The 288,358-nt window shown below is 39.2% G+C and overlaps 14 protein-coding genes, 1 long non-coding RNA gene and 1 other non-coding gene across 24 annotated transcripts; 6 read left to right on the top strand and 10 right to left on the bottom strand.

Moving 5' to 3' along the window:
- Window positions 1-3,500: 3,500 nt before the first annotated feature.
- On the top strand, window positions 3,501-23,685 carry LOC129777189 (titin homolog). 2 transcript variants are annotated; one of them, XM_055783317.1, is made up of 4 exons: window positions 3,501-3,853; window positions 16,383-16,893; window positions 16,963-18,198; window positions 22,631-23,685. In XM_055783317.1, the coding sequence occupies exons 2-4, from the start codon at window positions 16,385-16,387 to the stop codon at window positions 23,412-23,414; spliced, it is 2,529 nt and encodes an 842-aa protein (XP_055639292.1). In that variant the 5' UTR covers window positions 3,501-3,853; window positions 16,383-16,384; the 3' UTR covers window positions 23,415-23,685. The 2 variants fall into 2 exon arrangements, with proteins under 2 accessions (XP_055639292.1, XP_055639291.1); XM_055783316.1 differs by lacking the exon at window positions 3,501-3,853 and adding an exon at window positions 15,942-16,092.
- A 6,883-nt stretch (window positions 23,686-30,568) lies between these two features.
- LOC129774330 (uncharacterized protein K02A2.6-like) lies at window positions 30,569-31,351 on the bottom strand. Its single transcript, XM_055778047.1, has one exon. The coding sequence runs from the start codon at window positions 31,349-31,351 to the stop codon at window positions 30,569-30,571; it is 783 nt and encodes a 260-aa protein (XP_055634022.1).
- Window positions 31,352-51,373: 20,022 nt separating this feature from the next.
- On the top strand, window positions 51,374-53,042 carry LOC129776776 (AP-2 complex subunit sigma). The gene is made up of 3 exons (XM_055782615.1): window positions 51,374-51,559; window positions 51,641-52,232; window positions 52,303-53,042. Exons 1-2 carry the CDS (start codon window positions 51,557-51,559, stop codon window positions 52,064-52,066), a joined length of 429 nt encoding a protein of 142 aa, XP_055638590.1. The 5' UTR covers window positions 51,374-51,556; the 3' UTR covers window positions 52,067-52,232; window positions 52,303-53,042.
- Window positions 53,043-66,258: 13,216 nt separating this feature from the next.
- On the bottom strand, window positions 66,259-70,236 carry LOC129776316 (adrenodoxin-like protein 2, mitochondrial). Its single transcript, XM_055781893.1, has 2 exons — window positions 69,821-70,236; window positions 66,259-66,897 (listed from the first exon to the last, which is right to left on the bottom strand). Exons 1-2 carry the CDS (start codon window positions 69,997-69,999, stop codon window positions 66,558-66,560), a joined length of 519 nt encoding a protein of 172 aa, XP_055637868.1. The 5' UTR covers window positions 70,000-70,236; the 3' UTR covers window positions 66,259-66,557.
- Window positions 70,237-76,475: 6,239 nt separating this feature from the next.
- On the top strand, window positions 76,476-88,347 carry LOC129778088 (nibrin). Its single transcript, XM_055784759.1, has 3 exons — window positions 76,476-76,662; window positions 76,723-78,770; window positions 88,195-88,347. Exons 1-3 carry the CDS (start codon window positions 76,635-76,637, stop codon window positions 88,273-88,275), a joined length of 2,157 nt encoding a protein of 718 aa, XP_055640734.1. The 5' UTR covers window positions 76,476-76,634; the 3' UTR covers window positions 88,276-88,347.
- Window positions 88,276-89,753, bottom strand: LOC129778089 (uncharacterized). Its single transcript, XM_055784760.1, has 2 exons — window positions 89,572-89,753; window positions 88,276-89,462 (listed from the first exon to the last, which is right to left on the bottom strand). The coding sequence occupies exons 1-2, from the start codon at window positions 89,648-89,650 to the stop codon at window positions 88,345-88,347; spliced, it is 1,197 nt and encodes a 398-aa protein (XP_055640735.1). The 5' UTR covers window positions 89,651-89,753; the 3' UTR covers window positions 88,276-88,344.
- Window positions 89,754-93,300: 3,547 nt separating this feature from the next.
- On the bottom strand, window positions 93,301-94,848 carry LOC129774329 (uncharacterized protein K02A2.6-like). Its single transcript, XM_055778046.1, has 2 exons — window positions 94,828-94,848; window positions 93,301-94,776 (listed from the first exon to the last, which is right to left on the bottom strand). The coding sequence occupies exons 1-2, from the start codon at window positions 94,846-94,848 to the stop codon at window positions 93,301-93,303; spliced, it is 1,497 nt and encodes a 498-aa protein (XP_055634021.1).
- A 538-nt stretch (window positions 94,849-95,386) lies between these two features.
- Window positions 95,387-96,493, bottom strand: LOC129774328 (uncharacterized protein K02A2.6-like). The gene has a single exon (XM_055778045.1). It carries the CDS (start codon window positions 96,491-96,493, stop codon window positions 95,387-95,389), a length of 1,107 nt encoding a protein of 368 aa, XP_055634020.1.
- Window positions 96,494-101,680: 5,187 nt separating this feature from the next.
- LOC129776289 (asparagine--tRNA ligase, cytoplasmic) lies at window positions 101,681-103,867 on the top strand. The gene is made up of 3 exons (XM_055781837.1): window positions 101,681-101,844; window positions 102,041-102,908; window positions 102,973-103,867. The coding sequence occupies exons 1-3, from the start codon at window positions 101,826-101,828 to the stop codon at window positions 103,745-103,747; spliced, it is 1,662 nt and encodes a 553-aa protein (XP_055637812.1). The 5' UTR covers window positions 101,681-101,825; the 3' UTR covers window positions 103,748-103,867.
- A 7,237-nt stretch (window positions 103,868-111,104) lies between these two features.
- LOC129777157 (thiamin pyrophosphokinase 1) lies at window positions 111,105-112,808 on the bottom strand. Of its 3 annotated transcripts, XM_055783248.1 has the most exons (5): window positions 112,514-112,806; window positions 112,388-112,434; window positions 112,169-112,301; window positions 111,942-112,105; window positions 111,105-111,873 (listed from the first exon to the last, which is right to left on the bottom strand). In XM_055783248.1, the coding sequence occupies exons 2-5, from the start codon at window positions 112,409-112,411 to the stop codon at window positions 111,403-111,405; spliced, it is 792 nt and encodes a 263-aa protein (XP_055639223.1). In that variant the 5' UTR covers window positions 112,412-112,434; window positions 112,514-112,806; the 3' UTR covers window positions 111,105-111,402. The 3 variants fall into 3 exon arrangements, with proteins under 3 accessions (XP_055639223.1, XP_055639222.1, XP_055639224.1); XM_055783247.1 differs by having other exon boundaries at window positions 112,169-112,434; window positions 112,514-112,808; XM_055783249.1 differs by lacking the exon at window positions 112,388-112,434 and having other exon boundaries at window positions 112,514-112,805.
- A 7,850-nt stretch (window positions 112,809-120,658) lies between these two features.
- On the top strand, window positions 120,659-123,379 carry LOC129776744 (serine/threonine-protein kinase pelle-like). 2 transcript variants are annotated; one of them, XM_055782569.1, is made up of 6 exons: window positions 120,659-120,718; window positions 121,018-121,185; window positions 121,297-121,406; window positions 121,477-121,997; window positions 122,058-122,187; window positions 122,258-123,379. In XM_055782569.1, exons 2-6 carry the CDS (start codon window positions 121,024-121,026, stop codon window positions 122,766-122,768), a joined length of 1,434 nt encoding a protein of 477 aa, XP_055638544.1. In that variant the 5' UTR covers window positions 120,659-120,718; window positions 121,018-121,023; the 3' UTR covers window positions 122,769-123,379. The 2 variants fall into 2 exon arrangements, with proteins under 2 accessions (XP_055638544.1, XP_055638543.1); XM_055782568.1 differs by lacking the exon at window positions 120,659-120,718 and having other exon boundaries at window positions 120,957-121,185.
- A 2,212-nt stretch (window positions 123,380-125,591) lies between these two features.
- On the bottom strand, window positions 125,592-126,572 carry LOC129778914 (uncharacterized). The gene is made up of 3 exons (XR_008743526.1): window positions 126,452-126,572; window positions 125,961-126,392; window positions 125,592-125,904 (listed from the first exon to the last, which is right to left on the bottom strand). It is a non-coding gene; the product is annotated as an uncharacterized LOC129778914 (long non-coding RNA).
- Window positions 126,573-145,434: 18,862 nt separating this feature from the next.
- LOC129775188 (mucin-2) lies at window positions 145,435-280,258 on the bottom strand. Of its 5 annotated transcripts, XM_055779567.1 has the most exons (13): window positions 279,593-280,258; window positions 246,349-246,520; window positions 221,989-222,653; window positions 162,084-162,678; window positions 161,862-162,018; window positions 156,035-156,251; window positions 155,848-155,960; window positions 155,417-155,792; window positions 154,904-155,349; window positions 154,714-154,837; window positions 154,154-154,642; window positions 147,445-147,635; window positions 145,435-147,060 (listed from the first exon to the last, which is right to left on the bottom strand). In XM_055779567.1, the coding sequence occupies exons 3-13, from the start codon at window positions 222,638-222,640 to the stop codon at window positions 147,013-147,015; spliced, it is 3,408 nt and encodes a 1,135-aa protein (XP_055635542.1). In that variant the 5' UTR covers window positions 222,641-222,653; window positions 246,349-246,520; window positions 279,593-280,258; the 3' UTR covers window positions 145,435-147,012. The 5 variants fall into 5 exon arrangements, with proteins under 5 accessions (XP_055635542.1, XP_055635544.1, XP_055635540.1 ...); XM_055779569.1 differs by lacking the exons at window positions 246,349-246,520; window positions 279,593-280,258 and adding an exon at window positions 222,870-222,996; XM_055779565.1 differs by lacking the exons at window positions 221,989-222,653; window positions 246,349-246,520; window positions 279,593-280,258 and adding an exon at window positions 202,015-203,389.
- Window positions 158,101-158,244, bottom strand: LOC129780775 (U4 spliceosomal RNA). Its single transcript, XR_008744028.1, has one exon. It is a non-coding gene; the product is annotated as a U4 spliceosomal RNA (small nuclear RNA).
- Window positions 210,010-211,691, top strand: LOC129775192 (uncharacterized). Its single transcript, XM_055779572.1, has 3 exons — window positions 210,010-210,145; window positions 210,199-210,382; window positions 210,449-211,691. Coding segments are annotated over exons 1-3 (744 nt in total). The 5' UTR covers window positions 210,010-210,143; the 3' UTR covers window positions 211,007-211,691.
- LOC129775191 (putative nuclease HARBI1) lies at window positions 211,864-213,234 on the bottom strand. The gene is made up of 4 exons (XM_055779571.1): window positions 212,896-213,234; window positions 212,399-212,831; window positions 212,191-212,335; window positions 211,864-212,129 (listed from the first exon to the last, which is right to left on the bottom strand). The coding sequence occupies exons 1-4, from the start codon at window positions 213,006-213,008 to the stop codon at window positions 211,870-211,872; spliced, it is 951 nt and encodes a 316-aa protein (XP_055635546.1). The 5' UTR covers window positions 213,009-213,234; the 3' UTR covers window positions 211,864-211,869.
- Window positions 280,259-288,358: the final 8,100 nt, after the last annotated feature.

The raw sequence follows: 288,358 nt of genomic DNA, 5'->3' as shown, positions 1-288,358 counted from the left end.
TCCGAAACAAAAAAAAGTTCTATAACTCTGTCATTGTTGAAATTCGAACATATGCGTAGGAGGATTTTTTTCATCAAATATGATCGTCTATAACCTCCTGAGAGAATCTGGATAGATTTTTTTTCATGTGAGGACGGTGTTTTCTGACTTAAAGGGGATGAATCAAAAATCAAATTCTTCTTTTATTTTCAAAAAACGATAAATATATGCAAAATAAAACAAATAAAGAAAAAAAAATTGACTCGATTAAATACAGGAATCGATTATATACAGTGAAAAGAAACAAAAACTGTATATAATCGAGTCCGCGCTGTATCATATTTGAGGCTCAGAATGCAAGGGGTGTAAGTGACTTGATCGTTTTCTCTTCATCAACATTTTATTTAGTTAATAACTCAACTGCAAAAACTTTCCAATTTAAGTTTGCTATAGAATCCGATAGATGAGGTTCTGATCTATTTTCCACGCTGGTAAATACAGCTGGGAATGTATTTGCAACTAAGTTATGACCCAAAGAGAGAGTCGATGTAGAGAAATCGATCAAATCACTTACACCCTTTTCATTCTAAGCCCCTCATTTGATGTAAGAATAAGTTTTTTTCACCTATTTCATCCTCCGAGGATTCATACAAGATCGTGTTCGATGATGACTCCTTCAGAGCAAAAAAAGCGCCACAACATTTTGGATAAAATTCACAAAATGCTCACGAATTTCAACACCACAGTCAATATTTTCATCAACACGCAACATCAGAGCCGCAAGTTTGTTTGTACAGGCAAACCTTTTTACGTGCGGGGAATAGGGGCCGCACAAAAAAGTCGCATAAAAAAATCGTGCAAAACTTCACCAGCAGCTTTAAAAAATCGTGTTCGGTACATATTTTGAAAAAAAAACTTTTTATGTGCGGTAGATAGGGAACACATAAAAAAGTTACCCCCAAGAAAATAGCTCAAATCCGCGCCATTCACCGTTCAATTTCCTTTTGTTTCCCTGCTTTGCGATGGGACACTTTGCCTTTTCGGTTGCGCGTGGCTATTTTGTGCTTTTAGTTGCATGTCGAAACGTGTTGCTGTTAGAAATCATGTCATGCAAAAACTTAGAAAAACTTACAGCATTTGATGAGAGGTGGGGAATGATTTCAGAAGTGGATAATTGAGACCCAAATCTGCTTTTTTCGCACTGAAATGTATATAAACCATCGAAAAAAACTAAATGGACGATAACTTCGTCAAATATGCTTCTTTTCATACACCGCACAAAAAAACCGCACAAGAACAGAAAATCGCACAAAAAACAGGTTTTACTGTATAAGGGGAACTTTCGACAAGCGAAACTTTTCCATCAACTCTGATGAACAGCCAGGAGTACAACGAATTACTTCAAAATCATTTACAGCAATTTTTGCACCGAATCCACTGTGATGATTGGATTTTTCAACAGGATAACAAATCAGTTCATAAAAGTCGGACGGCCATAACATGGTTTAATGATCCCTGATTCAAATTCAGATTCTAGAATAGCTAGCTTCGGAAGTGATCTTACGAAAAGTAGATCTTCTTAGATGACACTAACGTTCCCAGCGTAGTTTTTGGCCACTCAGCTTAGGTATTACTTGCGTCAATTTTATTAGAAGTACTTAGTTGAGATTTCTATGCCGAACAAAACGCCTTGAATGTATTCTGGAGTGGCAAGAATAATTAGAATAAGCGTGACCTCAGTGCAAATCGGAAGAAAGCTCTTAAATAAAAAAAAAACCCGGCCAGAACGGGAATCGAACCCGTACCCCTGGCATGATAATGTGTGACGCTAACCACTTGGCCACGACAGCACTAAAAAAAGTAGATACAGCTAACAAAAAGTTTGGGAGATGTATAATTATAAACATGTTGTAATTCATAATAAATTGCTGATAATTTTGTAATAGAGTGATAGTTTTTTATCTGGTTCTACAGCCAAACTAGCGTTGGCAGAAAACAAATATGCCATTTCGTGTGCTAGAGCGTCAAATGCGCAAATAATGAGCTGTTTTAAAAGCTTAAAAAAAAAGGTTTGTATGTATGCGAGCAAGCATCTCTTTTTGTTTTCTTTTCTCATTTCATTTGGGATTGTGCAAAAAAAAGTCCATAGGACGTCAATGGGGATCGAACCAAGGCCGACTGAAATGCAAAGGTATTTCACACGACCACGGTAACCATATATCTGCCAGTGCAGCTATATAGTAGCGTGATAATATTACACCTCATCTTAAAATGAAGTTGGAAAGTGTTTTCTAAGCGGATAAAGAAGAACATGAACGAGAATATATCTTTCTCGGTCTGGGTCGCTGTGCCACAGCAAAGCGTGGCAGGGTACAGCTAGTTTTACATAATTTTCGTTAAAGATTTTCCCACCACTTGCAAAAGAATCGTGTTTCTATATAACATAGAATACACATTTGATTAATAATTTTCATTTGAAAAAATATGTTTATTCCATTAAAAAATCCATTATCATTTTCACTTAACAGCACGGAACACCAAGATCAATACCGTCAACGCGGATTTGACTTTATAAAAAATCAATCACAATAAACATTGGTCATATGGTAATGAAAATTATGATTTTATGTAGTTATGTACAATGGTTCAAAAACACAGAAGGTCGGATTAGCGGCCGGCTGATGACGGGATTGCTCCATAGTAAGATTGAGTAAATTTTCTTACAAGAATCATCAGTTGAAGAATATTGTATAGTTAAATTCGCTTATTATAGTGCAATATTTTTGTGACGTGACAACATACGTCAAAACGTCCAAATGAACTTAGTTCTATAATTTACAAACATTACAAACAAAACTAGAATCAAAAGCGTTGTCTCGTTGGAAAATAAATAAATTGTAGTAAATATGAATCAAGTCAATCTTTGAAATTAGATTAACAAGTATACGAACAGACATGACATCCCTACATCCATTTCAAACGAGTCATAGCTCTAATAAATTATGAAACTATTACCCGCTAGGCTACTCTGCTATACATGCACCATGACTAAACGTATTTTCAACTTCTTGTTTGAAGCGCTGTTTAGCATCAATTTTCTTCTACCCGAAATTTTCGGGTAGTGTTTATTTGTATTAATTTTGTACAGTTGTCACAGATCATATGCATGGTATGTTTTTCTCTGTTCTTTGTTATAACATATATTCAGCATCTTTGGCATAAAGGCTGTTTCACGCACACTTACTATTATTCGCTAAAAATTATGCACTACCACTAATGTATATGTAAACAAAGCATAAACGCTTTTCCGTACATTTTCATCTCATGTGAGACACACATCTGTTCGATGTGCGTCCACAAACGACGACATATCATACAAATTTAAAACCCTTTTTTCGACAGTTTTTCGTCGGTAAAAGTAAACACGTTCTTCTAGTTAACATGACAAAAAAGTTTTACGAATATAACGGCATCTAGGGTAGCCTCTTTTCTCCTTGTTTGTGGCCACAGTCGCGCGAAACACGCGCATCCAGTATAGCATGGTACACCCCGCGGGGCAGCGTATTTTACGTCGCTATATTCGCTAGATTGAGTCACGCCAGTTTGTCATTTGAGAACACAAATAGCGTATTTACAGCAAATTACCAATTCGCAAATGAGTTGCAATCGTTCTGGCACAATCGGAAGGAAAATGAAAGTTCGCATCGGATCCAAGCAAACGGGGTGCTCAATGTCAGCGTAAGACTTGGACAAAAATCTGGTGAAATTTGTTCTCGGCCGCGCAGTGATCGATCAAAATTCTAGTGTTTTTCTGTGGTGGGAATTCAAGTTCAAGTGCAAATTCATTCATTCATCGACAGATAAGGCAACATATGTAAGTTTTGTAAACGTAAGAAATAATGTTTCGATAGTAACGCGTAGGAGTCTTGCATCGGTGAAAAGCATCTGAATGTTGATAAGATGTTTGTCAATTACGACTTATCATGCTAAATGTATGCGTTTTGTCTGTTGAAAGCAAAAATGGCGGAGGTGCAGTACTTCTCAATGTGGATAGAGTATCTTATGGTTAGGAAATTAGGTTTGAAAATGCGAAAAGGTACTTGACCTATCCTAACATACACATCCTCAGTCAACTCGAATATTTTCGGCGGTAGGATTCGAAATATGATTTGGCCTCAATTGTGAAAAGATATTGTTTCTTCATTCGACATAGTGCCCAACATAAGCGATTGGCCCTGATGCCCATTTCCCGTTTCAGATCATAACAGCATCCCACACTGAATATATATTCAATGATTTCCTATCATGTATTGTATATAAAATGATAACGGGTACAGCCTACCGCTTCCCAAATCTGTAGATTTTTGATAGATTATCATATCAAAATATTTAGCATGTCAAGCGTTCAAGTAGTTATTCCTTATTCCTGTACTAAACAAACGGCGGTGCACGCGTCTGTTCAACCATGTTAATCAAACAGAACTTACTCCTAATTGCGCGCCTCTTCATAAACTATCGTTTGTAGCGATTCTTTATTGGGAAATTTGTTTTATCTGCTCTCGACGCTAGAAACCGAATTACATGAAATCTCACAGAACTGTACTAGTTGATACTCATCGACGAACTTTGGCGTAGATGTCAAACACATAGTTCGTTCTAAAGTGGTTTGAACAAATTTAAGATGTAATTTATTCATTATCAGAGCTGATAACGACAATGAATCACATTCCCAAGGGGACCTAAACATTGAGTATCTAATCTAGAATGCTTGCAGGAGAAATTGTTGAGACCCGAGACAAACAGCACAGATGATCAGTAGCATCACCATTTTTTGTGAGCCATATGCTTTTGATTCCTCTCTTCGTAACCCAAAAACACCGGGTCAAGGAAAACGCTCATAGAAATTAGTTCTACTGTAAAAAGGCAGGCAAATTTTCGGTCTCTGTTGCAATGTTTTTCTCAATGCGATAAACAGAATGGCACATTTCTGGGGGGCGTTTGGGAGTAGAATAGAATGGAAGAAAACCAAAAATGCAAATGCCGTAAAAATATACATATTGTTTTTTCTCAACCAGGATGAAGCACAATATAGGAACTCAGGGAAGTAAAGCATATCGTTAACCTTACATTTGTTCTAATCGATGCCGTTACGATTTGATTCATGATGAAACGTATAGCGGTTTGGCCGGATACGGGATTCCGGATATTCTGCTCTTTATTTGAAACTGGGAGAAACTACATGTGTTCATGAAGCAAATGAAGGATTACAGTTTTAGAAAGAGATAGGCACATTTTTACATAAAAATAATGACCGATCGTTAAATTTTCCGATTAGAATTAATATTCTTTAATACAGGATAAATGTTTTCTGCAAAGAACTTGAATAGATTTTGTTCTGATAAGGATTTTTTACTACAATGGTGAGATTTTTGTAGATATATTGAAATCATTTAATAACTGGACGAGTAAGAGTAAGGACTACGAATTCACCGTTTTGTCTCATATTCCGAACACTTAAGCTTTGATGGCCATTAATGTCAGGGTTTTGAATATTAAATTATTTAAAACATTAAAGTTAAGTAAATTCACATTTAAAAATGAAGTGTTCGCAATTTGAATCATGCGTAGAAACTTAATTCATATTCCAAACACTACTTCAATATTAATTTTAATGAAGATTTCTGCATAAAATATATTTTTTTTCACCCATTTATTGTAGGTTCATACATTCTCTAGCACTTAACATGAATAGTTGAAAAAAAAAAGTTTAAAAAACGTTACGTTATAGTTATGATGTTTGTTTTTTACAGAATTTGCTAACGCAAACAATTTGTCATTGGTTTTGACTGTCACTTTTTTGCGAATGCTTAATATTATAAATTATAACCGTATCGATACCTGTAAATGATGTTAAAATGAAAGCTATAACCCGAAGAATTTTAGGGTTGAGATTATCCAATTATTTTTAACATTGAAGTTCAGTAAATTTACATTTGAAAATGAAGTGTTCGGAATTTGAATCATGCGTAGAAACTTGATTCATATTCCGAACACTACTTCAATATTAATTTCAATGAAGATTTCTGCATAAAATATAATTTTTTTTCACCGATTTATTGTAGGTTCATACATTCTCTAGCACTTAACACGAAAACAACAAACAAAATAGTTGATACAACTACAAAAACTGAAAAATGAACGATGCTTGTTCTTGCGGAATTTGCTAAGGCAAACATTTTATCATTGGATTTGACTGTCACTTTTTCGCAAATGTCTAATATTATAAATTATAGGCTGTGTCGATACCTGTAAATGATGTCAAGATGAAGCCTATACCACAAATAATGTCTGTGTTGTCATTATTCAATTATTTATAATATAAAAGTTTAGTAAATTTACATTCAAAAATGAAGTGTTCGGAATTTAACACTTTAAGGATCGTGAAGAAATATGTAAGACATACGCCTGGGACCGCACGTTTTGACTTGTGTGAAGTTACTTGCTTTGCTTGCAAGTTTTTAAGAGGCTTTAAACTTTGCAGTTCATTCGCCTCTATGTGTGAAGTTGAATGTTCAGCGGATAAAAGTTTTTGTTGCGTGCAAGTTTCTGTTCAACGTCTTGCTAGATTTAATGAATAATTAATTATTTCAGTTGAAATAGATTGATTGCTTATCAAGTAACAACCTTCAAAATCATGCTCATTAGATAGAGAATTGAATCATTCATCTTTCCGGTTCCCGGAATAAATCGCCACAGAAAACGACTGCAACAGAAACCACCGCTTATAAAATGTGTAGTAGGCTATAAATATTGTGGCGCGGTATTGTATTTCAAAACAAGAATTAACCGGGCAAACGTATCGCCCCAGGCAAACGTAACGCCCCGGGCAGACGTATACCGTCCGACGCTCGCTAGAGCTCGGTCGGACATTGCTAAAGGATCGTATCCTATGTTTCAAACTAACCGGGCAATCAGTGGATCCCAGGTTTGCGTGCGAGACACCGCCGCTTCCGACGGCGGGTCGGCGGTGGACTCGGATTGCGTCATCTTGGCGGCATGGGCCGCCTCGATTCCTTATCCTCGCCAAATGGGGACTTCGTCCCCATTACATTGTCCTCAGAATAAATTTCGAAAAACGAGAACAAGAGAATAAATTTATAATAGAAATGTGAGGCACATGATGTTTTTCCCGCGCCAAATATTTCTAGCCTACTACACTTTTTCTAAGCGGTTGTTTCTGTTGCAGTTGTTTACTGTGGCGATTTATTCCGGTCACCCATCTTTCCACATAATTAATTTTTTTCTTGATCGTGACAGAGAAAAGTTATAGACTGAAACGTGAGCATGGGTCAATATAGGAAAATGTACAGAATTTTGAAAATCAGAAAAAGTTGTTCGAATAGTGCTATCGAAGTTATTCGATTGAGAAATATTTCACCTATCTTCCAGCCACAATTTGATTAATCAGAAAAGAGTCTGATATAAGTTATAGGCCAAGTTGTATGGGAGCGAGTCAACCGCGAGTAATCGGTTTTCTACCTTACTAACCATAGAATTAGGAAATTGTTCATATATAGTTCTAAAAATATAGTTAAGAATTCTTTGAAACTTATGAAACTGAGCCTGTAAAATAAACGAATTAATAAAAAATAAGCTGTATGGGAAAAATTAATTATTTTGAAGAAAATTGAAAAAAGTTATTTGAAAGGACCGAAAACACATTCTCGAGATAGTACACATTCGATAAAGAATATTTTTATTTATCTATAGCGAAATTTTCATTGGTCGGAAAAGGGTCTGAGAAAAGTTATAGGCCAAAACCTGTACAACTTGTATGGGTGAAATGAATTAATTTAAAGAAAATTAAATAAAGTTATTTGAAAGGACCCAAAACACATTTTCGAGATAGTACTCACTCGATAAAGAATATTTATATTTATCTCTAGCCACATTTTAATTGGTCCGAAAAGGGTATGAGAAAAGATATTAGCCAAAACGTTCACGAGTTGTACGGGGAAAGGGTCTGGCTGAGTAAGGAAGTAAAAAGTAAAAAGGAAGTAAAAATTTTTATTGTATAGAAATTTTGACTATTTTTCGAATCCCTATCCATAGGATTTATGGTGAAAAACGTACCTTTCAATTTTTGGCACGCCATTCTCAATAGCTTTGAGATAAAAAATTAAAAAAATTATGAAAGTGCATCATACTATGCTATATCGAAAAATATAATCAAAAAATAAATAAATTAAGTTCTATTTCCATTTTCGATAAATTTATTAATTTCCCCCCTACAACTTGCATACATTTTGGCGAATATCTTTTCTCAAACTTTTTTTCGTCCAACGAAAGTTTGGCTGTAGATGGATAAAAGTATTCTCTATCCAATGAGTATTATCTCAAAAATGTGTTTTGGGTCCTTTCAAATAACTTTTTTAAATTTTCTTTAAATTAATTAATTAAGTTTAATAGGTTTTGGGCTATAACTTTTCTTAGACCCTTTCCCGACCAATGGAAATTTTGCTAAAGATAGATAAAAATATTCTATATTGAATAAGTACTATCTCGAGAATGTGTTTCGGGTCCTTTCAAACAACTTTTTCCATTTTTTCAACATAATTAATTTCTTCCATACAACTTGGCTTATAACTTTACCCTTTTTCGATTAATAAAATTGTGGCTGGAGGATAGGTAAAATATTTCTCTATCGAATAACTTCGATAACTCTATTCGAACATCTTTTTTTGATTTTAAAAATTCTGTAAATTTTCCTATATTGACCCATGCTCACGTTTCAGTCTATAACTTTTCTCTGTCACCATCATGAAAAAAATGAATTACGTGGAAGGATGAATGATTCAATTCTCTATCTAATGAGCATGATTGTGAAGGTTTGTGAATAATTCATTATTCACTAAATCCAGCAAGACGTTGAACAGAAACTTACACACAACACAAAAACATTTATCCGCCAATTTCACACAAGTCCGTAAAGAAGGAACGCGAAAACGAGAAATCTCGTGAGCGGTCCGCAACGGATAGGACGCGAAACACGAGAAATCTCGTGAGCGGTCCGCAAAGTGTTAAGACTGTTCGGAATATGAGACAAAACGGTATGCAAAGAACATCCATCAATTGTTTGAATTCAAGATTGAAGAACTAAGAACTGTCTTCAGGAATGATAATCCGAGAGAGGATACACTTACTTCACTACGAATCAAAACGAAATAACAAAAAAAATCGTTTCGACCTCTCCTTATATTCGAGGAATTTTACATGTTGCTGCATATAAAAGTATTTGAATAAGGAAGGGACTGCACATAGATCGCCAAAATAACCTCACATCAGTGGCGTAGGTTCGTTCGGTTCGCAGGTTCGCCCGAGTTTCAGCCTAACTGTTGTCAAAATGTTTTTACTAGCTTATTATTTAACATAAACATATTTTCGGCGCCAGCGAGATTTGATTTGATTCCGCACCAAAAGCGATCATGACCTTCTAGTTCGCATGATTGTGTATCAAAAAGTGCTAACCGGAGCCTCTGCTTGTGTTGAAGAGAGAACTCCGTTACGTAACAAAATTCCATTTTTATTCCTAAATAAATTCACGCGTCCCTATATGCTTGAGCAGCTAACTTCGATTCTGGTGCCGAAAGAGGCGTGTTTCCTGAGCCGAGATGATAAAGCATTCCGTCTGTTATCACTGGAAGCAAAATGTAGCTAGAGCACCTTGGTCATGCTGAAGCCATTCAATACAGTGGTCCAATGTACGTTGCAGTTCGTTCAGGAAGGCACTGTTCTTCGAACGCATTTCCTCATGGGCTCGATTTTGAAAGGGTGCCCGAACTGCCTGAATTCGAGCTTATTCGGTATCAAGGAATAATCGAACCAGTAATGCTACTTGATGTGGATGGAGGACCAGACGAGAGCCCTCGTTTTAAGAGGGCCATAAATATTATCATTTGAATCAATTGAATATTGATGCAATATTCTTTACTACAAATGCTCCAGGACGCAAGGCTTTCAACCGAGTTGAACGTCGAATGGCTCCTCTTTCTCGGAAGGTAGCAGGTTCAAAACTTCCTCATGATCGTGAGGGATCTCGCTCGAATGAAAAACTCAAAACAAGGGACCCGCAACTGGAAACGAAACACTTTGAGTATGGGGAATCGTTATCTGATGTGTGGAATAACCTAGCGATCGACGGATATCCCATCAAAGCGGAATATGATGGTGAAATGTGTAAAGCCATTGGTCATTTCAGTGTAAAGCCATTGGTCAATTCAGCAACTTTGCATACTTGAAATCTTCGAAAAAGAATTAGACCACGTTTTGAAAAGGGCTAGCAAATTTTAAATTTATCTTTTTAAAAAATATAACTCAAAAACTAGAATATCTACAAAATTATGATCAAAGTATGAAATATAATAAATTGTTAAATTTTCATAAAAAAGTGCCAAAAATTTTTTTGAAGAAAAGTTGATTTGAAAAACAAATTAAAAAATTAAAATTCTTTTTTTTCAAAACCTTTTTTTTGTACATACTCAAAAAAAATGTGAATAGCCCTCAAAAATTTCCAACAAGTCTTCTATACATCGGAAGATGGGCACTTTTACAGGGAAAAAGTTTTTCTAACCATTTTTTTCCATTTTTCTTCGAAAAAATTACTACTAATTTTATTTTGTTCAAAGTCAAGCTAGCGATATAGCGTATTCAACAAAGTTTTAGATCTCATTAGAATATGAACTTTTGTCGAAGATATCAACTTTCTACTTTTTATGATTTCTAGAATATGGTATGGTATGAAACATGATAATTTTGTATGTAGATTCCTGAAAAAGCAAGATCATTCTCATAACAATTTTGTTTGTAAATACTCGCGTTTGACATGTGCTTGAAGGTTTCTAAATAGAAAAAAGTTTGAAAAAAAATTATACATGAAAATGTTACGAGTTGAACATCTATAGTAATTTTTAAAAAATATGAAAAAGTTGTTGTTGGAAAAACTTTTTCCCTTTTTCCGATGTATGGGTGACTTGTTGGAAATTTTAAGAGCTATTTACATCTATTTTTTCAGAATTTAAAAAAAACATATTTTTGAGAAAAATGAATTTTAATTTGAAAAATTGTTTTTTCAATGAAATTTTGTTTTAAATTTTTTTTTCGATATTTTTTCAAATACAAAATTAGTGAATGAATTGTAGAAAATTATTTATGTTTTCATTAAAAAACATAAAAAAAAGTTTTATATAAACTTTTTTTTTCAATTTTGAAAATTAAAATTAATTTTTCTCAAAAATGTATTTTATTTAATTCTGAAAAAATAAGATGTGAATAGCCCTTATCATTTTCAACAATTCACTCATACATCGGAAGATGGGCACTTCTACAGGGAAAGAGTTTTTCCAAGAACAACTTGTTCATGTTTTCTTCGATATTTTTTTTCTCTATTAAAGGGACTTTCAACACACTTCAGCTGGTTCGTCATTTTTACTTCCATTTTTGGAAGAATGTCGGAAGAGGTACGCTAGATCGCCTCTACAATTTTTCTTCGATAAATTACTATTAATGTTTAACTCGTAACATTTTTATGTATAAATCATTGCGATTTACATGTTCGGCAAACTATTATCTATTCAGAAACATGTCTCGTAACAAAAATATTACGAGTAAAAGATTACTTTTTCAGAAATCTCCATACAAAAATACCATGTACAGGAAAACTTCGATATAACGTACCCTCGATATAACGTACATTTTACCTCGATATAACATACACATTATCGAAGTCCAAAAAAATATTTTTTAAATGTTTTTCTGAAAGAACAATAAATCATCTGTATTTTGATACTAAAGCTTGTATTTTAACTTTAACCAATCCCGAAATACAACCGGATTCTAAATGAATCAAACTTCAATCAACAGAACGAAGGGAAACATCATGAGAAAAGTTGGTTTCGTCTTATTATTGATTTTATTCATAAACCTTACTCAAACAGCAACACAATAATGTAATATAAGCTACGTTTCAGAGTTCTTCATTATGCTTCGATATAACGTACAATTTTGAAAGTAAAATGTACGTTATATCGAAGTTACCCTGTATTCCAGAAACTATAAAAGAACTATAAACTATATGTTAATGTCTTTGACACAAGGTAATATTTTAACAAGATCTAAAACTTTATCGAATACGTTAATTTTGTTTAAAGTCAAGATAACAATGACTTTAAACAAAATTAGGATTAGTAGTAATTTTTTCAAAGAAAACATGAAAAACATGAAACACGAACCTCTAATAAAAAAAAATGCCCTTCCGATGTATGGATGACTTGTTGGAAATTGCAAGGGCTTTTCACTTTTTTTTAGAATTTTAAAGAAACACGTTTTTGAGAAAAATGATTTTAATTTTTTGAAATATTTTTTTCAGAGTAATTTTTCCTTTAAAAAAATTTGGGTGATTTTTTATGAAAATCTAAACAATTTCTTACATTTCATACTTTGATCATAATTTTGTAGATATTATTGTTTTTAAATTATAATTTTTTGTAAAAAATAAAAAGAAATTTCGGCTCTTTTCGAAAAGTAGTCAAATTCTTTTTCGAAGATTCAAGCAGTGTTGAAAAAAATTATCTTCGCTAAGCTCAAGTGCATAGTTTTTCGAGCTAGGTTGCATCGAAAACCTATATATTCCAAACGAGGATCAAAATGACAGAACTGATGAACTTTTTGTTCTTCAATATATTTTGAAGCTTATTTTTCCACTCAGTGTCATCTTCGTATTGATTATTGAAGACGCCAGAATTAAATTTTATTTTAGCCAAATGAATATCAGCTGTTGTCTACTTTCAACCTGAGGCTGATGTGTGCGATTGGTTTTTATTTAGTTCGGGCTTTTATTGTACTGCTGCTCCTTCTCAATCAACACAGGCAAAAGGAAGATTATGATACGTAATCCATTTGACCATCGAGTCTAGAAGCATTTGTTTATCAATTGCAAATCATTTGACGGTAGCTACAACCACTCGTTGTATCCGTTCTGCATATGCTATTGTTACCATCTCGCCAAATGAAATTCTACGCAATTTCTTGCATAGTTCGTTTCATCGAACTCTGGCGTTTTTGTTCTCTAAATGGTCCAGCCTGACAATTTTTTTTATTTTTGGATTTTGACTCAAATTCACTGCCAAAACGAATATAGTTTCGAATGTGATGAATATGAATTTGTTGCTTTTGATATTCAAAGTATAAATAACAGCAATGTTATGAATCCCACTCCATGCCGCATTCATTCATTACAGCAAATTTGTTCATGCATCAGCGATATGAACAAAATGAACTCGTTTGTTATTGTCATCAATATAATGAGGGCAGAGTGTTTCAAGCTGAAACAAAATCATATTCGTTACTCGTGAATATTTGTTGATATTCTAAGACACTGATTTCAAGTATGCAAAGTTGCATGAATGACCAATGCCTTTACATCCACAACGTTTCACTACAATCTGAGATGTTGCTGCCAGTCGAGTTGGCATGAAATTCGTCATATATTGAATCCGCAAACTCCCAAATCGATGAAGCGGAATTAGTACGATATTAACCCGAGTGGTTTACCCGCCACGTAAGGACTTCTCAGTACCTTTTGTAAGTAGTGAAATGTAACGACAGGAACTGCTGCATTTAACCAAGGAGAAGTTACTTTTGTGTAAATCAACATCTATTTATATCAGCCCATGTTCCGCTCAGCTAAACGCCAGATGGTTTGAAAGCACCAATCCCAACAGATGTGAGCATTAACTTTCCGTCTCTGTTCTAACTTCTATGAACTTGTCGAAAGTTTTTCCGAAGTTTCTACTTGCATATAAGGAACTTCCGTATAAATCCAAAAACCGCATTTTTATGATCCAAAAACCGCATTCTTAGCGTTAAGTAATTTGTGTACCACGCCTAAACAGATTCAACAAATTGTCCTTGATGTCCTTAGAAATTCAAAGAGTGGTCTACAAACCCTATGACTACGGCTACTTTGTTTAGCCTTCTCTACTAAATGTGAACTCTTCCGGTGGGCCTTGACATGGTTCGAGCGTTGTCGAAAGATCGTGAACGGCACTTCATGTAATTTAAACCGCCATCCATTTCAATTAGGGGAACCGTTACTCAAATCAGCAACCTTTTTCCCTTTTAAAACGAAAAACACCAGAAAGATTATTTTACATGAACTTTCCATCATGGAGTTTGTAACTGAATATCGTCATCAAATGCTGAAGAGTGACGTTCATTCAGAATATTAAAGATTCTTCGAAACAATATAATATACTTATCATTGCGTGAGTTTCACCCAGCCCTTAAATTTTTTTTATTCCATTTGTTTATTTAGGCTCATTAGCATTCTAGCTGTGACAGAGACAAATTTTAATCGTTTACATGTCACATGTTTATCATTTCTATAAAAAGCACATTACACAGCTGCAATTTTTCGGCGTTTCGGCGTTCCTTCTATACCATTGCATATGGTACATTACACAGTAGTAGCCATTTAGGCGTAAGGGTATTCTTTCTGTTCTTCCATTGTTCAGTTGACCGGACAGCGGAGACAGTTGATATGATCATTGTTGTGTTATTTCATTGTTGTGTTGTACAGGGAGCCCTAGCCCCCAACATCATGCCAACATCTCCAACGTCAAAAGTATTCTTCAAAACAGCGATCCGCGTTGACGGCATTGAGCTTTATTTACTAGTTTAGGGGAGCGTCAAAGAATAGCTGATTTTCAGTCGGAATGAACGTTTTCAGAATTAAAATTATGAATGAAAATAAGTTTTTCTATATCAAATTAGTATTCTATTTAAATTAAAAACACTTGAATTGCAGGTGGGGAAAAGGTCTCATACGAAAATTGTTTGTGAAGATAACTTTATATTATAATAAAAAAAATTCAGTTACAATGTTGGAATTGTATAGCCATATGGTTGAATGAAAGTCAGAAATACATGTTTCAAGTAATTAAATAACATGATGTGAAAATTTTCATTCAAATTTTAAAATTTAAAAACCGGCTTCGCGTCTTCTAATCTGAGTTTGGGACCCAAATTATGGCCCTAATTCGAAGTCGCCACCAGACGTCGACACAATGCGAGAAACGTACCATACACCTGATTGCCTCACATCAGAGCATCTTCAAACTCTGGATTGGGAAGTCATTTCAACTAGTTAGGAGAAGATCCAAAATACCCATTTACAACCTGAGGTTCAGCTCATGATTTTTATTATAGGCTCCAAAAGCTAAGCAATGTTGCGTTACCTAGAAAAAAGCACGTCGACTAAGTATTTTCCTCTAAACTTAAAATTAATTTACTTTTTATATAGATAGAATAATTTCCTTGATTTTTCAATTTAAAATGTCCACGTGGGGAACAAATGGAGGGGTATAACAAATGTCCACGCTCGTCCACAGAGAGGGAAGGAGGGTCTAAAATCGTGCTTTTACTGACCACGTGGTATGTGGATAGTCCTTAGGATATTCTAAAGTGAAACGAAGTAATCTACAATGTCGTCGATTCTCGATTGTAAAATTGTGTACAGTAAATGCAATGAAAGTCCTTCTGATGTGCACATCTCAATCTACCAAACAAACAACAAAACAGAGAATCTGCCTTCAGCATCCTCCAGACGGAACGTTTTTGAATATTTAAAAAATGCGATTTAAGGAAAAATGAAAACGGGATAGCGCGAATACCTGAGTGCGCTGAACCTAACTCAACAAGCACTAAGCCATGGATATACAGAAAAAAGGACAACATGCAGGTAGTAAACAAACACCACTTCGGAATACCAATTCACTATCTTTGTTTCCGAATCACCCTCACTACATTTGCGTTTCCCTCATCCACACCACACACAGCGCTTACAAATGTGTGAGTAATCCCTTCCCATATTTTCTACGCGAAGGGCAATTCAACTGAACCGGCTGCTTAACATCGCCAGGCAGCATTCTTTTTGTCCTTTCCTCCAAGCGCATTCCAGCGTCAATCTGCGATTGAAATTCGCAGTGTATCCTCGTGCTCCCTGGCGAGCACATCCCCCATACCAAAGAGACTGTTCCATAACATTCTATATGAGAGGTGAGGAAAATTTGACTGCTTGAGTTATTTATAAAAATGTATCACAAAGTGTAACGGGAAAGCGACGGCGAATATAGAAGAGCACAATTTGTGACATATCTTAGAAAGGTTGATGCTACTTTGTGGACTATACTGTCTACAAAGTTAACCAGAACATTACTACAAACACCACTATTCGCTCGTGAGTCTAGAAACTCTCAAATGCCGCGCTAGTGAAACAAGCACATACATAATGAATTATTACACGTTGTTTCACTAATATCTTTTTGGTTTGGTTTTGTTTTTCTCAGCGATGGACGAACAAGGGTCCGATCCGAAGCAGGTCCCAGTGCGAGATCATGCTCCCTCCGATGAAGACGATGGCGACACGTGGATTATGGTAAAGGATACAAACTCGGAGGAAGAAATTGAACTCCCGGAAACGACCCTGCCGGAACGTGTAGAGAAAGGGAATCAACCTGATGCGGTTCGTGCGGAAGGTCGAAGCGAAAACTTGAATAGTGAAATGGAACTCCAGGCGGCAGAGCAGGCCCAAGGTGGAAGCAAAAGCAACCAGCCTGATATGGTCACCTCGGTGGAAAACAAAATTGAACCCCAGGAAGCAACACCCCCAACTGGAGCTAAGAAAGAAGGCAAGCGCAGAAAAAAAGTGGAAAGTGATTGCACGGAAATCCCCTACGATAAGGGCGGTAATCGCTTCGACGAAGATGTTCCAGCAAGAACAGAAGATGTTAAAGAAAATGATAGCGAAGTTGAGGAAGATGGTGAAAAAGAATCAATATCTGGTGAATGTGACGTCGAGTAAGTTATTTTTATGACGATTTGGTCAATAATGTCCAAATAAACAAATGTTCTCTTGATCTTTTACAGCACCTGCGCTTTCGGAAAACAACCTTGTATGCAATGGTACAACTCACAGCATCTCGCACAAAATTTGGATGAGGCGGAGGAGGAATCCGAAGACGATGATAAGCATGCCCTAATCCAAGAGGAACACATCGAACAAGCATTAGTTCCAGATGAAGACGCATCGCAAGAAAGACAACCACTCTACGCAGGAGTGACCTTCAGTATTATTCTGACTGCTATTATTGCTATTTTGGTGGGTAATATGCGGGTACTGCATAACCGCATGACCGAAAACGACGTTCAACACACACAGCAAATCCTCGAGTTGAGCATTGAAAATGAGATGTTGCGAGCAGAACTAAATAATTATTTACGCGTATATTCGCGCGGTGATTTGGAAGATCAGGTCAATCAAGCAAACCTAAATTTTAAGGAAACATTGGCGAAAATAGAGGAAGACGCCCAAGCGGAACTGGAAGCACATCCCGATCTAGATCCCTCGAAATCGCCACCGGTGAGAATCGTACAGCCTGAGGAAGACTTTGTACCGCGAAAGGTGGTTTGGTCAGGAGACGAAGAGGAACCTATGCTTATCATCGACAAAGAATTCGTTCTTCCTCACTTCTGCAGGGACAAAACTGCTCTCAAAGATGGAATGTACAATGAGTACGCTAGTAAGTACTGTGATATTAGCCGGCGTAAGATCGACGCCAAATTACACCGCGCTAAATACTTGAGTAAGCATAAGAAGTACAAAGATCCAATCGACTACAAAAAATATATCTATCCGACCGAGGATGAGATCGCCGAGGAGCAGAAACGAGCATCGACTACTCCTCCAAAGGCTCCCCATCTGAAGTATCAGTTTGGGAAAGCGTTCCAAACGATCAAAGAGGAAGCCTCCGTAGTTCTTGAAAGTCTCGCCGCTATTTTGGATCTAGATCCGAAACCAGAGAAATCATTGTGCGAGCAGCAGGGCTACTCAGCGGATGATGAAGGAAGCAGCACATGCTCCGAAGCCGGAATAAACTGGGTCGATTATCCTCCGTGGGTGCGCGGAAAGTACGAAAATCAACCGGAGATACACAATAAGTTGAAACGCAAGGCTAGCATGCTATGGAATTGGGAAAAGGTTAAAAACAGACTTCTTGGAGAACTGGGAGTGGACAATCTAGAGGATGTACAATCGATCCCAGAGGAGGAACTCCAGCAGCGTAAACAAGCACACTACAAAATGAAGAAGCATCCAAGGGAGATGTGAGTATATTTGTGTTCACTACAAGTTTGCTTGATATTCTGAAATCTCTAATTAACACACTCATATTGGGTAATCGATTCAAATACAACAAATTTGCTTAACACCATGGTTATCCGGAAGGCATGAATTCAATTAATTCCGGAGCATTACTTGAACATGATTTTTTGCACAGTGCGCCTTCGTCTACTGTTTTTATCTGTATTAAATTTGGTGGTGTGATCTCAAACAAACGGTTTTACGATTTCCTCATTCTCAAATAATATTTCCAAAATAACCAAAATGACATTATACAGACCAAAGCATCAGTATACGGTATGGTTGAATTATCTCAAATGACATAAACTAGACTATAAATAAAAAGTTATGATATTGGTTAAGAGCGACAACATCTTAAATCGGGAGCGCATTTGGAAGGAACAATAAAGATGTAACATAATAGAACGAAACATTTCGAAGTGATTTGATACCTTTTGCTATCAGCTCAAGACAAAAATTGCTCATAAAGTCCCCAAGCTGTAATACCTCAATTCCGATTAGGTTGTTGTCCACTGGCTAGCCTCTAGGAAATATGAAGAATATTTAGAATTGATAAAGTCGGAAAGTTAAGTGATAGAGTGATGGTGTGAATGACAAGCGTGAGTAGCGAATTTACGAAATTAACAATGAGTTTCGTCGACAGGAAACATACAGAAAAAAAACAAGAGATTAGAAATAAAAACAGGTTCATTTTTGGAAGACGGAATATGTTTATGGCATTCCGTTGCCGGATCGTCACGTTTATAAGACCTGCAATAGTTCGTCCGAAATTGTCCAAGATTGTCAATCGATCTGAATTGATTTTTCTCGAAGAGATCAGTAAACGAGAATCTCACTAATTTTTGTGCTTTCAGAATAAGTACGCCATGAAAAACAAAATTTTAAGTCTTCGCAGATAAATAAACGAGAAAGAAGATTTGAAAAACTTTGAAAGAAATTGAGAAGAACAATATCAATACTGTTTGCCATTAATTAGATATTTGAAGCAGAAAAACAAAAATCATTGATGCTTTCCTGTTCTTCTGAAAAACTTCGTTGAAGTCCATTTGACGGGGAAGAATGAAACGCGATAGTCGAGTCGTAGAGAGAGATAGCAACTAAACGCCCGACTGACGGAGAAACTGTTGGAAGAATCCAAAACTCATTTCCAATTGAATACGAAGGCGACATTCTTCATAGTCCGTCATAGATCCTCAGTTGAATCGACGGCGATCTGGCGTAGTGGTAACATCCATGCCTCTCACGCTAAAGGTCACGAGTTAATTCTCGCTCTCGAAATTCTTCCAAAAATGGAAGTAAAAAGTGACGAACCAGCCAAAATGTGTTGAAAGTTACTATAATAGAGAAAAAATCAGTTGAATTATGACTTTGCCCGAGCCCTGATTGTTAGTGTGTGAATGGATATGGAATTATTTATACAGGGATACACATGAAATTCAACTCATTTGAACTTTGTTGGTGGTCCTAAAAAATACGGGGTGGTTTGATTTTGCGTCGAGCGAGTAAAAAACACTCGCAGCATGTATCTGCAGACGATTTCCCCAGAAGACTTGATCATGTGTCCTTGTTCGGGAACATATAGTCACATAAATGCAAGCATCTTCAATGAGTTAGACAGTAATAGTTTCAATAACCTACTCTCAAAACAGTTTTCAATCTATTGCAAAAAGTTTTCCGATGAATAAGTAACAAGCATATAACTCTTAGACATTTTATCTTTACCAAGTGATTATCATTCCACTTCGTTCAGCCGGAAAAGAATTATTAATGCTCAAAGGAAGGAAAGGAAGAATACCCAGCGCAAATAATACTCCCTGTTGAACCACTGGCCTGAACCTGAGCCCAAACTAGTATAGCTGCTTAGAAAAGAGGAATGGTGAGTTCAATCATTATATTCGTCAGTAACTAGGACACAAATGGTCAGCTCATAAACGATCGATCGCTAGAGTCGAAGACAAGAGATAAATAACAGGAGATGAGATATATTTCGAGTCAGTTACAAATAAATCTTCAACCGAGATAGCCGTTGATCGATATTGAATTCAAACCTTCAGTTTTCTTAGAATAAATTCTGAGTGATAAAATCACATGTCGCAGTTTCCAATAAAATTCTTATTTCGCATTTCAAACACTCCCCTTCCCGACAATTGAAATCATCGATCGATTGCAGAATTGCTGCTTTCACCAAATAATGCGGTTTCTTTGATAAGGTGAAATATTATCTACCCCATATCGAACATTTCGTATTATCCGCTATGGAATCAATAGCCACATTACTTTTTGTAGGCAATTTTCGCCAAAGCCTCCGTTTAGTCCGAAAGCAGAAAAGAAATGGGATTGGGAGAGAAGAGCATAGTGCGTAGGTGAGTGAGCGAGACCATTCTCCAATCACAAGATATTTTTGGATAAAGTAATTATCATACCGCTACGTTTAGTCGGAAAAGAGTTATTAATGCTCGAACGAGGCATCTATTCCTCCTCGAAAATACCCAGCGTAAATAATCTCAGCTCCACCATATTCTTTTCATTGAGTATAAACAAGCCGTTCGCTATTCCAAATTACAGTATTCTCAATTCATCAGTCATCTAGCTGCGACCAGACGGCAGCAAGGCTTTCGAAATTATCTTTTTGAGTGTTCAGTTTAGTTTTCCAAATTGGTCTCTGTCAAAGCTAGAACCGAATGAACCGATGATTTTCAAAGCCTCTATAATTCAAAACACCATTATCATCATCACCATTCAAGTTGTCTCGCTCCAGCTGTCAGACAGTAGTCTTTTTCAATGCTGATGTCACACCTAAGTGGTTTTGCTTTTCGCCACAGAATGCATCTTCAAAATATGCAAGAAGCAAGCATAGTGCAGAGCAGAATAAAAGCAGAAGAGAAATACTGAATAGGACGTACGTGGAGATTGTTATCAAATAGATAACGGTAATGGGGGATAAATATATAATCGCCTGGAGCCGCACTGTTTGGAGTACGGGAAGAATGTTTACATTACGTATATTGTTCTCGCGAGAACAAGAATGAATCATTAATCAACCATCTTCAGCTGCGTCTACAAAACAACGCAAAGCCAAGTCCTTTCAGGGCCACTAAAGCTTTCGAGTAAAGAGTAATCGGGTCGTCGTCCGACTTGGACTGCATCACCTCAGTGGCTTGGGGCCACCTCAATCTCTTGTCTACACTTGATAGGAACTTCCTCAGAATTAATTTCATTAAAAATAATAAACTTATAATAAAAATCACGCTGCGGTGGCGTTGATACGTAAGTACAGAAAAATATATATATATACGTAAATATCTTAATTTAATAATTACGAAAATGATTCCTTCTTTGACTTTGAGCTTCTCTGTCTCTGTTCTCTGTCACATTATCTGTCTTTTTTTCTTTTTTAACAGATCTCATTATCTCATTCTATGAATTTTATGTCGACTTCCTGAAACTGACAACTCTCTTCTACGTGTATGGGTTACGTGACTCAAGTGGCTGGATAATGTTTATAATCGTATTTGAAAGTCCATCCTTCATACAAAATAATAAAACTATATATATTTTTCATAACTTTGGAAAATATAGTATGCAACGCCGCATTTTCTCGTTTTTGCTCTACCCACGCAATATACGAGTTTTTGGATACCACTCAATGTATAAATATTATCATTTTCATAACGCTTATCAGGATTAATTCGAATTCGTTTTTATCAGCCGGGTGACGTCTTTAGAGAACCCCCATTGAACTGACAGGAGCCAACATATTGGGTATCCCACTGACATTTTCCCTTTGTTTTCATATGAATTGAGTATCCCACTGACAGTTCTGCTTGAGATTTTGCTAACGATCCTAGCATCAATCATAGCACCCGGCTGGTTTTTATGTTTTCGATGCTGTCAAAACGGGTCCACGCAGCGGTAATATGAGTTTCGAAAAAAGGAAAAAGTCACACCCCTGTGTCGTTGCCAGTAATTATGAGTTGGGTGAACATACAATTTGATCGTTCAGGCAGAGCTCTTTTGGCACTAGTCGTGCTGCGACTTTTTTGACGCCCAAAACAGAAAATCGGCCTTTTTCAAATGTCTTATAGTTGTATTCATGGTGTTTTCGTTTTCGTGTTTTTTGTTTGCAAAATTTTATACGATATCTTCGACTAATAGAATTATCCATATCAAAAATAACGAGCAAAAAAAAGTTAAACTGTTTCAATGACGTAACTAAATGACAGATCGCACTCAAAATTGATATTACCCACTGACAGTAGTACCAATTCAGAAAAGAATTTTAAAAATGGTAAAATTTAAAATTTAAAATTACAAATTCCCGTTATATATTTGACAGAATGTACTTCAAATAATTATCGATGTAAACTCAAATACCATTACCTCTATATTCTACAGAACCCCTGAAGAAATGGGCAGTGGATATAAGGAATCGCACGATCGTTATAGAAAACCAGAGCATCCGAACTACGACAGGAAAAATCATCCCAAGCATCACGGAGAGAACGGGAAAAATAAAAAGCATATCAAGAGCAATGGTTTGTTCTCATCAGATGGCGAGGCTTACTCGAAGCAGCGTCAGGACGGCGGCAAACGTTCCGATGAGGATGAGAGAAAACACCACCAGAAAGAATGGACAGAGAAAGATTCTTCAGATGAGCACGAATACAAACAGAAGAACTTCAAGAAGGATTACAGCAATCATGAACGTCCCTCTGGAGAGGACAGCGATAAATACTGGGAGGACGACAAAATGAAGAAAGATGATTATAAGGATTGGAAGGGAAAGGATCACGAGAGTGATCGTGGTGAGACAACGTTCAGAAATCACGAGGAGAGAGATAGAAAATCTTCCGATGAACGACATCAAACGAAGCCATACCCCAACGGAGACCATAAAAAACACTACAAGCAATCGAAAGAGAATTACAGTGATAACAATCGGAGGAATAGCGATAACGATGACGATGACGATGACGACAATGACGAACACTATAAGCATCGTCATCCCGATAAACGAGGGCATGATCGCAAAAGAAGTGATCAGCATAAGCACCACCAACGTTGGAGTGAAAACCGAGAAAATCACCATCACCATGAAGACGAACGCTGGAACAAACGTCACGAAGAGGACAAGTGGCGCAACCACGGCCGTCGCCACTCAGGAGAAAGACAAAGATAGGAGCAGATCGATACAGACGTTAGTATCACGTATATGCTGGACACTTTTATTCGTATGTTTCAAATTTGCATACAAGCAAACATAAATTTCCGTTGTTAGTTCTGTAGAAAAAAAATAGACAAGAAGGAGGCAAGCGGAAATCCATATTGAGTGTGTGAATTCTAGATCAATTTTTTCCTTAAATTTATTGTAACTTGCAGTGATATCAGAATTTTACCCCTTTGTGTATTTAATTTAAAACCATATGAAATAAAGATATTTTTATTTCAAACATCTTCAGATTTCAATCCTTTCTTTCCAGTTTAAAAATCATTTGTGGCCACAAAAAGCGACGAATACTATTTTAGTATTTTCTATGTTTGGTGATCATCATGTTAGTGCCATTCGTTATATTTTTAAATACTTTATTAAAAAATATTTTCAACGCGGAAAACGGACGAATAGATGGCCAATGTTGATACTATAAACTTGAAATCGCATTTTGAAAAGCCTTTTTTTTATTACAGTCAAGAAATTTTCGAAATTTTCGAAGGTGAAAAATGAAGACCGACTCTACTCTCACTAGCTTCGCTTCGACTAGAACTGCTTCGGCAGTCGCCCACAAAAAAAAAGTGACTTGACTAGAAAAAGAATTGACTAGCGTTGACTAGCGAGGATGACTGGTGAACTAGTCCAGTCAGTGGTTATTTTAACTGACTCGACTAATGAATACAAATCTGTCCCTTCATTCAACTGACTTCAATACACATTTATACTCCCCTAGGAACGAAATTTATACCCGCGTACGCAATCTTATTTTTACGTCCATATAAAGAGGAACGGAAACATGATTCCTGATGCAAGAAAGAAGTTACCTCATCAATGGACGGTTTATTGTCTACCCATCGTGAACTCAAACCAACGAACTTAGGAATTTATCACGTATGCTATAAGGTCCTCACGTTAGTATCAGTAAATAGCGTGCAAAATAGCGCACACAAACTGCACGCTATTTTATACGTGTGAGTAATTTTCGTGTGCGGTACAAAAGAATCTAGCTCACCTGTAGCGTATTTCAAACCACGTTGAACTCGAACATCGATGTATGCATAAAGATACATGGGAAAGAGAGAGAGGAGCGAATTTGTTTTGGGGGAAGTCACTTCGAAATGCAATGAGGACAATTTGACAATTTGGAAGAATGAATTGATATAGTCGAGTCGGTAGAGGGAGATAGCGACTAAACGCCCGACTGACTGTTGAGTCGTTTTGGCGGAGAAACTGCGTGAAGAAGCCAAGCGTCATTTCTAACTGAATACGGATATAGTCAGTCAGATAGTCAGCTGACTATCCTCAGTTGATTATGACTATGCAGAGTACTGGTCAAGACTATATTCACTGATATACTTAAAACCAATTCGAGACTTTTGTATTTGATTTAACACAGTACAGTACATTAAATTTATTATTTTTACTATCTGTCAAGCTTCATTCGCCTTTCTTTGGCTGTTGCTGCTCATTTTCAGCATTCGTAATTCGTGCTTGAGTTTGTTGTATTCTTTCATAGATTTCCAGAAAAATCGCAAAGGAAATAAGCGTAGGGAAAGGCGCAATCGAAAACTGGGCACATGGAATAAAACTCCATGAGTATAAATGCGCACACGGTAAATGTTTTTTTTGTTTTTTATGTTTTTTATGAACCTTATATATCCAAAAATTACTGAATGCCCAAACCAAAACACCTTTAGGTGTGGAAATTTCTTCAAATCATGGTACAATAGTTTTGAATTGCAATGAATGATATATTTCAATGCAAAAATTAACCGGGCTAACGTAATGCACCAGGCAAACGTGTGCCGTCCGACGCTCGCTATGGCTCGGTCGGATCTTACTAAAGGATCGCCTCCTAAATTTTCAAACTAACCGAGCAAACACAGTTTTACTTGCGAAAAGCCGCTGTTTCCGATGACGGTTCGGCGGCTGACACGGATTGCGTCACAGCGGCAACATTGGACCGTTTCGGTTCCTTATACCATGGACAGACATACAACTGTACTAGCGCTGTACGTGTACAGCGTTGTACAGGTACCACGATAGCATGACACACATACTTTGGTTGTACATTGTACCGCATGTCAGACTGACAATCAGAAGTTTGAATTTATTGCATTGTATTTTCACCAATATTTCAATGAAAAAGGTCTTTATTTAGCGTCTAAACTATCGAACACAACAAATATGTTTCCAATCTAAGTTATTAACTCAAGAGAAAGTCAATGAAAAGAATGTATACCAAATGTTTTGATTCGTTTTGTTCATGCTACCCACCACTAACCGTCTATGGCGCTGCGCACAGTACAACTGTAGCCATGTACAGCGGTAAAATAGGTCGGTACAGGTACAGCGATTGTACCGAGTTGCTTGCATGGTTCTAGCGCTGTACATGGTGACAGACATACAATTTTCGAAGTACAACGCAAGCACAGCTGTATGTCTGTCATAAGTATTATCCTCGTTAGAAGGGAACATCGCCCCCCATTACATTGACCCCAGAGTAAATTTCACTATACATTCATGTTATGCATGTTACTTTTGTTTTTAATATTAAGATTACGCGTTAAACATTTCTTTCCATAAAGAAAATCACTTTCATGCCCAAACCCACATTACATTTGTTAAAAGAAATTAATAATCACCCTCATTCCGGCTCACGATCGGCGATTGGATTGATTGGATTTCACAATCCGAACGAGTTCGAATATTTTGCATTCTGCCCGTTCGCCACTAATCCTAAAGGGCGGTGATTTTCGAACTTTCATCGCAGCTGTCATACAACTGTGAAATCAAAACAAAAACAAACGTTTTTTCCGCAAGCCACTTTCGGAACGATTATTCCATTTACTGATTCACATGTAATTCGAACTCGTTGGCAAGTTGAACCAGATTTTCCTTGGGTGTGGAAATGGAATTATCTGTGGATTGTGCGATGAGAAGCGAAGTATGAGAGGAGTCAAGCTCTGCTCGGATCGTGCCTATCGCCGGAAAAGATGCGGAAGTGATCGGAATCCAAATAACCAAATTTTCCCACTACCAGTGAACAAAGGGGGCGTGTCACCAGTTCCGGAGGCACCTTGACGTCGTATGTAATTAGGAATCTTGGTCTGAACAAGAGAGTAGAAGATGATCAAGATCCTCGTGAGACACTTCTCAAATATGCTAAGGATGTAGAAGAAAATTCTTATTGGATTGTTCCAGTCTACTCTAAAATGCAACCTAGGGCAATATCTGTCTATGAAGATGAGCCGAAGAGTAAAAAATCGAATAAACAATAAAAAAAATAAAAAATATTAACGCTTACATCTATCAAATAGTCAATTTAATTATAAAAATCTTTAAAGATAGCATGCTGTAAATGGAAACAGTTGCTAGCAATCTTCCATATGTTGACTCCGGCTTGCAAAGCTTGCATTAATGCTTTCGTTCCGGTCTTGGCGATCGTACCAAGGTTATGGACCAGATCGGTTTTGGTCATTCCGATACAAGTATCGATGTTAGTCAGAGTTGCAGCTTCCTTGTTAAAAATGAGCTTGATAAACAGCTCGTTGTTCGCTGTCCAATTTTAAGGGTTCGATGAGCGATTTATAACGAATTTTGTCGAGAGCATACGAAGAGTTAAGCCGGGTTCAGACGGTGCGAGTAAGCATACGAGTCGGTCTAGTCAGTTACTGCAGTGCAGCTACTCACACCGTGTGAACACATCATGCCAGTTATTGTCATGTGTGATCCGGCGTGCGAGCTACTTCAAAGTTTTTTGAATTTACTCGCACTTGCATGCTTCACAACGTCAAAAACAGAATTTAGCGTTCGAATCAGTGATGCCAAATGTAATGAAATGTCTCTATTTTTAAGATATTTGAAAATATGTGAAGATATTTATAGACTTCAAAATTATTGGAAAAACAAATAAAACCCTCATAGTTTCTAAACGAAATAATTGTTATTTCGTTTTGCACGCTGGCGGGGCACGCTTTCTTTTTGAGATAGTTTTCTTGAGAATCTCTAATATAGAATCATTATCAGATCACAACTTACAAAAAAAAGTATTGTTCTAAGAAACAGAATACATATTCGATTTAAAAAAGTACATTTTCATTCATTATTAAAATTTTTGAAGCGTATTTATTGCACCTGCAAATCGACTATCATTTTCATTTCACAAAATAAATAAAATTAAAAAAAAATCTTTTAGACTACCATTTATAACATCACATCCTTTCGGAATTATCTGAGCTATGGATGTTTTCGAGATTCTAAAAAATATCGACAACAATCCCAACGATATTCCAAAACAAAGGCACATCAATGTCATTTCTAATTTAACTCTTGCAGGTACAGCATCCCTCATGACTGTATCTTGGCGTTGTATTCGTGGAGCAATTAAATCCAACAGTTTTTTCACTTGTTCAGGTGTTATTATCAACACTGCTCTGTAATCTCGGGGATCCTCATCGTAGAGTTCCTTCAATATTGTATTTGTTGCTCCTTTTCTTTGCATCTAATTCCTGGCCCGAATCCTTTTCTCTTTCTGCTTTTTCGGATAGTACCTTCAGTTCAAAGAAATTCAGCACAAAGTATGTATTTTTAAACACGATCAGCGTTTGTTTTGCTATAAAATTGTGTGATGATACATTCAACTGAAAACCTAAGATGAAAACTGCCAATAAAGAAGTCGATTTTGGACCAATCATTTGACAAATTCGGACCTGATTGCTGTTTCTGACTATTTGATGGACATTTGAAAAGTCGCCTGGCATCCCTGGTAAACCCGTGCCGTAGTATCTAGTTTCTCGCCAGCAGCTCACACTGTGTGAACGGACAAGGCGAGTCAACCAATTGTCAAGCGAGTCCACCGGGTCAGTAGCTGCTCATTGTCAAGTCAGCTACTAGCAACGTATAAATGGGCCTCGCCTTGTCCGTTCACACAATGTGAGCTGCTGGCAAGAAACTAGATACTATGACACAGGTTTACCAGAGATGCCAGGCGATTCTTCAAATGTCCATCAAATAGTCAGAAACAGCAAACAGATCCGAATTTGTCAGATGATTGATGCGAAATCGACTTCTTTATTGGCAGTTTTCGTCTTTGGTTTTCAGTTGAATTTATCATTACACAATTTTATCGCGAAACACACGCTGGCCGTGTTTAAAAATACTTTGTGCTGATTTTTTTTTAACTGAAGGTACTATCCGGAAAAAGACGAAAGAAAAAAGGATTCGGGCCAGGAATTGGATGCAAAGAAAAGAAGCAACAAATACAATATTGAAGTAACTCTACGATGATGATCCCCGAGAGTACAGAGCCGTGTTGAGAATAACACCGGAAAAAGTGAAAAAACTGTTGGATTTAATTGCTCCACAAATACAACGCAATATACACTCATGAGGAATGCTATACCTACATGAGTGAAACTAGAAATGGTGTGCCTTTCTTCTGGAATATCGTTCAGATTATTGTCGATATTTTTTTAGAATCACGAAAACATCCATAGCTAAAATAGTTCCGAAAGTATGTGGTGCTACAAATGGCAGTCTAAAAGATTTTTCAAAATTTGATTTATTTCGCCTTGACAACAGCTTCGTGTACCAATTTGTGAAATGAAAATGATAGTAAATTTGCAGGAGGAATAAATACGCCTCAAAAACTAAAATCGAATATGTAAAAAAAATCGAATATGTATTCTGTTTCTTAGAACAATACTTTTTTTGCAAGTTGTGAGTGAATTTTGAATGAAAATTGTGCCCGATAATGATTTTATATTTAGAATCCCAAGAAAACTATCTCAAAAAGAAAACGTGTCCCACCAGCGCGCAAAACAAAATAAAATGAGTAAAAAAACTTTTTAAGTTAAACGGTTTATTTGTGATTAAACATAATAATGTACTAAAAGCTAGAAAATAATTAGGCAAGTAGCAGTTAGAAGTTATCACACCTCTCCTTCATTAGTTTAGGGCATTGATAAGACTAAAATAAAATCGTGGGACATATGATGAAGTCACTAATTGTGGATAATGGAAATCCAACGTGCCCCACGATTTCATTTTAGTCTTATCAATGCCCTAGACTAATGAAGGAGAGGTGTGATAACTTCTAACTGCTACTTTCCTAATTATTTTCTAGCTTTTAGTACATTATTATGTTTAATCACGAATAAACAGTTCAACTTAAAAAGTTTTTTTACTCATTTTATTTTCTAGTTTTTAGTACATTATCTGTTTCATTAGAATATTTCTCTACAATAAAGCCATTGTACTGTATTCTATCAGTCAAAAAATTTCATTTGATACCGATATTGAGTGGATTGCAGAAAATACATAGTGTGTTCTCCAAGTCAAGTTCGTTGGTTTGATACACATATCTCAATCAACCTCTTGTTTTGAGATGATATGGAATCAGCTATTTTGTAGCCAAATTGGATTTTTCAAGATAAGCAGTTTTAAAATGACAGCAGAGAAAAAGGTATTTTAGAAATTCGGTCAGTTTCTATTGGTCAAATTTCTATTAATGTGGGACAATCCTACAGACATACGAACAGTTCAAGCTAAATAAAACCGTTTAATAAAGTAATTTGCTATTTTGTGATTACGGCCATCTTGGATTTTAATTTTTCATGATCTACTGTGAACTACTATTCAAGCCCTTTCATTTGAGAGCCATATTAATGGTGTTTTGACATAATATGTAGTCCGCCATTTGGTAGAATTTTGATGGATTTGCATTTTTCATAAATAACCGTGTTCTACTACTTCATTTGATACCCATAATAATAGGGTTTTTAGAAAATATGTAGTCCGCCATTTTGTAGTGGCAGCCATCTTGGATTTACATTTATCATAAATAACTGTATTCTGCTAGTCAGTCCCTTCCATTTGATACCCATATTAATGAAGTTATGAGGAAATATGTAGTCCGCCATTTTGTAGTGGCAGCCATCTTGGATTTGCATTTTTCTTAAATAACCGTATTCTGCTAGTCAAGCCCTTTCATTTGATACCCATATTGATGGGGTTTTGGAAAACCCACATTGATGAGGTTTTGAAGAAGAAAGGGATCCGCCATTTTGTAGCAGCCGCCATCTTGGATTTTCAAGATCATGAAATACGCAGTTTTGTAATGACTACAGATGTGTGTTTAATGTGAGTATTGGTTGATCTTCCTGTCTAACAACCATTTGGAGATATGCTTGTGCTAAATCCAGTTTAGAAAATTTCTCGCCACCGGCCATGTTGGCGAATAATTCATCTATGGTCGGTAAAGGATGTTCGTCCACTAACAGATTCTTGTTAACGGTCAGCTTGAAATCCCCACACAGACGCACCTTGTTGGCGGACTTCATCACAGGCACTATCGGAGTCGCCCATTCACTGTGGTTAACTTTCAACAAGATCCCCTTTTCCACCATCCGATTGATTTCGTTTTCCACAACATCTTGAATAGAAAAAGGTATTGAACGAGATTTCAAAAATACAGGTTTGCTATTCGGTTTCAGGGTTAGCGAAGCTTGAACTTTGGTGATCTCTCCAATAGAATCATCGAAAACTGAAGGGAACTCTTCGAGTACATTTCTCACCGTTCCGGATAACGGTGTACGCAGCGTTATTTTGTTGACACTAGAAAGATAGTTTTTCATGACATCGTTCCAATTGAACTGCAACGCACGCATCCACTCCCGCCCCAGCAACGGTTGCCTTTTCGAATCGACCACGAACAATCGCAAGACTTGTATTTTCCCGTTACACGCCACATCTACATCAATGGTACCGAAAACCTTTATTTTACTGCCGCAGTAACTACGCAATTCAACTTTTGTCTCATTAAGCGTAATGTCGTTAAACCATTTTACTCTGTCAGCAAGCCCAATCAAGGAAACTGGTGAACCACTGTCTACCTCAAATTTCATCAATACGTCGTTCACTTTAAGTTTCAAAAATATTTTCGAAAGAGGTTCTGCTCTAGAATCATCAAGTTTACCAACATCAACTACACATATTTCATCAATCTCTTCTTCTGAGTCTGACTCATTACCCTCCTCAACCAAATTTGTCTTATATTTGTATTGCTTACTCGAATTAATATTGTTTTTAATGTTGTGGCCCGGAAAGCTGAGACACACCCTTTGCAAATGACCGATTTTCTTACAGTGATTACAAACTGAGTTCTTATGTGAACATGCATTAGCCAGATGCGCTTCACTACCACACCTGTAACACTTAGGGTTAGTAGTATTAGTTACTTTAAAAAAAATACAAAAAAAATAAAAGAAAATACACAGTGTGTTCTCCAAGTCAAGTTCGTTGGTTTGATACACATATCTCAATCAACCTCTTGTTTTGAGATGATATGGAATCAGCTATTTTGTAGCCAAATTGGATTTTTCAAGATAAGCAGTTTTAAAATGACAGCAGAGAAAAAGGTATTTTAGAAATTCGGTCAGTTTCTATTGGTCAAATTTCTATTAATGTGGGACAATCCTACAGACATACGAACAGCTCAAGCTAAATAAAACCGTTTAATAAAGTAATTTGCTATTTTGTGATTACGGCCATCTTGGATTTTAATTTTTCATGATCTACTGTGAACTACTATTCAAGCCCTTTCATTTGAGAGCCATATTAATGGTGTTTTGACATAATATGTAGTCCGCCATTTGGTAGAATTTAGATGGATTTGCATTTCTCATAAATAACCGTGTTCTACTACTTCATTTGATACCCATAATAATAGGGTTTTTAGAAAATATGTAGTCCGCCATTTTGTAGTGGCAGCCATCTTGGATTTACATTTATCATAAATAACTTTATTCTGCTAGTCAGTCCCTTCCATTTGATACCCATATTAATGAAGTTATGATGAAATATGTAGTCCGCCATTTTGTAGTGGCAGCCATCTTGGATTTGCATTTTTCTTAAATAACCGTATTCTGCTAGTCAAGCCCTTTCATTTGATACCCATATTGATGGGGTTTTGGAAAACCCACATTGATGAGGTTTTGAAGAAGAAAGGAGTCCGCCATTTTGTAGCAGCCGCCATCTTGGATTTTCAAGATCATGAAATACGCAGTTTTGTAATGACTACAGAGATAAAGGTGTGTTCCAAATTTCTGATCAATCGGTCAACAGGAAGGGGGTCAAATTTCTATTAATGTGGGTCAGCGCTACAGACAAACATGTCACAAACATACAAACAGATTACTGGGCAAGCTAAATAAAACCGTTTAATAACAACGATTCCGCTTAGAAACTATGAGGGTTTTATTTGTTTTACAATAATTTTCAAGTCTATAAATATCTTCGCTTATTTTCAAATATCTTAAAAATGTCTCTATGTAAAGAAAATGTAAAGATTTGGCATCTCTGATTCGAGCGCTAAATTCTGTTTTTGACGTTTTGAGGGATGCGAGTGTGAGTAAATTCAAAAAACTTTGAAGTAGCTCGCACGCCGGATCACACATGACACTAACTGGCATGATGTGTTCACACGGTGTGAGTAGCTGTACTGCAGTAACTGACTAGACCGACTCGTATGCTTACTCGCACCGTCTGAACCCGGCTTTAGTGATCAATTCACGCAAGAATATTTCTTTGTTCGGGTAGAACGTGTTGATGATAAGCGACATCAGCTGAGAGATCTCAGCCTTAAGGCAAAGGTTCCCACATCTCCGGTTGGTTGTGGCATCTGAAAAATGATAGTAAAACTATATTATAAAATCAACCGAAATTACGCAATACTTTACATTTTCAAATGTAAGAAAATTTCGTATTTCACATCGCAAATAATCGATATTGAGAATAGGAAATATACATACCTTCGAGTCCTTTTGATCTTTTTGTAAAATATTCAAAAGTTTTACTGTAAAAGTTAAGCTTTTCAAAAACACGCTCTGGAAAAGTCTGCACTGCAAAAATCTAGAACTATCAGCTAATTAGAGATGTGCCATCCGCTCATGAGCTGTTCCGAAGAATCGACTCTTTGAAGTGAGTTGACGCGGAACAGCTCGCAAAAAAAATCAAACAGCTCTTCAGCTCACTTTGATGATGATGAAGGAGAGAAAAGAGCTGTAGAATTGAAGAGAGTGTGTGAGCTGTAAGATTCAAATGAACTGACCGTCTCTCGCTCTTCGTGTTAAGACATCAGTTTAGTTTCATTTGTCCCTCGTCTTTTCAACTGTTATATTTGCGTAGACGGCATTGAGCTTTGTTTACCAGTTTAGGGGGCGCCAAAAATAATAATTGGCTCTCAGGCAGAATGAACACGTTTTTAAAATTCAAATTATTAATGAAAATTAACTTCTGTGTATCAAATGAGTATTCTATTTCAATGAAAAACACTTTGTTTGCAAGCGGTGCAAAAATCTCATAAGATTTTTTTTTTTTTGAAGAAAACTTTCTATTGTAATGTAAAGCCTCAGTAAAAATGTCGGAAATGTTGTACTCGCCGAGTCTGTTGTAAATAATAGTCTGGAATACGTGTTTCAAGTAATTAATAATATGGTGTGAAAAATTTCATTTGAATTTTAACATTTTCAAACTGGCTTCGTGGCTATCGAGTTTGGGACCCAAATTGAAAGTCGGCACTGACAACTGAGCTGAAGAGCTGTTCATAAAGAACAGCTCATTTAGATGAGCTGATATGATCAGAGCTGTTCATCATGATGAGCTGATTTGCACACCTCTACAGCTAATGAAAACCTTAGAGAGAGGAGCCAGTAGTGATCCCCGATAATCGTTCGATTAATCGATTAATCGAATACTTCCTACAGAAATCGATTATTAATCGAACGAATACTGCGCAACCAATAATCGAAGCGAACGAATAGTTTACGTCGATTAATCGATCCAAACCCAGAGAAAAAAAACGTATGGCCGCTGCAGTTTTTTACTGAAATTCAATCATTATCTTTGACGCTCCTCTGGGATCGTAAACAAAGCTCAATGGCGTCAATGCGAATTGAGCTTCGTTAACGAGTTTAGGGGAGCGTAAAAAATAATAATTGATATTCAGGCGGAATGAACACTTTTTTGATTCAAGATGGCTTTCTAGCAAATGAGGAACATTAGTCTAACTAATTATTTCGCTCAGTGTGACGATGAATCGATTAATCGATTATTTGGGGCGATTAATCGTATCGAATAACAAACTGCTGAAAAGTATTCGATTAGCTGATGAACGATTAATTTAAAAAATCGGGGATCACTAGGAGCCAGCTCGCGTTTGTTGTGATCGCCCTTATGTCAGCGCGAACCAGTCACGGTGAACCAAGGGGAAGTATTGGAATATGTAGAAAATTTTAACATGATATTTCTTCGCAAAACATTTTATAAGAAAACTAGCTAACCCGGCAAACTTCGTCCCGCCCATTTACTTGATTAATTCTCGAGTAATGCAGAAATTTGTGTTTTATTTGTATGGCAGCCACCCCTAAGAGAGGGGGGAGGGGTATCTAACCACCATAGAAACATTCATTGCACCCTCAAGTTTCCATATGCCTAATTTGGTTTAATTTGCTTGATTAATTCTCGGGTGTGTGTTACTTATTGATCCAAAAATTTGTTTCCAAAGCTCAAAAATTGCTTTGAAAGCAAGCTATTGAAATCACAAAAATCTGTATATAAGCAGGTAGCAGCTCCGAAATCCTGATGAATGGAGTCACCACCAAGAGCATGTTTGTGCAAATGAAGGGCACTGGAGCATCGTGTTCGTTCAAGCATGGCCAAAAAGGAGTCCACCGAAGAGAAGAATAGTATCGCTAAGAAGGCGACCAAGAAAGCGTCAGCATCGAGCTGGTGTGGCTGCCCGGAAGCAAAAGTCAAACAAATCCTCGAACATCGCTGCATACAAGCCGAAGCCATAGAAATCAGAAGCAGCTTCGTTAAAAACTACCGTCGCCACACATAACGCACAACACGAGAGTGTTTTCAGCAAATCAAATCCAGTTCTTTTCAGAAAGAGTATATCAAATACTGCGCTCAAATACATTCTTTTCGTAATTTCTTCGATCAAGTGCGATCAACGTAAAATTACATCTTTCGAGAACTTATAAGGGGTACAATGAATCTTGAGAAAAACAAACGGGAAGTGGGTATTGTGAGGAAGGGCAGAGTGCTTATTAAGAATGCAGACACAGCATCATTTTGAGTCAACCTATTCTTATTTCCATCGGACACAAACAAAATTCCCTCAAAATGCACCTGGGAGAAATCAATGTTGACTCTTTTCATTGGGAGATTAGCGCTTATTTTGTATATTCCACATACGCTGCATATTCAAATTGTATCGGAAAATATACAATTATGGCTCACATTGCAAAAATCGATTCACCGAGCTTGCAGCAATAAATCAAACTGGAACCAGTTAAAGAATGAAAGAATTCACGAAAATTGAATGAACGATCGGAAAAAGTCACAAATGAGCGCAAAACACCCATTAATTCACACAAGAACTCCACCGGTAAGCAAATCATAAAAATCAGTTTACTTCTTATTTCGGATATTTTTTAGAAATCATCGAAATAGTTCTTTTAGACAACTATATCGGAATTATCAAAAGTAAAATGACCTGGTACATATTTTATTATTTCCTGATCATGTAAGTGCTCAAATTTTTATCCCCATATATTCCTGTTAGGCGTAGTCCTAAGTCAAAAATAAAATCGCGGATAAAAACGCACAAATGATCTCACAAACAAAAGTTCACGTCAAGTTTCAACACATTTCTTATAAATGAATGACAACAACTTGCTTGATTGAAATTGTCCGATTTGAATTTTCTTGATGAGAATTCGTAAAAAGAATAAGAAGAAAACAAACTATCTGTCATTCAGCTGGCTCCTCTCTCTCAGATGAAAACCTGAGAGAGAGGAGCCAGCTCGCGTTTGTTGTGATCACACTTATGTCAGCGCGAACCAGTCACGGTGAACCAAGGGGAAGTATTGAAATATGTAGAAAATTTCAACATGACATTTTTTTGCAAGACGTTTTATGTGAAAATAATGTTGACGTCGGACTACATCTTTCATTTCTATACTGGGGTGTAAGTTCAAAGCTTCGAGAACGAGAGTGTTACATTGGAGAAACAGGATTTTGAGCAATAAACCCTCTTCGCCGGATGAAAAAAAATGGTATGATAACCGCTTCATTCAAAAGATAAAATGTCTACGCGTTATATGTGTGTTACTTATTGATCCAAAAACTTGTTTCAACAGCTCAAAAATTGTTTTGAAAGCTAGCTATTGAAATCACAAAAATCTGTATATAAGTAGGTGCCAGCTCCACTCAATTATAATCGTACAGCGGTTAGATCATTTTGGAACAGTTACTGCTGCAAAAAACAAAAACAAACTTGCTGCTGTGAAGAAGGCGACCAGCAAGAAGAAAGCTGCTGCTACTGCTGGTGTGGCTGCCCGAAAGCAAAATACTGCGGTCAAATATATTCTTTTTGTAATTTCTTCGATCAAGTGCGATCAACGTAAGATTACATCTTTCGAGCACTTATTAGGAGTACAATGAATCTTGAGAAAGACAATTCATTCCTGCTCGAAACTCGCACAAAAAATGTTCACTCATCAATGTCACAAACGGGAAGTGGGTGTTGTGAGGGAGGGCAGAGTGAGCGCAACATTTACGCAGACTGATTGGAAGCGACAGATATGTTGTATATGGGAAGTGGTATACAAATTATATCACACATAAAGGGGAGAAAGAATCTTGACCCTTTTAGTTTTTTGGACAAGACTATTGGTTCACCTTCACTATCGGTCAATTCGATTGGATCTTCAGTGATACTATTGCCTTGATTAAACCTGCATGTCAAATTTAAATATTGCATATGAATGGTCCATTAGTGATGGGCAGGAATATCATGGCAAAGATGATGAGAGACTGGTAGTATAATTCTCATCTTCATCCGAATGCCTGTTAAAAATGCAGACTCAGCATCCTTTTTAGTCAACCTAGTATTATTTCCATCGGACACAAACAAAATTTCCTCAAAATGCACCTGAGAGAAATCAATGTTGGCTATTTCCATTGGAAGATTAGCTCTTATTTTATGTATTCCACACACACACAGGTTTTTTTTACGCGGGGGATACGTATCTCGTAAAAAAACCGCGTTAATTGGAAAATCCGCGTAAAAAAAACCGCGTAAAAAAACCTGGAAGAACGCTGCATATTCAAATTGCATCGGAGATAGACAATCATCGCCCACATTGCAAAAATCGATTCGTCGAGCTTGCAGCAATAGATCAACCTGGAACCAGTGAAAGAATACAAGAATTCGCGAAAACTGAATGAACGATCGGAAAAAGTCACAAATGGGCCCAAAACACCCATAAATTCACACAAGATCTCCACCAACAAACAAATCATAAAAGTCGGTTTGCTTCTAATTTCGGATTTTGTTTTAGAAATCATCGAAATAATTCTTTAGGACAACTATATCGAAATTATCAAAAGTAAAAAATGTTTGAATGGGCCGATGCCGCTAGAAGCCATGATGTGGGCTGACCTGGTACATCTTTTATTATTTCCTACATGATCAGTGTTCAAATTTTTACCCCCCATATATTCCTGTTGGACGCAGTCCTATGTCAAAAATCTAATCGGGGATAAAACGCACAAATGTACTCACTAACAAAACTTCACGTCAAGTTTGAACACTTTTCTCATAAATGAATGACAACAACTTGCTTGATTGAAATTGTCAGTTTGGAATTTTCTTGATGAGAATGCGTAAATATAATAAGAAGAAAACAAACTATCTGTCATTCAGCTGGCTCCTCTCTCTCAGATGAAAACCATTGAGAAATATGTTTTCGTTTTGGGTTTTGCCAGAGAAACGTCATCGCCTCCAGAGATGCCAGATGATTTTTTTTAGGTCTGCTACGAAAATGTTGATGTGTATAAATATCTGCCAGCTACCTTTTTAACCGTTAGAATCGCAAAGTGATGTCTAAAAAAGAGGTTGTTAGCGCAGGAAACTGAACCAAACCATAAAGAAAAGAAATACCATATCCCTGCAGTCTGCAACTGAAAATATAAGTCTGCAACAGAATAGAGCTTGCGACAAAAATTAAATATCAGTAAAATTGCGAACAAGTCTGCGAATTTGGCATCCTTGCATTGATGAAAAACAAATTTCGAAATAATTCGAAGTCGAACGGATTGATAAAAGTGCTTATTCGAAGTCGAACGGGTTACAAAATGCATCATTTTGCTAATTTCAAACCCGTTCGTCTACCGGAATAGAGGTGAATGAAACCTGCGCGTTTTTCCGTTTGTGTTTTTTAAGAGGTTTTTTCTCGTTGCACCTTTTCTCTCTGCGGTTATTTCCGTTGCGCTTATTTTCTTTGCGATTCTACCGGCAACGCTTTTATGATGTGCAATACAATGCATGAGTATGCCTTGATATGCACAAATAATGGAAAACAAGAATACGAGGGCGGTCCAATAAGTACTTAGCGTAAGAACATACTGGACGGCTCTCCCGCGCGGATTTTGCAATGACAGGCCGCCACGGGGCCTCGATAATGGAATGTGAATGAGATAAAACACACAAGCTCCGCCTGTGTGTACGGTTCTAAAGTCACTGTTGTAAGGTTTCTCATTCTCTGCAGTGGCTCTATGGAGATGATACGCCGCAACGGTTTTGTATAGAATTAGAGCCCCCGCAGACTGCAGACTGACTTGTCGACCGATAGTTCGGTCGGCTTCTTAATCAGTACGGAGAGGTATGCATGTGTGCACATTACACCGATTCAGTTGGGTCAGTTTTTGCACCAGTAGGCCGATCTGACCAAACTGTCGGCTGAAAAAAAGTCTGTAGTGTGCGGGGGCTCTTAGCGTGGAGACACACTAGACGGCTCTACCGCGCGATTTTTACAATGACAAGTCGCAGCAGGAGCTTGATGTAAAACACATTCAGCGGCTTTCGACAGTTTCACTATCTGCCATTATCATTATCATATGTTTATAGACGGTTTGGACAGTAAACGGATTAGAGGGGCGGTATATAAAGACAGAATGATGTAAAATGGAGGAGGGGATGTTTACCTGAACGACACGGAGAGAGAACTTGATCACAAACGTCTAAAATATTGCATTTCTCGACAATTTGGATGGAATACGATTATCCGCAGCTACATGACCACAGAGTGGATTTCATGTATTGGCTCACCTGAGAGTACATTTATTATTGCCTTGCTTTATTATCACCTTTCAAAAGCACATAAATGTGTTCAAAAACTCAGGGCCCTCATTGACCATCTTTGTGTTGTTACAGAATAACTACGTCCACGCAACAATCATCAGTGATGGAGATCGATCCACGGTCGAATTAAGATCGATTCATCCATACAACTGCTCTGCTCTGCAAGACACATCGGGCTGCTGTTCTATAAATAACGCAACAATGATCAATCAACTGTCTCCGCTGTCCGGTCTAACTGGATAATGGAAGAACAGAACGAAAACTCTTACGCCTATATGGCAACTGTGTAAATGTGTACCATATGCAATGGTATAGAAGGGAATACTCTAACGCCGAAAACATGGCAACTGTGTAATGTGCTAATTATGATAAACATGTGACATGTACACGATTGAAATTCGGCTCTGTTACAGCTAAAGCTAATGAGCCTAAAATAAAAACAAAAGGGATAAAAAAAAAGCACTTAAACACTAACACTCTCACAAAACCGTTGCGGCGCATCATCTCCATCGAGCCACCGCAGCGAATGGGGAACCGTACAACAGTGATTTTGGAACCGTACACACCTGCCCCGTCCTGTGTGTTTTCATTGCATTGTCTGTCATTGCAAAATTCGCGCGGGAGAGCCGTCCAGTGTGTTCTTAAGACGCGTCCACATTACGCCGAGCGGCCTTGGCCGCCCGGTAAAGCCAACTAAATGTGGACGTACCGCCCGGGCTTGCCGTCGTGCCGAAAACCGACTCGAAACAAACCGAACCCAGCCCGAAACAAGTGGGTCCGGTTCGAGAAAGTCGAACCAAAACAAAACGAAGTAAATCAGCGTTGACGACATTGTGCTTCGTGTGTTCGTGACGGCTTCGTACATCCGATGGTGCTTCGGCTTCGTGCACCCGATGTGGCGTCCACATTTTATAACGAACCGAATATGTCGCCTGGTACAGACCGATCGGCATCATTCGCCATAATGTGGACGCGCCTTTAGGCTGATGTCACATTAGGCGGATTCGCCGCCGCGGATTCCGCGAGTAAAACCGCAGCGGAGGATCTACAGTGTATTGTGAATTAGCCACAATTAACACACAGAGCGGAGCGGTTTTGGAAGCGAATTCATATCGAGAAAAAAAACCGTCGCAATATCCGCAATATAATGTGACATCAGCCTTACGCTTAGTGTTTATGCGCTTTCGAAAGGTGCACATAAAGTAAAGGCCCATTTATACGTTGCTAGTAGCTGGCTTCACAATGAGCAGCTACTGACCCGGTGAACTCGCTTGACAAATGGTTGACTCGCCTTGTCCGTTCACACAATGTGAGCTGCTGGCAAGAAACTAGATACTACGGCACAGGTTTTCCAGAGATGCCAGGCGGTTTTTCAAATGTCCATCAAATCGTCAGAAACAGCAATCAGATCCGAATTTGTCAGATGATTGATCCGAAATCGACTTCTTTATTGGCAGTTTTCGTCTTAGATTTTCAGTTGAATTTATCATTACACAATTTTATCGCTAAACACACACTGGCCGTGTTTAAAAATACTTTGTGCTGAATTTCTTTGAACTGAAGGTACTATCCGGAAAAAGCAGAAAGAAAAAAGGATTCGGTCCAGGAATTGGATGCAAAAAAAAGGAGCAACAAATACAATATTGAAGTAACTCTACGATGATGATCCCCGAGAGTACAGAGCAGTGTTGAGAATAACACCTGAAAAAGTGAAAAAACTGTTGGATTTAATTGCTCCACAAATACAACGCAAGATACACTCATGAGGGATGCTATACCTACATAAGTGAAACTAGAAATGTTGTACCTTTCTTCTGGAATATCGTTCAGATTATTGTCGATATTTTTTTAGAATCTCGAAAGCATCCATAGCTAAAATAATTCCGAAAGTATGTAGTGCTACAAATGGCAGTCTAAAAGATTTTTCAAATTTTGAATTATTTCGCCTTGACAGCAGCTTCGTGTACCAATTTGTGAAATGAAAATGATAGTAGATTTGCAGGAGGAATAAATACGCCTCAAAAACTAAAATAATGAATAAAAATCTACTTTTTTAAATGGAATATGTATTCTGTTTTTTAGAACAATACTTTTTTTGGAAGTTGTGAGTGAATTTCGAATGAAAATTGTGCCCGATAATGATTTTATATTTAGAATCCCAAGAAAACTATCTCAAAAAGAAAACGTGCCCCACCAGCGTGCAAAACAAAATAAAATGAGTAAAAAAACTTTTTAAGTTAAACGGTTTATTTGTGATTAAACATAATAATGTACTAAAAGCTAGAGAAAATAATTAGGCAAGTTGCAGTTAGTAGTTATCACACCTCTCCTTCATTAGTCTAGGGCATTGATAAGACTAAAATAAAATAGTGGGACATATGATGAAATCACTAATTGTGGATAATGAAAATGAATGGATTTTATAATTTAAAAAGTTTTTGTTTACTCATTTTATTTTCTAGTTTTTAGTACATTATCTGTTTCATTAGAATATTTCTCTACAATAAAGGCATTGTACTGTATTCTATCAGTCAAAAAATTTCATTTGATACCGATATTGAGTAGATTGCAGAAAATACATAGTGTGTTCTCCAAGTCAAGTTCGTTGGTTTGATACACATATCTCAATCAACCTTTTTTTTGAGATGATATGGAATCAGCGATTTTGAGCGGAGGCCAAATTGGATTTTTCAAGATAAGCAGTTTTAAAATGACAGCAGTTCCTATCCGGTCAGTTCCTATTGGTCAAATTTCTATTACTGTGGGACAATCCTACAGACATACATACATACATACGAACAGTTCAAGCTAAATAAAACCGTTTAATAAAGTATATTGCTATTTTGTGATTGCGGCCATCTTGGATTTTAATTTTTCATGATCTACTGTGATCTACTATTCAAGCCCTTTCATTTGATACCCATATTAATGGTGTTTTGACATAATATGTAGTCCGCCATTTGGTAGAATTTTGATGGATTTGCATTTTTCACAAATAACCGTGTTCTGCTAGTCAATCCCTTTCATTTGATACCCATTGTTACGGGGGTTTCGGAGGTTCTATTCAGCACGCGTTTTTATCAATGTATAGCGAGCTCAAAGCTGTATTTATTAAGAGAAACAATAATTAAACAAGAACTTTACATTATTAGGTTTTACCTACATTTGATCTCCTCGTTTTAAATTCAAAGCACGACAGGATGATTCAATTATTTAACAATTTGGGAATTCAACTTTATTTTGGGTTCTATCTCTACTCCTTTTTTGTGATTAGCAAAGAATGTGTGGTACGAGAGAAGTTTTCAGAATGACAGTGATGACAGCTAGCTGTCAATGATTGTCTGGGTGCGTCATGGAGTGGCACCGTCCGGATGCGCAGGTTCAGATCAAGTCATCAGTGGCGTAGTTTGCTTCCCCCCAACACCCATATTAATGAAGTTTTGGGAAACTATGTAGTCCGCCATTTAGTAGTGGCAGCCATCTTGGATTTGCATTTTTCTTAAATAACTGTATTCTGCTAGTCAAGCCCTTTCATTTGATACCCATATTGATGGGGTTTTGGAAAACCCACATTGATGAGGTTTTGAGGAAGAAAGGGATCCGCCATTTTGTAGCGGCCTCTATCTTGGATTTACAAGATAATGAAATACGCAGTTTTGTAATGACTACAGAGATAAAGGTGTGTTCCAAATTTCAGATCAATCGGTCAACAAGAAGGGGGTCAAATTTCTACTAATGTGGGACATGTTACAAACATACAAACAGATTACAGGGCAAGCTAAATAAAACCGTTTAATAACAACGATTCCGCTTAGAAACTATGAGGGTTTTATTTGTTTTTTCAATAATTTTCAAGTCTATAATAATCTTCGCATATTTTCAAATATCTTAAAAATAGGGACATGTAAAGACAATGTAAAGATTTGGCCTCCCTGATTCGAGCGCTAAATTCTGTTTTTGACGTTTTGAGGGATGCGAGTGCGAGTAAATTCAAAAAAATTTGAAGTAGCTCGCACGCCGAATCACACATGACACTAACTGGCATGATGTGTTCACACGGTGTGAGTAGCTGTACTGCAGTAACTGACTAGACCGACTCGTATGCTTACTCGCACCGTCTGAACCCGGCTTAAGGCAATAATGAATGTACCATCAGGTGAGCCAATACATGAAAACCACTCTGCGGTCATGTAGCAGCGGATCCTTGAATTCCATTGATCAACTTCTCTCTCCCTCTCGCGCAGGTAAACATTCCCTCTTCCGTTTTCCACCATTTTGTCTTCATATACCGCCCCTCTAATACGTTTACTGTCCAAACAGGTATACCTTGTACCGTAGATTCGTCTTGCATCCGTCTATAAAAATATAATAATGGCAGCTAGTTTTATTTTTTTTAGTACCTAAAATTTTTAGTACCTAAATTTTAGATGAAAATTTCCTTTTGATAATATTTCTGGATACACCATCGTAAAATGCATTTTCAGTATTTTTTTTCAAATTTTTATCTCAAAACTATCGAGAATAGCGTGCAAAAAATTAAAAACTACGTTTTTTAGATCCTATGTTGAACCTCATAGAGGTTTAAAAAAACAGTCAAAATGATCCTCTATACAGAGAAAGACAAAAATGTTCGAATTAATAAAAATGAATGAACTATGTTTTTGAATCAATTAATGCTAACGTTCCAAGTCTTTAGTGCTCAACTAAAATTTTGGCAGAAATATAAATTGAGATGAGATGTTCTAAATTTAAATTCAGTTCAATTTTACTTCTCGACTAATGATTGAAAAATGTCATAATAATGATTCTGAAAACTAGAACTATATTAATTGAACTTTACATACTAAACTAAATTAAGCCCGAGTCAAGAACACATTTGTTCCTTTGATAGAAGAAACACTCGATAGTGCATGGAGGAAAAAGGTGCAAGAAAAATAATTCTTTCAAGCAAGATGCAATTTCCTGATTATTGGATCTCTTTTGACATTTCTATTGGTTTCGTTTTGAAATTCAATTTGATTGGAATCTAGGTCGTGTGCTGGGTCATGCGTATAAAGCATGACCCAGCACACGACCTAGATTCCAACTACAGTAGAACTCCGATTACCCGCGAGCGATTGATCCGCTGCTCGGATTAGCCACGAAAGCGAGTTCCATAATAAATCTAGGGCTTTTCGGGGTTTGTGAGTGGGTGCTAGGCTCATGCTCCTTGTTTTGGTCATGGATTTCACATTATCTGACAACTGGTGTACACGACCTTACAAATCGATAGTTTAATGATTTCTGTATTGATAAAACATAGTTTTAATGCTGAAAAATCTGTTTCGTGTTTGAATTTTTAGTCCATTATCGCGTTATCCGCGATTTTCGTTATTTGCGGTGACCTTGCCAGACTATTTCGCGGATAATCGAGGTTGTACTGTAGTTAGGAGTATACAAGCCAGCGCTGGTTCGAAATCAGAGCACATACCCTTGCAGTTGAAAAACATACAGTGACTCAAATCCGTAATCATACCCTACCATGCAGATCTTTTTTCCTTTCTTTTGAGAGTCGAAAACAATCTTTCGGAACATTTTATTTAGATAAAGACATAGTGTCATATGAGAGTTAAAATGTTTGCTATCTGTTTTCAGAATAATGGTTTTTATTTCTCTAAAAATGGCAAATGTTTGTGCTAATGTATGAAAATTGACTCAAACTCATAATCGTACGCTGGTTGAAATCTCTACTCGATTTCGAAGGCGTTGGCCAATTTCCTATTTCATTGCAACTATCTTTAGCAGCCTTTAGCCTTATCTACGAATTTTTGGGTGTATTCGGAAGGAATTTTTAGCAATTTTTTTATCAAGTGGTTTCTAAAATTATTATTTTTAGAAATTTGATGGTTTCTAAATTTCCTACACGGACAACTTCCTTACTTTTTTACTGGGATTGATGCTGGAAGATTGTGGAGGAATATCAATAACTTTTGAGCAATTATAATGTAACCATGTGCGAACTTTCCTTGTCTTGAGCTCTGGGCTATTGTCTTGAATCCTCGATTCCATTCCATTCTGTTAACACTTTGCTTCATATTTTCCTTCAGAATGTTCAAGTATACATTCTGATTCATTACACCATCGAGAAAAATCAAATTGAGCAAAAAAAAATGATGATGTGCCTAGGAAGGGCAACTTGAATGCCCGAGCAAAGAGGGAAAACCGTTTCTCAACAACAACAAAATCAGTAACTCCAACTTGATTTTTCCAAACAGCATGAAACACATCAATGTCTTACTGGTAAGATGTTATTTCCGTACATGGGTCCAAATTTAATATTTTTGGCTCCGATAGTTATCGTTCCGTATGGAGGAAGCCAACAATGAATTAAAAGTAAAAAATCTGGAAGCAACGTTTAAACGTGGTGGTGGTAGATGGGTGGTGCATGTATGGGCGATTTGGTTTTCATCGATGGTGTATTGGATCAGAATGTTTATTTGAACATACTGAAGGAAACTATGAAGCAAAGTGTCAACAAAATGGGATTCAAGTTTTGCCAAGACAATGACCCAGAGCTCAAGACATATAAAGTTCGCACATGGTTACATTACAATTGCTCAAAAGTTATTGATATTCCTCCACAATCTTCCAGCATCAATCCCAGTAAAAAAGTAAGGAAATTGTCTGTGTAGGAAATTTAGAAACCATCAAATTTCTAAAAATCATGATTTTAGAAACCCTGAAAAAATTGCTAAATATTCCTTCCTAATACACCCAAAAATTCGTAGATAAGGCTAAAGACAGCTAAAGATAGTTGCAATGAACAAGGGATACCATACTAATTATGGAATTCGGAATTTGGTCAACGCCTTCGAAATGGAGTTGAGATTTCAACCAGAGTACGATTGTGAGTTTGAGTCTATTTTCATACATTCGCCATTTTTAGAGAAATAAAAACAATTATTCTGAAAACAGATAGCAAACCTTTTAACTCTCATATGACACTATGTCTTTATCTAAATAAAATGTTCCGAAAGCTTGTTTTGGACTTCCAAAAGTAAGGAAAAGAGATCGGCATGGTGGAGTACGATTACGGATTTGAGTCACTGTACATCTAAGGGGCTGTCCACATACCACGTGGACAACTTTAGGGGGGTAGGGGTTACGAAAATGTCCACGCTTGTCCACGGTGAGGGGGGAGGGGGTTTTGATAATGTCCACGTAGACACGTTAAGTATTTTTTAAAGTAAAACATTCAAGTCAAGAACATTTAGACGTCAAAATTGAATGAGATCCATTTTGTATTTACACGATTTTTTGAACTTCACGCCCGCCCTGAGTACTCAGCATTCATCAATAAAAATACTGAACTGCTTGAGAGTGCTGCTCGGTCAAACATCCATATTTTTTTCATATGACTGAACCTCTTTCCTGAAATGTATATTCTGAGAGTAACGCACATGAACTAGGATCAAATTTATTCCAATCGGTAATAGAGGGCCATTAAATCCGCCAGGATAAAGACACCCAATTACACAAAGAATGTTGGATTTTTTGTAGTATTAAAAATCACGACTTAAGTGCGAGTTGAATTCAGTTTCTGCTCTTGATGACAAAACTGTTTGGTTTGTTTCCGAGAACTCCCAAGGATTTCTGAACATTGAAACGAAAAACATATTCTTCCATGAGTGTACAGGCCATATCTCTGCAGATCTATTTCTTACAATGATGTTGTTCTTCATTGATGTCTGGTAATTTTTGTAATACGCTTCTTTTGAGTTGTCTGGAAAGTTCATGCTGCTACTGCTGATTAATTAAAAGGAAAGATTAATCTTTCATGCACATGAATTAGTGATGTCGAAAATCACCAAAATCACAGAAACGAAACATCACGAAAAACATGCATGAAACATGCAACAATGCATGGACTACATATTAACCCATATTACGGAACCCGATCGGATTTGACATATCGCAATTCGAACGAAACAAACTTTTGCATTCTGCATTCCAAGGTTGCAATATTTGTACAATCCGATAGGATTTGACTCGATCAGATTAAGGGGGATAGAGACACGAATTTCGGACGTTTGTTCGAGCTCCGAAAATGTAAGACAAAGAATATTTTTACCATCCATTACATCATTATTTGTTTATTTATGTTTCAACAATAAAACAAAAATTGAACGGAAAAATATACATCCATAATTAGAAGCTGATCGAGTGAGGGGGTTCAAAAAAAAGTTGTGCCATGGCGGACAAGTCAAAAACGTGTTTTTTAATAAAATGGCGGAAATTTGAACAAATAAAATGCTGTAAAATAGTAAAATAGTAAAGTTACGAAATTATGATTTTTTATAGGTTCATGCGATAGAAAGATACATACAGACAGGTATGGGCAAAATCGCATCGGAATTCGTTCAACAACACTCATTCACTGATAAAACTCACCCTTCTATTCTCCGTTTATGCCTCACTTTATTTGAGACAGAAAACATTCACCTATCCTCTTCGCAAAGCTCGTTCTCGATTAGAACGGAAAAATGCTGTCTCGATTCCGCTCATCTATTCTCAGAATTTTTTGCATTCCCTCATTTGCCTCTCGGAATGATGGTGATAGAATCAAACTGAAAACTTTTGCTTGAGTCAGCGAGTGTCTCTGTAAAATCATTCGTTTTTCACTCAAATAGCAATCATTGAGCCTCGATCGTGACAGTAAAATATAGGTAGATAGTTGAAATCGAGTTGTTTCCTGTGCACTATTGCAATGACATTTTTTGTTTCTAGTATGAAACGATCTAAGCCAACGCAAAAGACCATATTAACGCAAATTATTGATGAGCGGGAAGGTGGATTTCGTGTGCACTTGAATGCTGACAAGGAAAAGAATACAAGGGAAAATAAAATCATACATACACGCAGATTCAATTTATTTTGACTCACTTGTTATTTCGTTTCGTGCGATCCTTCCAAAGGATTATTCATTCATTGAATGTTGTTTTCCACTCTTTGTTTTGTTATGTTTTCTATCAGTCACGAATGAAGATGGTCGGGGAGTGTAAAATAATTCATCGTGCAATCTCACGATTGTTTGCTGCATTCTTTTTGCCATGATTGTTCCAAGCAGATACAAGAGTGATTTATAATCAGGAGTGGAGAAATGAGCGAATGAACTTTTCCATACTTGCATACAGATTGTATTCATATAAACATAGATCGGATAAGTAGAACTTGAGATATCGTGTAAGCCAGTTTGAAAAAAATGGGTGGGTTACATCTAAGATATAACCGCAAGGTTGACGTGAGACTACCTCGGCTCAGCAATCATTTGTTTGTATTGATTAAAGTTTTGATTGAATGATACAATTTCCGAATTCAATTGAATTCAATATATTTGATTTGTGAGTAAAAATATTGTATAATGCCATGTAAGGTCAATTTATGTATTGTGATAGATTGTGTTCTTCGTTACAAGTAAATTTAATGACACTCCTTTTACGATTGGTATGATGACATCTTGGTTTTGAAGTCTGTGTTAGGAAAACACATTTCAGTCGGAACAAAAATGCCCCCGATTTACATGTATTTGGAATGTTGATTTCCCCATTTCCTCTTGGTTTAGAAGTCTGTATTAAGTAAACACACTTCAGTCGGAACAAAAATACTCCCGACCTGCATGAATTGGCAATGCCAATCTCCCCACGCTCCATGGATTTGAAGTCTGTGTTAGGGAAACACACTTCAGTCTGAACAAAAATACCTCCGACCTTTATGTATTTGCAATGCCGATTTCTTCAGCTCTGCTTGGTTTTGAAGTTTGTGTTGGGGAACACATTTTTGGAAGAACAAAAGTCCCCCGACTTACATGTATTCGCAATACCACTTTCCTCACGCTCCTTGAATTTAAAGTCTGTGTTAGGGAAACACATTTCAGTCGGAACAATAATACCCCCTACTTTCATGTATTTGCAATGCCGATTTCCCCAAGGCTGCTTGGTTTTGATGGCTGTGTTAGGGAAACCGTAAATCGGGCCAATCAAAACGAGGCAGTTGGGGCGTTTAGATAACGCTTAACATTTTACAGTTATTCAATTGTTTATCTTATGAAAAATAACATTTTATGAATTGCGATAGAAGCGTAGAAATATTCCCTATCAACTGATGCAAACATCTTTCCGATCCACTAAGAAATGATCGAGTTAAAAGCATTCGGAATCTTTCATTTTTTCCTTCATGTTCTGTGTTTAGGTTTTCATTTTACCCCACATATACTCCGGTTAGACGTAGTCCCACGTCAAAAACATGTTTCGAGAAAAACGCGTTTGTAGTTAATTGTTATGACCGTACTAGATAAGATATCGCATCACTAAAATGGCTATAACTTGGTAAATAATGAGATTTTCGAAAAATCTTTTCTATGGTATATTCTGAAATGTATGAATTAGAGAAATATGAAGAAAAAAAATGTTTTTTTTTCAAATTTCTAGACTATAATACCCTCTCAAAGAACACAACATTGTGTTAATTTCAAATCCGACCGGATTCCGGAATAAGGGTTTATTTTACCGAAAAACACTTGAAGGGACTTATCTCAATTTGCAATTCGTTTCATAGAAGCGATGAAAATACATATTTGTAGGGAATTGTAAAGGGTAAATCATTTATAAGAAAGTTGAGTTAAAAAAAATCTTAGCAAGTGAATGGAACCCCGAAGCAGGTTTTCGCGTGAAGAAAGTTATGGCTGGGTCTGGTAGGACTGGAAGAAAATCTGTATCATGAGCATCTACCAAGCAACTAGTTTCGATGAATTCCAACAAGTACTGCTAGCAGCTGAACGTATGAAAATCAACGATCCAGAACGCCTCTAGGGCACTTCTAAAACTCCACACGCCTTACTCACCAGATATTGCATCTTCAGATTATTAACTGTTAAGATTCTTGTAAGAACTTCAACCTACTGCATAGCATAAGTTCTGAGAGGATGGAATTCTCAAGTTGCATGAAGGATGCTGAAATATTCAGGAAAAAACGGTGCATCTATGATCGAAAAGATGTATGCCTACAAAAATATGCTTTTGGTTTTCTCCTTAGAATCGGCACGAATTTTTTAGGTCAATAATTAGCATTATTTAACAATTAAGGGTTGTAGGTCAACGGAATCATCGATCACGATGACACCTGTTTTCAAACAAAGTGCTTGATTTCATTGTCTGATTTTTTGAGAACTCAAACAGCCAGCCAGCTTTAATAAAAATACTCGAAAATAAGCTCACAAAGGATATTTTAGAATGGATATGGAGATAACGTAAATGGAATTGGGAAGAAAATAATCAGCTCCCGGACAATGTTGGAAAAAATCGAAGATTTCGAAACAAATCGTTAGCATTGGTAAGGCTATAATTTTTATCAATAAACATATGGAATAGAAAATAGAAACAAACTTGAAATAGAATTTAAGCGAAAAAATAGAATTTCTTGATTTTTTCCTCAAAACCGAAGGAATGTCCACGTGGACAACAGGGGGAGGGGTATAAGGAATGTCCACGCTTATCCACGGAGGGGGAGGGGGGTGTCTAAAATCATGCTTTTTCTGTCCACGTGGTATGTGGACAACCCCTAACGACCAAGTATTAAAAACGCCCCAGTTCAAAACGAATGGTCCATCAGCGTCCCATTCCCCCTTTTCTATTTTGTTTTGTTTTTCGTATGTCATGTTGGCAACTGAAAATGGGTGTCATTCAACTGTCACTGTTTATCACTCTTTTCCACTGGAAAAGGAAGAAGAAGAATACGTATCAAGGCTGATAATCAATTTCTGCTCAATCGTTTGACGAAAAACTTCACAAAATCTGCCGATTTGGGCTCGAATCATCATATTTTCGTGAAAGTACAACCGAAACAAGCCATCCAGACGTCAAATATGGTGAGTCCAGATCGTGAAGACTCAACTAGTGATTAGGCGAAGAAGGTGGAATAAAAATTTGATACAATCGTTTCGTTGTAGATTCGTTTCATCCTTATTCAGAACCGTGCGGGGAAAACCCGTCTGGCGAAGTGGTATATGAATTTCGACGACGACGAGAAGCAGAAACTGATCGAGGAGGTGCATGCCGTTGTAACGGTCCGCGATGCCAAACACACGAACTTCGTCGAATTCCGCAACTTCAAGATCGTTTATCGACGGTATGCGGGTTTATATTTTTGCATTTGTGTGGACGTGAACGACAACAATTTGTGCTATCTGGAGGCTATCCACAATTTTGTCGAGGTGCTGAATGAATACTTCCACAATGTGTGCGAGCTGGATTTAGTATTCAATTTCTACAAGGTGTACACCGTGGTGGATGAGATGTTCCTTGCAGGCGAGATCCGGGAGACGTCTCAAACCAAAGTACTGAAACAGCTGCTAACGTTGAACTCGCTCGAGTAAAAAAGCACTCAAGCTGGGGGACCCTTAAACGGCCACCACCGTATTCTAAGCTATATTGTTTAATGAAGTGCAAAACGCGGCACTTCATACTATTGACAATTTATTCCATATTACGCAATATTAGCCATGTATAAGATACAGGAATACCCGCAACAATTTCTAAGAGGTACATTCAGACAATACCATTGATAACTGTGATACAACGAACGAGATAAATTGACTATTTCTGTTTTTAGATAGCATCAGGTCGATGCAATTTGGAAGTATACATCGCAGGATGAATATTGAATCAAAACTTTCTGCTTTCTAGTGAATCTCGTCTCACCACTCTCGCGCAAGCAACATACCATACCCATCATGAAAGCTGCCATTTGAATGTTACACACAAAAACAACAACTGAAATGACTACAGTGGGACAGGTCGCATTCTTAGTTTTTGTACATACCGTACTAAGTTCCATGCTCCATGACGCCGTAAGCTCCCATACACGATGAATTACACGGGTCCAAAGATATTAAGTTATTTCGTTTCGTCCCTCGATTTACTAACTGTACCATCGACGCTTCAGTCAAGGACAAGCTACTGTGCATTCCTTGTTACGTAACAAAAAAAATGTTAATAAACAATTGTCGTACTGTTTACACATCGTTATATTAAGATCATTCGGCTTCGTTTTGTTGTGAAAAATTTAAATCGTAGAACGATGTGACCATGAACGAATGAAAGAAGGCGATATAACAGTGAGGAGTCAAATACGAAGAACAACGGAGAGTTTCTACCCGGTGTGTCACGTGTTCGCCATCGGAGCAGAAATTAAATGAAGCGTATTTCGACAAGCGGTTAGTCAGACACGGGATACGACAAAGACACTCATACAAAATCTTGATTGTAACGTTTTTTTCTCACGTCATTGTATATCTACAATTACTGTGTAAAGATTATTAGCGAGTAATAAATCGTATGCTATAAGACTAATTCTTATATGATTTTGTTGTTGTGAGTTTTTTTTATTATTTTTGTTGTTGAAAAATCTAGTTTGAAAATAGTGTATTTCATTGAAGATTGCTGCTTAGCATTTTGTTAAGGATCAAAATACAGTGGAACCCCGATTATCCACGAGCGGATGATCCGCGGTGCGGTTTATCAACGATAGCAAGATCCATAGTATTTCTATGGACATTCCCCGAATTTATAAGAGAGTGGTGGGCTTGGCTGCGCTTTTATTTTGATCATGGCTTTCACACTATTTGACCATTTCTGTATTGATAAAACATAGTTATCATGATGAAAAATCTTCTTTTTTTTGCGTTTGCATCTCTTTTTTTAGTCATTTATTGCATTATCCGCGATTTTCGTGATCTGCGGTGACTTAGCCAGACTATTTCTGGGATAATCGGGGTTCTACTGTAATAGGATTTTTATGCCATAAAAGGCTGTTTTGGTACAAATACAGTGGAACCCCGATTATCCGCGAGCGGATTATGCGCGACAGCGAGTTCCATAGTAAATCCATAAACCTTCCCGGAATTTGTCCGTGAGTGCTAGTCTCATGCCTTTTTGTTTTGGTCATGGTTTTCACATACATGATCTTGATGGTTTATGTTGTGATTAGACAAATTTACACGATTTTATCGAAATAAACTTGTATCTTTGTATTACCATAATTGGTACAATTTTACATCAATACGAATAACCTCGAAGCAATACGAAAACCTCACGTTTTCTCGTGTTTGAACGCACAACAGTGCAGTGAAATAGCATTATGCGCAAAAATCTTTTAATCTTTCGTTGCCACCCACGAAAAATATTTTTTTCGCTGCACTTGGAATACTTTTTCAAAATTTTACCTAACCAAAAACTTCTAAAGGTATCCATACTGCATTTTTTGGGCTGCTAAAAATGTACGACATTAATTTGGGAGTCATTTTTATACAAAAAACACGACTTTAGAGCGCCGGCAGAAAATTCTGTTTGTACTCTTTGAAAATGCAACAAGTTCATAATTTTTCACTGGAAACGTTTTATTTGGGATCTACTGTGTAAGGTCATGCAGTTTTTCAAAAAAATGAATGATAGATTTGATGAAAAATTCAAATTTTTTATTTTTTATTTGTAATTTCATATAAAAAACACTTTCTCGCTGCACTAAAAATATTGTGATTTAACAAGGCAGTGGCAACAGTGTTTTTGGGGTTAACAGGCAGTTGCAACTATATTCCCACAAATTTTTTCAACTATTTCAATAGTTAAATTTTTCCAAAGGTAAATATGTATGTGTTTTTCCTCATGGAAGGATTATGTTCTCTGAAATTGAAGTCGATTTCTTGCCTAATTTCAACGACCTTATAAAGAGTTGATGTCCTTTGTTCAGTGCCTGAAAAAAAGCGAAAACTGCATCACAGCCCTCACCTTTTTGTGATTTTTCTGTCAGCTAGCAGGGAGGCCTAGCAACGAGGAACAGGTTATTTTCCAACCGGGAAGCACTCAACAAGAGTCTAATCCAGAGGTGAAACGGATATTCGGGTAACTATCCGGTATCCTGCTCATCCAGCCAATATTTGCTATCCGGCCGGATACCGGATATTAGAGAGAAAAAAAAGACAAAATTTTCTCATTACCAGGAGATAAATCATATTCTTATTCTCTTGAAAACTCACAGTTTAGCTTGCGTCGGTTTATGATAGAAAATGTCCGAGATTAGATTTACATGTGATGTTTTGCTATAACGTAAATATTATGTTTTATAACGTGATCACATGATAAATGATATTTGGAAGTAAACAAACAGCAATACAAATAGCTTCACGAATTGTTGCCCCTCAAAGCTGTCAAAGAATTGAGAAGAAATTGCCTCTGTTAATTATGTTCACATGTTTATAATGTACATACATATAATAGAGAATAGAAACAAACATAAACTTAAATTTAGGCGCAATTCAGCTATTTTTACGATTATTTTTTCCAAGAAATAGAGAAATGTCCACGTGGACAACAGGGGGAGGGGTATAGACAATGTCCATGTTTGTCCACGGTGGGGGAGGGGGGGTGTCTGAAATCGTAGTTTTTCTATCCACGTGGTATGTGGACAGCCCCTAAGACCTTTTCAAGAGTTCAGCACAAATTGCCGAATAATGAATAATGATAATATGAATAAATAATGAACCTTGTACAAAATTTATTGGAGTTTTCAAATCACCCTCTGATTTGGGAATACTCGCATTATTGAAAAAATTTTCATTAGAAAAAGGAAAAATTTTAATTCTATAACCATTTTTGCCGCGATCCGATTTTGACGATTTACATACCAAACGAATCGGAAATTCCCTAAGATTTTTTTGTTATGCTATATATTATAATCCCTTGGTGTGTAAACGGTTCGAGGTGAAGGTGGAAGGAAGCCACACCCATGGCCCGATATGCAAAAAAACAATCAATATCAACAATGTGTTCATTCGCTATCCAACTCTTGAAGAGTAAAGTTCAGTGTCGGTATTGTGCGTTGCCACTTTTGCTATTGTGCTATTGGTACGAGTGAATCGTGTACGAGTGAAGGTCATTGCTGTCCGCTTTCAAACTGACCTTTTGTGAAGTGGAACGAAGGAACAAAGGAAGCAGCGCTCTTGCAGCGAGCCGGATTGCGGCTGTTGAACTGATTCGGCTTAACGGGATCGCCAGCGCGTGACTGTCGCAAACGGGATTCATCATCACGTGGCTCCGTAAGCTATTCTTGCGCTATTGTGTTGTCTCCGTAGCGCGTAGCCTCTGTCTCTCCCTGATTAGGGCAGTAGAGCGCATTATTGGAACAACTTTTATATTAAGGTACACATATTTATTATTAATATTATTATTCAATTCATTTCAATTCATTAATATTATTATTCAATTCATTTAATATTATTATTATATTTTTTTTTGCTATTTTTTTTTAGATTATTGTTAAAATCAATAATAAATTAGAAATAAGACAGAAATTTTTGTAAAATGGAGAATAGTGGAGGATCTCCAGAGATGGAGATCTCCGATAATGAATCTCATATAAGATCTGGGAAAAAACATAAACGAGTCCCTCATAAGGAAGATAATTCTTCTGGGGACGAATCCGCTCATCCTACCAAGCCCCCCTCTAAGAAAATTGCAAGCCTTCCTTCTCAACCCACTGTTACTTCCACTCCCCTCTCCCATCATCGATTTCGCTTCCCCCTTCTGATGCTTCCGATCCAACCCAATCCTCGTCCTCGTCCTCATCCTCATCCTCGTCCTCGTCCTCGTCTTCCCCCTCTGTTGTCACCGCTCCACGTGTCAGAGTTTATCCAGAAGATGCACCTGGAACTGGCCCGTGGGTTGTTTTCCTCCGGCCAAAACCGAAAGGGAAAAACCTTAACGTGATTCAGATCATGAAAGATCTGGCCAGATACACTTCTGTATCTGAAATTCGCAGGGTTAGACCGAACAAATTGCGAGTTGTCGTGAATGACCGGAAACACGCAAACGAGATTGTTGCTGATCAACATTTCACTCTCGAATATCGAACATTTATACCCTCCCATAACGTAGAAATTGAGGGGGTGATAACTGAAACGGGTCTGACGAGCGAACAAATAAAAGCAGAAGGAAAAGGCAAGTTCAAGAAGCTCCCCTCAATGGAAGTTAAAATCTTGGACTGTCGCCAACTCGGGAAACTTTCCCATGATGGGAACCAAACTAAATTTACGCCGTCCGACTCGTTTCGAGTCACCTTTGCTGGTGCCGCCCTCCCTGACTACGTTATGGTGGACAAATTGAGACTACCTGTGCGACTCTTCGTGCCAAAGCCCATGACTTGCAACAAATGCAAGTCAGTTGGTCACACTTCGGATTATTGAGCCAACAAGGAGCGCTGTGCCACTTGCGGAGAGCAACATGAGGGGAAATCCTGCAGTGCGACTGAGCATAAATGTCCATATTGCGGGGGATCCCCACACGAGCTCTCAGTTTGTGAAACTTACAAGAGTCGCTGGGAGAAACAGAAGCGTTCTTTAAAGGAATGCTCGAAGCGCACATTTGCGGAAATTTTAAAGGGCGCTTCGCCACTGACCCAACAACAAGAACAACCAATCTCAACACACAATACCTTTTCCACGTTGCCAGTTGTTGAAATGGAAGCGGACACAGCTAGCGGGGGCACACCGTTTATTTTCAAAGGGAATCCCCGGGGCAAAAATGTGACCACTCCCAAAGTTCAAGAACAAGTCCCCACGGTTATATCCTCTGTTAGCTTGCCTAAAAAATCAAGTGCAGCGGACAAGCAAAATCAGGTTCCTCCTGGTTTTCGTGGGAATATTTCATCTTCGAACGACCCAGCACTCGAGGGGACATCAAAAACCCCAACTGTCCCTATTTTTCCATCCAGTTCAACTTCCCAATCGGGATTTATAAAGTTGTCTGACCTTTTGGATCAAATCTTCAAGTGTTTTAATGTTTCCGACTCCATCAGAACCATTGTCATCTCAATGCTTCCAGTATTAAAGACAATTTTGCAACAATTGATGCAAACATGGCCCCTCCTTACGATGATTATCTCTCTTGATGTCTAATTCAAATAGAGAGGTCGGAGATATCACTGTTTTACAGTGGAATTGTCGTAGTCTTATTCCTAAATTGGATACATTCAAATTTTTAATTCATTACTTCAATTGTGATGTTTTTGCTCTGTCCGAAACTTGGCTTTCTTCGCGAGATGATATCTTTTTCCACGATTTTAATATTATACGCTTGGACCGTGATGATAGATACGGAGGGGTGCTTTTGGGGATCAATAAGTGCCACTCATTTTTTAGAATTGACCTTCCACCTATTGGAGGGATCGAAGCTGTTGCTTGTCATGCAAACATCAGAGGCAAAGACCTCTGTATTGTCAGCTTGTATTGGCCTCCGAGAGCTGCGGTTAGCCGCAAACAACTTGTTGACATGTGCTCACTCCTTCCTGAGCCACGATTGATCTTGGGAGACTTCAACTCTCACGGAACTGCCTGGGGGGAACAGTACGACGACAATCGTTCATCGTTGATATATGACCTTTGTAACAGCTTCAATATGACCGTTTTGAACACTGGGGAAACAACACGTGTACCTAAACCTCCTGCTAACCCAAGTGCTCTTGACCTCTCGCTTTGCTCGAATTCACTATCGTTAGATTGTGCAAGTGGTGCAAGTGGAATGTAATCCAGAACCCCAACGGTAGTGATCAATTGCCAATCAAAATTTCCATCACCATTGGGTCGAATTCTTCTGAATCTATAAACATGGTATATGACCTCACAAGACACATTGACTGGAAAAAATATGCGGACGCGATTGCTTTAGCCATCAATTCCAGAGATGGTTTACCTCCATTGGAGGAGTATAACTTCCTTTCTCGTTTGATCTATGACAGCGCGGTTCGCGCTCAAACGAAACCCATCCCAGGTTCCACTATTCGTCGAAGGCCTCCCAATCTATGGTGGAATAGCCAGTGTTCCAAGCTTTATGTAGAAAAATCGAATGCATTTAAAGCTTTTCGGAAACGTGGAACCCCTGAAAATTTTCAAACATATTTAGCCCTTGAAGATCAATTTAAAAACTTAATCAAAGGGAAAAAAAGTGCTTATTGGCGAAATTTCGTGGGAGGTTTGTCACGAGAAACGTCAATGAAAAAATGATGGAAAGTGGCTCGAAACATGAGAAATCGCTCTTCAACGAATGAAAGCGAAGAATATTCACATCGATGGATTTTTAATTTTGCACGGAAGGTTTGTCCTGATTCCGCTCCTGTGCAAAAAATTGTTCGAGATATACCACAAGGTAGGGGCGATCTTGATTCCGAGTTTTCGATGGTAGAATTCTCTCTTGCTCTGCTTTCATGTAACAATTCTGCTCCGGGATCGGATAGAATTAAGTTCAACTTGCTGAAAAACCTCCCTGATGTGGCGAAACATCGCTTGTTGAATTTATTCAATCGGTTTCTGGAGCATAATGTTGTTCCAGATGATTGGAGAAAGTACGAGTTATAGCTATTCAAAAACTCGGAAAACCCGCGTCCGACTTCAATTCGTACCGCCCAATAGCAATGCTGTCTTGTATACGGAAATTGTTGGAGAAAATGATCTTGTTTCGCCTTGATCGATGGGTTTAAACGAATGGCCTACTCTCAGATACACAATATGGGTTCCGCAGGGGCAAGGGGACGAATGATTGTCTTGCGTTGCTTTCTTCAGAAATTCAAATGGCTTACGCCGAAAAAAAACAAATGGCTTCAGTATTCTTGGACATAAAGGGGGACTTCGATTCTGTTTCAATAGAGGTTTTGTCGGACAAATTACACTCTCGGGGTCTGCCGCCTCTATTGAATAATATGTTATATAACTTGCTTTGTGAGAAACATTTGAACTTTTCTCACGGAGATTCGGCAGTAAGTCGGGTCTCTTACATGGGCCTCCCCCAGGGCTAATGTTTAAGCCCCCTTTTGTACAACTTCTATGTAAGCGACATCGACAATTGCCTTACACAAAATTGCAGCCTAAGACAACTTGCAGATGATGAAGTGGTGTCTGTCGTAGGATCAAACGAATCCGACCTGAAAGAACCATTGAACAATTTTTCAACTTGGGCCATTGGGCTAGGGATCGAATTCTCCACGGAGAAAACAGAGATGGTGTTTTTTTCTAGGAAGCATAGACCAGCAAAACCAAAGCTTTAACTTTTGGGTAAACCGATCACTCATGCTATGTCATTCAAGTATCTTGGAGTCTGGTTCGACTCCAAATGTACTTGGGGGGCCCATATTAGGTATCTGAGTAAAAAATGTCAACAAAGAATAAACTTTCTCCGTACAATTACCGGCACCTGGTGGGGAGCCCACCCAGAAGATCTTATAATGTTGTATCGAACAACTATTCTCTCAGTGATGGAGTATGGCAGTTTCTGTTTTCAATCAGCTGCCAAAACACACCTCATTAAACTCGAGCGAATTCAGTATCTTTGTCTCCGTATCGCGTTGGGATGTATGCCCTCAACGCATACCATGAGTCTCGAGGTTTTGGCAGGCCTACTCCCACTAAAAGATCGCTTCAATTTATTATCTCTTCGGTTCTTCATCCGGTGTAAGGTCATGAACCCATTGGTGATCGGAAATTTTGAGCAGCTGATCGAGCTAAATTTTCACTCCGGATTCATGAGTTCATATCATGAATTCATCTCCATGCAGGTTGATCCTTCTTCGTATATTCCCAACCGTGTTTGTTTCCCTGACTACATCAATTCCTCTGTGCATTTTGATCTGTCCATGAAGCAAGATATCCATGGATATTCAGATTACCAACGATCGAGGATCGCTCCAACGATCTTCGATGCAAAGTATGGGGGTATCAATTGTAATAATATGTACTTAACTGATGGGTCCACTATAAACGAGTCCACAGGATATGGAGTGTTCAACGAATTTTTTAGCACCTCACACAGTCTTCCGAATCCTTGCTCAGTGTATATTGCTGAATTGGCAGCAATACACTGAGCGCTGGACCGCGTCGCCTCACGACCTGTTGAACACTATTACATTGTAACGGGTAGTCTTAGCTCTGTCGAAGCTATCCGTTCAGTGAGGCCGGAAAAGCACTCGCCGTACTTCCTTGAGAGAATACGAGAAATTTTGAGTGCTTAATCCAGACGCTGTTATGTCATTACCTTTATCTGGGTCCCTTCACATTGCTCCATTCCGGGTAATGAGAGGGCTGACTCATTAGCAAAGGTAGGTGCAATGGAAGGCGATATTTATCAGCGTCAAATCGCCTTCAATGAATTTTATTCTTTAGTTCGCAAAAATACCATCGCTAACTGGCAACGCAAGTGGAATGAAGATGAATTGGGCCGGTGGATTCACTCGATTATCCCTAGGGTTAGCCTCAAACCGTGGTTCAAAAGTCTAGACTTGAGTCGGGACTTTACTCGCACCTTCTCCCGACTCATGTCCAATCACTGTTCGTTAGATGCACTACTCTTCCGTTTCAATCTTGCCAGCAGCAATCTCTGCGTTTGTGGCCAAGGTTATCACGACATCGAGCACGTTGTTTGGTCGTGCGAGGTGTATCTGGTCGCCAGATCGAATTTAGAAAACTCCCTTCGGGCCCGAGGAAGACAGCCCAATGTGCCGGTGAGAGATGTGTTGGCTCGGTTAGACCTTGATTACATGTCCCATATATATGTTTTCCTTAAAGCTATAGATCTTCGTGTGTGATTGTCCCTACATCCTTATACCCTCCTTTTTTTCCTTTGCGGGTAATTCGTCCCCTTGCTATAAATAGTAGAATAAGTTGAAATGTAAATACACTATAGATATACGAATAGATTTATGAAATGAGTGTTCATCAACATTGTTACAATTTCCTTATATCCCATCCTTCTCCTAAAAATATGTCACCCTCCTAAACTCGAGTACACCGCGAGTAATCGGTTTTCCACCTTACTAATCAAAGATGTAAGAAAATTATTTATATATATAGTTTTAAAACTATATTTAAGAATTCGGCTCCTTTAAACTTAAGTAACTGAGCCTGTAAAAATAAACGAATTAATAAAAAATAAAAACAATGTGTAGAAAATGATCGTATGTAATGTCAACCAAACTCCCATCGATTACTCACATAATGTCAAATTTTCATCTGCCGTCGCAATGTATAATGAAAAACGTCGGAAAACTCGAGCTAGTGATCTGAAAGATAAATTTTCAATTTTCGGCAATGGTTTTGTTTGTATTGGTGAAAGCATCGTTACTTTTTCGACACTGATGCCAGACAACATCAGCTATAAAAACCACTCAATAAAGTGTTATTCCTGAGTCGTAGCGTTTCATGTTATGAATATCAATAAAATAAAATTGTGTTGATATCGATACAATTATTATTTTTACGTTTTATAGGTCTATAATGTAAGTTTTAGCAACTTTAACATGAAAATTGTATTGCAGAGCTCGGAACACTGCCACGGCTCCCTATGCTTTCAAAAAGATTCTCACAAACACTATTACTCCGTGTATACACATGATTTTACCTATACTACTACAATGGCTTTCTTCCACCCTTACATTAAATCGATAGAAACTCGAAGCATTTCCATTTTCCCATACACTTGTTCTGCTCATTTGAGAGCTTCTCTACCCATAGCGAGCAACTTATCGGCTATCAACGAAGGGGAATATTTGCCTAGAGTAGTGGTATTCAACCTTTTTTTCAGAGGGGCCACAAACACATGTTAGGCATGGTGTCGCGGGCCGCAAAACAAAAATGAATTTATTACGAAATTATAACCAGCGAGAAACAAATATAAAAATTCAAGAATGAAACTCTTTAGTACGAACATTTGGTAGCATTGACAATGAATGAAAGCTTTAACTGAGTGAGGCGCGTGCCCTTTCACCAATATTTCTAGATTTTTGTGTATGAGTTCCAAACTTCATACACACCAACCAGAAAGCCTGCCGGGTCACATGGTGGGTATCGCTGGCCTAGAGCATAAATATTGCATCTCGTTGAGGCAAACTTTCAGTATCGTTCTAGATACGAAGCAATGAATATCGCTTGTTCCTCCTTCCGTCATCACATGTCTTCGATTCGGATTGAGCTGTGGACGCGACCAAATTACTTACTCGCTGATGTCTCTGGCATGCAATCATTAAATCAAACTGACGCCATTCCATTAAGGTTCAGAAATACACAATTGTGTTGGGAATCATCAAACTAGGCTATCATCGGCTCACCAAGAAAATAATAGCTAGAGTATGAACGATGCATCTCTGGTGAGGCAAATATTCTGTCTTATTCATTACTCCAAGCAGTTAACATCGCTTGTTTTCCGTCGTCATAATGGCTTCATTGGTGGCTTTGACAATGCATTAATGCGTTAAACTGACGCTATTGCGAAGCAGAAATTAAGTTTGTGCGCCAAATAAGTATTTGGAGAATACCATCGTGAATGTCGTGTTGGAATGTTATGAGTTATTTGGATTCGCGTGCCAGTCGCAAAACTGCCTTCAATTAGGATTGCATTTGCATTCATCTTGATCATATCGAAGCAATGCTACTCTTTTCGAGATTATAGAGATTAACAGATATTATTTCGTTCATTTAGTCACCAAGAAAGTAAATGTCGTTCTAGAATTTTGTATGTGATTTGGTAATATCCTAAGTTATGAACAATCGACTTGAATAAAATAACAGCGTAGTTCTACGTCAACAATGCGGTCATGTTTTGGACACAACCTCCTATAATTTTTGAAATATTTTTTTCACTTAAAAACAGCCCCATTCTTACTTGGTATGAGCATTATGAACATTAAAAGTACATAAAATTGAAGTAATTCACTTCAAAATCGCTATATATACCTCTGATTTCAAACTTCAAAGCGTTATATTTCGAGCTTGCTCGCGTCTCAATTATCTTCATTGGTTTCTAGGTTGGTGACGTTTTTTTCGCCCTAAATGTTCTTTGATATTGAAGGTTATCTGTAATTTTGTACACTGATGGTTTCAGATTGAACGACAGAGCCCGGTTCTGGCTCAATGTGCAAGTTATTGAATGTGCAACAATTTGTCTACGGCGCAATTGTAGACATGCAAACATATGCATTTATTCTGACAGTCAATTTCTTGAAGAGGAGGTTAAAAAAAGTAAAGTGAATCTATTAAGGAGATATTGAAAAAGTCAATGTATTAGCTCAACGTGGATCATCGAAACCATTCCTAGGACCAGAACCATTTTATGGGCCCCTGAATGTACCCTTAAAATGGAATAAAAGAACTGGGGAAAACCCAAGATTTATGACATCTGAAAACATAGTTCAGTAGTCCGACAGGCTAAATCATCTATATCACAGAATAAAAAAGTAACTGATGGACTTCTCAACACAACAAAAAAAAAGATCTATGCACTACCAGTGGCCTAGTGACAGACCATTGTCTAAGTAAGATGATACATGTCGCCTCTGTAACATAAAAAGTGAAGCTCGGAACATTTATTAGGCGTGATACACAAATTACGTAACGCTAAAAATTCGGTTTTTGGACCCTCTGCCCTAGATCCCCCCTCCATTCTCTCATTCTTTCTACATCGAGCCTTTGACTTTTCTGAGGAACTGCCCTCTTGCTGCGAACCACCTTTCGGGCCAAAAGGTGCGGAAAGAGATCCACAACTTCATGTCGTCAAGCGGCACATCCCGAGTGAAAAACGGTCCGGTGTGACCGATTCCGGCAAACCGGTTGGCCGCTTCATTCCCTGGGATGCCGTTGTGTCCGGAGACCCTCATGAGCACAGTGCAGAGCAATATGTACTACCTGATGGCTATGTCTATGATTATCGCCGATCGCCGAGTCTATGATTAGATCGAAAGGAGGTTCTCCAATTTCACTCCAAGGATTTTTAGCGTTTTTCGGCGAGGGATGTTGTTTTTGTATAGCTTGTATAGTTAAGACCCTGATGTCTGTCGCCGCATATCGCCGCTCTTCTGTTTCCTCGTGAAAAACTCGGGAGCTGATGTTACCAATTTTGACATCAAAGGTTCGGCATGTGCCGAAGTTGTTGTTGAAGTGCAGTAATTTACCGTCGACGCCCCCATCTGCCAGAGTTTCCAGCACTAATGGGATGGCTTTTTAAGGTCCAGTGACTGTTGATGACTTTTCCAGGTTCAGTGCTACCATCTCCATGTGCTGACGGTTCATGTTGCCTTCGGCTATCACGTCTCCGAGGGTCGCAAAGTACAGTAAACATTCCCTAACTGGGCGAAAAGGGAAGACCAGTTATCGACATTCGCGTTTTAACTGGTCCGGCATGTAAAACGTCAAATAAAATCGAGGAGAATTTCAATGAACTGTTTGATTCGCGTTGATCGTGAAATTGGATAAACAAAAGGTTTCCAATGGAAATTTCGTATTGGGTGCGACAACGGTTATGAAATATAATTTGAGGAAATATTTTTCTGTAATTTAATCAATGTTTTTGTCATGCGGAAATAATGTCAATTTTCATAACATTTCAAATTACATTCGAATGCCCCTCATAGCAAATCTTCCATTAGAATATGGCGCCGACGAAATTCTGCTTTTTAACTGGTCCAGTTAGACCAGGACCAGTAAGCGAACGATTACTGTAGTTGTTGGTGTCCATACCCGGCCGGAAGGCGAACTGTCGATAGTCTAATTTTCTATTAGAAAGGTGACCAGGCGTCTGTTCGCCATGCTTTCCAGGATCTTGAATGAACAGGAGGTTAAGGAAATTGGACGGTAGCCTTCCACGTTGTTGCTGCTTTGACCGACCTTAGGTATAGGTATTACTAAGGTGTGTCTCCAACCCTCGGGAAATTCATGTGTTCTCCACAGGTCGTTAAAGATGTCGAGAAGAGTAGACTGTACGAGCTGGGAGAGCTGTTTCAGCATCTTATAGCCGATACCGTCAGGACCAGTTGACTCACCTTTGGCGGAACGTAGGGCGACAGAAAATACCCAACTTTATTTTGCATCCTGCGATAACAAACGGAATAACCTTATGTTTAGCAGCAATGACAAAATCATGATCCGGTAGATCAACACGATATTCGAGGTGACTGCTTACTAGCTTCTCTTAAACCCATTACAATACGTGCTTTATCATCTTGGCTTAGGAAACACACCTCATTCGGTCCCAGAATCGAAGCTAGCTGCTCAAGCATATAGGGGCGGGTGAATTTAGTTAGGAATAAGAATGGAGTTTTGCTACGTAACGATCATGGCCCCTCTTCTCGCTTTACATAATTTATGTACAACAACTTATGCCCGTACCAGATTAGATACCGCGACACTAAAATGACTAAAACTCGGTAAATAATAGGATTTTCGAGAAGTTCTTTCTGGGGCATATTCTTGAATGCCTAAACTTCAGAAACATGTAGAAATAACATTTTCCCATGTTTATAAACTAGAATGACGCCTTAAAGTAATCAGCACACCCTGGTAGCCACATTGGTGGCTCCATAGAGGAATCTTTCTCAAGTATCAAACTAGCTAAACTAGAAGCCACATTTTGTGGCCCCAGAGAGGACTAGCAAAGCTAGGAGCCACAACAATATTCCGAACATTTTCCATATAAAAATTTATTTCAAACAGTTCCAATAGGCCATGTGATACACCACTGAACAAAAACTAACCTCACTAAGCTCGCATTTCGCTCAATTTTGCTTAAAAATGTATTTGTTCATTCGACATTTGAAAATACCGCGTTTCAAGTTGAACTCAGGCAGCACCATGACTCGTCAAGTCACTTTTTGCCAGGCCAACAAAAATAGCTTGAATTTTCATATGGTTTTCTCGTTCTCAATTATCTATAGACTACATACGGCCCAATCTCTCAACATCTGTACAACAACATAATAAAAATAATAGCAAGCAGGAACATACCATAGCAAATCTGTAACTATCTAACGAAATGTGCATCTGTGTCTGCAGCAGACCCCCATTAGCTGCTCCTGGCATCGTTTATCGTCGCGGGCACCCTCACTTCCATCCCCTGCATGTTTTTGTTCAGCATAATTTGACATCCCAGCCGAGAGGTATCGGTCAGCTCAAAGGCCAGATCCAGCATGTCCAGCTCTTCGTCACCAGGTTTTTCCGGCAGGGCATCGTAATCGGCCTGAGAGAATATCAAATGGCAGGTTGAGCAAGTCAACGTTCCTTCGCAGGCACCGAAGCCGTCCAGGTCTATCTGATTGTTGACAATCACATCCAGCAGGGAGTCGCCGATTTTACCCTTGGCCTTTATCCGCTCTCCGTCCGAGCGTACGAATGTGATTTCAACTCTGAAATTGAAATAGGATATGAAAAAGATGGAAATGATTCGAAATTCAAGTCCAGCATTTATAAAGTCAATCGTACTTTAGAGATGACGTCAATTCAGTTTATTTACATTTACTAGCGGTTCAATGAACTTTCCCGATATAAGAAAACATTATTCAAAACATGATGCTCCAGCACACTGAAAATATGCATAGATTTGGTGCTGCTAATATCATGTGCTCATACAAAACACAGGGGTGAGACAGCATAGATTAAAATACGAATCAATGATATGTTAATGTTGACTAAAAATTAACAAACCTAAAGTATGCGGTTTGACTCAATGGAAATGTGGTGATTCGTTTCCAGTTCTCGGCATAAATTTGGTAGATATCATATCGTTCTTCAAGTCTGTACTTCGTTGTACATTTATTTATTCATTACATCCCATGAAAATATTGGATCTCATTCACAACAACTCTCCAACCTCGGGCTATACCATTTCTTGTCAACTCCTGCTCTTCTTTTGTTTCTACCGTTTTTACATCACGAGAATTTCAACAAATTTATACTTTTGATTTCTTCTCACTGGTCGTTTGACGAGGATGTCCGTTTACCATGGCTCCAAGCCACTGATAGGAAATTCGCACCGTTCGAAGATGCTGACTGCTATTTTGTTCGGAATTTCAACTCCCGGATTGCCACCTTGGTGTCTATGACTGTAGACCACCATGCAACCACTCTTTTGTGCCGAAAGTCGATTTACCTACAGCATTAGTAACTGCCTGGATCTTGATGCGTGGTATCCTGCTCAGACCGTTCCTCGCTATCAAGAAAAGGGTTACGGCTAAGACGGAAACTTGAGGTACTTGGAGAGTCTAACCACCACAGAAATATTTATTGCAGCCTAAAATCTCAATATGCCTAATTTGGTTTCATTTGCTTGATTAATTCCCGAGTAAAACACCAAGTGCTTGTGAGTCCTCTTCGAGACGATACCATGCTTTGTACATGGCAGACTTCGTACGGGGTCGGAGTTTGTTGGACCTTAAAGATTTGCGGAGCCCATAGCAGGCGCGACATGAATAGAATGACCACTTATTTTTGAGTTGTTTGTTCGCAATGTAGTTCACCGTGAAATGATCGTACTATTCCACCACCTGTTCAAGTTCACGTTCACGGGAACTCTAAACCAGGCTTAAACGTGAAGTAGATAAACATCGAGCTTCAATAAAATAATTCGTATAAAATATACAGTTGTTCGCGGATCAACCCGAAGCAACGAAGTATTTCAACCCGTGCAGAGATCCGATTGAATTAAATTGCATCTATATCGAAATTTTCATTGAAAATTCGAGAATTTCTAAACACACCTTTTCGGACGTGAACATGAACGGGGAAATATTCTGACGTCTATATTCACCACCATTTTCACGTTCGCGTTCACCTAAGTCGGTGAGCTATGGTGAGTTCACCAACATCTCGATTCCACGGTAAATATTAAATTAATCCACTTTTATCAAAATGGATTGTTTTTAAATATGTTTTTCAACTAGAATAACGTTTCCTCCTATCGTTTCAAGATGTTTTCCTTGCGTTTTATATATGGACTGATGAATTATTAACAAAATGTTTGTTCATGTTCACATTCACCGGAACTCTAAACCTACCTTGACATGGAGAACAGGTTCGCTGGGTTTGTGGTTCGAAAAATTGTTGCAAACTGGATGTTATTCAACTTGAGATTTATTTAGTTTTAGGTTTGCTGTTCTACAATATGGATCGTTTAACAATAGAAAAATTGATGATGTATTAAAAGATGTATTAAAAATATTCACAGAGATGGTCACGTTTTTTTTTGTTTTTTTTATGTGAAAAGCATTTTTGCGCAATTTTGAAACTGGGTGTCATTTGGACGTTTTGGGCGTTTCAGGAGAACACTTGAATAATGTGGCAATTCTAGCCCAATCAAAACAATAAAATTCGGGGGACAAATTAATGGAAATCTGGATCATTGTTGAATTCCTTTCGAATCTTGAAATAGATAACCATGTGAACTAATTAAATATAAGGGTAAATCTTAGCTCAGAACGCCGCGTTGAGCGTTGTCCATATATACGTGCGTCGTTGAACTAGACGTTGTATTTTATTTTTAAGAGAAAAATGATTGCAACGCATGATATAAATTGGTATAAAAATCGGATTTTTACCGAGTTTCGCTTCCGTCTACGCAAAAAAGCGGTAAATATTTACAATGAAACAGCTGGCAGTTCCATAAAACAAACTCATATTACGCACGACCCATAAATTGAATGGTGTGCGGTGACTAGCATGATAAAGGATGGGATTTTCAAGGTTGGCGCTATCGCTTAATCCTAAATATTAAGCTTGTTGTCTTGGGTCTCGGTTCATTTCTAGCTATTATACAATACCTGATAATCAATACAATCGTTCTGTTAGTAGCACAGTGACAAGGCAAATTTAAAAAGAGTAGACCATCTTTGATATTTTTTTTTCATTCTTTCAAATCAATAGATAAATTAGACAAAAAAAACATTGGTCAAAATAATATGAGTAAACGTTCCATCCTGAGCTATCCAAATTTACATTTCCCATCTTTTCAGCTGATTACAAAACCAGTTCTCTTTCTATCTGAATCATATGTTTGCCATTATCTAGGGGCTGTCAACAAGGAAATCAAGATTGTGACTTTTCCAATAACCATTACGTTCACGGGACCCTTAAAAAAATTATTCCCAGCGACGCTTCTATTGCAAAATATACCCACTTTACGTACCTATAACTTTCCCCTTTGCCATCGATGTACAATTCGTAACCACTCACGTTTCTTTGTATCTTGTAACCCTTCCCCTAGTCTAGACACATACAATTCGTCACAAACGTGGAAAGTAAAACTAAACAAATCACCTGTAAGCTTACACTTACTCATCTTTCTGTAGGTTTGGCTGGGATGTGGACAAATTCCGGGAGATGCTATGAATCCTCCGGGTCTGTTGTGGCGGAATGCTACCTTTGCCATCAACAGCTTCCACCAGCCAACAGCGTGTACCAAAGCTTTTCCGTAGTGTTTGCTGAGCGAGACGTGATGTAATCAACTTAAACATAGTTTCTTTTGATCGAAGACAGGCGTTGTCTCAAGTAGCGGCGTATCGATTCGCCAAAAAATGTGTATCGCCTGGTCTTAATGCACAATTCAACGCTTTTCGAGAGAAAACAACATTAAAACGTGTGAAAGATATTAAGAATCACTGTGCAGCATTCACGGCCCTGTGAATACTTTTAAATAGAAACCAAGTACATCTGCACGCATGGTTCACTAAAGAACAACTACTTGCCGTCACTGCTGGCAGCGATTTGCGAAGCCCAAACGAACAGCAGACTGTCAATTCACGACATAGAATGTACGCTGTCGCCATCTAGCGGATGCTAGGAATGTATGAGGAAAAAGTAAACAAACCGTGCGTTTTTCAACTGTACTATGAGCAGGGTTGCCAATAATAATTTTCAAAAAACTGGAAGATCGCTCTTTAAAAAACTGGAAGAAAACTGGATCCTGTTAAACCGTTTTATTTTAATAAGATTGCCTTTTAAACGATTTGTTTGAGAAATATAATCTTCTTTGAAGCTTCGTGTCGTATTCATATGCAGTTCATAAAATGGCGAAATAAACAATTAATTAATTATATAAGTCGAGGAGATCAAAATGATGTTTTCCACTACTCGAACATTACTGTAAATCAATATTTGAGGATCTTTCTTTCTATAAAATACGGTTTCTTTTGGGTAAAACTACTAAAATCTCGTATTTTTTGTTTCATGTCCTTCATAACATTTCATGTCCAGATTAATTGAGGTGCATAGGGACACGGAATTTAACACCAATCCTGTTCTTTTTCTGCACTAATGTATGCAGTGATCTATGTATCAAAATTCTAGAATATTTTTGCATTGAGTCCCATAATATTATTTCAATTCTTTTTTTTTTCTCTCTATTATAGTGACACTTTCAACACATTTCGGCTGGTTCGTCACTTTTACTTCCATTTTTGGAATAATGTCGGGAGTGAGAATTGAACTCGTGATATCTGCGTGAGAGGTATGGATGTTACCACTACGCTAGATCGCCTCCACATATTTAAATTCTAAAAAGAGCACATTCAATACCAAAGCAACACTGCTCCAGTGTTACTGTGGTATTGAAATTATAAAATATTGGTATTGAAAAGCTATTTCTCTCCAATTTTGATATTATTCTTTAGTATTTTGCTTTTATATCAGACTTGTCCAAACTAAATTTGGGTATCAAGGTCAAAATGAGGTATCCTTAAGTATTTCCTCCTGCTCGAGAATATACTTTTGGAAAAATATCCATAGTATACATACTTGCTAAATAAACACTATAGTGCTTATGTATTTTATGCAAAGCCTGCATTTTTTTTCGAAATATGCATCAAATAGGAGAGTTGAGATCATGCGTAATATTAATGCTATTTAGAACTAAAAATCCTTTGAGAGACCATTAAAAACTAATATCCCATTGATGTAAACGGAGACAAGATTACTTGGGTTTTATGTTCATATCAATCAAAGTCAATGGAACTTATTGACACTAAGGTCTTCTGAAATTTAAAATGATTTGAAGGGCCTATAACATTTGATGATTATATAAACTCAAAGCCAGCATATCACACGGGCTCTATGAACCTATTTGGGTAAGATGTTCAATGCTAATTGAAATGGTAGTTCAATTTGTCTCAACTAGGAGGACCTAGAAATTCTGAAGTGTAAGCAAGAAAATAATAACACTGAGTTGAGTGTGAAATAAAAGAAAGATCAATCCAAGGTAAACGCAAATTGGATCGAACGAACGATAAATGTAAAAAAAACTAAGTTGTGCAAGGCATAGGAAGGGTGAGTGGGGGATATTGTTTATACATTTTGAATTTATTTTACATAAAATGGGTAAAACTGAAGCACACATACAAAAAACTGAATAAAACTGGATAATATTTGAAAAAAACTGGAGAATTTTAGGGTTTAACTGTTTGACTGGATCGAGTGAAAAAAAACTGGAAGAATCCAGTTTAAACTGGAACATTGGCAACGCTGACTATGAGTGTTATTTTTTGTCGAATTCTTTTGTAGTTCATAAAAGAAAGGAATTTGTAGAGATAGAGTGAAGCTTAGTAAAGCAGTTTTAACTTTAAGAACCGTTCATTTAATGCACTGACCACAATACAGACTCGAATAAGAGTACCTTCATTGACACTAGCATACTCAAATGCACTTGAAAATTTTCATACATTGAATGAAAATTATTTTAAATGCTGTTTGCATGGTCAGGTTACATAGTTAGGATCCGTGTATAATCAACACTAGAAGAACTCCTAAATCTTTTCACCAGAACCTTTGTAAAGTGGACATCAAAAGTTAGACGAATTGTCTTTACAATAAGGAAATTGCTTTTGTTAATAATACTGAAAAATGTGATCATATCGCTGAACCTAACTGTCGCTCAATTTTTATAGTCGTTCTAGATTATAATTTAAGATATTGGTCCAGAATAGTGAAACCTTTCATCGAAAACAGATGAAACCTGATACCTCGAATAGCTTTAATGGCTCAGGATGTTGATTGTGTCATTGATAGCTACCGTACCTGAGATCTTCATATCAACGCGTTGCATTTCTTTCCACCAGGTATGTAAAATTACCCTCGACGACTTCCTCCGGCAGTGAAATTAAAAATATCTCCCAGGGCCACAAATGCATTGCATGTTGCGTTTTCTCCCAATAATGGCTCCCGAAAAACACGAAAATAATCATTATTAGAGCCCCCGCAGACTGCAGACTGACTTGTCGACCGATATTTCGGTCGGCTTCTTATTCAGTACGGAGAGGTATGCATGTGCGCACATTACACCGATTCAGTTGGGTCGGTTTTTGCATCAGTAGGCCGATCCAACCAAACTGTCGGCTGAAAAAAAGTCTGTAGTGTGCGGGGGCTCTTAGACACTGTTTTCACTCACGATTTGTTTATCACTTGTACAAAACTCGTATCACTTTTAATTAGAATATACATTTTGTGCGGATAATTTGATTTTCATTGAAAATGTTGTACTTGAAGCTGTGTTTATTTTTCCCGCCACAGAGAAAGCATAATTTTCTACAGCAATAAAAATATGTTTCTAATGTTTCTAGTGGATATATTTCAACCTAATTAGCTCTGTAGAACATTATTCTTCCATTCAACGCTTACCATTATCAAAATCAATTCATTACATTTGTGTAACTACTTGTTAAAATCCACCACTTTTTGCTTTGCGTTTTGTTTATCTTTCTTCATATAAACTGGCTGTCAAATTCAGCTTCGATGTCCCGAATTTGAAAACTCCGGGCCCGCTCAATCTCGCTCGTGTTTGAAACAGTGTTTCTAGGTCGAACTCAGTTATCCAAGCTCCCCGAGTTCGTCATTACATTGAAGCGGACCTTAAAGGCTGATTTAGACGGTGCCAGTCAACGCGCTAGTAGAAGAATCCAATCACTAGAGTCTAGTTATTAGAGCCATGTAAACACCCGGCTCCAGTTACTTGCGCAAGTATCGCACAAGTAATTGGCCACACCAGCGAATAGAAAATTTTCTAGATACTGGCGTCAATAGATAAATGACAATTGCTTCAAAACAGTGCGTCATATTAGACATTTGTGTGAAATCGAAATGCCAGGTAGTTTCAGTGTTGCCACATATTTATTTGTACTGGAAGGGGAAAAATCTTTTTCGCCTATGGTGAAGACAATTATTAAACGGTGTTATTTGGCTTGCTCTGTAATTTGTATGTTTCTATGTTTGTAACATATTTGTTTGTAGCGCTTTACCGCATTAAAAGAAATTTATCTCTTCCTGTTGACCGATCGGTATGAAATTTGGAACACACCTTTATCTCTGCAGTCATTATAAAACTGGGTATTTCATTATTTTAAAAATCCAAGATGGCGGCTGCTACAAAATGGCGGATGACATATTTTTTCAAAACCCTATCAACATGGGTATCAAATCAAAGGGCATGACTAGTAGAACACAGTTATGCATGAGGAATGCAAATCCAAAATCGCCTCAACAAAACGGTGGCTCACATATTTTCTCAAAACCCGGTCAATATTGGTATCAAATGAAAGGGCTTGACTAGTAGAACACAGTTATTCATGAGAAATGTAAATCCAAAATGGCCGCCACCATAAAATGGCGGATTACATATTTTCTCAAAATCCCATCAACATGAGTATCAAAGGAAAGGGCTTGACTAGTAGAACACATTTTTTCATGAGAGATGCAAATCCAAAATGGCCGCCACCATAAAATGGCGGATCACATATTTTCTCAAAAACCTATCAATATGGGTATCAAATGAAAGGGCTTGACTAGTAGAACACAGTCATTCAAGAGAAATGCAAATCCAAAATGGGCGCCACCACAAAACGGTCGTTCACATATTTTCTCAAAACCCTTTTAATATGGGTATCAAATGAAAGGGCTTGGCTAGTAGAATACAGTTATTTATGAAAAATACAAACCTAAAATGGCGGCCACTACAAAATGGCGGATTACATATTTTCAGAAATTTATGGAAAATTATGAAAAATGTAAATCCAAAATGACCGCCATCATAAAATGGCGCCATGTTTTTTCAAAGCCCATCAATATGGGTATCAAATGAAGGTGCTCGACTGGTAGAACACAGTAGATCATGAAAAATCCCAACAAACATCGAAACATACCTTTAATTCTACTGTCATTATAAAACTGCGTATTCCATGTTCATGGAAAATTTGATTTGGCCGCCGCTAGAAAATGGCATTTTGGATTTGCATTCCTCATGAATAATTGTGTTCTACTAGCCAAGCCCTTTCATTTAATACCCATATTGAAGGAGTTTGGGAAAATATGTAATCAACCATTTTGTAGCGGCAGCCATCTTGGAGTTTTAAAATAATGAAATACCTAGTTTTATAATGACTGCAGAGATAAAGGTCCAAATTTCAGATCAATCGGTCAACAGGAAGGGGCTCAAATTTCTATTCATGTGGTAAAGCGCTACAGACAAACATGTTACAAACATATAAACGTACAAACATACAAACATACAAATTACTAAGCTAAATAAAACCGTTTAAATACAGTTCCTATCGGTGCTTTATGAGAAAAATCTGTGTTCTTACCGTACAGAACAAAACAAACAAAACTAAAACAATATACCTTTCCGGATAAATTTGTACATTTGCCAACACTGGATGGTTCGATGGTACAAGGAACATCAAATTCAATTCCCTCAACGTATACATGGAAGAATCTTCATTCGCGTTGACGGCATTGTGCCTCATGTGTTTGATTTGTGAAGCGAAAATGATAATAGACAATGAAATCATGGAAATATCAAGAAATTTATATAAAAACACCTGATGAAGGTTCAGTACGACGTGTTTTAATTAGTAAATTAACAAGAAGTAAAATTTTTCATTCAAATTTTGACAATTTAAAACTGCCTCCGGGCCTACAAAACCGATAAAGATTAATTTGCCTCCCAAAATGGTTATCGCCACCAGACGTCGACACTGTCATTCGTCATCGAGGATAAAGTGACAGCCAAGGTGTTCAGTTGCTGAAAATGTGTATGAACGCACAGCACCAGTCAACTGGTGATCTAAATCAAGACGGGTCTATGGTACTAGGTGAGGCCGTTTCGTCATAAGGTGGGTTAGGGGAGCGGTATATGAAGCGGTTTACAAACAAAACACAGTAGACTTCCAAGATGGCTGAAGAGTGGTTTTAGCAAGTTGGCCCACCTTAGGATATACTTCTAGGCGCCTTGATCTAAATATGGCGTGCCGTTTTTATTTAAGTCATTTATTTTTACAGGCTCAGTTACATAGGTTTAAAGGAGCCGAACTCTTAGCTATACTAGTATATATCAACATGTTTCCTTAAATCTAGGGTTAATAAAGTAGGAAACCGATTACTCGCGGTCGACTCGAGATTAGAAGGGTGACATAGTTTCTTTTGGAAAAGAAGGGGATATAAGGTATGGCGTGCCGTTGACGTTCAAGTAACTGGCGCCAATTACTGGTCAATGTGTAAATCAGCTATTAGTCAAGCAAAATACACTCGAAAATGACCTAGTCCATATATGATTAAATCAGGGGTTAGACATCAATTGAATATAGGCTACCCAAAATCAAAATCAATATGGCGTCATTTGTTTATCAACATATCATTTACGAGGATTGAAATCGAAAAATGCGCTGCTTTATTCTAACTGCATGAGCGATTTTCATATTTCAGTTTCACATGGAGGTGTTCACATTTAACATGGAGTTTAAAGTTAGCCACTATTCGACTATATAACCGGACCGAGTTGTAAACAACAGTAATTGATAGAACCAAAATGTCAGTGAACCGCAGCAATATTGGGTACACTGGCAATATGAGCGATTTGACGTTTTAGTCGTACCCCTGGATTAAATGACCTAGTTCATATATAATAAAAAATCGTTTCACCTGGCAACAGTGCTTTAAGAATTATATCGCACTTGTGATCTACTTTGGAAAGCTCCACTGTTATTTTTGCACGGCGCGCATTTGTTTTGTGATTATTGTGCAGTTGAGTGCAAATCTTGTTTTCTCTTGTTATGTTTGTAATTTGTTAAGTTAATATTGAACGGAAAGTGTGCTGCCAACCAGAAACATGTGGTATTTAAAGCATTCGGGAAAAAGTAAGTTAACATGGAGATTACGAGATAATTGAATATAACATGTAGATTTATCATAAACAGCTACTTTTTACTACATCCGTCCGGACATTGCGAAACATACTGTCAGCCGATCGACGGGTGATCTGATCATTCAGGGTGATCCATCGATCAGTAGGAACCATGCATTCCTTTACCCGAAGGAAGACACGCTAAAGATAGTTGACGCTGGCTCGCGCTACGGGACATTTCTAAACGATGCTATCGAAAGCGAGCGAGCGGAATTACCCAAAGATACACCCACCCCATTAAAGGAGGGCGACCGCGTACGGTTCGGCAAATGCCAGAGTATTTGGACGGTGTGTCGGATTAGTTTCGACTGTATTACATCAACAATCAGTGTGAGTCCACAGTTATTGGAAGCATTGCAGAAGTTGGGTGGAAAAATGCACGATAGCTTTCAGAAAGGAAAAACACAGTTTTTGATCATGAAAAACATCACAACCACGCCGAAACTGCTGATGTGCCTAATTGCACAGGTTCCAGTGGTGAAACCGGAATATTTTGACGAGTGCGTAAGCGCTGTTACGAGAGGACAAGCGCTGCCAGAGCCGGGAAATTTTCAACCAGAATTTGTTGAGGCTTATGTCCGAGATCAAGGTATCAATTTTGGAAAAGTTCTTGAGCGAGAAACACTGTTTCGAGGAAAACACTTCATCTTTATTAAATTGAGACACATGAGTCAGTATGAGGACATAATTAAGCTGGCGGGCGGAAAGTGTGTTTGTGCTCAAAAGCACAAAATTGCGAAATCTTATTTTACCGAACCGCATGTTATCGTCATGCAAGCACAGACCGATACTATGTCCCAATCATCATCGCAAGCTGTCGATGGGCTTACACAGCTTATTTCAACTGCCGGCAAAAGATTAATTCCTGATGTTGAAATAGGGCTTGCTATCTTGTATGGTTCCTTGGAGAGATACTGCAATCCTTCGTATAAATTCGTAAATGTGCTAGACTTGGAGACGATACCATTCACCCAAGGTGTGACTTTGGCTAACAACAGTGAAGATATACCGAAACTCGCGAAGAATAGTCCTGCAAAGAGTATTTCACTTCCGGAAACGGAATCACGAGATAGCTCGCAAAAATCTCAGCCTCAAAACGAGCTAGTTACAAATTCAATGGATTACAGCGAGCAGCCACTGGAATCATCTGTGCCGGCTGCTGAATTTGCTAAACCAGATACAAACGCCACATTGACTGTTAAAGGAAAGCGTAAACGAGCCGAAATAAGTGATAGTCCTAAAGAGGCAAAGAAAAGTCGCGCAAAACATTTACAGGAAGATCCTCCACCAGATCCACAAGTCCATGTGGAGGTATCCCAGAAACCTTCAAGCCAGTCTCATTCTTCGCAAGAATACGTTATGCCAGGATTTCTATCGGTCAATCACGATGGAGCGTCCGAAGAAGCGCCTGCCAAGAGGCAACAGCCAAAGCGGCCATTGAAACTGATGCTCGACGACGGTGATAATCTGTTTAATTTCGAAGATGCGGCTCCCAAAAGAAGTAGAAGACAACAACCGCTTGCATATTCCGTGGATTCTTCACAGGAACAGCAAAACGAAACAACTAGAAGCAGTAGCCCTCGTAACGCCGACAATCATTTGTTCTCTTTCGAAAACAGTACATCGAAACGGTCAAGAAACAAGAAAATCCTCGTCACGGAGCAGCCAGAGACCTCTTCCATATCACCGCGAAGCTCAACACAAAGCAACTCATCAAACTACAAGCAATTCATCAAGCCGATTGAAATTCCGCTGGACGGTTGGCTTTCGACAACGTTCTGTGAGTTGGATATCAAATCACAGAAAGATGATCAGGCTGAGTGCAAAAGCGAATCGCTTCTCGCAGAAGATGTGAAGAAAATTAAGCAAGAGTCAGATAGCGCAGACGTCGATGAAAAAACGCGCATATGGGAAAACGGCATGGAAGGACTGTTCCAGGTGCGGGTGATATGTATGAATTTGATATCCAATCGATCGGACCCGACTACCAGCGATCGTAGCTTCTTGCTTACAGATAGTAACTGCACTGTCACCAAAAACAACTATAAAGCATTCGTTAAGGTGAGTTTTATTATTTGCGCTTTGTTTTGTTTGTTGGTTTGGGGTAAATCATTGCATGTATTTCAAGCAACTTAACACTTTTCATGTAATAAAAAATTATCTCACACGCTAACATTATTATTTTTGTTCGAAATTTCTTGATCGAGCGCTTCCATCTGGAATGTTGCGCAAGTAAGTTTCTTTAACCCATATTAGGCCAAGCGTTCGAAAAATATAAAAGCAACTTCGTTAATTTATGGTAGGCTTTTGGCACCAAATGATAGCTTTGTTTATTAGCTACAACTTACCATTAATCTCATTCAATACTGTATAACTTTAATGGGTAGTAAATTTGGTTTAAAGCAAATATGTGCGAAAAGTACCGTTCTGAAACATATTTCTTAAGGCATTTGGTGCAAAAAACAGATCTAAACTTCATTGATATTTTAGATAAATTAGTTCAATATGCTTCAAGCTTTATAGGTACCTATTTGTTTGAAAACATCAAAACTCATCGAACAAAAATATTTTTCGATTGCTGGGAAAAAGAATCAAACTTCGGACACTTTTTAGAAGAAAAATCATATTTTGGATAGAGTGGATTCGAATTTCGGAAACTCTGTATACATTTATATTTATGTATAGTTACAAAGGCAATAAAATTATCAAACATGTGAAAACAACAACGACTGCCTAATAGTATGCTGCAACCTTCCATTTATTCATTTTTTTTATTTATGAATTCAACTGACAGTTGGTGTCTCAATGAATAAAAAACTTGAGCTAATGGCCAGCGGTACGAAATAGGTCGAGAAGCCGTCGTCGAAAATTGTTGGCAGAAATATTAAAGTCGAAGAGATTGAAATTGTCGTTGAAATGCTGACAGATTGAACGGATGGGCACACGCAATCCATGCAGATTTTAAAAACATATATTTTTGATTCGAATGAAGGTTTGTATTCCGTTTGGGTTGGAGGAAATATCAGTTTTCCACAGTAATTGGGATTTTTATGACTCAAGTGTAACTTTTGAAAAGGGCGAATCGATTTTAGTAAGAGAAATCTTTGATAATTTATAGCTCAAAAACTATGAGTCATACCGAAATAGTGTCTTAGAAAGAGTTATAGACGATTGATTAGGGTGTGAATGATAATGGTCATCTCTAATTTTAAAAAGTAACCTCATCAAAAATGTTCACCACCCCGAAAACACACCCTATGCTAAATATTACCTCAATCGGACTTAAGCGAGAGTGGCGCAAAGCGGTCAAAGTTTGAGTTTTTTTATGTCAAATGTCTTAAAAATGCATGAAACGTCGAGATCTAGTGTCACCTCGAAAAAAAAAATTTGTTAGAAATCGACACTCTGGGACTCTGGTTTTTTTTCGAAGTACGAGACGAAACGTGTGGTTTTAAGTGCCAATAAAAATATTTATCTCGACTTTTCATTCGGATCTTACTGCGAAATGTTGATTTGCTCGATAATATACCCTTTGCAAAAAACAGGAAGTGGGTTATATCTATGGTATAACCGCAAGGGTGACGTAGGACTATCGTTGATTTAGAGATCATTTGTATGAAGTTGAATCTGAATTCATTCTGAATGAATGAATATTTGAAGAACTTCGAAAACGAGAGCGTTACGTTGGAGGCACAAGGTTTTATGCATCCAATATTGAATACGGAAATATCCTACTGATGGGGAAGAATAATCTTCAGAAGCTATCCTGTTGATTGCGATTGATTGAAAAACCACAAAACCAAATGTATTTGGTCACAGTGTTACATGGATAGAAAACATTCAATTAAACTCTTTCACATGAATATATTTTGAAAATTCCCAAAGGAACTGGCAGATTATTTTCAGTAACGATTAGATATTTCCACATTTTCCTCGATACTGGAAGCCCACCAGTGGTTAATGGCAACTCGATAACCACCTGTTAATAGCCGCGCGTGTATGTGTGTGTAGCGATGTCTTCCCAGGAAACCGTTTGTGGCATCACTCTCCTCCTGATAGATTCCCTTCTGGCCTAGGGTGCACAAACAGGCTCTTGGTGACACCGTTCATCCGCGCTTTCATGATAAATAAAGAGTTTCACCGCAACAGCGACAACATGCTCCAATCGCTGTTCAATTAGAACTGAGTGGATTTCCGAGCGCCGCTCGCTTATATACCGATTGGTGATTTCAATAGCCTGTTTTGAAAGCAATTTTAAGACAATTGAAACAAGTTTTTGGATCAAAAAGCAACAAGTATATAACGCGTAGACATTTTATCTTTCGAATGAAGTGTTTATCATACCATTTCGTTCAGTTGTTTAGGAGCTATTAACGCTCAAAATCTCGGTCTCCGGCGTAACGCTTTCGTTTTCGAAACTTTGATTTTACACCCCGGTATAGAAATGAAAGACGTAGTCCTACGTCAATATTAGCTCATTCGAACATTTATTAGTGTCACAGACGTAAAAATAAATTAGAAATAATTTTTGAATATCTCGAGAATGGCTGCATTTAGAAAGAGATTGATAAAGAGGTTTTTTGCCTTGAATCACATCAAGATTCATAATTTGTAGCTAAAGATGATTGTTATCACACAAAAATTCGAAGTTCCACAAAGTTCGTCAAAAATAGTTTAACCATCTTGGACTCATTTTTTAAATTTTCTACATGACTTCTATTTTATATGAAAAAATAAAAAAAAATTACATATTTTAGATTTTTTTTAAATTCGTTTATTTTTACAGGCTTAGTTACATAAGTTTAAAGGAGCCGTTATATTTCAGATATTGCAAATAAAAGTTTTTTGACGTAGGACTACGTCTTTCATTTCTATACCGGGGTGTAAAATCAAAGTTTCGAAACCGAAAGCGTTACGCCGGAGACCGAGATTTTGAGCGTTAATAGCTCTTAAACAACTGAACGAAATGGTATGATAAACACTTCATTCGTGTTTTTGATCCAAAAACTTGTTTCAATAGCCTTAAAATAGTTCTCAAAACAGGCTATTGAAATCACCAATCGGTATATAAGCGAGCGCCGCTCGGAAAATCCACTCAGTTCTAATTGAACAGCGATTGGAGCATGTTGTCGCTGTTGTGGTGAAGCTCTTCGTGTTTATCATGAAAGCGCGGATGAACGGTGTCACCAAGAGCCTGTTTGTTCACCTTAGGCCAGAAGGGAATCCATCAGGAGGAGAGTGATGCCACAAACGGTTCCCCGGGAAGACATCGCTACACACACATACACGCGCGGAATTCTTTCCGTTTGGATGCCATTCAGCATCGAGAAAGTTCCGGAAAGATCTAATCATTGCTGGAAAATAATCTGCCAGTTCCTCTGGGAATTTAAAAATACATTCATGTGAAAGAGTTTATTTTAATGTTTTCTATCCATGTAACACTGTGACCAAATATTTTTCAATCAAGTGCTATTAACAGGTGGTTATAAAGTTAGTATTAACTACTGGTGGGCTTCCAGTATCGAGGAAAATGTGGAAATATCTAATCGTTGCTGGAAAATAATCTGCCAGTTCCCCTTGGAATTGAAAATTACATTCAAGCGAAAGAGTTTATTTTAATGTTTTCTATCCATAAAATATCCATATAATACCTTTGGTTTTGTAATTTGTCAATCAAGTGCAGTTAGCAGGAAAGCTTTTGAAGACTATTCTTCAGAACAAGGTTTTTCGTATCCTATATTGGATGCATAAAACCTTGTGCCTCCAACGTAACGCTCTCGTTTTCGAAGTCCCCCAAATATTCATTTATTCATTCATTCAGAATGGATTTAGATTCAACTTCAAACAAATGATCTCTAAATCAACGATAGTCCTACGTCACCCTTGCGATTATACCATAGATATAATCCATTTCCTGTTTTTTGTAAATGAAAAAAAAAAGATTACTAATTTTTTTCCTCAGTGTATATTTTTTTCACGTTTTAACATCAATACTCTATAATGTGCGATTCACATAGCACGTTACGGAGAAGAACGTCAACGTCTCCACCAATTCACACATGCAGTCAATGCTTCCACCAGCACAGTCACGTCAAATGCCAAACGAATGATTTATTTAATTTTATTCATGGTGTCGCCACCTACAACAATTTTAAATTGCAATGCCCTCTTTCAAATCAGCATGCCTAGAATCAGTTCTAAATTTTGAAAAATTCAATAAGAATCATTGAATTCAATTATTTAAATGCTTAAACCCCGTAGTCCGACCCTTATGCAACAATAATAATAAATAGAATAATTCTTTCAATTCTTTTATGATTTTCATTCCGAAATTTGGAGCTAAGAGATATGTTGGCATAAAAAGTACAGTAAGTTACTTATAAAGCGATATGCTGAGGCACCACTCAGTGTCGCATTGTTGTCGGTTTTGACCAGTAATTGGACATTTGCGACTGGTGGCGACTTTCAATGTGAGGCCATAATTTGGGCCCCGAACTCAATGTTTACAAAAATGTCCAACTAGAGGTAAAAAAGTCTAATTAAACGTGTTGCATCACAGATCTGTTCAATTAGCTTAATGTCGATGTAGATGTAAATTACTGTACAACTAAATCAAAACAAAAGCCCAGACAAAAACCAAACGAGCCGTCCGTCTCCGTCAATTATTCTTTTCTACAAACCCTGCCGGTCGTTTTCGTTGAACGTATGCTGACGGGTCGTTACGTTGCTGGTGTATGTGAATGTTTTCATGAGAATTGCATGGTAGAATCATTGACGTATCGTGACGTGACGGGACGTGAACGTGACGTGTATGTTGTATGTGAAACGCACTTAACTCTTTCTAAGACACTATTTCGGTATAACTCATAGTTTTTGAGGTATAAATTATCAAAGATTTCTCTTACTAAAATCGATACGCTCTTTTCAAAAGTTACGCTAGAGTTAAAAACTTCCCAATTGCTGTGGAAAACTCATGTTTCCTCCAAACCCAAACGGAATACAAACTTTCATTCGAACCAAAAATACTCATGTTTTGCCATTTGTCGATTTCGTTTGGAATTGCTCAATCGCTGCTTTGTGGTTTCAACAGCAGAAAATCTCGTTGACGTAATGATCTTTCAGGCACGTACATGCTCAGTAGTGTCAGCAGTGGTGGGCAGTCAATGTCTCCTGCAAATATTTTCCCAGCAAATGTAGCTTGAGCGATCATGCGTCTAACTTCAAGTGGTTGAATATTCAACAGACGACAATGCTCCTCGTAGGGTGGCAGGTTTCGGGAGTAGCGAAACCGAGTGGCTGGCGCGATAGGGGCACCGTACTACTAACTTTGATTCCAATATTGATCGGACATGTGAATAGTACAGGGATCGGAGACGAAAATTGGATAACGAAATTCGTCGGAAATTTTGAATATAAAGCCCAAATGACGATTGGTTCTGGGAACAATATCGTGATGGTGATCAAGTATGGAAAAGTTAATTCGCTCATTTCTCCACAACTATTATAAATCACTCTTGAATCTGCTTGGAATAATCATTGCGAAAAAAATGCAGCAAGCAATCGTGAGATTGCACGATTAAATTATTTTACACATCATTCGGGACTGATAGTGAACATAACAAAACAAAGAGTGGAAAACAACATTCAATGAATGAATACTCCTTTGGAAAGATAGCACAAAACAAAATAACAAGTGAGTCGAAATAGACTGAATCTGCGTGTATGTGTGATTTTATTTTCCCTTGCACTCTTTTCCTTGACAGCATTCAAGAGCACATGAATCCACCTTCCCGCTCACCAATAACTTGCGTTAATATGGTCTTTTGCGTTGGCTTAGATCGTTTCATACTAGAAACAAAAAAAAATGTCATTGCAGTAGTGCACAGGAAACAACTCGATTTCAACTATCTACCTATTTTTTACCGCCGCGATCGAGGCTCAATGATTACTATTTGAGTGAAAAACGAATGATTTTACAGCGACACTCGCTGGCTCAAGCAAAAGCTTCCAGTTTGATTCTATCAAGGCACTTATATTAATGTATAACAGGTGAAGCAACATCATCACTTCAATAAGAAGAGGATTACGGTTTGTGGAGCGGGGGTTATTTGTTTTGTTACTGCTAGGATACGCCATTTTTGCATTTCCACATGCGAGAGTAGAGGAAATGAGAATGAAATTCTACAAAATCATCCCTTCTTTTTCACATAAATTCGCGAAAGCCGAACATAGTAGGCATCGTTCGAATAAGCGTCGTAGCAGTTTGTAGAGAGCCGCCGGCAGCGTTCTGATGCTGTTTGTAAACAATACCGACAGCAATTCCAATATGGGTGAAAGTGCATTTCATATGATTGTTTCACCTGGTATATTTAGAGGCGCCTTGGATTCTATCACCATCTAACGTCATTCCAAGAGGCAAATGAGGAAATGCAAAAATTTCTGAGAATAGATGAGCGAAATCGAGACAGTATTTTTCCGTTCTAATCGAGAATGAACTTTGTGAAGAGGAGAGGTGAATGTTTTCTGTCTCAAATAAAGTGAGGCATAAACGGAGAATAGAAGGGTGAATTTTATCTGTGAATGAGTGTTGTTGAACGAATTTCGATGCGATTTTCCCCATACCTGATGGTGACTTCGAAAAGGAAGTCCGTTATTCAGGATAACTCCGAAATCCTTGAGGTGTTGTACTCGGGCTCGATGAAAACCAGACTGGATGTAGTCATGAACAGTGTTTGCCAAATGATCCACTCATTGAAAAAATCGCTTTCGTTCGTTCAAATATGATCTTTCAGGAAACATTTCCCCCAGCGGTATTCTATTGTTGTTATGTGCTGCAAATCATGACACAAAAGAGAACGAGACAACTCTGCATCGGCTCGCACTTCATTGCACACCAGCATGCAAGCAAAGCTATCATATACGCTTTCGGTGCAGAAAGCTTATTTTCTTCTTTGCCTCTAACATATGCATACCGACCTCTCCATGCATCATGAAACAGCAGGATCGTACGGACAACGCAAAGCGAAAGATTCATATTCAGCTAATGTAGCAGATCCTGATTCTTAAGTCTCAGAGAGTGCAAACTATATGATTATTTAGCTCGATAGAGGCTAAGGGAAGGGTAGTCAGATTATATTTTCCATTTTTAACGCCTCTATCCCTTGAAATGTGTATATTCATATAGACCGCATAGTTTTACTAGCAACACCGCTCTCTTTCCCCATTTGTTGCTCTCCGCAAATGGTGACCGAATGATGACGTAATTTTTCTTGTATCATTTATTGCTTTGCACTTGCCTGTGCAGTGGGTTTCGCTATAGTAGAGCGGGACGATATATGCGGTTCAAACTTGTATGCAGGCTTCGAAAATGGTATGCGATGTTTGATACAGATCGGATATGCAATCAACAGTCTTCGTTCCTCTCTCAGTTTAATCACTAAATATTACACAAGTGATTACTGACATTCATACAAGTATCTGAATGATCCTCTCATATTTGGTTATATGTTCGTGAGAGTTTACTTGCATGACACATTGTGTATCATTCGATTTTGATCGAAATCCAAACACTGGTCATGAATGATGGTTGATGTTTGCGGTGATAGGATCACGTTACATTTTTCGACACTGAGCCTCAGCATATTTCTGGAACACCAATCTGCATCTACATACCAAATTGTGCCGATCCTGGCAGTCCGAATGGCTTTTACTATTTTGAAGATTTTTGCATCGTCAGCAAAAAGAGACGGCATTCCGGAGGTAACAGCAACGAAACATCATTTAAAAATAACAAAAATAATAGCGGGCCGAGGTTACTGCCTTGCGGGACTCCAGATTTGTTGGAAAAAGTCTCTGATTCTGAGAGGTCAATCATGACCCGAACAGAGCGATCTAATAAGTAGGATCTAAACCAATTAACGCTTCTTGACGAAACACCGAGTTTATTCAGTTTAGTGATGAGAATTTCGTGGTTCCATACTTCGAATACCGATCGCTTTGGTTAAAAACCGTGCTGCTGTGTGGATGTAATATTTGCAACAAGCAAACAGAGATCCATTTTCTATTATCTCGAACAGTTTAGAACATACACACATGGACGTAATACCACGGTAATTAACAACATCGCGTTTGTCGCCTTTTTTGTGCACCGGAAACATATAAGAAAATCTTTCTATTTCATCCGTTCATCCTCATTCCTCAACTTAGCTAATGTTTGGATTTTTTTTCTTTCCGTTCAACTCAGTTTTCTTTTTCCTTCTCTCAAGTTTTTTGCGCTTCGTCATTTCAATCAACTTCTTCGCAGCTCCTACTGCTTTATACAACATATTCCAGGACACGCTTGTGGTCGCCACAGGAGTAACGTGAGGTGTAGGTACTTTTAGCGTGAATTGATGAGTTGCCAGGATACATTGTCCACTAATTCTTCATCTTCCTTCATATCTATCTGCTGGTCTGTAGTTGAAAAACATGACTATTATTTGTCCTCAGGCACACTTCGTATAATTTCGCGAGGCAAAGGTTCCTTATACGGAAAAAGTATAAGCCGTGGAACCAGTGTACCATCTGCAGCCACCATGACGGTATACGATTCGCGGTTTGAATTGACTCGACTCGCTTGTACGTTTTTCAACGTCTTAGCACACGCTTTTCATTGGGATTGGAATCCGTCTCGAATGCACTCTTATCCTTATCGTCTCGAATGCACTCTTATTAATACTTCTAATTGATGTTTTGACGCCGGATATGTCTCGACTTCTGCGAACCAAGATCGCACATTTACTTCAGTTACAATCCTTTTCTTCGAAATTTGATTCGCCGTGCGTTTGAAAATAACAGAACGTAATTCTCATATACACTTACAGTGAAACCGAGGGGTTACTCTAAAGAATCAATTGTGATATTTTTTTTTTTATAGTTATATCATCAGGGCATTAAGCATTTCAAGATAGTATTACTGAGTGTTCGAAATACGATTCAGAACGGTACATAACCCACATAACCTAACAAAAACAAAAACTAATAAGATGCTACAGTATTACTTGGATAGGAACACCCATTGTGATGTGGGAAAAAAACCACTGGTCTTCGTAGCCCTCCTGTAGGAGGTTGCGCGTTCGCTTACTAAGCGATCGATCGTGAGTTCAAAACTCAGGGTTCTCAATTGATTATATTTGTGTAGTTACAGAATAACTACGTCCACGCAACATCCATCAGCGATGGAGATTGATTCACAGTCGATTCATCCATATAAAAGGTCTGGTTTATATAGGCCAAACTTCATCCAATTGCTTTATATGTAAAAAAGGCATATTGAAAGTTTTTCCCGGAATTAAACTGTATGAAAATGTATGAAGCTTAATTGAACTCATATATTTATCGTTTCAACTAACGCAACTGGTTTAACAAATGCTAAACAATCAAACAACTAATTCTAATAAAAAAAATAATAATCAATTAGTTTCGTTTACGATTCTTTTTTTTCCAGAAACAAAACTACAAACTACAGCAAACGATAGTAAAAACCAAACCTGTTTGTGTATTGGACAATACCCAAGATGATTTTTAGATTACTGATAATATTATGTCTCTTAGAGCGATCAATAAAAGCACCCCATAAAGGAAACTCATTTAAATACTATTTTGTGGATTTATATTTTCGATTTTTCTTCATTTTCCCAACGACCAGTGAACCGAACTCGTCCTTGAACAACGTAACATAATCCTTGGTAGACAATTTGTGCAAATCACGCATCATACTGGTCGAAAAAACACTGAATGTCGATTCATTCACTGTTCGGGTTAAAGCTAAGGTCAGATTCTGCTTTCGCCTCTGTTTCTCATCTTCCAAAAATTTCTTTACATCGTACTTGGATCGAATGCTGTCTATCGCACTCAAATCGAGCTCCGATTTGGCCGACTTGGTCGATTCTCGAACGATTGTTTCTCCATCATCCGTTCGAATCCTCTGCATCAGAAGTTTGCTTGGGATTGAAGCCTGCAAAAGTTCCGTGTCGAGCTCCGAGCTAAGCTTATTCTCGATCCTTCGATCAACCTCTTTGCTAGAGGAAAAATCTTCCTGCTCCTCCGTCAATAGTTGGAATAAGTTCGTATCGGTTCGCAAATTTAGACTTTTCGTCGAGTCGTCACGAGCCGCAACCTCTTCGATCCACTCAGAGCCCAGCCAAGTAGCTAAATCGTCCGGGAAAACACATTCGCCCTCTGTTGGCCACTGCTTTCCAGCGTCCTCCAAAAGCATCCGGAACGGAACGAGGCGATTGTAAAAGTCCACAATTCGCGCACACATAACTTTCGACATGCACCAAATCTCCGCCAACAAACATAGAAATATGGAAGTAAGATTGAAAAAGTAACTCGTCGTTATAAACCGTACGTAATATTTGGCAGCATCCTTAGCCAGCACCACTATCCGGCAGAATAGTTTCCCGAGTCCTTGAAGCCTCACCAGCAAATAATCCAAATTCGAACGGGTTGGGAGTTCAACTGACTTTTCGAGATAGCCTGTATAGGGTAACATGCTGGACATGTTGGATAGTACATGCGAAACATCCACTACACGGAAACGAAGCAATGCTTGTTTCAACTTCTTCAGTTGCCGAAAGCCGTGCATATTGTAGAACCGATCATTAAACCTGATCGCAAAACGGGAGAGATATGCGGCTGCTTTTTCGAAGGCATGCAGCGATTCGAAGTATTGATGGGCAGTAGCGATCGTACTGCAAAATGATCTGATATCTGGAATGAGAGGAAAGACCATTAAATTCAATGTGTTCTTTTTCACCAACTATGCGCAACAAACAAGTTGATCGTTCCAGAAACGCGCGAATTGCTCCAATATACTTACCATCCTTGCGGTTTTTAGTTTTACATTTGTGTGTAAATAACACTGGTGGAACAAGGTCCAGCTTATTCCATATTTCCATTTTTCGAACGAATATCTAGTTTAAAGTTCATCTATTGAGTTAATTTATGAACAGATAACAAATTTGGAAATAAACAAAAACACGTTTATTTTATTCAGACCAATGTGTTGGGAATAGAGGTTACGAATATGGTAGAGTATGCGAGCGAGATAGCTTCATTTCCATAACTATTTTTGACATCATGACGTCATATTTGACGGAATTTGTTTGGAGAAAAAATTACGTTAGAATTTCATTTGTTTCTATTTTCTGTTTTATGTTTTTCTTTTTTTTAACAAGATATTGACTAGTTGTATCCAAATTATGAGCGCATAGGGATATTTATTGTATTCTGATTTTGAATATTATCGAACAAGATATGGTCGGAGAACACTTACATACTTATTATTTCGAGTAAATCGAACTCAAACGAGAATGGTATTAAAAAAATCTCTCTAAGCTCAGTCAAGAGGGTTTCACGAGCGGCTATATGTACTTGGGCCACTCTGACTAAACCGAAAAAATATTTTTCAGAGAGTTGGTCCACTATGACTTAACAATGTGATGATGAAATAATATCATTTATTGAATACGCAGCCGACGTGAATTTTAAATTGTAGATTTTCCTGCAGGCAACGGCAACTTCGACTTGCCGTTGCTGATATAAGTGCGATTCACATACAACATACACGTCACGTTCACGTCCCGTCACGTCACGATACGTCAATGATTCTACCATGCAATTCTCATGAAAACATTCACATACACCAGCAACGTAACGACCCGTCAGCATACGTTCAACGAAAACGACCGGCAGGGTTTGTAGAAAAGAATAATTGACGGAGACGGACGGCTCGTTTGGTTTTTGTCTGGGCTTTGTGTCTCGGCTTTTGTCTCGGATGCAACACGTTTAATTAGACATTTTTACCTCTAGTTGGACATTTTTGTAAACATTGAGTTCGGGGCCCAAATTATGGCCCCCCATTGAAAGTCGCCACCAGTCGCAGATGTCCAATTACTGGTCAAAACCGACTCCAATGCGACACTAAGTGGTGCCTCAGCATATCGCTTTATAAGTAACTTACTGTATTCTTTATGCCAACATATCTCTTAGCTCCAAATTTCGGAGTGAAAATCAGAATCAGTTGAGAGAATTATTCTATTTATTATTATTATTGCATAAGGGTCGGACTACGGGGTTTAAGCATTTAAATAATTGAATTCAATTATTCTCATTGAATTTTTCAAAATTTAGAACTGATTCTAGGCATGCTGATTTGAAAGAGGGCATTGCAATTTAAAATTGTTGTAGGTGGCGACACCATGAATAAAATTAAATAAATCATTCGTTTGGCATTTGACGTAACGGTGCTGGTGGAAGCATTGACTGCATGTGTAAATTGGTGGAGACGTTCACGGAACGTAGACGTTCTTCTCCGTAACGTGCTATGTGAATCGCACAATATATGAATGCTTCCATAAGAATTGCACGGGAGAATAATTATCGTAACGTGACGTGACGGGACGTGAACGTACCGTGTATGTGGATTATGTGCGATTCACATAGAACGTTACGGAGAGGAACGTCTACGTTCCGTCAACGTCCCCACCAATTCACACATGCAGTCAATACTTCCACCAGCCCGTCACTTCAAATGTCAAACGAATGATTTATTTAATGTTATTCATGGTGTCGCCATCTTCACAAATTTTAAATTGCAATGCCCTCTTTCGAATCAGCATGCCTAGAATCAGTCCTAAATTTTGAAAAATCCAATGAAAATCATTGAATTAAAATGCTTGAACCCCGTAGTCCGACCCTTGTTCAAAAATATTAATATATAGACTATTTCTCTCAGCTAGGCGCGAATTATTTTCACTCCGAAATTTGGAACTAAGAGATATGTTGGCATAAAAAGTACAGTATGTTACTTATAATGCGACATGCCGAGGCACCATTTAGTGTCGCATTGGAGGCAATCTAGACCAGTAATTGGACATTTGCGACAGGTGGCGACTTTCAAAGTGGGGCTATAATTTGGGCCCCGAACTCAATGTTTACAAAAATGTCCAATTAGAGGTAAAATATCTAATTAAACATCACAGGTCTGTCCAATTAGCTAAATGTCGAATTAGATGTAAATTACTGTACAACCAAAATCAAAACAAAAGCCGTGACACAAAGCCCAGACAAAAACCAAACGAGCCGTCCGTCTCCGTCAATTATTCTTTTCTACAAATCCTGCCGGTCGTTTTCGTTGAACGTACGCTGACGGGTCGTTACGTTGCCGGTGTATGTGAATGTTTTCATAATAATTGCTTGGTAGAATAACTGACGTAACGTGACGTGACGGGACGTGAACGTGACGTGGATGTTGTATGTGAATCGCACTTTAATGCGCGTTTTCGATTCTCGGCCTAAAATACGGCATTTCGCTATAACGGCTCTCTTCAATTAATGTGCGATTCACATAGCACGTTACGGAGAAGAACGTCTACGCTCCGTCAACGTCTCCACCAATTCACACATGCAGTCAATGCTTCCACCAGCACCGTCACGTCAAATGCCAAACGAATGATTTATTTATTTTTATTCATGGTGTCGCCACCTACAACAATTTTAAATTGCAATGCCCTCTTTCAAATCAGCATGTCTAGAATCAGTTCTAAATTTTGAAAAATTCAATGAGAATCATTGAATTCAATTATTTAAATGGTTAAACCCCGTAGTCCGACCCTTATGCAATAATAATAATAAATAGAATAATTCTTTCAACTAGTCGCGAATGATTTTCACTCAGAAATTTGGAGCTAAGAGATATGTTAGCATAAAAAATACAGTAAGTTACTTATAAAGCGATATGCTGAGGCACCACTTAGTGTCGCATTGGAGTCGGTTTTGACCAGTAATTGGACATTTGCGACTGGGGGCGACTTTCAATGTGGGGCCAAAATTTGGGCCCCGAACTCAATGTTTACAAAAATGTCCAACTAGAGGTAAAAATGTCTAATTAAACGTGTTGCATCACAGATCTGTTCAATTAGCTTAGTGTCGACGTAGATGTAAATTACTGTATAACCAAATCAAAACAAAAGCCCAGGCAAAAACCAAACGAGCCGTCCGTCTCCGTCAATTATTCTTTTCTACAAACCCTGCCGGTCGTTTTCGTTGAACGTATGCTGACGGGTCGTTACGTTGCTGGTGTATGTGAAGTTTTTCATGAGAATTTCATGGTAGAATCATTGACGTATCGTGACGTGACGGGACGTGAACGTGACGTGTATGTTGTATGTGAATCGCACTTTAATGCGCGTTTTCGATTCTCGGCCTAAAATTCACAGCAAAAAAACTTTTTCGATGTCGATATACACCCACTCCATGCCACACCGATATAGTGGTAGTTTTGTTCCTTGTCGCAAAATATTAGACCCGTCCCAGCAAACATTAAATCGCATAACGAGCGTATATATAACATCATATGCCCTAAAATTTGGTTGGCATATAATGCGCCTAACTGACATATGCATGCAAAAGTGGAGGCCATATACTGTTACCTTCTCACTAATCAAATAAATTATGAGAGCTTGAGGTTTTTATGTCTCTATTGGTTGGAAGGTAAAACTAGAATAATCACAAATCTAAAAGCATGTCACTCCTGCTTCTGGCATGGCTACTGTGATCTATCAACAGTCATGGTAGCCAAGGTAGCATCTCCCCCTCTAATTTGGTAGCAGTGGTAATCTTGAAACTTGATTGATGGCCGGGTTGATCGCACGGGACGTTGCAAAGGTGTCGATGTCTGAATCGGCTGGGGAACATCCATTGACAGTAGAGTTTCATCTCCTTCACTCGACAACGTATCTTGAAGATTAAGAACCTCGGCTGACTCAACGTGCTCCTCATCGGATGTTGGTTGATCCAAGTTCAGGACTTCATTAGGTGTTGGTTGATCGTTCTGGATCGAAGATTGGGTTCTGTCCAGCTGAGGTGTTGGTTCAACTGGAGTAAGTCCAAAGTCGTCAATCAAGATGGATAATGGTGCTGGTGCAGGAGCAACTTCTTCCATGCCCGTTCGGAGTTGATCAATTTGCGAACGTAGCACTTTGCGTCGACCAACTTGGCAGTCCAATAATATGTTGTAGTTGACGTTGCCAATAGCTTCGAGCACAACACCGGGCATCCACTTCCACTTCTCGTTTGCAGAGTAGACTTTGGCATAAACTAGAGCACCAGCTAGGAAACTTCGCTTTACTGGTTGATGTTGTGGGTGAAATTCTGGTTTGGGTGACGGTCGTAACAGGTCCAAAGTTGTCCTCATCTTGCGTCCAAGCATTACATCGGCTGGAGATTGTCCACTCAGAACCGCTGATGGAGTGGATCTGTAGACGTACAGGAACGTTTGAAGCGCAGTAAGGGTTGACCACTCTCGTCCGTCGACAATTTTCTTCAGCGATCTCTTCAAGGTGTCCACAAACCTCTCCGCTTGCCCGTTTGATTGTGGATGATACGGAGCTGTACGGAAATGGACGATCCCAAATTCTTCGCAGAAATCACGGAATTCAGCACTTCCATTGTCCGACACAATGACTGTAGGAATTCCAAATCTTGCGAAGCATTCTCGAAGAAATGTGGTCATTGTGGAAGTAGTCGGGTAACGAGTTTGAGGTATTTCCAGCCACTTTGAGAAAGAATCCACCACAACTAAATAGTATTCTCCATCCACAGGTCCAGCGAAATCGATGTGGAGTCGTTGCCAGGGTCCTTCAGCTCGGGGCCATGGTTGTGGTTGAGCATGTGGTGGAGATTTTGCAGCATTTGCACAGCTTGGGCATCTACGAACGTAGTTGGTGATGTCTTCATCTATTGTCGGCCAGAAAACGATTCCACTAGCGATAGCTTTTGCCCGTTCGATGCCAGGATGTCCTTGGTGAACTTGCTTGAGGATCCTTTTCTGCAGGCTTTTGGGAACTACAATTCGATCCGCCATCATGATACAGTCGTCAATTACGGAGTAGGAATCTCGACGGCTGAAGAAAGATCGAACTTCTACATCTTCGATACCTTCGCACCGTGATGGCCAGGAACCTTGTGTGTAGGAAATTACCTTCTGGAGCACGGCATCCTTCTTAGTGGCGATCTTCAGGCTCTTGTGGGTGACTTGAAGATCTTAAATAGAGTCATGGAAACAGGAACTAACGTCATCTTCGACTCGAACCATAGCGATGACTGCTTCTTCGTCGGGTTTCGGATGGTTGCTGATAAGCCGGGAAAATACGTCAGCGTAACCGAAATCTTGAGTTGATACGTATTCGATGTTGAAATCGTATCCCAAAAGTGTCAAGGCCCATCGTTGGAGCCGGTTTGCGGTATGTACAGGAATGCCCTTTTTGGATCCGAATATTCTCAGCAATGGTTGATGGTCCGTTTGAAGCGTGAACCCACCCCACAGCAAACGATGGAACTTCGTGCAAGCAAAAATCAATGCCAACGCTCCTTTTCGATTTGGCTATAGTTCTGCTCTGCTACAGTCAGCGATCTCGATGCATGTGACACAGCCTTGATGATGCCGTTCGGAAAACGATGAAGAATAACTGCACCAATGCCAGTTTTTGATGCATCTCCTGCCACGATAATCTCTTGCTCTGGATTGTAGTGGGTGAGCAACAGACCAGATTGTAGCACTTTTTTGATGTTTTGGAAAGCGTGCTGACACTCCTTACTCCAATCGAACTTCGTGTCCTTTTTCAGAAGGTTGTCTAACGGATGGCGTAGTTGGTGCATCTCGCGGACGAATTTGCCGTAAAAGTTGACTGCACCCAGCGCAAGGTGGGAACGTCGGTTGGTGTGGGCATTTCCGAAATGGCTGCAATCTTGGCTGGATCGGGTTGGATACCTTTAGCAGAAACGATATGTCCAAGGTACTTGATTTGATCCTGGTGGAATCGGCACTTCTCCACGCGTAAACCATAGTCACGCAGACGGTTGAGAAGCATGTGGATGATTCGGTTATGATCCCCGAGAGTCTTGCTGTGCACCAGAATATCGTCGAGGAAAACTTCCACACCACGTAGACCCGAAACCATTTTCGCCATTAGCTGCTGGAATGCACCGGGTGCTGACTTGACCCCTGGAGCCAATCGGTTGAAACGGAATAACCCACGGTGGGTGTTAATCGTCAACAGCTTCTTGAATTCGTCATCGACCTCCACCTGAAGGTAGGCATCCGACAGGTCGATTATGCTGAAAACTTGACTGCCGGATAGCTTGCTGAAGATCTCCTCCGGGGTAGGAAGAGGATGGTTGTTGGTCTCCAGTGCTGCGTTGAGCCCAGTCGAGTAATCGGCACATACATGCACTTTTCCCCCCGGTTTCTTGACAACGACGATGGGTGCTGCCCAGTCCGAAAAATCAACCGGCGAGATGATGTCCAACCGCTCGAGTAGATCCAGCTCCTCTTCTACCTTTTGGATGGCATGAAAAGGCACCGGTCGCTTTGGTCGGAAAACGGGTTGGGCATCCGGCTTCAGAGACAGTGAAATTTTCGTCTTCATGCAGTGGCCCAAACCATCCTGAAAAACTTCAGGATATTGCTTAAGGAAGTGCTGATCAGAGGAAGGCGAAAAATTGGAAAGATTCACCTGTTTGCAGTTGGCAGCAAGCGGCTTCGACCATAAGTCAAACGCGTCCAACCAGTCCAGTCCGATGACGTTCAGATCTTCAACTGATGTGATGTAGCAGACCGATGCCTTCGTAGTTTTCCCGATAGTAACCGGGCAGGTGAATTCGCCAACCAATTCGAGTGGTTCCCCTGATGCCGTTGATGCTTCTACGCTAGTCACCGTTGATGACGGTGAGCCAATCATTTTCCACGTGTGTGTGCTGATAACGGTGATGTCGGAACTGTTCCAGTAACTTTATCAAACGGCTGTTTTGCTCGGCCATTTGCTGCATCACAACGGACAACGGAATTTCTCCTCCACTTGCTCCAGCTTCGGATCCGGCTTGAGTTCCATATTCGATGGTCATCTCGGAAGAATCTTCAGACTTCAACCTCGTCGCCAAAAATGTTACCTTCTCACTAATCAAATAAATTATGAGAACTTGAGGTTTTTATGTCTTTATTAGTTGGAAGGTAAAACTAGAATAATCACAAATCTAAAAGCATGTCACTCCTGCTTCTGGCATGGCTACTGTGATCTATCAACAGTCATGGTAGTCAAGGTAGCATATACATACATGGCAAATGCTTACCGAATTTGTTTGGATGAATATGCAACTTTGACCGGCTATAATAGCGATTATGTTGAAATTGAATTGCGATCTAATATGTATGTATTCATGAATGGTCAAAGCACCAAATACGACTTTTGCCATACTCATATACGATTTATTACAGACACAGAGAAAAAAACAAATGGCGCAAAATATTTTCGTGAAATGTTTATTATAGCCTCACGAATCGCCATTTTTATATAAGAGTATTTATGTTTGTAGAAAAAATAATTGTTTGATTGACATGTGTTAAGAGTGGAATATGAATGTTTAAAATGGCACAGATTGATGTTTGGTGAAAACTACTCCGATGTGGGTTCGAACCCCGGTCGTCTGGATTATCATCCACCAGCTATCTCGCGCGGCTATCTGAAATTTAATTCAACAGCAGTTAAAACTTTCGAGTGCATCAGCATTTTATTGACATTTCAATATGATGTAATATGTTCTTTATTAGGATATAATATGATTTACTGTTTCATGATTTTCTTCAGCATGCAACACGATTTACTACAGTACTGAATCGATTCAAATTATACGCTTATACGACACACAAACTGCATCAGCGTAATATACGCATATGATGCGGATTAAATATATTTTACGACTATGTACATCATAAAATTGATGTTTATTATACCGAATTGCGACTTAATTTGATAATGGTATATAAAATCGTAACTCGTAAAAACTCGATTTTATATACCATTATCAAAATATTAGATCCTAATAAAGAACATATTACATCATATTGAAATGTCTATGAAATGCTGATGCACTCGAAAGTTTTAACCGCTGTTGGATTAAATTTCAGATAGCCGCGCGAGATAGCTGGTGGATGATAATCCAGACGACCGGAGTTCGAACCCACATCGGAGCAGTTTTCACTAAACATCAATCTGTGCCATTTCAAACATTCTTATTCCACTCCCAACACAAGTCAATCAACCAATTATTATTTCTACAAACATAAATATTCATATATAAAAATGGCGGTTCGTGAGGCTATAATAAACATTTCACGAAAATATTTTGCGCTATTTGTTTTTTTCTCTGTGTCTGTAATAAATCGTATATGAATATGGCAAAAGTCGTATTTGGTGCTTTGACCATTCATGAATATTAGATCGCAATTCAATTTCAACATAATCGCTATTATAGCCGGTCAAAGTTGCATATTCATCCAAACAAATTCGGTAAGCATTTGCCATGTATGTATATGCTACCTTGACTACCATTACTGTTGATAGATCACAGTAGCCATGCCAGAAGCAGGAGTGACATGCTCGAAAATATTTTGCGCCATTTGATTTTTTCCATGTCTGTAATAAATCGTATATGAGTATGGCAAAAGTCGTATTTGGTGCTTTGACAATTCATGAATATATTCATATTAGATCGTAATTCAATTTCAACATAATCGCTATTATAGCCGGTCAAAGTTGCATATTCATCCAAACAAGTCGGTAAGCATTTGCCATGTATGTATATGGCCTCCAATTTTGCATGCATATGCCAATTAGGCGCATTATATGCCAACCAAATTTTAGGGCATATGATGTTATATATACGCTTGTTATGCGATTTAATGTTTGCAGGGTAGTACTCATAACCTATATTGACGAATTTACGTTGGATTTACAACCAGATGACGCAGTGAGTAAAATGAGGATGTTTTGTTTTTTTGGTATGAAATTCGTTCAAATTTTCTAGAAAAATCAGAATTTATCTTCAAATTTCCCGGTTTCATGTATTCTCTCCACGCTGAAAAAATTAAAAAATCATCATTTTACAATGTGCTATGTACATTACGAGGAATGGCTTGTTATAAGTATTGTAACTTTATTTTTTTTTCAACTAAGTAAACGATGAATAGGGTGTTTTGCGCTAAAAATACTGCAAATCCTTCTAGTATCGGCCCCTACATAATCAATGGTATCAGCCAATTTGATATGATATCGATTTCATTGCAATTATCCATAGTATCAATAACCGGTATGCATTATCAAACTTAAAATTTTCGAAGATTATCTATGACTTTGGTCAAATCGCGTGTTGAAACCATCGTAAATATACAAAACTCCAACTTCTTTACCATATACTGACGACATTCAATGGCTGAAATGGATTTAAATTGAAATAAAATGAATAATCACCACAGAATCTTGCTTTTCAGTGCGTAAAATAAACAAACACCCTCACTTTTGTGGTTCTGAGCTCTAATGTAGATGTCGCATGAGCTGAATCAGCTTTGCGTAAATTCTTCAATTGACGATCTAACGCAAAACGTAAACGATTGGTGAGACATCCGGATTTTGTTTTTGAACTAAGAAAATGATGATAAGGTAACCTAAAACTCAAAAACAAATCACGTATATTTTACTTCCGGACTTTCCAAGGTAGTTCTCACATGTAGGAACCATGCATTTTTCACCTTGTTTTTTTCATCTTGTCTCGAATTTCCTTTTTTGATTGAACCATTGTCAACATTTATACAATTTTCACTACTGAAAGAGGTAAGAAAATAACATGTTATATATTGCGCAGAACTAAATTTCTTCTAAACTCATCGCAATCAAATGATCTTTTATAATTATTGACGAATTTACGCAAAGCTGAATCAGCTCATGCGACATCTACATTAGAGCTCAGAACCACAAAAGTGAGGGTGTTTGTTTATTTTACGCACTGAAAAGCAAGATTCTGTGGTGATTATTCATTTTATTTCAATTTAGATTAATTTCAGCCATTGAATGTCGTCAGTACATGATAAGAAAGTTGGAGTTTTGTATATTTATGATGGTTTCAACACGCGATTTGACCAAAGTCATAAATAATCTTCGAAAATTTTAAGTTTGATGATGCATACCGGTTATTGATACTATGGATAATTGCGATGAAATCGATATCATATCAAATTGGCTGATATCTTTGATTACGTAGAGGCCGATACGAGAAGGATTTGCAGTATTTTTAGCACAAAACACCCTATTCATCGTTTACTTAGTTGAAAAAAATTTAAGTTACAATTCTTTTAACAAGCCATTCTTCGTCATATACATAGCACATTATAAAATAATGATTTTCTAACCTTTTCAGCGTGGAAAGAATACATGAAACCGGGAAATTTGAAGATAAATTCTGATTTGTCTAGAAAATTTTAACGAATTTCATACCAAAAAAACAAAACATCCTCATTTTACTCGCTGCGCCATCTGGTTGTAAATCCAACGTAAATTCGTCAATAACATTGTAATTTATGGAAAGAACTACAAACCTTCCATAAGCTCACATTTCAAAGTTTAAAACCATCATCACTTTCACCGCAGCGCCGCCTAGGTGTAGATTTGTACGTTAGATCGCCAATATAAAAAACATGTGTAAATTGGCGATCTAATACCAGGGACAGACATACAGCTGTACTTGCGTTGTACAGGTACCATCGTACCATGACAGACATACTTTGGTTGTACATTGTACCGTATGTCAAACTGGCAATCAGATATTTTTCCAATTTCCACCACATATTTCAATGAAAAAGGTTTTTATTTAGTGTCTAAACTATCAAACACAAAAAACAAGTTTCCAATCTGAGTTATTAACTTAAGAGAAAGTCAATGAAAAGAACGTTTATCAAGTGATTTGATTCTACTTGTTCATGCTACCCACCACTAACCGTCTATGGCGCTGCGCACAGTACAACTGTAGCCATGTACAGCGGTAAAACAGGTCGGTACAGGTACAGCGATTGTACCGAGTTGCTTGCATGGTTCTAGCGCTGTACATGGTGACAGACATACAATTTTCGAAGTACAACGCAAGTACAGCTGTATGTCTGTCATAAGTATAACGCAAAACGTAAACGATCGGTGAGACATCTGGATTCTGTTTTTGAACTAAGAAAATGATGATAAGGTAACCTAAAATTGAAAAACAAATCACATATGTTTTACTTCCGGACTTTCCAAGGTAGTTCTCACATGCAAGAACCATGCATTTTTCTACTTGTTTTTGATGGTGCTCTCAAATTTCCGTCTTTGATTCAACCATTGTTAATATTTATACAATTTTCACTACTGAAAGAGAGAAAGAAAATAACATGTTATATATAAAAATGCGCAGAATTAAATTTCTTAAAAACTCATCGCAATCAAATAATCTTTTATGATTATAACATTGTAATTTATGGAAAGAACTACAAACCTTCCATTGGCGGTCTAACGCAAAACGTAAACGATCGGTGAGACATCTGGATTTTGTTTTTGAACTAAGAAAATGATGCTAATGTAACCTAAAACTCAAAAACAAAACACGTATATTTTACTTCCGGGCTTTCCAAGGTAGTTCTCACATGCAGGAATCGTGCATTTTTCTACTTGTGTTTGATTGTGCTCTCGAATTTCCTTCTTTAATTCAACCATTGTCAACATTTTTATAGTTTTCACTACTGAAAGAGGTAAATAAATAACATGTTATATATAAAATTGCGCAGTATTAAATTTCTTGCAAACTCATCGCAATCAAATAATCTTTTATGATTATAACATTGTAATTTATGGAAAGAACTACAAACCTTCCATAAGCTCACATGGCAAAATTTAAAACCATCATCACTTTCACCGCAGCGCCGCCTAGGTGTAGATTTGTACGTTAGATCGCCAATATAAAAAAACATGTGCAAATCATGGCGAAAGCATTTTGCGCGTCGTGTGAAGAATTTGTAAAAATAAAATCATCTGACATCCCTGCTCGCCACACATCACTTTTCTCGTGCATATTTCCACCGTTTTCACACACGCATCGGAACTGTCTCGATACTGCGGCAAAAAGATTCAATAAACTTGCAATATTGATCGGCTCTAGTTATCGGCCATCCCGTGAAATTATCGACAGAATATAGCGGAAATTCCGAATGAAAAAGTGATGGAGGAATTGACCATTAGTAAGTATTTACAAATTCAACTTTATTCAGTGCGAAACCATCACTTCGTGGAGGTTATTTTCACGAGAACTATGTTTAACAGCGGAGTAGTCGATTTTCATCAGCTTAATTTTTATTTTCAACCCCATTCGAGGATTGCATCAGCAATTCAGGAATATTTCTTGACCGTAACAGTGAATACTTACCTATATTTTAGACGAATTATACACTTCGGATAAGCGAGGACACGATGAGACTGGCAACGGCACGGCAGAAACCCCCTTCAAGACTATCTTGCGGGCGATGAAGCACGCCGGCAAGGAACCTTTCCCGACTATCTACGTGGACGCAAAAGATGAAAAAGCGGAGTCCCCGTACGAAGTGGCAGCGAAATCCCAGCTGAAGAAAATCCAGAAACTATGGGCCCGAGACAACATAAAAAACGCTGACAAGCAGAAACGGGAAGAGGAAGATGCCAAGAAGCGAGAGCAAAATTTGGACGAAGCAAAGAAAATCGTTATCAGCGAGGATCCTTCATGGGCTGTTGCCAAGCTAATCAAGATTTTGAAAGGTGGTGAAAATCGTGGAGTTCGGGTGAAGATCTACGGATGGGTTCATCGATTGAGACGGCAAGGAAAAGGTCTGATGTTCATTACGCTACGCGATGGAACTGGATTTTTGCAGTGCGTGCTTACCGACGTCTTGTGCCAGACTTACGAAGCGCTGATTCTTTCGACTGAATCCTCCGTTCAGTTGTTCGGAACGCTGAAGGAAGTTCCTGAGGGTAAAACTGCCCCCGGAGGACATGAATTACATGTGGACTATTGGGAGCTAATTGGATTGGCCCCTGCTGGTGGGGCAGATACGATTCTGAACGAAGACGCTCATCCGGACGTGCAGCTGGATAACCGGCATATTATGATAAGAGGTGAAAACACTTCCAAGGTCCTGAAGATGAGAGACGTTGTGATGCAGGCATTCCGGGAGCACTATCATGATCGTGGATATACTGAGGTAACACCCCCGACTCTGGTTCAGACTCAAGTTGAGGGAGGTTCGACGCTATTTAAGCTGGATTATTTTGGGTGCGTTAACGTTTTTGGGTGTTTATATGCAAATATAAACTTTGCTATCCGCTTTTGTTTCTAGTGAGGAAGCCTACTTGACGCAGAGCTCTCAGCTCTATTTGGAAACTTGTCTTCCTGCTTTGGGTGATGTTTACTGTATCGCTCAGAGCTATCGGGCTGAGCAGAGCCGAACACGTCGTCATTTGGCAGAATACAGCCACGTGGAAGCCGAATGTCCGTTCATCTCATTCGAAGATTTACTCGAACGGCTGGAAGATTTGATTGTGGATGTTGTGGATCGCGTGCTGAAATCTCCATGGGGACATTTGGTACAGGAGCTCAACCCTGGCTTCGTGCCCCCAAAGAGGCCATTCCGTCGGATGAACTATGCTGACGCGATTATTTGGCTGAAGGAAAACAACGTCACCAAGGATGATGGTAGTTTCTACGAATTTGGCGAAGACATTCCGGAGGGACCTGAGCGGAAAATGACGGACACTATCAACGAGCCGATTATGCTGTGCCGATTTCCGGCCGAGATTAAGTCGTTCTATATGGCAAAATGTGCCGAAGATCGACGCTTGACCGAGAGTGTCGATGTGCTGCTACCGAACGTGGGTGAGATTGTTGGTGGCTCGATGAGGTCCTGGGATCACGAGGAACTGATGGAGGGCTACAAACGTGAGGGAATTGATCCCAAGGCATACTACTGGTACATCGATCAGCGCGTGTACGGGTCTCAGCCGCACGGTGGGTATGGGTTGGGATTGGAGCGGCTCATGTGTTGGCTTTTGAACCGGTACCACATTCGAGAGGTATGTCTCTATCCTAGATTCTTGGAACGATGCAAGCCGTAATTGCGAACTATCTGAATCTATATGGAGCATTTGTTAGATTCTCATGCATTTTTTGGAGTATTCATCAAGAGCTTGATGAATAGATAATTATCACAATACACAATAATAGCTAAGCTTATATTTGCGCGTGTAAAGAATTTTTCTCGTTGCTGAAATATCACATTACCATTTTTCTATGGTTCCCAGAATAAATCGCCCCGAAAACAACTGCAACAGAAACAACCGCTCATAAAAATATAACAAGTTGGCTAGAAATATTCTTACGCGGAAAAACATCGGTCTATGATTTTGCGCGCTAAATGTCCAAACCAAAATACCTATAACTGTGGAAATATCATCAGAACGTGGTGCAATAGTTCTGAATTGCAATGAATCATATATATCAAAACAAAAATAAACCGGACACAGATATTCTCTGGGCCTGATTCTCGAATACACTACGAATACACTTCACGGTGGAAACGGTGTCGACATCTGGATGCGAGATTAGTTTCTCACTAAATTTATCATTATAATATCAAATTATCTTCAGATTAAATTTTTGTATGAGATTATTATATCACATGAAGAAAACAAAGTTTTCCACGCACATTGAATACCAGTTTGATACGAAGAAGTTAATTTTCATTAATGATTTTTTATTTGAAAAGTGTTCATTCTGCCTGAAAACTCATCATTATCTTCGACACTTCACTAACTCGTAAAACGTAGTTCAATGGCGTGCCGTTTATTTCGTTTCCACCGTGAAGTGTATTCGAGAATCAGGCCCTCTGTTCCTGACTTGAGCAACGTAAAATTTTAGTCCAATCACTTTGATCACATAGTTATTTTTTGTACATGCAAACTGGATGAAATTCAATGGAATACATGTGGAAGTTGCAAAATAGAATAAGCTTTCGTTTTATGAACTTGTTACGTTATTCCCCTACGAAAACATGCTAAAATTATTCATTCAATAAACATGGTCATATTGTCATACTACCTTGAAAATCGGGATATCAGGGAACTCAAAAAATGTCAGGGAATTTCGATACTAATTTGGAAAAAAATAAATTCCGCCATTCAGAATTTTTATTATTGCAGTAATTAGAAAATTTTGATGACACCAAAAGCTGAGAAGTTATAGCTAGGGCGTGATAAAATGATGAAGCTCACGTTAGAATTTGTCACGAATTCTAAAGCTGAGAATTCTGAGCTCGATGAAACTTCGTAAGCTATATTTTGTCTTTGAACAAGACTACAAGGATGCTGCAGTTGCATCTGAATGTTAGATTTTGGGATGAAGAATAAATGGAGGTGGTAAATCGTTACATGACGTCAATGTTCGTGTCGATGGATGATACCAACGTGAATTGGTCATATTGCGCGAGCTGCAACTGGACTTTTACAAAGGAGAAGAAAAACTCTTGAATTTTGGGTAGCTCCGGATTCATCAATAAATTGATGGATTGAAAAACTCGCCAAAATTTACGACAGACAAATCTTGAAATTTCGTCTGGGACACGGAGCTCTGGTTTTAGAGCTTACGAAGCATTGATATATCCTTGATCTTGCGGTCATTGAATTCAATTTAAAAAAAATAGCTGGAAAACGATTCGAGAAATTTTTGACTGTTGACCTTTTTGGTATTTGATGGATTTTGGACTGAACGGATGAACGACTGGAGCATTTTTGGAAATTATAGGTTTACGGAAATTTTATAACCAAAAATGGTCTTCTGTCTCTCGTGTGGAAACTCCAAGGTTGGGAGAGCTTTTCCATTAATACAGAATGTTTTAAGAACACATTTGTGCTTATTCCGTCTGTTATCGTAGGATACCTTGATCGTAGGGCCTGATCACGAATATCACTTCCACATAAACTTTCACTTTCACACTTCCCTTAATCTTCTGGTGTTTTTCTTCATTGTCTCGGACAGTTGCGTGTAAAAATAACTACGTGAACTGAAAGTGTTCATTCCCGTTTATACGAGAAATGTCGTTTGCCTTTTTTTTTGTTTTTCATCATTGCAAGGATGCTAAGTTTGCCGACATGTTCGCAATTTTACTGATATTTAATTTTTGTCGCAAACTCTATCCCGTTGCAGACTGCAGGGATACGGCATTTCTTCTTCTCTCATGGCTTGATTCAGTTCCCTGCGCTAACAATTTCTTTTTTCAGACATCAATTTGCGACTCTCACAATTGAGGGGCTTAGAATGCAAGGGGTGTATATGACTTGATCGATTTCTCTTCGTCAACAACTCGACTGCAAAAACGTTCCAATTTGAGTTTTGTATAGAATCCGATAGATGAGGTTCTGACCTACCTTCTACATTGTGAAATACAGCTGGGAATGAGTTGTCGGCTAAGTTATTACCAAAAGAGAGAGTCGATGTAGAGAAATCGATCAAATCACTTACACCCCTTTCAATGTAAGCCCTTCAATTACAAAGGTAGCTGACAGATATTTATATGTACAGTTTTTACGTCAATGATATGGATGATTGTCTAACTAGAGACTGCACGCTGAGACAACTTGCAGACGATGGAGTTATTTCCATCACGGGTACTAATCCCGTCGTTCTGCAAAAGTCGTTGCAAGATACCCTGAACAATCTGTTCACGTGGGCCCTCAAGCTGGGTATCGAATTCTCTACGGAGAAAACTGAAATGGTCGTTTTTTCTAGTTTTTTCCCGCCCAACTCCAGCTTCACCTATCCGGCAAAACGATCCAACACTCTATGTTTTTCAAATACCTGGGTGTATATTTTGATTCTAAGTGTACCTGGGGGAGACACATTGCGTATTTGAAACAGAAATGCCAGCAAAGAATCAATTTTCTCCAAACAATAACCGGAACATGGTGGGGTGCCCATCCAGGAGACCTCATTCAGTTGTACAAAACAACGATATTATCAGTGTTAGAATATGGCAGTTTTTGCTTCCGATCAGCTGCCAGGATTCATATTCTCAAGCTGGAGAGAATACAATATCGTTGCTTGCGTATAGGCATGGGGTGTTTGCATTCGACACATACGATGAGTCTCGAAGTTTTGGCAGGAGTACCCCCGCTTACTCTTCGGTTCACAGAATTATCCTACAGATTTCTCATCCGTTGCAAGATCATGAATCCATTGGTGATTGATAACTTCGAAAATCTACTCCAACTGACTCCTCAGTCAAGTTTTATGTCTTTATATCATGAGTACCTTACCCACGACGTGCACCCTTCACCAGGCATCTCCAACCAAGTTTGCTTCCCATACTTCTGCAATTCCTCTGTCATTTTTGATCTGTCCATGCGACAAAAAATCCATGGAATCCCAGACCACCTACGCTCCGATTCTATTCCGCCGATATTTTCGGCAAAATATGGGAAAGTTGGATCTGATAAAATGTTCTTTACTGACGGTTCATTCATAAACGGGTCCACTGGCTTCGGCATCTTCAATGAAAATTCCAGTGCCTCTTTCAAACTCAAAGATCCTTATTCCGTGTATGTCGCTGAACTGGGTGCGATATATTACGCATTAGGGATCATTGAAACATTGCCCATCGACCACTATTTTATTTTTTCAGACAGTCTCAGCTCAATAGCGGCAATCCGCTCAATGAAAGTTGATAAACGCTCATCTTATTTCCTAACAAGAATAAGACAACTATTGAGTGTTTTGGTCGAAAAATTATTCAAGATTACCTTAGCATGGGTTCCCTCTCATTGCTCGATTCCGGGGAATGAGAAAGCGGACTCGCTAGCTAAGGTGGGCGCTTTAGAAGGCAAACTTTTTTAAAAGGCAAATTGCTTATAATGAATTTTTCCACATTCCTCGTCAGTATACGCTCGTAAGTTGGCAGCGCATGTGGAGTGGTGATGAGTTCGGTCGTTGGTTACACACGATTATCCCTAAGGTCTCGACGAGGGCATGGTTCAAGGGATTGAATGTAGGTCGTGATTTCATTCGCGTGATATCTCGGCTTATGTCCAATCACTACAACCTAAACGCGCATCTCTATCGCATTGGGCTCGCAGCAAACAATCTTTGTGATTGTGGCGATGGCTACCACGACATCGAGCATGTTGTCTGGTCGTGTATCCGGTTCCATGCTGCTCGCTCTCAGCTCTCTAGAGCACTGAAAGCACAAGGCAGACAATCGGATATCCCCGTCCGGGATATCTTAGGTAGCCGGGATCCTGATCTTCTGCTTCATCTATACCTGTTCCTCAGAAACGCCGATGTCAACGTTTAATGATGTTTCCTTCGTTGTGCCCCCGTTTCATATCCCTCCTATCCGATCGATAAACTTTTACTTAGTCGCGGCAATACATACACACACTCTTTACAGATGCACGGGCCGAAGGTTGTGCAGTCCACTGATTATTCAACAAGAGCCAAAGGTTGTACCGCTCATGACAACTCTACACGAGCTGATGATTGCGCCGGCTAGTGACCATTCTATCCTGGATTCCTCGAGGCGAGAAAGACGCACCACGCTAGATATGGGGTACAGACTAGGGGGGCGTTGCTGATTAATGGTCGGCTGCATCCCAATAGGAAGTATCCCGTGTCGGGCACACGTACAGAGCATCGAAGACTGCAACATACCAATTATGAGAACACTTGTAATACTAACCTCGAGCCAACCGCGAGTAATCGGTTACATATTACTAACATAGTTGTAAGACAAAAATTGTCAAAATATTGGACTCCCGGCCCCGTCAGGCTAACGCCACATGTGCCTTAATAAAATATATATTTTGGAAAAAAAAAAATTATCCATTTTTCACACCAGAAAACAACATGTTACTTTGTTAAGTGCGATTCACATACAACATTCACCATCCGTCACGTCAGCAAGTCGAAGTTGCCGTTGCCGATGTATGTGAATGTTTTCATAAGAATTGCATGGGAGAATAATTGACGTAACGTGGCGTGACGTGACGTGACATGAACGTGACGTGGATGTTGTATATGAATCGCACTTTATAGAGAAAACATATTTGAAATGGAAAAGGTAATTTTCATTTATAATTTTCACTTCCTTAAACACTCAGAAAAGTATTTCCATTTTCGCTTGAAACCCAACGAAACACGATGCTATCGTTTCATATTTGAAGTCATTTTAACACAAACACTACCATATAAAATTTTACACAAAAACAGGAAGTGGGTTATATCTATGGTATAACCGCAAGGGTGACGTAGGACTATCGTTGATTTAGAGATCATTTGTTCGAAGTTGAATCTAAATCCATTCTGAATAAATGAATAAATGAATATTTGGGGGACTTCGAAAACGAGAGCGTTACGTTGGAGGCACAAGGTTTTATGCATCCAATATAGGATACGAAAAACCTTGTTCTGAAGAATAATCTTCAGAAGCTAACCTGCTAACTGTACTTGATTGACAAATCACAAACCCAAATGTAATATATGGATATTTTATGGATAGAAAACATTAAAATAAACTCTTTCGCTTGAATGTAATTTTCAATTCCAAGGGGAACTGGCAGATTATTTTCCAGCAACGATTAGATATTTCCACATTTTCCTCGATACTGGAAGCCCACCAGTGGTTAATACTAACTCGATAACCACCTTTTAATAGTACTTGATTGAAAAATATTTGGTCACAGTGTTACATGGATAGAAAACATTCAAATAAACTCTTTCACATGAATATATTTTGAAAATTCCCAAAGGAACTGGCAGATTATTTTCCAGCAATGATTAGATCTTTCCGGAACTTTCTCGATGCTGAATGGCATCCTAACGGAAAGAGTTCTGCGCGTGTATGTGTCGATCCTTCGCCGTCCACCTCCTCCAGCACGTTAGGCAACGATGTTGTCTTGTCGATGTCCTCACGAAAAATGAATGTGTCTCACCACCAGAATATCGCTTAAGTATGCTTTTTGCGTGTGATTGAATCGAGAGAAGGTGTGGTTTACGATGGCAATTTGGAAGGCAAACTAGAGGGGAATGAACTCTCTGAGCTCGGAACTTTCGGCGACTGAGCAATAATCGATTGCGGGCGCATACAATATTGGATACGAATATATCCTACTGATGGGGAAGAATAATCTTCTGAAGCTATCCTGTTAATTGCGATTGATTGAAAAACCACAAAACCAAATGTATTTGGTCACAGTGTTACATGGATAGAAAACATTCAATTAAACTCTTTCACATGAATATATTTTGAAAATTCCCAAAGGAACCGGCAGATTATTTTCAGTAACGATTAGATATTTCCACATTTTCCTCGTTACTGGAAGCCCACCAGTGGTTAATGCCAACTCGATAACCACCTGTTAATAGCCGCGCGTGTATGTGTGTGTAGCGATGTCTTCCCAGGGAACCGTTTGTGGCATCACTCTCCTCCTGATAGATTCCCTTCTGGCCTAGGGTGCACAAACAGGCTCTTGGTGACACCGTTCATCCGCGTTTTCATGATAAATAAAGAGCTTCACCGCAACAGCGACAACATGCTCCAATCGCTGTTCAATTAGAACTGAGTGGATTTCCGAGCGCCGCTCGCTTATATACCGATTGGTGATTTCAATAGCCTGTTTTGAAAGCAATTTTAAGACAATTGAAACAAGTTTTTGGATCAAAAAGTAACAAGTATATAACGCGTAGACATTTTATCTTTCGAATGAAGTGTTTTTATCATACCATTTCGTTCAGTTGTTTAGGAGCTATTAACGCTCAAAATCTCGGTCTCCGGCGTAACGCTTTCGTTTTCGAAACTTTGATTTTACACCCCGGTATAGAAATGGAAGACGTAGTCCTACGTCAAAATACATTTGCTTTGGTCCGCACTCATTAATCGCTCCCAACTTATTTGCCAGCACGTATGCAACCAGCAATGCCCACGCTAGTTACAATAAGCACAATCCATTTGTGCGTGTCGCTTGTCAAACTATCGAGCACGAGGGTATTTACATGCTGATTTCCCACAGACACCTTGAATTTGAAATCTCTGTTAGGGAATACATGTCGATGGGAACAAAAGCTCCCTCTACTTTCATGTACAGTAGAACCTCGATTATCCGTGAGCGGTTGATCCGCGGTGCGGATTATTCGCGAAAGTGAGTTCCCTAGTAGTTCTATAAACCTTCCCAAAATTTGTCAGTGAGTGGTAGAGTCTTGCTTTTTTTGTTTTGGTAATGGCTTTCACATTATCTGATCACTGATGTACACGAACTTACAGGTTGATAGTTCATCAATTGATTTTTATTCAAATTTCGAAACATTATTGCCGCATACAGGTTCTTATTTTTTATGCGTCCGATTCTTAAGCAATTATGCAGACCAAATGTTTTCAGGGAATTGTGATACTCTCAACTTGTTACAATCACAAATTTGCTGAAAGAGTCAAACTAATTGAATTTTTATTGTTGTCATTGTATAACCACGTCTCATTCAGAAAGTTAACAGATCTCATATTGTAATAATACCTTCATCTTCATTATGCGCCCTTCTAAAACTTTACCACCATTAATTGATCGCTTTATACGCAATTTAAGTTGCATACTTTTTATGAACTCAATTGAAAACAAGGGAAAAAAATAATTACAGAGAGATACATAAGCGTTTTAAGCGCAGCCCTTGTGACAGTGAAGTTCTGTTTACGAATAATAATAAAAGCAATTCCTTCTTCGAACATGGATTCCTACATGTCCTTCGGTGTTGTGCCCATGGTCCATAGCAGATTGCTGTCCGTCCGAATATTTACCTCCTCATCCGAGTAAGTATTCGAAGTGCTCACCAGACTGCCAAACTCGACCACCCGATCGTTCAGATTCCAGCGAAGCCCACTGGTACTGCAGACGGCACGGTTCCCAATCGGAATGAGGGCGCACCAGATGCGCTCATGAACTAACCGAGGAGGAATGTTAATCCGATGGTTGCCAGCTGGCAGTAGCCAACTGAGCGAATTGCTGGATCGTAAGAAAACAAATGCATTCGGCAGTATGGAACGTGCTAGGAAGAGTGTGTTAATGTTGGCCATGATTTGGTCCAGCCGACCGGAACTTTCACACAGCACAAGCACCCGGTTAATTTCAGCGCCACGTTCGGTGTCTTGCAGTGCTTTCAGTGATTTAGTGAAATCGGTAGCATTCTGGTCGGGGGTTTTGATAATCTACGGATCAGCTCGATTACGCCGAGTTCGGCTTTGAATGTTAATTATCATTTGATTCAATTACTTACGGTACAATTCAACCGCGTCACGTAAGCCATAGACTCATCGGTACATGAGTCAAAATCACCCGTCACCAAGTCCGGTGGCTTGAGATGTTCATCGGCGCTTACTTGATTCTTCACAAAATCCACCCACCGATTCGTGCCTCCATCGACAGCTACTCGAATCGTAGCTAAAATGTAATCGTAAAATAATTCCCCGTCGCGAAGCACCTAAAACTTGTCAAATAGTCAACCATTGTTCCATACGGATCGGAAGTATTCCTTGTGTAGCAAAATTGGTCGATTGAGTAGAATCACCGCTAGTCCTTCGCCACCATGGGTGGCATCTATCAGATCAACCGGGGTCCATGTAGTTATATTGGTCAGCTGAAATGTAAAAGTTCTAATGAAAGTTCTAACACAAGTTCCAATCATGTCGAACGTATCAAACAGTCGAACATCACGAAGCCTACTGTGTTTACTATTGAGCACTCCATAGCACATCTCAGATGCCCTCGACCTTCAAAAAAACGAGTGAAAAAAAAACACCAATCCACGGGTGTGTTTATTCGATGAGTGCGAACATTGCTATCACTTACGTCATCGTCTCGGAACAGCATAACTGGCGGTTGTGGGAAATGCACACGTGCTCTCCGTTCGTCTGTCGATTACAATTTTACGAATTTTACCAATATTCGACTTTTTTTGTTTGTTGATTTCACGTAGCTCAAGCAACTTCTGCTATCCACCAATGTTGTAATACCGACAATATTTGGTACTCTCTGGCTGATTTGGATTGCATCGATTCAATGCGAAAACATCGATGACGATTTAGTGAGTGGGTAGTGTAAAAGAAATATGCCAATGATAGAGAAGTGTAATGATGAAAAAGAGAAGGTCAACAACGAAACGTGCGAATTTTTGAGAATGTGAGAGAACAGTGAGAACTGTATACGGGTGGTGATAGCGGTGAACTGTATGGGTAGATTGTGGCGATTTCATCTTACTTTTTTCATAAAGTAGAAGATGAAACGATATGTAAAAATCGCTAATCGACCTTTTCTCACGTATAGATCATATTTATTTAGGGGGAGGTAGAACGTCATGATAAACAACAAAAACAAACTTTTCAGATGGCTAAGAGCACCGATTTATTATTTTGTTTGCCAGAAATTTAGTCTTTTAGTGGTGGATATGTACATGTCCCGAGAAGCCTTTTTTTATTCTTTATTTGAGAGGTTTTCAGCCTCCTAGGCCGGCTCGCCTCTTCATCTACGACATTGCCACAAGGCTTCGTTGAGAACAGATCATTGCACAGAAAATTATCACATAAAAATTGGACTACAAATAACATAAAAATTAAACACATATAAATCCTTTTACGGAACATAATTTAACCAAAAAAATAGTTATGAACCTTAACTTTATTTCATAAAAATGTGACCTGTTTTTTTATTTGGAACCCTTAATGAAAGACGTAATTCTACGTCAAAACTTGCTGTTTGCTTGTTGGACCAGATGGCAAGGATGTCCTCGGACCATGGTTTAAGATTAGTGGTGAGGAAGCGGTGCAGTTGAAGATGCCGAAGTGTTCTCATTCCCCTTCATCGTGGGAGGAAGTAACAACGATCTTCTTGACTGATCCATGGTTCTTGAAAAATAGTTCGGCATCTTTTAGGTAGCAGAAAAGGGTACTTTCGTATCAGCGTCACCGGAGCCGAAATACAATAGATAGCAATTACTTAACCGGGCAAACGTATGCGTCGGACGCTCGCTAACGTTCGGTCAGACCTAACTAAAGGATCGTCTCCTATGTTTCAAACTAACCGAGCAATCGATGGAACACAGGTTTGTTTACGAAAAGCCGCCGCTTCCGCTTGCGTCACCTCGGCGGCTTAGGGCCGCCTCTGTTCCTTATCCCCGACTGATGGGGACTACGTCCCCATTACGTTGACCTCAGAATAAATTGAATTAAGAAAAACCAATTCATAATGAAAATTGCGCTCCGGTGGCCTTTAACCTTAAATACCCCAAATCCCAAATACGCATTTTCGTAGCACTAAAAAATGACAAAACACTGCATACAACAAGGCAACAACAATACAAATAATATTTGAATGCCAGTGAGAACAATAAAAAATGCTATCTATTATATTTCGGCTCCGGTGACGCTAATACGAAAGTACCCAGAAAAGCGCTGCTACTCTTGCTGAATCGTCCCTCAAGATGTCTCTTATACTCCCGCTGATTCCTTGAAGATCATCATCAAATTTCGGGCAACCACACAAGAAGTGCTCGAAGGAGTTGTGGATTTGGCAGTGGTCGCAGAGTAGATGAAAAGGTCCTCTATTGAATCTGTGTGTGATCGAGCAGTGACCGGTCCTCAGTCTGGACAGGATTTATTGTTCTATCATTCTTTTTACATCGACAAACTTGACAATCGAGCCCTTGAGCCTTCATTCCCTGCGATGCCGTTGTGTCCGGGGACCCACATGAGCACAGTCGGGCAATATGTATTTCCTGATGGCCTGTACCATTGGATGTTTGGACCTGGCGCACCGATGGCATCAATGGCGCTTGCCGAAACGGAGACGATCAACAACGGCTTGGAAGATGAAGTTGTAGTTGCCTCGAAGATGCTGGCCACTTCAGCCGAGAAGACCTGGCAGATGACCGCGAGTATCTTGCTGCAAATCAGACTATTACTATCGCTTACCCCAAATCCAACTCCTGGTGATCCTTTTGAGCCACCCGAATATCTGATCTCGTGGAGATGGTATTTTTTTACTATGATGGCCTTGAAATATTCTAGCAGACCGGGCGAGTTCGCCCCAGCTCGGAAGTTGTTCCTAATACGGTTCTCGACGAGAACAGTTAGGAACATCCAGTCGTTCGCACCAAACCAGGAATGTTTTGCCACCGGGGGGTGGTTGGAATGCGCCAACCGCTGCAGGATCGTGTTGCTAAGAGCGGTCATGTGGGTTTCCCCTCTACCGCTGGTTTTCGACAAAAACAGCAGTCCTGGCTACGATCACCAAATCTATGATTAGATCGAAAGGAGGTTCTCCAATTTCAGCGCAGACAGAAGCAGCTGGTGTTGATGGCAGGAGATCGGAGACAGTCCGTAGTGCTTTGCTTGTCTCCAAACGCGTCAGTTCGAGGCCATAAGTGAGGCGGCTGCTGATGATAGCTTTAGCCACCCGTAGCCGGATATTTCTGTTGTTGCTCCGTTGCGCTTTGGAAATGGTTTTCAATAGATTCCGGGTGGCACAGCTCTTCTTAATTTCCTCGAAATGGCAGAGGAAGCTAAGTTTGTGGTCAATCAACAATCCTGTTAAGTGTGCTTATGAGGAAAACGATGTTTTTGATGCATTTCATTGAATTATTGAAGCATGGTGATGTGTAGGAGATTTGATTTGCTGATATTCTATTACTCTTATACAGGATCTTTCAGATTAAACGCTGTCGCAACAAATTTTAATAACTTCTACAAAAGTGAACCGATTTTTATTTTGACGTAGGATTACGTCTTTCGGGAACATATTGGGGTACAAATTGAAAATCGAAAAACGAGCACATCGTGATAATTGTCCAATTTCAAACGCTTATTGCTCAGTCATTTCATGATGGATTGATAAAATTTTTGCGTCAATCGGTTTCGGTACTTCATAACGATTTTTTATATTGAAGAAAATAATATATGTCATGAAACTAACTATCGAACAATTGAAAAATCTCAACCCCTATCCTAACGGAAATCGCCACTTCTGATTGGTCGAAATTGACGACACATGCGGCGGGATCCTAACAGAGACATCAAAACCAAGCTGCCTGGGGGAAATCAGCATTGCCAATACATGAAAATAGAGGGGACTTTTGTTCCTACCGAAATGTGTTCCCTAACAGAGACATCAGAATCAAATCATTATCAAAGAGTTTAACGATGTAATTCTTCAAACATATCCAAAATCAACAGACAGCCTAACGGAATCCTACGTCAACTATGCGGTCGTGTCTCGGACACAGCCCTCCTGTGACTTTTTTAAAAACGACAACAAAGCTTATTTTAGGACAATTTTGATGTGACCACCCCTTTTTTCGATAACGCATTTTGAACGGTTAACAAAATTCTTCATACACAACTCTGACATTACGACTTCGATGCTGTTGAAAATCTGGGTTATTTCTTCTTCAAGTTCCTCCAAATTTTGTGGTTTATGACTATAGCAGCGGTGCTTCACGTACTCCCAGAGGAAGTACTCGACGACGAGGAATGTTGAAATTCTTACCATTAGAGGACAAAGTTTCATTAAGGCTTCAGTTGCTCGAGTAATACGTTTTCACTAAAAATACACCTTATAAATTGTACATCTTAACACTAAAAACCATTCGAGCAGACTGAACGAGTAGCCGATTATAATCGTCCCGAAGTGGGGAATGCAGTGTTACCATCGAAGGAGCGAAAAAAAAATTTGTATGGGGAGCTATTCGATTTTTTTGCGTGAGTGTTCAATCTGGAAGACCCTGCACTCTAATTTTTATCGTGCAGCGTAATTTGTTCAATGTACAAACGTGGTCATTCATTAGGTTCATTGTAACATTTTTCACTCCACGACTTCGAATTTAAATGACACCCCAACACATACACCGAGAGCCTTTGAATAATCAACTCGATATCTTTCAAATAATGAAAGTTTTATGAAAGTTCCTATGAATGTGGGGGAGTGAAAATGACGCCCAAAAATATCACTTTTATTCGCCTATTTCGACATGATTTCGCAATTATTCTTTTGCACGCTGCCACATCATCAGGGTGTCGACTTAACCCTATAACGGGCCGTGAGAACTAGGCATGTAATGAACGCAAACTCCAATACAACGACATGTTTAGATGCTAAAATACACAAAATAATTTTCTTCAACACGCAAAACAATCAAAAACATTGAAAAAATTTGTGGCAATATTGTTGCCACCTGCCTGGTTGGCGGAAAACGCTTGATGGTAAAAGTGTTGTTTTGGTATTTGAAATTTTGATGTTAGTTTCAACAAAAACAAGTAAAAAAATTTCATAATCAGACTAAACAGGTCCTAAACAGTTCATATGTGTTGAAAACTTCAACAAAATGACTGTTTTTCAATAACTTTACGGGAAATTTGCTCTTGCTGCTCTGAATTGGGAGTTGTTAACACAAAAATGAATAGTTTTTTATTTTTTCGCGCTCGAAAAAATCGGGAATGTTGCTAGACATCAGAACAAGTTACCACATAAGGTTAGAAATTATAATTTATTGTTAAAGAAGAAAAAAAATAAAATCGTTGGTGGCAATTCTCCACTAGTATTTCAACTGTAGTACCTAAAACATTTAGTCAGCTTGAACAATGAAATTTAAGAACGTCTGCCTTCCAATAAATGAATTGTTCGTGATTTTTAATTGAGTTAATCGACGACTGAGAAGTGTCGTTAAAAATAAAAAAAATGGATTCACTTATACATTTCGAAGTTATCTTGATTATCTTAAACACTAGTATAGAATGAGTCATTTTCATTTTGATTCGGATCAATTTAACGAAACTGTTTCAACGATTTCAACAGAGTTTTCCAAAATTTTCTTCGTTTCACCTCCAGAGTAATTAACTAATTTAACTCAAAGGATTCTTCCTTTCAACTTTCTTTGTTTTCTAGATAAGGAGAATGAGGATTTCGAATTCGTTGAATCAACTAGCTCAACATTTTTACTGATGTTATCGTTCCTAAGTAAAACTTACCATCATAAACTTGTTGCATAGCACAACCGTTTCTTCACAAATGTTTTCTAAAAACATTCGGTATTAATGGAAAAGCCCTCTCAACATTGGGGTTTCCACACGAGAGACAGAAAACGGAAAACCAATCCTATCCAAAACTGCTCCACCGCCGTAATCTCTCAAAGTGACGCAAGCGCCAGAGGGAAGAATTTCCAGTACGAGACTTTTCGTAAATTTGCATGTATAATCAGCATACGCGTATATCACGAATATCTGATCTGTACAAAATGTGTACACTTGATGGAAAAACATTGCCATCGGATTGATTTTTTAAAAAATGCAGTTTTAACGCCAGTTTGTTGTGGAAACATCAAATCTTAATCGCTGTTTCCATAACTGATTGGCGTACACCACTGCTAAGAGGAGCACCAGAAAGCAGAGTTCTACACATTTTTTGACTTTGTAGCATGCGTCGAGTAGGCTTACGTAGTTGAGAACCAGATTGTAACTATTATGGACCGCACCATTTTTTCTAATCCAAAATGCAATTGAAAACATTGAACACATCAGATAATTCCGTTCGGAACTATCCGATGTTAAGCAGATACAGTTTACGCGAGGATGTTTTGAGTTTTTTTGCAAGATACGTTTGTATAGAGAAAAATATTTATTTTATAAAAATAGCTTTTCGAAAAAGTGTTTTTCACAAGAAAGAAGGTATGTGACTCTCATTATGCTAAACGTCCATTACGGAAGATGTTGTTATGTGGAATGTGCTGTTCCTGCTCGTTCATCCTGTGCTATCAGAACAGATAAAAAAAATCACATCGCATTACGATCAAATTGCGTCACATCATAGGAGAAATGGCGCTTGCGCCACATCATAGTGGAAAAGACGCTTGCACCACTCCGTTTTTAAGCTTTTACGGGGTCATTTTTTTACATTTCTGTGAAACTTTGAAGTTATTTGAAAGGCTTTGGTATTCTTTATCGATCTATAACAAAAAAAGTAAAATGTCAATTCTGGTGATTGCGTCACTTTGCGAGATTACGGCAGTCCAGTCGTTCATTTTTCGGACCATAGTGAGCAAACTTGTTGCTTTTGTTGCTATCAATATTGTTTCAGTGCTAAGTCTGCTGGAGCTCCACTGATACGTCCAAAATCCGTTAAATATCAAAAACGTCAAAAGGATAGATAGTCAAAAAATTCTCGAATCGTTTTTCAGGCATTTTATTTATCGGAATCAATGAAGGCAAGATCAAAAATATATCAATGCTTCATTAATTTAAACCAAGGCTTTGCATCCCAGACGAAATTTCAGAATTTGTCTGCCGTAAAATTTTGGCGATTTTCCTCTATTCATCAATCTATTGATGAACCGTGTAAAATATGAAATCCGAAGCTACTAAATTCAAGAGTTATTCATCTCTGTTTTGGAAGATCTGTTGCAACTCTACGTTGGTAACGTCCATCGACACAAGAAGAAGTTTATTCAAATATATAATACTCAGGTCTTCTCTAAAAGCTACAAGTTGATATCTAATGCTTCAGAATGTTCCAAGAACATTGACATCATGCAACTATTTATCACCTTCATCTTTTCTTCATCTCAAAATCTGACATTCAGATCCACCTGTGGCCGCTTTGTAGTTCTGTTCAAAGACTCGTCGAAACCAACGACAAAATATAGCCTACAAAGTTTCATCGAGATCAGATTTAGAATTCGGAGCAAACATCATCATAAAGCTCATTTTATCACGCCCTAGCTAGACCTTCTCAGCTTTTGGTTTTGATTACTGCAATAATCAAAATTCTAATTGGCGAAATTTAATTTTTTCCATATTGGTGACGCAATTCCCTGATCTTCCCTGATTTTCACTAACATTGTTTTAATTCCATGATTTTCAAGTTATTCGACCCCCTGCATCATGTTGATATTCAGCGAGAACTCAAAAAAGTTTTTTGGTTATTTGAAAAAAAAAAACTGAAAATAGCGTTTTCATATGGATATGCATGTGGCAATTGAATATAAAAGCATATATTGTCGTCACGATGTAAAAAGCAATAGAGGCGAATGAACTGTCTCTTAAAAACAAAGAATTGAATTGAATTGAAAAGTAATTATGACGCGCAAGCTATGTCGCACTTTGTACACTTCATCATCTTTATTACCTATATATCCAGTGCATTGGTAATTATCATCAATGAGAACATATAGAGGTGGAGCAGTAGGCGAAGTGTATCTATATTGGCAAGCAAAATATCGTGTCGTAATTATTTGCATTCAATATGGAATGTATATGGGAGAAGCAAAACAATGTTGAAAGTACTCACAGTTGCATGATAATTTGAGCCAAAATTCTCATGAAATCATTCAACAGGTTGTTTTTTAACAGATGACAATTATATCGTGGCTTATTTCGATCATTCATGTGGTAGAAAGGCCCAGAGAGCAGTCGTATGCTTAGTTCTCGGAAGCAGTAACAGTATTATCAGTATTATCTCACAAAATACACACCGAGCCTTCGAAAAATCAACTTCATAACGGTAAAATAATGAAACTTCGTTTGTTTCTATGAATGTGGGAGAGTGAAAATGGCACATGGAAATATCACTTTTATCCGTCTTCTTCGATGTAATTTCACAAGTATTCACTCCACGCTATCACATTAGCCTCATATTCAGCGGGAGCTCTACAAAAATGTACGTTTTTCATTGATGAATTACTTCCTGAAAATAGCATTTTTACATGGATGCGGTGGGCAATCAAAGATAAACATAACGACTGACGTCACTATTTGCGAAATAGTTATGGCAGCGCATGCTATGTCGCTCGAAACTCGACCATCTTCATTACCTTTTTTCCAGAACATTGCATTATCATGTCGGTGAACGCGGTGAACCGTCAATCTCGAGATGGAAAATGTAAGGTGGGAAGATTTTCAACATTAACAAAATCTGTGACGTCACAGATTTCGATTTTGTCATTTTGTCACTTTTCTTAAACTAACAACACCAATAATTTTCTTATGTAGATAATCCACTGTTATTAAAGAGGTAAAATTAATCGGATAAAAATGAACGAACTAATTTTTTTCAAAAAATAACGTTAGCGTTCAAAATCACAAGGGCTTCTTAACTGATATTTTACCACAAACTGAAATAGGCGTGGTGTTGTGGTGTTCTAAACTTAATTACAAATCAATTTCTTCTCACCTTCTATCCTTTATCTCGGGTCCATCTAATCAAAACAAGACGGTAAAACTGTGAATTAAATCGAAGCAAGTCGGTAAAACCGATGACGAATCACCTGTTGCTGTTATTGTGTTGATAAGTGTCGTGTGATATCTTCGCAGGAAAGGATGGCCTCTGCTCCTCCGCTACATGTCGGTCCTGGGACTAATTTCGTGTATATAAATCACCTACCCCGAATGGACCGAAAACGGTTATCGGATTTCCTGGATCAGGATGCGAAATGGGTTGGACTTGCACTACAGATGAATTATAGCTCTGACGACATCGAAGTTAGTAGATACAGGTGTGAGCTTCCGGTGGGGAATCCCATTTGTGGAAGTGTCGCTCTTGGTGCAAAAGGTTGCACTAAAGAATTGATGATGGGGTTTTCTTAATTTCAGGACATCAGACGATGTTGTTCTAGTTCCGGGGAGTCACCAGCGAAAAGATTGCTCACTAATTGGGGCCGCTTCAACCATACAATTACCGAACTCTTTGTAGTACTAGCAAAGTAATATTCGATTCTAGTTATTATCGTGCTGTGATTCCAATGCTATAATGCTATCTCCATTTGCCAACAGAGAAAGACACTTTACAGCAATGGAAAGTATCAAACGTTTTGTCGAGCCCAGATTTCACATATTGATCGAAAAACCTGCTGTCTCGAATTCAGCGAAACTGCTCAACGCCCCTCAGTGTGCTACTAACCCTACTACAGTGCATTCCGAAGATCAGAACGAAGAATGCGCTCAGCAGAGAGCTCCTTTTGTACAAACTCCGTCTCCAGCGACGGTAAAGCCCACAATCGCCAGTTTACCATCGAACGACGTCGCTGGCATTGTGGGGGACTTGCCACAGTTCGATTACGCAGAACTTTGCAATGCGACAGACAATTGGAGTCCGTCGAATGAACTTGGAAAGGGCGGTTTCGGTGTTGTTTACAAAGGCTGGTTCAAAAATACGCTCGTAGCAATTAAGAAAATCAAGGGACAAAATACGGAATCGGCCCGTACCGAATTGCGACAAAGCTTTAACGAGCTGAAGTACTTGAAAACATGCCTCCATGAGAATGTCGTACAGCTGCTCGGGTGTAGTATTGAATGTAAGCGATTCTGCTGGGAGTTATTTGCTGTGTACTTTATTGTAATGCGATTTGTTACAGTTGGCGAACCCTGTCTGGTGTACCAATTCATGCGAGGAGGCTCTCTGGACAAGCGCTTGGCTCACAAGCAAGGCGATGTTGACCCATTGTCGCTAGATGACCGAATCAAAATTGCCAAAGGAACAGCAAGGTTAACGCAGTCCATTGCAAATAAAGATTAAAATAAGAGCAAATTTTGTTTCCGCTCTAACTACTTCCAGAGGTCTTCAGTACTTGCATACTTTCGCCATGAAACCCATCATACACGGTGACATCAAGCCGGGCAATATACTGTTGGACAAATCGAACGAACCGAAGATTGGAGACTTTGGATTCTCGCGAGTACTGATGACAGATGAACCGTGTATAAAGGTCACTCGGGTATTCGGTACTCGTCGATATATCCCACATGAATTTGAACATCAGCGACAGCTTAGCACCAAGGTAGACTGCTTCAGCTATGGCATAGTGCTGTATGAGCTCGCCACCGGTAAACGAGTGTACGACGAAAAAAGATCGCCTCCTCATCTGAAGGACTATATCGCTGGTGTAGCATCGAGCACTGACTTCCGAGTGTTAATCGATCCCCTGCTGTCAAGGGAGGATGACAAGACAGTCAAGGGTTGCATGTTGTTGATCCGGGCGGGATTCTGCTGTACTGTAGACGATCCGAAACGCCGTTCGAATATGGTAGATGTGTACAAGTTTCTAACGGAACATTGGCCTGAATAGAACCAGGGTTTCCAACTCTATAAACTCTTGAATGAAATGGGAAAAAAGAGAATGAAAAATACTTGTTTTACATACCAGCAATTCCACGTCAAATTTCTCGGTCGCTGCCCCGATCATATTTACTTTTCCAAACTTTGTACAAAATCTACTCAAAACTACAATTTTCTTTATCATATGACCAATTTTAATTAGGACTGATTTATAAGGACGTATCCAAAATTATTGATCCTTTTTTTTTTAAGTCACAGGAGGGTTGTGTCCGAGACACGACCGCATAGTTGACGTAAGATTCCGTTAGGCTATCTGTTGATTTTGGTTATGTTTGAAAAATTACATCGTTAATCTCTTTAATAATCATTTGGTGGCCCTGAAAAGGGCCGTCTTGTTTGGTTGTTGGGTATTGTTTGTTTACTCCACCAGTGTTTACTGAGTGATGATGACAGAAGGATTGTAAACAGTCGTTGGATGGTGCGTATCAGATAAAAGATACCGAAGCGGAACGAGATATGATGAAAACCGCCCTCTGTGATCCTAGACGAGATGCCTCCAGTCTTATGTATGGATGAAATAAAGAAAAAAACTCACCAATGAAATATAAGATAATTACCAATACCCGATTATCAATTATCAATTTTTATCATCAGTAAAAACATGTCACTTTAATATAGAGAAACCATATCTGAAATGGAAAAGGTAATTTTCTTTTATAATTTTAACTTTCTGAGTGTTTATTCAACCCAATGCGAATTTTAATTGGACTAACAAAACCTAATACTATATGTAGAGCATATTAGAAATCACTTTTTCTAAAATTTCTTCACTTTTCCAATTTTTTTCACCGTATAGACTTTCCTTGGGTGAAAATGAACTTGGCCACACCTTGGTTTTTTTGACGTAGGACTACGTCTTTCATTTCTATACCGGGGTGTAAAATCAAAGTTTCGAAAACGAAAGCGTTACGCCGGAGACCGAGATTTTGAGTGTTAATAGCTCCTAAACAACAGAACGAAATGGTATGATAAACACTTCATTCGAAAGATAAAATGTCTACGCGTTCTATACTTGTTACTTTCTGATCCAAAAACTTGTTTCAATAGTCTTAAATTTGCTTTCAAAATAGGCTATTGAAATCACTAATCGGTATATAAGCGAGCGCCGCTCGGAAATCCACTTAGTTCTAATTGAACAGCGATTGGAGCATGTTGTCGCTGTTGTGGTGAAGCTCTTCATTTATCATGAAAGCTCGGATGAACGGTGTCACCAAGAGCCTGTTTGTGCACCTTAGGCCAGAAGGGAATCCATCAGGAGGAGAGTGATGCTACAAACGGTTCCCCGGGAAGATCTCGAAGCAGCCGCTACACACACACACACACATACACGCACGGAATTCTTTCCGTCTGGATCGAGAAAGATCCGGAAAATAATTTGCCAGTTCCTCTAGGAATTTAAAAATATATTCATGTGAAAGAGTTTATTTGAATGTTTTCTATCCATGTAACACTGTGACCAAATACATTAGGTTTTGTGATTTTTCAATCAATCGCAATCAACAGGATAGCTTCTGAAGATTATTCTTCCCCATCAGTAGGATATTTCCGTATCCAATATTGGATGCATAAAACCTTGTGCCTCCAACGTAACGCTCTCTTTTTCGAAGTTCTCCAAATATTCATTCATTCAGAATGAATTCAGATTCAACTTCATACAAATGATCTCTAAATCAACGATAGTCCTACGTCACCCTTGCGGTTATACCATAGATATAACCCACTTCCTGTTTTTTGTTTATGAAAATTGAAATAAATCGTTTCATATTTCAAGTTTCTTGCCTTTGCGGTACACAACTTCGTAGTTCAATGACTGAAGTATCAGAACCCAACGTTCGATTCGAAGACACGGCGTTGAATCAGGTGAGAATATAGCTTCTTAGAGCTTGTGGTCAGTCTCTAGTTCAAACCGAACCAGTGCCAGGGCCTCTTTCTCTGTCTGGGCATATCGACGTTCGGTGTCAGTGAGGCTTTTACTAGTGAAAGAAACAACTCTCGGTTCTCCTTCATAAAATTGTAGGAGAACTGCTCCTACTCCTTCGCTTCAGCGAAGCATCGTGCTCTTGCTCCGTTTTTCCTGCAAGATTTGTTCGAGAACTTTCTGAAACATCTCCGGAGCACACGATATTCACAAGCCTTTTGTTTCTGAATAAGCCTTGCAATAAATAAAGCAATGTACTAGTATTATCTACCTTGTCATAAGTTTTATGTTTTCACACTTCACGGTATACTTCGGAGTTTGATATAGATTTATAGAATAAATATACGTGTGTTGGCTTCCAGATCACTAATAGTTATGACCCTAATTTATTATTTATCTTCCGATACATTTCATCGTTAATTCGTATAACGGCTTATGGGATTGCTCATTTTACCGAGCGCATTAGGAACACCGGTAAGTATACGGTACGCTTAGTGATCCCCGATAATCGTTCGATTAATCGATTAATCGAATACTTCCCACAATCCGTTTTGCCTGCCAAGATCGGGTCGATGAAATGTCAACAATCGACCTCAAATGCTGCCACCTTGCAATCGATTTATCGACCTTTCATATGCATTCATCGAACAACTTGACGCCACTTTTTTGCCAACATATGCAAGGCGTCGACCTGCATGTAACGCTGCTTCCAACACTGATCGTCTCTTGTTTGTATTGGTTTGTTATGAAACATGAAAAGGAAAAACATTGATCGATTTTAATCATTTTATTCAAAAAAAACACAAAATGCATATAAAATATAAACAAGATATATAATGCAATCGGTGCATTCGGGTTGTCTGGATTGACGATTCGAATCCAGCTCCTTTTTCTCCTTGACATACATATGTGGCTGAGGAGGTTTCTTCAATGTGCGTGAAGCACGGGATCTCCGATGGGGAAAATTGCTCGAAATACTATCGATGGCCAGGTCCTGCTGCTGTTACTGATGATGCTGTTCCCCGGAATAGCACCCTGGACTTAAAGGATACTGCTGCGGGAAAGCTGATGCTGTTGGCTGGCGTGACAGAAGTGGAAATAAGCAATGTGGTGATGAGGGAAATCATCTTTCTCACTCGCCGATTGATTGAGTCGGATGTATTCATAGCTGAAACAAAATAAAATGATTAGTAAGTGAAAAGTAGAAATGAATTCCCTACTCACCAGTTGTATGATCCGGATAAAAATGCGAACTATTAAAATATCATGCGATTACGTTCGCTTACCTCGCCTATTTTCATTCTACTATACAACGGAATCAGTGCATTCGGGTTCCTCCGGGTGGTAATTCAGCTGAGCAAGTTGATAAATACCTCCTTGTCGTTGAGTTTTCGTGTCTGAAGAGGATTTTGAATGTGCGCGAAGCACGGAACCTCTAATGGGGAAAGTTCTTCGCAATACCATACCATGGTCAAATTCTGCTGCTGCTGCTGTTGATGCTGTCCCCCGGCATTGACAACAGGGGTTGAAGGTTACTGCTGCAGGAAAACGGATGTTGTTGGCTGCTGTGATAGAAGTGGAAATCCGCACTGATGGGAGAAATCATCTTTCTCACTTACCGATTGATGGAAGCAAACGAGTCGAATGTATTCATAGCTGATAAGACAAGATAAAATAATTAATAATTAAAAAGCCGAAATATATTTCATACTCACCAGTTGTATGATCCATTTGTTTTTGTTTGAGATGACAGTTTAGCGGAGTGGAAAAAAGAACCACCAGTGATGCCATTTGGTTTGTTTAATTATTCAGTATTTTCGACTAACGAACTATCCGCGTTGACGATATTGGGTAATAGGCATGACAGTAAAATTATGAATGAACATGATTTTTCCTTAATCAAATTAGTACTCTATGTAAGTGAAAATCACCATTGCCTGCAAGTGGTGAAAAAACGTGAGATAATTTTATATTATAATGACAAGTTTTTTTGAGAATATCTGAACGTCTATAGAAAATAATTCAAATTAGGGTCATGACAACGTACTTTAAGTAGAAAAAATTATGCCAAGAAAAAAATTTCATACAAATTTTAGCAAATATAAACTGATTCGGGCCGACTAATATGATAGAGAATAGTTTGCCTCATACAAACTAATGCCGTATCCAGATGTCGATACCTAATCGTCGTCATCGTGAATAGGTAACAGCGTTACGGTCGTTGTTAGGTCGATGTTTTTTTCGTCGATTGGATTGTGGGTTCCCAGGAATAGGAATTCCTACAGAAATCGATTATTAATCGAACGAATACTGCACAACCAATAATCGAAACGAACGAATAATTTACGTCGATTAATCGATCCAAACGCTGAGAGAAAAAAACGTACGGCCGTTGCAGTTTTAAGTGCGATTCACATACAACATACACGTCACGTTCACGTCCCGTCACGTCACGATACGTCAATGATTCTACCATGCAATTCTCATGAAAACATTCACATACACCAGCAACGTAACGACCCGTCAGCATACGTTCAACGAAAACGACCGGCAGGGTTTATACAAAAGAATAATGACGGAGACGGACGGCTCGTTTGGTTTTTGTCTGGGCTTTGTGTCTCGGCTTTTGTTTTGATTTGATTGTAAAGTAATTTACATCTACATCGACATTAAGCTAATTGAACAGATCTGTGATGCAACACGTTTAATTAGACATTTTTACCTCTAGTTGGACATTTTTGTAAACATTGAGTTCGGGGCCCAAATTATGGCCCCACATTGAAAGTCGCCACCAGTCGCAAAGGTCCAATTACTGGTCAAAACTGACTCCAATGCGACACTGAGTGGTGCCTCAGCATATCGCTTTACAAGTAACTTACTGTACTTTTTATGCCAACATATCTCTTAGTTCCAAATTTCGGAGTGAAAATCATTCGCGACTAGTTGAAAGAATTATTCTATTTATTATTATTATTGCATAAGGGTCGGACTACGGGGTATAAGCATTTAAATAATTGAATTGAATAATTGAATTTTGAAAAATTCAATGAGAATCATTCATTGAATTTTGACGTAGGACTACGTCTTTCATTTCTATACCGGGGTGTAAAATCAAAGTTTCGAAAACGAAAGCGTTACGCCGGAGACCGAGATTTTGAGCGTTAATAGCTCCTAAACAACTGAACGAAATGGTATGATAAACACTTCATTCGAAAGATAAAATGTCTACGCGTTCTATACTTGTTACTTTTTGATCCAAAAACTTGTTTCAATAGTCTTAAAATTGTTTTCAAAACAGGCTATTGAAATCACCAATCGGTATATAAGCGAGCGGCGCTCGGAAATCCACTCAGTTCAAATTGAACAGCGATTGGAGCATGTTGTCGCTGTTGTGGTGGCTCTTCGTTTATCATAAAAGCGCGGATGAACGGTGCCACCAAGAGCCTGTTTGTGCACCTTAGGCCAGAAGAGAATCCATCAGGAGGAGAGTGATGCCACAAACGGTTCCCCGGGAAGAGTTCGGAGCAGCCGCCACACACACACATACACGCGCGGACTTCTTCGTTTGGATGCCATTCAGCATCGAGAAAATTCCGGAAAGATCTAATCATTTCTGGAAAATTATTTTCCAGTTCCTTTGGGAATTTAAAAATACATTCATGTGAAAGAGTTTATTTGAATGTTTTCTATCCATGTAACACTGTGACCAAATATTTTTCAATCAAGTACTATTAACAGGTGGTTATCGAGTTAGTATTAACCACTGGTGGGCTTCCAGTATCGAGGAAAATGTGGAAATATCTAATCGTTGCTGGAAAATAATCTGCCAGTTCCCCTTGGAATTGAAAATTACATTCAAGCGAAAGAGTTTATTTTAATGTTTTCTATCCATAAAATATCCATATAATACATTTGGGTTTGTGATTTGTCAATCAAGTACAGTTAGCAGGTTAGCTTCTGAAGATTATTCTTCAGAACAAGGTTTTTCGTATCCTATATTGGATGCATAAAACCTTGTGCCTCCAACGTAACGCTCTCGTTTTCGAAGTCCCCCAAATATTCATTTATTCATTAATTCAGAATGGATTGAGATTCAACTTCAAACAAATGATCTCTAAATCAACGATAGTCCTACGTCACCCTTGCGGTTATACCATAGATATAACCCACTTCCTGTTTTTTTAAAATTTAGAACTGATTCTAGGCATGCTGATTTGAAAGAGGGCATTGCAATTTAAAATTGTTGTAGGTGGCGACACCATGAATAAAATTAAATAAATCATTCGTTTAGCATTTGACGTGACGGTGCTGGTGGAAGCATTGACTGCATGTGTGAATTGGTGGAGACGTTGACGGAACGTAGACGTTCTTCTCCGTAACGTGCTATGTGAATCGCACATTATCCTGAAAATCAATCATTATCTTTGACGCTCCCTTAAGTTTATAAACGAAGCTCAATGCCGTCAACGCGAATTGAGCATTCTTTACGACTTTAGGGGAGCGTAAAGGATAATAATTGATTTTCAGGTGGAATTAACATATTTTTGATTCCATATGGCTTTCTAGCAAATGAGAAATATTAGTCTGACGGATTATTTCTCTCAGTATTGCGATTAATCGATTAATCGATTATTTGGGTCGATTAATCGTATCGAATAACGAACTGCTGAAAACTATTCGATTAGCTGATGAACGATTAATTTCAAAAATCGGGGATCACTAGGTACGCTACAATAAGTTTTAAGGGGGTATTCTAGTGTAGAGACACGAATTTCGGACGTTTTTTCGAACTCCGTAAAAATAAAACAAAGAATATTTTTACTATTCATTATATCATTATTCGTTTATCTATCTTTCAACAATAAAACAAAAATAGGACGGAAAAAAAATATTCATAATTAGAATAGTTACATGCTGGTGAAGTGAGGGTGTTCAAAAAAAAGTTGTGCCATGGCGTACACGATTCCAGTCCTTCTGGTTATCTGAAACAAAAAAATCGAACAGATTCTGAATCAGTAAAGATGTCGCTATGGCATGAACCTCGGACAAGTCAAAAACATGGGTTTTAACAAAATGGCGGCCGTTTGAAAACAAAAATGCTGTTTAAAAGGTTTTTTTTGCGTTTACCGATTTTTTAAAAATAGTAAAATTAAAAAGTTATAATTTTTTATTGGTTCATGCGATAGAGAGATGTATGCAGATTATTTTCATATAAATTTGACATAAATCGGTTCAGTAGAACTTGAGATATCGTGTACGCCAGTTAGAAAAAAACTAGTTCCGAGAGAAACGCGTTTGAAGTTCATTGTGATGGCCGTAACAGGTTAGATACCACATCACTAAGATGGCTCTAACTAGGTAAATAATAGGATTTTCGATAAGTCCTTTCTAGAGTATATTCTTGAATGCCTAAACTACAGAAATATGGTAAAAAAAAATTCGATTTTTTCAGATTTCTAGACTAGAATACCCCCTTAAGTATGTGCTCGTTATGGTTAAAACCTAGGTAGTGCGGACTGAATCAAAACGGCTGTCAAAAAAGATCCAATTGAAATGTCAAAAAAGATCCAATGATCAGGAGTGTTATTTTTCTTATGATAATCAACACTATGAAAAAGGTATTGTTATCAAAAGCAAAAATAATTAAACTTATAAAATGAACGAACTACATTTTTCCGTCAATTTTTTAATTGTCCATTGCATCTCTGAAAGAGTATCTTATATTGCATCATGACAGAATATAAACAACTTACGAATAACGCTTAGTTCACTCCAAGATTTTAATGTGGGAGCAAAATTCGACATTGGCGAATTTCGATACGTACATTCATAGCAAATGAAATGTTTTGGAGACTTTTTTTAACGTCGGTGGAAACAGCTTTGCTAGTGAAGCTGACCGAATGAAATCCGCCTTATTATGATCCGCTAGTCCTGGTGATGAATATAACGGTAAAGCAATCTGCGCTTCGTGTTGATGATGGACGTAATCTTCTGAGTCAACTAACGGCTTAATTGTGGAGAAGGCATTACTGTTTCTTTTTCGGTCGAAATGTAACGATGTATTTGTAATCTGTAAAAGTTTTTGAAAGGTTTGCTACACTTTTGGTTTTCAATAATTGAAACATCGTACTTACTCCACAGATACGGGAACCCTTATTCGAAACTATTTTGTCGCCTCCGCAAAAATCGACCCAGCGCGCCTGTAAATACGTTTCCGATAAAAGCTAACGCGAACATTTTCACTCGTATTCGGCCAGCTTTTCACTGAGCATTTAATTTTTATTTTTAATGTGCACTTTCCCTGATATAATTTTTCTCCGAACGAAATAAAAACACACGAAATCATAATCACATAAATACGAAGTCACAGTCACGTAAATGTTTACTCCTCCGAATTGAAAACCCTCGATCAAAAGTGGAACGAAGAGTTGCCAGATGATTTTTGAAAAAAGTCTGTAAAAATATGTGAAAGTCTGTTAAAAATGTGGAAATGTCTGTAAAAGTGTGCGGATCTGTAGAAATGTCTTTTAACGTTAATCTTCATAGATTCATTGATATTTTGTACATCGCGATGCACGTAAGATTGTCTTTTGTATATTATTGTATATTTTGTATATGTATATTTTGCATATATACAGCCATACCATGCCAAACCGATATAGTGGTTCTCAGATTTCGATGAAAAGTGGTAGTTTTGTTCTTTATCGCAAAACATTAGACCCGTATTTTTGGATTTTTTCGTTAGGGTGATCATTTCCATTTTAGGGTGGTCCGAAAAATATTTTTTCCGCTCTCTTTCCTAAAACTGGCTTTTTTCAAAAAATCATAACTTCAGAACCACTGAGCCGGTTTAGATTATCGACATATCTAAATAAAGCCAATGAGCTAGCTTTTTACTAAAAAATATTGAACTTGCAAAAAAATGGATTTTATTTTCGTAATTATCGATTGCATTGGTTTTTTTTTTATTGTATTCATGATTTTGGACTAGAGGGCGCTATATTTTTTGTATTTTTCTTGAATGATAATGCTGTTTTACATAACATATCCCGATTTCAGAGATGCGATTTTTTTTTCGTTTTGGAGATATGATTTTTCAAAGTTAACCGGTGGTCCAAAAAATCATTTTCCCATTGAGAACGCAAAATTATTTTTTTGATCAAGGCGCCTACAAGTATATTCTAAGGTGAGGCCATTTCGTAACTAAGTTGGTTAGGAGAGCGGTATATGAAAACTCTACGGAAGAAAGCAGAAGGGGAAATATTTGCTTGAATTGTGAAAGAGACAGACTGATCACGAGCGAGCTTGGGCACAAGCGTATTCTGTTTTGTTTACAAACAAAACACAGTAGACTTTCAAGATGGCTGAACAGTGGTTTTAGCAAGTTGGCCCACCTTAGGATATACTTCTAGGCGCCTTGGTTTTGATATGAATTCTTTAGAACGAATTTCTGAACTTTTTCTCACCATAACATTGTTCTACGGGCAGAATACAACAAATACAACAAAATGAAAATGGCTCAAAAGGGACCTTTTCTTCATCGGATCTTGTGATTAGCAACACATTTGGTCTTCCATTTTTACCCTTTTTATTTATATAGATAGATGGATAGAAGATATATGAATGCGTTGTTTTGCCTGAAAATCCATTTCCACTTTCGAACGAAGATCAACTTCGCTAGCGCAAATATCGAATGGTCGAACAACGCTCATCATGATGTAATTTTCGGTCATATGGGAATTCAATTTTCCAAATTTTCCGACATTCCTTCAGAGTTTTCCGAAAATTTTCCGATTTTGCTCTCCACTATATTGATCCACGGGAAGAGACAAATACAACAAAATAAAGAAGGCTAAAATCGGGCCATCCCTTCTTCGGGTTTTTTGCTTACGAACATATTTGGCTTTCCATTTTTATTTATATAGATAGATATAGACTAACAGTGCGAGGTTGAAGGGATGCTAATGAACTGGGATGAAACAATCTCCGTTATCGCTTGGATGTAGTCAATCTTAATATTACTCAAAGATGTTCAGTTAGGGCTTTGAGAATAAACTCATTGTCGTTTGCCCAAAAGAGACCCCTCTAGGAGAGTCATTTTCAAGGAAATTAGCGACGGACGGCAACCACTCGTTTGCTAAAAAATGATTCGCTTCGCGCCGGTAGCGCTAATTCGGTTTAGTTGGTTTGTCGCCAGCCGTTCTTGACATTATCGAGAAATTATAAGTTTTACCAATCTCATCGATAGTTCTCATAGGTTCTCGACTCTGTTCCCTCACTGTCATGAAATTTCAAAGTGTAGTATAGTAAATGTATAGTATGTGTAGTAAATGAATGCAATTTTTCATTCATCGTGAAGAAACGTATCGTCTCTTTCGTCTGCAATGATGTCAGGGCAAAAGTACTTATGAAATCATAAAAAACGTTGACGTGTACAAGTTATTGTTACCAAACAAAACACCAACAGAATGTAAAAGATGCTGAAGTACTGTCGTCGGTTACTGAGTGATACTATGCTCACGACTTCACTGTGGTGCGACCTATTTTGCGCACGTAACCACTGTGTTTACGCTGGACGGCAAAGTGTTAATGAATGACTCAAAAAATAGGTCTAACGTCATGTGTATTGATATAAACTAAATATGAAAACTTTTTATGTATTAAAACTATGGAAAAATGTCATACGGTGAGTCAAATATATTTAATGTGATGAATAGAGCCTCTCATTTTTCATAAACCTGTGCAATATTGTTACATCCAAAAAGTTTGCAATTTGCAAAAATTAAAAGTATTTTACAGATATTTCTGTGAATTAACAAACATATCTGTAAATCTGGCATCTCTGGTGGTATGAGAATTTATTGCAAGAAATCACTTGAAAAAATGCTTGAATTTGCTTGAAAATGAAGTGAATTGAGTCCGCACCACTTAGGTTAAAACAACCATAATTAAAATCCTTACAAGTCTTATTTAATAACAACTCTGTAATCATATATCCAAATTAATCGCAGTTACCATTGTGAGTAATGAACGTCGTCAATGGTTTACTTCCGTCGTCTAACTCAAGCTGGTGGAACGCATCCTTGATGTCCCGTCTTGGAAAGAAAAGCGCCCCATTCAGCTTCCAGCGAACGTCTTCGATGGTCGGAAGCGGATGGGTTTCGCGGAGAATCGCGTTATTGACTTTGCGCATGTTGATGCATAGTCGAATATTACCACTGTCCTTGACAACGACAACCATTGGCGATACCCAGCGACTGGGTTCCACAACTCGTTCTATTATGTCCTTGGACAACAATTCTTTCAATGAAACCAAAAGATATATCAAACTTATTCCTTTTTGTTATGTTTTTTTTTTTAATATTTTGGCACTGAGAAAAAAGTATCGATTGATCAATTTTAAAACTGTTTGTTGTTTTTCTCAAAACAAAAACATGTCTTCTCATCTGACATCACTGATCATACCGAGAAAAACTGACTGAAGCTTGAAGCTTACGAGTTATTTTTCTTTGAAAAAACAGGAAGTGGGTTATATCTATGGTATAACCGCAAGGGTGACGTAGGACTATCGTTGATTTAGAGATCATTTGTATGAAGTTGAATCTGAATTCATTCTGAATGAATGAATATTTGGAGAACTTCGAAAAAGAGAGCGTTACGTTGGAGGCACAAGGTTTTATGCATCCAATATTGGATACGGAAATATCCTACTGATGGGGAAGAATAATCTTCAGAAGCTATCCTGTTGATTGCGATTGATTGAAAAATCACAAAACCTAATGTATTTGGTCACAGTGTTACATGGATAGAAAACATTCAAATAAACTCTTTCACATGAATATATTTTTAAATTCCTAGAGGAACTGGCAAATTATTTTCCGGATCTTTCTCGATCCAGACGGAAAGAATTCCGTGCGTGTATGTGTGTGTGTGTGTAGCGGCTGCTTCGAGATCTTCCCGGGGAACCGTTTGTAGCATCACTCTCCTCCTGATGGATTCCCTTCTGGCCTAAGGTGCACAAACAGGCTCTTGGTGACACCGTTCATCCGAGCTTTCATGATAAATGAAGAGCTTCACCACAACAGCGACAACATGCTCCAATCGCTGTTCAATTAGAACTGAGTGGATTTCCGAGCGGCGCTCGCTTATATACCGATTGGTGATTTCAATAGCCTATTTTGAAAGCAAATTTAAGACTATTGAAACAAGTTTTTGGATCAGAAAGTAACAAGTATAGAACGCGTAGACATTTTATCTTTCGAATGAAGTGTTTATCATACCATTTCGTTCAGTTGTTTAGGAGCTATTAACACTCAAAATCTCGGTCTCCGGCGTAACGCTTTCGTTTTCGAAACTTTGATTTTACACCCCGGTATAGAAATGAAAGACGTAAAAATCAAAGTATAAATATTACTAAGTCAAAATATTACTTTTGCAAAAAAAAATTGAATTCTTGTTTTTGTAATTATTGATTGAGTTATTTTTTCATAGTTTTCTCGTATAAAGATAGGAGCGCTATATTTTTAATATTTTTTATGGAAAGCTGAGGATTATTTACCTAACATATCTCGATATCAGAGATGCTTTAATTATCGTTTTTAAGTTATAATTTTGTAAATTTAACATGTTTTAAGTTTTCGATCAATATTCATATATGAATAAACTAGACCTATGCTACTAGAATCCTTCCCGCAAGTGTGATATTTTTTCAAATTTTGCTTATTGGCTTCAATTTAATATATCAATCATCTAAATCGGTTCAGTAGTTCAAATTTTATGATTTTTTGCAGAAAGTTATTTTTGGACAAAGGGGAAAAAATGATTTTTCGAACCACCGGATAATTTGAAACATCATATCTAAAAAACGAAAAATCAGCATCTCTGATATCGAGATATGTTATGTAAAGAATCCTCAGCTTTCAAGAAAAAAAATAAAAATATAGCGCTCTCTAGTCCAAAGTCATAAAAAAATGAAAAACGGCTACAATCAATAATTACTAAAATATCATTATTTTTTCGCAAGATAAATATTTTTTAATAAAAGGCTAAGTCATTAGTTTCAATTTTATATGTCGATCATCTAAATCGGTTCAGTGATTCAAAAGCTATTAATTTTCATTTGTCATTTTCGGGAAAAAGTGGAAAAAATGATTTTTCGGACCACTTAATAACTTATGTGTTGTAAGCAGTGCCATAAATCATCAAAATTTATTCACGAATGGAGGAATTAGATTTTTCCCAGTATCGGGTGAATTCTCTTCTGCTAAAACTCAACTCCATATCTGGCATAATGAGTATAACACAAGAGTCGAGACGCGCGAACTTTGTCTGGGTTATTGATCGAAAACAGCATGAACGAATTTCGAAAAGCCTGCATTCAGGCACTTTCGTTACTGTCAATAATTACAGGTGATTATCACGAACGTTAAGTTGATCTTCATCACTTGCATTGAATTTTTATTGAAAACGCGTTACCCATTGCACATAGTGGTGTATGTCATTTCCGGGCAATCGTGAGTAGATATACATTCCATTGCCGAAGTCGCCAAAAACAAAAATTTAGTGTGATGAATTGCCATCCTTTACCATTAATCGGTTTCACTCTCAATTGGTGACGCTGAATTTTATGCTTTGATTTTCACTAACACGCAATGATCTTCATTTTCGACCTTACGAATACCATGACGAAAAAGTAGATGCAAATGAAAAATGAACTTCATGGCAAGCTGATGTTGATGTTCATTCCACTGGGGTTCATTGATAGTGTTGTTCCATATTTATCGACTCTCGCTTTAGCAGTAGGTTATCAATACAAGGAAGGCAGAAATTCGCCGAATTTGAATGTCGTGAATGTGAATATTTTCAGCACTGGTTGTAAGTGTGTTTCAATGTTTCAACGATCTACACATACATACATACACATACATACGCGTTGTTAATTTTTATAAAAATCAGTATTTCTTCGTTGATATATTGGACATCCACCAAGGCTTGCGGTTTTGTCGTAGATGAAATTTATAAGAAAATGCAGTGTATATTTTCCATCCGCCATGCAAGGCTATACAAATTTTAGATCACCACACGGCCATGAACCATGTCTGTGGTAACAATATCGAACAGTAACCCATATTTCGTCATAAGCAGACCCGAAAGCGAATGTAAATTGTTGAAAATAGAATGAAAATTTTCATTCGATTTTGTTTTAATACTTAGAAGACATAGTCCTGACCCTAGCTTAACTATTTTTCAATAAATCTCCTTGCATTTCAGCAAAACAATCTTATCTAGAACAAAAAATAATTTCGGGAAAAATTCGTTCGAGAACTCGCGTGCTGATCGGACAAGTTTGAGAATCGATCCGATAACGGTGTTTTTTTTCACGCAGATCTATATTGTGCTTTTTTTCATCAGTGCTTGCGAGTGAAGCGAGCTCAATTAAAAGTGGTGCACGATCGAGACGCTGAGGATCCAGTTCAGATCAACACACATTCATCACACGCTACACAGCCATATATCATTCCTTCAACCTCCTGTGTACGATTTACACCATTGTCCAACATTGTATTTACCAAATCGGCAAGCGTTGGCATTAGGGGTGTACATCTTTCTTACATTACCGTTGAACTTTTGTTGAAACTTTTTTTCATTTTTGAATTTTATACAATAAAAAATTGAAATAAATATAATTTATATATACCTTGAATACAAATATAATTTATTTACTCATTTATTTTTTTCTATTTTTTATTATTATTCTACACTGTTCACATCGAACAGGTGACTAATTCATTATTATGGCTGAGGGTGGGGAGGATCCCCCATCCACGTCATTGAATGTTTCTGATGCTGACCCACCTCCTGAAGAGCAGGAGGATGAAGCAGACGTTGAGGAGGAAAATTCTGTGTATGAAGTAGAAAGTTCTGAAGATGAGGAAATTGAAGAAAAAGATGATTTTCGTCTAAAGGAATACCCGGAGGGATTCAAAAGTCAATTCATTGTATACTTTAGACGAAAATCAAAACCTCTTAATGTCATTCGCATCTCAAAAGAACTAACGCAGAAATTTTCCAAAGTTACTGAAATAACTCGGATGGGGCCAGAAAAATTACGAGTTGTCGTCTCTTGCAGGACCCAAGCGAATGCAATAACGCGCTGTGATCTCTTTGCGATTGAGTATCGCGTATACGTACCCTGTTGCAACGGTGTAATAAACGAAAAGGGTTTGACTCGAAAAGAGATACTCGATGGTGTCGGTCGCTTCAAGAATTCCTCACTTAAAAGTGTGAAGATTCTTGAATGCGATCGACTGAAGTCTGTGTCACTTAAAAATGACAAACGAGTTCTCAATCGGACAAACTCTTTTCGAGTGACATTTGAGGGTTCCGCTCTTCCAAACTACGTTGCAATAGGTGCTCTTCGTTTACCTGTTCGGTTGTTTTTACCCCGGCCTATTGTTGTAATAAACAACGTTGCGCAGATTGTGGAGAGAGTCATGATGGGACTTCTTGCGCAAAAGAGCGCAAGTGTCTTCATTGCGACGGGCCCCCCATGATCTTTCTCAATGCCCGGTGTACATACAACGAGGGGAAAAAATCAAGCGTTCCTTAAAGGAACGTTCCAAGCGGACTTATGCAGAAATGCTTAAGAGTTCCGCCTCAACGACTCAGGACAATCCCTACTCCATTCTGCAGAATGACGAGCCTGTTGCAGACGCTCCCAATGCAGGAAGTTCCGGTACATCGCAGGGTGCCATTAGGAAAAGAAAAATTACTTCTTTTCCATCACTCCCCAGAAAGAAGACCGAAACTTCCCAAGTTGGAATGAAACCTCGTATCGAACGTGCTGAGAATAGACCGAAGCAAGTACCTCCTGGGTTAAACGGTTCTTCTACGCACCAGGGGTCCTCAGCACTTCCCGGAGCAGAGCCTAACACGTCTGTTCCTTTTTCGCGGTCGAGGCAACAGCCACAATCTGGCTTGCTTGCGCTTTCTGACCTGGTGGACAATATTTTAAATGCTTTAAATATAAATGACCCTCTTAAAAGCATAGTATTATGTTTGCTTCCGATTGTGAGAACATTTTTGAAAGACAAATGTGTTTTTTTAGCAGCGTTCATTTCCCTCGATGCCTGATTCAGTGCAAGAGGTCAAGGATTTGACCACTGTAATACAGTGGAATTGCAGAAGCATCATCCCTAAACTAGATCAATTTAAATTTTTAATTCATAGTTCTAACTGTGATGTATTTTCCCTCTGTGAAACATGGCTTTCTTCAGCCGACGAACTGAATTTCCACGATTTCAACATTATTCGCCTCGATCGAAATGACTCGTTTGGTGGCGTACTATTAGGGATCAAAAAATGCCACTCCTTCTATAGAGTCACTCTCCCATCGATGACAGGCATTGAAGTTGTCGCTTGCCAGACACAAATCAATGGCAAAGACTTCTGCATTGCCTCGATATATATTCCTCCAAGAACTATGGTTGGCCGCCATCAGTTTTTTGATATCATCGAGGCACTGCCGGAGCCGCGGCTAATCTTAGGTGACCTCAACTCCCATGGAACAGCATGGGGTTCACTCTACGATGACAACCGTGCCACTTTGATTTATGATCTGTGTGACAACTTCAAATTGACAGTTTTGAATACTGGGGAAGCAACTAGAATAGCCAACCCTCCTGCACGGGCAAGCATGCTAGACATATCACTTAGCTCTTCTTCGTTATCCCTGGATTGCATGTGGAAGGTAATCCAAGATCCCCACGGTAGTGATCACCTGCCAATAATTTTATCGATCGCCAATGAATCAGGTTCTCGTGAGTCAGTCGATATTGCGTATGACCTCACGAAAAATATTGACTGGAGAAAATTTGCAGAAATAATATCCGAAGCACTTGTTTCAATGCATGAACTTCCTCCACTTGAAGAGTATAATTTTATATCGAGTTTGATTTACGAAAGCGCACTTCAAGCTCAAAAGAAACGTGTTCCTGCTACCACTTTCCGACGTCGTCCTCCATCACTTTGGTGGGACAAGGAGTGTTCAAAGGTCTACCTTGGAAAATCATCCGCTTTCAAAAAATTCCGGAAAACTGGACTAGTGGAATGGTTTAGAAAGCACCAAGCTCTAGAAGCCAAACTAAAAGGTCTGATTAAAGCAAAAAAGCGTGGATATTGGCGAAAGTTCGTCAATGGATTGTCAAGGGAGACCGCTATGAGCACTCTTTGGAATACGGCTAGGAGAATGCGTGGCTGGAACCATACAAATGAAAGTGAGGAATACTCTGACCGTTGGATTTTCAAATTTGCAAGAAAGGTTTGTCCCGATTACGTTCCTGCACAAAGCGTCGTACGCGACATTCCGCTCCAATGCGACTATGAGAATTTTTCGATGGTGGAATTCTCAATTGCCCTCCTCTCATGTAACAATTCAGCTCAGCAGAAACCCAACAAGCCGGCTTGCGATCACAACTCGTATAGGCCGATTGCAATGTTATCCTGTATTCGTAAATTGTTAGAGAAAATGATTCTACTTCGTTTGGACAAGTGGGTTGAAGCGAACAATTTGCTGTCAAATACGCAGTTTGGCTTCCGCCGAGGTAAAGGGACAAATGGTTGTCTCGCGCTGCTATCTTCTGAAAACCAAATCGCATTTGCTCGCAAAGAACAAATGGCTTCCGTTTTTCTCGATATCAAAGGGGCATTTGATTCAGTTTCCATGGAAATTCTCTCAGAGAAACTTCATAATCGTGGACTTTCACCAATTCTGAATAATTTCCTGTACAATTTACTGTCAGAAAAGCACATGTTTTTCAATCATGGCAGCTTGAAATCTTCTCGATACAGTTTTATGGGCCTACCACAAGGCTCCTGCCTAAGCCCCCTCTTGTACAGTTTTTACGTCAATGATATAGATGATTGTCTAACTAGAGACTGCACGCTGAGACAACTTGCAGACGATGGAGTTATTTCCATCACCGGTACTAATCCCGCCGTTCTGCAAAAATCCTTGCAAGATACCCTGAACAATCTGTTCACGTGGGCTCTCAAGCTGGGTATCGAATTCTCTACGGAGAAAACTGAAATGGTCGTTTTTTCTAGGAAGCACGAACCCGCCCAATTCCAGCTTCACCTATCCGGCAAAACGATCAAGCACTCGATGTTTTTCACATACCTTGGAGTATATTTTGACTCTAAATGTACCTGGGGAATACACATTGCGTATTTGAAACAGAAATGCCAGCAAAGAATCAATTTTCTCCAAACAATAACCGGAACATGGTGGGGTGCCCATCCAGGAGACCTCATTCAGTTATACAAAACAACGATATTATCAGTGTTAGAGTATGGCAGTTTTTGCTTCCGATCAGCTGCCAGGATTCATATTCTCAAGCTGGAGAGAATACAATATCGTTGCCTGCGTATAGCCATGGGGTGTTTGCATTCGACACATACGATGAGTCTCGAAGTTTTGGCAGGAGTACCCCCGCTTACTCTTCGGTTCACAGAATTATCCTACAGATTTCTCATCCGTTGCAAGATCATGAATCCATTGTTGATTGATAACTTCGAAAATCTACTCCAACTGATTCCTCAGTCAAGTTTTATGTCTTTATACCATGAGTACCTTACCCACGACGTGCACCCTTCACCAGACATCTCCAACCAAGTTTGCTTCCCATACTTTTGCAATTCCTGTCATTTTTGACCTGTCCATGTGACAAAAAATCCATGCAATCCCAGATCATCTACGCTCCGATTATATTCCGCCGATATTTTCGGCAGAATGTGTGAAAGTTAGATCTGATAAAATGTTCTTTACTGACGGTTCATTCATAAACGGGTCCACTGGCTTCGGCATCTTCAATGAAAATTCCAGTGCCTCTTTCAAACTCAAAGATCCTTGTTCCGTGTATGTCGCTGAACTGGGTGCGATATACTACGCACTGGGGATCATTGAAACATTGCCCATCGACCACTATTTTATTTTTTCAGACAGTCTCAGCTCATTAGAGGCAATCCGCTCAATGAAGGTTGATAAACGCTCATCTTATTTCCTAACAAGAATAAGACAACTATTGAGTGTTTTGGTCGAACAATTATTCAAGATTACCTTAGCATGGGTTCCCTCTCATTGCTCGATTCCGGGGAATGAGAAAGCGGACTCGCTAGCTAAGGTGGGCGCTTTAGAAGGCACTCTTTTTGAAAGGCAAATTGCTTATAATGAATTTTTCCACATTCCTCGTCAGTATACGCTCGTAAGTTGGCAGCGCATGTGGAGTGGAGATGAGTTCGGTCGTTGGTTACACACGATTATCCCTAAGGTCTCGACGAGGGCATGGTTCAAGGGATTGAATGTAGGTCGTGATTTCATTCGCGTGATATCTCGGCTTATGTCCAATCACTACAACCTAAACGCGCATCTCTATCGCATTGGGCTCGCAGCAAACAATCTTTGTGATTGTGGCGATGGCTACCACGACATCGAGCATGTTGTCTGGTCGTGTATCCGGTTCCATGCTGCTCGCTCTCAGCTCTCTAGAGCACTGAAAGCACAAGGTAGACAATCGGATATCCCCGTCCGGGATATCTTAGGTAGACGGGATCCTGATCTTCTGCTTCATCTATACCTGTTCCTCAGAAACGCCGATGTCAACGTTTAATGATGTTTCCTTCGTTGTGTCCCCGTTTCATATCCCTCCTATCCGATCGATAAACTTTTACTTAGTCGCGGCAATACATACACACACTCTTTACAGACACACGGGCCAAAGGTTGTGCAGTCCACTGATCATTCAACAAGAGCCAAAGGTTGTACCGCTCATGTCAACTCTACACGAACTGATGATTGCGCCGGCTAGTGACCATTCTATCCTGGATTCCTCGAGTCGAGAAAGACGCACCACGCTAGATATGAGGTACAGACTAGGGGGCGTTGCTGATTAATGGTCAGCTGCATCCCAATAGGAAGTATCCCGTGTCGGGCACACGTACAGAGCATTGGAGACAGCAACATCCCAATTACGAAAACACTTGTAATACTAACCTCGAGCCAACCGCGAGTAATCGGTTACATATTACTAACATAGATAATAAGAAAAATTGTATTGAACTCCCGGCCCCGTGAGGCTAACGCCATCTGAGCCTTTATAAAAATATATATTTTGGGAAAAAAAAATAAAATAATTATCAGAGACAATTTTCGTTCAAGATTTTTCGTTACCTGCAGAGAATGCAATTTTTCATTAATTGTGAATAACCGTATCCTCTCTTTCGTCAGCAATGATGTCAGGGAAAAATACTTATGTGTATGAGTTCCAAACTTCATACACACCAGATGGGCCAACCAGGAAGACTGCCGGGCCGCAGGTTGAGTATCGCTGGTCTAACGTCATGTGTATTGATATAATCTATAATAACTTTTCTGTATTGGAAAAATGTCATATGGTGAGTCAAATATCTTTGATGTGATGAATAGAGCCTTTTTATTTTTAAAAAACAGGAAGTGGGTTATATCTATGGTATAACCGCAAGGGTGACGTAGGACTATCGTTGATTTAGAGATCATTTGTTTGAAGTTGAATCTCAATCCATTCTGAATTAATGAATAAATGAATATTTGGGGGACTTCGAAAACGAGAGCGTTACGTTGGAGGCACAAGGTTTTATGCATCCAATATAGGATACGAAAAACCTTGTTCTGAAGAATAATCTTCAGAAGCTAACCTGCTAACTGTACTTGATTGACAAATCACAAACCCAAATGTATTATATGGATATTTTATGGATAGAAAACATTAAAATAAACTCTTTCGCTTGAATGTAATTTTCAATTCCAAGGGGAACAGGCAGATTATTTTCCAGCAACCATTAGATATTTCCACATTTTCCTCGATACTGGAAGCCCACCAGTGGTTAATACTAATTCGATAACCACCTGTTAATAGCACTTGATTGAAACATATTTGGTCACAGTGTTACATGGATAGAAAACATTCAAATAAACTCTTTCACATGAATGTATTTTTAAATTCCCAAAGGAACTGGAAAATAATTTTCCAGAAATGATTAGATCTTTCCGGAATTTTCTCGATGCTGAATGGCATCCAAACGAAGAAGTCCGCGCGTGTATGTGTGTGTGTGGCGGCTGCTCCGAACTCTTCCCGGGGAACCGTTTGTGGCATCACTCTCCTCCTGATGGATTCTCTTCTGGCCTAAGGTGCACAAACAGGCTCTTGGTGGCACCGTTCATCCGCGCTTTTATGATAAACGAAGAGCTTCACCACAACAGCGACAACATGCTCCAATCGCTGTTCAATTTGAACTGAGTGGATTTCCGAGCGGCGCTCGCTTATATACCGATTGGTGATTTCAATAGCCTGTTTTGAAAACAATTTTAAGACTATTGAAACAAGTTTTTGGATCAAAAAGTAACAAGTATAGAACGCGTAGACATTTTATCTTTCGAATGAAGTGTTTATCATACCATTTCGTTCAGTTGTTTAGGAGCTATTAACGCTCAAAATCTCGGTCTCCGGCGTAACGCTTTCGTTTTCGAAACTTTGATTTTACACCCCGGTATAGAAATGAAAGACGTAGTCCTACGTCAAAACCTGTGAAATATTGTTATATCCAAAAAGTCTACAACAAAAATAAAAAGTGTTTTACAGATATGTCTGTAAATTTACAAACATATTTGTAAATCTGGCATCTCTGGTGTCTGAGAATTTATTGCAAGAAATCGCTTGAAAACATGCATGAATTTGCTTGAAAATGAAGTGGATTGAGTCCGCACCACTTAGGGCGATATAATCTCGCCGATCTGCTGTCTCTATTCGCGTTGACGGCGGAATGGTGTCGACATCTGGATACGACATTAGTTTGTATGAAGCTATCAATTCTCTATCAGATTAGTCGGCCCTAAGGCAGTTTTAAATTGCTAAAATTTGTATGAATGTATTTTTCTTGGCGTTATTTACCTACTAGAAGTATGTTGTTCTGACCCTAGTTTAAACTATTTTCCATGAAATTACCTTTAGACATAATTTTTGTATGATATTTTTTCACTACAAAAAGTGATTTTACTAATTTTACTAATTTGAATTTAGAAAAATAATTTTCATTCACAATTTTTATTTTAAAGTGTGTTCATTTGTTCTGGAAACCCATATTGTCATACCTACTCCCCCATTTCGTAATACGAAGCTCAATGCCGTCAACGCGGATTGTAGGCCATCAGCCTTCCAATTGCGGCACGCTTGTTCAGGATCCGTTGCTCCAATCTCCTTTGCCATGGAAGCTTACGCCTTTCACGGAGATGTTGGAGCAGTCCGCCTCTTGACCTTATCGCCCTCCAGCCACTGGTCGCTCGCTCTTACGCCCGTTCAGGACCAGCTCCAGTTTGGGAACGCTCCTCGGGTTATCGCATTCTTACTATTCGCCGTGATCTTAGCGGGAGACAGCGGGTTGGCTACGTATATTAGAGTCCCACCTTGCCAGAGGAACCCTTTCGGGGCGCCGTCCCTAACATGAACAACAGACGCAATGCTAAGCTTCCAGTGACCCGGGAGACCTACCCTGGGAGAGATATAGCGCTCTGACTGGCTCGTACCTCCTTCAATGCTGTGGAATAAATTCGTCGACACGTCGGGTATAGATATGATGGCTTTCTTTCACACAGTGCATCACCCTCGGCTGAAAAACGACGACTATAAATACTTTTGTTTTATTTTTTTATCATTTTTTTTCTGATAGCTTTTCCATTTATAAGTTATTCCTAGTCTTTCTCACTTGTATGTTTTGTTTTGTTTCCCCTCAACTTTTACTGAGTTTTGTTCTCTAACCTTCCTGCTTCCTTTTTGGGGCACTCTCAAGTTCGCCCCTTGTGAGGGGTTTGTGGGCTGTGTTTGCCACTCTTTCGAAGCACACAAAAACACCCGCTTCTCGCGTTATCTCTCCTTCTAACTTCGTTTGATTAGTTTGTACCATGCACAAAAAATGAGTTTTACATTATGTTTATTATGTGTGTGTGTGTAGACTTTCCCTCCCTTTCTTCGACGATCCACAAAGTTTTGTTTTATCATAAGCTTTTATCATTAGGTTGTGTTTTACTTACATTTGCTTGTTTTTTTTCTCCTCTTTTATTTTGATTAAATACTGTACAACATTGTAATTTCTCCGGTGGGGTCCCCCCTCCCGGAAGGACTTTTGTTACTTCACAGAAACGCCAAGCGGACGAGATAGGTTATTGAAGTTTCTTTTGTTTTTCATTGTATTTTGTATTTTGTTAGATTCCAGCGTCCATTTCGCTTCCATGATGGCGGCAGAGGCGGCGACAGCGCGCACTCGTGTGGCTTCTGGAGAAAAAGAACGGACTTGACTTTGCTTCTCTCCCTATCTCTCTCTAACTTACTATCTCACTTTATGTATATAAATTACAGTTTGTAGTTTATTGCGCTACATATTTACAATAAAATATTGTTGGGTTCCGTTTCTGTTCTTAGTATCTGTTATTTGTTTTGTCTTGTGTTTTTTGTGTGTGTATGTGGTGTATGATTTTTTTCAATATTTCCTTTTTCATTTGATTACTTTTTTACTTAGTTCTGTATTCTTAATTCTGCGGTCTACACATATACAAACATCCTACTTTGTGGTTCCTTGTTTTTGATTTGTATCGTTTATACGTTTAATAATAATTAAAAAATAAAATTGAGCTACAGATATTTTTTTTTTCTTCGAAAAATATAAATTAAATACAGGTGTGTGTGTGTGTTGTGTTTTGCTGATGATCAACATTTCTCTCATGTTGTCTACGTGATACTAGGTAGGTAGGTATCCCATTGCCAGGGGATTACTTAATATAGAATAGTACTTATTTACAGCATCAACTTCTGATGTTGATTTCGTTTTGCTCTGAAGACATTGCATCTCATCGTAAGAAAAACTAAACTATCCTCAGAGGTTTTTTTAGGTCCACAATAATTTAATTGATTTTTTTTTTAATTTCCTTTTGATCTGGAAACATATTCTCCGATTGCTGTCTCGTTTTTTCTCTCGTCGTTTGACTCTCCACTAGCTGTTACCGATCAACCAAATATGATGGTTTTCTGGAAAACGAAACCGATTCGGACCTGAGCTCTTTGCTTTGTTTTGTGGTTTTGTGTTTTTTTTTTATTGCTGTATTGCTATTATTGGCTGGAAAAAGCACTAATTTGGCGTTGTTTCAATCGCTGCTACGACCTTGGTAGATGTCCTCTCCTCGTCTTCATCATCGCTAATGGCTACCTTCGCCGTTGGATTGTCCGACGATCGTTGGAACCTCCTAGGCACGGTAAAAGCACGGTAAGCATCGGGTCATCGGTTAGACGGGAGACGTCGAGCGAGCCCGGAGTTTAGAGATACAACGCATACACACAGAGACAAAGAGACAACAGAAAGAACGAGATAGACAACGGGAAAAACGGAGAGGGCACTTTAGGTTAGTCTTTGCTTGTTGTTCTCTCGATATCTAAATAAGATCATAAACGTTTGGATATATACTATCGGTAGCGTGTGTGTGTATGTTAAGAGTTTGTTTTGTTAGTTTGTTCTTTGTTCACAAATGGATGCTGGTGGTGGTTGTGACGAATTGTGGGTGGGTGGAAGTGGATTGAGACGGTGGCCGTAGCGCTTGGTCTGTTCAGTTTCTCGAAACCAGTGCACCCACCTTTCCCAGCTGGACCGTTTGCGGTTGACCGGATGCCGTAGTGAACAAACCGGGCAGCGTAGTGGCATCCTGGTGATCGTACCGGGACACTACCACAGGCGTTAGACCCGATAGCTGCGATGCGTTGGTCTGAATGGGAGTTACTACGTGGACAGCGGTTCGGCCGGTTCCAGTGGTTACGCAATCAGTACCTGTTGGAATAAAACAAAAGGTTCATATCAAATGATTTGTGAGTCATGCGGCCATTTTTTTTTACAAAGGAATTGGTTGACTTGTCTAGTTTGCAGTGTTTGGAAATATGTCAAAATCCAATGGACCGTATTTTTTTTATAAATGATGATAATCTCACTTCATTTCCCTGCAAAGGTTTGAGCGGGACGAGTTATCTTATTGATAATAGTTATATTACGGTATTTATATTTTTCATCAACTAACCAGTCCAGCTGTGTTTAACTGTGAACATTCAAATAATAGAAATATTCTTACGCCGAAAAATGCGACATGTGTTGTGTATCGATAGAATAGGAACAAATACTCTTACGCCTAAATGGCTAATGTGTAATAGATAAAAATGTGTATCGATGAGATAGGAATACTTTTACGCTATATAGGCGTGTAGTATACAATAATGGAAAAATGTACACGATAAATTCGGCTCTGTTACAGTTGAATTGCTAGATGAGCCTAGTAATAAAAATAAACAGATGGAATAGAAAAAAAACTAACCAGTATTCAAATTCAATTGCAAAACTAAACGAACTGGTTATCTCGCAGACATATATTACTAACGAAAGAACAATTTAAGCCATTATCTGAACGTATTTATTCCATGGCATGTCGAGAGAATTTCCAATCTGGGAAGATACTAGACCGATCGGGGATTGAACCCAATACCTACGTCAGTATTAGTCAAAAATTTACAAGGGAAATCCCGCTTTATCAGATCCCCGGCCACGGCCTGCAATTGCGATCGTTTCCCAGCTCTAGCAGCCGAGCAAAACCAAGCCTAATTCTAGCCGATACTTCAGGTCCTTTACTTCTCCAAAGGCATGTCAAGAACGTTTCGAACCCGAAAAAAATCCTTGATCGATTAGCCCTTGAATTTACAAAGGAATACCCGCTTCACTAGATACCCGACCACGACCTACTAATGCGATCATTTTCGAGACCAGACAGCTGAGCAAATATAAGCCTAATTCCAGCCGATACTTCAGGCACTACATTCAACCTGGAGTAAAAACGTATCAACCTGAATCTGCAATGAGATCTGCCACAACACAGAAAAATTTCTTTATAGATTAATTTACGAGTATTCCGGTTGAGCTATCTCTAGCTTCACTCTGGTTTCCACATAACACCCTTTGGAACGCTTTTATGTTATTCGAAAAACTACTTTTGCTTATGTTTAATCTCATGCTTCTCTATGTGTGTCATAGCGCGCGGACTCAAACTATTGTTTAAAGTTATATTTAAGTCTACGACTGAAGGAGAAAAAAATATATATAGCTAAACTAAACAAACAAATAACATACCATCATCGTCATAGTCTTAAGATAAGTAACATAAATATCCGTTATAACCTTTTACAAATACTACGGAACATCCGAAGGTTTCTTGCTGTCTTCGCTTCATTTGGTAATGTGTTGTATAGTCTAGACATACGAAAGTTCACTCGCTTGTCTTGTGTTATATCAATGCATATCTCTTCCATACGTTATCGCGTTTTGTAGATAATTCGGTGTCATACCGTTAGTCATCTTATATATGAACGTAAGCGTGCAATATTTAATACGCTGTCCCACTGACATCCATTGCAGACATTCGAGCATAAATCTCCGCGGAGTTAGTCGATCACATCTCAGTATCAGGCGCATCGCCTTGTTTTGCACATTTTGCATTTGCCTCTTATTTGCGAGAAATAGCACAGAGGCACAATAATCAAAATGTGCATTGCCTTGTAGATTGTGATTTAACTTTCCAAGGTCAAGAATCGATTAATTCTACAAAGCACTCCATATTTTTGAACTGTCTTCTTTATAGTATAATTTATATGTTTGTCGAAGTGCAGCGTTTCGGCAAGGATAACCCAAGAATAACTTGGGAGGTACCGAGTAAATATCACCTCAAAAACATAGGTTTAGTGCAAGATGATATTTGTCGCTTTTGTAATGCCGAAAGCGAAACCTCGGAACATTTGCTCTGCAAATGCGGAGCACTAACAAGACGCAGACTTCAACACCTTGATAAGGCCATTCTGGAGCCCAAGGAAGTTTGGTCTATTGCTTTCAGTCTACTTCTTCATCATTAAGCAGTAGAGAGGCTTGAAGCTTAGTAAAAAATGGGGCATACCACATTGAACTAATGGACGCAGTGGTTCACACCCAACAAAAAAAAAACTTGGGAGGTAATTGTTTCTCTATCCGATCAGAAGGGCCAAATGCAGTGTAAAAATATAAAAGTTTGAATGAAAATTTCTACTTCATATTGTTTGATTACCTAACACATGTAGTCCTGACACTCAATCAACCATTTGTCGATGCATTTCCTGATTGTTCCACAAATAATTACTAATATAATATAAAATCATCATCAGACACAGTTTTCGTTCAATATGTTTTAGCATTTTCAGAAAAAAAACCTCTTATATCATCACATAAAATAAGTATTCGATACGTTAAAGTAAATTCATAATTTTGATTTTGAATGCATTTTTATTTCACCTGAAAATACATAATTATTTTCGCCTCCCAATGAAAGCACACGAAGCTTAATGCCGTCTACGCGAATATACTCTCCAAAATCCAGGTGTATGACACGATTATCGCTATCTCACTCTACCTACCGTCACCGCCTATCTCACTATCCCTCTGCTGTAAAAGTTCATCATCGACATCACGATATGTCAGATGGTGGTAAATTGGTAATTCGCGATGACGTCGATGTCTGGTGGCGACTTCAAGTTAGAGCCATAATTTGGGTCCCAAAATCGTTAGTGTAATCTCTACCAGATTAGAAGACACGGAGACGGTTTTAAAATTTTAAAATTTGAATGAAAATTTTCACATTATGTTATTTAATTATTAGAAACACGTATTTCTGACTTCATCCATATGTTCATACAATTCCAACATTGTTGCTGATTTTTTTCTCTATAATATAGAGTTGTCTTCATAAACAATTTTCGTATGAGACTTTTTCCCCACCTGCCAACAAAATTTTTTTAATCTAAACAGAATACTAATTTGATATGGAAAACCTAATTTTCATAAACATAGAGACGAATGAACTCTCAGAGTTTAAAGTCTCTCTAATTCAATACCTTCCTTCCTTCCTTCATAAACATAACGGCCTTCTAGTTTGAATGATTTAGGATTTTTTGGAATCGGTATGACAACATTTTTCTACCAACTATGTGGGCATTCGCCACGGAGCATTGACTCATTCACTATATAAAGTAGATTCTCTTTAATTAAATCAAATGCGTTTACTAATACTGTTTTATTGATGTCATCAACATCTGCACAGTTTCTTAAATCCATGACTACCTTCCTCTGTGTTTCTATGCTGATGGTTCTGAAGCATTCCAATTGTGACGACAGTCTAGGAAAAACAAGATTAAAACGATTTGTAGGAGATACAATATCATTGTGGATTTCCTCCACACTTGACATGAAAAATTTGTTAAGTTTTTCTGCTGTTATATTATCACTTTCCGTATTACCGTGAAGCTTAATGTCAATGTCTCTTTACCGCCGCCTGGATTAAACAATGCTTTGATTTTTCTCCATAGCTTCCCCGGATCATGCTGAATTGTACTCATTTTATTTTGGACGAATTTATTCTTGGAATTCTTCAGTTCGCGTCAGTGTTTGGATATCTATCAATATCGAATGATACACAATGTGTCATGCAAGTAACCTTTCACGACTATATAACCTAACATGAGTGGATGTTTCAAATACATGACCGAATGACAGTACCAACTTTTGTTGCACCAAACGATTATAAGAAGCCGGGAACAAAGCCTGCTGATTACATATCCGAGCTGTACCTAACATCGCACACTATTTTCGAAGCCTGCATACAAGTTTGAACCGCATATATCGTTCCGTTCTACTATAGCGAAAACTGCTGCACAGACAAGTGCAGAGCGATAAATGATATAAAAAAATTACATCATCATTCGGTCACTATTTGCGGAGAGCAGCGAATGAAAAAAGAGAAAAAACGAGAGATAGTTTTTGTTTCTCACTGGAGCGGTGTTGCTAGTAAAACTTTGCGGTCTATATGAATATATATTTTTAATGGGATAGCAGCGTTAAAAATGTAATCTGACTACCTTTCCCTGAGCATCTGTCTAGCTAAATAATCACAGTTTCCACTTTCTGAGACTCATGGATCAGGATCTGCTGCATTAATTGAGTATGAATCATTCGCTTTGCGTAGTTCGTATGATCCTGCTGTTTCATGATGCATGGAGAGGTTCGACATGTAATGAGTTAGAGGCGAAGAATATAATCGTTCTGCACCGAAACCTTTCATGACAGTTTTGCTTGCGTGTTGGTGTATCATGAAGTGCGAACCGAAGTAGAGTTGTCTCGTTCTTTTTTGTGCCGTGATTTGTAGCACGTAAAAGCAAAAGAATACCACTGGGGAACTGATTTCAGACAGTCTGCAGTGTGCGGGGACTCTAAGATCATATTTGAACGAACGAAAACGAATTATTCAGTGAAAGGAGCAATCGGCAAACACTGGTTCACGTACATAAATATTCTCCATATTCTGTACGTTCTACAATTTTCAACACTTTTTGTACGTTTAGCTTGTATTAGGCAATGATCTCGTCGTCTCTTGATGTGAGTCAACGTGGAGTTGTACCAGGGTTTGTCTAAAATCTGTGTAAGTGCGGGGATGCCAGTGTGACAACCTGTCAACATCCGTTTTGTCGAAGAGCAAAGCGCTTCTTCCAGATTTTTCGCAACTTCATTAAGAGAGATTCGCTCTGAAATAGGTGTTATTTTGTCGATAGCTATAGAGGTTCATGGACGAACACGACTTTCCCCGAAAGCAGACAAGACTGATTCAGGCAACGATGAACGGTGTGCGGTGCAGTGTGCGGATCTTAGTTAAGCTGTCGGAATCATTTGAGACTCACAGGGGACTTCGACAAGGCGATGGAATCTCCTGTCTGCTCTTCAACGTGGCGCTGGAAGGTGTTATGCGGAGAACGGGCTTCAACATGCGGGGCACGATTTTCAACAAGTCTAATCAGTTTATCTGCTTCGCTGACGACGTGGACATAATCGGAAGAACACATGCGACGATAGCCGACTTGTATACCCGACTGAAACACAAAGCTTGGGATCAATCCGTCTAAGACTAAATACATGCTAGCAGGGGGGACTGATCGCAACAGAGTTCTTCTTGGTAGTAGTGTTGTGATCGACGGCGACGAGCTCGAGGTGGTAGAGGAATTTGTCTACCTTGGCTCGTTGATAACAACTGACAACAACAACAGCCGTGAAATTCGAAGACGCATAGTCAATGGAAGTCGTGCCTACTATGGATTCCACAAATCCTTGAGATCCAACAAACTCCGACCCCGTACGAAGTGTACCATGTACAAATCCCTAATTCGACCGGTTGTTCTCAATGGGCACGAAGTATGGACGATGCTTGAAGAGGACTCACAAGCGCTTTCTAACGCCGAGTGCTCAGAACAGTATACGGTGGTGTACAGGAAAACGGAGTATGGAGAAGGAGAATGAACCACGAACTGGCGCAACTCTACGGCGAACCCAGCATCCAGAAAGTCGCCAAGGCTGGATGACTGCGATGGGAAGGACATGTTGCAAGAATGCCGGGCATCAGCCCTGCAAAGATGGTGTTCGCATCGAATCCGATAGGAACAAGAAGGAGAGGAGCCCAGCGAGCGAGTTGGTTGGACCAGGTGGAGCAGGGCTTGACAAGAATCGGTGCAGCCGGGAGTTGGAGAACTGCATCCATTGATCGAGATTATTGGCGAAAAATTGTAAAGAAGACCTAATCTCTCAATGGGATGTAGTATCATTATAAATAAATAAATAATCACCCGTTCTAGAATAAAAAGACAGTTCTGAAAGTTGTTTAAAATCTTCCTGAACCTCAGTTTCATCATCCATAACAAGATACATGAAAACTTCGTCAAATGATCGCAATACCGTTTTTGAGCACGTGATTTCGCCGTCAAATTTTGTTTATCGTTGCGGTTGGGGCCATTTTTGGCTTTGTATGACTTCAATTCATAACGTTTCGCTGACTTTTGGATGAATTCTGGTGTCATTTCTATTATCTAAGTTACATTTTCAATCAAGAGGTTCGGGTTTCATTTCCACTTTTTGGTTTTCACGCGATTGAAAACGCGACAGAAGATGTTTTAGCACATTGTGATTAGGGTAAATCCAACCTTTTGCAGGTTGGCGTATCGAAAGGTCAGAATCCGTTGGCGCACGTGTTTTCATCCATCGCCAACTTAAAACTGCTTATAGAATGTTAAAATCAAACATAACCACTTTTGGTTCAAACACCCATCTCTGTTTGTGTGAAATATTTCACTCATGGCTGCAACAATTCGAGAGTTAGTGTTTTGAATCTTGAGCCCTTCCTTGTAAAACATGTAACCAGACAAGCCACTCACTATATTCTAATGCTCACGTCACCCTACACTTACCCTTCAGCGTCAGCCCGTTGCTGCCAGGGATTGCATTAACGAACGCGAGCTTCCCTGGCTGACCGGTGGTTCGGTAGAGCGGTAACGCGGTTGCGCCATTTGTGCCCGCTGGCAGAATATTCAACTCGGCTCCTCCCGGGAGTCGAGCCATCTCGGGTGTGATTGTGGTTGTGCTGACGACGGCGGTGGCTGTCGTGCTTCCGTTGATGTAGCCACCGGTGCTACTGGACACGATAGAGCTACCGTTGGTGCCATTGAGGGACATTCCATTTTGGGTGTTCGAGCTGAGCAGAAGCTTATGAAGCTGTGCTCCGGTAACCTGCTGGGGGTGGTGATGGTGTTGGTGGCTATGGTGGTTTTGCAGGTGCTGGTGGGATCCGGACAGTATGGACTGGCTGGAGGATTGGCTGGTTAAATGCGATAAGTTGCTGCTGCTGATGTTATTGTTACCACCGGTGATTCGCTGCGCTTGACTTGCCTGCGGCTGCACTGCAAAAAGGAATGGAATAAGTTTTGCTTGGGGAGAGGTTGCGCCCTTCCGGGCGTTTTTTGGCTGCTACCATTGGCCGGTGTGCTGAGCTCTATGGTTGCCAGCCCATTGGGAGCCTGCTGGATTACACGCAGACCCTGGGTGGAGGTAAGTAACTGGATTGGGCTCACCATGAGTCCACCCTGCTGAACAACCTGTGAATCGAAAGATGTTTTCTTATATTTCCGGGATTTATATTATGTACACTTGGTTTGCTTTACCTGCGACAGCATCATTTTGTCTTTGTCAACCGAGGTCAATCCGACGATGGTGTTACCATTGACCAACTTGATAACCTTCGTTGCAGGCGGATCCAACGAGGAGCCACCGGTCGACTGCGTGGCTATAATCTCTATTTTATTGCTGTCGGTCCGGAGACCATTCTTGGGCAAAGTGGTACCGTTAATCAGTTCTTTGCCAGCAGTTGAACCGATGACCCCGTTTGCGGTGGTTCCGATGATTTGCAACGCCGACCCGTTGGCGGAAACTCCGTTAGTGATGCTAGCGATGGACGACGACGATGAATGATGGTGATTGTTTGTAACGGAAGAAGCCACGTTGAGGTTAAGGGGCAACGTCTGGATTGCAGTGCCACCTCCGGTGGTCAGAATGGTTGCTGTCACAGGGGTGAACAACTGCGATTGACTCAAGCTGGTCAGATTGTTGGCTGGAATAAGATATGTTTCATGAAATATGATAAAACGTTTTCGGGACTTGTTTTAAATGCTACTTACCACTGACGATCAATGGTAATGGGGCGCCACCGATACCATTCCCGATGGTAGCCGTGGAGCCGCTGGTGGTACTGTTTGGCGTGCTGCAGTTGCTGCCACCATTAGAGCTCCCATTGCTGATCCCATTGAAACCACAGCCACTGACGCTGAAGTTGAGTCCATTCGGGAGGTTTGCGCTGGTGGTCAATTTGAGCGGCGATGCCGTGCTGTTGTGCGTCTCGGTTACTATCGCGGAAGATCCCTTGGTTGTGAGGGAAAGTGGCATTTGCATGCCGGTGATTGCTGGCGAGCTGGTGTTCCGATTCGCCGAAGACGGTGGGCTAGCACGGCTTGGTGACGATGCGGCTATCATCACCGGAGAGATGGTAGTTTGCAGCTGTGAAAAATCGTGAAATAGAGTATTATCAGCGCTGGTCAATGTTGGCACTCACCGGAAGATTGCCTATCGAGGCATTTGTGGCTACACTGGAGAGGGAACTGGAGGAACTGTAGCGGATCCCGTTGCGACCAGGGACAACTCCGGCCGGCGGATTGTTCAACAAATCTGTAAGAGAATAAAAAAAAAACAAATTACAACTGCAGGCTTGGTCATGATCATCGAGAGTCGAGTCGAGTTACCTCGATCCGATTGCACGCAGTTGATCGTGTTGTTGCTGCTGCTGCTACTGCCCGGGATTGTAGAGTCCGGAGTGTCGGGGGCGAGCCGCGTAAAATCAACGTCACCCCACTGAGAGAGCTCCCGTTTGAGCAGCAGTATCCGATTTTGGGCGGCGATTTTCTCTTTTGCCAGCCGCTCCATTTCGTGTTCGTACTCGCGCTCTTTGCGTTTTAACAACTGTTATGGGGTAAGAGAGTGTTTGGAATAACGTTATTTGCCATTGTTAGTATTTCTTATTTAGCAAGTTTCAATTCTAAGCATTCTAAAACTAAACCTATGAAAACTCATGAGATATACGAGTTTTTCAGAAAACTGAGTCGGATCTGTTACTTCCGTCGACCTTTTAAGATATTTAATTGTACACTTCATCGTATTCGAAAAACGTTCGGGACCGCGTGTACACGAATTTTCGAATTAGGAATCCCCATCCAAAATTTTCATAGACATCGACCGAAGTATAAATACCGGTTGGGAACAAATGCGAATCGTTTCAGGAATTTGCTACTACAGGGACTCACACACCCCATACATAAAAATCGGGCGTCAAATTTCATAGTATGGATGCGTTTTTCGTTTTCTGGTTCGGTATCGATTAATCGATGTAACGGTTCCCTTTTGTTTTGCATGGAGATTTAGCCGAAAAAAAATCTTGAATAGACTGGCAGCTTGGAAAACAAATGATAATATTTATCTGTTTAAACTATTAGTTTTCTTGTCAGAAAATTAAGTCTTCATGTCTGCAGCATCCCGACTCACTTTGGCAACCTTCTTTAATTTCCGCTTGACAATTGTCTAATATTTTTCGATTGAACGGAATTGGGAGGATTGAGGTATTTTTCAATGCAATCGACCCCATCGTCACGGCACCACTGAAGCACCATTCTACTGTAGTGGCAGCTTGCTAAATCTGACGAAAACTTCACTGGATCTTTGTGAGCTTTAATAAACGGAAGGAGACATTTCTGCAGGCACTCTTCCCTATACATTTTCGAGGTCTTGTTTGTGACGAGAACCTTGGCAGCTTTGACTAACAAATCGCTCACAACAACAGCACACATTGTTGGTAGTAATCTTATTTTTCTGATTACTTACAGTAATTTTATATCAGAAACATTGAAACTATCGTATCGGTTTCAATATCTGTTTGTGATGACTATTTTCTCGATATAACAGCATAAATCAGATCGTATATACTCAACCCCTGCTCCCGCTCAGTAGGTCCAAATTGAATCCAGAGCGAACTTGCAGTAAGAAGCAACCCCTTTAACATAACTCCACTCTCGGTAGATCGAATTTCGACTTGGTGAAAAAATGTTTTCAAGGCTCTTATATAATTTATATTAGAGATGAAACGGATATTTAAAAACATTAGATAAATTATAACATAAAGCATATAAACATCATTCACAAGTGATTAAAAATAACGTGTGATGTCTGACATGTCAAAATTGTAATTTTAATAGAATTATTATCAACTCATATTATCAACGTTTTATTCAGCTTCATCGATTTAGTTTCGTTTAATAGGTGTTGAAGACAGCAATGAGCTGTTATAATCAGATCATTCGTCTCAAGATATTTTTGTGGTTTTGTTGATTTTTCGTCTGTCTGTCCACGTTTCCACGCTCCTAAATGATCAGAACCTCGGGTCTAAAAAGGTTTCAATCAGATAATTTTGATCTTCTTCTAAGTAGTTCGGTGTTTTTTGTGCAGTCTCGTTTTTATCCAAATACTTTTTTGATGCGACAATATGCGAAAATACCTCGAATATATAAGGGCCCAACGCACTTCTCCACCAAGCCTAACAGTTGATGAGTCTTCAAATTATTAAATGTGTCGCCGATCATAATAATTACGATTTGTGGTGAAGTAAGTGTACTCCCTCTCAGACTGCCATCCATAAAGACAGTTCTAAGTTTGTTCTCAATCGCAATGAAAATAGTTGATTGCTGATTGCATGTAACTTTTAATCATACTCGTCCAGTATTAGAATTATTACAATACGCTTACAAAAATCTACATATTATAATATAAACCATTCTCAGAAAAAAACATTTCCAAATTTCTGGTAGAAAACATGATAGACTATTGAATAGGCTATTTTTTCAACTAGCAATAATCGCACATCGGTAAAACCTCATTGGTTACTATATCGCCACTACGCAAATCTAAAAAGGATATTTGTTCTAAACGAAATACTTGGTATTCGTTCGAAATTTTTATTTTAAAATGTGTTTATTTCTTTCTCACACTCAACGCTCTATTTGCACCATGTCACATGCCGTTTCTCTTGATTTTGTGTTCGCTAATAAAGAGCCGAATATCCGGCTATCCGAACAAACCACTATTTGTTTCATCACTAATTTATATAAATTTATTTATATAATTTATATACAAACGAAACATTGCATCGTAAGCTTCTCCTCTTGTGATTGTATCGCCAGTCAAATCAAATAAATTTCGCAGTTGCTTTCCGAAGAGATCATTCATTTTCTAACCGTGGAACAAAGCTCATACTAAGGCTAAGGCCACCGTTCTATCATAACCATCAATAGCGGGTGGCACTAGCAGCAGCCAAAGAGTTTTAATGTTCCTGCCATCCAACGGACAACCGTCACCCATCACTTTCGTGAAATCGATCCAGCATACAGCAAAACTGCATGTGGCTACATTCAGTTTGTCTGGTAGAAGGATACAAATTTCGATATACAGCAGTTTGTACTTGCAAATCCATGGGCGCTTTTTGCGGCCACCAAACCTTTGACTAAAGAGTTATTACAATACAATTCAATGCAATAGTTCTATACATTCTAAAGTGATATCCGAGAAATAAACTGATTTTTGTTTGGTTGGGGGGAGCTTGTGTAATTTAGGAGTGTTTTTTAAGTTTATTGGTGGTTGAGGACTTTCTGAACGATCATTCAGTTTTCACGAATTCGTGCATTGTTACCGAATTGGAAGCGGCGTCAAAGTACAACACATTACAAGCCAGATTGGAAGAATTTTTCAAAAAGTGTGTGTGTTCATCGTTGTAGTTACCACCACAAGTTGTGAGGTGTACCGGTAATTTTCTTCGGCTTTACAACAGATGGCGTAACCTGATTATTACTCCGGTGAATCGAATTTCCAGACATTATTTGGAAAGCTACTGTCATTGCGCGTCTTTTTCAGTATATGCCAAAAAGTTGAAGCGAAAACAACATAGTTTTTTGACACTTTCTTTGTCGAATTTCATACCAACGAGAGTATTTCTGCGTGGAGTGTAACTTCATCACTTCAATATGAAGAAAAAAGCTGCGTAAACTCATCGCATTTTGGTGGAAGTTTATGGTGGCCATGCTCCAACTGAGCGAACGTGTCAGACGTGGTTTGCACGGATTAAAAGTGGTAATTTTGAATTGAAAGACGAAGAACGTTGCGGACCACCAAAAAGTTTGAAGATGAAGAACTGGAGGCTTTACTCGATCAAGATCCGTCACAAACACAACTAGAACATGCAGATACACTTGGAGTAGCTCTGCAAACCATATCCTCTACCGACGACAATTGACGCGTTTGAGCCGTGCCCTGAAGTCAAAACGGCCACAATACGAGCAAAGACACGATAAAGTTATTTTGCAGCACGACAATGCTCGGCCGCATGTCGCGAAACCGGTCAAAACATACTTGGAAACGCTGAAATGAGAGGTCCTATCCCACCCGCCGTATTCTCCAGACATTGCTCCGTCCGATTACTTCCTTTTTCGATCGATGCAACATGACCTGACCACACCTTTCTCCAATTTTGATGAAGTCGTGGTTAGCCGACAAACCAGCCGAATATTTCCGCAAAGGGAATCCGTGAATTGCCAGAAAGATGGAAAAAAGTTGTAACTAGTGATGGGCAATACTTTGAATATTAAATTTGTAATCATTTTTGCAGAATAAAGCATTAATGATTAAAAAAAATCGAAGAAACTTACCGATACTCCTATTAACTTTTTTTGCCCGACGATTTTTGATATGGATAATCTTATTGGTCAAAAACGTCGAAACGTTGAAAATGTTGCAGAATACATTAGGAGACTCAACTATGTCGAAGACAAGGGTGTTTGAATGGTATAAGAAATTCAAAAAAAGCTGAGAAGAGATGAACGATTTGCCACGTCAAAGACGACCATCCACCGCTTCATCTGATGATCCTCAACTAAATACGAGGAATGGTGCTCGGAAATCTTCATTCAAGTATGAGAGAGAGCTAGCTCGTGAATAAAATGTCTCTCACGAGACCTTTCGTCATATTTTGGTTGATGTTCTGAGCATGAGAAAAATCGCAGCACGACTAGTGCCAACAGAGCTCAATTTTCTTCAAAGGTTTATTTACTAAAAGCATGCTTGAGTGTCGCGATCCCACTTTCATCCAACGCACAATTACTCACGACGAGACATGGGGGGTGTGACTTTTTCCTATTTCCGAAACTTAAATTATCACTTCGTCGAATCCGTTTTGACAGCATAAAAACGAATTCGCAGCGTAAGCTGAAGGCAATTCCTAAATACAGCTATAAGAAGTGTTTCTAAATACAGCTATAAGAAGTGTTTCAATGACTGGATTGTTCGTTGGAAAAAGTGTATTGCTTCAGAATGGAACCTGTTTTGAAAGCGATAGTATAAATTCGAATGGAAAATAAAGCATTTTCTGTAAAAAAAACCTGATTTATATATTTCACAGAATGTACATTGAGTAAAATCCAAAATGAAAAAAGCGAATTCATTTTTATATTTTTTTGTCGGAAGAGAGCTTGTGTGAATCTATGAGTTTATTCGGACTTAATGGTGATTTTTCCGATCGATCATTCAATTTTCGTGAATAAGAATATTGTATCCGGTTTAAAAGTTTAAAAGTGGTATCAAAAAGTAGCGCATTTCAAACCAAATGTGAAGAAGAAATTTCACAACGGTGAGAGCTGTATTCTTTAGAGGAAAACACCAGCAACAACCAATTCGGCTTGAATATTCTGTAGTCGCTATAAGTAAAGGGGCTGCATATTATACTTTGGGGATTATGTTTTTGGTAAATTGTGGGAATCTGCGAGCGTTGAAGATGTAATACGACTTAAAGCTACTGAAAAAAATACATGGATATTTTAAAAAATCCAAATGGTTGTATTATTTATTCACAAGATTCTGTCTTGAAATTTTATTTAATGTTTTCTAATAATGTTATGATTTTTTGTAAACATAGTATATTTCTTTAAAATTTTTATATTTTGACAACTAAATATGATACTGGTCAAAATCGGTTGGGTAGAAATAGGTGTATAATAACTGTCGGTAGTTCTAATGTTAATAAATTCAGTATTTCAGTGTCGCTCTAGACAGCGAGCAATCAACGGTACAAATTGATTCTAAAGGATTGATTTGACATTTGCTCAAATTGGCTGTTTATTGCATTGCGAATCGTTTGTGTCCCTCAGCGCAAACATTTATGCACCGGGCTTTGTCAGTACTACCAGATAATTGTACTGAAAAATGCATTCCTAAATTCCTATAATGTTTATTTTCGCCGAAAAAAAATTCGTAGTCCTACGTTAACAATGCGCTTGTGTCTTGAACACCACCCTTCTATTTTTTCAAAATTTTATGACTCACATCAGCTCCTAATTTGACTACTACAGAATACTAATGATCGAACATTGGTATACTCTACTCTCTTAGAGTAATGGCGTTCGTCGATTCTAACCTTTAACAACTTCATCAGAGAGAGTAAGAGTAAGACAACGATTACGGCATGCGAACCACACATACCTGGATGTAGCGTATGGCCGCGTGCAGGATCGACAGGTTGGAGGTTTTCTTCTCGTCCGGTTGGAGAATGAGCTGCTTCTTGAGCTGCTCGAAGCACTCCTTCAGGTGGGCCCGACGATTTTTCTCCAGCTTGTTGTGCACTTCCCGCGTGCCAACGCTGTTAGAAGGGGGAGCGCCTGAATTAGACTCTGTTAAATAGCTCCATTACGAAAATACTCTTACCCATTGCTGGTTGAACTGGTAGTCCTCCGCCGACCCCCGGTCGGGATATGGTTGAGAAGGGTGGCCGTACTGGTGAGCCCATGAGTTTGTCCGCTCTGTGCCAAATGGCTGTTTTGTTGTTGCTGCTGTTGCTGCTGCTGCTGAACAATGACGAGATCGTGTGGCAAAGGGGAAGAATTGGATCCATGTGACGACGCTATCACGCTCCCGTTGATGGTAATGGGTAGTGGAGATGAGCCACTGTTACTGCCGCTAAGATTCAGCGAACTGGAACTGTTGGCGCTGTGGTTGGTGATATATCCGCTGGACCCACTGCTCAGATTCAGCGATGACTGGGAGTCGTCCACCGGTGAGATAGTCAAGGTGGATGATGTCGACGAGCAGACGGACGATGGAGGCGTGCTGGGCAGATGAAGTCCACCGGTGCTGCCGCTCTTGGTCGAGAGATCAATCGTGAGGGAAGAGGCGGGATGATGCTTCTGATGGCTACTGTTGATGATAATGCTGTTGCTGCTGTTACTACTACTGCTACCGCTACTGGCCGATATCACAACGAGCGATGGTGCTGTGGAATGTCCGTTTACGAGTGGTTCATCTGAAATTGGAAGACCAGGACAGAGAGAAGTTGGTGATAATCTTGCACTAATGACGATTGCACAACCACAAACGCCTGAAATTTTAAACCCCTTCGATTGGATAGTTATTTGAAATCAAGCTCCGGTAATCTCATGTAATCAATGTTCGTTCAAATAATTAAAGAGTTGATAACGGTGCACCCGCAATACAGATTGTGTTTATAATCTTTGTTGTGTAATTCGGGATCAAACAGGATCTTAGTAATGTGCAACTTCTCACTTCCTCAACCTTCATCCAACGGAAATGTGGTATGTGTGTACTTTTATATAACATGTCCCCGCCCCTCGCCGTCCAAGGGACGTGAGAGTTCCCCTATAAATCAAAACAAGCCGCGTGCTGAACAAAAACGTGCACCAAAACGCTTGCAGTCACCACCCCATGCGCTTCCTCCCCGGAGCAATCCAAAGGAAAACCAACCAAGTGAGATTGTGTCAGATTAGAAAAGCGAGAAGAGCGGAAAAGAGAGCGGAGATAAATAACAAATAACAAACCGTGTACATAAAGTGGGAGGCGAACGAGTGAGCGCGAGTGCGCGTGGCGACATCGTGCGTTCAATTGCCAGTCCCGGCTCGAGCCACGTTGCCGTTGGCCTTGGAAGTCTCGCATCGCTGCTACTACACGACACGTGACATAGAGACAACCGGGTACAGGCCACACGTAGATCCCTCGCTCACGTGGACTCGATTCGTTCGTAATACGGAGGTTACGAAAGACCACGCGTTGCGCCACCGTAGAATCTGGAGGATGAGGTTAATCGACAGCCAGTCGCAATAGTAGCTGGCAGTAGCGGAAGTTCGGTTGAATTTGTTGAAATGTGGAGCAACCACTGCGCTCGACAGCTCACCGGGTAGCGACCAACATAATACCAGATACGATACTAATGATGACGCAAATGTCGTTTGGTTCAAAGGAAAGGCAACATCAGAATGGTGTGAAGAAGTGCCTGCTGTTTTCGTTTTTATTATTAGAACCATGGTGAAGATCATCGCGCTCTATCAGATTTTTAATAGCTCCCAAAAAAATCATAGAAAAAACAATATGGAACAAACACATACATTGTTAAGACACACTGAAGCACGGTAATCCGAAGTCGCTCCTCGTCGTCTGGTGATAACAGTTCTAATAATAGGAATGAAAACACTGGACACTGGGTGATCCGCTCTTTGCCCGGCGAAGGTAAACACCGGTGCAGTCAGACTATCGTTATCACTGAAGAAACATTGTTGAACTACGCTGCTCTTAAGTGCAGGCATATCAGTGTTATTTCATAGAGAGCGGTTGGAACTGGATTATCAAACGAGTGTATTCAATTAATTACTCACGTTCTCTACCACTTGTAAAACTACTTATCTACGATTGACGTCAATCCTTTCACAAATATAGCATCGATTTAGATATTCGATCTCCATGGTTGAAAATCTGATTCAATACAAAAACAGCCTGAGATGAACTTCGTTCATCGATTCATGTCAATTTTGGGAATACCCTTTCCTCTCTAATATGTTACGTCCGAAGCCATTCCATGCCAAAACCGATAAAGTGGTTCTCAGATTTTCGTGAAAATTTGTTGTTTTGTTTCTTATCGCAAAATATTAGAGCCATATTTTCTATTTTTTTCATTATGGTGCCCATTTCCATTTTAAGGTGGCCCGAAAAATCAACTTCTTCCTAATTATTTTTACAAAAATGACTTTTTTTTAAATTTATTACATGGGGACTGCTTGACCGATTCAGATCATCGACATATCAAATTGAAGCCAATGAGCCAGTCTTCTTTGAACAATTATTACGTTTGGAAAAAAAACATCGAATTCTGCTTTCGTAATCATTGAGTGTATTTGTTTTTTTTTATAATTTACATGGTTTCGGGAACAAGAGCGCTATTTTTAAATATTTTTTTCTTGAAAGCTGAGTTTTTGTTATAGAACAAAGCAATAAATCAGAGATGTGTTTTTTTTTCGTTTCTGAATTATGATTTTCCAAAATTAATATAGTATTCTTTGAAAAAATATTAAACTTTGGAAAAAATAGATTTTTTTTCCTAATTATTGATTGAATATTTTTTTTTGTTCACGGAACCAACAACGCTCTATATGTTTCATATTTTTTCTTGAAAGCTTGGATTTTTTTGACGTGGAACTGCGTCTAACTGGAATGTATGGGAGAGAGGGGGGGGAGGGTTTGGTTGAACCTAGACACAGAACATGCAGAAAAAAATGAAAGACTTTCACAATCAAGAAAACGTTATTTTTCATGAGATAAACAAATGTCAAGCATTATCTAAACGCCCTAACTGCCACATTTTTATTGGCCCGATTTACGGTTTCCCCAACATAGATTTCAAAATCAATGTGCCTGGGTGAATCCACTTTGCAAATACATGCGAGTCGGGGGTACTTTTGTTCCCACCGAAATGTGTATCCCTAAAATGTATTTCGAAACAAAGTTGCGTAGGGGAATCCGCTTTTCCAAAATATCCCATTTGCAAATACAGTAGAACCCCGATTATCCGCGGAATAGTCGGGCTAGCTCACCACGGATCACGAAAATCGCGGATAACACAACAAATGACTAAAAATGAGATGCAAACACAAAAAACAGATATTTCAGTATGAAAACAATGTTTTATCAATACAGGAATCATTGAACTATCCATCTGTAAGGTCGTGTACACCAATTGTCAAATAATGTGAAAGTCATGACCAAAACAAGAGAACAAAAACCTACCACTCATTGCCAAATTTAGGGTAGGTTCATAGAATTACTATGGAACTCGCTTTCGCGGATAATGGGAGTTCAAGTTTAAAGCCTCTATAATATAAAATATAGAAGTTGAAGTTGTTGATTCATGCAAGCCGGGGGTACTTCTGTATCCGCATGGTTTTTTTTTTGCACTCCGGTTTTCCTAACACGGACTATAGAAGCGGGTACGAACACGACGCTTTGGCTCGGTTATTCAAGACTGCATTGGAAGATACGCTTTCATATCTTCTGCTCACTCTTTTTCTACGCATACTCTTCGATGATAAGGCAAAATACTGGTAACTATTTGCTGCGATAACGTCGATTGATACATGTATATTAGGATTGTATAATATAAAAAGATCGATCTTTTCGAATCGATTTTCCAAACCGAGTAGGAATCGATCCACTGATTAAATCGGTACCAAAAAATCGAAAGCTTTTTTTTCCAATTTTTCTGCTTCTTCTATAGGAGTGTCGTCTTTTCTTTAAACAAGGAACACATTTCATATCAAAAGCATTTTGTTTTGTTCCTCATCATACAGGCCCCCAATATTTGAGAGTCCTGAAAAATAAACATTTTTCGGGGCATTCATATTGTGCCGTCAAGGAGTCGTTTTATTAAATACATTAATTGAAAAAGCATTATTAGAAATTCAACAACTGGTATCCGCGAAAAACAAATCTACAAAAAGATCGAAAAAATCGATTTTCTCGATTTTCTTGAGTGAAAAAGGTATATCCAAAAAATCGGAAATCGGAATGGAAGAGATCGATCTTCTGAAAATCGATCCGAGATCGCCCAATCCTAATCTATATGCGTTGGACGTGCATGTCAAAATCGAAACTGATTGCCTGAAGTTTATCAAACCAAGCAAATTCGTGGTTTAAGAATTACGCACACATGAGATGAAATAATGTCAGAGGGAAATGTAAAATACATTGATTGTTTGACAATTCTTCCGTTCACATATTTTGCTAGTCTTACGCATCATATCAAACTTAAAAGGACCGTCATTAAATTTACTTGTAACGAAGAACATAATCTATTAAAATGCATGAATTGATCTTACATGGCAACTGTTCAAACTCTTTACCTACAAAACAAATATGTTGAATTCAAATGAATTCGAAAATTGTTTCATTCAATGAATAATTTTATCAATACAAACAAATGCTTACTAAGCCATCAGTAGTCCCACGTCAACCTTGCGGTTATATCATAGATATAACCCACCCATTTTTTACATAACATATTGAAAAATCAGAGACAGGTGTTCTTTTTCGTTTTTAAATTTTGATCTTTCAAGGTTTACTTGTTTTCAGTTTTCGTTATTCTTATGCGACTAGATTAGATCTATGCGACCATAATCTTTTTTTCGTAAGTATAATGTTTTTTTTCGAAAAAGAAGACTTGCTAAAATGGAAATGGACACCCTAATAAAAAAAATTGAAAAATGCGGGTCGAATATTTTGCGATAAGGAACAAAACTATCACTTTCCACGAGAATCTGTCAACCACTTTATTGGTTTGGCATGAAATTGCTGTACAGGCAAATCTTTTTTTGCGATTTTGTGCGATTTTTTTTTTGCGCGGGATATGAAAAGGAGCATATTTGACGATGGTTTCATCCATTTAGTTTTTTTTTTGCAACTGACAGTACGAACAGAGCATATTTCTAAATTATCCACTTCTCAAATCATACCCATCCTTCCATCAAATGCACTATGTTGCGTATGACATGATTTCTTATAGCATCAAGTTTCGAAATGCAACTGAAAGCACAAAACAGCCACGCGCAACCGAAGAGGCAACCTGTCCCATCGCACAGCAAGAAAACGAAAAAACGAACGGTAAACGGTGAAGATTTGTATCCTTTCCTTTCAAATTGTGTAGCGAACACGATCTTTTAAAGCTACTGGTGATGTTTTGTAAGATTTTATCCCATTATTTTTGCGCGTTCCCTATCCCTCGCGCAAAAACAGGTTTGTCTGTATATACATTAGGGGGCCAATGAAAATGTTTATCTCGAATTCAAAAAGTTACACAACATGTTCACCACCTCGAAAAAACACCCTATGCAAAATATCAGCAAAACGGTCCAATGTTGAGTTTTTTCAAAACCGAAAAATCGGGGTTTTCGAATTTTTTCAATCCCAAATGTTTCAACAAAATGCATAAAACGTCGAGATCTACTGTCATCTCGAAATTTTTTTTTGTCAATAATAGACACTTTAGGTGTGTGTTGGAAACCGAAAAAGCACCGGAAATCTGGGGAAACTATGTTTTATCTATACAGAAATCATTAAACTATCCATCTGTAAGGTCGTGCATTCCAGTGATCGAATAATGTGGAAACCAAAACAAAAGAGCAAGAATCTACCAATCACTGATATATTTCTGAAAGCGCCGAATAATTAGTATAGAACTCGCTATAGCGGATATTTGGGGTTCCACCGTGTTTTTATCTCTATTTATCTGTTAACTATTCGCTCGTTGACACGAACGATCTTATATGAATCAAATGAACAACTCATAAGATATCCTTTAACGTAAGACTACGTCTTTCGGTAATAATGCCAAATCGAAAAACATGCCATGTTTAAAAAAAAATAATGTTGACGTCAATAATCATTCTGGTTGCGTACGAATATTAATAATTTGCATACCAATCAAATCGGAAATTCTCTAAGATTTGTGTAGTATATATTTTATAATACATTTTGCTAGTCCGTGAATGGCTTGAATTGACGAAAAATGAAACAATACCATAGAACGAAATTCTCGCTCGGCTGCGTGATCAATCTAGTTTTCGTGTAATGTTAAAATTTTTCGTTCCTGCCTCTTCAACGAAAATTTTTTTTCAGAGAGAAAGAGATGTGGGAGAATCTCTATCTCTGAAGTTCGACGAGAATGCTTTTTCGTCTCTCATTTAGTACTGAAGATAAAAAACTAAGTTTACCAACTCGCCGAAAAATAAAAATCGGCATTGCCTTTCTCGCGAGAACCCAAGTGAGCGTATTACATTCTCTCACCTCCTATATTCTCAACTATATATGGGAGAAATCGGATATTTTTTCTCTCAAATCGGTGAGCATTTCGATCTCTGATTGTAACCCTTTGGGGTCGTCATTAATTTTGATATGGTTGTCGTACCGGTCGAAATTGATTCCTCATGAAAGAGCAGTGATACATAACATGCAAGATAATGGAAGATAAACAAGGGAGGCGATCTGGCGTAGTGGTAACATCCATGCCTCTCACGCTGAAGGTCACGAGTTCAATTCTCACTCCCGACATTCTTCCAAAAATGGAAGTACAAGTGATGAACCAACCAAATGAGTTGAAAATCACTATAATACAGATAAAAAAAAAAAAAAAAAAAAAAGAAGATAAACAACATCCATTAAATTTTTGTGAACTTAAATGAGTATTACTAAATAATGTGTTCTAATGTGATGTGTTGTATAAAAATTATGTTTCATAATTCACGAAGGAGATCATCCATTATCCTCTCTTATATTTTTTTGTTTATACCGAGTACCATTAACTATTATTCATAAGAACACCGTATTAATTCGTGAACAGGTTCACTAGTGGCTCGTTTAGATAAAGAGTAGACTCGCGAAAATGATCATGTCAAGTTTCAAAAACTGACCATGTACATTTTGTTTATTGGCCCAAAAAAAAAACATGTGCAAAATTTCAACTCAAACGGAAATGATTTAATGGTGCCTCATAGTTTTAATTTTTTGGTCCTCGAATATTTTCCAAGGAGGAAGGTACATGAAATGAGGAAATTAAATGGAACTAGGAAAATTGCCAAATGATTTCCCATTTCGGCCATTTTTTTTTTTTTTTGAAATAGCATCAGATTTCGACGTTTTATGCATTTTTAAGTCATTTGGCATCGAAAATATATTTTCGATTTTCCTAATTTTACGTACCCCTCGAGAGATTTTAGAGGGTCAGAAAATCTAAACTTTGAGTGCGTTAAGGCACCCCTAAATCATGTCCGATTGATTCCGAAATTTTACGCAGGTCAATTTTTTGGGCCAATAAACAAAATGTACATGGTCGGATTTTGAAATTCGATGATGAATTTTTTTCCATTAATCCATTACCACCCTTGTGTAGACTGATACATGGTTGAGTAAGGTATCAGAGTAGTAAGGTTTCTCACGGTGGTGGCTGCGAACGGACACACGACCGCAAAGAGCTAATTTCCCAATCATTTGTTCTGTACATTTCTGTGCTTAGCTACTCGTGCTGTCAATAACGAGCAACTAATGCAACGGATACGCTTGCAATTTGTACGCAACTTCGTCTGGTGAACGACGGTGAATCTTCTCATCGAGCTTACAGCTTGAGTTGGGTGCTGACATTGTTGTTTTTAAAGCGTTGCTAAATTTAGTTTTAGAGCTGCCATACAAATGAAGCACAAATTTCTGCATTACTCGAGAATTAATCAAGCAAACGAAACCAAATTTGGTATATGGAGGTTTAAGGGTGCAATAAATGATTCTATGGCGGTTGGATACTCCTTCGCCGTCGTAGAAATGAAACACAAATGTCTGCATAACTCGAAAACTAATCAAGCAAATGGAGCCAAATTGTGCATGCGAAGGATTTAGGGAACATGAAACGTTTCTATGGTCAATAGACAATGTTTCTACGATGGTATGATATCCCTTCCTCCTCTGGAAAGGAGAGAGGGTCCCATAACAATAATGCACATATTTCAACCAAACATGACAATTGAAAATTTTCGGAAAACTCTGAAGGAAAATGGGAAAATTCTAAAAAAAAACAATTCGCATTACATTTTGACAAGCAGTGTTAGTCCATTTGATGTTTGCGGTAACGAAATTGATCTTCGTTTGAAAATGGAAATGGATTTCTCCTATATCGTCTTCTATCTATATAAATAAAAATGGATAGCCGAATGTGTTGATAAGGATCGATCTTTCTCTTTTTTTGCAAATACCTTCGAACTCAGCTACTGAACGCAAGTACGACACGTACTTAGATCATTCCAACGACAGTTATCCTGCTTCCATCACCACGCACAACAAAACGGATCGTAACGTTCACAACAAAATGATACCAAAACATACTAAAACCGAACACCATGGACGCTGCTATAAAATGGATAGTGATCCCAGATTCTAAGTGCTTAGAGCTATAACAACCCTGAGCTTTTTGTTAGGAGAGCACTGATCACTGGGACTGATAGTTACAGAGTAAGAAAATAAAATATACACAATGTTGTTCCTGGATTTGTTACAAAATGTGATTAAATTTAATATATGGGCGCAAAAAACGATTATCGCGGAACCATGTGAATGAAATAAAAATGTTGAGTAATGAAGGTCATTTATTGAACTACGAAGGAAAAATTGCGAAAATAGTATTCAAATCAGAATATTTTTTTGATGAAATTTCAATGAAATTTCGAACTTTCATATTTTGGACACTCTGTTGGGTAACCTGAGCGGCCATTTTGTTCCACCATATCTTCATCTCTGTCACAGCTCGAACCGAGAAGACTCAATCATTCTATTCTGCCGATAAAATTAGCTTCATATGAATCAACTATTAATTAACGAGGTGTATAAAAGTAAAACAAATTCTACTCGCCGTGGACTCAACTAATTTACTATCTTTCAAGCGATCGAGTCAGAAGACCTGCTCGACTTTTTTGTGGAGCTAGATTCCTGTAATACCAAAATCATCAGTCACATCAGTACCTGGCTATCCAGAGTTCATCGCACGGGTTTCGTATCAAATTTTCGCTGCTCGCTTTTGATGGCTCGGAATAAAAAAACAGAAATTCTTTAGGAAACCGACAAGCCATATTTTCAAAGGAATGCAATTGTTGCGTCAAAAACTTATTCCGAAGCTCGCATAGAACTTTCTCAACTTCCTGTTGATTGAGAAGAAATTATGAACAATGGAGGGTGTGTTTTTGCGTCATACCTGCAACACCCACATGAAACGATTAACGTCGTACCTGCAGCTCTGCAGCTGTCACATCCAGAAACAGGGCACTGATATTTATTCAAACCATAAAAAATTAATCCATGAAGCACATACAATAGGTTTTCGAAAGTTGTCGGTTGCACAGTTCGCGATTCGGAAATAAAACCGCCGCACTGCAATGAGCTGTAACCGCCTCCACATGTTCGGTTTACAGATGCACGCCATCCCCGCCGCGATCGCGTAATCGACGGCACGAGTTGGGGGAATAGTACTATAAACGAACGCTCTCGGTGCCACGTGTTCTTAGCTAATCTCTGCCTGTCTTCATATCTTTCTCTCTCACTCGCTCGCTAAATGCTGCATCGTGGAATATATTATTCGTAGCTTCGTAGCTACCGGTACATGCGAGTATCTATGTATACGGAATGACATGGAGATGATTCTAATCTTGATTATGTAAATGGGTGTTTGTATGTGCGCCATCATTGAATTGCATGCAAACGATTAGAACGCGTGCACCGCGCGGAAAAAAGCATGCAGCTTTCTAACAACCGATTCTATCTTGTCTATGCAGAGAGTCGTACATCTATTAGGGAACAAGCAAAGAAAACAGCAACAGAAGAAACAGTTATTTCGACCAGACTCTGATTCTTATATAAGCTTATACATAACAACCACCCTTCCTGCCTGTGGCTGCACTGCAATGACATTTGAACTTTTCACCGGAAGAGATGAATGGGGCGCGGAAAGGTCAACCCATTTTCTTTTTACGCCGCATTCCCCATTTTTCATTGGTTTCACTCTCCTCTGGAAACCAAACCCAGGGCTTCTCCGAAAGGCCAGAACGTAATAACGTAAACAATTGAATAAATGAGCGGTGAAACCTTACATTTAAGCTTTTGCGAAGAACACCCAGCGATCGGATCCGGTGGTGGAGGTGGCCAGGATAAGTTGGGCTGCTCTTGTGGAACAAAGGCCAAAGAGAAGGCGCTTGAAACAATCGTTGGTTTGAGAGTCAACTTCTTTTTCACAAACTTCGTTTTTTGTTTGTTTTGTTTTACGACAGTGACGCGCCCGGTGGTATAACGCAATTACGCAAAATCGTCTCGCTTCTAAAATAGCTTTTTTCTTTTTTTTTTATTTAAATCGTTTATTTTTACAGGCTCAGTTACATAGGTTTAAACGAGCCGAACTCCTTACTGTATTGTTACTAGTATATATACATTTTTCCTTAATTCTAATGTTAATAATATAGGAAACCGATTACTCGCGGTCGACTCGAGTTTAGAAGGATGACATGTTTTCTTCAGGAAAAGGAGGGAATATGAGGATATGTTGACAATGATCACACTCACACTCTCAATCACACTCATCACACTCAATTCTCAAACCTATCTTATATCTAATATGTATTTACATTCCATCTTATTCTTAAGAAGGGATCCGATCTCTCATAAAGGAAAAGGAAAAGGAAAAACTAAGGGTATAAGGACAATCACACACGAAGATCGATAGCTTTATGGAATACATATATTTGGGACATGTAATCAAGGTCTAACCGAGCCAACACTTCTCTCACCGGCACCATAGGGTGCCTTCCTCGGGCCCGAAGGGTGTCTTCTAAATTCAATCTGGCGACAAGATATAGCTCGCACGACCAAACAACGTGCTCGATGTCGTGGTAACCTTGGCCCATCAGTAAAGTACATATTATCACAATTGATATCTCCATACTTTGCATCGAAGATCGTTGGAACGATCCTCGATCGAAGATAATCTGATGTTCTATGGATATCCTGCTTCATGGACAGATCAAAATGCACAGAGGAATTGATGTAGTCAGAAAAACAAACACGGTTGGGAATATACGAAGAAGGATCAACCTGCATGGAGATGAATTCATGATATGGACTCATGAACCCAGATGGAAAATTTAGCTCGATCAGCTGTTCAAAATTTCAGATCACCAATAGGTTCATAACCTTACACCTGATGAGGAACCGAAGAGATAGTAAATTGAAGCGATCTTTTAGTGGGAGTACGCCTGCCAAAATCTCGAGACTCATGGTATGCGTTGAGGGCATACATCAACGCGCATCAACGCGATACGGAGACAAAGATACTGAATTCGCTCGAGTTTAATGAGGTGTGTTTTGGCAGCTGATTGAAAACAGAAACTGCCGTACTCTATCACTGAGAGAATAGTTGTCCGATACAACATTATAAGATCTTCGGGGTGGGCTCCCCACCAGGTGCAGGTAATTGTACGGAGAAAGTTTATTTTTTGTTGACATTTTTTGCTCACATACCTAATATGGGCCCCCCAAGTACATTTGAAGTCGAACCATGAGTGATCGGTTTACCCAAAAATTGAAGCTTTGGTTTTGCTGGTTTATGCTTCCTAGAAAAAACCACCATCTCTGTTTTCTCCGTGGAGAATTCGATCCCTATCCCAATGGCCCAGGTTGAAAAATTGTTCAATGGTTCTTTCAGGTCGGATTCGTTTGATCCTACGACAGACACCACTCCATCATCTGCAAGTTGTCTTAGGCTGCAATTTTGTGTAAGGCAATTGTCGATGTCGCTTACGTAGAAGTTGTACAAAAGGGGGCTTAAACATGATCCCTGGGGGAGGCCCATGTAAGAGACCCGACTTACTGCCGAATCTCCCTGAGAAAAGTTCAAATGTTTCTCACAAAGCAAGTTATATAACATATTATTCAATAGAGGCGGCAGACCCCGAGAGTGTAATTTGTCTGACAAAACCTCTATTGAAACAGAATCAAAGGTCCCCTTTATGTCCAAGAATACTGAAGCCATTTGTTTTTTTTTGTGTAAGCCATTTGAATTTCTGAAGAAAGCAACGCAAGACAATCATTCGTCCCCTTGCCCCTGCGGAACCCATATTGTGTATCTGAGAGTAGGCCATTCGTTTCAACCCATCGATCAAGGCGAAACAAGATCATTTTCTCCAACAATTTCCGTATACAAGACAGCATTGCTATTGGGCGGTACGTCGGACGCGGGTTTTCCGGGTTTTTGTATTGCTATAACTCGCACTTGTCTCCAATCATCCGGAACAACATTATGCTCCAGAAACTGATTAAATAAATTCAACAAGTGATGTTTCGCTACATCAGGGAGGTTTTTTAGCAAGTTGAATTTTATTTTAACAGATCCTGGAGCAGAATTGTTACATGACACGTTTTTTTCCCTTTGATCATGTTTTTAAATTGATTTTCAAGATCCAAATACGTTTCAAAATTCTCAATGGTTCCACGTTTCCGAAAAGCTTTAAATGCATTCGATTTATCTCCATAAAGCTTGGAACACTGGCTATCCCACCATGGATTGGGAGGCCTTCGACGAATAGTGGAATCTGGGATGGGTTTCGTTTGAGCGCGAACCGCGCTGTCATAGATCAAACGAGAAATGAAGTTACTTACTCCTCCAATGGAGGCAAACCATCTCTGGAATTGATGGCTAGAGCAATCGCGTCCGCATATTTTTTCCAGTCAATGTGTCTTGTGAGGTCGTATGCCATGTTTATTGATTCAGAAGAATTCAACCCATTGGTGATAGAAATTTTGATTGGCAAGTGGTCACTACCGTTGGGATCCTGGATTACATTCCACTTGCAATCTAATGATAGTGAATTCGAGTAAAGCGCGAGGTCAAGAGCACTTGGGTTGGCAGGAGGTTTAGGTACACGTGTTGTTTCCCCAGTGTTCAAAACGGTCATATTGAAGCTGTTACAAAGGTCATATATCAACGATGAACGATTGTCGTCGTACTGTTCCCCCCAGGCAGTTCCGTGAGAGTTGAAGTCTCCCAAGATCAATCGTGGCTCAGGAAGGAGTGAGCACATGTCAACAAGTTGTTTGCGGCTAACCGCAGCTCTCGGAGGACAATACAGAGGTCTTTGCCTCTGATGTTTGCATGACAAGCAACAGCTTCGATCCCTCCAATAGGTGGAAGGTCAATTCTAAAAAATGAGTGACACTTATTGATCCCCAATAGTACCCCTCCGTATCGTACCGTCATCGCGGTCCAAGCGTATTATATTAAAATCGTGGAAAGAGAGATCATTTTGAGAAGGCGAAGGTTGAGAAGGAGCGAGAAGAACAGAGGGAGAAGACGAGGTTGAAGATAGAGTGGGATCGTTAAGGGCAGATGGGAGATTTGCTAGTTTTTTGGAGGGAGGCTTGGTAGGGTTAGCTGACTCGTCCCCAGAAGAAGTATCTTCCGTATTTGGAACACGTTTGAGTGACTTTTTTTATCAGTTAGGAGGGAACTAGAGTCAGAGACCTCCATATCCAAACGTCCCCCACTCTCTGCCATTTTAAAATTTGCACTTATATTCTAAGTTTTTTTTTAAACAATATTTCACAATAAAATAATTCACAAAAACAAAAAAAAAACTTATAATCATTAAATATTTTCTCTCAGTATATTTAATGTTATTCACCTATGAACGCACTCCGGTGCAGATGAACGGGAGCGTGCTGAAAGCTCGTTGGTGGTGGGAATGTGCCTACGACACCACTACACACAGTCGTCGGTGAAAGCTTACCCGCACTGTCACTGTTGACACGATGACTCGGCGAAATCTCCAATGTCGGCGAAGCAGCGACAAAATAAAAACCAATGCTTGGCTTTCCGAGGATGAAAGCCTCTATCCACTTTCAGCAGGGTACTTCACTCACTATCCAAATAGCGAAATGAACTCTTCAGCGGCAAGAAAACAACAATCACGCGGTAACCGATAAAGGAACTTGGACGCGACTTTCCTTCGTCTGGTTACTTCAATCGGCGAAGAATGTTTTGAGCTTTTTTCTTGTTTCAATGAAAAGATTGATTTGTTTTGTTTCATTTATTTAAGACTTCATTAGATTATGTCTATTCGGGAAAGGAGATATTCATCAGGTTTCTATAAGACCGACACCTGACGAATGGCACTTTTTTCCCTCGTCGGGTGTGAAGACGCAGTAGCGTCCATTATTTTGAACTATTGTGGTATGCCCCATTTTTTTCTACTGCGCTTCAAACTTATCTACTGCTTATTTATGAAGAAGCAGACTGAAAGCTATAGCGAGATAGGTGCCAATCAGGAATAATCTGTCTGATGAAACTCCTGATCGGCGACACAGACCAAACTTTCTTGGGCTCCAGAATAGCCATATCAAAATGTTTAAGCTCCGCAACTGAGTAAATGTTCCGAGGATTCGCCTTCGGCATTACGAAAGCGACAAGTATCATCTTGTACTAAACCTATGTTATTGAGATGGTATTCACTCGAATAGTGTCATGTTATAAGACTAGTGAATGTGCTGAAGTCTTTCTTATTAAGATTCATCAGTTGTTGAATAATCTTAATACTCGGCGTAATTTTTTTTTTTGACTGGTTAAATTGTACAGCTATCCAGTTGGCCGTCACTTCCCGGTCTTCCCATTTCTTCAGCTCACTCTTCAACACTTCTTCTTGGATGGCACTAACGTTCCCAGTGGAACATTTGCCTTCTCAACGTGGGTAGTACTTGCGTTATTTTTATTAGTAGTACCTAATTGAGATCTCTATGACGAAAAACACGCCTTGTATATATTCTGGAATGGCAAGCTCTAGAATATGCGTGACCACAGTGCAAGTCGGAAGAAATTTCTTTGACGAAAAAACCCCCGGCCAGAACGGTAATCGAACCCGAACACCCGGCACGATTATGTAGGACGCTACCACTCGGCCACGGGAGCACCACTCTTCAACACCGAAATTCCACAAAATGGTTCTGGGCCAATGAAGGGTAAGCTTGAGCAGCGTCTCGCGAGTTGATCTGCTCGCTCGTTTCCCTCTATACCACAATGCCCAGAAATCCAGTACAGTTGTGCCGCACTTATCTGACCTTGTTTCCGTAAAAGGCAAATGCATTCCCACACAATTTTCGAATAGCTGCTTTTAAATGCTATTCGAAAATTGTCTGGGACAGCTTTGAGTGCCGCTTGACTGTCTGAGAAGATGCAAGTATTAGCATGTCTATAATTTCTTTTAAGGCAGACATCTATACATTCTATTATTGCAGCTACATCCAACGTTAATTTTTAGCACATGTTATGGCATCCCAGTTTATTACATTAAATGAACTGAAAAATAACGGAAAATGTTCTACTCCCCAAAACATGTATATCATTTGTATAATATATATGCTAGAGCCAATATGAGCGTGCGAAACAGGAGACACATTTAAATGAAAGCATATGAAAGCTTTTCGTATAGTTTGCCAAATACACGGCCCAGACAGAGAAAGATATATTCTCGTTCATGTTCTGCTTTATCCTCTTAGAACTTCCAACACTTTCCAACTTCATTTTATGATGAGGTGTAATATTATCACGCTTCTATATAACAGCACTGACAGCTATATGGTTAGCGTGGTCGTGTGAAATAGCTTTCCATTTTTGGCACAATCCCAAATGAAATGAGAAAAGAAAACAGAAATAGATGTCTGCTCGTCTACATACAAACCATTTTTAAGCTTTTAAAACGGCTCATTATTTGCGCATTTGACCTTCCAGCACACGAAATTACATCATTTCTGCCAAAGATGAAATGTTCTCTGCCAACGCTAGTTTGGGTGTACTTCTGCCTGAAAAACTGTTGGCCAGTTCCCCACAGCTACTGCAAATTTTATTCGGGACCTGTTCTGTACCTCTTCTGTTACCCATTTTCGACGCATTGGAATAGAACATGATTGAACCATTGCGAACACTGGGACCACCATCATCGAGAAAGCTCGATCACTCTGTATGGAATGTTATAGTTAGTCCTAGGTTTCATCCAATCACTGTTCATCTCTGAGGATGGTCCAACGGGTAAAAGATTCAGAATGCCCAAGTGACCAGTTTCGTCCCCGTCTACTACACCTATACCTCGCTTTACGGCCTAGATACGTTCCACAAAACTCGGCCGCAAAGCGAAAAGTCATGTAAAGAATCAATCGCTTTTCAAAAAACTGTTTTTTTTCGATTTACTAAAAACTCAATTGCATCAAAAATTCGAGATGGCCATTTTCATTTTTTCATTGGTACTCTAATATAAAGCTACCTAGATATACCGACATCGACATCGACATCGAAAGCTACCTAGATATAACGACAAAAAAAAGTTTTTTTTGCCGTTATAGGGAAACATTTTCGGCCGTAAGTCGAAAACGTGCCTTAATTGCCTTAAATACATTTCTCCATAGTTTTCAACAGTTTTGATGATAAACTAATTGGTCTGAATGATTTTTGGAGTGATTTATCACGTTTCCCAGTATTGGAATGAAGACAACTTTAACGAGTCTCCAAGTGGAAGAGATGTGCTCTACTATCAGACTTGCCTTAAAACATTCAATTGAGGAGGTGATCTGGCGTAGTGGTAACATCCATACCTCTCACGCAGAGATCGCGAGTTCAATTTTCACTCCCGACATTCTTCCAAAAATGGAAGTAAAAGTGACGAACCAGCCGAAATGTGTTGAAAGTCACTATAATAGAGAGAAAAAAAACAACTATATTTGCGACCTCCTCTGTACTTCCAGGTCCTGTGAGACACCTTCGAGAGCATTCTATGCCACGATCAAAATGAACAGATGTGAATCCCGCAAAGTGAGTCTTCATCAGTAAGTAAGTAAGTAAGTAAGTAAGTAAGTAAGTAAATAAGTAAGTAAGTAAGTAAGTAAGTAAGTAAGTAAGTAAGTAAGTAGGTAAGTAAGTAAGTAAATAAGTAAGTAAGTAAGTAAGTAAGTAAGTAAGTAAGTAAGTAAGTAAGTAAGTAAGTAAGTAAATAAGTATGTAAGTAAGTAAGTAAATAAGTAAGTAAGTAAGTAAGGAAGTAAGTAAGATGGAGATTTTGTGAACGATCCGTCCTCCTTTTCAAGAGAACATAGCCCGTTCGAGTGGTCTTTTTCAAGAGTCTCACTGGGGTACTTTCAATGCTTTCGCAGTTATTTATCCAGAATTTTCATTTGGTTTCGTCTTGGTTCTCTGTAAGTAGGTAAGTAAGTAAGTAAGTAAGTAAGTAGGTAAGTAGGTAAGTAGGTAAGTAAGTAAGTAAGTAAGTAAGTAAGTAAGTAGGTAAGTAAGTAAGTAAGTAAGTAGGTAAGTAGGTAAGTAAGTAAGTAAGTAAGTAAGTAAGTAGGTAAGTAAGTAAGTAAGTAGGTAAGTAAGTAAGTAAGTAAGTAAGTAGGTAAGTAAGTAAGTAAGTAGGTAAGTAAGTATGTAAGTAGGTAAGTATGTAAGTATGAAAGTAAGTAAGTAGGTAAGTAAGTAAGTAAGTAGGTAAGTAAGTAAGTAAGTAGGTAAGTAAGTAAGTAAGTAAGTAAGTATGTAAGTAGGTAAGTATGTAAGTATGTAAGTATGTAAGTATCTAAGTTTTTTTTTTTTTTTTTTTTTATAGAGGTGAGGAACGCTCTTCCAGCCTTATCTGGGAAGGGATAACCCAGACGTCGAGTGGGGATCGCACCCACAAAAACCAAGCCCTCTACTCGTAGCCTCATTCCCCCCGGGACCACATCTAGGCGACTACTTCAGGGGGCGGCTGTGCTCATGCACTTCACGAGTTTTCAACGCTAACTAGCGTTGATCCTTCCCTTTTTCTCTATACATCTCATTTACGTTTCCGTTGTACTCCGCCACGCACATCCGCAGCACAGGCTTCCTTTTACCCGTCGAGACGTGTACCGATTAGGAATTGCCCTCCAACTTGACGCGCAACCCGTCACAGTCACCCTCGCGGGGTTTCTCACCTGTCGAGACGTGAACCGATTAGGAAGCGCCCTCCATCTTGACGCGCGCCCCGTCACAGCCACCCTCGTAGGATTTCTCTTCCCAACGGAGCGCCGATTAGGCAGTGCCCTCCAACATAACGCGCACTCCGTCACAGCAACTCTCGTGGGGGTACCCACCGATTTGATGATGCTCTCCTAGGCTCTCGCTCCGCCGAAACGACCCTCGCAATGTTCCTCTCTCAATCCACCAACAGGCATTGCCAGCATTTTCTTGACCCTGCTCTCCAGATTCCGCTTATCCGTCGAGACGTGTACCGATTAGGAATTGCCCTCCAGCTTGACGCGCAACCCGTCACAGTCACCCTCGCGGGGTTTCTCACCTGTCGAGACGTGAACCGATTAGGAAGCGCCCTCCAACTTGACGCGCGCCCCGTCACAGCCACCCTCGCAGGATTTCTCTCCCAACGGAGCGCCGATTAGGCAGTGCCCTCCAACATAACGCGCACTCCGTCACAACGACTCTCGTGGGGTACTACACTTTGCAACAGCCCTCGCATTTGTTCCTCTTCTATGGTCAGGGGTTATTACTACGCTGGTCGGCCCTCCACTTCCGCTGTAGCTCGGACATGATGTGTATGATTACACTGTTCACAGCGTTCCAGGTGCCCTCGTCGCGACACATTTTCTCTACTATGTTCCCGGCATGAAGGGCAGGCAGCCCCTCGCGTCTTGCGGTGAACCTGGGACACACAAATACCACGTGTTCTGGTGTTTCCTCCACATCTTCACACTCCGGACAGAGTGGCGACGTTGCGTGCCCGAACCGGTGCAAATATTGCCTGAAGCAGCCATGTCCAGACAGGAACTGTGTCAGATGAAAATTCACCTCCCCGTGCTTCCTGTTCAGCCAGGTCGATAGTACCGGTATGAGCCCATACGTCCACCTGCCTTTCTCCGCCGTGTCCCATTCCTGCTGCCACTTCAAGAGTGATTCTACTCTCGCTGTTTTCCGGATACCCCTGATTTCCTTTCGTCTGTAGCACTCTCTGTCTTCCGCCAGAGTGATGCCAATAGGGATCATGCCGGCGATAACGCAGACTGCCTCCAACGAGATCGTCCTATACGCGCTCGCAACTCTCATCGCCATGAGCCGAAACGTACGGTCCAGTTTTCTACGATTCCGGTGGGTTTCGAGAGCCGCCGACCAGGCTGGTGCTCCGTACCGCAGTATGGACGAGGATACAGCAGCCAGGAGACGCCTTTTGCTACTGCAAGGTCCTGCGTTATTCGGCATTATTCTCGCTATCGCGCTAATGGACTTCTCTGCTTTCTCGCAGACGTAGTCGACGTGGTTGTTGAAATTCAGCCGGTCGTCGATCATAACTCCCAAGTATTTCAACCTACGCTTAGAAGTTATCACGTGTTCCCCGACTGTGATTTCCGCTCGCTGCACGGCTTTGCAGTTACTCACCAACAATACTTCCGTTTTATTATGAGCAATCTGCAGTTTCGCTGCTTGCATCCAGTTCTCTACTGAGACGATGGACTCGATTGCAAGCATCTTCACCTCTTCGAGTGTCTCGCCTGCCACTGTGAGAGCGATATCATCCGCGAAGCCCACGATCTCCACGCCTTTGGGAAGCTTCAGATTCAGTACTCCGTTATACATTACGTTCCAGAGCGTTGGGCCCAGGATAGAGCCTTGTGGTACTCCGGCCGTTATATTCAACGTTGTCTGCCCCGTGCTCGTCTCGTAGACTAGGACGCGGTTCTGGAAGTAGCTTCCTAGAATTCTGCACAGGTACCCAGGAACCTTCATACGGTGTAGGGACTCGGCAATGGCTTCCCAGCTAGCGCTGTTGAAAGCATTCCTCACGTCGATCGTTACTATAGCACAATGTCGGTCGCCCCTCCGCTTTTGCTGTGACGCCTTCTCTGCCTTTTCAACCACTGTCCGGATAGCATCAACGGTGGACCTACCTTTCCGGAATCCAAACTGCATCTTTGACAGACCATGGTCACTCTCCGTACATTTCGTCAGTCTGTTGAGGATAATCCTTTCCAAGAGTTTCCCAAGAGTATCCAGCAGGCATATAGGCCTATAGGATGTTGGTACCCCCGGGGGCTTTCCTGGTTTTGGCAGCAACACTAACTTTTGGATCTTCCATTTCTTAGGAAAGTGACCATCATCCAAGCATTTCTGTAGCACTATCCTGAAAATGTCCGGGAACGCCTGAATCGCCGTTTTCAAGGCCGCGTTGGGGATTCCGTCGGGGCCGGGCGCTTTGTTTACCTGCAGTCTCTTCGCCACTGCTACCAGTTCTTCACTGGAAACTTGAGAACGTTCGGTAGCTATTTCGGCGTACGGTGTCGGTGGCCATATCGTAGGATCATGCATCGGAAATAAACCCTCCACAATGACCTTCAGCTTCTCGGGACACGATTCGACGGGCGTCACAGGTCCTCTGATCTTCGCCATCACGACTCGATACGCGTTGCCCCATGGGTTGGCATCTGCATCTCGGCACAGCTCCTTGAAACAGTTCGCTTTGCTCAGTGTAATTCCCCGTTTCAAGGCGGCTCTAGCTGCTCGGTACACCGTATTTCGTTCCTCTCTATCAGCGCTATTTCGTGCTCTCTGAACGCGTCTTCTGGCTTGAAGACAGCTAGCGCGAAGGTTGCGAAGAGAGTCGTTCCACCAGTAAGCTGGGCGTCTTCCATTTTTTGGTACAACTTTCCTCGGCATGGTAGTGTCGCATGCTCTCACCAGTAGATCTGTCAACTTTTCTGCGTTCCAATCTGAAGCTCCGCCAGCTAGACGAAGTGCTTCGACGAAAAGGTCATTGTCGAAAGCATTCGTCTTCCACTTCCGCTCACCGCTTGTTGTCCTCCGAACTAGCACGTGGTTTCGTTGACCGATTCTGTACCGGATCGCCTGGTGATCACTGTGCGTATACGACTCGCACACTTTCCACTCCGTACTCGCCAACAGCGACGGACTGCAAAAAGTAACGTCGATGATGGATTCGCGCCCATCTTTCCGGAAAGTGCTAGTGGTACCTTCGTTTAGTAACGTTACTTCCAGCTTTGCTAGAGCTTCCAGTAGACTGTACCCTCTGATGTTGGTGCATCTACTTCCCCACTCCACCGCCCACGCGTTGAAGTCGCCTCCAATGACGATCGGTGTTCTACCGATTAGTTCCTCGGTCATTGCGTCTAGCATCTGGTGGAATTGCTCAGTTGTCCATCTCGGGGGTGCGTAGCAACTACACATGAAGATTCCATTAATTTTGGCGATTACGAAACCTTCATGTGAACCTCCAACCACTTCCTGGATAGGATATCTGCCCATCACCTGTATTGCAGCAATCCCTAAGCTATCCGTCGCCCAGCTGCCATTACCACGGGGTACTCGGTACGGCTCCGCTATGATTGCAACGTCGCATTTTGTCTCTGTTGTCGACTGCCACAACAGTTGCTGAGCTGTGTTGCAATGGTTCAGATTGATCTGAATTATCTCCGTTACTGCGATTCTGCTAACGCCTTCTTATACGAGGGACACTTGAAGCTTCCTGTCGCATGGTCGCTGCCGTTCTCTGGTTTGCAGAGCAAGCATTTCGGTTGCTTCGTGCAGTCTCTCGCAACATGCCCTTTCTCACCGCATCTCCTGCACAGTTCAGACCTGTCGGGGCCTGTGCAGCTTCTTGCCTGATGTCCAAAGCCCATGCACTGGAAGCATCTCTCCATCCGCTTGGCCACCCGGGGCACCATCTTCAGCGAGCAAACCGACCAGCCAACTTTTATTTTGGTCGTTTCTACCATCTTATTGGCTGCGACTGTTGAGAGCCGTATCGACGCCGTCTGCGTGCCACCATACGCCTTCCTCATACGGATCGTCATTGGAGTATTGTCCAGCTTACACTGTTCTATTAACTCGCGCCTTAACTCCTCGTCTGTCGTGATTTCGTCGAGATTTCTGCATTCGACCACTGATTCCTGGGATAGAGCCCTCACCTTCGCCTCCTCACCGAGCGACTTCGCAACCAGTTCCTTGAAGGCTGAACTTTTGACCGCCGGATCCCTCTTGAGCTCGAAGAGCATCTCTCCTTTCTGGGTGCGCCTGGTTTTCACCACATTCTCTCCCAGTTCTTTCAACTCCGGATCGTCTCTCACTTTCCGCAGGAGTGATGCGTAAGTCACTCCTTCCTTCACCTCGACGATCAGAGCATCTCCCTTACTTCGCTCGCGTCTGGGCCTGGTTTTTTTTGTCTCCTGCACACCTTTCTTCTTTTCTTCTTTCTTCTTCCGTTTCTCCGTCTGTTTTTCGACAGTTCGCCATCCACTGCCTTCACCTTCCTTTTTGTTTTCCAGGTTGTCATTTTTAACCTTCTTCAGGTCTTCTTCATCCCCTGGGGTATCCCTCTTCCTTTTGTCCGATCGTGGGTTTCGTGGCGTCTTAGGCGTCTCCTGTATCTCGACGGACATCTTCTCCCTTGCTTCAGCGAGTGCTTTTTCAACAACCTCTGCTCGCGTGATCATCTCCTTCTGTTCGCGGTCAGCAGCCGTAACGGCGGATTTGATGCTTGTGACTAAATGTTTGATCTTAGTATGGACATTGTTTTTGTCCTTAATGAACTCGTAGAGCTCGTTCACTTTTTTCTTGACCTCCATCAAGCTTGACCTCCCGGCCTGCAGCCCTTCTAAAGAAGTGGTGGTGTTGGCTTTATGCACTTGTATCAGGCTAGTCTCTCCTTGTTGTGGATGCTGTTGGTGTCCTATAGGATTCGCTATGGCTGTCTGGTTGCGAATTGGTGATCTCTGGAGCTTACCGCTCCTTGCGAACACGCTCGCCTCTCCCGTTGGTGTGTCTTCATTACCGTCGTTTCGTCTGTTGAATTGTAAGTATCTAAGTAGGTAAGTAAGTATGTAAGTAGGTAAGTAAGTAAATAAGTAGGTAAGTAAGTAAGTAGGTAAGTAAGTATGTAAGTAAGTATGTAAGTAGGTAAGTATGTAAGTATGTAAGTATCTAAGTAGGTAAGTAAATATGTAAGTAGGTAAGTAAGTAAGTAAGTAGGTAAGTAAGTAAGTAAGTAAGTAGGTAAGTAAGTAAGTAAGTAAGTAGGTAAGTAAGTAAGTAAGTAAGTAAGTAGGTAAGTAAGTAAGTAAGTAGGTAAGTAAGTAAGTAAGTAGGTAAGTAAGTAAGTAAGTAAGTAGGTAAGTAAGTAAGTAGGTAAGTAAGTAAGTAAAATGGAGATGTTGTGAACGATCCGTCCTCCTTTTCAAGAGAGCCCGTTCGAGTGATCTTTTGCAAGAGTCTCACTGGGGTACTTTCAATGCTTTCGCAGTTATTTATCCAGAATTTTCATTTGGTTTCGTCTTAGTTCTCTGCTATATCCAGTTTGGGTGCTCCTGTATTGAGACCGAATCCGAAGAAATTTTAGCTCTGTTGAACAATTTTCGCGCTGTTTTGCGAAGCCGCTGGCTTTTAGTTACACCAAAGAACGTTTCTTTTCGAAGCTACCCCCTTTAGTTATAGACACAAACTATCATATCGTTTAATTCTTTTGAAGTTGATTCAAGCTGTTGAATCGATTTTATTCTTGTATTGAGAATTTTATACTCAAGTTCAAGTGAATATCGTTCCCAGTTGGTTTTTCTTGGATCACGGTATTCTCTCTGTACTGTCAAGCTACCATCCCATCCAAAAATAATGTGTCTGTGATCAAACAAAGACGCCTCATAAATTGGTTCATTGCCGATATCGAGATCCTTATTGTCCTTATTGCCAATGCACGTCCCGCACTCAGTGCATATGCGAATATTTTTTCCCGTGCTAGCCACAGTGAACCCGAGGACATTATATATTTGATCCCTCACCACTGTTATCTATTTGATAACGCATAAAATTAACAATTCACAGTGTGATTCAATCGTGGACAACCAATCTCCACATAACGGTATGAAAAACCACGCGGTACGTCCTATTTAATACTTCTCTTCTACTTTGCATCTGTATGTCTGTGTAAGCTTTGCATTGTGCTGATTTCGCGCACATTCTGAGGCGAAAAAAAATTGCCCGTTCGTTCAACGCAGTAGCAAGAAAGAAACTCAACTTGAAAAGGGCGAGTACAACATTTAAAGTGCTTTCACAGCCATCCGACGACATGCATCAATGACCAATCTTGTCGTCGATTAAATTTCAAGCAATTTTATGGATTTTTATGATTTCACTAATATTTATAGATTTTTGTGATTTCAAAAGCTTGTATATAGAAAAGTTGGGTCAATAAGTAACAGAACATTACTCATATACATTTTATCTTTCGAAAGAGAATGTCATACCACCTCTCTCAGCCGACAAAGAGCTAGCAACGTTCAAACTCTTGCACCTTTAATGTGACACCTTTGTTTTCAAAAATTTTAATCCCACAGTTAAGTACAGATGCAGAAATAATGTGGTGCAAAAATACAGATCACTCTCTACCAGACGAGGAAATCATGAGAATCGACGCGGTGCCTCCTCCGTACAAAATGAAATAACCATGGGCGATATCTACCTTCCAATTTTCATTCGTATAGAGCAGAAAAAGTGTGTCTGACATCAGTATAGAGAAAGTCCGCTGTCTGCTAGCTGGAGCGAGACTGTGACTTGAATAATGATGAGATTAGAAAGGATTTAGAATTTCTCAGTTTATTCGCCTCTAGCCTTGAGGCAGGCCAGTTTGGAAAACCTGGATGACTGATGAATCGTAATTATTGACCCGAAAACTTGTTTCAATAGCTTAAAGTTGCTTTGAAAACAGGTTATTGAAATCACACAAATCGTATATGGAAGAATGCCCGCTCGGAAATTCACTCAGTTATGATTGCGCAGCGGTTCATGTACGATCGCTGACATTGCAAAATAGATGCAATGTGCGGGAGCTTTTGTACCAGCATGCATTTCTGCAAAGCGGAATGGGTTTCCCCAACGTAGACTTCAAAAGCAAGCAGTCTGAGGGAATCGGCATTGCAAATATATGCAAAGTGCGGATACTTTTGTACCCAGAGGGAAATGTAAAATACATTGATCGTTTAGCCATTCTTCTGTTCACATATTTTGGAAGTCCACAAAGAATGAATTAAATGAACAAGGAATCATAACATACGTCAGATTTGCAACGAAGAACGTAATCTATCACAATGCATGAATTGACCTAAATTGGAATTTGTTGACAATTGAAATCAGAAATTGTTTCATTCAATCACTGGTTTAATCAATACACTAAAATGATTACTAAGCCAACGCTAGTCCTACGTAAACCTCACGGTTATATCTTAAGTATAACCAGTGTTGCCACATTTTTATCTGTACCAGAGGGGTTAAAAAATTTTCTCATCTGTACTTTTTCTTCCAAAAATCTGTACCATCGGAAATATTCGTTGTATAGAAAAATCTATTTTATTAGCATAAGAAATACTCATTTATTTACTACAAAAACTACATTCATATTTGCAAGTCATTCGTGTGATTGATGATGCTTATGCATAGGCTTTCTTAATCTAGATTGTATACTATCTATTATTAAAATTTAAAAGCTGCCGTCACGGTGTTTCATCGAATCTTTTGATCTCAAAATAGCGTTCATCGTATCGTAGCTGAACCGATTTCGAAGCTTTTTTTTGCTTGATTATATTCAGAAAAAAAATCTGTACCAAAAATAACGAAGAAAACCGTAACTTTCCAGATAAATCTGTACGTGTGGCAACACTGGGTATAACCCACCCATAGTTTTTTGTACCCGATAAATTGAAAATGTGCAATATTTTCTCTATTCACATTGTCCGTTTTGACTTTGCATGTGAGGAATCTCGAATACCAGTAGCTTCGTCGCTGGATAACCGAATATCCGGCATATCCGAAACTTTTTCTCATTCGCTTGAACAGCTCCACGAAAACAATGCTATAAATATGCTTAAAAATTATTTGCGTTCGCCATTCATTTTTCTGATAGAGATCCTCTCTACTCTACGGACTTGGCTCCCTCGGACTTCTATTCGTTCCCCAATTTAAAGAAATGACTGGCGGAAATTTTTTTTTAATCAAACGTGGAGGTGATTGCTGAAACAAATGTTTTTTTTCATATTTGGACTAATCGTATTTTTTCGAAAGGATCAACACACTAGAACAGCATTGGACGGCTAAAATGAGAATATGTTGAAAAATTGAAAAATGGTTACCCAAACAATTGAGTAGTTTTTTATTCACGTATTGAATTCACTTGTATTTGATAATAAAAACTAACCCACCCTCAACATAATTCCATAGGACATGTCCGCTGATTAAAAGGCACCGCAAAAACACCAACACGCATTCATAGAGGAATTTAAAAATAGTTTTTGCGTAAATCCTGCAAGCACTTCTAAGGTTTATTGCGTCATACGAGAAATGGCACCTCCGCACAAGACTGACCATGCGGTTGAATAGTGTGGGACCATCATACCAACAGCGTCTAATTCGATTAGCAGCCGCGTATTTACACCTAACACATGGCCCCATGACTTTGCCAACCTGTTGGTTGAACCTCAGCCCAGCAGTGTCTAATTATAGGCGATATATAAGTTTAGTTTAGGTTGTCTAGTTGTGTCCCTGTTTCATATCCCTCCTATCCGATCTATAAACTTTTACTTAGTCGCGGCAATACATACACACACTCTTTACAGATACACGGGCCAAAGGTTGTGCAGTCCACTGATCTTCAACAAGAGCCAAAGGTTGTACCGCTCATGACAACTCTACATGAGCTGAAGATTATACCGCCCAGTGACCATTCTACCCTGGATTCCTCGAGTGAAGAGAGATGCACCACGATTGATATGAGGTACAGACTAGGGGGGCGTCGCTGATTAATGGTCAGTTGCACCCCAATAGGAAGTATCCCGTGTCGGCCACACAAACAGAGAGTACTGGAGACTGCAACATCCCAATTATGATTATCTTTGTAATACTAACCTCGAGCCAACCGCGAGTAATCGGTTACATATTACTAACATAGATGTAAGACAAAAATTGTCAAAATATTGAACTCCCGGCCCCGTCAGGCTAACGCCACATGTGCCTTAATAAAATATATATTTGGGAAAAAAAATAAGTTTAGTTCAAACATCGTGGTGGCACGCGAAGGCAATCCCCATAATCGCATTACTCACCAAGAGTGAAAAGTGCCACAACCACGTGTTTCCACGGCTGTCCCCAAAATCGGGCTATTGCCCCGCCAATATATCCTTGTCCGTCGGTTTGTTTTGCTAGCACAATGTTGCGCTTTTACACGTGGCAATAGCAAATGTCGCGATTCGTTGTCCCGCCGCCACTGGCAGACGATACAAGCGTCGAATTGGATGGAGCCATGTGTTATCCATGTCCAACGCTTCCCACGGAACGAACAACAGAGACTGGTCAATGTGTGTACCACTCGATTTCAAAAGTATTCGGTGTAAGCCGAAAGAATATTCGTTGGCGAAAAAAATACATTTTGAGGCTTGCCGTTCAAAATGTATAAAATGCTTGTTATAAAATTGCTCCTTCTCCTAGTTTTGTTTTCTTTCTCATTGTTTATCTGGCAGAAAGAGTGAAAGAAAGCACGATGAGTAGGATGCTATTTCCATCACTCATTTTTCCCTGTTTGTCTTACCCCTCCAAGAAACTATCCGGTCCACCCCGTCAGTACGATTATTAAAATCATTTACTTGATTTCCAGTTTTGTTCACATTTCCCACTTTCGACATGTTTTCAGTTCAATAGAGTAATTCAAATATCATAGAATAACATAAAAGAGGAGTAACTCATCAACTTGGACGTATATATATATATATATATATATATATATATATATATATATATATATATATATATATATATATATATATATATATATATATATATATATATATATATATATATATATATATATATATATATATATATATATATATATATATATATATATATATATATATATATATATATATATATATATATATATATATATATATATATATATATATATATATATATATATATATATATATATATATATATATATATATATTTCTTCCACAGTTTGAGATTGCTTTATTTTTTTATATATATATATATATATATATATATATATATATATATATATATATATATATATATATATATATATATATATATATATATATATATATATATATATATATATATATATATATATATATATATATATATATATATATATATATATATATATATATATATATATATATATATATATATATATAAAAAAATAAAGCAATCTCAAACTGTGGAAGAAATATATATATATATATATATATATATATATATATATATATATATATATATATATATATATATATATATATATTTCTTCCACAGTTTGAGATTGCTTTACTTCGTGTGGTTTGAGTACGCGTCAAGGATGTTTTATAGCTTTACTTCTAAAAAGGAAAACGCAAGCCAGGCTACTTGAAACGAGAACAGTGTTTATTTTTGTTAGTAAAAGCTCGCCGCTCACATTCTCCCACAATGCAACCAGTAACATTATTGCATGCAATTCGGGTGTTCGCTTACATTACGTAAAGTTTTCTAAATTGGCACTTTTCAAGACTAGAGGGCGAATAAACTGTGAAGTTTATAATTTATATAATGTAATACTCTCTTTTTCACTCTCTCTTCAACTTCAGTTTAATCCTAGACAGCGATCAACCAACATCATATGTTAAAGCCGAGAGTTGATTTGGAATTTTTAATTTATTGATTTTAATTTTTTTCGGCTCGTGTTAACTTACGAATGTTATCGGGCTCATTGATGACTTTTTCCGATCGAGCATACATTTTTCGATTTCGTGCATTTTTTCCGGGTTACTGTGTTACTGCGAACTGTGCTCTTCGGTTGAAAACTGAAGCCAAAAATTTGTTCCGCTGTGGTTCATGTCGAGCGTCACGGTCTGCGAAAGGCGCTACATAGCATAGTTTGCTGGTTATTTCTGTGGGAATGATGTTTTAAGGAGCGTTGGAAATGTAATTCCGAACCGAACGACACTGCGGCTTTGGTTTCGCATTTGAAACATGTTAGTGATACATACCCCTAGACAATCTCGACTACAGTGCTAGGACTTGACTTCAATGTGGCACCATAATTAAAAGGGAGTTTGAGCGTTTGTTAACAATGAACCAGGATTCGAATTAGTGATCATAAATGTTTATTGTGAGAGGATTAATTAATTGATGGATTGTTGATAACTTGCATACATAGGAATTCCGATTGACACAAATGATTCATACCTGCGAAAGATAAGAAAAAAAGAACCATTAGTCTCAGTAAATAAAGACGGTCTTTTGAAAAGAAAACTATTCTCACTATTTTCTCCCATATAATTCACATCAATAAACAACCGTTATGTGCATTGGGGCAACGGACTGGTAAGAATGGTAAAGACGGACACTTTGAGAAAACGTTGATTTTTTTCGAGAATTTAACGAAAAATATATAGTTATCTCACCACAAATTGATAGTCTAAGATTTTGCAAAATGAATCTGTCCGGCATCACCTAGCAGGGCTTGTATTTTTTCTATTTTTTTTTCATTTCCGGCATTCGGAATGACATATCCGGTTTACGCTTTAAAAACTGCTCTGATGATTCGTCAATGATATTTGATAGCATTTGCAAACGTAGTTAGTGGGCATCTGTCAAAAAAAGAAGGAGGAGATAATCAAATTGTTTCCAAAACGAAATGTTTGTATTTTGTCGACGGAGTGTCCGTCTTACCCGACTTGATTAGTATTTTATTTCCATCAATATTTCTGGAGTAGAAATGAAAAACTTCACCGCTGATTCGATAAACTGGAAGAGAAGAGGTAAAACACTCACGTGACGAAAACCCCAAAAATTGCTCGATAACAATGAGAACCTTATTTTCTGCAGACGAGCAGACGAATTTACATCGAGCTGCTCTTTGTAGATTACTTTTTTTTTTGTTTTTATTTATAATTTTAACAGAAAGCCAGCTAGGTGTACACAGTAAGTGTCAAAAGTATTGTTACACTGTACTGCAAGTTTGTGCACCATAAAAATCTATATAAATAAAAATGGAAGACCAAATCTGTTCGTAAACGGAAAACCCTTAGAAGGGATGGTCAGATTTGAGTAGTCTTTATTCTGTTGTATTCGTTTCTTCCCGTAGATCAGTGGTGACCAGGTATCAGCATGGTGCGAGCCGCAATGATTTTTTCTCACTACTGTTCATAATGAAATGAAAAATATACGTAATTAACAGGTAATTTTTTGACCCACTTTTTATTTCAAATTACAAAGCATTCAGTTCTATACCTGTAAAATTGTTCTTATCAAAAATTCATGACAATTGCCATACGCTTCTCATACAGACCGAACTTTTTTTTTTTTTTTATCTGTATTATAGTGACTTTCAACTCATTTGGCTGGATCGTCACTTTTACTTCCATTTTTGGAAGAATGTCGGGATTGAGAATTGAACTCGTGATCTTTAGCGTGAGAGGCATGGATGTTACCACTACGCCAGATTGCCTCCACAGACCGAACTTTATCGTTGCTAGGAAACCGAACAAGTACAGATCACGAAACTTGGTGAGAGTGAAGGGGGACATCGAACTGCACGACTGCAGTGTCACCACTTTTCTTTGCTTCAAATTTCTCTGCTGAGAGCAGTCGCGATTTCACTGACATAATTATGGCTATACTTGAATACGGTTTCATAATTAAAATCATCATCAAAAAGCTTCAACAATATTTTTGGTTTGTTTCAATATAGAAAATCCTCCAACACCGTTTCGGTTTCACTCAAACTACTTTTCTTGAGCCTTTTTATCTAAATCAGCTTGAATGTGAGAGATAGCGATGCGATGCGTGGTTCCTAAGTGACTGTCATTCACTTCTTTCATATCTGGAACAATTTTGTGCATCATCAAAAATCTGGGGATTCAAACAAAGAAGTATGATGCATGAGCATGCATAGAAGTATGATAAATGAGCATGTTTTAATAGTTCTGGAAATCGCGCTTCTGGATCAAATCTGGAGTGTAAATCCTAGACATCATGGTTTCAAATTTGTCACGCAGCTCTAAATCACACTGCGTTTTAATGAGTTCCATCTGCATGCTTTCAGCGGCATGGACATACTACTAAAATAAACTAAATGGGGTAGAAAAAATTGGAGAATGTGCTTTAAAGTACCAAAATCGGCGAGAAAAATCAGCATTAATCGACTGGAGTGCATCAATATTTTAAATAATAATAAAATGAAAATTTTGTTGTTTGAACTTGAATTTGTTTTCGAGTGAAATAAAATAATGAATAGAGAAGAAAAGAAGCCTGGAACTCACGATGATCCTATGCGTGCGAGTTGATTAATGATTTGGACGATATCCTTCAAAACATCCTCAAATCCTACATCCACAGGAAAAAGGCAAATCAATTCCTTGGTAACTTCGAAATCCTTGTCTCATCTATCACCACTGAATAAAATACATAGTCGGCAGCTCGTTCTTTCAAACTTTCAAACAAACAAACCATTTTCGCTCCTAACTCATCCAATTTTCTAGCATACGATGTGGCAACAAACTTGCCCATTTTTGACGCATGTTTCGACTCATATTTTCGTTTCAGGTTGAATCTTCAAAACAGCAGCAGCTTCATTACAAATCAAATCAAACCATGATGCACGTAAAAAAAGTATATTTCAGACAATCTTCCCTGGAATACACGTCCTTCGTCAGTCACTTTTCTTTCTTTACTAGTGCAGGCTTTCACAGCGGTTTTTGCAACATACACAGCGATAAAAAGGCTATTGCCAATAGACAATAAAAATAATGAATGACACGACTGCCCTCTAATGGCGAGAGCACAGCATAATCGAATGAATTTTTGTCCCAAACTTTCTCTTGCTCTCTTATGAACTCACGTGTACATACATCCCGTTATCTCTAATAAGACTCTTGCAAAAGTTTCCAGCAGTTAAGCCGGATTTATTTGTTGTCAGTTACTCGGTTGCGGTTGTATTACGAACCTCGAAATTTGACATTTGACTTGCATGTATGGGGCTACTTGCAACCGAGCTACCTCAATGTTTTTTGGATACTCACCCGTCTACCCCATACATACAAATCAAATGTCAAATTTCATGGTATGGGTACATTCGTAATTTTTCGGATCGATTGATGTTTACTCGCAACCGAGTAACTCACAAAGTAAAACCAGGTTTTACTGCCGTTACTCGCACGAATTTATGCGAGTGCGAGCAGAACAGAACCAAAAACGTGAAAAAGTCCTTTGAGCACTAACGCGAATTATCAGAAGGTTAAATTATCACGAAAAAAGCGGAAAAGAAAATAGAAAATGATGAGCTTGGATAAACGCACGATTAACAAGAATTACTCACAAAGTTATTTTTATTCAATTGTATGGAAGAGTTTTCAACTTTATTCTTAATTCCTCTCATATGATTTTTTTTTCAAATCAGGCTGCGGGCCGCATGAACAACGCTAGAGGGCCGTAAGTTGGCCACCACTGCCGTAGATCAATATAGCGGAAAGAAAAATCGGTAAATTCCCATATGTTCGAAAATTACATCATGATAAGCATTGTTAGATCATTCGATGTTTGCGAAATCTTTGTTCGAAAGTGGAAATGGACATTCAGGCGGAATAACACGTTCCTATATCTTCTATCTATACAGATCAGACTCGATTATATACAGATTCGATTATATGTGATTCGATTATATACAATTTTGGACTAGTTTTTTGGGTTGAAAAAAAAAATTTTTTATGTTTCAAATATGATTTAGTTCACGAAACAATATAACCTTTCAACGTTAAGGTGAAATTTAAGTGGCTTTTATATGTAAATTGGGGCCAAAATGGTGATTTTTGAAGATTTTGCTTGAATTCCAGGAACGGTTTATATTGATATTGTAGCGAAATTAAGATGAATAGAAGTTGGGTGTCGAAGAACAAATTGTAGAGCGATTTGCGAAATTTGTAGATTTGTAGAGCGAAAGATTTGTAGTTGTTGATAGAAACAATCATGTTCAATATGAGTTTTCAGGATAAAACACATAACACATTAGAAAGTACTAACTTTGAAATTTTTCACTTCCAAAATGTTATTAAAATCCACTAAACTACACCCAAACTAGCGTTGGAAGAAAACATTTCATCTTTGGCAGGAATGATACCATTTAGTGTGCTGGAGAGTCAAATGCGCAAATAATGAGCTGTTTTAAAAGCTTAAAAATGGTTTGTATGTATGCGTACAGACATCTCTTTCTGTTTTCTTTTCTCATTTTATTTGGGATTGTGCCAAAAAAAGTCCATACGACGTCAATGGGGATCGAACCAAGGCCGGCTGGAATGCAAAGCTATTTTACACGACCACGCTATCCACATGGCTAATGATGTTTCAGCAGTTGTTCTGCAAATACGTGATAATATTGCACCTGATTATAAAATGAAGTTGGGAAGTGTTTTCTAAGAGTAAAAAAAGAGCGCATGTAGGAGAACAATATCTATCTCGGTCTGAGCCGTGTATATGGCAAAGTATGCGAAAAGCTTATTTGTCTTTTGTTTCGCTCGCTCGTATTAATATTATATTGCTGTACCATGTATATTATACAAATGCTTACCAGTATTTGTGAGTCATGACAATTACTGTTATGTTATATCTCATTTAATGTCATAAATCGGGATAACAAAACATGAGATAAAAATTTTGGCTGTAGATGCTTCACAACAATATCCTGTGTTAAATTTTCTCATCTTTCTAATGGAAGTAACAGAATCGTCTTTTGTGGCGTTCTTTTTAATGTAGCGTCCGTTTGAGGCAACAGAGTCCGAAACAAACAAAAAGTTCTATAACTCTGTCATTGTTGAGGTTCGAGAACCTATGCGTAGAATTTTTTTTTCATTTTTTTTCACCTTCCGAATGAATTTGGATTTTTTATATGAGAAAGGTATTTTATGACTTCAAGGAGATGAATCAAAAATTAAATTTTATATTCAAAAAACAAAAAAATATGTACATAAAATACAAAAAAAAATTTTTTTGACTCGATTATATACAGTGAAAATAAATCCGAAACTGTATATAGTCGAGTCCGCCCTGTATAAATAAAAATGGAAGGTCAATTTTATGCTAATCGTAAAGTGCGAAGAAGGAAAGGTCCGCTTTGAGTCGTCTTCATTTTGTTGTATTTGTTGTATTCTGCCCATAGAACAATGTTATGAGAAAAAGTTTAGAAATTTGTTCTAAAGAATTCAAATCAAAACAATAATTTTGGGCTGGACAAAGTTCGCTGGGTCAGCTAGTTTAAAATAAAAATTCAATTTATCAATTATACAGGGGTGTCCGTCTTTCCCGACTTTCCTCTAACACTTGCGGTGATTATTGCCTCATTATAACCAATCGAATCGAGGAGAAACGCCACCCTAACACGAATGGAATGAAAGACATCCAACCGTCGGAAAGCGACACGTGGCCCCCCACCGATAGTAACCAATTGGTTCGGGGAAGCCCGCTGTGTCCGGTGTATATATATGTACACTTCGAAATCTATATAAACATATATAGAAACGTGAGGGTGGAGTGTAAGAGCGCACATCATCTGAGCCTGGATTACAACGCAATTGCTGAGATTGATTGTGTCGTTAGGTAACAAATGAATGAAGAGCCCGAGAGATGTAGGGAAGAAAGGGGGATGCTATCGGATTGTACTGCCCCTCTTGATGATATTATCTCAGGCAAAATATGTTTGGGATTTCCTATCGAATTACTTCAGGAACGAGTGCTCGTGGCTTCAGCTCTGGCTAACATGCGTCTCCATCAAGAAACGTTCTCCCCATGGAGACGCATGCTAGTTTACCACCGGAGTTTAGCGCTGACTGCCTGAACCTACGTCAATGTCACGCAATCTGTTATGTGATCATTTTTCTCCACCTTGCACGGGGCATTTAAAGACAATCATCAGGTGGCATCGCCGCAGGATACAAGTACAGCTGTGATTGCTGGTTTTCTTACATGTAGAACACATGAACAATTTTATACAATTGAAAAACAATTGCATGTTTGCAAATTCAACGACATGTGGGAGAATTACTTTGTTACAGCTGGACCTTCAAGACGCACCCATATACTGAACAGGAACATGTTGAGAATTATTCTTAGATAACTAAATAGTCAGGACAACAAAGGGCGATCAAATCGCATGCGGTAGTGAGTAATTACTACTGGCTAGCGCATTGACGGAGATTGTGTTGATTGCAGTAAATTATTTGTTGAATATTTCCACACGAATTATATCGAGTTGTATAATCACCGCCTGTAGTGTGTGAATAATTACTCAGAGTCGACAACATACCACTGTGTGATATTGCATCTTGTTCAAAACCACAACGTCTGAAATTGCTTGTTGCATAAAAAGTTCTGATAAGTAGCCAGCCGGTATCCAAGCCTCATCCTCATCTCGAATATCCGGAAATCCAAGAAAAAACTGGCGATACATTTTGCGATTCCATCACAACGAACAATCCACCACCTCAGCAAAGTAGAATCGGTTTTCAAAATGAATTAATGGACTTTGAGTAGCCAGCTACCAAGATAACTATGTACTCAATCGGAATTCTCGAAATAACGTTTTATGATTCCTAGAGAGCTGAAAACCGCCACATAAACAATGACGGACAAAATATTAGACCGAGATTGTTACTTATTAAAGCAGCTCCAAATGCTAGACTGGTTAGAATAATTTTCAAATCGTATGTTTTTCATAATGACGATTTTTTTCTTCCAGTCGACAAATCACAGGTGATTATATAATTGTGGCACCGCCACCATTTTTCCTGATTTCTAATTTTAACCATTTCAATCATTTGGCCACGCATTAAAACAACAGCATGTGTGTGTTTGTTCCAGAATACACAAGCGCTCTCCACCAGTCGGCATGAAAACCGACGCTTTGTATCATTACATCGAGGTGATGTCGCTCTTGCTTCAAGCCTCCCATGTTAAAATTGCGTTTAAAGGGATGTTGGTTACTCACTGGCTGGAGCAAGACTGACCAATTAAATAGTATAAAAAAACTTATTTTAAAATACGTCAATAAGGACGTAATTCATCTGTCTGCAATGTGTTCACAGCAAAAAAGCTGCTTTACAGTATGAAAATTTCATTATTTTGATCACGTAATCCTTAGCAAAATACTAAGAAGCAAGGACGCACCCTATTTTCAAACTATATTTTTCAACAAAAGAAATATGTTCAGCATGAAATCAAGTACCGAGATCGACAAAGACGAGTTTATTCATATCTAAGAAACATATTGGGGACATGAAAAAGAAAATATGTTCGATAAACTAACAAAAAAACTCACGTTTATTACTATAATTGGTACTACTACTGTAACTTATATATCTACCCTAGCTTACTTCAGAAATGAGAGATGGGTCTTCTTATTCTGTCTCACTTTACCACGACTTTTCGCAGCGTTAAATGCTGCTCTCTTTCTACGCTCAACGAAATGGTATTCTTTTACCTTTGTGCATGCTTCTTACTCGCATGGTTCATTCATTTCAATGAAACGAAATTTTCAATCGTCGTTTTCAGAGCCCTTCATTTATTCGAGCAGTTTATATCCAGGAGAATTTTTCGTTGTTGTATGCCAAAAGTACTCACTGAAACAAATGGAAACGGTGCAGTGAGCCGCTACCCGGCAGCGGCACCGCTGGTATATGGTGGTAAGCGTGACTGCTATGCCTTCTTATGCCTTCTTCTTAGATTCTGTTAATACAATTCTGTCCAATGGATAAATTCATTCTGGCGTAATGAAACGAATAAAAATTTCAATTGAATTTGCTGCGAGTGTTCTTTTGCATGCGAAATTGTTGAACACTTGGACGAAGGTAATGAATATAGCTCATTCGAGCAGATGATTCATTGATTCTGCAGATACAGAAAGCAGAAATGAATGAAACAACTGAGTGGATTTATTACGTCGATAGATTCTGTAGTGAAAATAATACGTAAATATATAGTATAAAATAAATGTTGCTTTCGTCAAAACTTTACGGATTTTTCGCCACCTCAATTAGCGGTTCACAGAATTGATTGAAACTTTGTGCGGACAATATCTTGCATGTATAATTTTCCAAAAATAGGTTAGAAAATTGTCCCATGAAAAAAGCGAAACTTCCTTTGAGTTTTTGACGTATATTTTTCAGAAAGGGTGCCAAATCAGAAAACATGTCACGTTTTTAAGAAATTGTTTTAACGTTAATAACTATTCTTGCTGCGAACGGATTTTAATTGGATAACAATCGGATCGGATTTTTTTAAAGATTGGTTTGATATACTCTACGTTACGATTCCCTGATCCGTAAATGGTTCAAATTGACAAAAATAGAACATTCCTATTTCCCAATACATATATTTTTGTTCGTAAATACCCTCTCTGTCAATGCAGCCCCTTATGCAGCGGTGATTTTACTATACCACGGCAAATCAAACGTAAGTAAATCGCTTACTCGGAATGCAAATGCAGTGTTCGTTCTACGGACACTGTGGAGAGAGGAAATATTCCCGTCACCCGTTTGTAACTTATTGTGTATAAAAAAGTAATTTCAAAAATGTCGATGCATTCGAAAATTACAGAAAATTGGTATCCTAATTTTTTCATTTATTGACATGGTAATTTACATAAAAATGTTTCTTAGGAGTGATTTTTATGAAATAGTCTAAACTTATATAGAAATAAGAATCATACCGATTTTTTTTCAAATATGAAATTCGATTTTCGATGGTTATATGGTCGGGGCTCTGCCAAAACGAACCAAAGGCCTTTTTTCAAAATTGAGTTAGGGCTGCCTTGAAGTAGAAGCGCTGATCTGCATTTTTCAAAATTGTGTTCAACCACAACGAACCAAGTGTAATGCATTCCTCAATTTATTTGCATTTATTAGGACATTATTTTCTCAAAAACAGCAAAAATGAGTCAATATAAATACCATTCATGAAATTAGTCAAGAGCCGTTACAAAATTCAAATGTGTTGTGTAATGATATTATGTTAATAGCTAGCATGTACTTGGTTTGCTTTGGCTGCAAAGAGAACGAAGTTTTGCTCGCCTAGCAGCCGCATAATGTTGTTTTTTTTTAAATTTCTAAAGGTTCCGAATCAGAAACCGACAAAGATGAGTGCTTATAGCATGAAAGGTGCTTACAGCATTATGTTTGACATCCTGTTTGTAACTCGTGAGCGATAAAATGATAGATTTGATCTGACACAGTCAATTAGGGGGAGCCCTAACTTCAAATTGAAATATATTAAAAAAATGTTTTTGGCAGAACCCCGACCATATCAAGCAATTCAAGAAAAGTCATTCATAACATTTTTGAGTTTACGGATTATTTAGAAAAAAATAATTGCACCTACCAGAAGAGTTAAAATTAGTTCAGGAAAAAATAAGCAAAGATGTTAACGATGTTGAATCGAAAATAAAAACAACTATTCGAAATAAACGAAAAAGTGAATTATTTCGAACAACTGGTCGAAAACAACGAAAAAGTGAATTATTTCGAGCAACTGTTCAACACAATTTATGAGTTTCATTTTAGGGTTAAAACGGAAACTAATCCCCTTGCCTTCGAATGTGATTTTTTTCTCCATGTGCTCCCTACTTGTGTTGGTTTTTGAAAAAGGATTACGTCTATCTTCAAGAGTACCAATCAATTCAGAATTTTGGTATGTCAAACATTATGATTTCCAAGTCCTTCAATAGTTTAAATTGTCGGAAGATGGAAGCAATCGCATTTCCCATACGTGTTTCCAAAACAGAGCCGATTTTGTTTTTACGTTATCATGCCATTCGAGAACATATTGAGAGTACAAATTGGAAATCTGACTATCGGTCGCGCCCAATTTCGAGCGCTTATTGCTCAGTAATCTCTTGATGAATTTATGAGAGTTTTGCAACTATCGATAAGGATACTCCCAATGTACTGCAATATAGATTTTTTTTTCTTCCACTTGTTTTTTTTTACTTAGGCTTATTAGCATTCTTAGCCGTAACAGAGCTGGGTTTTAATCGTATACATGTTACATGTTTTATCGTATCTATAAACTGTACTTTACATAGTAGTCTATTTCAGGCGTAAGAGTATTCCTTCTGTTCTTTCATTGTTCAGTTAGACCACCGGCCAGCGGAGACAGTTGATATGATCATTGCTCTGTTATTAATAGCACAACAGCCTGACGTTTCATACAGAGCAGAGCAGTTGTATGGATGAATGGATCTTCATTAGACCGTGGATCTCCATCGCTGATGATTGTAGCGTGGACGTAGTTATTCTATAACAACACAAAGATGGTCAATTGAGGGCCTTGAGTTTGAACTCACGATTGATCGCTTAGCAAGCGAACGCGCAACCAATGTCATTACGAAGATGCCCAACATATAGATAATTTGAAAAAAAAAACAATAGTAAGTATATTAACATAAGTATGAAATAAGAGCTTTCAAATTCCCATATATTCGTGTACGCGGCTAGAAGTTCATGTGACACGTTTTCGACTTCTTAAGTTGCGGCGTATTTCGTTCAAAAATTTTTAAAATCAATATGCAACAAATATCGTAACGTAATCTTACGTCAACTATACGGTCATGTCTCGGACACATCGCTTCACGAGCATTTTGGAGCGAGCCCTTTTTTAATATCCCTCACACTCACAAATACCCACCCTTCATATAGTGTCGTATCCATTTCTTCTTGGGTGCTGCAGTTCGGCGACTACACTCGTCGTCGACCTCCATCGCTCCGTCGATCGACCAGGGTTCTTCCGCCGGAAAATTACCGCAAGTTACATCAACATTATTTTTCGCGCCTTCCTGCTCCAGATCTACGCATCTTTTCTCCCTCTTCCTCATGCTTAAATCTTTCGGCGGGTCGTCATCTTCTGGCGGCGACAATTCATGTTGCTCACTGAGGACCTCCACATCGATCAAACCATCCGAAGGGGTCGGGCTTACCACCCCATGGCTCTGCGGCTTCTGCTTGGACGATTGCCAGCTTGCCAGACAGAGGTCGTAGTAAGGGTTTTCCGTGAGTGTTCGCTGCTGGGCGTTTCGAGGCTGATCGCTGACAACTCGAGGCGGTCGATAGGCGTCGTAATAGTTGTTCAACTGCTGCCCATAGGTAACTGCGGCTGACGCCGAGGATGAGCTGGGTGAGGTCGGAAGGCACGAGTAGGAGCGATTGCTGTAGATTTGTACCGGGATCTTAGGATGTGCGAAGTAATAGGTACGTTGCGACGACGGCTTTCGCGACAACCGTTGGTAAGAATCACTCGAAAGAGTTGGATCAATTGGCCGACCTACTGAGGTTTGTATTGGGTGGTACTTAGCTTGCATATGGGAGGGAACAGGGAGATTTTGATACGGTGAGACGTCGTTGTAGCTTTCACCAAACGCTGATGATGATGCGCGAGCCAGATAAGAGGAAGGAAGCAACGCATAGTCGCTGTTTAAGTCCACGTTACTCATACTGAAACAAATACCGACGTCAGTCTCCCGAGCGTTAGCATAGAAAGAATCCTCCTGTGGCGGGGGCGAACTTTTGACGAAAGGTGAACTTGAGGCGAGCGGCACAGCCGATGATTGATAAGTCCGGTATGGCTGTCTCGGGATGAAGTATGGCACATATTTTTCCTTATCTCCACCGCCACTGTCACAGAAGGCACTGCGCCGCTGCTTATCACTATACATTGTTAGCTCAACCGAACCCCGATTCGCGAATTAATCACACTGCTAAAATCTCGCGCGTTGAGATAAACACACAGCAGTATTTGTATTTTTTCCTCTCTACTTCGATTATGGCAATATAATTTATCACAGATATTTGGCAGTCTCGCAGAGGCTTCTCGTTACGACGGAAAAGCACTAACTATCGCTAAGATTTATGATGATGCGTAGCGTCGTTTTCCTTCCCCGACAGGGAAGGATAAATAGGTCGGTTTCGATGTCGCCGATTAGAGACACATTGTGACGCAGGAACCAACAGTAAACTGGAATGCGAGAGCGCAAGGAAACAAATTCCGTCCGAACGCGACGACCAGCTGCAGATGACTGACGAACGGCGATATTGTGGCACTTCCTGGCAACATATTTGCGCCCCACAATATGAGGAGGCGGAGGAGTGCGCGCGTAAGCGAAAATATATAATCAACAATTCAAGAGAGCCATCCACACCATCACTGTCAAACAACGGGTTTGAGGCGTGAGGAAGAGGACGCCACGTGAATCATTTCGCTTGGTAGTGGGTGGTGACCGGTGAGGCGTGTTGTATGCGTGCAAGCGCGGCAAAATGAATATTTATTGACAACAACAACATCGGGAGAAGAGAAGAGAGTGGTGGTCACTTTTCGCGTGGAGCCTGGAGCGTCGAATTGGCCTCAATTTTGTGAGTGAAGGAAACTCTCGTTGTTTTGCTTTATTCAATCGGCATCACCAGCAACACCGTCAGCCATTTATTCAACAAGCGATCGAAAGGGATTAATCGTAAGGGATTTACGTGATGCAAATTTGTCGCTCACGGAACCCAGAGGTGATGAACGGTTTATTATATAGAAATAAGCGTTACGAGTGTTGTTGTCTTCTGTGTAGAATTTATGTGAATCTGGATTTCCTACAACACTGCTGATGAGAAACACCGTAACAGAGTGGATATCGAAGACATGAGGTGTGCTTTTCCACAACGTTCTCAAGAATGACGATTTAGGCGGAAACCGTTCAGGCGCAGGTGTCATATACTGACTTGCCAAACTTAATATATATATTTTTTTTGTAATCAGATACAGGTATAAAATCAAATTTGTTGCGAATATAACTTGAAAACCGTCTTCATTCTTACATTATTTCACTGATATGCTACAGATTTTCTTACAAAGTACTAATGGGGGTGGAGCACTGGGATTAATTTTTGTAGAGGGGGGAAATGAGCAAAAAAGGTTGAAAACCACTGGTCTAAATGGTGCCGCAAAACAGCTGCTACTTGTTTTGTGTTCATTTTCATCATTGATTTGCCATTTCATCATCATCATCAATAGACTGACATCTGAGGCATCTTAGATCGAGAAATTCAATGCGCTCTTCGTACCATTTACGGTCGACATAATCGTTTATCAGAGGAATTAATTCGAGCAACCAGCGTTGCCAATGTTCCAGTTTAAGCTGGATTTTTCCAGTTTTTTTTTTCTCGTTCCAGTCATCTATTCGGACCCTAAAATCTTCCAGTTTTTTAAATTTTGTGCAGTTTTATCCAGTGTTTTATGTGTGCTTTAGTTGTACTCATTTCATGTAAAAAAATTACAATGATAATCCCTCCCTCCCTCCATGCTATTTTATTTACAACTTGGAATAACAAACTACTTTGGAATTAAACTTTATCGGTACACTTTCTATATTTGAATCACTTTATCGTTACGCTGTCTTAAATTGGAATGAATTTGGGTTGGAATAATTTTCACTACAAGCTTAACTGCGTGTCCTTTTCTTGCTCGCGCATAAATCTGCTGACCAATCAGCATCACTCTTGCTGTTGTGTTGGTTTTATTTCGTTCGCTGGCTGGTACTCCTTCTGCTTAACGCGATGTGGTGGAATGTAACATGTTGTAGTTCGGTGGAATGTAACATGTTTCTAGTTCGTGCATTAATACCAAGTGCAATGATAGCCAGGAAAACATACCCAAAATAGCTCATAGAGCCCGCGATCTATGCTGGCTTTGAGTTTATACATCAGATCCTCCAAATCATGCTAAAATTCAAAAGGTCATAGAGTCAATGTGCTCTATTGAATTCAATTGATATGGATATTAAACCAAATTAACTAGAGAACATCGAGTTTAGGTTCGATGCAGTGATCTATAACCAGATTACCGAGCAATTTTGCGACGAGACGATCTTCTATCAGCGATTTTATGGACACGAAGCAATGAATACAAGATTTTTCAAGTTTTACCCAAATAAAACCGTATTTTCTAGAGGCTCTAGAAGAAAAGATCATCAAAAAATGTTTCATAGCAATATTCGATAGGTGGGAAATGTTATTTTGACCTGTTCCAAAGATATGATTAATTTATGGTTTATTTCTCCAATTTATGGACTACATATAAATACTGCACGAAACATCAAAGGAAATTATATTTCTCAAGCATTGGAATGAGTAAAAAAAATCATTTGAGATAAATCATAGCCGCACTTCTTAGAATAAAACAGTTATACAAAATCCAGTTTTCTTACAGTTTTTTCAAGGACAATCTCCCAGTTTTTTGAAAAATATTATTGGCAACCCTGCGAGCAACCATCAATCGTTAATGCTCTCCAGGCCATACAATCAATACAATCAATAATTACGAAAACAAAATTCATTTTTTGCGTAAGTACTGTGGAATCCGTTTAAAGCGACATCGAAGGAAATTGACAAACGCGTCATAATAAGCGGACGTCACACAAAGAAAATCTTCTGAAAATAACATCTTCTGAAAAAATGTCGGTCGTTATAACCGGACATACTTTATTAGGAATGATCAATATAAACGAAGTTATAATAAACGGATTCTATTGCAGAGGCGATGCGTGACGCGCTACCTGTTCACTCAACAACAATGGTGTGTGTGTTTCAATCGTTTCTATTGGCTTCGTTCAGCAGAAAATTTTGAACCTCAAATGTCATTTTTACGCAAGGCGGCGCATTAGTAGTAGTGATCGCTTCATACATAGCTGACTCTGTCTCTGACTTGGACATGCAGAAAAATGTTTGAATGACGGCGGGTTCAGATAAAAGATTTGAAACCGAAGTCATTAATGCTTACTTCGTAGTGTTGTGTTGTGTTGCGCACGGGTTATGTGTTGTAGCCAAGTGTAGCCATCAGATTGCATTCTTCACGGTAGAGAAGTTTCATCCAAACGAAAAAGAAAATAAGGATATTCGGAATAATATGGAAATTACAAGAAAATTACCTTCAATAATTCCTCATCCATGCTACAAATGTGAAATAACAAACAAATTTCTTTTTGACGTAGGACTACGTCTTTTATTTCTATACCGGGGTGTAAAATCAAAGTTTCGAAAACGAAAGCGTTACGCCGAAGACCGAGATTTTGAGTGTTAATAGCTCCTAAACAACTGAACGAAATGGTATGATAAACACTTCATTCGAAAGATAAAATGCCTACGCGTTCTATACTTGTTACTTTCTGATCCAAAAACTTGTTTCAATAGTCTTAAATATGCTTTCAAAATAGGCTATTGAAATCACCAATCGGTATATAAGCGAGCGCCGCTCGGAAATCCACTCAGTTCTAATTGAACAGCGATTGGAGCATGTTGTCGCTGTTGTGGTGAAGCTCTTCATTTATCATGAAAGCGCGGATGAACGGTGTCACCAAGAGCCTGTTTGTGCACCTTAGGCCAGAAGGGAATCCATCAGGAGGAGAGTGATGCTACAAACGGTTCCCCGGGAAGATCTCGAAGCAGCCGCTACACACACACACATACACGCACGGAATTCTTTCCGTTTGGATCGAGAAAGATCCGGAAAATAATCTGCCAGTTCCTCTAGGAATTTAGAAATACATTCATGTGAAAGAGTTTATTTGAATGTTTTCTATCCATGTAACACTGTGACCAAATACATTAGGTTTTGTGATTTTTCAATCAATCGCAATCAACAGGATAGCTTCTGAAGATTATTCTTCCCCATCAGTAGGATATTTCCGTATCCAATATTGGATGCATAAAACCTTGTGCCTCCAACGTAACGCTCTCGTTTTCGAAGTTCTCCAAATATTCATTCATTCAGAATGAATTCAGATTCAACTTCATACAAATGATCTCTAAATCAACGATAGTCCTACGTCACCCTTGCGGTTATACCATAGATATAACCCACTTCCTGTTTTTTAATTTCTTTCTTGAGCTTGTCTGCCAATGAGTCTAGTCTTTTTTGAAAAAAAATTATAGAGTAGAACAGTGGCGACTCGTCCGCATGTTCAAACTGTTTGAACATGCGGACGAGTCGCCACTGTTCTACTCTATAATTTTTTTTCAAAAAAGACTAGACTCATTGGCTTTAATCCGATATGTCGTTCATCTAAATCGGTCCAGTAGTTATGAATTTTTTAAAAGAGTCACTTATGGAAAGAGGGGATAAACCTGATTTTCCTCTTTTGGGCAACCTAATGAAAAAATACAAAATACGGGTCTAATATTTTGCGATACGGAACAAAACTACCAATTTTCACAAAAATCTGTGGGTTGCTTATTTGGATGGTTTTCTTCAACATGTTGATATCACACTCCGTTCGTAGACGCGCTATGCTACTTAATTTAACACCGCGGCTCACTATTATGTTTCCACGTTTCAACAATAACCCGAAATCTCTATCGTCGTTGCCAGTGTATAAAAAACATTACCGTTTGTATCAAGTTGACGTATAGACAGGTGGTCCACCGAGAAACAAAACCCTACAATGCTCTTCGTTTGCCTTCTCGTGCTACCTAGGGATAATTTCCGTCGCCGCGTGATGATGACAGTTTATTCAGAGATAATCTCCGTCGCTGCGAGATGAATTGAGAGAGCACGATAAGTCACGAAATTGTGCTCCCATGGCAGAGTGGTTAGCGTCACATCTAACATGCCGGGGGTTCGGGTTCTATTCCCGTTCTGATCGGGGGAATTTTTCCTCAAAGTAATTTCCTCCGACTTGCACTATTGTCACGCGTGTTCTAGAGCTTGCGACTCAGAATGCATTCAATGCGTGTTATTTGACATAGAAATCTCAATGAAGTACTAATAAAAATGACGCAAGTAATACTACGTTGAGACGGCGAAGTACCTCTAGGAACGTTAGTGCCATTTAAGAAGAAGAAGTCACGAAATATGTGTCGCCGATCCGATTGACTCAAGGGAGGGGTCCTCTCTATTGCCTTCTCAGGTTGTCCAAGAAAACCTCTGGCACTGCGTGCTGAAATGCATAAATCTTTTGGCGATTCCACTGAGGAGCTGTCCACATATCACGTGGACAGAAAACGCCCTATTTTAGACTCACCCTTATCCCTCCGTGAAGAAGCGTGGACATTGACTTTTTCAAGGTATATGTTGAAATTTTAGTCTTTACAGTATCCTCGAACTTTGTAGTTTTTAGTTCATAAGTTGAAAATGAATGGTATTCTTTATTTTTCTCACAGAAAAATCCCCCTCTCTAAGGGGGGCTGCTTTCAAATGAAACTCAAATTTCTGCATAACTCAAGAACTAATCAAGCAAAGGGGTAAGGATAAAACTAAAATCGTACGATTTCAGATGTCATCATTTATTATATTCCTGTATCAAACATGTATTCCATGTAAGGGAGAAACATGTTATTTGCAAGTATTGGAAAAATCTTGAATGAGAATTGGGTACGACAATAATTTGATATAATGACGAGGTCTGGTGGAATACTAGGAGAGTCATAGTTAAAAAGAATTTGTAGAGGGTCAAAATTAATCAATGAATAGTTCTGCGATTGAACCTGTGGACTTTCGCTTAGTAAGAAAAATGTGAATGTTTGAAAGTATTTGGGCCATTTTGGGCGAGACGAAGTTTGCAGAGTCAGCTAGTATATTGATAAATACGGAGTGCTCAGAGCGAGCAGAGAATATAAAAATTCTGAAAACGCAGAGCGCAAAAGGTTTAATTTATTTTCGAATACAGATGTGTATCGAGTTTTTTCCTCCAATTTTACCTTGTCCACGTGAACTTCATCCAAAATTTCATTTCATTCATTTATCGTCGACTTATCGACTTCGGTAGTTTTTCCGTCAGAAATGTCGATTTTTTGCGTCGCAGAAAAATGCGACGCAAAAAATGATATAACAGTAAATCTTGATGTTTCATGCAATTTTGAGCCATTTGGATTAATTTTTTTTTTGGAAACCCCATTTGCATGTACTCCACCCCTGGGTGATTTTTCGGTTTTCAAAAAACTCAAATTTTGAAGTCTGCGACCCTAATAAATGAAGCCCAATTGAGCCTTTTATTTTGCATTGGGTATTTTATCGTGCAAATCAACTTTTCGCAGAAAGTTCTGTATGAAGAATTGAGATAATCATTTTCATTGGCAGCCTAATCCATACGTTTTGCCTCGTATTCCGAAAAGTCCCAAAAGGTCGATTTTTGACAAAAACTATTTTTTTCGAAATGAGAGTAGATCTCGACGTTTCATGCAATTTGAAGACATTTGGCATCAAAAATTCCGATTTCATGTGTGAACCCTTCTTTTGGTTTTCAAAAACCTCAAACTTTGACGGTTGTGCGACACTAGCAAATGAAGTGCGATTGAGCTGATATTTTGCATAGGATAGTTTTTCGTGGGAATCAACGTTTTAAGGAAGTTTCGTTTGAAAATTCGAGGGTCACCCGTACATCCACTTGCACTCTAAAACACATTCCGGTTTACAAAAATTCATGCGGGTACGAGAGCTCATTAGTTTTGATGTCTGTGTTAGGGAAACACATTTCGGTCTACAGAAAGGCATGCGGGTACAAAAGTATCCGCAGCCTGCAGCTATTTTGAAACGCCGATTTCCCCAGGCTCATTGGTTTGGGAGTCTGTGGTGTCTATTCTGTATTTCAATCGATTCGAAATATTTCGAACGACTTGGTAAATTCCATTCCCTGTTTCGTTCGAGGTGTTTTCAAATTCGAATACCTTTCGTTCGGACTGTTTTGTTTTCGAACATCTTTCATTCGAATCAAACCAAACGTCAAACCCACTTTGTTTATGAAGGAGTGAATAATTTCCGCAGCGGATGAGCGGTGAACTGCAAAAATGTAAGCTAATTTTTAATCATTTTTTTCTTTAAATTAATTTTAACGTTCAACAGGGAAAAAAACAAAAACAAAACAACCACTAAAAATCAGTTCGAGCGGATTGTGCTGCTTCTGGAGCAAGAGCCGGACATAGCAAAGGGTTTCTCCCGAGGAAATTCCGGACCCTTCTGGGATGATCTGGCGGCAGAAGTCAATAGTTTGGGACCGCCTATTCGCGATGGAAGTGGATGGAAAAAGGTATATACTAAAACGAATCCGAAACATATGTTTATAGTCTTATTTTTGCCCTGGTTTTCTGTGTAGGTTTGGGCGGACTATAAGTCCGGATTAAAGCGAAAACTCGCTCACAACAAACGGGAGCAGAGGGCGACAGGTGGAGGACCCAATAAAATTATCAATTTGTCCGAGCTGGAGGAGCAGGCAGTTCTACTAACTGGGTTACTTGCGACCGTGGAAGGAATCCCGGGTACCTCATCTCATGGAACACAGTTGGGTTCGCCTTCGGGTGAACCTCAAGCTGCAGACCAGGAAAATTTTATATATTATGGTACTTCCGACGAGTGTGACGGTATCAATAATACCATTCACTTCCAGCCCTCTCAGCCGAAAAAATCCAGACCTTCTACCACGAGGCTATTAGAGCTGCAAGTCGAGCAACAAAACAAATTTCACACCAATGTGAAATCCCTGTTAAAAAACACAAACAAGAATTTGAGTGATCTGGTTCATTATCAGCGCCAATCAGCTCGAGCGATTCTTTCCGTGGATGCCACACTCAAAGAACATCTGAGTGAACAAAAACGACATAACCACGAGATGGAGAAGATCGCGCTGGAGAAATCAATAGCGACAAATCCTTGAAACGCAGATTGCGTATATTTCAGAACATTAGAATAATGTTTCAAAATATCAGTGATCTGATTTTTTATCTTTATATTGTAACTCAAGTATAAAAAAATGAAAAAAGTTCTAATCGTATTTTTATATCTTTCCATGGAAGAAAAATCTTACTTAATTTTTTCTTTGAAGTTTGTTTGGAATAGCATCAAAATTATATAAACTTTTTTAAAATTCACGAATTTCGCCTATAGTTTATGGAACTTCCTTAACCCCTTCACGTACAACATTGAACTTCACTCGTTGTTTCTCGATGTGAAATAATTACATAGCTTCAGGCATATGATGAGGATACCGACAACTGAAGATTATCAAATTTCCGTTATTTAAAAAAAAAATTGAATGAGCTAAAAATATAAAATATAATTTGAATATTATAATTAAAATAAAAACGAACGAGTTAGTACGTAGTAATAACTCCTTCGTTTTTATTTTAAACACAACATGTATTTGCTCATCATAGGGCACCCATGTTAGATACCCACACTCAGCAGAGTAGCGGAACGACTCGAAGTGCTCGTTTTGGGCCGTGCTGTTGGAAATTAAATCGTACAGCAAGGGGTTAAAACAACGCAAAAAGTATTAACAATGGTTATTTGAATACTTGGCCTGCTTACGAGAAATCGATAATGACATGTTCTCAAAGTGTTGGCAGGAATAAGAGTAAATAATTCTGCCGAAACCATAGTTAAGTAAGGAAGACACTTCCTTTTCCGGTGGTTGTTATTTATTTGAGCATTTGCAAACAAGTTAGATGAAATTTAACAGTCATAAATATTAATTTAAACAAAAGTTTATTATGTAAACAGCTGCATAACATATTATAACTACTGAGAACGACCAAATTCTAAGCATATATTGTGAAGTGCACAGCATACATTTATAATTTGAGCGCATTTAGTAGGATTGTAGTGAAGTTGTCTCGCGCCAAGGATGCATCTAAACCGATTTTTTAGTAAACCGATTGTCCGCTCGACGATAGCACGACCCAAGGCATGCCTGCGATTAAAATCGCTCTCCAAACTCCCTTCCTCCGCTGCTCTGAATGGCGTTACTAACCAAGGTTCCGATGGATAACCAGCATCACCTGAAAATATTTTATCACACAGTACATACAAGTATACTAAAATATTGTAGTTGAACATTACCTAGAATCTTAGTATTAACTTCACCATTTTGGTGAAGCTGCTCAAAGTGAGTTCTTGCAGGGCTTACACGCCATATATGAGAGTCATGATTAGATCCCTGGAAGGTAGGATCAACGAAACGAATCCTTTGCTGATCGTCACAAACCTATGTTGATAAAAAAGAGTATTTGTTCATTGATTTGTTAATTCAAATACTAATAATACTTACAATCAGAACGTTGAGACTATAAAATCCCTTCCGATTAAAAAACAAATTTCGATTCAGCTTAGGTGGAATAATTTTTACGTGGGTTCCATCCAAACACATAATAACACCCGGAATTGATGTTTTCTGATAGAAGTGTAGTTTAGCACGCCGCTGTTCGTCTTCCGTCATATTTAGGGAAATCCATTTCTTACACAGTGTCCGCTCCAGAATGTTAAGCATTTCAGTCAGCACCTTGGAAAATGTGGGCTGTGCTATGGCAATGTGATAATCTTGCCCTGCTCCATGTTGATAATTTCCTTCAGCAAAGAATCGCAAACATGCTGCGAGTTTCACCTCCGTGGATAGACCACCTTTCCTTGTGGTAAGGCAGTTCTCAATTTCCTCTAAAACGTACCGAAAAGCTTCCTTACTTAGACGAAAACTTTTGATGAATCTGAATAAGGGCAAAATTAATCAATAAGAGAAACAAACATGGGATTTTTGAGACGGATACTTACGCTTCATCAGAAAGTTTTATGAAGTCGGTTGATTTTCGGTGGTTTCGCCGATGGTAGCAAGGCATTCCAATTTCTTCTTGCTCCGCCAAAATCGGTAACAAAACGGAATCCATTGAACGAGAAAATTTTCTCACAAATTTCTCTTAGGATCAAAAATTAACTGAAATTCAACTCGCACTCGCCGCTATTTAATACGGTGTTTCTTTTTGTTTATCGGTTTTTGACAGATCGATGCATATTCGAAATTTTCTAACACTTTCGTTCGAAACGAGCAAAACGATTGGAATAGGGAATGGTAAATTCGAAAACGATCGAAATATCACTTTCGAACGAAATAGAAATCCGTCGGAATACAGAATAGGCACCTGTGTTAGAAAAAAAAATCCAGCGATCGTACATCAACCGTTGTGAAATCACAACTGAGTGGCAGGGTTGCCATAATCAAATCTGTGTTTTTGGTCTCAAAAAATCTTTTTATCTCAGTTTTTCCTCAGAAAATCTGTATCGAAATCTGTATTAAACTTAAAAGTTGAATTTTGGAGCGTAATCTTAGCTTTAGTATCATTGATTGGCATAGTTCTTATGAATTTGACGATGTTGATGGTGTCCACGTAAAAAATCGCATTCACTGTGCTTTAGTAAGAAAAAGATAAGCAGTGTTATTTAATTATTGCCAAGTTAGCCGATGACGCAGACTTTTGTATCTTTTCGCTTTAGATTGAACATGAGAAAGCAGTACTATACGCTACATCTTCTTCTTCTTCTTCAATTGCACTAACGTTCCTAGAGGAACTTCGCCGTCTCAACGTAGTATTACTTGCGTCATTTTTATTAGTACTTAGTTGAGATTTCTATGCCAAATAACACGCCTTGAATGCATTTTGAGTGGCAAGCTCTAGAATACGCGTGATCACAGTGCAAGTCGGAGGATATTTCTTTGACGAAAAATTCCCCCGACCAGAACGGGAATCGAACCCGAACACCCGGCATGTTAGTTATGACGCTAACCACTCGGCCAAGGGAGCACACTACACGCTACATATGAATGTCAAAATGACTCTCACTCAGACTGATTCGAATGCTATATGAATAAAATTGGTGAGTTGGGAAAAATATTATTGTGATCAAGCCATAACTAGTATTGGATCGTTATTTTGACAAATATGTAAATCTGTGTGAAAATCATAAAAATCTGTAATCTGTATCTACTGATTCTTGATTCCAAAAAGTTTGAAAAATCTGTATAAACGCAGATTATTCTGTAGATATGGCAACCCTGCTGAGTGGATTTCCGAGCGGGCATTCGTTTTTGTACAGATTTGTGTGATTTCAATAGCGTATTTTCGAAGCTAAGATCGAAGTTTAAGGTATCGAGCCAATAATTCACAAGGAATCCGACGTCAAAAATAAAAAAAATACATCTTCAAATATACCTTAACCAATCATCAAAATGTCCCAACACCCAACATTAATTCCAACATAAAAAAAACACGGAAATCCGTCATTTTTCGACCTTACAGAATAAGGTCCCCCCATGAGCTTACACAAATTTCAAAGTAAGACACTAATATTTTAGACTCATCTGTTTCATTCATCAGCGCGTTTGAATCAATTTGAATTCTGTTTTTACAAGAAAGAAAAATATATTTTAGGATGACCCCTTGCCCTGGAAAGTACAAAAAATCAAAAATGTTAACGGTTACAATAACATAAAGTATTTTTTTTTTTTTGTTAGTGATTTGCCTCTTTCGTCACAATCCTGCTCTAAAACGATTCTAAGCATCAAACTATCGAGAGTTATACCGACAGTATTGTCCGTTTTTCATAAGCTAAAATTCTTTGTCATGACAATTTCGACTCATTGAACCAAATAATGGATAATAACAGAAGAAAATTGCCAACCTCTGATGGATGACTGAATATTTTTACTACATTATAGTGAAAATATTCCTTACAGTTACTCTCGTGCAAATTCAGAAAATCTCATAAGGCTATTTTTAAGGCTGGACAACGCAACAGAAAGCCACCACCGATTTGCGAGTCAAATGCTACGGTGACTCAATTCTGCGCATACAACAAATGTCACCTTCAAAACAATCTGTTTTTGTCGTTGATGAAATGTGCGAATAAAATCAGTACCCACCCCATATTCATGGATAATGCATACATCACGGGCATAAATAAATACAGAATTGCGCGGATGAGCTACCCGCTAGCAGGACCACTCTCTCTCGCTCACAACAGATCCAAAATGCGTTACGTACGGATCAGAATTGCAGATTTCCTCCCTGGTGGACGCGTCGGTGGACAAAGGTGGGATTGGCATGAATTTGCACGAGATTCTGCGAAGCATGGTTGGTGTGGAATTACAAATTGCACCGTGTTGTCGTGGTGCAAGATCATTGATCAGTCTTTCAGGCTGCGTTAACATATCAATTCGCTCGAACCACGACATATCGTAAAGAGCTGAGAATTTTGTGAATGAATCATGCTAATTCTGGAAAATAAAAACGAAACTACAATCAACGAACTAACAGAATTTATTCGAATAAGTTCCGTTTCATAAAGTGAAGGAAGATATCAAACACTCCACGAGAATCACCGGAATTAACTTTCAAATAAGAACCACTTTCGCGGTTCGCATTTGAAATGGTCTTCTCGCTGTCACGTTTCCCTATCATTTGTGCCATTTGTTATTCAGTCCAACGGTCATTAAAATGCTTTGAGGATAATAGGCCAGCGATCCAGCTAGACAGTGGAACCTCTTTTCTTGCGGGATTGTTGAATAATATGTCTAATGTCACACGATTCAAAAGTACACAGAGAAAGTGATTGAAGATCGGTTTAGAACGTGCGTAAACGACTCAAAAAGCATGTATTTTCGCTGCGCTTTAATTTTTATTTTTATTTTAGAATTCTGAAATAACTTTCGGCAACCGAGCGCCCAGAAGCGTGTTTGGTCACCAGTCCCTGGATGCAATGCTTAGAGCTAGAAGGTGATTATGCTTAAGAATAAGTATAGCAATAACAAAAATAAGTGAAAGAAACAGAAAACTCTTACGACCATGTTGAAAAATGTAGTGACCGTGTAAAATGCCACTTTCACCATAGCCGAGAAACTCTTCAGTGGTATCATGACACCGCGGTGAATCTCTTCTAAAATGACTTCAAGTGGCTGGGTTTTGCCCTCAAATTCGCCTAATTGAGATTTTGAACAAAAAAAAGCTCTAATAAACAGTCCCAATGTGACCCTGAACGCTACACAGAGATAAAATGAATATAGAAAAACTGACGCGAGATATTCCAAAAAAGTTTACAATTTCGCCTAAACTGGATCGGAATGTTTTATTCGATAGTTTTTGTTGACTATCCAATAGATCAGTTTTATTTTGACACTTCTTCATCTTTATTTCACTAAAATTATTCAGAGATTATGCTGATTTCTTGCATTCAGATTCCAAGTGGATCGAGCTTTGAAGTTTGATTAAAACGACATCGAAACATGGCGACGAATCGTTTCGGCTTTGAAAGCTTTCTAGAAAGTTGAAAAACAATTATTACACCATCCCGCAGATTATTTCAAAGGACTGAAATGTCACAGATGACACGTCTAGCGTTTGTCCTTCAAACGTAATCTTCATACAAAGTAACTCCAAGAAAGTGAAGAGAATTTGCAATGGAGAAGCAAGAGATGTTATTACTCATACAACCCGCACCCACCGACTGCCATGCAATCATTGACGTGTAACAGAACCCCGGCGGAGTGAATTCCTCCCTCTACTTGACAAACTGTCCTGTAGGTTGTAGTGGTTGTAAATGCCGGCTACATTCGCTTCCCTTATTGAGTTACCGTCGTCGCAGTTCCCTTTCCCTTATCCAATATGACCGCTACTACGGAGGCTGAGGTAAATAAGTACCATCTAACCACGGTGTGCTGTTGTGCGAAATAAACCCGTTTTGACCCGGTCTCTGCGGCTTGTTTTCGCTTGTTTTTCTGTGCCACAGCGTGTAGTGGTGTGTACACTGAAGCTTACCTAATCAGTAGTGACACACCGAGAAGTGTTCTTCTTAGTTGCCTGTCAAATTGTGTGCCGGAAAATTCTCTCTCTCTCTCTCCCCGAGTGGGATGTTGTGTTGATAACCGGATCTCAATCCCACTGTGTGACACTAGTAGTATTGGTGTGCTACATCCGCTCGTGTGTGCCTCAGTCTCGCGCTCCAAGAACTGTTGATACCGCGCTACTATTGCTCCAACGACATGCGCGCGATCGTAAACCAGTTTTCATTCTCTTTTAATCCACATTAGAGAGGGTGATTGGACTTGACATTATTATTGTTTTCTGCTTTTTTTCTCATTCTGTTTTGCCGCATCTCACGCACACAGCAACATGAAGATTTTTTTTTGTATGGGAATGTATGCGATACTCACGCGGCAACGAAACGTGTGTGAAGCACGTGCTCTTTTCATTTGAAAAGAGGGGAAAAACGAAGCCGCTCTCCCAATTACTCTCCGTATGGTTATTTTTCTACATCTGTGCGTTAGTATAACATCAAAACTGTGCGGTAGTATTAGTTTGATCGGGATTCAGAGGCCCGTTTATAACAGCAGTTCGTAATTCCCTCGAAGAGCGGAAAACATTTATGAATAACGTTGCTCATGTGCCCCCAGAATTAGGGATGTCTGAGAAAAATGAAAACTCAAAACAGGTCGGGCTCGATTATATACAATTTAGGACCCGATTATGTACAGTTTGAATTATTTTCATGTACAGTTGGGTCACAATTTTTATATCGATACTAGCTGGACCCGGCAAACTTCACCTCGCCCAAAATTCATTTTTCGTTATCACATTCACGTTTTTTTACTAAGCGCAGCACGTTCATGGGTCCAATAACAGAACTGTTTAATGATTGATTTTCTAATCTACCCTTTAAAATTACCTTTTACTATGAAATTCCTAGTACTTTTACCAAAACTCGTCATTATAATATCAGATTATTTTCAGACACAATCCAAGATTTTTCAACCACTTGCAAATAACATGTTTATTCGTACATGGAATAAATGTTTGATACAGAAAATATGATATAATAAAGACAGCCCTAAATCGGACAATTCCTCTCTCAAGTTTTGCTCTTATCAACACATTCGGTGATCCATTTATATTTACATAGATAGAAGAATATATAGAAGTGCGTTTTATCACACTATCAGCCCCCTCTCCATCAGAGAGAGGGGAGGAGTATCTATCTACCACAAGAACGTTTCGGGCCCCATAGAACCTTCGCATGCCGAATGCCGGCTCCATTTGCTTGATTAGTTTTCGAGTTATGCAGAAATTTGTGTTTCATTTGTATGGCAGCTCCCCCTTAAAGAGGAGGGTGTCTAACCACCGCAAAAACATTTATTGCACCCTAAAACCTCCACATGCCAAATTTGGTTTCATATTCTTGATTTATTTCCGAGCAATGAAGAAATTTGTGTTTCATTTGTATGGCAGCCTCCCCTAAGAGATGGGGTGGAGTATCTAACCACCATAGAAACATTTATTGCATCCTAAAACCTCCACATGCCAAATTTTATTTCGTTTGCTTGTTTAATTCTGGAGTAATGCAGAAATTTGTGTTTCATTTGTATGGCAGAACCCCCACCCCCCCCTTAGAAAAGGGGGAGGGGTCTCAAGGTATCCTAAGAACCTTCCCTGACCCCAAAGACCAATTTTCATGTCGATCGGTTCAGTAGTTTTCGAGTCCATGAGAATCAGAAAGACTGAAAGACAGACAGACATCACTCCATTATATTATAATTGATAGAAATAATCAAGTTCAATGTGAATTTTTAGGAAAAAAATAATAATAACACATTAAAAATTACAAACTTTGAAATTTTCCACTTCCAAAATATTATTTAAATCCACAATTTAGATGTTTTACAACTATATTCTGTACTAAATTTTCTCATCTTTCTAATGTTTCCATGCTTCAATCGTCTTCTGTAGCGTACTTTTCAATGTAGCGCCAGTTTGAAGCAACAGAGTCCGAAACAAACAAAAAGTTATATAACGCTGTCATTGTTGAAATCGAACATATGCGTAGAACGATTTTTTTCATCAAATATAATGTAGGTGATAACCTACAGAATGAATTCGATTTTTTTAGACGAGAAAGGTATGCTATGACTTCAAGAGGATGAATCAAAAATTGAATTCATCTTTTATATTCCGAAAACAAAAAATATGTGCATAAAAAACGATTAAAAAAATTTGCTTGACTCGATTATCTACAGTGAAAATAAATCCGAAACTGTATATGACCGAGCCCGCCCTGTACTGCTACACATCGACGTTAGTATTTACAACTATTTTCACATATTCATAGCGTCAAGCTTTGTCCTAAGAAAAGCTTAAATCAATCAAAGAGAACAGTTTGGAAAAAAAATGACATGGGAAACTATCGAGTGAAGCTCGAATCATTCAATAGGTGGACGAACTATTTATTTAACTGCAACGCACCTAGTGGTCGGGCTTGGAATGTTTTGACAGAATTTTGAAATTATATTGATAGAAGGCTGGATGATCAGGTTTAAAAATCGCAAAGTCGTTGAAATTGGCTAAATCGACAGTGTACAGCGTTCTCAAACAGTGAGTGACATACTATGGATAGGTTGAACCCTAGTAAGCGTCGTAGTGCAACTAAGGATACGAAGCTGCATTTGAAGGTGTTGAGAATGATGAGGGCAAACTCAGAATTATGAATCGCCAGAATTATTCAGAATTATTGAAATCGCCAAGAATTTCAATACCAGCCAAAGCACCGTCAGGACTCGTCTGCGAAAAGGATTCCGATCTTTTCGGGTCAATAACCAACCAAACAAGACAACACTGAATCAGAATCTAGTGGTCAAAAGACGTGCCCGAAAGTAGTACAGCTGTTCTTACGAAGTACGAAGGAAGCATCCTCATGAACGACGAAACGTACGTGAAAATTATGGCTTATGGACAGCTTCCCGGACAAAAGATCTCCTACGCCACTGATCGAGGTGATGTCCTTAGAAAGATCAAATTCGTTTTTAATCTTAAATTTCCAGGAAGCTTATAATCTGGCAAGGTATTGACAGTTGCGGAAAAAGCCCCGGTTTTCGTGACAAAACTATGTATTCCGAATTGTACACGCAGGAGTGCCTGAAAAAAAATATTCATCCGTATATTAAATCCACCATCAATTTCGCCCAAATGAGAAATATTGTGCAATTGAGTGATTTTGATGCAACAAAAATGAAGAGATGGTGGAACAAAATGGTCGTTCAGGTTAACCAACAGAGTATCCAAAATATGATGAACGGTATTGGTAATCTGCTTTCTTCAGAAATTATGACGCCCAGAAAGTAACAGTTAATGGCTACCGTTATAGAACCATGATAACCGATTTTTTTATGTAAAATAAAATGACCTTTATGTGGTTGAGCTCTTCACGATTGGACTTCCTCTGAGCCAATCGAGGTAGCCATATGCCGGAATTCATATTGGAATAAAAATAACCAAGAATTATCTTTCGAATAATTCATGGAAATTGACACCATTTATCTGTGTTTAAATTCAATGTAAAGTTCTATGCCTTTGAAAACACGCTGTTTAATGGGTCTTGTTTCTAATATATCGCAATATACCACTTGGATGGATGCGATCCAATGGTATTAGACAAAAAAGTATTAGAGGAAGACTTACGCATCAGATGTTGACACCATTCCTACTTTTCGGGAGGGAAGACTGTCTGTGATGAAGCAGATGTCATTTAATCGATTACGTCACTTACTATCGGATGTCAACTTTCAAATGAATTAAATTAGAATAATGAAAATCAAACGCTGTATATCCCACGGTTCCTGATATCATACCAAACTCTCGATTCATTCAAATGCAAAGCGACAGAAATAATTGACAACTTTCACACATGTTCCGAGTTGCGATTAACACCATCCTATAATCTTCTGCTGTCACATCGAGTTAAAAACTCTGAATTCATTCCAGAGAGTCATTTATCGATGATTTCAAAGAAACCCCTAACCGGTTTAGCACTATTTTCTAAAAATTGATTTATGGGTTGGCAGATCTAGTTCATCGTGGTTAGAACTGTCGGATTTTCATCAAGTCTCTAAACGAAAATAGAGTAAATAACCTGATTACTGGTCGTCATTTATAAATCAGTGTTCAGTATTATTATATTATGTATTTCTTGGGAGGCCCCGTCACCCATATGTGGATGACACTTTTCTCGTTCAATTTGATACTTTCAAACGGTTTTATTTAGCATTTCTTATCGTAAGAATGTTTGTTATCTGTAGGGTTGTCCCACATCAATAGAAATTTAACTCTCTTCCTGTTGACCGATTGATCTGTAATTTGGAACACGCATTTATCTCTGCTGTCGTTATAAAACTGCGTATGATGATCTTGATCTTTAAAATCCAAGAAGGCGACCGCTACAAAATGGCGGACTACATATTTTATCAAAATCAATATTGGTATCAAATGAAAGGGCTTGACAAGTAGAACACAGTTATTTATGAAAAATGTAAATGATCTTGATCTTGATCTTGAAAATCCTTTAAAAATGGGTTGGATGAAACGAAGCTTTAAAATGATATATTTCATTCTTCATGCGTTAATTTTTTACGAAATCACCAGCGTTCTAAAATAAGTGGAAATTCCGAACACACGTATCAGTACGCGAACAATTATCAAACTCGTGAGCAACTATAAACAGAATTTGTAAATTCAAACAAAAAGCTGATATTTGACGACGAAGAATACTTCTACACAATTAATGTTTGATAGTGCATTCCCCTAACTTCTCAAAATAGCTATATTTGCCTTTTTGATGAATACCTGAGTAATTCTGTATTTTGATCACCCCTAGTAAGAATCATGACTAAGATACATACACATATAAATAATCGACGTGAAATGCACTGCATGAAGATCGTATAAGCTCGTATAAGAGGCTCGATATTGAGACAACTCGACTGGAGTTTTTTCTGTGATTGATAAGGTTTTAGCTCCCCCGATTTAATGTTCAACTTCAAAGTCCACCTACCTTTCCCAAATCCTCCCGAGCTGTGACTGCTAGCATTGCTGATCGTGCGCTTGCGGGAACCACTGATCACCGGGATGATGGCAGCACCGCCGCTTGCCTGATGCCGCGGGGATGGCGACGTCGCACATAACGACACCGACTGCTGGTGCTGGGAAGTGTTGGCGGCGCTGGCGACGGCGCCGGTGGTGGCGGAGTTGGTGGTTAGATATGCAGTGGTACCCTGCGGTACCAACCCGCTGACAACTGTGGTTGTGGTTCCCCCACCAATCGGGGAGAGAATACGAGTTGGGGATGACGCGGCACACGAAACGTTTCCACTACTCGTCAAACCATTCTGCTGAGCATTGGTGGTCAGGATGACCGTACCGTTACTTAGTTTGCCGATCGGCGGCAGGAATCGACTCTCACTTACACTAGTACTGTTGCTTGAGATAAAACTAATAGTATTATTGCTATTGCTGTTCGTATGTACACTACTGCTGCTGCTGCTGCTGTTGGTGCTACTACTGCTTTGTGGGCTGCTGTTGTTCCGGGTGTTAGTCGGTATAACCGTAACATCACTGTTCAATCTCTGCAGGGGTGGTTGGAGTTGTTGTTCTTGCAACTCTAGAAATTGAGCTGCCTGCAGTAACGTATCTAACCCGGAGAACATCTTTCAACGGATTCTGAAAAGAAGTGAAAAAAGAGAAATTTTGTAGTGACGCAAGCCAACAAAAAAAACTTGTATGGGGAAGAATTCACTCTCTGTCCCTCGGAAACTCGGCGGGAAGAAACTGTCTTCCCACAAATTTAAATAATAACGGTTGATGCTAATTTTGCGCGTCGCGCAGAACCATAAACGGCGGCCCCCGCCCCGTCTCTTTGAGGCGTTCATCACGCACCTGTTTGGATGTGACGTTGTTCAAAGATGTTGTTGTTGCCCGGTCTTACCGACAGGCAATAGTACGGGAGGTTTATTATAACCAGAGAAAGTAACTCGGGCGAGATCAGCGAACAGACTGTCTGCTGGGAGCCGACGGTGACAGACCGAAAGTGCCGAGAGTGTTGGATCGGTGTAGTTGTGAGACCCGCGCAGATGGCACGCAAGCAAACATTCTACGAGGATAGAGAATTCTTTCTCACAGTGGGAGAGGAAGCGATGCGAGTAGTAGAGGAGACGACGAGCAAAACAAGACAAACAGTGATAACTATGATCAGAGGTAAACATATATCAGACGGAGACTGCATGGGAAATATTTCTGAGAAAACAAGTTAAGAATGAGAGAGGGAGAGAGAGACAGTGAAGGGAGAAACTACGACGTGGGTTGTTTTTGAGTGAATATGTTGAGATTTTCCTGAAATCAAGGCCAGAGTTCCCAGGACTTTTAATTTACAATTGTTCTCATCGAATATTATTATGTATACAACAATTCGAAGGAAATTCAAAGAAGTTGAAATGGTAGGAAATCACACCATCAACCACCTAGAAACCTAAACCTGAATATGTGAAAATTGAAAACCAATGCAAAAGTATACGTTGAAGACAATTTTTAGATGAGGCTTTAAATAATCAGATTGACGCTACGACGGAAGCAGCAAAAACAAGTGTCTAAAGCCAACAACTTACAGCTCCTTCACCACAATCGTTCCGTGTTTCTTAATCGGACTTAGCTCAGGATACCACCCCTGGGAACAACAGTTACGCTATTGCTATCGATTTTGAAAAGTGACAACTTGACAAGTCGGGTCGGAAAAGATAATCAATCACATGCTGCTCCAGAAAAGGCAGCAACTTCCACTAAACCCACTTCTTTCGGTAAATTCCCTAGTTCCAAAAGCTATAAAAGTGTTAGTTTGCAGATCGAAGTTTTGTTGCCAAAACTTCGAGAACTTCGACCTCTTTCATTTCGCGTTCTTTTTGGCCACTCTACTGATCGAAGGAGATATAAAATTCTTATCCAAGAATTTGTCCGGACTTGCGATACGTTAGCTTCTCTAACTTGCCATCTTTTGACGTAGAACTATTATAACTATTCGAACGGATTCTGATAAAGTGCATACCAATTGAATTGGAAATTCTCTAAGATTTGTTTGATATGCTATACATTACAATTCCCTAATCTCTAAACGTTTTAAATTAATGAAAACTGGAAGTATTCACATTTTCCCATACATTTGTTCTGCCAATTTGTGTGCTCCCGCACCCGTACCGTCAATAACGAGCAACTAATACATTCGTTTCTACCCGTTTCCAACTTCCCACACCACTTCTCGTTTGGTGGTCATCGAAGCGACATCGTTGCAGGCGAACATCGAGCGAGAATGTATTCTTTCCCTGTCGAGAAAGACAAGGGAAGGAGGAGTATGGAGTAGAGCTTTTTTCCACTGATGGAATGGAATGAAACCACAGTTGCGAGCGATGAGTAAGTAAGTGCAACACAACGAGTGGACATCACTCATACTTAATGTTTTTCCACTGGAAATCTTAAAATAGACCCCTATGTTGAAAGGATAGACGTAGTCCCACGCCAAAATAAGCGTATTGAATAATATAATTCCGTGGTTCTACGTCTAAAATGCGGTCGTGTCCTAGATTCAACCCCTTACAATTTTGACGTAGAACTGACGTCTTTCAGGAAGGGTGCCAAATCAGAAAACAGGTCACGTTTTTGTGAAATAAGGTTAACGTTAATAACTTTTTTTTACAGCGAACAAATTCTGATACTTTGCACACCAATGAAATCGTAAATTCTCTAAGATTCGTTTGATATACTATACAGTACAATCCACTAATGCCTAAACAGTTTAAATTAAAGAAAACTGGAAGCATTCTCATTTTCCCATACATTTGTTCTGCCGATTTGCGTGCATTCCCGAACAGAGCTGTCAATAACGAGCAACCGATACATTCGTTTCTACCCGTTTTCAACATATTTGATTTAAATAAGTCATCCGCGATTTGAAGCCACACCTTGGTTAGAGGTGAATGAACTGCAAAGTTTAAAGCCTCTTAAAAACAAAGAATAGAATAGAACAGCCACACCACTTCTCATTTGGTGGTCATCGAAGCAACATGGTTGCCGCAGAGCGTCGAGTGGGAGGGAATTGTTTTCTTGTCGGGTGAAGAAGGAGTATGGAATTGAGTTTTCTTCCACAAGGGCCCTTCTCAGGGCTAGAGGCGGCAACCAAAAATAGAATAGAATGAAAACACAGATTCGAGTGAGCTAGCATAACACAACGAACGGGTATCATTCATGCCTAATGCTGATTTCACAAACATACGAGAATATTTGTGCTAGTGCGGATATGGAAGAGTATCCAGAATTTTGGAATTTTGGAAAATACACTGCATTTTTTTAGATAAACGTATATTTCATGAAAGTATGCTTTCAAATTCCAGCAGGGTAACCTTACTGTTGCATGTTGTGGGGTTCGATCACATCTTAAGCGAAATATAGAAGCAAAAGGGTTCATAGTTTGTGATCAATATTTGATTGGGAAGGAGAAAGTCTGATGCGAGTTGAACCAAATTAACGAGAAGTGCTGATAGCTTTCGACTCTACTCACCTTATTCGAGTCTACTTAAGTAATAAAAAAATAAACTGCTGAAAAGATATTACAAAAATTCCGATGCATTCTAAAATAATATTCGATGTGATAAACAAGTGTATTGAATAATATAATTCCGTTGTTCTACGTCCAAAAATTCGGTCGTGTCCTAGATACAACCCATTCCATTGCGATTGCGAAACTTTTGCCATGTACGTCGCAGCTCTAAATGACAAAAGAGCCATCACCTTTAAATGAATTTCAGAATCTGCTGTCTTTGCTTTTCTATCATTTTCATGCTTCCTGATTCGGTGTAAAATAAAAAAAAAACATATATAGTGCCATTGTTTGCCATTGAAACGTTAACTGCCGTGTCAATCGCCTTCGGGTGACAGCCAGGTGATAGAATTCTCATCGGGCGATTTCATCATTTTCCGCTGATTACATATTAAACCTTAAAACATTTTCCGCAAGGACGTTCGGACAAATAGTTGTAGTTTTTTTTTCAAGATTTGCATGTGCCTTTGATCGGCCTATTCATGTGCGAAGATCGTAACAATTGAGCTGCTAAAACCGAATGAAACCATTACGGGGGACCTCTACCTACGACATTTGATGCGTTTGAGCCGTGCACTGACGGAAAAACGCCCACAATACGAGCAAAGACACGATAAAGTTATTTTGCAGCACGACAATGCTCGGCCGCATGTCGCGAAACCGGTCAAAACAAACTTGGAAACGCTGAAATGGGAGGTTCTATCCCACCCGCCGTATTTTCCAGACATTGCTCCGTCCGATTACTACCTTTTTCGATCGATGCAACATGGCCGGGTTGACCAACACTTCTCCAATTTGATGAAGTCAAAAATTGGAACGATTAGTGTTTAGCCGACAAACCGGCCGACTATTTCCGCAAACGGATCCGTGAATTGCCAGAAAGATGGGAAAAACTTGAGACTAGCGATGGGCAATACTTTGAATATTGAATTTGTAACCATTTTTGCAGGATAAAGCTTTAATTAGAATTTATTAAATGGCGTATATAAAACGATTGACTTTTTTTCTACAAAATCGTAATTCGGAATCCAGCTGCTTGCGATCATTATTTATTGAATAATTAATCATCAAACACAAAGAGGAAATTTTTCGTTCAAACTTTAATATTGCATTAATTTTTTGCAGTCCACTGATGATTCAACAAGAGCCAAAGGTTGTACCGCTCATGTCAACTCTGCACGAGCTGATGATTGCGCCGGCTAGCGATCATTCTATCCTGGATTCCTCGAGTCGAGAAAGACGCACCACGCTAGATATGGGGTGCAGACTAGGGGGCGTTGCTGATTAACGGTCAGCTGCATCCCAATAGGAAGTATCCCGTGTCGGGCACACGTACAGAGCACTGAGGACTGCAACATCCCAATTATGAGAACACTTGTAATACTAACCTCGAGCCAACCGCGAGTAATCGGTTACATATTACTAACATAGTTGTAAGCAAACATTGTCAAAATATTGAACTCCCGGCCCCGTTAGGATGACGCCATAAGATCCTTAATAAAAATATATATTTTGGATAAAAAAAAACTTTAATATCAACTAAATAACAAACTTAATATCTCTGTATTGAAAGGTCCTATTAGAACATTATAAATATCAAATGAAAGCTGGTTAATAAGGGTAATTGGATTTGCTGATGAATTAATTGCCAAAGAATGTGTTAGTCCAAAAAATCCTTGAAAAAAAAACGGATTTTTTTTTCTTCTCGATATTTTTTCTCCACTCCACACATCAAGATAAAAATTTGTGAGTAAAAAATTACAAAACCTAAGAGTTTAAGGTTTAAAATGATGTACATCCCATCTTTATCCATACGTCCATACTATGTACGAAATATCTTTCTAAAACAGTTTTCTTGCTCCATTTTCGGACGTAATATTTCAATGGAAACATCTCTCATTCCTGCCAACCCTGCAGTGCATTCATTTGTGCACCAATCGAAATTATAACATAAGCAAAATGAATTAAAAGCAGTTCACCATGTCAAACGAGGTGTGTACCATTTTTTTACATAATTGAATATTTTTTTACAAATTTCAAAATTTTTCGACGTAATAAAATTACACTTTAGCAAAAGATGAAGAGCGCGGCAAGCGATCCGAGTGTGCGAAATAGTGTATGTGTGAAAGCCGAATAACGTTAGAGAGGAGAGATATGAGAGCGAATTTATATCGCACGTTTCGCTCTCAGCATGTGAGGTAGATTCAAAACATAAACACATGATCCGGTCGGTTCGCATGTGAATGAGCGTTTTTCTCTCTCTCTTTTCTCTATAGCGCATCAATTTGATTGTGTTTTGGAAACTCAAACACTATCAGAAGGGAAAATAGCCGCCTTTTCGATGTAGAAATTTAGTATTTATAGAATTTTACACTGTTTCTGGATGCCGAACAGCTGCAAAATATTATTGATCGAAACATTTTTCGATATCGCGCGCCCAGCGTCAACCACTGTTTTTGATGAGAAAACGCAATTTTTATATGAGAAACCGGAGATACGGGAAAAAATTCTACCTCCAACGGTAAACTTTAATACCACGCAAGATAGTGTGCGTGGTATTTAAAGCAGGAAGCTTCGAAAACAAAGAAGAAACATGCGTAAAATCAAGTGTGCATGGAGCAAGAATGTTTCTCCAAAACACTAGAAAAGGAAAAAAGCAAAAACGAGTTTTCCATTAATGTGAGGCGAATTGCGACATAAGTCAGATGGGGTAATTACATACTCACGTATGGGCCTGCGATATGTATATTGTATACATACGTGTCTTCCATCCTTCATTCTTCTTCTGCCTTGAGTAATTTATCTTTTTTTTTTGCTTCCGTGTTTTCCATTTGAGCGGATTTCATATTATGATCTTTATCAGATGATAGTTTATGTAAATTTCGAAAATTGCGTGTGTAAGAGCAACGGTTTTGCGTAAACACGCACACACAGAAAATTCCGGCGAACTGCGCGAATCTGCAAAAAAGAAGGAAAATCCGCTCGCGAGTACTCACTTACAATGTCAGCATTGTGCTTTTTGTTCAAAGGAAGCATGCATACTAGACTCTCTATGTACATGTATATAAGCGAACAGAAAATAAAAAGAACAATCGCTCCGTTGAATGCATACCACACTGCTGACATCGTAAAATGGAAACTGCTGTCGCTTTTATTGCTGTCATCTATCATCAACTACCGGTCAACCGATAAACAATAACAAAGATCTACAGCTGAACGCGAACGAAACGACGGGTGAGTCGTTGCTAGGCAGTAGCGCGAGTCGTGGCACTCAGATAGTCAGCTTTAAGAAAGAAGCAAAAAAATACAAACGATAATTTCTTACCAACATCAACAGCAGTGTATTCCAACACAACGGTGTTAGGAAAATTATTACAATGGAGCAAAATACAAAAAAAAAGTGTAACGCCAACCATACACATCACTCGATGAATTAAAAACAAACAATGGTGAGGTAGTGTGAGTATAACTTTCCATTCACGAAGGAGTATGCGAATGTTGGGTTTCTCTGAGCAAAGACCAATTGCGAGAACGAGAGAGAGAGAGTTGGGAAAGAACAAGAAACGCGACATGTTGTATAATTTTCGAGCAAACAAACAAAAAGTAGCAAAACTTTTGAATGGCAAGGTCATGCTCGGAGAACGTGCGTCGCTGAGACGATGTGTGTGTGAACTGTGAAAGGGTGCATGCATAATTGATGACAATTTAGGTGTGAGTGCATTTGATTCAGGATTGTGCGCCGTGAAGGAATCACCACCATCCAAAATAGACCCGCCGCCGCGCGCTACCAGCTGAATTTTTCTCTCTCGTCAAGAGAGAAATAGAGAGAAGCGATCGAGTGTATCATAAAAATGCATCGTGAGATGCTTGCTTATCAATGTAAAGAAATACACAATCAATTCGTCAGCAGACACGGGGTCGGGGAACGGAAGGAGATTAGCAGTGAATGTGTTGCAATCGAAAACGGTGCGTCCGATAATGGATGTAAATGAAATACTCAACTCAAAAACCATGAGTCATTGTTTGCCCAACACTGAATTATTCGGATTTAGCAGTGTTTGGATTTCGATCAAATCAAATCGTCATGCAAGTAACCTCTAACGAACATATAACCAAATATGAGAGGATCATTCAGATGCTTGTATGAATGACAGTAATCACTTGTGTAACATTACATGATTAGACCAAGAGAGGAACGAAGACTGTTGTTTGCATACTCGAGCTGTATCAAACATCGCAAACCATTTTCGAAGCCTGCATACAAGTTTGAACCGCATATATCGTCCCGCTCTACTATAGCGAAACCAACTGCACAGACAAGTGCAAAGCAATAAAAGATACAAGAAAAATTACGTCATCATTCGGTCACCATTTGCGGAGAGCAACGAATGGGAAAAGAGAGCAGTGTTGCTAGTAAAACTATGCGGTCTATATGAATATACATATTTCAAGGGATAGCGGCGTTAAAAATGGAAAATATGATCTACCCTTCCCTTAGCCTCTATCGAGCTAAATAATCATATAGTTTGCACTCTCTGAGACTAAAAAATCAGGATCTGCTATGTTAGCTGAATATGAATCATGAACTGCGAACCGATGCAGAGTTGTCTCGTTCTCTTTTGTGTCGTGATTTGCAGCACTTTTTTTTTATCCCATTTATGTATTTAAGGCTCATTAGCATTTTTTAGCTGTAACAGAGCCGAATTTTAATCGTGTACATGTCACATGGTTATCATATCTATGATTAGCACATTACACAGTTGCCATTCGTCAGTATTCTTTCTATACCATTACATATGGTACATTCACACAGTAGCCACTTAGGCGTAAGAGTATTCTTTCTGTTCTTCCATTATCCAGTTGGACCACCGGACAGCGGAGACAGTTGATTGATCATTGTTGAGTTATTTATAGAACAGCAGCCCGATGTGTCTTGCAAAGCAGAGCAGAGCAGTTGTATGGATGAATCGATCATATTTCGACCGTGGATCGATCTCCATCGCTGATGATTGTTGCGTGGACGTAGCTATTCTGTAACAACACAAAGATGGTCAATGAGGAACCTGAGTTTTGAACTCACGATCGATCGCTTACTAAGCGAACGCGCAACCAATGTGGCTACGTAGACCCCCTGATTTGCAGCACTTAACAACAGAAGAATGCCGCTGGGGGAAATGATTCGTGTATGATCATATTTGAACGAACGAAAGCGATTTTTTCAGTGAATGGATCATTTGGCAAACGCTGGGATTTTGAATAAATTCTTGTTTTTACGTTGAAATAACACTTTATGCTAGAAAAAAACAAGGTGATACAAAATAGGCTCCCTGATCTCGAATTGGTCGTGGCGGAACTCGAGAAGGAATAGAATAACCGGTACCATGTTTCTGTGTTTCTCTTCACATACCATATTCAGACATTATAATAATTTGGACGAGTAAGCATCAGGACACATTGAACCTTTCGTCGACATTTTACAATTCCACTTGCTAAATCAGTCCCAGATGCTAAACCGATTCAAACGTGGTAACCCGATTTAAACGTCACAGGCAGTCTATCAACTCTAGGACTTGTCAACCCTAGGACTTGTTTTGCCGACGTCAAAGTTGCCGTTGATGGTGTATATCAGAGATGGCCAAACGGTAGTCCGTGGTCTACCGGACGCCCGCGTAGGTATTCCTAGGCGCCCGCCAGCTGGTCTAAGGTAGTGTCACCTCCAAACGCAATGGATTAAATATCCTTCTACCTTTTTCCGTGATCATTTTATAAGGTGTTTATGCTAACGTCAACAAAACATATTAGTAGAGAGAATGATATTTCTTCATTAATGTTTCCGTTTTAATATTTTCATTTAGTTTGTTATTTATTTCATATTAACATATCCAAATGTTCGACCGCAGCTTGTAGAAAAGCAAAATATTGTCACTAGGAGCAATTTCTACAATATTTCCAGGCATATTATTTGTTGAATGATCAATTTAAAATGCTGGAAACATCCTGTGGGAACATTAGGGTTTCGAAAATAAATGGAAACTAAATTTTTGAAAAAAAAACTTCGCCTTTGAAGACTGCGAATGCTAGTTTTAATGAAGTATTGTTATTTTTATTTTAAAATATGATGAATAATGAGTAATGTAAACCTATAACATAACAGGGGCGAATATTTCCGATGGATAGTTCTTATTAGTAATGAATCGGATAGTAGTTTAGCCGGATACCGGATATCCGGCAAGCTTGGGGGCCGGATGGCCGTATATTCATATCTTCATTTACACATATGAAATTGAGAGAAATTGCATTTGAGCATGAAGCAAATAAAGCTTCACATTTTAGATAGTGAAAAACACATTTTAAATAAAAATATTGAACAATGATTAAATTTTTCGTATAGAATTATATTCCCTAATATAGTATCAAGTTTTCGGCAAGGATTATTGGACAGATTTTTTTCTGTAAAGGAGCTTCTATAATAATTATGATTTATTTCCGAATATATTGTATATAGTGTTTACAGTGAAAGATTGTTCTCTGAAACTGGCCTGGTGTACGAAGCAAAGTGTAATCGGTTGTTTTGAAAAAAAAACTGGGACACGTACAGTCTGTGACTCCGTGGCGAGTACGCATGTTATGATTTTGCGCGCGAGTACATGAGGGTAAAACTTATCGTCTAGCACTACATTCATGTTCTGATGACTTTTTGATACAATCAATATTGGTAGACCGCAGCCTAACATTTGAACAATTAAGGCCGTTTTATATTATCTAGCACGTAGCGTGAACGGCACGTACCGACACCGGCAGACAAATACATGATGTATTCATATCATCAGACATAGCAACTTCTCTGTACGGACCGGCAGCGCGGACGGAGCGGAGAAATGCTACTGGTGATTGAACCGATGTCGTACCGAAGAGCGACGAACGCACCCATACCACGAACTTCGACGTTTGATTTGTATGTATGGTGCTATTCGCCCGTGTAGTCGTGCCCGGCACCGGCAAAATATTCTTTTCGAGAAATCCTTCATGCATTTGTCTGAAACGTGCTGTGTATGCCCGGAGCCGTTCCGTTATATGTACGAATCCACATTTGAAATACACGCAACAATATTTGTCTTGCATGAAACGTGCCGTGCCGGTTACGCTACGTGCCTGATAATATAATATTACCTTTAGTCGCCCGTAATGCCCAAAAGTTTGGCCACTCCTGGTGTATATGAATGCTACCATAAGATTTCCATGGAATGATATTTGATGTTTCATTCCATTACGTTGACTTTACGATGACGGGACATTGTATGTGTAGCGCACTTAAAAGTTGCAATTGAGCAGTCACCGAGACAGTCTGTACGCAAATATGCTGCTGCTTTAACAATGTCAACATCAACTGTATGTCGGATTCTTCACTTCGATTTAAGGTTCCATCCCTAGAACACTATGTTGATAAATGGATGTGGAAATGCCAGTCCAAAAAGGCTTTGTGAAGAAATACATCAGATAATCCCTTCAGTATCTAGGACCGATTTAGCGCGCGGAATGTTAAAATGTCGACGTAAGGTTCTTTATGTCGCAATCACTGACTGATTGTGTTCATAAAAGGCGCGAATTACGAAACCCTGATGCTTACCCGACCAAACCATTGGTGTCAAGGCAAATACAGCGACACAATACCGGTCCTTCTGTTTTCTCTGTAGCTCCGCAATTGACCCCTTCGAAATCAGAGAGTTCTTTTTTAACCACCCTGAATGTTACTGAAAGTATAAACATTTAGTTAGATGAAGGAGGTGGACTGAAGTAGGATTGGGCGATCTTAGATCGATCTTTCCGATTGTTTGAATCGATTCTTTCTACTGGAAAAAATCGCAAAAATTGATCTTTTTCCGGTTCCGGTTTTTTCGATATGATCTTAGAAAAACTTTTTGTAGATTTTTTTCAGTGTACATCGATTTAAATTCCATCAAAGACCACTTAAAAAATTCTATAAACAAGTTATCAACATTTGGGTCGCTTCATTGAGCTTGTCAGATTGTCAGATTCTTCTATGATCACAACTAGTGGCGGCTACTGAGGGGCGCGACGCAGTGTTCCTTGAGATAATTAAGGCGGCCAAAATTCAGGTTTTTAGCTAAAAACCCAATTTTTTGTAGACTGGGGTTTTCGGATACGCTGAGTTCATTTTTCAACTCTGTTTTACAGGAAAAACAAAAAAGGGGGGGAGGGAGGTGCAAGGGGGTAAAGTTAAAAATTTTCAGTTTTTATCGTGTTTGGTATCAAAATGTATGTTTTCGGATACGCAGAGTTCATTTTTCAACTCGGTTTCATAAAAAATCCAAAAAAAAGAAGAAAAAATTGATTTTTCGAACCATCGGTTAACTTTGAAAAATCATCACTCAAAAACGTCAAAAAAACGCCTCTCTGGTTTCAACATATATTATGTGAAAAATCCTCAGCTTTTCAGAAAAAATATGAAAAAAATATAGCGCCCTTGGTCCCGAGACTATGAAAACAATAAAAAACAAATACAATCAATAATCACGAGTGTAGTATTTTTTTCAAAAAGAGATTGATTGGCTTTAATTTGATATATCGACCATCTGAATCGGTTTAGTAGTTCAAAAGTTATGAATTTTTGAAGTCATTTTTGGTAAAAAAGAGGAAAAAGTTGATTATTCGAACATCCCTAAAATGGAAATGGTCGCCCTACTGAAAAAATGAAAAATACGGGTCTAATGTTTTGCGATAAAGAACAAAACTATCACTTTTCACGAAAATCTGAGAACCACTATATCGGTTTGGTATAAAATGGCTGATTTCGGGTTAATATTGAGAAAAATCCAAATAGGGGGGATTTCGGGTGAAAAACTCAAGTGCTGAATGATAAAAGACACTTTTAGGAACACTTTCATTGAAAAAGTTTTGCGGGGAAATGCGGGGCAAGTTTTATAAGTCCATCCGAAGCAAAATTAAACTTCCAAAATAGTACATACTTTGTGTGGAGTTAACACATACTACACCCAACCGAATTTTGAAACTGACAACAAATGTAAATTCTCCGTTAAAAATGCTCCAAGAAACATAATGAGCCAAAAAAAATCGTTTAAAAACTTCACCAAATCACATGTTAGAAAAACACACGCGAAATAGTGGCACCGGCGAGCATGCGAAACTGGTATCTTATCGCGTTGCCAGAGCAATGACGCGCGCGCGGAATGGGGTGAAACACGTGATCCTAGATGCCTTGAACATCCTAGAATAAGGGACTGTAGGATTTTTGTGTTTTTATGCCACTTCATTTTTTGGGTTTTGGCCGCCTAAATTTTCTCAGGGACCACTGTGCGACGTACTGCAACAAGTGGCCATAAGATCACCAAACGGGATTACGACATCAGTTTCAGTTGGAAGCATTACCTCGATCCCTCCATTCGTCGAGATCGGCCTTTTTATAATGACTGACTCGCATTGGACAGTACTTTGAATAATCTGTGACTTCTCTTCTTTTTATAATAAAACGTTGAACTTTTCAAAAGACGCTGGAAACTCATTTGTACTCTCAATACAATAAAATAAATAAATAAATTATAAAAAGACATTTGATCTTTCAAAGATCGATTTTTGGTACAGATTTAATCAAAAGATTAATCTTTTTCTAAGGATCGCCCAATCCTAGACTGAAGCTAGAATTGCCAGCGCCCCAAAAGCAAAGCGCTGCTAATTAATCGGCATATGTAAACATGTAACATGTACACGATTAAATCCGACTCCGTTACAGCGAAAATGCTAATGAACCGAATATACAAATTTTATCCCATTTAGTCAAAACTTTTTGAGTGTTTCCAAAAAGGTATTTCACCGAATTTATAACATGAGGAGGAGCGTTTCGTGCCACAAAACGATTTTGTTGTGATCCCTACGCTTAAAATGGCTTAATTGTATCGATAGCGATCTTCCGTGATCATTCCGTTCAGTTCGGACTTTTTTATCGTTACCAAAATAATTGTTTTTGAAGAGTTAACCCGGCAACAAAACACGGTCACAACAAATTTCAACAACCATTCTGTGTTATTCAGCTGCAGATTCGGATAAACATTTTCACTACGAAAGGCGTGTATCATATGTAATCAATCTTTCAGTATATACGAATGCATTTTTATTATTATTATAAAAACAGCACTTTAAATTGGAATAAAACAAAGTCAACTCTTCATTGATTGGTCTTCTAATTGGCCCTTTACAATTTCCTTTTACTATAAATTTCCTATTACTTCTATCAAAACTCGTCATTATAATACAAATTTAGTTTCAGACACAATTTTCGCTCAAGATTCTTGATTCACTTGCAAAAATCATATATTCTCCGTTACATGGAATACATGTTTGATACAGAAAAGTGAATTTTCAATAATAATTTTCGTTTTCAAAGCGCGTTATTCCACCTCGCTTCACAACAACGGCACACCAAGTTAAATTCCGTTTAAATGGACTAAAAACGCTTATTTTGATGTAATTTAAAAAACCATGTGAAAATTTTATTTTCCGAAATTTCCAACCCTTCTTAAGAGTTTTCCGAAAATTTTACGATTTTTCTCTACGCAAAATTGATCTATTGATGAGATTAATACTACAAAATAGAAACGACGCAAATCGGACCATTGCTTCCTCGATTTTTGCGCTTACCAACACATTTGGCCTTCCATTTTTATTTATATAGATGATTTTCGGCATATGGCTACCTTGACTGGCTCGGAGAGGAGTCCATTCGCAAAGTCTAATTTTTGATCACTGCAATGCAATGGAAACGTATAAGTGATAATGTGGCGAAGATTGTTTTATCAGGACATCAGTTGTCTGCGTCTGTGTAGTTTAGAGACTACACAAAGCCCCACAGAAATAGCCCAATCGTGTGTTATAAAAAATTGAACAATTTGCAGGCATTGTAGAGGTGTCTGTCTGTTCATGATGAAATGGCAAAGCAAACGAACACGCACAAATTTGTCTTTACGTTATTGCGTTATTTTTACTAAACTTGAAGATTTCAATGATCCGATTTTGATCAAATATACACCATTTTGTTCGAGAGCTTCTCGACATTTATGAATGTATTTCCATTATGCTCATATAAACCTCCGTTCTTTTTTGTCAGACGATTGAGTTGTGTATAATAAGGTCCGAATTAGAAGTTAAATTTTGGTGTCGAAAAAAATCGTATTCAGAGAAGCTTCAGAAAATCGATTGTCGTATTTTTTTAACCAAAGGGATATGGGTTTCTGCAAGAGACATAATGGAATCACCCTAAAAATGGTAACATATTATCGAACAAAATGGTACATCATAAATCTAAATCGAATCATTCTAACTGTGCTAAATAAAGTCTTAAAGTTTACGTTGGGAAAAAAAGGATTTAGAAATAGAATTGAATATACACAAAGGTGAAAGTAAATTTGCTATTTTTTGGAGAAACAGCGGAGTTTGAAGAATCGAAGGCTCATCGGGAAATCTTCAAAATAATATCACAGAAAAAATAAAAAATAAAGAGGTTGAGTGTCAAAAAGCAGAATGTAGAGTGGTTAGAGACCTTCAATTTGGTTGATAGAAACTATCAAGTTTATAATGCATATTTTTTGGGAGAAAATTAATAAAAACGAAGCCTAAGAATACACTAACTTTTTGAGCTTCTAAAATCATATCATATCATATCTAGCTGATGGACCGATTTCTAATGTTTCTGAAAAATACTGAACTGCAGCTCATACGTCTACTTTTGGGCAAAACATTTTAAAAAAAGACGGGTGGGTAATGTCGGGGACATAACCGGAGTGACGTAGGACTATACAAAGGGGACAGCTTTTGTTAAATATATATTTTAAATATATTGTTTTATTTTCTACTCCTACGTGAATACTTACCTATCTACCTTAAAAATGGATTAGTTTACTGTTTACTCTTCATGAATATGTTGATGGTTCTGAAAAGAACCTTTGGTGTTGTGTTTTTGTTATCACTCGATATTCCCATCTTGTTCTGTTAAACCTTCCTGATTAGCTATTGCGTTTGCCACTCGCCACAGCTTTCACAGTTGGAAAATTTCTTCCCATCCAGCTTGTGACATGTTCAGTAAATTACATTTGATGCGACGTGCCGGAGAAAGAAGAACACTTAAGAAACACTTAAGAACACTTAAGAAACACTTTGCCACTCACTGAAACTAATTGTTGCCTTGATGAGCGCCGAACCGAAGCTGCTCTGTTCTTGATGCGGGTTTTCTGATTGTCGTGAGCAGCTTTGCAAGCCAACTCGAGCACTCCGACGGCCGAAACTCTATAATCGCTGTTAGGTATATTGGTGCTCCGGCACCAATCCGTTCGGCCTAGTTACCCTTGCGGAGCAATCAGTAAATGCGACCAACAGGGAACTGGAGACCTGCACGGCTCGAGTGAGACTTTGCCTTTCCCTTAACTTGTCCTCCTTTGTTACGTCCACGATGCCGATGCCGTACAACCACACGGGTTTACGGTTTGAAAGAAAATAAGATATTTTTTTGGGGTCCGCGTGTTTTATACTCTAGCGGTACACACTCACAGGATAGAGACAAATCGGCAGACTCAGCCAGAGGGGCAAGTCCAACGAGACGAACGAATGAGCGTTAAAAGGGAGCGATGGCAAGAAAATACATTCATTACGATTTGTTCGCTCGTTGGATTCACATGCAGGATAAAAAGTGTCCTTTTCAGGATCACAAAATTATCTCCAATCTAAAGAGTTTATTGTTTTGTTATCACTCGATATCCCCATCTTGTTCGGCTAAACCTTTCTGTTTAGCGATTGCGTTTGCCACTCGCCACAGCTTTCAGATGGAAAATTTCATCCCATCCAGCTTTGTGACATGTTGTACAGTAAATTACATTCAATGCGACGTGTCGCAGCGCCACTCAGTGTCGGATTGGAGGCGATATTAACCTGTAATTGAACATTTGCGATGACAGTGGTACAGTGTCGACTTTCAATGTGGGGTCATAATTTGGATCTCTATGTTTACAAAAATGTCCAACTAAATTAGTCGCATCACATGTCCGTCCAATTAGCTAAATGTCGAACTAATTGTAAATTACTGTACTTTCAATCTGGAAACAATTTAAGAATTGGTGAAAATTGAATAATCAGGAAAGTCCCCAACTATCAATAAGCTCAGAACAACTGCCAAATTCACATACTCATCATATCCTGGCAAACAAATTATGAAAAAATCAATTTGTGTTTTATTATTATTTTGGATAATGTTTTAGAAAGCACTGTATTTCGTAAACTCTTTTTTGGAAGGTTTAATGGCCCTGAAAAGCGCCTTGTTTTATGGAATGGTTCCAATTTAGAAAACTTAGTACTCGTGGTTTTGAAAAAAACCATTTCGAACGCCCTCGATGCCGCCTTGTTCTGGATTTGCCACCAAAGCAGTTTGTATAAAGAACAAACTTTTTTCTTCTGCTACCTGATGCCGTTTTGCGATTGCGTTTGCCACTCGCCACTCGCTGCAACTGCCTGTTGTCTTGATGTCCACCGAACCGAATGCGTTCTGTTCCGAATGCGTTCTGTTCCGAATGCGGGTTTTCTTATCGTCGCGAGCAGCTTTGCCAGCTAACTCGATCACTTCGGCGGCCGAAACTATATAACGCCGGCTAGGTGGACTGGTGCACTGTTACTAACGCGCTCGGACTAGCTACCCTCGCGGGGAACTCCAGATCAACACGGTTCGAGCGGGATTTTGCCTTTCCCTTCACTTTTCCTCCTTTACCATGTCCAGACATGGCTGCTTGGGTTGGTTTGTTGATGTGTTGTGATGCGAACCGATGTGGTGTACGGTTTGAATGAGAATGATCGTTACGGAAGGAAGGTATTGTATCATAGAGACTTTAAACTTTTGCAGTTCATTCGTCTCTAGCCTTGAGAAAGGCTCTTTGAAAACTCTACTCTACTCTACTCCAGCGCTACCACCTCCGCCCTCTTGCCTTGAGAAAGGCACTCGATTCCTCGCCGTCCAGCCCGTCCAGCAACGATGTTGTCCAGTCGGTGTCCACACAAAGAATGATCGTTACGGCAGCGGAGCGGGGATTTTTAAGCTGACTGACTGGCTCGAGAATTACGCATGTGTGAGACTGCGACCAATGTTTCGTTCATTTTTTTCTTTTTCTTTACCAATCGTGCTTCATTCTATTTCGCTGCTGCTCTGGTTGCCCGTTTTGGTCGGTACGATTTGAGGAGCACAAAATGGACCAATCAAAAATGGGCACATAGTGCATTTTGACAATGCTTGATATTTTACAATTATTCAATTATTTATCTCAAGAAAAATGAAATGTTATTCGTTATGATAGATGCGTAGATATATTTCCTATCAATTGATGCAAAAACCTTTGCGATCTATTGAGAAATGCTCGAGTTATAAGCGTTCCAAATCTTGCATTTTTTCCTACTTGTTCAGTGCCTAGATTTCCATTTCACCCCCTATATCTTCCGGTTAGACGTAGTCCTACGTCAAAATGTAGTTTTTGGGGTGTCTAAACCGAAAAGATCGTAGCTGTTTATAGCATTTTTGGTAAGCTAAAGCTTTCTACTTAACATATCAGAAATGTTCTTTTTTTGAGAATTCAATTTTTCAAGAAAAAGCTCTTTGTCAGCATGCCGCTTATTGCTCTGACTAGGTGAGAATGTGCTGGGGGCGACTGCTGCCCGAATCGCTCCTTCTCAGCGTTGGGTGGCAATGATTTTAAAACTGTTCACAAATACAGACTTCACTGGGTAGACGTGACGGAAGAAAACGTCCGCTGCATCTATTGACGACACGTGAGGGGCGTTAGTCAGCGCATAAAAACAACATTACACAGTGAAGTGAATATCTCTCTCTACCCATTCCCTCATATACACACGCTCACTCACATCGAATCGCTCTGAAAAGAAATAAGTGCAACTACTGCCTCACCCTTCGATTCATCCCATCCCCCCACAAAGCACGCGTGGAGAACTTGTTCACACATACTGGTCGTTCCGAACTCGAGCGCAAGGGTCACGCGTGTCGGCTATAGGTTACACTAGCAGTGGAGGATTGTGGCCCCCAACGAGGGGTCTCCTCCAACCTTCCCTGCTTGACCATCGCTTCCTTCCTTCTCTCATATACTACTGACAAAACTGCTGCTGACAAAAGCGACAACAAACATTCACTTTCAACATGAAGAAGCAACCGGAGGCGTGCAGCGCATGTGTCACATGAACAAAGAGATGCTTTCCCAATGCGTCAATTGTTGGCCTCCGATACAACACAACAAAGATTGTTGAAATAATAGTGGTAGTGGAAGTCGTCACCGTTGTCCTGGACTATGTTGTTTGTAAAGACCACGCTCCGATGACTAAAAAGATGAATCATAAGCACCCTGATTTTGTTATTTTTTTGTTTTTCATTGCTCCGTGAACTGGATAATGTGTCGCAACGAAGCGACATCGGAGTGTATTGAGCCATCACGTCGTTCGCGACGCATAGCGAAGCACACAACTCGGCGGCAGCAAGAGCATAATCGCAAAAACAACCTTCGCGTCGAAGCGCATAAGAAGACGTGAGACGACGACGGAGGAGAGTCATATAAAACAGGTTTTTTGTTTTGTTTGGGAGTCGTCTTACTACACGGATGAATGGTACCTTAGTTGCTGATTTTAGTCAGTCAGTCATTTGTGCTTTCGCAATTCGTGTTGAGCGAAATGAGAATGAGTACATTGAGATAGGGAGATGAATTCAAGAAATAAAAAAAACGAGCATTGGAATCCATTTCCGTCGCTCATTGACGTTCTTGGTTTGGAAACACAAATTCTATAACAAATACATCCTGCTCAAAAGAATCCAAGAACAGTACTATCGACCCTCCTCGGCTTAAATACCTGGTGAATGTTCGCCAACTTCGTCATAATCACTACATCCGAGATAAGCGATCTTCTTCACAATATTTCGCCAATAAATCCGGTCCATTGCTGCAGTTCTCCAAACTCTGGCGGAACCAAGTTTTGCTCCACCTGGTCCAACCACTTCGATCGCAGGGCTCCTCTTCTTGTTGTCCTCACCGGATTCAATGCGAACATCAGCCTTGATGACATTCGTAGAGTTGCGCCAGTTCGTGGTTCATCCTCCTTCTCCATACTTCGTTTTCCTCTACACCGCCGAATATTGTTCTTAGCACTCGGCGTTCGGAAGCACCAAGTGCTCGCGAGTCCTTTTCGCGCATTGTTCATACATCGTACCTGTACAAGACTAGCAGTCGAAGGAAAATTTATACATGGTACACTTCGTAAGGGGTCGAAGTTTGTTGGACCTTAGATATTTGTGAAGCCTATAGTAGACACGACTTCCGTTGACTATGCGTCTCCGAATTTTACGTTTGTGTTTGTTGTCAGTTGTTATCAACGAGCCAAGGAAGATGAACTCCTCGACCATCTCGAGCTCCTCACCGTCGATTACAACGCTATTACCAAGAGATATTCGGTGGCGATCAACCTCTCCTGCTCGCATGTATTTAGTATTAGTCACACTGATCTCAAGCCCAATTAGCCCTGCTTAATGTTTCAGTCGGGTTTACAAATCTACAACATGTGTCGCATGTGTTCTCCCAATTATATCCACGATTTGTTGAAAACCGTGCCCCGCATGTTGAAGTCCGCTTTCCGCATAACACCCTACAGCTCCACGTTGACAGCAGATTCCATCGCCTTGTCGAAATCCCCTGTGAGTCTCGAAAAAAATCCCCCGACCAGAACGGAAATCGAACTCGAACCCCCGGCATGATAATGCGTGACGCTAACCACTCGGCCACGGGAGCACTTGAAGGATCTGCCGTAGTATGAAAATCTGATTCGTCGGCGAGTAACCGGGACTGAATTGGGCCTGGTAACTTTCCACAAATCTACTTACAGTTGGCGGTAGATGGCGAAAGAGGATCTGGGAAGGAATTTTGGAGACACCGTTCAGAATCGTGATTGCATGATATTTCTCACAATTCAGCTTGTAACCTATTTCATAGATTGAACAGATTATTCTTTCTCCTACTGTCCACCCCAACGGTGGCTGTTCCATCTCCCAGACACTGACTATCAACCGGTATACACAATCTGCAACGTTTTCCCGGACCCCTTTTGAAGAGTTCCACTGCGAGGCCATCCTTACCAGCGGCTTTGTGGTTCTGTAGCTGATTGATGACCTCCTTTGCTTCACCCATCGTCGGGGGTTGTACGTCATCGTAGGGCTGCCTCCACCTTTCGATCACCTTGCGTCCGTTCGTCAAGATGCCTCTTTTTTGTTCCCGCACATTTCCACTCACGGCACAATGCCCTTGTTCGAGGCGTTTAGTTTCGTTTAGTAAGGTGATGTGTTTGCTGCCTTCGATTCAGTCGATATCGTTCCGAGTTTTGTGAAGTCACTCGTTCCGGCATGGCTGAGCGCGTGCTACATCCTTCTCGTTCAGAAGCGCCCGCCACTCGTCGTCAAACCATTCGTTCCGTTGTCCACGTTGTTCATACCCGAAGACGGGGGAGAATGGGCGCTAAACCTACCAATTAGCGGCCTGAACTCCTCCTCTTGGCCAACCTGAGCGTTTAGATCACCGATAACCATTCTGATGTCGGTTTTGGACAGCGACCGTATTCACGCTCTAGCTGCGCACATAATTCTTCTTTATCGTCATCGGTGTTGTGGACTGTTGCTGTGGACGTTAATGACGCTGATGTTGAACAAAATGGCTTCGCATTCTCCACATTCTTTCGTTGATTGGCTACCAGCCAGTAGTCAATGTGACCGAGTGTGTGCTAACCAATTTAGGTAGCCGCGATGGCTGTTATATAAAATAATTAACTGTATGTGACAAATGAGAGAGTTGATTCCAGTCTTTTAATTTTTCAACGTTCCTCTATAACAAGTTGCGACACATACCCAGCTTGTATATCGTTCTCGTGATGTCAAAAATGAATCAACCATATTCAGATGCCTCTAAAAAACCCACACAAACTATCGGCCCTCTGAGGGCCACCAAAATTTTCTATGAAACAGTTGTCTTGAGAATCTCGTTTCATTGTAAACAATATCCGAAGCGATTTGAATGAAATAATTTCTTAGTCCTACGTCAACAATGCAGCCATATCCTGGACACAACCTTCTATATTTTTTTTTGTTCATGTCAGCGGTTTTATACTTTTGCAACTCATTTATCTTTAGCTTTGAAGAAGGCCAATTAGAAAAACTAAAACTAACTCTTGGCCTTGAAAAAGGCCATTTGGGAAACCTTGCGGATCACTGCCGTCTGAACGCTAGCGTGACTGATAGGGTGACTGACTGTGAGAGTTAGTGACAAGCATTGTATTGGGTATAGGGCAAACTTGAGGGAAAGTGGGGATTAATTTTTGCACCAATTTAGCGCGGCCTCTTGCTTTGTCGTTCATTTTGCTGAATCAGGCCAACATGCATCAAACGCTGTTTTTTTATCTTCGTTTATTTTACGTCGGTATATTTCCGCCACATTTAGGGCCAATCACCAACACCAGGATGACGACTCCACCACCTGTTTCCCACCTATCAGAAACAACAACTCACGAGCCGGGGCAACGGCTTTATTTTTCTTCTGACCTAACCAGAGATTTTTCACCTCAGAAAATCCAAACGACGCCAGCTGGAATTGAACCGAGGTCGGCCGGGTTGTGAGGCTGTTACGCCTATCGCACAACACATGGTGCCGTTAACCGCTGATTAATCACGACTAGGATGGAATGTCAAGCAAATACCCGTATTTATACATTTTTGTGATTTCAATAGTCACGCTCAAAGTAGTTTTTGATTTATTGAAACACGTATACTTCATACACCTGTTATCTTTCGAATTAAATGTTTGTCATACCACTTCGTTCAACCGATATAGATGTTTCAACGCTCAAAAGGTTGCACCCAGAACGTAACGCTCTCATTTTCGAATTTCTAAACTTACGCCCCAGTATAAAAATTAAAAACGTAGTCCTACGTCTAAATGATCAGTTTGTCGGTCTGCTTCAATTCCAGCAAAATAAATGAAAACATTTTGTTGGTGAAACATTTGACATGATTTCTAAAAACAGTATACTGAGCTGCAATCAACTGCAGTTAAGTTTTGGGAAACATACACTCTGTCCAACTTCTATAAGATTCTATGATTCTATTTCGTTGCAACACAAACAATTAGAATTTCAACAAGATACATTCATACATTGTAGACTGCTTAGAATAAAATATATTTAACGTCAATTTTGTTCAAAAGAGTTGTTTGTTTATTTATTGTGCTTAAATATGATAATTTCAGCTGTCCAGTTTCTATAAGACCATTTCAAATTTCAAGAGTATTATCAATAAAAAATTCAAAACGATAGGCTGATTTACATGTCAATTAATTGGTCACCTTGCCATTTCGACTAATAACCTTGAAAATTCGTGTTGGAATACTATTTATCAAATTCTGCTGAACGGATTTCTCGATATTTTTCTATTTTTCCGAAATTGCGTCCTTGAGTTCTTCAATCGTGGTGTACCGTTTTCCCTTAGTGTAGATTCTGCGTACAAGGATCCCCCCTAAGATTTTCAATAGGATTCAAGTCTGGAGAGCGAGCCGGCCTGTCCAAAAAATTAGGTTTTTGGTCCTAAATCAACTGTTTAGTTTACTTGCTGGTAGGAATAGAAGCATTGTTTTGCTGGAATGAGAATTTTTTGTAACGATATCCACGCAAAAACGGTAGGAGGGAGGATTCCATAACACGTGTGTAATCCTTGAATAATGTGAAAGCTATTTTGAGCTTTCCGGTTGCGCAGAATCCCGCCCAAGCCATGCACGAGCCTCCACCAAAATTCCTGGTTGAAAAATACTGTTTCTTCTTCCGTAAATCACACCAGTACCCGTTGAAACCATCAGGACCATCCAAATTGAACTTGTTTTCGTCAGTGGAAATAACCTATACATAGAAGAACTCTTCGTTATGGTATATAGCAAAATGTATTCTTTTGGAAACTTTTTTTTGTCACAACATACCATGTCCCACTGTCGGTTCATGTGAGCTTTGGCAGAACTCGGACGTCTTCCGAGGTGAGATGGTGTAAGATGAGGAGTTTCAACCTTTTAAGCCCTCCTTATGTGAGTATTTTTTACCAAAATTTTGTCACAGCAGTTAAGTAGTTGCTTTATTCCTCACATGCGATTGTGAGGTATTCGAACCTGTTCTAGCTATTTCCCGCTTATCCCGGTCAGAGAGCTTCGATTTACGTGGAGCTCTCTTCTTCTTACCGCATCCTTGAGAATTCGCCGAATAATTGAGCACTACTTGATTGGATCGTCCAATCCGACGAGAAATTTCTCTGATACCAACATTTTCTTGGTGAAATGCATCGATTTGTCTCTCTTCTCTCTTCGTGAGGACTTTTCCCTTCGGCATTTTCCAGATTTAATTGATCAAAACAACTAAAACAACGGAAAATGTAACTGGTCTTATAGAAACTTGACAGTTGAAAATACGAAAACATTCGTTTACGTTCAGTGCTTGCACACACACATATGAAAATCATGCAGTGTTAGTAGTCACAAATACCTACAAACAAGAATATAAATTGAAGCATTGTTTGTTCACAATAACACAAAGCAACAAGATCATCACCTGGTCTTATAGAAGTTGGACAGAGTGTACGTTTCCAAAGAAAACGAGAAGGAACATAAATTATGAGTTATATAACACAAGACAGTTTACCCTTAAGAAGTCCCGCGATGGCTCGATGATGTTTTGGACAGATGTAATTAGCTGCTACCATTACATCAAGGCTGTGCTGTTAACGATGGTACTTGATTGGTCGAGCGTCAATAAGTCTCAAAACATTCGTATTCCATTGGTCACTGTGGTGAAAACGCTCACTTACCGGTTTCTGTAATGAAAGAAAAACCATTGATTAGTTATTTGAAGTGCTTCTGTACCTCAAACATGGAAATAAAGTTTGTAGATCAGACATGCTGCATCAACCGCTCGCACGTGTCAACACAATAAGTGTATTGTATATACATTGGATCACTTAATTTTCACTGCTAGAACACTTTTATAATATAAATGTGTTTGTGTCCTGTTTATTCTCATTTTGTTCGTTCAAATCACACTCCAATCAGTGTTAGTTCTGAAAGAGTGATGATTAATCCCGTGGACATGTTTTACCGCGGATCGGTCATATCACGCACACGGTCTACTGTGTGGCATGTACCGCATGTACCATGTGTTATCCACACACAAACACATTCTCACGGTCGGAGAAAGAACAACTTTTTCCACTTTCATGGGTGACACATGGTACACAACACAAAGCAGTACAGAAAAATTGCTGCTGGAAAATAAACACAATCTACACCGATTCGTCGGTCAGTCGGTCGGATTTTCGCACACAATCAGCTTGCACAGATTGCACGGTTGTGGTTTCCCAGGGGTCTAGTCTACAACAACACGGCTACTGCCGGTACACTGTTTTCTCTGCAATTTTGCGCCTGTCCTCTCTCGCCTCGCTCGTTATCTTTCCATGCACCCTGGAGAAACCAGCCTCAGTGCGCAAGCTCCCGCACACACAGCCACAACGCGTCATCTCACTGCAGGGCACTCGTGGCAACGCGCCACGAGCGCTGAATTGTATTGTGTACCAGACACCAGTTACGGCATTGTTATTATTTTGGTGGAAGTGGCGGTTCCCCGAGGTGTGTAGGCTGATGATGTAGAACTGCATAACATCAAACTGGACCCCGCTGACGTCGACGTCTGCTTTGTGTTGGAAGCTTTCAAATACGCGAGCACACCACCGATTCAACCGGGTGTTTGTGTAATTTGCGGTAATCAGTACAAGTATACAAGATATGAAACGGATGAAGTTTCGTTTTATTTGCATTTGGCAACAATGTTACGCTACTGTCAGACAGCAGTTTGTCATGATCGACAACTGTTTCATCCAAGAGAAACGTTGAGATGACTTGGTCTTCTACTCTGTGAAATTGATACGGACGATCCTAGGCTGTAAAACTAGGTGATTTCGTGTCCATTCTGAGCGAGGAATGACCAAGGGCATACAACAAATGCGATTCCTGTTGTGGTATAAACTGCTATTGAGTTGTATGTCTTTACAACAAAGTTGTTCCTTATCCTTCTACTCGATGTTCCATCGTCAAAATGTCTCAAAGCTCGTTCGCGCTTTTTTTCAATTTGCAGGAAATTGAAGACTGCATTTATTTATTCTTCGTCTTCGGTGTTAAATCGTACAGACTATGACTTAAACTAAACTAAATTTCTAATTCTGTCAACGAAGAAATCCTTGCTGATACAGAAATCAAAATTTTCATGAACAGCGTTAACAGCACGAATACATGCACTAAAAGAATTGTTTAATCCGTAGTTTGTCCTGTTAGCTGGTAGTCGAAGAGCATTGTGATGAAGAAGAGTGCAAGACGAGTCGTTTATGTAGATACTCTGAAGTAATGCCGGGCAATCCATACGATTTGTGAAAACGTCGAAGATAAACACTCGCTGCAGCTTGAGACGTCTGGCCGATAATGTCTTAAAATCGATCAGCAGGCTGCGTGATGTGTATGGTGGCAGCTCTGCAGGGTTAGCCCAGGGAAGCTGACGAAGAGCGAATCGGATGAAGTACTTCTGTACTCGTTCAAGTTTCAGACCATGTGAGACGTGATAAGATGCCCAAACAGGTGCTGCATATTCCATAACACTTCGTATTACGGAGCAGTTTAGTGATTTGAGAACATATACATCTGTGATGAATGCTGTGTGGCGACGGATGAATCCCGGTGCAGAGAATGCCTTGGCTGCAGTTGACACAACATGCTCACTGAATCTCAACTTACTGTCCACGATCACACCCAGGTCACGTATGGAATTGACCCGCTGAAAAGTGGTCGAATCAAACAGCAGTTTGGCAGCGTGTAAAAGAGATAACTTTACATTTTTTCATATTTACGGTCAAATATAATTAAGCCCAAAATGATGAAGAACTTAACTTCAAATCTGATTCGAGCATATCTATGTACATATGCAGATATATTGTCTTAAGGAGAACATTATATCCACCTTCAATGTGTCGTAGGACGTTGCTGTTTTCTTCAGATCTGACTCTAAAGAATCAATTGCAGGCTTTACGAAGCTTGTTGCGCAAGTGACGGAGCTCGGGCGTCCACCAAGGTTTACGGGCAACAATGAAAGTGCCAGTGTGGCGACGTGGAACTAACTTATCGGAAACGTTATGTAGCATAAAGGGTGTGTCACATCAAATTGCATCACGGAAAAAACGCTGTAGAAATTTAATTTTTAGGAATTATATCTTCAGCTTTCGCTTATAATCAGATAAGAGTGTATAGATCACGTTGGCCATGCTTCACTGTCAATTTTTCGTAAATTTAAAAAAAAGTCGTCGAACGAAAAAGAGCGTCGTGAATTAATCCTGCGCACTCATTTCGAGAATCCGGAGTTGTCACATCGGGACATCGGTAAGATGCTGGGAATCGTCCAATCCACGGTCAGCAGAGTACTAAAACGATACTTCGAGAACCTAACCATCGACCGGAAGGTGAAGAAGGTGGATGCTCCGTCAGTGAAAAAGATCACAAGCGCGTAGTTAAGCAGTTTAGACGTGATCCGAAAAGTTCGGTCCGGGATGTCGCCAATAAGCTGAATTTGTCAAGTTCATTCGTCCAGCGGACCAAGCAGCGGGAGGGCCTGCTTACATACAAGGCTCAGAAGGCTCCTAACCGCGATGAAAGGCAAAACATGGTGGGGAAGACGCGAGCCCGGAAGCTGTACACCGAAATGCTGACGAAGCCGCATTGCCTGGTAATGGACGACGAAACCTACGTCAAAGCGGACTTTCGTCAGCTGCCGGGCCTGTTGTTCTTCTCCGCAGAGGACAAATTCAGCGTTCCTGAGGAGATTCGCAAGCAGAAACTATTCAAGTTTGCCAAAAAGTACATGGTGTGGCAAGCGATCTGCTCTTGCGGAAAGCGGAGCGCCTCCTTCGTGATGACCGGCACGGTAAACGGGCAGGTTTACCTTAAGGAGTGCCTACAGAAGCGCTTACTACCACTATTGAAGCAGCACGAGGACCCGACCATCTTCTGGCCGGATCTCGCTTCGTGCCACTATTCAAAAGACGTGTTGGAGTGGTACGAAGCCAACGGGGTCACCTTCGTGCCAAAGGAAATGAACCCGCCCAACGTGCCGGAGCTTCGCCCAATAGAGAAATATTGAGCGATTATGAAGCAGACCCTCCGGAAGAACCCAAAAGTTGTCAAATCGGAGGCGGACTTCAAGAGAAAATGGATTTCTGTTCAAAAAAAACTACAACCTGACGTTGTACAGAACCTTATGGACGGGGTAAAGAGGAAGGTGCGAGCATACGGGCTTGGGCTCGAAGTATGAATAAAACGAAAATTCCAAAAGTTGTTTAATAGTTTTTATTTTACTGTCTAAAATTTTCAAAAGGATCGGTCTACTGGGCGAATTTCTACAGCGTTTTTTCCGTGATGCAATTTGATGTGACACACCCTTTAGCATAGAAAACAGCCACAGTTTCATCCAGTGGAGTACAGCTCAAGCGTTGTGCCCAGTCAATTGCCGAAAGTTCATTTCTCAGCGAGCTAATATCACACCTGTTGAGGTCGAAATAAGTGGCTTCCGCCGGAGCGTGGCGTCTGGTAAGTTGTAGTCGCCTGATGCTAGAACAATGTCAGCATTGGTTGCGTTGTCGCATACGTCCTGAATTGCATTAGTGTGCGCAATATATTTATCTGCATTAGACGACGGTCTGAGGTAGATTGTTCAAGATAGTAGGTTTTTCAAGATTATAAAGGGTCATCCATTAGCGATTTGACAGTTTTGTGTCTTCGTGTGAACGAACTTTTAAAACATTTTAATGGTCTGTCAATGTCAAAACGTTAGTGAAAATCAACATTTTCATCATGGTGAAGTAAACGAACGACCAACGCTAAACAATTAATAATAATTACTACCGAAATTCGGAGTCGTTGGTTGCAAATTAAGCGCTCCCATGACCGAGTGGTTAGCGTCCCTCATTATCACGACGAGGGTTGGGGTTCGAGTCCTGTTCTGATCGGGGGAATTTTTCGTCAATGAAATTTCTTCCGACTTGCAATTGTGGTCACGCGTATTATAGAGCTTGCCACTCAAGAATACATTCAAGGCGTATTATATCAGGCATTTAAATCTCAACTAAGTGCTACTAAAAAAGTCACAGGAGGGTTGTGTCCGAGACACGACCGCATAATTGACATAGGATTACGTTAGGCTATGTGTTGATTTTGGATATGTTTGAAGAATTACATTGTTAAACTCTTTGATAATGATTTGGTGACCATGAAAAGGGCCGTTTTGTTTGGTTGTTGGGTATTGTTTGTTCACTCCACCAGTGTTTACCGAGTGATGATGACAGAAAGATGGTAAACAGTCGCTGGACGGTGCGAATCAGATAAAAGATACCGAAGTGGAACGAGATTGAAAAAAACGCCCTCTATGATCCCAGACGAGATGCCTCCTGTGTTATGTATGGATGAAATAAAGGAAAAAAAACTCACCAATGTAATATAAGATAATTACCAATACCGAACACAATCATCAATTTTTCTCATCAGTATAAAAATGGTACTTTAATATAGAGAAAACATATTTGAAATGAAAAAGGTATTTTTCTTTTATAATTTATACTTTCTAGGTGTTTATTCAACCCAATCCGAATTTTAACTGGACTAACAATACCTAATGTGAAAATGAACACAAAAAAAACAGACAGCTTAAACCAAACGACTCGTTCTCAAGCGGGAACACATCTTGGTTTTTATGTATGTAAATTGAAATAAATCGTTTCATATATCAAGTCATTTTTAACACAACTGCTACCATATACAATTTTACACCTTCACTTATACTCCCTACTTTCATGTATTTGCAATGACGGTTTCCCCCAGGCATCTTGGTTTTGATGTCTCTGTTAGGAAACACATTTCGGTAGGAACAAAAGTTCCCCCTTACTTGGTTTTGATGTCTCTGTTAGGGAACACATTTCGGTAGGAACAAAAGTTCCCCCTACTTTCATGTATTTGCAATGGCAATTTCCCCCAGGCAGCTTGGTTTTGATTTCTCTGTTAGGGACCGGCCGCATGTATCGTCAATTTCGACCAATCAGAAATGGGTAATTCCGTTAGGAGAGGGGTTGATATTTTTCAATTGTTCGATAGTTAGTTTCATGACATATTTTATTTTCTTCAATATAAAAAAAATGTTATGGAGTGCCGAAATCGATTGACGCAATTAGAGGCGAATGAACTGCAAAGTTTAAAGCCTCTTAAAAACAAAGAAAAAAAGATTGACGCAAAAATTTCATCAATCCATCGTGAAATGACTGAGCAATAAGCGTTTGAAATTGGACAATTTTCACGATGTTTTCGATTTTCGATTTTCGATTTTCAATTTGTACCACAATATGTTCCCGAAAGACGTAATCCTACGTCAAAAATTACGCAAGTAATACCTACGTTGAGAAGGCAAAAGTTCCACTGGGAACGTAAGTGCCATCCAAGAAGGCCGCTCGTCTCATACATAACACCTTCTAGCGAAATGTTGAATAGCAGACAAGAGAGACCATTACCTTGGTGAGGCCCCCTACGTGACTCGAATGAATCCGATAATCCGCTCGACATTCGCACACAGCACTGCATTCTATACATCGTAGCATCAATCAGTCTCGTAAGCTTCGTGGGAAAGCCGTTTTCGTCCATGATTCTCCATAGCTCTTTCCGTGTTATTGAATCATATGCGGCTTTAAAGTCGATGAATAGATGGTACGTTGGGACGGCGTTTCTGGAGGATCTGCTCTAAGGTGAAGATTTGGTCAGTAGTAGACCGAACTTCGAAAAAGCTGGGCTGATAGCTTCCCACGAATTTCTTCGATAGACGAAATATTATTTAGGAGAGCACTATGTAGGCACCATTTAGGACGGTGATTGCGCGAAAGTTTTCATTTTAGTGAAGATAGGACAAATAACCTCATCGTTTCACTCCTCCGATAGCTGTTCTGTTTCCTGAATTCTGTCAATCAGTCGATGCAGATAATTAACCAGCTTTTCTGGGCCCATCTTGGTAAGTAACGCTCCGATGCTATCTTTCCCAGTTGATTTGCTGTTTTAAAGCTGTTTGATGACATTCCTTACTTCACCTATCGTTGGGGGTGGTACATCTATATTATTTACCGCACCAATGTAATCGCTTCCACCGTTATCTTGGTCCTCTGTTTGTACGCCATTCAGTTGTTCATCGAAGTGCTGCCTCCGCTATTCGACCACTTTACGTACGTTCGTCAGGATACTCCCATTCTTATTCCGACAAATTTCTGCTCGTGGCACAAAGCCTTTTCGGGATGCATTGAGATTCCGGTAGAGCTATCGCGTCTCTCGATAGCGACGCAGCTGTTCTACAGGGTGGGCCATTTAAAGTGGAAGCATTTGGCAACCCCATAACTTTTGACAGAGATGTCAGATTAACAAATGTCATACCGCGTTGGAAGCGTCATTTCAGTACAATTTTAACCATGGAACAATACACACCTAAACAACGCGCTGAAATTGTTCAGCTGTACATTCAAAATAACTTCTCAATTGTGTTAACTAAACGTGCGTGAAAAAATAAAAATAAAGTTAAAACATCGCCTGGAGACAACACTATACGTCGATTATATGCCAAATTTATATCGTCTGGTAGTGTTGGTAATGCCAGTCATCTGTCCAGACAACGACCAAGTCGTTTCGACGAGAATATTGATGCCGTTCGAGCCAGTGTTGCAGAGACTCCATCGACATCAGGTCGCACGATGGTAGAATTCTCAATTGCCCTCCTCTCATGTAACAATTCAGCTCCTGGGTCGGACAAGATTAAATTCAACTTGTTGAAGAATCTTCCCGACTTGGCGAAACAGCGTTTGCTGAACTTGTTCAACAAGTTTCTGGAGCTGAATATTGTCCCGCATGACTGGAGACAAGTGAGAGTGATAGCCATACGAAAACCCAACAAGCCGGCTTGCGATCACAACTCGTATAGGCCGATTGCAATGTTATCCTGTATTCGTAAATTGTTAGAGAAAATGATTCTACTTCGTTTGGACAAGTGGGTTGAAGCGAACAATTTGCTGTCAAATACGCAGTTTGGCTTCCGCCGAGGTAAAGGGACGAACGATTGTCTGGCGCTGCTATCTTCTGAAATCCAAAACGCATTTGCTCGCAAAGAACAAATGGCTTCCGTTTTCCTCGATATCAAAGGGGCATTTGATTCAGTTTCCATGGAAATTCTCTCAGAGAAACTTCATAATCGTGGACTTTCGCCAATTCTGAATAATTTCCTGTACAATTTACTCTCAGAAAAGCACATGTTTTTCAATCATGGCAGCTTGAAATCTTCTCGATACAGTTTTATGGGCCTACCACAAGGCTCCTGCCTAAGCCCCCTCTTGTATAGTTTTTACGTCAATGATATGGATGATTGTCTAACTAGAAACTGCACGCTGAGACAACTTGCAGACGATGGAGTTATTTCCATCACGGGTACTAATCCCGCCATTCTGCAAAAATCCTTGCAAGATACCCTGAACAACCTGTTCACGTGGGCTCCAAAGCTGGGTATCGAATTCTCTACGGAGAAAACCGAAATGGTCGTTTTTTCTAGGAAGCACGAACCCGCCCAATTCCAGCTTCACCTATCCGGTAAAGCGATCAGGCACTCGATGTTTTCCAAATACCTTGGAGTATATTTTGACTCTAAATGTACCTGGGGAATACACATTGCGTATTTGAAACAGAAAAGCCAGCAAAGAACCGGAACATGGTGGGGTGCCCATCCAGGAGACCTCATTCAGTTGTACAAAACAACGATATTATCAGTGTTGGAATATGGCAGTTTTTGCTTCCGATCAGCTGCCAGGATTCATATTCTCAAGCTGGAGAGAATACAATATCGTTGCTTGCGTATAGCAATGGGGTGTTTGCATTCGACACATACGATGAGTTTCGAAGTCTTGGCAGGAGTATCCCCGCTTACTCTTCGATTCACAGAATTATCCTACAGATTTCTCATCCGTTGCAAGATCATGAATCCATTGGTGAAAGAAGAAGAAATTGCTGCCATATCGGCCGAAACATTGGGCAAAGTGAAGGAAAATGCCGAAAAAAGGGCACATTTTGCGGTCAAGGCCAGAGGCGGTCATTTACGAGATATCATAATCAAAAAGTAATTAGAACAAATATCCTTGGACCAAAATAAATGAATTTCAAAATTTTTTTTTTAAATTCCACTTCTTTACTTTGCTATTGCAAAAACAAATCCTTCCACTTTAAATGGCCCACCCTGTAGTTCTTTACACCTCTTCTCTTCCTGGCGGCGCTTCTTTTCCCTGAACAGTTGGGTTTGCCGTCGCCGCTTCTGTTTATATCGTTCCACGTTCTGACAGGTAGCTTGACGCAGCATTAGCTTCCGTGCAGCGTTCTTCTCGTGTAACACTTGCTGACACTTATTATCCAACCACTCGTCCCGTCGTCTTCGTTCCGCATGTCCTAGGATATTCTCAGCTACGCTGTTGATGGCTGTTTTAATCATGGTCCGAATCGATGCTAGCGCCTCTATAGGTACACGGTACATGGTACATATAACATGGTCGATCTGAGATTGTTTGATGTGGTGATCTCCAGGTGTGATGGAGGAATTTGTGTTGGAAGAAGGTACTGCGTACGGCCATGTTCTTAGAGATGGCGAAACGATGAATCTTACCGAATACAGGTTTTAGCTTCTCCTCTATTCCGAGCTGAGCATTGAAATCTTTGGTGATGATCTTAATGTCATGTTTCGGGCAGTGTTCGTATTCGCGTATTCGCCTGTAATGCAGATACAAGAATACGCAACTTGCATATATCGCCAATGATTTTCCGTGTTAGGGAAACACATTTCGATTTGCACAAATGCATACGAATACAAGAGTACCCACGGATGCGGTTGCAATGCAGATTTCGTCTGGCTCCTCGATTCTGTGCTCCGCTTTAGGGAATCGCTTTACTATCTACAATATTGAAATATTAGGAGCAATATGTTCTCGAAACATCAAAACATAATATATACAAATGAAATGGGTCTTGCTAGACAACAAGTGAAGGCAACAAGCGGGAACGTAGTACAAATATACAATTACACAAACAAGTCATGAAAAGCCCTCTCCCGATTCTGTCTCAGCCAATTGTAATTCACATCTTACCGTTGAAAAAGCAAGAAAAAAAAAGATGAAACAACATTCACCCTCGAATTTGAGATAGCTCCATTGTTCCCTTGAACGAGGCATTCGGAATTCGCGCGGAATTTTTTTTCCGTTTTCCCTCATTTCCTTTTCCACAATTCTATGCACGCGAATATTCACTTCTCTCAATCACCAGGCTCGAGAAGTTCTGGAAGCCGCATAGCGGCTCCCGTCCTTCTTTTCTGGCACATAAAGAAAAAAAGGACCACTAACAAACCTCTTACGATCGCATTTGGGGAATATGTAGTGATGTAACAAAAACAAGTACTTTTACCGTGCCTTGATTACTGTCATTAACGGCGGCACAAAAAAAAAAGAAGCGTGGGAGTGTGGAAGGGCGTTGTACTCGCGACTAGGAAACAACTAGTTGCTCAAAAAAAAAGTCAAAACAGAACGGTTACCGGTGGTGAGCTACGCCGGGGTCCTGTTGCTGACGCGAGTAAACCCGATAGGGTGCTGCAAACGAGTGGGGGGAAAACATAGCACCCGCCGCAAATGAAGCGAGTGTTTGCGCATAATCAAATTTTTGTTCATACCATCTTTTTATGCTTTACTCTTCAATAGAAAAAGAGCGAGAGAAAGCAGATAAGTGGAAAAGCAGAGAAGGGTTTTTGTAGTGTTCTAAAGATGATCATTGAAGTGTTTTTCTTCATTTCCGAAGTCTATTCTCTCCGAACAGAATGACGCAAATTCTCGAACAGAAAGATGGCATTTGAAAAGAAGGAATAATCTACGCGATGTGCCAACGCCAGAAATAGATCCTTAGATACCGTAAAAAAAAATATTCAGAGGATAAAATGACACTTCTAAACGAAAATGTGTACATGTGAATGAAATTGAAGCCCCTCTTCTTTCATATCTACTGTTGTTACTCTCTCCCACAATTCCGAGAACCTCTTTCTTATCGGGCATTTGTGATGATGGTGAGATGATGCTTTTTCCAATCGCCGCTACAAGCTTCCACTGACCAAAACAAGCCAGACAGCGATGCTAACGAAAACACTCATCATGATTTCGCCGCTGCTTGTATGTTTATGCTCCAACTTGCCCAATTTCGGTACCAAAAGTCGCTCCCACTCGCGCATCGCAGACATGCGCACGTGGAGGACACCCCGTGTTCTCACACGACACGCGTGCGTGTGTATACAAACAAAAACACGCTTGAGGCTCTCTCTATTAAGAGCGACAGAGAAAATCCATGCGGCGCTCGCAAGATTCTCTCACAATGTGCAGCTGTGGAAGGGGAGAATAACAGCAAGCAGCTCGTGGAACTGACTCACGTGGGTGAGAGAGAACGCAACGGGGGAGGATTTTAAATGTCAGCTTCATTATTGTTTGAAACCGTTCACAACACACATCATGCCAGGAGAGAGATGGAGAGGATGGGCGGTTTTATTGAGCGAAAGAAGAAAAATGAGAATGAGGTGAGAGGGGAAATTTATGGTTTTGTCGATTGCGTGTGCTGTTATTTAGTGCACAGTACATAACGCACACTTCGTCAGCCAGCTGTATGATATCGGTCATTATAAGGACAATAGTAGTGGTGTCATAGTTTCGCTGACGACCCTTTCTATAAGACAGGTTGAGAGAATCGGTTAGAGTTGAATACCGTTCAGTTTGTGAGGTTTATAACAAAATGTAAATATATTGTAAATGTAAATATATTTTCAAACAATGTTAGTACCAAAATACATTGTATAAACAATTCAAAAATCCTATATATGTTCAAAAATTCTGAAAAATTGTTCTATGATTTTCGTGGAATTCAGAAAGGAAGGTATTTTTAGGCTGTTAGGGTATATTTCCTGATAATAAAACATGATTTATTATTCAGATTGTACGTTATATCGAAGCATAATGAATAACCCAGAAACATCGCTTTATTGAGTTGTTGTTTGAGTAAGGTTAGGGAATACTGATAGTTGAATTATAACAAGAAGATGAAATCAACCTTTTGACGTAGGATTACGTCTTTCGGGAACATATTGGGGTACAAATTGAAAATCGAAAATCGAGCACATCGTGAAAATTGTCCAATTTCAAACGCTTATTGTTCAGTCATTCCATGATGGATTGATGAAATTGTTGCGTCAATCGATTTCGGTACTCCATAACAATTTTTAATACTGAAGAAAATATGTCATGAAACTAACTATCGAACAATTGAAAAATCTCAACCCCTATCGTAACGGAAATACCCACTTCTGATTGGTCGAAATTGACGACACATGCGGCGGGTCCCTAACAGAGACATCAAAACCAAGCTAACTCGGGGGATTCGGCATTTCCAATACATCAAAGTAGGGGGAGCTTTTGCTGTCACTGAAATGTGTTCCTTAACAGAGACATAAAAACCAAGCTGCCTGGGGAAATCGACATTGCAAATACATGAAAGTAGGGGGAACTTTTGTTCCTACCGAAATGCGTTCAGAGACATCAAAACCAAGGGACATCAAAACCAAGCTGCCTCGGGGGAATCGGCATTGCAAATAAATAAAATTAGGGGTAGCTTTTGTTCCTACCAAAATGCATTCCCTAACAAAACCAAGGTGCCCGGAGGAAATCGGCATTGCAAATATCTGCAAGACGGGGTATTTTTATACTGCAGGTAAGGTAAGTGATTCGATTATTTCTAGCAAATAAAATTTAAATTTGGAACTTTAATATTGGTTGCTTCGTGAAATTTCATATCAATGACCGATCGTGTATTGTGAAAAATTTAGCACGAGTAAGTGTAAAATTGTATATGGTAGCAGTTGTGTGAAAAATTACTTGATATATGAAATGATTCATTTGAATTTTCATAAATAAAAACCAAGGTGTGTTCCCGCTCGAGAACGGGTCGTTTGGTTTAAGCTGTCTGTTTCGTTGTCTTCATTTTCACCCAAAAAAAAGTTTCTACGGCGAGAAAAATTGGAAAAGTGAAGAAATATTAGACAAAGTGATTTCCCATATGCTCTACATACAGTATTAGTTGTTGTTAGTCCAATTAAAATTCTCATTGGGTTGAATGAACACTCAGAAAGTAAAATTTCTAAATGAGAATTACCAATTCATTTCAAATATGTTTTCTCTATATTAAAGTAACATGTTTTTACTGATGAGAAAAAATGATAATTGTGTTCGCTATTGGTAATTATCTTATATTAAATGGGTGAGTTTTTTTTTAATTTATCCATACATAACATATGAGGCATCTCGTCTAGTATCACAGAGGGCGGTTTTCATCATATCTCGTTCCACTTCGGTATCTTCTATCTGATACGCACCATCCAACGACTGTTTACCATCCTTCTGTCATCATCACTTGGTAAACACTGGTGGAATGAATAAACAATACCCAACAACCAAACAAAACGGCCCTTCTCAGAGCCACCAAATCATTATCAAAGAGTTTAAAGATGTGATTCTTCAAACATATCCAAAATCAACAGATAGCCTAACGAAATCCTACGTCAACTATGCGGTCGTGTCCTGGGCACAACCTTCCTGTGACTTTTTCATTATGTTTCCCTTCATGCTGTTGATTGTTCATTTAGAATCTGAAATGACAAAATCAGCTGTTTCTCAGGATTGGTTAAAGGTACCAAAATGTTTTAGTATCAAAATACAGATAATTTATTATTTATTCAAAAACATTGAAAAAATTATTCCGTCACAGTTTTGACTCTGTTGGTCAATCTCAGCGGCCATTTTATTCGATGATCTTTTCATGTTTGCAGCATCCCGAGTCACTTTGGAACTCTGCTTTTATTTCACTTGACATTGGCCAATATTTCTCGATTGGGCGGAATTGAGGGCAGTGGGAGGATTGAGGTCTTCTTCAATGTAACCGATCCCTTTGTCACGGTACCACTGGAATACCTCTCGAATGTAGTGTCAGCTTGCCAAATCTGGCCAAAACTTCATCGGACGTTCCTGCAGGCACACTCCCTTATACATTTTCGAGTCCATTGTCATGTTGGTGACGAGAACTTTGGTTTTGTGTCCACAGTAGCAAATCTCTTGCCAAATCAAGAACTTCCTGGAAAATTTATCAGCGAAAACGAACTTAAATTTGCGGGAATGTCTCCTCTAGCAGTGGTCTTATAGAATTTTCTGGGAGCTGTCTAAAATCCATTTTCACGTACGTTTCGTCGTTCATCAACCTGCATCCTTCGTACTTCAGTAAAACCTTGTATAATTTTCGAGCCCGTCTTTCGGTCACCAGATTTTGTTCCAGTGTCTGCAGGCACATACATTACGATAATCTTCTTACATATGGATTCTTTGTATGGTACTTCGGTTAGAGTTGTGTTTGTGGCGATATCGTAGTCCAAAAATGGAACATACGATATACGATATATGCCTCATATGTCTTTTCTCGTTATCCATCCTGCAGAACCTTTTCGCAACAAAACAGATCAACTGAATTTTCACCATCGAAAGTTACAGGTTTTCCAAACAGTTTTCTGTCAAAGTATTTGAGATACAGCCTACTACGACCTCTGCTAAAAATGAACAGTGATTCCGAATTCCAACTGAACCATTTTAATGGTGAATAGATAAAATGACCACTTACAGCTTTATTCTTCAGCACAAGTGTTCAAAGCATATTGCAAAATATATTTCATATGGAAGTCCGGATTATGGACTATGGTTTCAGACATGGGACTATAATACTTTTATTCACAATGCACAATACACGGATAAATTGTTTTTATGGTCATAACTTAGCTGCGAATACATTACTAGCTGTATTTGACAATTTGCACGATAGGTCACAGCTTCATCTATTGGTTTCTATAGTAAATTCAAATTGGAACGTTTCTGCAGCAGAGTTATTAACGAAATAAAAAGTTGATGAAGATAGAATCGATCAAATCACTTACACCCCTTTCCTTTTGAACCCCCCAATTTTGTGTATTGTGTATTTTTAGGTGTTTTTGGCATTTATTTGAAGAAAAAGATAAATTGAATGAAAAACTTTAGAAAATATTTTTGTCTTTAACTTCATTCAGTTTTAATAGTTATTCAATTCAGCCACCTCATTTATTCTCGGTCTGCCAGACTGTATGTGTGAGTATAGGAGGGTTAATAAGATGATATGCTGAGTTATACGTTGTATAAGAGACTATGTAGACCACTTTGAAGTCTTCGTTTAACTATTGATGCTTACCTAAATAATTTGCCAGAGAAGCGTTTTGAAAAAGTTCCTGTTCCGAAGCAGCTTTTGTACAACACATGACGGACTATTGAAATGAACATTTGCTGCATTTTTTTTGACGTAGGACTCCCTCTTTCATTTCTGTACCGGGAGTTCAAATTTTCGAAAATGAGAGCGTGGTACTGGAGTGCAAGATTTTGAACTATCATACCTCTTTACCGGCTGAATGGAGTGGTATAATAATCACTTCATTCGAAAAATAGAATGTCAAACAGTTATATAATTGTCACTTATTGGTCCAAAAAAGACCTTTTAATAGCTTAAAATCAAGGCACAGAATTTAATTTTACTCATAACCCTATAACTTCATACCTCTACTTATTCACTCACACTTTCGAAATATTCATTGATTAATTGAAAATTAACTCGGATGCAATTCAAACAAATGATTGCAAAGCCAGCGGTAGTCCCACGTCCACCTTGCGGTTATATCACATATATAACCCACTTTTAGTTTTTTCAACCCATGTTCGACTGTTCGGTATTACATTCTTAAGCGGTCTAACGGAGTAAAGCAGTTTGATGGAGGATCATCGATGTAAAGTTCATGATTTTATTTCTTTCAAACGCTCAACATGTTTTATCTGGTAGCTGTAAAAGACTCTAACAAGCGTCTTTCATGGTGCTAAAAAGCTAATTCTGTTTAGAAAAAATCGATAAAAAAAAGTGCAGTCAGACGTTTTCTAATTAAATTGAAATTGTATTCAACGAACAGTACTGGCTATCGCTTAATAAGTTCTGCTAATGTGCGTGAACATGGATTGAATAAAGGGTTTGATGAAAAATAGCTGACATTATTGAACATAGAGCTGAACGAAACTGTCATAAAAACCTCTCACTGATGGGGACTTTTCGGAATAAAGACACTAGTCCTTGGGTTTTCTTGGGGTTTGTTTAAAATGTTCTGAATGTGAATGAGTTTTTATGTTGTCGAACACATAATTGTTAACGAACAGATCTTTGGTATACAAAATATAAAGAATGATGATTTGACATTGGGGGTCTTCGTAGTCACATGGGTTGCGCCGCCGTTTATTAAGCGATCGATCGTGAGTTCAAAACTCTGGGCCCTCAATTATTAACACAACAATGATCATATCAATTGTCTCCGTTGTCCGATCTGCTGAACCAATGGAAGAATAGAAGTAATACTCTTACGTTCAAATGGCTACCAAATTGTAATTTACCATATGTAATGCAACAGAAGGAATATTCTTACGACTGAAAATGGCTACTGTGTAATTTACTATTCATAGAAACCATAAATATGTAACATGTACACGATTATAACCCGGATCAGTACGAAGAGGTATACGTGTGTGCACATTACGCCGATTCAGTTGGGTCGGTTTTTGCACCCGAAGGCCGACCCGACCAAACTGTTGGTTGACAGAAAGTCTGTAGTATGCGGGGGCTCTGAATGAATAAACAAATGGGAAAAAAAAAATTTGACATCAAATTTAGTTTTAAAAATGATAAGAAATTCTACAGCAACGATTGATTTATAATGTAATATTTCTGATTTTAGATTAAATTCGGTGAGATTTGTTAATTTACAATTGCAGTTTTCTATGTGAGTATTCCGCATTTGTTTAACTTCATATGAAAAAATGGGTGTGTTATATCTATGGTATAACCGCAAGGTTGACGTGAGACTACCGTTGGCTTAGTAAACATTTGTTTGTATTGATTAAATTATTGATTGGATGAAACAGTTTCCGAATTCAAAATATTTGCTGTGTAAGTATAGAATTTGAACAAACGCCATGTAATGTAAGGCACTATGGTTTTGATGGCTGTGTTAGGGAACACCTGTCGGTGGGAACAGAAGCACCCCAACTTGCATGTATTTGCAATGTCAATTTCCCCAGGCACCTTGATTTAGATGGCTGTGTTGGGGGAAACCGTAAATCTGGCCAATCAAAACAGGGCAGTTACGATATTTAGATAGCGCTTGACATTTTACAGTTATTTAATAGCTTATCTCAGGGAAAATAACGTTTTGTTAAATGGTACAGATACGTAGAAATATATCCTATCAATTGATACAAACATCTTTCCGATTTATTAAGAAATGTTCGAGTTATAAGCATTCGAAATCTTTCATTTTTCCCTGCATGTTCTGTTTTAATTGACCCACATACATTCCGGTTAGACGTAGGCCAACGTCAACAAAAAACTTTCAGAAGATTTTTCCCGCAGGTTACTTGTTTTTTTTTCCAAAGTCACTCGCCAAGACAGTTTTTGATTATGGTTGGCTGGCTGACGAGAGAAGTTGCGCAGAACTGGTCTTGCACGCACACACGCTCACCAGACACCATCGCTTTCATATAGGACAGCATGAGAATGCACGAGATTGAGACGATAAAGAAAACAAAAAAACGTTTCAAAAATGAACACTAACACCAGTACCGATGTGTTGTTACTCGGAAAGCCCTATCCCCGCGGTCGTTGATCCTTTGGTCTGATGAGGCGACACATAGGCCTCCCGTCTCTGAGGGTAGCAGAACTACTCTATGTGTACATCAGCCGCCTCCCATCACACAATGAGAATCTGGTTGTACCGGATGGGGAGATTCTCTGGGACCCCATGGAACCCCAGATCTAGATTTTCGAGCGAACAAAGAATTTTTTTCTCGTTTCAGACACCTTAATTGGAGTTTGATAAACGATTCTGCCACCTACATTTTCAGTTTTTATGGTCGTCTTTGTATGTTCAACTTGTTTGCGAAAGCTACGCTTTCGGCCATGAAGGAATCCACGTAAGTGGAGCACAGTACTGTTCGCCCAAGTTGAACACCATCAAAACCGTTATTTCCTTTCAAGGGTCGGACTAACGTCTTCGCGATTAGTGCAGTTTACGCGTAGAGCGCAATTTTCACAACGATCGGCTTGCAACGTCACAAAGAACACTTCTTAGTACAGAAAAAAGGGGCAGTTGTATGTATATGCATCAAGTTACCGATTATTTTTGCTGCTTCCTCCCTTCAGTCCTCGTGTGTTGGTTATATGCGTATTGGAACGAGAGAGCAATTGTGGAGAACAGGAAAAAAAACTCAGTATGCTTCACCCGTTCTTCGTTTTACTTTTTTTTCTCACCCGGGACGAGAAAAAGAATTTTTCCTCAACGCTTTATTGATTATGTCTAATCACACCAATAAACCACTAAAGAGCACTAAATTTTCCATACCACTAACTTTCTTTATCTTTAACATCGAGAGAAAAAATGCACAAACAAATAGAATCACACCACCTAATTATTATTTGTACAACACTTATTCGCATATCACTAAATACATATCTACACTAATGCTCCGTTTTCGAAAGCTTGGAGAGCAAGAATGATCTCATATATATCTGCGCGAACCGGAAAAGGGAAGTCACCGAAGATAGGCTGGGAATGTTTTACAAAAAGAAAGAGCACAGCTACCATTCCATTCCACAAAGCATGACGTGTATTCAATGCCAATTCTTTGGCAGCGCACTTTCTGAACGTCCTCACAGACGGAGAGCTAAAGCTGTGACTGGTTCGGATAGGCGGTTGGCGGTGACCACCAGGCGAAAAATGATGATACATCGCTTGCGAAACAAACACCCATACACACAACATCACACGATGCAATCATGCTCTCCTCACTCTGTCTATCGCTCGCCACTGGCCGTTACCCATTGCATTTTTTTCGCTTTTGCTGTGCACTCTCGTTTGCACACGCACACAACTACTGCCGTGCCGAGTGATGGATGTATGCGTGTGCAGCGAGCGTTATTTTCCCTGCGTGCGAATTGTTTGTATAGAAGGGAAGCAAACAAAAACACATCACCTCTGTGCTTTCGTTGTTCGCCGCGCTATCATTGCTTGTCCGAGGTTTGCTTGGCCGGGTGATTTTTGGTTGTTAGTAAACCGTCCCACTACTAGAAGACCGAGTCGATGTTGGACGTTCAACGTGAAAAATTTATTTGGTTTTGTTGGAATTTAATGAAACTTTTTTTTTTTGTTTCGTTTGTCACGTTTTTATGAAATAGTTTTAACGTTAATTACTCTTTTATCTGCAAACGGATTTTAATGATTTGCATACCAATTGAATCGTAAATTGTGTAAGATTCAACGATTCGCTAAATCGTAATTTGTTTAAAATAACGAACGAAAGCATTCCCATTTTTCAAAATATTGGTTCTACGCACTTCTGTGCTTACCTATCTGTGTTGTCAATAACAAGCAACAATTACATTAGCAAAGTACAATATTCATATACCACTACGAATCAAATACATATGCAGTGTTCGTTCTAGGAACAATGCGAAGAGAGAAAATATTGCAATTTATGTTCCGCCCGCTTTCTGCGTGTTTTTGTATGAATAAGCCATTCGCGATTCCAATCCATAAGAGACGAATGAACTCTCAGAGTTTAAAGTCTCTTTAATTCGAGTCCTACCTGCCTGCCAATCCATAGTATCGCACCAGGTAGCGAGCAGAGAAAAGTATTTCCTGTTGCTAATATCTCACAACGATGCAAAAGATGGAAGACTGTCCAGCCCCGCGACGGAGTGATCTCAGGGACGAACGATCTTCGGGAGACATTCGTTTAGCCGCACCCTATTTTTCCTCAATATTTTTAAGAATAAGTAAATTTTTTGTACAGTTTTGCTCATAAAAGACGATTATTGTTTATTTTTATTGAATTCATTCTAAAAAAAAAGTATTTTGTTTTCCAAGTAATTCAAATATGTGGAATCAGGGTGGACATTCGTTTAGCCGCATCCTAAAATTTCAATCGACTGCCAGCAGGTCATTCAAGAAGCGGAATGTCCTTCTCCGCAAACCATGCCTTCGATTGCTTGGAAACGTGGATCTATGCAAAATCCTGCTGAAAACGACATCCTCGGTAGCGTTATTCTCAATATGGCCAACCAAAACATCCTCCAGTAATTGAAGATATTTTTCGGAGTTCATTCGGGTGAAAATGAAACAAATGAGAAACTTGCTGTGATAGGAAACGGCTCCCCACACTTTAAAACTTCCGCCCCCAAAGTTTCGCTTCGATCTCACGACATGCCGTTGACTTAAATTGTACCAATAGCAACTGTAACAGTCCGGACCATCCAAATTGAACTTTTTTCGCCGGAAAATACAACATTTTTCCATTCTAGTTTCCATTCCATGTATTGCCGGGCGAAAATGAGATGGTTCTGCTTATGGATGGCGGTCAGTTTCGGCTTCCCTTGAGGTTTCTTCCACATGATGTTTGGTGACTCATTCAAGATGCGCGCAATATGCCTCTTCATTACTGGAACAACCGATTCTGCCTTAATGTATGAACAGGACATCGTTTCCTGGTTGCTTCGTGTTCGACCTTTAAGAGGCAAAGTAACTTTGGTGTTCCCATTTGTTGGTCGTTATATCCCATATTTCTGGCACTATTTAAAGAAATTCCATACCACTTTCTCAGATAGACCAATTTTTGTTACGATCGAGCGATTAGAAAACTTTTGTTCACTGAATATCTTTATTATTTTCCGCCCCTCTTCCGTCAATAGAATACCTTTCGCCATTCCTTTAAATTCTACGTAAATCACTAATCTGACCAACTTCTTACGTTACACATCTGATATTTATCTTGTAAATTGAACATTCCCAAGTATTTTTATTCCCAAGGTTTTGTAGGTAGGTTAAAGCTTACTTTAAGGAACAATAGATCATTCTTCTACTTTTTTAATGAACTTCCGCACTTTTCGCTGAATACCTCCCATCATTTTCTGCACAGTGGATTTGTCAACTGTTTTTGTTATTTTTTGCATATTATATAGTGTTTTTCTGTTTTGCCCAATATTTTTCAATGAGATGAAAATCTGGACAATTTGGTTGATTCAATAAAATCAATATTATTCTGCTTATACCATTCTATGACATCCCAGCTGTAATGGCAGCTGGCTAAGTCAGGCCTTCTTTACATCATACGCATACATTGTTGATGCTTTCATGTAGTCTTCAAAAAACAAACGCTGCGCTGCACTCGAGTGTAATTTTCATCAGCGCGAGTTCATAACAAACACATATTCTCTCTTGGTACGAAGTTTGCGAAATTCTTAAACACGAGAGCGCCGAATGAACACAGCGCAGAATTCAGATACTTAACATCGCTTCTCACTTGTGTGATGTGCGCCTCATTTTTACACACATATCAAATTCTAGCGTCCGTTTTGTCTTCGCTCGTTCTAAGCAAAGCATAAAAACAACAGCGCGCCTTCATACCAACGGTATACGCTTGTGTGAAGAAAAATAATTCAACAGAGAAAGCAAACCAGACTGAAGCGCGATGTAAAACACGTATAGAAATACGGTGCGAAATACGGCGCAAAACACGATGCAAAACTCGGTTATTAAGTTTACAAGAATTCACGTGCATTTTTTCCCTCACTGAGTGTTAACCACTGCGTCCATTATTTTGAACTATTGCGGAATGCACATTTTTTCCATTACGCTTCAAGCTTATCTACTGCTTATTGATAAACAAATAGATTGAAAGCTATAGCGAGATAGGTGCCAATCAGGAATAATCTGTCTGATGAAATTTAGCCAAACCAAACTTTCTTGGGATTCAGAATAGCCTTATCAAGGTGTTGAAGTCTGCATGTTGTTAGAGTTCCGCAATTGCAGAGCAAATGTTTCGAGGTTTCGCTTTCAGCATTACAATATATATTAATATATTCTCACCCGTTTACATCTATTTTCGGGTGAATAAATCCATTTATAGCTGTGGATCACCCTAATGTGCTCGCGCCATTAGAGGCAACTATAGGAATCGCAGTGGAACGAATTTTCACTTATTTTTAACCGATGAACACAGCTCTGACTGTTGGAAAAAAGATTCTCCCCATTCAGCTTCTAAAATTTTGTGCTTTGATACAACTTTCAATCCGGAAACAATGCACGAATTCGTGAAAATAAAATGATCGACCGGAATGTTCCCAACCATCAATAAGCCCAAAACCACTCCTAAAATCACACAAGCTCTTCCGAAACAACAGCAAACAAATTATCAAATTATCAAACCAAAATCAATTGTTTTGACGGCAACTTTAGCAATCGTAACGGAACGAATTTTCACCTCAGTTTTCAATCGATGAACCCAGCTTTCAATTTGTCTATATATAACTACTATGAATAAAATAAATCCAGGCATATGTAAACGCTGGAGAATTTCTGGTGACTGGTGAGAAATCACTAAAGTTGAAGGCAGTTCTACATCAGGTAAATAAATTCACCGAAAATATGAATATATTCATTATATAAATTCGCGCTAGTGTAAACGATTGGTGCCATTTCGATAAATCTCTCCACATGAATATATCACTAGTCTAAACCCACTAGAGATGTGCCATCCGCTCAAGAGCTGTTCATTCGAATCGCTTCATCATAGTGAGCGGATTCGGATCGGCTCGCAATCAAACCAACGCAGCTCATCAGCTCATTACGGAGCTGCTGAGCTGATGAGCTGCTGAACTGTTGAGCCGCTGAGCTGTTGAGCTGCTGAGCTGTTGAGTTGAAGAGCAGCATAGCTGTGAATCGCAAAAGCTGCAGAGAGTGTGGAATTGGAAACGCGAAAGATTTTTTCGTCTCCCGCGCTTTATGATATGACGTCAGTTTGTTTTCGTGTGTCCATCTTTGTTCTTTAGCTTCAGCAGAGATGCCAGATAGGAAAAAGGTTTTGACGTAGGACTACGTCTTTCATTTCTATACCGGGGTGTAAAATCAAAGTTTCGAAAACGAAAGCGTTACGCCGGAGACCGAGATTTTGAGCGTTAATAGCTCCTAAACAGCTGAACGAAATGGTATGATAAACACTTCATTCGAAAGATAAAACGTCTACGCGTTCTATACTTGTTACTTTCTAATCCAAAAACTTGTTTCAATAGTCTTAAAATTGCTTTCAAAACAGGCTATTGAAATCACCAAATGGTATATAAGCGAGCGCCACTCGGAAATTCACTCAGTTATAATTGGACAGCGATTGGAGCATGTTGTCGATGTTGTGGTGAAGCTCTTCGTTTATCATGAAAGCGCGGATGAACGGTATCGCCAAGAGACTGTTTGTGCACCTTAGGCTAGAAGGGAATCCATCAGGAGGAGAGTGATGCCACAAACGGTTCCCCGGGAAGATCTCGAAGCAGCCGCTACACACACACACATACACGCGCGGAATTCTTTCCATTCGGATGCAATTCAGCATCGAGAAAGATCCGGGAAATAATCTGCCAGTTCCTCTGGGAATTTAAAAATACATTCATGTGAAAGAGTTTATTTGAATGTTTTCTATCCATGTAACACTGTGACCAAATATGTTTCAATCAAGTGCTATTAACAGATGGTTATCGAGTTAGCATAAACCAATGGTGGGCTTCCAGTATCGAGGAAAATGTGGAAATATCTAAACGTTATGGAAAATAATCTGCCAGTTCCTCTGGGAATTTAAAAATACATTCATGTGAAAGAGTTTATTTGAATGTTTTCTATCCATGTAACACTGTGACCAAATACATTTGGTTTTGTGATTTTTCAATCAATCGCAATTAACAGGATAGCTTCTGAAAATTATTCTTCCCCATCAGTAGGATATTTCCGTATCCAATATTGGATGCATAAAACCTTGTGCCTCCAACGTAACGCTCTCGTTTTCGAAGTCCCCCAAATATTCATTCATTCAGAATGAATTCAGATTCAACTTCAAACAAATGATCTCTAAATCAACGATAGTCCTACGTTACCCTTGCAGTTATACCATAGATATAACCAACTTTCTGTTTTTGTTTTGAAAATATTCAATCGTTCGTTACTTCATTCAATTTTTCTTACATCGCCAAACAAAATAATACACATTATTATATGCTTGTAAATAAAATTATTATATTATATTGTTATTTAAACATGACTGTGGAAATACATAAATTTATCTCCGCGTGCTGAATCAAAACAATTCAGAAAACCACCCGGCATAAATGATGATTGATAATGGTTCTTTTGTTACTTTTTTCATCGCGAATAATTATTTCTCGTTGCGCCTATTATTGGATTTTATATTTGGATGCAAAAAAATATATCGGTAGTTTTATCAAAAAAACGTCTCGGCCAATATTTCTGAAGGCATTTTATTTGGCTACTACTGGTTCTAAGCATCTTCTATGTTGGATTTCGGCATTCAATATTTGTTGTATATTATATCATTAGAATTCATATTCGTTTTAGTTTGTGCACAAATACAAATTAAATTCGTTTATTTTTTTTTGCTTTCCGCCTATTAAGAAAATGCACACTATAAAATGTCCCATGGTAGTAACGTTTCATATGCAATTGTGTGGACAACCACAAAATTCAACTGAGCTGAAGAGCTGTTCCAAATGAGCTGAACGGCTCTGAGCTGCTCACCATGATGAGCTGATTTGCCCATCTCTAAAACCCACCGTAACACAGTCGTTTTCGGGTTTTCTGTTGCCGTCCTGCTTAAGGTGATGCAGGTGGTGAACTATTTCTTTCAGAACGATGTTTTGTCGTGGGATTACGTCTAACCGGAGTATATGGGGGGGTAAAATGAAAATCTAAACACAGAACATGCAGAAAAAATGAAAGATTCCGAATGCTTGTAACTCGAACATTTCTTACTGGATCGGAAAGATGTTGGCATCAATTGATAGGGAATATTTCTACGCTTCTATCGCAATTAATAAAAAAATATTTTTCATTAGATAAACAATTGAATAACTGTAAAATGTTAAGCGTTATCTAAACGCCCTAACTACCTCGTTTTGATTGGCGCGATTTACGGTTTCCCCAACACAGCCATCAAAACCAAGCGTGTTTCCCCAACACAGACTTCAAATCCAAGGAACGTGGGGAAATTGGCATTGCGAATACATGTAAGTCGGGGGCATTTTTGTTCCGACTGAAATGTGTTTCCCCAACACAGACCTCTGAACCAAGGTGTCCGGGGAAATTGGCATTGCAAGTTCATGCAGATCGGGGATATTTTTCTTTCGACTGAAATGTGTTTCCCTAACACAGAACTTAAATCCGTGGAGCGTGGGGAAATTGGCATTGCGAATACATATAAGTCGGGACATTTTTGTTCCGACTGAAATCACTAACACGGACTGAAAACACTAACACGGACTTAAAATCCAAGGAACGTGTGGAAATTGGCATTGCGAATACATGTAAAGATAATATTATATTATCAGGCACGTAGCGTAACCGGCACGGCACGTTTCATGCAAGACAAATATTGTTGCGTGTATTTCAAATGTGTATTCGTACATATAACGGAACGGCTCCGGGCATACACAGCACGTTTCAGACAAATGCATGAAGGAATTATCGAAAAGAATATTTTGCCGGTGCCGGGCACGAACTACGCGGGCGAGTGGCACCATACATACAAATCAAACGTCGAAGTTCGTGGTATGGGTGCGTTCGTCGCTCTTCGTTACGACATCGGTTGAATCACCAGTAGCATTTCTTCGCTCCGTCTGCGCTGCCGGTCCGTACAGAGAAGTTGCCATGCCTGATGATATGAATACATCGTGTATTTGTCTGCCGGTGTCGGTACGTGCCGTTCACGCTACGTGCTGGATAATATAAAACGGCCTTAAGTCGGGGGCATTTTTGTTCCGACTGAAATGTGTTTACCTAACACAGACTTCTAAACCAAGATGTCATCATACCAAACGTAAAAGGACTGTCATTAAATTTACTTGTAGCGAAGAACATAATACATTATACAATTTTTTTTACTCACAAAGCAAATATATTAAATTCAATTGAATTCGGGAATTGTTTCATTTGTTGAGGCGATCTGGCGTAGTGGTAACCTCCATACCTCTCAAGCTAAAGGTCACGAGTTCAATTTTCACTCCCGACATTCTTCCAAAAATGGAAGTAAAAGTGACGGACCAGCTAAAATGTGTTGAAAGTCACTATAATAGAGAAAAAAATTGTTTCATTCAATGAAAAATTTAATCAATACTAACAAATGATTTCTAAGCTAAGGTAGTCCCACGTCGACCTTACGGTTATATCATAGATATAACCCACCCATTTTTTGAAACCGTTGGGAATACAGAAAAACTACTTGGACATTTGATAAGTTATTTAGATTGACAGCTCTTGGTGTAGTCCTACATCTCTCCGGTTATGTTCCCGACATCACCTTTCTTTTTTTTTTACCAAAATATGATTGCGTGGTTATGGACGACGAACGCACTGCTTGTAGTTTTCGATCAAATTCTTGAACAGGAATTTTGTACCTCGGTTGACCAGAAGAGTGCACGAGAAGAATGTGAAATAAATAAGTCGAAATTCCCAAAAATGTTCCTTGTCTTGCAGGCAATTTGCACTTGTGAACTGAAAAGCAAAGCTTTCGTTACTTCTGGGAAATTTGCCTGACGGAATAGACTACACCCATACCTCGCTTTACGGCCTAGGTTCGTTTCACAAAATTTGGCCGCAAAGCGAAATGCCGTATAAGGAATCAATTATTCTAATACAAATTCAATCGGATCGGTTCCAAATTTAATTGATATGTAACATGGTTTATCATACAAAATGCATTTTTTCCTTTTTTTGAATCAAAAATACATACACAACAAGTACACATATTTATATAAAAAATAATAACTAACTCCGAAAACCAAAAACCAATTCCATGCCAAACCGATATAGTGGTTCTGTATATCGACATCGAAAGTAGTTTTGTTTTCCGTTGTAGCGAATCATTTTAGATCGTATGTCGAAAACGTGCCTTAATTGAAGAGAGCCGTTAAAGCGATATGCCGTATAGCGAGGTATGGGTATACTGCCTTTTCTGGAGCAACATGCGATGGATTGTCTGTTTTAGTTGGATTTGCCTCTTCTAGTAGGAAATGGACTTTGTCAGCCGAATAAATGGGAGCGAGGATCATTCAAAGTATGATGAACCGTGTAAACGAAAAGCTGTGTATACCTGTTAAATTGAACTATTAACAAAGAAACGAAGTTTTGAACTCCAACAAGATTTTCATGTCCGGATTTTTACGTGTTGAACCTTTACAAAATTTCGCTTTTGGATATAGTTTTGAAATGACTTTACAGCTTTGCATTGTCTTGGATATCTATGGGTAAATTGAGAAGACAGAAATATATCGACAGAACGCAATTGCTAAACCAGTGTGGCAACTGTTTCTTAGCTTCCTAAGAGGTACGAAGTAGAGATGTGCCATCCGCTCATGAGCTGTTCATTCGAATCGTTTCATCATAGTGAGCGGATTCGGATCGGCTCGCAATCAAAAAAACGCAGCTCATCAGCTCATTACGGAGCTGGAGCTGATGAGCTGTTGAGCTGATGAGCTGCTGAGCTGATGAGCTGTAGAGCTGATGAGCCATTGAGCTGTTGAGCTGATGAGCTGTTGAGCTGTTGAGCTGAAGAGCTGTTGAGCTGTTGAGCTGCTGAGCTGTTGAGCTGCATAGCTGTGGAGCGCAAAAGCTGCAGAGAGTGTGAATTGCGAGACGCGAAAGAATTTTTCGTCTCCCGCGCTTCATGGCATGACGTCAGTTTGTTTTCGTGTATTCCTCTTCGTACTTTAGCTTTAGCAGAGTTGCCATATAGGAAAAAAGGTTTTTGTTTTGAAGATATTCAACCGTTCGTTACTTCATTAAATTTTTCTTATATGGCCAAACAAAATAATACACATTATTATATGCTTGTAAAGAAATTTAATATATTACATTATTATTTAAACATTACTGTGGAAACACATACATTTATTTCCGCGTGCTGAATCAAAACAATACAGAAAACCACCCGGCATAAATGTTGATGATTGATACTGGTCCTTTTGTTACCTTTGTGATCGCGAATAATTATTTCTCGTTGCACCTATTAGCGGATTTATTTTTTTATCCTCGGATGCAAAAAAAAATCTCGATGGTTTTTTTTTGTCTCGGCCAATATTCCTGGAGGCATTCTATTTGGCTACTGTTGGTTTTTCTGTTGTTTAAGTTCAGCATATCCTAAGCATCTTCTATGTTGGATTTCAGCATACAGTATTTGTTGTATATTATATTATTAGAATTCATATCAGTTTTAGTTTTTGTACAATTACGAATTAAATTCGTTTATTTTTTGCTTTCCGTCTATTCAAAAATGCACACTATGCAATGTCCCATGGTGATTACGTTTCATATGCAATTGTGTGGACAACTGCAAAATTCAACTGAGCTGAAGAGCTGTTCCAAATGAGCAGCTCACTTGTATGAGCTGAACGGCTCTGAGCCGCTCACCATGATGAGCTGATTTGCCCATCTCTAGTACGAAGTTATCTCACTCCGAAAGATTATTTCCTGTTCCTCAAATCAAAATTATTCCGGAAAGTTACAAAATAATACATAACTTCCCTAACACATGCTAGTGTATTTGGGGCATATTTTTTCATTGGTTTTCTTCGATACAGTGATAATTAATGTGCTAACTAAATCACTGAAAGCTCGATTACTATCCGGCTTGTGGCGAATCTTCAAACAGTTAAAGCCTGATGGAAGAGTTCGAGTGCAAAAATTATGTCGGTATCACTACCATCTCGATTATCTTCGACTACCCACACGCACCGTCAAATCCCAGAGCAAGCACATATCAGAGATTGAATACATAGACTCCAGTTAGTCGGCGGTAAATATTCACTTATCTACTGACGCGGCTCTTCCCATTCATCTGTCTGTGTTTTCGCTTTGTGATTGTGGTGTGTTGTGATTTGTGCGAATACACCCCGCACGCACATTGCGTACACACGTGTAGCCGTCCGACGATTGTTGCCTGTCTCGGCGAAGGAGAGAACAGATAGCCGAACGGTGAGTACACGATGCGTGTCGATCATGCTCATGCCGGATGATGAGATTTGGGGGTGGGGTGGCATGGCTTACCCAAGCTACAGAGGGAGAGACTGATAGATGAACACCAGTTTAGTTAGAACAAGTTGCCTTTTGCAACTTGCGGAGGAATTACATTCCCGAAATGGAGTTGTGATCCGATGTGGGAGTGTGTATGGAAATGGAAAGCTTTGCTCTGGTTGACGTATGTGCGAGCAGTATTTTTTTAGTGTGTACGTGGAGAATTCTACCGGCGAAGCAGGTTTAATCGAATCTGTTTTTCATGGGAAATCACTTTTTTATCTTTCTTGACGTACAAGGAAGGTATTACGACTTGTGCCTAAATATCAATCTCACTAATGTTGCAAAATTTTGTTTACTGTGATCTTGATGTAACAAAAATCGTTATAATATCCATAACCAGGAGAAGCTCAGCTAACATCTAGTATTGGCATAAAAATCCGCGTCAGATTACATGCTACGAACCGGAATAGTGAAGAATTCGCAGCACTGAAAGACCGACAATTCTCGTCACATCACATAACTTACATATTTATACAGTATTTTCGGATGGAAGATTTTTTCTCTTTCATTCTCACCAAGAGGATTAAATTGAAAGAGATACAAGATGCTGAAATATGCAGGAACCGAAGACGACTTGCTACCCGGGTAATACTGGAGCTTTCCTTTGGACCGACCCCTTGTCATACTTTTACCATTGAGACCGACATTCATACAATATTTTTCGATTATTGAAAAACTCAGAAGAGCGCTTTCAAAAATGTATTATGTTTGGAACGGCCGATTTTTCTGTTGTATCGGTTCTCCAACACGGAGATCACACAGAAGCACGCGTGATCTTTCATCACACAGGGATTTCGCAACCAAATGTGTTGCGTGTCTGCCTACAAAGTGAACGATGTGAACGTGTGTTCGATCCCAAAACCCTCCATTGACAATCTTTTAAATGTATTTGTCAAGGCGAATAAGCTAGAAGTTTTTAACCCTTTTACGGGTAGTGGCGATCACATTGCCACCAACATTTTACGCTAGATGGGCGGTGTCAACTATATCGCCACCAATTTTTACATTAAGGGTGCCAAATCAGAAAACAGGTCACGTTTTCATGAAATAAAGTTAACGTTTCAGCAGTGTGGAGTGATTTGTGCTACAAAACTGCACCACAGGAGCTCGGCTTTCATAGTATGATTTTCAAGCATTAATTTATCGATAGTTTTCGAAGCAGAAAAGGAAGGAAATTGGTTGAAGCTGAACGGAAGATACTGATGTCAAAAATGCCAGTAAAACATCGCGAATGTAAAAGCCGTCTTCTTTTGTGCGCTGTACTGAAAAACCTACAGAGAGTTAAACTAGTCAAATACAAATTTTTTGGTATCATTAACGTTCTAATTCAAAAGATTGACGGAATTTTATTTTTTTCCAGATTGGTGACGAAATTTCCTGATATTCCCTGACTTTCCCTGACATTGTTTGAATTCCCTGATGTTCCCTGATTTTCACGGTAGTCGACACCTTGGTCAATAGTTAAAATTCGCACTGATTCTTGTCAAGTTCTGCTCCTCGCTCGATGGACTCTTCTTCTTCTTGTCCCCACCGGATTGGATGCGAACAGCATCTTTGCAGGGCCGCGTCCGGAAATTTTGCAGGTATACAAGTCCGCTCCCGCATCGCATGTGTTATTCCGATTATGACCACGTAATCGGCGAAGCAGAAAAACTGATCAACTGATTAAACCCCACGTTGAAGCCCGCTCTCCGTGTAACACTTTCCAGAACCAGAGCTTTCCAGTCCCTTGTGAGTCTCAAGCGATTTCGACAGATCGCTTGAATTTCGCACATTGTTGACTGAATCAGCCTTGTGAGCATTCGAGGAAGCCATGATTGTCCGTAGCAGGGTCGATTTTATCACATGCGACTGTAAAGTCGACAAAGGTGTGGTGTGCAGGCACTTGATACTCGCGAGGTGTAAAAATCTGGTCCATTGTCGAGCAATCGGGCATGAATCTGGCCTGATAACTTCCCACAAATCTTCTTACTTCGGGCGATGCATGGCGGAAGAGGATCTGACACAGAATTTTGTATGCATCATTCAAGTTTTACGGACCCCTCCTGGAGAGCTCCGCTGCGAGGTCATCAACTGATTTGTGGTTCGTTGACTGATTAATTGCCTCTTCAATTTCACCCACTGTCAAGGGTGGTACGTCATCGTTGTTCGCTGGACCGGTGTAGTCCTCTTCAACGCCGTCTTAGTCTCCTGTATCATCTGTGTTTTTTCATAGTGCTACCACACCCTTTCATAACTGTAGTTTGTTTATTTGGACTATGGGCTGTAAGTAGAGACGCGGCCTTTTGATCCGTCCGTTCAGCACGTTGCCAAAAAATGTTATGTCTGCAATTTTGTGCCTGCTGCTGATGGAAGCCAGATCTACCAAACAGCAAAGATCTTTATATGATGGCCGGGTTCTTCTCTCCATCACAGATTTCTCGGCGCAAATTTTAAGAACTTCTTTTGAACATTTTCAAGTCTTTGAATTTGCAGATCATACTGCGGTCGCCACACCACACTCGAAAAGTCGAGTTTGGATCGTACAAGGCAGGTGTAAATTTTCAGGATTGCATGCGGATCGGTAAAGTCTTGTCCGAATCGACGAGTGTGAAGAGTGTCTGCTTTCGATCACTTCGCGATCGTTCGTCAAGATGTCTCCTTTTTTGTTCTTGCACGTTTCGGCCCAGAGCATAAAGCCCTTATGCAAGGCGTTGAGTTTCCTGAAGAACTTCCACAAGTATCAAGAGCGATAAAGCAGTTCCATATCCTCGCACCCTTCCTCTTCAGACCACGTTTTTTTCCGAAAGAGGTGTTTTTGTTGTCTTTGCCTAAGTCTGTATCGTTCCAAGTTTTGCCGAGTCGCTCGATGCAGTATAGCTGCGCATGTACAGCATCCGACATTCGTCGTCAAACTATTTGTTCAGTTGTCGAAGTTGTTCATATCCGACGAAGGTCTCTGCTGTGCTGCTAATTGTTGCATTCAGGGTTCTCCAGCATTGATCGAGGGGTGCAACATTCAGTTTATTTACTGAAAGTTTAGAACGCAGTCTGACCATCACCAGGTAGTAGTCTGAATCGATGTTTAGGGTTTGGTCACTCTTTTTGTTGCACTCTTCAGCTGTTAATATTATTAATATCTTGACATCTGATAGAACACTAGCGTAGAAAGGGACTGAAACATAATTCTCAGGATAGAACTATACAACTAATTCTGGAGGTTTGTCAGTTGTCCAAGAGATTTATTTTTTTGGAAACAAATTACAGTCAACTCTCCCTAACTGACACTTTGTGTCTTGATATTTTCCTTAACTCGATTTATTTCATTGTACCTTCGATTGATTTTACAAGCATTCGTCTCTCCATAACTCGATGGTCCCTTGCATATCGAGTTAGGGAGAGTTGACTGTAGTACATACAATTATGGTACATTTGAGGAAGTCCATATTTGGGTAGCTTGGCTTCTCTGCTAGAATTCCAATGAAAGTTATGAATGGTACATTCCAGGCTCTCGAACTTCTATCATTATGGCCGTCTTCAGTCAAGCGGTATAGACGTGTGGGCCTTATTGCGATATCTGGAAGATTTGTCAAACGATTGACAGAAGATGGACGCAATTTTACTGGTTTCTGCTTTACCTAAAGGTGAGTGCAGCCGCTCTCCGACTTCAAACCATCAGTGATATGTGCGTTATGCCTGCAGCTTACACTCATGCTCAAGAAAAGGTATTTTCTGTCGATGATGGCTCACACGCACACGTCGCATGTTTTCAAGGATCCGAACACTGCTCCGGCTTCAGGGCTCTGATACTCTAACGGATTTGCAGATGTATGTGGGGGTACCCCACACTATCTCTGTGCGAAGAGCATGAGAATCGCATGTAGAAACAACAATGACACAATATATCGACACATGTATATTTGTTCCGTATCTAGAGGGGGGAGAACGAAACATTCTCCTCGGCTAACACAGTGGTTGCGGTGACCGTGACCGCTTCTCCTTCGATCAACTATCGCAACAATGAACGAAGTTTTCCCCTTTGATGCAGGTTCAGTCCTGTAAGAACAGACGTGGAATACTTGACAGGGATGTTCCGGAGACCTGCATGCAACCTTATACAAATTGTTTCACCCCGGAAAGACACGAATGCGCGCCGTCTGAAAATCTTTGTTGGAAACATCGGCAATTACAGGTAGAAGGGTGATGCAAATTGTAACGTGTTTGTATGTCGCACACCAATACATGAGTTCAAGTCGTTGGTTCACGTTACTCAGTGCACATATGCGAAGCGGCCGCTGTCAAACAGTTAGTTGGCTTGGAACCCCTCCCCAGCAGCAAAACTCCCAGATAACTACCACACATTTGTCCAAAGTGCTTTGATATGAAGTACCGAAGCGTTTCGCCACAATCTACCCGCCTTTTAAGGACGAACCGATTTGCGCAACCCTGAAATTCTACTTACATTTTTGCTCGGTTGCTGCACCGACTTCGTTCAGAGAAGAGAAAACAAAGCACGTATCGAGACCAAAACTGCTCGTAATAGTCACTCTAGGCAGGCTTTGATCCAAGTCACTACACAGCCTGTTGTGTGTCCGAGATATCGCTTCAGACTAGCTTCTCACAGCAGAACTTCTTCACTCGTTTGCAGGCCCCTCCTAACCGACAATCGCTCTATTGCTTACAGCACACAGAAAGGTTGCTTCCTTCACCGCCTTCACGGCAGCAGTCACCACCCGTTCGACTTCCAAGAAACTGAAAGTACCCCCAAATGATTCGAAAAGTACTAAATTTAAAATGTTCACTAACCACAAAAACTTTCACACGCTCGCGCTTATTTCCACTCGGCGTTGCAACAATTTACAGAAATCACACATCGCACCACTTGTACTTATTTATCACGCTAAATATATTCTTCGCACGGTGTTTGTGAAAAAAAGCCCACCCCCACCGCGTCTCCGTCTGCTCACTATTGCTGCTAGCGGAACTGCACCTCGAGTAATAAGTATGTATTTCTGCTACAAAAACAAGTCTGCACAAAACAGCACACAGAGAGCTGCACACAACACGGACAGAAGCGCGCGCGAGAGAGCTTAGGGCAACCTCGACCGATTCGGGAACCGAGCCAACGCGGAATGAGCCAGAGCCATCAACGCCGCACAGCGCGACTAGTATTTATCACCACACACGTCATCGCAGAAGCAGCAGAGCGCGCGCTCAACAAAGCCGTTGCACAATGGATGTCGCTCTCTTCCGCTCCCGGTGAGAGCTCTGTGTGACGGCGGCATCATGAGCACTCGAATGCAGCGGGGGCCATCGTGTTTGCACTTCGAGAAGCGTGTGCTGTCGTCTGTGACTGATGTGGCACCAACGATACCAACACAACCATAAGGCAGTGAAGTAGATGGTGAGAAACACACGCAGTTGGGAAGAAAGCAAAACATCATCCACGCGATTAAGTAGTGGCGGACGCGTTGGGAAAGTTCAGCATAGAAGTATGTGCAGCAGCATGCGAGGTCAGCGCGTGTGGAAGCGGGTCAGGCGAGAAGTAAACAATACAACGTAAGTAGCTGGGGCGGGACAATGGGCTGATGGTAATAACTCTTAGGTCAAAATGTCATTTTTTGTACGAAAATATCCAAACCAGAAACAATTTTCTGATCGAGAAAAGGTCTACAAGATATCAGCGATGTGACAAACTTCTGAGCTGGTATCTGGGAGAACCCAGTACAACATCGCGACGAGCAAATGTGGTTAAGACGGAAGGAGAGTTTTGGTAAAATCGTAGAGACGCCAGCTATCGTCGTCGAAGATAGAGATATCCGCGGAGCCTCCCGATGCTAGAGCTGAGTGCTACAACAAGGCGCACGTGTCCCAAAATTTCTGCTCATTGCGAATTAGAGATGGGCAAACCGTTCACGAACGGTACGAATGAACTAGTTCGCCGAAAAGAGTGAACGAGCGGTCGTTCTTTTTCAAAGAACGGTAGTTCTCCCCACGAACTGATTGCGAGCGAACGGTTCGTGAACGAACTGATTCCGTAGGAACGGTTTGCGAGTGAACTGTTTGAAAGTGAACTGTTGAAGAGTGAACTGTATGGGAAAGATCTGATTGAGAGTGAACTGTTTGGGAACGAAGTGTTTGCGAACGAACAAGTGCAGCTGAACTGGTTTGCGCTGGACGGAATGGATAAATATTATATAACGAGAACGTTTGTAAGGAAAATGAAACGATTTGTCATTTATGAGCAAAATGCATGTAACGCAGGGTTTATTTTGTTAATGTGTACTCAATTTTGGGTTAAACATTAAATTAGATTTTCGTAGTTTTAAAAGCAAAACTATATATTTTCAATTTCATGTATTCTTTCAATTCCGCGTAACAATCATATACTTTCTGATTATCAAAATAATCTGGGGGAAGCTGGGGCGATTAATGGATTAGGTAAACATAAAATGTTATAGTGAGGGCATGTTGCGAAAAAAGTTTTTTCGTTACTTTCAATTAATTGTTTGGCCTGTTGCGTGTACGTGTTATCGTGATTGTTGGTATGATTGATAGTGAAAATCGCTGCTGATTTTTTCCCTGAATGAACATTATGAAATATGATCTTACATGGAACCTGTGTGTTGTCCAAAAAGAGAATATGAAAAATTGCACATATTTTGTGCGCATCAAATTATTACATAAACTTTTGTCGACCGATAAACATATTTTCACACACAGTTTGAGACTTTTAATGAAGCAGCTTATCTTTCCCCACTAAATTTTAAAAATATAAATCCCAGACGTACACTATCCAATCCAACGATATCAATTAATAGCTGTCTATTGATGTTGGGTTCCAGCCAAGTATGGAAAAGTTCATTCGCTCATTTCTCCACACTTGATTATAAATCACTATTGTATCTGCTTGGAATAATCATGGCAAAAAGAATGCAGCAAACAATCGTAAGATTGCACGATGAATTATTTTACACTCCCCGACCATCTTCATTCGGGACTGATAGAAAACATAACAAAACAAAGAGTGGAAAACAACATTCAATGAATGAATATTCCTTTGGAAGGATCGCACGAAACAAAATAACAAGTGAGTCATGCAAAATTACATCTCCAACGCTGTCAAAAACATCATTCCTTAAGAGATAATCCGCAGAACGGCAACAGAAAAAAATTCGAGCCGAATCGGATAGCATCCACGGCGAAACAAAGTTTCAACTTCAGTTTTCCACCGAAGAATACAGCTCTCACCGCTGGAAATTGATATCGCACTCAATACGAAAAAACAATCTACGAATTCGCGAAAATTTAATGAACGATCAGAAAAAAATCACCAAAAAAATCTCAAATTCACACAAATCGGCATTTTTGCTTCTGGTTATTTCGGATATTGGAATGCATGGATCTTTTTGAAATAACTTTTTATTTAAAGCTTTGGTAGCCCTTGAGAAGGTCGATATTTTGCGTGGTGGTATGGAAGCAACTGAATCGTGATTCAAAATCCACTTTCCACTCAACGGTATCAAAACCGATGAGAAGTAACTTTTCGTCGAGTCGCCACAACGAATTTAAGAACAATTTAAGAAAAGATTAAAATTGCAATGCAGTTAGATATTTCATTCACAACTCTCCCTCTGAAGCGATTCTGCATAGAGAACAAACTCTACTCGTTGGCTGAAGGATGTATGTTTCGCAAATGCAATTCATAACCATTTTCCACTTTCCACTTTTCACTATACTTGCTTTGGAATACTCTTCTATAAAATTTGTTGGTGGCAGATTTGACAATCTTCATATTAAGGGGGTATTCTAGTGTAGATACAAGAATTTCGGACGTTTTTTCGAGCTCCGTAAAAATAAAACAAAAAATGTTTTTAATATCCATTATATCATTATTTGTTCATCTATCTTTAAACAATAAAACAAAAATTGAACGGAGAAAAAATATTCATAACTAGAATAGTTATGAGCTGATGAATAGGTGTACCATGGCGTACACGATTCCAGCCCTTCTGGTCATTTGAAACAAAAAATCGAACAGATTCTGAATCAGTAAAGATGTCTCTATCGTTTGAAAAACAAAATTCGGCTAAAAACGTTTTTTCTAATGTTTCCAGATTTTTTAAAAAATAGTAAAATTTAAAAAATTGAACTTTTTAGAGGTTCATGCGAGAAAGAGATTGATGCAGATTGTTTTCATATAACTTCCACATGAATCGGTTCAGTAGAATTTGAGATATCGTGTACGCCATTTTGAAAAACCTAGTTTCGAAAAAAACGCGTTTGAAGTTCATTGTTATGGCCGTACCAGGTTAAATGCCGCATCACTAAAATGGCTCTAACTCGGTGAATAATAGGATTTTAGATAAGTTCTATCTAGGGATTGTTGAATGCCTAAAGTACAGAAATATGTAGGAAAAAAATGATTTTCTTCATATTTCTAGACTAGAATACTGCCTCAAGTTTCATCCCTAACATATGGCGTTGACCGATCGCTGTATGGAGTGAAACTAGAAACCTAAACCACGGTGCAAAACGATTAATACCTCTCGTTCGATGCAGCGTGACATCGAAAAATGAAACCATACCATGTAAGCAAACGTCCGAATTGCATACAATAATGTAATTTATTGCATTGTGGGAGAATGTGAGCGGCGAGTGAAATCGGAAAATAGGTCACGTTTTTTTAGATCATGTTTTAGCATCCTACCCTGCTTTCCTTACCCGTACCGTCAATAAGAAGCAATTAACGCATTGTCGAGGAACTATTTTATATGTCACTGCGGATCAGTCGGTCATTGATTGCTCGAAATTCAAATGCAGAAAACAAACACTACAACATGTGAACCGACACTATGGAGAGAGGACGAAAACTGCAATTGCAATTTAAGCTACGTACGGTTCTGATCTCAACTTCGATTTCAAGGCGAAACTCGATAAAATGGTACAAAACGACGGTTCTCATGCTGTCTGGTGAAGACGGATTGTATATACGAGGTATGACTATTAAAAAACGAGACTGGTTATGAAAAAGGGTTATATTTTAAAAATTACAGTACAACGATATGCTCCCCTTCAATATACTCCCCTTGGCTCCTCACACACCTTTCCATACGTTTTTTCCATTACTCGAAGTAGTGCTGAAACTCTTCTTTTGTGATGGCGTTCAAAAGCCGCGTCGCTTTTTCCTTCGCCTCTTGTACGGTCTGAAATCGGGTACCTTTCAACACGGATTTGATCTTGGGGAATAGAAAAAAAAAAGTCGCATGGGGCTAGATCTGGCGAGTACGGGGCATGTTCGAGCACTGGAATGCCTTTATCGGCTAAAAATTGCTTCACTGACAGCGCGTTATGGGCAGGTATGTTGTTGTTCGTGTTTTTCGTCACACGATTTCCGACGCGCACTACAAACCACGTTCCATTCAAACCACTGCTGCTCACAAACTACTATAGTGACAAAAACGTGTTTTTGTACGTTCATAGCAGACACTTCAAGCTACCCAACGCACTGTTCGTTTTCTCTCCCACCCCTCTAGGGCGCCCTCCAAGCGCGCAGTCTCGTTATTTAATAGCCATACCTCGTATTCCTGCTTCACACGCATACATTGTTGTTATTTTGAAAAATGGGATTGAAATTTTTATCATTAAGCGGTTTTATTGTTTTGTTTGTTAGAAATTTGGAATAATGGTGGTGACGAAACTAATACATAATCGCCTATGACCGTGTGTATGTCGAATGAAAAAGAGCGACGCGATAACTGTTATAGCTTGGGAATAATTCTTAGGAGGGAGAGAATGAATCAAGAATCATCCATCTTCAGTTGATACTTCGAAGCCACGGCTCTTTTCAGCATCACTAGAATTTCGCAAGGAAAGTTGGAACTAGGAAAATTGCTAGTAGAATTGGTCGATGTCATCAAGTGATACGCAATTACTTGGCAAATCCCGAAGTATACAGAAAAAATTACAAAGACTCTACGTAAATCGAATTTCTCCAAAAAATAAAGGGCAAAATAATACGAATTGTTTCGAATACCTTGAAATTATTGATGCTAACCAAGGAATATTTGAAGTGAAACGTTCCTCAGGAGACAATTCGTTAAGTATTGGTCAAGAGTTCTAGCATCGAGAGAAAAAAAAAGAAGAAAACGCCTAATTCTACAACTTCTCTCATCAACAAACAATTGTGTTTCTAGAAATCACATAAAACGGCAATGGAATATGGTAGACCCACATAAATTTCAGCTTCTTCAGACTATCGCCTTCAAATCTCAACAAGTTAAGACATATTTTTGCGGCAAAAGAACAAAGATTGGTCCTGATGAATTCAACGGATACTGGCGCGATTTATGGAAGCAAGAAAACATTTATCTACTCGGCACTTCGGTGGCGAATGATGTACGGTGTGAACAAAATTTTGTGCAGCTGTAAAGCTCAAGATAGCTTTCACATCCTTCAAAATGAATAGTGAAGACTACATCCGATTTTTGGAGGGCTCACCACCTACCTTTTTGCGGAAATATCGAACTCAACCCCAGTACAGAACCTGTGGAGCTTCCCAGTTCGAAGAATTTTACGTCGATGGAAAGCAGTATACTAGTGTAGATGAGCTCAAGACAGTGATTTCAGAGACATAAGAAAATATCGAAAGTAGAAAATAACAAGTGTAGTACTCAACGAAATAGGCTTGCGATGGCTCCTATGCGTTAGTAGACACTGGGTTCAATCTGTTGAAATATGGATTTCTTGGAAGGTTTGTATTATGGACTATCTTAGGTACGATTTGGAGTTTACAGATTACGGAATGTTTCCTAATTCGGGTGACTTCACTTTGCATAGACTTAAGGCCACTTTTCCAGTGATATCTACCCGTTGAACGATATGAAACAGAGACCTGGAGAAAAAGATGTGATCATACTCCAAACACATCGCCCATGTAGCGGTTAGAGATCCAATCAGATAGCGGAAGAATCTAAAGTTCGAGACAAAATCGATTTGTTTCACCCAAGTAGCCATCAGGGGATAATGAACCGTTTCGAACTAATTTTCCGAGTCAAACCGGCTCTCCAATGCTCATTCGCAAATCAGTAATCAAAACATCGCCACTCGATATCAGTCGGCTTTCAGGAACGCCTCGGAGGATTCCTGTCCCAGACGGCGGAGCTACAACCACTACCAATACACGAAATCCAAGTTCAGTTTCGTTATGAACAGTATTCTACCAACACTATTCCCGGTAGTGGTATTCAGACTTGCAGACGAGCATGCGCACAAACACATAAACACACATGGCAGGCATGTTCTCTCTTCACTTGGTTCCGTGCAGGTTCCAACTCAGCTGAGAGATGGGATCGTCTCGTTCTGCCCTCCCACCACAAACGGGTGAGTGGAGCAGACTGAAAACCAACTACGGTTGGCGTCGAATGATTTCATTTTTTGTTGTTTTGTTACCCCTCCGAGATTATCATCATATGTGAAGCTGCGAAACTAGATCTGCCCTGCAAAATCTCCTGCACATGCATTATTTATGGAACCCGCTGGAATATAGTGTGCCATTAAGTGCTACATTATTATTATTAAGGGCCTTCGGACGTGAGGAAGCATGGGCCATAATAACGCAGACGAGGTTTGCCATAATTAGCTATGCTTCATTCTCCACTAGTTTTCAGCGGAAAACTTATACATATGAGGCAACACTATTCTGTGCCCGATGAGCTTCCAAACCAGCAACTCAGCCAGCCAGCGGTATCAACGTGGATCCACATGACACCAGTTCGCAGGGTAGTGGATTTTGTGAGTTGTCTTTTTTTCTTCCTCTCTCTGTTTTCTGCTGTTCGAAATGGACAACTCACAATCTGAAATTGTGTGGATGGGTATTTCCCCCTTCCTGCCAGGGAGTTGTAAGCGAATTATTACCATAGGCACAGTTGGATCGCTGCACAGAACATAGATTAGTAGGTATGCTATGGGAAAGTCGACCAATAACTTTGCGGCCCAGATGTCGGACAGTGGGAAGATTCGAGCACGGTTGGCCCAAAATTTAGCAACAGATGAAGTTTCTAATATTGCCAGTTGCGTGAATGGAACATGAAAAAATAGCCACAATGACGTATTTTTAAAATGTGTTATGCTTGTAAAAGTTGGAAGACATCCCATTTCATTCTTTGTTTTCAAGAGGCTTTGAACTTTGCAGTTTATTCGCCTCTAAAAAGTAAAGCGTAAAGAGTTAAACTAACCTGAGATGTGCAAAATCTTAAGATACTCAAAAAAATGGCGTTTGAGAGCTTCTGATATTATCCTTCAATGGTTGAAATTCTTCCTCGCAGACCGTTCTCCCTCTATGAAATTAGTACATCAGGCGTACCCCAGCAACGGGAGCAACGCTGGACCGCTAATCTGCTCGATTTACTAGAATGATGTTTGGATATTTCCCCAAGGATACAACAAAAGCGTGTATGTCGATTCGTTCAGCCACCGATTGCTTTATTTATTTATTTAAAATGATGCTACATCCCACGAAGAGATTGGATCTTATTCACAACGTTGTTCCGCCGATACATCCAGTCCATAGCGGCAGTTCTGCAACTCCCGGCTGCACCGATTCTAGTCAAGTCTTACTCCAACCACCTCGCTCGCTGGGCTCCTCTTCTTCTTTCTCCCAGCGGATTCAATGCGAACATCTTCTGTGTATGACAGTTCAGAGAGAATACCGAGATCCCAAACAAACCAACTGGGATCATTATTTCCCTTGAACTCAAGTCAAAATCTCTAAACTCAAAAATAAGGTCGATCCAGCAGCTTGAATCAGCTTCAAAAGAATTAAACGAAAAGAATTAAACGTGCCTACAACAGCAATTGCCCAAATTGCCAAAATCTGGATTTTCAGCGTTACGTAATTTGTGCACGACGCCTATTGTTCTGAGCAAGTGCTTGTGAGTCCTCATCAAGCATTGTCCATGCTTCTAGCCCATGGAGAACAAGCGGTCCAATCAGGGATTTGTACACAGTATACTTTGTACGAGGTCGGAGTTTGTTGGGCCGAAGGGATTGGCGGAGCCCATGGTAGGTGCGACTTCCGTTGGCTATGCGTCATCGAATATCGCGGATGTTGTTGTTGATGTTGTCATTTGTTACCAACGAACCAATGTAGATAAATTCCTAGACCACCTCGAGCTTATTGCCGTCGATCACAACACTGCTACGAAGAAGGATTCTGTTTCGATCAGCC

The sequence above is a fragment of the Toxorhynchites rutilus genome, chromosome 3 (genome assembly GCF_029784135.1).
Source record: "Toxorhynchites rutilus septentrionalis strain SRP chromosome 3, ASM2978413v1, whole genome shotgun sequence".
In the NCBI taxonomy this organism is placed as follows: Eukaryota; Metazoa; Arthropoda; class Insecta; order Diptera; family Culicidae; genus Toxorhynchites; species Toxorhynchites rutilus.
This window is presented reverse-complemented; position numbering and strand designations above follow the sequence as displayed.

What these genes read in the sequence shown, in the direction of transcription:
- LOC129777189 (XM_055783316.1), top strand. An exon ending in TCTGGTGAATGTGACGTCGA is followed by an intron (nt 16,894 to 16,962) that starts GTAAGTTATTTT and finishes GATCTTTTACAG; the next exon opens with CACCTGCGCTTTCGGAAAAC. An exon ending in AAGAAGCATCCAAGGGAGAT is followed by an intron (nt 18,199 to 22,630) that starts GTGAGTATATTT and finishes TATATTCTACAG; the next exon opens with AACCCCTGAAGAAATGGGCA.
- LOC129774330 (XM_055778047.1), bottom strand. Translation starts at nt 31,351, where the DNA reads ATGAAATTTGAGGTAGACAGTGGTTCACCAGTTTCCTTGATTGGGCTT.
- LOC129776316 (XM_055781893.1), bottom strand. Translation starts at nt 69,999, where the DNA reads ATGTTTAAGTTGATTACATCACGTCTCGCTCAGCAAACACTACGGAAA. An exon ending in CCAAACCTACAGAAAGATGA is followed by an intron (nt 66,898 to 69,820) that starts GTAAGTGTAAGC and finishes TTTCAATTTCAG; the next exon opens with AGTTGAAATCACATTCGTAC.
- LOC129778088 (XM_055784759.1), top strand. Translation starts at nt 76,635, where the DNA reads ATGTGGTATTTAAAGCATTCGGGAAAAA. An exon ending in TTTAAAGCATTCGGGAAAAA is followed by an intron (nt 76,663 to 76,722) that starts GTAAGTTAACAT and finishes TATCATAAACAG; the next exon opens with CTACTTTTTACTACATCCGT. An exon ending in ACTATAAAGCATTCGTTAAG is followed by an intron (nt 78,771 to 88,194) that starts GTGAGTTTTATT and finishes TTTTTTTTCCAG; the next exon opens with AAACAAAACTACAAACTACA.
- LOC129778089 (XM_055784760.1), bottom strand. Translation starts at nt 89,650, where the DNA reads ATGGAAATATGGAATAAGCTGGACCTTGTTCCACCAGTGTTATTTACA. An exon ending in AACTAAAAACCGCAAGGATG is followed by an intron (nt 89,463 to 89,571) that starts GTAAGTATATTG and finishes CTCTCATTCCAG; the next exon opens with ATATCAGATCATTTTGCAGT.
- LOC129774329 (XM_055778046.1), bottom strand. Translation starts at nt 94,848, where the DNA reads ATGGTTCGAGTCGAAGATGAC. An exon ending in TGGTTCGAGTCGAAGATGAC is followed by an intron (nt 94,777 to 94,827) that starts GTTAGTTCCTGT and finishes GTCACCCACAAG; the next exon opens with AGCCTGAAGATCGCCACTAA.
- LOC129774328 (XM_055778045.1), bottom strand. Translation starts at nt 96,493, where the DNA reads ATGATTGGCTCACCGTCATCAACGGTGACTAGCGTAGAAGCATCAACG.
- LOC129776289 (XM_055781837.1), top strand. An exon ending in TTTAAGCTGGATTATTTTGG is followed by an intron (nt 102,909 to 102,972) that starts GTGCGTTAACGT and finishes TTTTGTTTCTAG; the next exon opens with TGAGGAAGCCTACTTGACGC.
- LOC129777157 (XM_055783247.1), bottom strand. An exon ending in CCGATCCGTATGGAACAATG is followed by an intron (nt 112,106 to 112,168) that starts GTTGACTATTTG and finishes ATTACATTTTAG; the next exon opens with CTACGATTCGAGTAGCTGTC. An exon ending in TGACGCGGTTGAATTGTACC is followed by an intron (nt 111,874 to 111,941) that starts GTAAGTAATTGA and finishes GCTGATCCGTAG; the next exon opens with ATTATCAAAACCCCCGACCA.
- LOC129776744 (XM_055782569.1), top strand. Translation starts at nt 121,024, where the DNA reads ATGGCCTCTGCTCCTCCGCTACATGTCGGTCCTGGGACTAATTTCGTG. An exon ending in ATAGCTCTGACGACATCGAA is followed by an intron (nt 121,186 to 121,296) that starts GTTAGTAGATAC and finishes TCTTAATTTCAG; the next exon opens with GACATCAGACGATGTTGTTC. An exon ending in GCTCGGGTGTAGTATTGAAT is followed by an intron (nt 121,998 to 122,057) that starts GTAAGCGATTCT and finishes GATTTGTTACAG; the next exon opens with TTGGCGAACCCTGTCTGGTG.
- LOC129775188 (XM_055779565.1), bottom strand. Translation starts at nt 203,038, where the DNA reads ATGTATAGTGATAAGCAGCGGCGCAGTGCCTTCTGTGACAGTGGCGGT. An exon ending in ACAAAATGATGCTGTCGCAG is followed by an intron (nt 154,838 to 154,903) that starts GTAAAGCAAACC and finishes TTCGATTCACAG; the next exon opens with GTTGTTCAGCAGGGTGGACT. An exon ending in CAACGGGCTGACGCTGAAGG is followed by an intron (nt 147,636 to 154,153) that starts GTAAGTGTAGGG and finishes TTATTCCAACAG; the next exon opens with GTACTGATTGCGTAACCACT.
- LOC129775192 (XM_055779572.1), top strand. An exon ending in ATGGAAGTGGATGGAAAAAG is followed by an intron (nt 210,383 to 210,448) that starts GTATATACTAAA and finishes TTTTCTGTGTAG; the next exon opens with GTTTGGGCGGACTATAAGTC.
- LOC129775191 (XM_055779571.1), bottom strand. Translation starts at nt 213,008, where the DNA reads ATGGATTCCGTTTTGTTACCGATTTTGGCGGAGCAAGAAGAAATTGGA. An exon ending in ATAAAACTTTCTGATGAAGC is followed by an intron (nt 212,832 to 212,895) that starts GTAAGTATCCGT and finishes GCCCTTATTCAG; the next exon opens with ATTCATCAAAAGTTTTCGTC. An exon ending in AGTTAATACTAAGATTCTAG is followed by an intron (nt 212,130 to 212,190) that starts GTAATGTTCAAC and finishes AAATATTTTCAG; the next exon opens with GTGATGCTGGTTATCCATCG.